The 253,483-nt window shown below is 36.5% G+C and overlaps 11 protein-coding genes and 1 long non-coding RNA gene across 22 annotated transcripts in view; 8 read left to right on the top strand and 4 right to left on the bottom strand.

Moving 5' to 3' along the window:
• The first annotated feature begins 39,096 nt into the window (after positions 1-39,096).
• scn4ab (sodium channel, voltage-gated, type IV, alpha, b) lies at positions 39,097-68,457 on the top strand. Its single transcript, XM_048197626.1, has 25 exons — positions 39,097-39,813; positions 41,247-41,571; positions 41,685-41,803; positions 42,440-42,529; positions 44,143-44,271; positions 47,028-47,119; positions 47,227-47,475; positions 47,646-47,709; positions 48,093-48,234; positions 50,034-50,231; positions 50,326-50,536; positions 50,614-50,852; positions 50,982-51,155; positions 52,845-53,201; positions 54,741-55,088; positions 58,177-58,294; positions 58,378-58,532; positions 58,615-58,788; positions 60,311-60,433; positions 62,384-62,665; positions 62,769-62,822; positions 62,950-63,087; positions 63,171-63,275; positions 63,413-63,683; positions 65,227-68,457. The coding sequence occupies exons 1-25, from the start codon at positions 39,716-39,718 to the stop codon at positions 66,462-66,464; spliced, it is 5,493 nt and encodes a 1,830-aa protein (XP_048053583.1). The 5' UTR covers positions 39,097-39,715; the 3' UTR covers positions 66,465-68,457.
• Positions 68,458-72,997: 4,540 nt separating this feature from the next.
• Positions 72,998-76,930, bottom strand: LOC125272641. The gene is made up of 3 exons (XR_007185900.1): positions 76,851-76,930; positions 76,225-76,362; positions 72,998-73,724 (listed from the first exon to the last, which is right to left on the bottom strand). It is a non-coding gene; the product is annotated as an uncharacterized LOC125272641 (long non-coding RNA).
• gh1 (growth hormone 1) lies at positions 75,780-78,381 on the top strand. Its single transcript, XM_048197635.1, has 5 exons — positions 75,780-75,998; positions 76,246-76,385; positions 76,842-76,958; positions 77,396-77,557; positions 77,694-78,381. The coding sequence occupies exons 1-5, from the start codon at positions 75,989-75,991 to the stop codon at positions 77,895-77,897; spliced, it is 633 nt and encodes a 210-aa protein (XP_048053592.1). The 5' UTR covers positions 75,780-75,988; the 3' UTR covers positions 77,898-78,381.
• Positions 78,382-78,809: 428 nt separating this feature from the next.
• rdm1 (RAD52 motif containing 1) lies at positions 78,810-83,277 on the top strand. 3 transcript variants are annotated; one of them, XM_048197663.1, is made up of 7 exons: positions 78,810-79,097; positions 80,158-80,337; positions 80,478-80,600; positions 80,721-80,883; positions 82,207-82,305; positions 82,391-82,470; positions 82,730-83,277. In XM_048197663.1, the coding sequence occupies exons 1-7, from the start codon at positions 78,993-78,995 to the stop codon at positions 82,820-82,822; spliced, it is 843 nt and encodes a 280-aa protein (XP_048053620.1). In that variant the 5' UTR covers positions 78,810-78,992; the 3' UTR covers positions 82,823-83,277. The 3 variants fall into 3 exon arrangements, with proteins under 3 accessions (XP_048053620.1, XP_048053613.1, XP_048053631.1); XM_048197656.1 differs by lacking the exon at positions 78,810-79,097 and adding an exon at positions 79,765-79,878; XM_048197674.1 differs by lacking the exons at positions 78,810-79,097; positions 80,478-80,600 and adding an exon at positions 79,765-79,878.
• A 2,769-nt stretch (positions 83,278-86,046) lies between these two features.
• Positions 86,047-88,768, top strand: ifnphi3 (interferon phi 3). Its single transcript, XM_048162399.1, has 6 exons — positions 86,047-86,611; positions 86,713-86,853; positions 86,938-87,024; positions 87,228-87,374; positions 88,230-88,325; positions 88,421-88,768. Exons 2-6 carry the CDS (start codon positions 86,725-86,727, stop codon positions 88,526-88,528), a joined length of 567 nt encoding a protein of 188 aa, XP_048018356.1. The 5' UTR covers positions 86,047-86,611; positions 86,713-86,724; the 3' UTR covers positions 88,529-88,768.
• Positions 88,769-97,777: 9,009 nt separating this feature from the next.
• ifnphi2 (interferon phi 2) lies at positions 97,778-99,355 on the bottom strand. Its single transcript, XM_048162413.1, has 5 exons — positions 98,713-99,355; positions 98,531-98,617; positions 98,275-98,421; positions 98,084-98,182; positions 97,778-97,976 (listed from the first exon to the last, which is right to left on the bottom strand). Exons 1-5 carry the CDS (start codon positions 98,839-98,841, stop codon positions 97,887-97,889), a joined length of 552 nt encoding a protein of 183 aa, XP_048018370.1. The 5' UTR covers positions 98,842-99,355; the 3' UTR covers positions 97,778-97,886.
• An 8,403-nt stretch (positions 99,356-107,758) lies between these two features.
• On the bottom strand, positions 107,759-110,653 carry ifnphi1 (interferon phi 1). Of its 2 annotated transcripts, XM_048197696.1 has the most exons (6): positions 110,574-110,653; positions 110,041-110,118; positions 109,411-109,482; positions 109,134-109,289; positions 108,759-108,851; positions 107,760-108,415 (listed from the first exon to the last, which is right to left on the bottom strand). In XM_048197696.1, the coding sequence occupies exons 2-6, from the start codon at positions 110,077-110,079 to the stop codon at positions 108,320-108,322; spliced, it is 456 nt and encodes a 151-aa protein (XP_048053653.1). In that variant the 5' UTR covers positions 110,080-110,118; positions 110,574-110,653; the 3' UTR covers positions 107,760-108,319. The 2 variants fall into 2 exon arrangements, with proteins under 2 accessions (XP_048053644.1, XP_048053653.1); XM_048197687.1 differs by lacking the exon at positions 110,574-110,653 and having other exon boundaries at positions 107,759-108,415; positions 110,041-110,565.
• A 3,355-nt stretch (positions 110,654-114,008) lies between these two features.
• Positions 114,009-126,562, bottom strand: LOC125268605. The gene is made up of 8 exons (XM_048190963.1): positions 126,453-126,562; positions 122,154-122,355; positions 118,420-118,468; positions 116,006-116,064; positions 115,251-115,319; positions 114,806-114,949; positions 114,640-114,714; positions 114,009-114,530 (listed from the first exon to the last, which is right to left on the bottom strand). The coding sequence occupies exons 1-8, from the start codon at positions 126,560-126,562 to the stop codon at positions 114,435-114,437; spliced, it is 804 nt and encodes a 267-aa protein (XP_048046920.1). The 3' UTR covers positions 114,009-114,434.
• On the top strand, positions 120,578-149,958 carry arhgap27l (Rho GTPase activating protein 27, like). Of its 4 annotated transcripts, XM_048197709.1 has the most exons (20): positions 120,579-120,935; positions 121,272-121,621; positions 127,796-128,708; positions 139,584-140,051; positions 140,535-140,747; positions 141,554-141,634; positions 141,764-141,880; positions 142,255-142,341; positions 142,690-142,752; positions 143,928-143,992; positions 145,058-145,145; positions 145,712-145,813; positions 146,212-146,310; positions 146,417-146,504; positions 146,596-146,718; positions 146,900-146,998; positions 147,355-147,432; positions 147,995-148,129; positions 148,384-148,489; positions 148,657-149,958. In XM_048197709.1, exons 3-20 carry the CDS (start codon positions 127,845-127,847, stop codon positions 148,829-148,831), a joined length of 3,051 nt encoding a protein of 1,016 aa, XP_048053666.1. In that variant the 5' UTR covers positions 120,579-120,935; positions 121,272-121,621; positions 127,796-127,844; the 3' UTR covers positions 148,832-149,958. The 4 variants fall into 4 exon arrangements, with proteins under 4 accessions (XP_048053683.1, XP_048053666.1, XP_048053675.1 ...); XM_048197726.1 differs by lacking the exon at positions 142,690-142,752 and having other exon boundaries at positions 120,578-120,935; XM_048197718.1 differs by lacking the exon at positions 121,272-121,621.
• Positions 149,959-151,639: 1,681 nt separating this feature from the next.
• On the top strand, positions 151,640-152,909 carry LOC125272692 (cytochrome c oxidase assembly factor 3 homolog, mitochondrial). Its single transcript, XM_048197747.1, has 2 exons — positions 151,640-151,883; positions 152,526-152,909. Exons 1-2 carry the CDS (start codon positions 151,658-151,660, stop codon positions 152,630-152,632), a joined length of 333 nt encoding a protein of 110 aa, XP_048053704.1. The 5' UTR covers positions 151,640-151,657; the 3' UTR covers positions 152,633-152,909.
• Positions 152,910-158,378: 5,469 nt separating this feature from the next.
• On the top strand, positions 158,379-231,331 carry wnk4b (WNK lysine deficient protein kinase 4b). Of its 3 annotated transcripts, none has more exons than XM_048197757.1 (20): positions 158,379-159,384; positions 188,790-188,962; positions 191,250-191,470; positions 192,152-192,309; positions 206,944-207,032; positions 210,529-210,748; positions 210,829-211,231; positions 213,359-213,561; positions 214,848-214,921; positions 215,512-215,647; positions 215,854-215,970; positions 217,072-217,245; positions 220,268-220,322; positions 220,635-220,751; positions 223,032-223,921; positions 224,576-224,681; positions 225,311-225,887; positions 226,305-226,519; positions 229,378-229,472; positions 229,627-231,331. In XM_048197757.1, exons 1-20 carry the CDS (start codon positions 158,746-158,748, stop codon positions 229,627-229,629), a joined length of 4,665 nt encoding a protein of 1,554 aa, XP_048053714.1. In that variant the 5' UTR covers positions 158,379-158,745; the 3' UTR covers positions 229,630-231,331. The 3 variants fall into 3 exon arrangements, with proteins under 3 accessions (XP_048053714.1, XP_048053724.1, XP_048053730.1); XM_048197767.1 differs by having other exon boundaries at positions 226,305-226,510; XM_048197773.1 differs by lacking the exon at positions 158,379-159,384 and adding an exon at positions 172,834-172,872.
• A 14,273-nt stretch (positions 231,332-245,604) lies between these two features.
• Positions 245,605-253,483, top strand: part of tanc2a (tetratricopeptide repeat, ankyrin repeat and coiled-coil containing 2a) — a 173,275-nt gene continuing 165,396 nt past the window's right edge. For all 3 annotated transcript variants that reach the window (XM_048197802.1, XM_048197794.1, XM_048197811.1), the window contains exon 1: positions 245,605-245,956. The gene's annotated coding sequence lies outside the window, so the exon portion shown is untranslated. The remainder of the gene's footprint in view (positions 245,957-253,483) is intronic.

Raw genomic sequence — 253,483 nt, forward strand, 5'->3', positions numbered from 1 at the left:
CAATTAAGGATAAACACCATGTCTTGTTTTGCAACTGTTAGCCATTCTTGCTTTTTTTAACCCCTGAAGTCTGTCATTCAGGCGCCTGGAGCAGACACCAGTAACAACAGTTTAAAAGAGGAGAAACATCCACTCTGAACCTCCTGCCCCAGATGGAAGGAATAAACTTTGAACAATAGGCTAAAAGAGAGTGTGTAAATATGTTGGGGGAAAGTTACTTTTAAAAGTAATACATTACTCCCTAAAAAAGGTAACTAATTGTGTTACTTATTACATTACATTACATTAATTTTGTGTTATTATTATTTATTTGCCCTATTAAAAAAAAGACAAAATGGGGTGGGGGGGAGACACAAAAGAATCACTATAAAAGTGGTGGAATATCACATGTGCACTATATTCCAAGTCTTTTGAAGGTATATGATAGCTTTGAGTGAAGAACAGACTGAAATTTAAGGCATTATCCACTGATACTCAAATCTCATTCACCTCTGGTCACAGAAGAAAAAAAAGTCATATGTGTTGGTGAGTAAATGATGACACAATATTTATTTCAGAAGAAGTAATCATTTAATAAAACATTTAATAAAACTTTAAGATATCAATATCTATTTTTGAAAATGTAAGTTTGCAGAAATCAGTGCATGCCCATAACTCCACAGAAAACTCAAGATAAACATCCAGACAGAAGAAAACTAAGTGCAATGTACAAAAGTAAACTAAAATTAAATCCAGTAACCACTTTCTGACCTGCAACTCATAAACTGTCTGTCTGAACCTCACCTCCCAGATCTATGATGAATTCCCCTTCCACACTCCGTCTGTCATTTCAGCTCTAGTGTAAATACCAAAAGCCTTTAGTGAATCACATAAGACAGCAGGAGTGGTGTATAGACTCCTATAACTCATCCGGTATCTGTTTGCATCTATGGATCTACACCATGGCTGTGACACAGGACCCCCTTCTGTTGCTGTGATTTCATCCCCTCATGGTCTCCTTCTGTGGGATGCCCATCTCCAGACAGAGAGATGCAGGGCTGTTGGGAGTGTCTGCTTTCATGCTGTTAAGCCTACATGAACTCTCACTGACAGGGTAGGAGGAGAGGAGTGTTTCCAGGATGTAAGAATAAGCATAGTTTTCAATGTCTGTTACTTCACTGTCTCAAGAAGTTTATAGCTGTAACTTCAGTTGCCTGATGCATTGATGAATCATATATAATTGCAGCAACTTTATAAACTATTGTTGTCTAATAGAACAATGCTGAATCCAGTGTGTGTACATTTTGTGATGAGTGATTCAACTTGCAGCAGCAACAGTTTCCTTGAATATTCAAGTTATAAGTAAAAGTAGGCTACTTCACCAACATAAGCAGAGTAGAAAAAACACTAAGAAAATGATCAATAATTCTATAAAATCTTCTATGACACATCTGGACTTCTAAATCAAATCTCATCATTGTCAGATGTATACAGAGTATGATTCTCTTACTGTATATCTAAGAGTACAGAGTCAAGTATTTCAGATTTGTAAAATAATATCACACAAGCAAAAGTTTACAATTTGCTTTTATGCAACAGTTCAATAAATAATAAGTTAATCGATTTTTGGAGTCATCTGGTGAACTTTTGAGAGTGCCAGGGTTTACAGATCAAACTTCCACATTTTTTGTATTCCCGCCCCACGGACAGTCGGATCGGCAGAGGGGCGTCATCAAAAATCAAAAGCACATTATGGATGATGACGTTTTTGGCAACAGGAAACACCATAGCCCTTTTCTCTAGTCATGTAACACAGATTTAATTTTTCCCCCCATATTTCTACTGCATAGACAGCCAAGTTCTATTGAAAGTCCATCTTGCCAGCAGTGAATCTTCCCTTTAATAATGAGCATAATTATATTTACAATGTAGACACAACATTGCCAACAAAAACACTTCCAAGTGAAGCCAAAGCAGAGTTGTCTCTGAGCAACACAAAATGAACGAATACCTGAATAAATCAGTGTGGTTGAACAGTGACTTGTTTCGTTTCTAAATAAATCAGTGTGGTTTCATTAATAAGTGAAGTAAGACAGCATTGTGGATGATGTCAGACATGAAATGCTGTGTATTGCATTTATCGTGGCTCCTACCGTGCTCTTCAGGTGGCATGAATTCTCTTCCATAGACAACAGAGTACAGAGAATAAGAAAGCAATCTAGGAGTATATTTTATTGCCAATTTTTTATTTATTTTTTATTTTATTGTCTCAATAAAGTTTAATTTTTGGCCCTTCATTGTAAAAAGTCCGGGCACCTCTGGCATACACTGTAAAAAAAATCCCGTTGTTTCTACGGAAAAATACCGGCAGCTGTGGTTACCAGAACAATACTGTAAAAATGACATCAAACCGTAAACATACTTACGGAGTTACATGTGAATTTTACATTTTAAATATGTATATTTAACATTGGATTTCAGTACACTGTAAAAAAAATCCCAGTAAAATTTACGGTAAAATAACATATTTCATTAACTGATATAATGTTAATTTACCAACCTAATGAAATACTAATATCTGTTTTGTATCTTTTAATACACTGACAGTCACCAAACACAGTGGTGATAAGAGTCACATGATGAATCAAAGTTCATCACAAGCAGCTTTTCCACAAGCTGAGGAGGACAACACTAACATATAGAAGGAGCACACAGTGTCATTCACACACACACTAAACACCATCATGGTAACATGCATGAAATTTTAAAAATGCAATAAACATTAATTTAACACCATTAGATGTAACATAAAACCCTAATGTACATAACTGATTAGAAAAAAATGAGAAAAACTAAGAAGAAACAGAGTTATTTCAACAAAAATATATCAAATGTGAAGTGTCACGCAGGGAATTGTGGGAATGTCAATTTACGGTTTTTCACTGTAAATTTTACAATGAATTGTTATTTTTCACTTTCAAAAACTGTGAATTTAACGGTATTTTACCGTAAAATTACATTAAATGTACCGTTAGATCTATTACAGTTATTCACCGTATATAGTACGGAAACTTTCTGTAAACCAATTAACAGTTTTTCACCGCAGCATTTTTACAGTCTTTTACTGTTAAAATCACGGTAATTTTTTACAGTGTAGAGAATAAGAAGCAGGATGAGGCTCAGGGCCGTGAGAACGTTGCCAGGGGGATGGACGAACTCGCTGCCGGCCGCCTGGGTTTTGGAGGGGTGGCTGCTGCCCATAAGGGAGCGGAGGAGTCACCACCGTTTGAAGCTTGAGCCTTCTGCCATCCGCCATGATGGGGAGGAGCAGGGAACGGGGACTCCTGCCTGCTGCCCGAACACAGAGGAGTCATCGCCATCCATCAGGCATCACGGAGGAGTTAACCCAGCTGGTGGAGGACCAGATGGCAGTGCCTTTTAGGAACCGGTCCGTGAGGGACTGCCTCTTTTACTTTTGTTTTGTGTTTGTTTATTAATTAAAGTATTGTTGAACGTTCACCGGTTCCCATCTCCTTCTTCCCTGATATACGAACTGTGTTACACAGATGTTAAAAGGGGTTCAGGGAGTGACAGTCTCAGAGACAGTGGATGTCTGAGAAGCAACAGCTGCATCAAATCCAGTGGTAATTGAGAGGTAGTGGCAGTCTGAGAGACAGTGACAGTCTCTAATGCAGTGACAATCTCTGATGTGGTGTCAGTCTCTGATGCAGTGACAGTCTCCAATGCAGTGACAATCTCTGATGTGGTGTCAGTCTCTGATGCAGTTACAGTCTCCAATGCAGTGACAATCTCTGATGCAGTGACAGTCTCCAATGCAGTGACAATCTCTGATGCGGTGACAGTCTCGGATGCTGTGTCATTCTCAGAGGCAATGGAAGTTAAAAGGCATTTTGAAAGGTGGTGTTGTCTCCAAGGCAGTGTGAGTCTGAGAGACAGTCTCAGTCTAAGAGAGAGTGTCAGTCTCTGAGACGGTGTCAGTCTGAGAAGCATCGTCAGTCTCAGAGGCAGTGTCAGACTCTGAGACAATCTCAGTCTGAAAGACAATGTCAGTCTGAGAGGCAGTGCGAGTCTCTGAGGCAGGGTGAGTCTCTGTGGCAGTGTGAGTTCCAGAGCCAGAGTCAGTTTCAGAGGCAATGCCAATTTAGAGGCAGTGCCAATTTCAGAGGCAGTGTTGATCTCAGATGTTGTGTCCGTCTCAGAGGCAGTTTCAGTGTCGATCTCAGATGCAGTAGCAGTCTGAGACATCATGTCAATCACAGAGGCAGTGACAGTCTCAAAGGCTGTGTCAATTTCAGAGGCAATGTTGGTCTCAGAGGCAGTAGCAGTCTGAGACGCCGTGTCAATCACAGAGGCAGTTTCAGAGGCAGCCTTAGAGGCAGTAGCAGTCTGGGACGCCATGTCAATCACAGAGGCAGTGGCAGTTTCAGAGGCAGTGTCAATTTCAGAGGCAATGTTGGTCTCAGGTGCAGCCCCTTTGGGGCTTGGCCCCTAATAAATGTTTCTGTTTTTTTCTTGCCAGTGTTTGAGGCTTGCACCACCTCTGAGACTCGCACTGCCTCTCTAACTGACACGGCATCTGAGACTGACACAGTGTCTCACACTGACACGGCGTCTCAGACCGACACAGCCTCTGAGACCAACACAGCTTCTGAGACTCGCACTGCCTCTCTGACTGAAACGGCGTCTCAGACTGACACAGCCTCTGAGATTGACACAGTGTCTCAAACTGCTAGTCAAACCAAACAAGAAACAAAACATCGAGGTAAGTGCATCATCTATCATCATGTTATTCTATCATCTGTTCATCTGAGCATATATTCAAGTAAATTATTATTAGGGGCCAAGCCCCAAAGGGGCTGTAGCCCCTATTGTAATTGTACGTTTTCCCTTTTATTAGGGGCCAAGCCCCAAAGGGGCTGTAGCCCCTATTGTAATTGTACGTTTTCCCTTTTATTAGGGGCCAAGCCCCAAAGGGGCTGTAGCCCCTATTGTAATTGTACGTTTTCCCTTTTATTATTATTATTCTTCCTCCCGAATGGGAGTCTATGGCAGCCCTATCAACGGAACATGAGAAAATGATGAAATTTGGCACACTTGTAGTGATGGTCATGTCTAGAAATCTGACCAATTTTGGAGTCTCTAGGACCAACTCTATAGCGCCACCACCAGTTCAAAAATTCAACATTCTAAAGTTTATAACTTTTGAACCATTTGCTCTAGAAAAATACAATTTAGTACATCTGATTCGTCTCTTCATGCTGATTCTATTCAAATTCTTACATTAAGTCTCCGCCCATTACAGTAGCGGCCATTTTGAAAAGTACAGTATTCCGTTTTTTCGCTACTCCTCCTTCAAAATTTGTCCAATTTTGTCCAAACTTTGATCAGGTGATCTTTGGTCTGAGCCGCACAGAAATGACTGAACAGATTTTTTTTATTCATCTTTGTTCAAAAGTTATGATGTCACAAAGTTAACGAGGTTGACCCAAAATTGCTATAGAGGCTGTATCTCGGCCAAACTTTGAGCAATCAAAACTAAAATTGGTACACTTGATCAAGACCATGATCTGAGGTTCCATGCCAAATTTGGGAACAGCGCCACCTACAGGTCATGAGATCTGAAAAATGGCTATTTTGGCCAATAACTTTTGAACACTTTATTAGAAAATCAAGATCTTGGTGTCTATGGATTCCCTGTGCCATGCCGAATCCGAGGATATCGAATTCGTCAACATCGGATGAACCACGTGTCCGCCATTTTGAATTTTGTCATAAATTGCAATAACTTTTAAACAATTTGACATATCTTCACACAAATTGGTATGTATGACCTTTAGAAGGTCCTGAAGGTACCTGAGAAGTTTCAACACAGCGCCACCTACTGTTCCACAGATGTAATGATTATTGCAAAACCACTTATAACTTTTGAAAACACTTTCCAAAATGTGTATGCTTTATGTCATTTTATTCCCTGGCTTATGCCGATTCCGACGATGTGTCATTTGTCATTTTCCTTAAATGTACCTGTCCGCCATATTGAAATAAATGGAAAACAGTTTTTTCGCTACTCCTCCTACAATTTTTGTCCAATTTTGTCCAAAATCAGCTCAGGTGATCTTTGGACCGAGCCGCACAGAAATGACTGAATGGATTTTTGATATTCGCTACCATTCCCAAGATATTCATCTCTGAATGTGACCTTGCTTGTGTTTGTTGTCTTATGCTAGTTAGCTTAGCATGCTAATTGCTTAGCATGCTAACCAGTTGTCATTCTCTTTAATGTGGCTCTTCAGTTATCAAGTTAACCATGAGCTTCATTAGCATTAAGTTAGCTTAGCATGCTAATATGGTTAGCATGCTAAGTAATGCTTTTTTTGTGAATTCTTTGTTAGACTAAAAGGTTTCTTCCACAGTCTGTTGAATGTGCATCCTCAAGTAGCTCAATGTGTAAAGCCAGTTATCTGAAGAGCCCTGTATCCGAAGTTAGTGGGTTCGAATCCCAGGTGGAGCGGTTTTATAAAATAGTGTGTTTTGATTCCTTTACTGCCTCTTGGATTAGAAATAAATGCTTTTTGTTTCATGCTGTGTTCATTTTCATCTAAGCTTATGTACATTCTGAGTTCATTCTTGCCCGTAATTCTGAACCAGCTGTTTCATGTTTGTTCATTTTCTGCTGTTTTTCCTCTTCCTGCTCTGTATTGCACTACAGCATGATGAGCTGCAGAATGATCTAAAGTGCAGCTTTATAAGAATTCTTTATTTTGAGTTCATTTTCACATGAACTAATAAACTTCGGCAGGTGTGGAAACATTCACTTGCACAGTGGTGCAATGAGATGAGAAATGGACCTTGGACCCGGAGGTCGTGGATTCGAATCTCGTGTGGGGTTCCTTTATACAATTGTGTGTTAATGAGTCATTTTGATACCTTTTTTATCCAAATAAGGATTGTGCTAATCTTTATTCCTCTTCAATGAGATACAAGTATTTTAGTTCATTCCGTGTTCGTTCTCTGAACTTCTATTGATTTTCATTTCATTTCCACCTGTCCTTCTGAACCAGATGTTTTGCATGTACATTCAATTTCTGCTGTTTTTGCTCTTCCTGCTCCGTATTGCGCTACTGCCCCTACTGGGGCTTGGCCCCGAATTGCTGCTTGCAGCTATATTTGTAAAAGGTATTGTAAAGTATTGTGGTTACTAGGATTAAAGGAGGTTCATATTTAGATGATTGCTCTGTTGGGAAAAATAGTAATTCAGTTTATCTATAAATGTCAAGCTTGCCTTTCATCATTAAATCATAAACCAGAAATTAGTGTTGGGTTCAAGTCCTCCTTAGTCGAGTCTGAGTCTTTAACCAATCGAGTTTGAGTCAAGCCTGAGTCAAAGACGGCCAAGTAAATACTACTGTATTTCATAAAATCGATATCTTAGACTTGTTTTAACCTTAAAAACTTGGAAAAGCAATGTCAATTTAAATGTAACAAAAGTTACTGCATCTTGTTATTTTAATTTTTGATTTCACATCATCTCATAGTATCCTGCTGAACAATCTTAAAGTCATCATGTGATGGAAGTTATGGCTGACTTGACCTCTGTATTGCGGCGGCAAAAGCAGCTTTTTTTGTTGTTGTAATTTTTGACCCATGTGAACTACTGCTTCCAAGAGGTTAGAAACAGTATTTCTCTTTTGGCCTCATTCTTAAAAGTTGACATTCTGTGTTTAAAAAATTACTTTCATTTTCACACAAAAAACGAATACTAGCCTAACATACTAGCATAAGTAAAAAGTTCTCAAGCTTACTTACTTAGTCTAATTACTAATTACAAGTAATAGGACACCAACAGCGCCAGACTCGGCTGCACTTTTTTCAAGTCCCAAAGGCTTGAGTCAGAGTAAAAATGCATCCGTGACCGTGACAAGTGCAAGTCTGTTAAAAGCTGGATTCAAGTCTGCACTCGAGTCAGAGTACCCCAACTCAAGCAGAAATTGACGTATTTCACGATACCTTTCAAAGCTGGGCTTGTCCTGAACAGAGCATCTTCCTCCTTATCAAGAATGACTTCAAGGCCTAGAGCAGCAAATTAAAAAATACAAAATATTTAAACTGTGCACTCATCAAAACACATTTAATGGAGATAATTTACTGCCTAAATAATAATTTATTTGAATATATGGTCAGATGGACAGATGATACAATAACAATGCACTTACCTCTATGTTTTGTTGAATGCCACTCCAGCTGACCCTTCATTTTCTTCTCGATCACAATGTCTTGTTTGGTGCTCTCCAACTGCTTTGTATTAGGTGGATGTTTGTTCACCTTGGGAAAGCAGTGTCGATACAACACCAAACAATTGCGAAGCAGCATGGTTTGATGTTTCCTGACAACCAATTAGCTGAATCTTCTAGACAACTAGTCTTATATACAATCTCGCAGACTGAATATAGACTATGGAATCGAGCAGAAAATGCAATCAAGCGGAGTGAAACTTGCAGACTGAATATTGTTGTCAAGCAGAATGAATCTAGCAATCAAGCAGAACGAATCTTGCAATCAAGCAGACGTCAGACTACTGTATTCGACTAATTCAGAACTGAGTTATGCTGACAGACACGCAGACTGAGAATCATAGAGATTCTGAACATTCTAATTTATTCCAGCTGTGATGTCACAGTGGGCATTCCATGAAGCTGCTGCAGCTGATGTTCTTCAGACTCAGAGTCAAAGAAAGACTTCTAGCCCCTCTAGCCCTGTGTTTCTCATATAATCACGCTCATCTCCTTTATCAACTGCCCTCTCTTATTGACAGTCTGATCTGCTAATAAAACAGTATTCAAACTAATACACCAGTCATATCTATAAATGAAACGATCATGAAACCATAAATAAGGCATTGCAAGAGATTGCTTGCATGTACATGATGGTATGCATTCATTTATTTCATAAGGGGAAAAAAATAAGAGAACTAACTTTTGGCCTATTTTTGTGGTATTGAAATCTATGGGTGACTAGAGGGTGATCAAGGTTTCACTGATATTTTGGCCAGCAAACACTTTTGCCTGAAAATGTTGCATTTTAATCAGTAAAGATCTTTGTCAATCTAACAATGATCTTTATTGATCAAAAGATTGCTGTTTTATTTAGCAAATAAAAGAAATGGCTAAACTGAGTGTATTTCCCTTGTTTTTTAGCATCAGAGATTCAGACATTTGAAATATGCAAGAATGAAACTCAGTTTGCTCAAAAAGTGTCAGCAGTGCTCGAAGTGGACCGGTGTTGTTGACATCAGTGCAGCCAATGAATTTATTATATGTTTGTGTTGCCCTTTCATTTTCAGTTGTCGCATTCCTTATGTGGATGAACAATGTTTATTAAACATCTTTTTATTTTGTATTTTTTTAAATTCAATTTGAAAAAAGAAATAAATCAATCAATCAATAAATAAAGTGAAGAAACATCAGCTTTAAAACTTGAGTAATGGGTCTTTGGCAATTGTCAGCCAATAATTTAATAATTAACTGAAATTAACATTTTACTGCTGGCAATAGACATAGTATTTCTTGTGAAATCTTTGTTTTTTATATATATATATATACACACACACACACACATACATTAAAATGTAATACATTAAATTGATCATAAATGACAGCTGTTACATGAAATCACTTCTGTCATGAGTTGTGTATGAAGCGCACGAAGATGAAGGTTCAAATTCAAAATATAGTTCAAGTAGAACAATGCGATTAACAACACACATCTGAACTAAATGAAATCAAATCTGTAGCTATGACAACAAACAAGGCAGGAAGAAATGGTGCAAACAAAAACAAATTTCAAACTGAGGAAATATGTGACAACAATGATGTTGCCCTGATGATTGAGGTAATTCATCACTTAGGGGCTGTTTACTCGACAGTTTTCAACTAAAAAACGGAAAACTTTTTTATCCGTTTTGGCCGCTCATTTACACGACAACGGCGTTTTGGTGGCCTGAAAACTCAAACCTTTGAAAACGGGTTTCAAAATATAAGTTTTTGAAAACGATACCGTTATCATCTCCGTGTAAACTTCAAAAACACCAATCTATGAAATCGGTGACGGCATGCACATGCATATTAGGCTACGTTTTTATCCTATCCACCCTATTTTTCAACGCGGAAATAATGTGTTTTTTGTGAATGTGCGAGACTTCCGAATCCGATTTATTAGCCACTATAGGAAAATAAGCAGAAGAATATATCATGTTGTAGTAAACTGTAAAAATAAGGTGGATAAGCTTTTGCGAGGCGAGTGCTCTGTGAATGCGTATGTGCGCAGGCGCGTAGTCTTTGTTTACAAAGCGACATTGCCATCTACGTGTCTGGCATGCGTAATACAGCGTTTTAGCAAAGTCCCTTTAAGACAAGTCATTTCACTCGGCGGCCATCTTTGAAACGCCTCTCGGGCATCCTGGGCATCATGCAATCTCTTTGAATGGGGAAACATCAAATTCCCCAAAACTGTTCGCCAACCTTACGATTAAATTTCATATTTGAAATCAACAATGAACTCTAACAACAACCAGCTCATAAATTTAGTTTCTAAAAGCTCGAATCATGACAAAAAAACTATTTTTCAGGCTGGATCAAGCTAATGCGCATGCGCAGACCTAAATACGCGTCTCTACGGAGGCGCGCGTCTGACTGTTTCTATAGAAACTGGTGATTCTAACGGCCGCTGAAGTGACGCGAAGACTTTACCAGTCGGCGATTGGCTCTTATTTAGAAGGCGGGACTTATTCCGCCATATTGCGCGTTACACTTTCTCCCATTCAAAACAATACGAGTGACACGTCTTGTGTTATTCTATAGTCTTTGGTTTTAGTCATTTGCGCTGATCCGTGTGAACAGGGATAGTTTTGACAACGTTGTCATCTGTACAAAGAAAAAACAGTACTGTTTTTGGTACATCGTTGTCGTTGTTTTGCAAAATCTGCAAAATGTTGATAAATTCTTGTTTTTTAATAAAATCTAAATAAAAAATGTAAAAGGTGACCCCGTTCAAAACTTACCTGGATGATATTTTGTTTTGTGATGAGTCCCTTATTCAGATTAACTGTCCATTGTTCATCAGAAAAATCTTTCAGGTCCTGCATATTGTTTGCTTTTCTACCATCTACTGCATATTTGAACCTTGGGTGACATTTATATTGAGGACCAAATCTTCTAATATAAAAAATAGCCTATATATGAATAAATAAATATTTATGCAAAGAAATGAAAAATAAATGAATCGTGCTTAGAAATAAATGCATACACTATCTACAAATTCTGTCTTCCTGTCTGTGCTCCACATGAGGGCAGCGTTAACTAATTGTAGAAGTTGCTAATGCAGATTTGCTGTTGATTATTCAATTGGAGAAATTATTTAAGAATTGAAGGTGAAAGCTGCAAATTTATCTTATTATTTAGTTTAACATTATGTAAAATAACTAAAATTTAAATCAAATTAATAAATAAACTATGTAGATATTTTATAGACATCTGTATCATGTCATATATGCACACATTTCTATTTTTATTTTGCTCTTGGTTAGTTTAACTGTTAAAGTTAGTTAATTAGAAGTAGACATTATGCAACATATTAAGCCTTTTTCAATTCAATAATGTGGGGGAAAAAAGATTTTGGCACCATAAAATAAACCCTAAACGGCTGTCAATATCAAACAAAAATATTTAATTTGCAGGATCTAGAGATTTTCAATAGCAACCTGTGTGTTACTTTAAGAAAGCAATCATACATCTGTGTTGTGTTTTATTTTTTCTGTTTTTGATATGATTTAATTTTATAATTATTTATAATCATTAGTCATTTATGTAGTTGTCATTATTATTATTTGATCTACATAATTTATAATTTATTCATGTTATATATATTCATTTATGTCATTTTTTATATATATGTTATATTACTTATTATTTCTTTTTTGTTTAAATCTTATGATTGTGTGGTTTTAAGGGATGTTTGTCTTCATGATTTAGAGATAAGAGAATGTCTCCACAAGTTTTTAATGTCACAGCACGATGTTGTGAAGCAGTAATTTTCCATTGTTTTTCCCTTGGTATAATAACACTTGTTTGAAATGTACAGGTCAGACAAAGTCTGAGCATTGAAACATACAACTAAGTTTATTCATTAAACTCTTTTTATTATCATCACTTCGTCTCCTGCTTCTGCTCTTCCCTTGCTTTCTCAGTCAAGCTCTCCGGCTGATAGAAGACTCATATCTTCTGGCAGGGATTCGCCATCCGTGGTCAGATCTAATATATTTGATATTTCTGACAAGGAGATCCATCCGATCTAACATTTTGACACAATCTAACTAATTTTAAGTGTTTTTAATCACTGTATATAAACTACATTGACAAAAATATCAGAGATGAAGTAACTTCTAACAATTGCATGCCTTATTGCATCTTTAATGTTTGTTTGTTTTTGCTGTGGGTCACATGAGGGGCTACAGAAATTTGAAAAAGTGTGCATTTGGATCAGGGTGATCCAATCCTATTTTGCTCTGAAAATCCAGTACAAAAGTAAGATGGATTACCTGATCCTGGATAGCAAAACATGGGATTTCCAAATCTAGATCATTCTGATCCAGATTACACTTTTTGAACAACTGGTCCCTGATGCTCAAATCAAGTGTTCTAGTGTATTACTGCAAATGACCAGTAGGTTGAGCCGTTGTGCTGCCAGTACGCTATATGAGATGAAATGACAGGTGTTGAGACAGGTGGATTGACAGCTTCTGTCTGGGATTGGAGTTCAAGCTCAAGTATACACATTTAAAGATCTATTTTAGTTTCCTTTAGATGCAGTGTCACTCATACAAATCAGAACATAGCTATTTTTGAATATATCTATAATTTGTTATTATATTATATTATATTATATTATATTATATTATATTATATTACAAGGATCTTACTGAATTTGGCATGGCAAAATTTACAGTATATGATAAACCTGACTTGTGTTTGACCTCTCAAGTAATATTGAATTAATGCTGGATAGCAATACATCATGTCACAGACTACTTAGTGTCTCTAGTCCATTACTGAGTTTTCATTGTGAATTACAACTCTGAATACACTATTGTTGCGTATGATGTAGTCTATTCTATACAAAGCCTTTTTGTATCGGCAAAATCCTGCACCAGATTTATCTTCTTCCAAAAATCCTCTGGAAATACACACAAGACCAAATGAAGAGAGAGAACAGAGGATCTCGTCATATGCATGAATCCAGTCTATTCATTTAATTTCCTGTTTTCATCTTCAGATTTTCAGAACAGATGACTTAATGCAGTACATAGAACATTGCGAAACAGTACTTTGTATTTCCAGTGGAGCCGAATCAGTTTCACCAAGAGTGAACAAAACTCCTCTATTCTCTAAAAGACAAATTCTAAGCCTGTAGGCCTATACTCTCAATTATAGCCCACATATTGTATCAACACATTCCCTTCACATCAGTATATGGTCAGCATTCATGAAACCTGTTTCTCAAAAGTGAATATTTTGATTAATCTCGGTAAGTCGAATCGTTTGAATCCTTTGACCAAAATGATTCATTCGCTGATTCTTTCGGTGTGTCATGAGGGAGTCATTGAATCACTCCCTCAACCGATCATGACTAAAATGCCATCTTTTATTAAAATTTGCGTGATTAATTTAAGAGACTGCAGAAAGAGAGTATCAGTTCGTTCATGAACGAGATGGCTGAATCATTAAGTTCGTTCATAATGAAAACGTTCAGTTCCTACAAGGGCGTTCAGACTTGATCAGTCAAAGTGCGTATTTGTAAAATTAAATGCTCCTTCAAAGTCTGCACTTTGTTTGTAACGATTTGTTGAAAACACCGACCAAACACTACCAGACACCAGAGAGTCAAGTATTGGCTGTTGTCACTTCTGGGAGGTCATAAATTAACGCTCTCAGAAAGCACTCTTGGTTACCTTTTGAAATGGGATAGGCCTAACCCAACACGGTCAAGGAGAAAATCTACATCATGTTAGGTCATGGTGTTGTTGCAATCATTTGACAGATGGTCTGTGAAGTAATAAACAAATTCAATAAGGTTGTTTAATTTTAAGCCATACATTAAACAGTTTATGTAGGCTAAATTCATGACTTTCTAAAACAGCTTAAGTAATCAAATGTTCAAACAAGCACTTTATTAAAATCACTGGATAATGGGGTTGTCTGAACATATTAAACAGTTGTTTATTAAATTCGTTCATTTTTCGAGCATCCACCTATAGTAGGCTATTACACAACACAAGACCTGCCTTAGCCTACTTAGCCTAATGAAACTTCTTCACTCCTGTCAGCGTGTTAAGGTATAGTAAACGTGACTATTATCCATCATCATGTTTAAAATCAACCGTTAGTTTGGTCATAACCCAATTTTTATCCCCCGAGAGTGTGACAGTTGGGAGAAGTTGGCAGAGTGTTACAAGTTTAAGGCGAAGTGATGATCCTACCTGAGGCGTTTCTCAGGTTTCATACAAGACACCCGTGCGTAAGCGACAGCTGCCCGGAGCCTGGACTTTCTCCCAGACCAGCAAAAGTTTCAGCGTGGATTTGAACGAACACTAACCTTCGGACCTAGGATACAAGAAAACCCGGTTTTTCTTGCTGAGAAAGGTAAAATAAAATTGGCAATTTTGATGGTCGTCTTGTACTGGCAACAGCTTTTAGTAAGTTGGTTGGTTGAAAGTGCTACTCTTGAATTTATTAGTCTTGAATAACTTGGCATTAGAGTTTGAACTTAATATTATCTGGTTGCGTTGTGCTTTTATGCTGCATAAACAGTTGAATAAGCATTTCCAGATAATCAATTGGTCCAAACCGTGAGCTATACCTGTCTTTTTTGCCGTTACAACACTTCCTTAGTATCATTTTTTTCTTGTCAGTTTAATATTTCTTTAATTTTTCTGCTTCTATTATTATATATTCTATTTATATTATTGGAATAGTCTAGCATTTACACAGTTCACCTCCTGAGTCTACTGGTTTAAATAAGTGCTCTGTAAGGCATTCAAATATGTTAATATTTTTACACCTTAAGTGTTTTAAGTAAACACCTCTAGTTGAATGACATTATATATATATATATATATATATATATATATATATATATATATATATATATATATATATATAAATTTGCTTAGAATAATTTCCACGGAACTACTGATTATTATTTACAGAGGCACTGATTGCACTGAAGATGTCACAGTCAACTGTCTGTCAGATAGTTTTCCTTTTAAAGTTAATGTTCATGTAGCCTACATGTATGTACTTACACTTAATTTTGCATTTAGCTTTGTTAGCATGGTCTGGAGAAAAGTGCACTGATATACTGAGATAAGATTTGAAATCAAATCTCTGGAGTTTCAGCTTCTTCTACAGTATTTTTTGCTGCTTCGCCACAGCTTTGCACAGTTTTTCATAATCTAAATCTTAGAATAGAATACGATAATAAAGTATACATTGTCAGAAAAGAGTATTTCTTCAGATGTACAACAGTGGGCCCCCTCATCACAGGGCCCGTAGCATCACTCCTTATTGACCCCACAAAATATGGCCCAGCTTGTGGGGTGTCATGTCTCTTATTTAGCATACGTGAGTGTGACTTGGATTGGCATGAATGATACTATGAAGTACCAAGCTCATCATTACAGACTATTTGATTTGTATCAGATCCTATAGAGGAGGACACACAGGACTGTTTGTTTTAGTGTCAGTGTAAAATATTCCTATATTTGGATTATGCATATGCATAAATCTGTGCTAGTCCTATTCTTGATAAAATAAGGAATAAGAGCTGATAGGGCTGTCATGCTCCACACTAATGTTTTTAAACAAATGCTGAACTTTCTATTCATGAAAGAATCCTGAAAAAAATCTATCACTGTTTCCACAAAAATATTAATCAGCACAGCTGTTTTCAACATTGATAAAAATAAGAAATGTTTCTTGAGCAACAAATCATCACTAGAATGATTTCTGAAGGATCATGTGACACTGAAGGCTGGAGTAATGATACTGAAAATTCAGCTTTGATCTCAGGAATACATTATATTTTAAAATATATTAACAATATTACTGTTTTACTGTATTTTTGATCAAATAAATGCAGCCTTGGAGAGAATAAGAGACTTTTTTCAAAAGCATTAAAAAATCTACTAACCCCAAACATTTGAATAGTATTTTATTTTATTTTATTTTATATTTCTGCATGTCATTTTACATGTAATTTTATTTTTACATATTTATTATTTTTGTCATTATTTTTATTTTTTTATTTTTACGTTACAATATACAAGTTGAATTTGAAATCAACTCAAAAATCTGAAGGTGCATTTGCCTCGGGATTTCCAAATATACAGAACCCAGCTGTAATTTTTAAAAAAACATCAAATACCTCCAATATAAAACGTTTTTTAGCCTAATGGAAATAGGTAGTTAAAATAAATGTATTATATAGAGTTTGTGGTTCTTCGCTTATAGAATGGCTTGATTTTGTTTTCAATAAACAAATTCTTAAAACCTTTAGAGCAGTAAGCTACTAGGGACCATATGTTACAGTGATTTAACCATGGTCCAGAGACGATGTTGGCACGACGCTAAGCTATTTACCGTTGCCAGACAACTTGATGCATGAATATAGAATCCATCTTTTATAGCCAAGCTTTATTTGTGGAGACACTTTGAGATGTTGAACTGCTGACCAGACCCGTATATACATATACTATCTCTCCCTGCCCATAGATAAGGTATTGAGACTCAGATTCACATTTCATTTCACTGCATGTCTGAGGCTGTTTCATTTCACTGCAGGATGTCCATGTAAAACTGCTGGCTGGAGTTCCCTTTGATCTGGCCATTAGAGCCGACATTCTGTCTCCCCCTGCATCTCTCAGCATAGATATTCACCTCCAGAGACATCCGGCTCTCTGGACTATGTTTACAGACATGCTGAACTCAGATGGTCTAATGTATGCGTGTATGTGTGTGTGCATTCAAGCACAAATGTCTGTATATATTTTGGAGTGCCAGTGTGATCATGTTAAATTACTGTGTGTTACAGTACAATACAGTAGTTAAAGATGTGGACCCTAAGGTCAAAAGAAAAAAGGATTAGTTGCGCTGTAGTACATACTTGCTATACATTAGGGAGTACTGGTATTTCTGTGCCAAATCAATTTTTTAAGTAACAATACCACCTTTTTGTATAGTATTGAAAGCATAATCTCAGTTCTTGTCATTTTGACATTATTCTCAAAATATTTCTGCTTTCAACTTTATTCTTAAAACATTATCCCCCGGTTTCACAGACAAGGCTTATGCTAGTCCCAGACTAAAATGCATGTTTGAGCTGTTTTAACTGAAAGCAACTTTTGCTGACATATTTTAAAATATGTCAGTGTCGTTGCTTTGTCTCAAGATGTTTTTTTTCTAGGGTACGTTTATAAAAGCTACTTAAATGCCCTAATCGAACTAAGGCCTAATCCTGGATTAATCTAAGCCCTGTCCGTGAAACCGGGCCTATGACTTTTTTCATTGTACAATATGTTTCTGTTGTACAATATAGTATGGGCTAGCAGTAATCGTACTACACTACCATTCAAAGGTTTGGGGAAACAAGGATGTATTATATTGATAAAAAGTGACAGTAAAGACATTTATAATGTAGCAACAGATCTCTATTTGACATAAATGCTGTTCTTTTGAACTTCATATTCATCAAACTAACAAAAAAACAGCGGTTTTCAACATTGGCAATAATAAGAAATCTTTCTTGAACACCAAATCAGCATATTAGAGTGATTTTTGATAGTGTACTGCTGTATGTCAAAGGTTTGGTTCATGTTGTTAATATTCATGTAATTAATATTCATGAGTCAAGCCCTCATCATAGTAAGATTGTGCAACTTAACTTGAAAATGCTCATTGGGAACAAAACAAAAAGGTCAGGAGTTACAGTACATGGGATGCAATTTTACTGTTTCCTATAGTATTGAAACTAGAATCAAGAATCATTGAGTTCCATTTGTATTAGCAGGTCATTGACTACTCAAATTCTGATATCGTAACCACCCTCAAGCATCTGCTAAATTGTCACCTGCTATCTTGCAAGTGAGATGGAGGGCTGTCTTTAGGCTGTCAATGGCTTCATCTGCTGCTCTTTGGAACTGAGAGGATCAGATGCATGCTCTTGAACCTCTAGGCCCTTCATTCCCAGATCAACTACTCTCCTGATACTCATTGCCAGGTCCCACCAAAGCTTGCGACACCTCTGCCAGGCTTATGCCATAAGTAAGAGAGCAAGACATCTCGGGGGGCCAGGTCACCCCCTGTCCCGCGGGCCTTCATTAGACACACAGATCAGGTTGGAGTCTCTGTCTCGTATTAATACCTGTCAGCAGCCCAAACTCCATTTAAGTCCCGACTCTGCTTCCTAGAAGAGACGCCTGCGCTACCGTCAGACTGCAGGCTCGCTGGACCTCTGCGTTGACTCTGAAAGAGCATGGCAGCTTGTCAGGCAGGGAATGGAAGGTTTCACAACAGATTCATTGTTTAGAGATGTTTCCCTGGTAAAAGCCGGGCCATCGGCTCTTTGTGACATTTAAAGATGTCCAGTATTTGAGTTTTCTCAGTTTGGGAACATTAAAGCATGTCCGGGACAGTGGGTCATGAGATGATGCCAATACATGGGCATCTTGAGACTGGGGCATAGGGGTGATGAAGTTTCTCACCTCTGGATTGAATTGGTTTTCCCGTTCAACTCAGACGCATGCCTAGCACAAGGCAGATCATCACTTCCTACGCTGCCCTTCAGCACTGGAAATGTATACCATGATTACTTAATAAAGATGCATTAATGGTATACATTTCCCTCTTGGAAGCCTCAGATCTTATGCCCACAAATTTCTGCCTGTGTTGACATGGAAGACACATTCATCTAGTTTGGTTGTCTTTGTAGGGTGATGTTTTTATAGTGTTATAAATGTAGAGTGGGGTCCCAAAGTCAGAGATCACTTGTGCTAGTGCAAATATTTTCTAATTTAACACCTTTTTTTAATGTTATTATTAATTAAGTTATCAGCCAAACAATTTGAGTGAAAAGTTAAAGGTAGGCTAGGCAATTTCAGAAATAGCAAGCTAGCTTTGAAAGCATAATATCCCACCCTTCCTTCAGAAATGTCACATATGCTATGTGACATTTACCTCTTGTCACATAGCATAACATTACAATAATAATGAATGTAAACAACTTACAGAGCTCTAGTTGTACCACCTGACTGCTGCAGATTCATTTTGATATTGATAGTGTTGACATAGAAATGCATAAATCTGTGTCTGAGGATGTCAACAGTCACGGGTTGCCATCTATTAATTTTGGTACTTACGACATGACTTGAACGGAGCATAAGCTTGTTGTTTTGGTTCAGGAGGAACTGTAAAAGGCGGCTGCTGTTTGTTTTTGGCGATCGGTGGCTGTCTGTCTACAACTCTGCACAGCCTTATGCAACACGCTGATGACGTGTGATGTCTGATCGTGCAGGGTGAGCGAAGGTATGGAAATACATGTTGATAGGCAGGTAGGACATCGAACTGAATGCAATGATTGAACGAACATTTTTTAGTCCTGAGACTTCCATAGAAGATATATGTATGTTTTTATATTTAGACCACTTCTATTATTGCTATCAGGATGTGAAGAGAGTTTCAACCAGCATTACAAAAATTGTTTATAAAAAAATCTGCCTACCCTACCTTTAATTTAAAAAAATGAACATGAATTTAAGTATGTAATTGATTTGTCCCTCTTGTAGTTTAATAACAACAACATTAGAGTTGCATAAACTCCACAAGTTTGTGTAAAATCTGATGATTTCAGTTGTACACTGCCATTTATAAGTTTGGGGTCAGTAAGACTTTTACAAGATACATTTTAATATTTTTACTCTTCAAGGATGCATTAAACAGGATAGTTCACCCAAAAATGAAAGTTGTTCTTAACCTGTATGAATTTCTTTGTTCTGTTTAACACAAAAGAAGATATTTAGAAGAATGTTTCTAACCAAACAGTTGATGGTCCCTGTTGACTTCCATACTATGGAAAAAAAATACTTTGGAAGTCAACAGGGACCATCAACTGTTTGGTTAGAAACATTCTTCTAAATATCTTCTTTTGTGTTCAGCAGAAGAAAGAAACTCATACAGGTTAAGAACAACCTGACGTTCAGTAAATGATGACAGAATATCCCTTTAAATTGATCAAAAGTGACAGTAAAATCATTTATAATGCTACAAAAGATCTCTATTTCAAATTAATACTGTTATTTTGAACTTTCTATTCATCAAAGAATCATGAAAAAAATGTATCAAGATTTCCACAAACAATTAAGTACCAAATGTTTTCAACATTCATACAGTAATAATAAGAAATGTTTTTTAAGCATCAAATCATCATACTAGAATAATTTCTGAAGGATCATGTGATACTAAAGACTGGAGTAATGATGCTGAAAATTCACCTTTAACATCACAGAAATAAATTTAATTTTAAAATATATTCATTAGTTTATTTTAAATTGTAATAATATTATATTTTACTGTATTTATGATTAAATAAATGCAGCCTTGGTGAGCATAAGAGAGCATACAGACCCCAAACTTTTGAACTGTAGTTTGTAAAAAAAAAAACCTGCAGGTCTGTTTGTAGTGTGTGTATCTGTGCGCCATCGTCTGTGACTGTGTGATGGCCGTATGTTTGAGATGTTTTATCCTTTCCGTCATTGGAAAATGGTTGCACTAGACCGCATCATAGGATGTAAAGTGATCCCTGCTTGTCACAGCAGTAGAGTTTAGCCTTAGAGTTTAGTGTGTTCTTGGCTGCTTGGGTAAGTTCTTGATTCTCATGCTTGCTTGGCTGCTAGAACTGAAATTGGAGAAATACAGTCCCGACGGGTCTATCAGAATGATAAGCCATTGAGACATTCAAGTGCCTAACCCTGATAACATTTCTGAAGAGACAAGGAGAAATGTTGTGAGAAGTTGTGTGTGTGTGTGTCCCCACATGTTTGTCCTCAAATGTCCCCACAAGGATGATCATATTAGTAATATCAGTAATTTTTTACCTTGTTGGGACATTTTTTTTGTCCCCATGAAGAAAACAGCTTCTAAATTATATAAAATAAAGTTTTCTGTGATTGGTAGGTTTAGGGGTAGGATTAGAATTTTATTTCATTTCCTTTAATTTAATTTCATTATTTTATTTCATTTCATTTTATTACTTCCTGTGTGATAAACACAACCAAACTGTATAAAACTCATTAGTTTTATGACTAGATAAAAAGTGTGTGCAAAAAAGATGTTCAGCTGTTCAGTGATTTATTATTCTTTTGACATAATGACTGTTCAAAGATGTTTAAAAATGATCAATTGTGATTAGCTGAAATTGCAACTAAATTTTGAAACTTAAAGGATATTTAGAGCTACTGTTACAAAACGAAGAGCAAATATGTGCATGTTTTGGTGTGTGATTGATGCTTTAGCATTGCCTTGCCACAGAGAAAGATGGGAAATGTAGTGTAGTGTGGTTGCATAGGTCCGTCACATCATAAAGTGGCTACACGAGTTTGCTTTCACATTATCAGAAAGAGCAGAATAGCTGTTGTTAGGTCACAGGAGAGGACAGCGGGGAAACTGCCATGTCCATAACGTTGCTGGAGTCCCTTCTTAGTATCAGTGCAGTGTTAGCAGAATTCACCTGACGCTGTTGATCTTGAAATGGTTTTGCTTTCCTCATTAAATGTTCAAGAATAGGATTTGAGGACAGCGGCTATAGATCAGTATACGTACGTGGAGTATTCCGCTCCAGCACGTTGCAATCACACAGGGTGAGGACGCTAGACAAGAGGCGATCGGCAAGCGTCAGGGTGTTGAAGTGTGCTGGAGTAGATGTGAGATATGAGTCCACGAGAGAGGGAAAAAAGAAACGAGAACACAATGTGTGCATGTGAAAGAGAACCAGAAGATAGAGAGAGACTTTAGTAAAAGCTGTCTGTGTCCAAGGCCCTTTAAAACCACATTATGGCGTCCCTTTATCAGAGCTACGAGTGGTTTTATGACAGGCCGCTGATGGATGAACGGTACTGTATTTGATATCAGAGAGAACGGTTGAGGTTACGCGACCCAGCGGCGGCGGGGTGATGGGCTAGTATAGTGCCCACTTGTAGCTGTGACAAAGTGTTGTCATGAACACTGTTGTAATGCTTGCTCAAAAAAGCTCCCATCGTCATGACTTGAACAAGTGGAGACATTATTCATTGTAAGTCCTTGAACGCTGACTGAACTGATTCGCAGGTCCAGTTGTGTGATCTTTAGTTTTGTTTTAGTCAGTCAGTTTTTTGGTTGCTTCTCTTTTGTTATCCATTAAAAACAGTTTTGTGGCTCTTGATCGTTGTTTTTTAGCTTTGATGCTATGCTAGTGTACTCCAAAGTCCCTTTAAGACAAGTCATTTCACTCGGCGGCCATCTTTGAAACGCCTCTCGGGCATCCTGCGCATCATGCAATCTCTTTGAATGGGGAAACATCAAATTCTCCAAAACTGTTCGCCAACCTTATGATTACATTTCATATTTGAAATCACCAATGAAATCTAACAACAACCGGCTCATAAATTTAGATTCTAAAAGCTCGAATCATGACAAAAAAAACAAATTTTCAGGCTGGATCAAGCTAATGCGCATGCGCAGACCTGAATGCGCGTCTCTTCTGAGGCGCGCGTCTGACTGTTTCTATAGAAACCGGTGATTCTAACGGCCGCTGAAGTGACGCGATGACTTTACCAGTCGGCGATTGGCTCTTATTTAGAAGGCGGGACTTATTCCGCCATATTGCGCGTTACACTTTCTCCCATTCAAAACAATACGAGTGACACGTCTTGTGTTATTCTATAGTCTTTGTGTACTCTTAAAAGTTGATGACGGTTCCCTTTTGTGCTCAAAATGTCTTTCTCTTGACCAAAAATATTGATGACTCATGTTGCACTGCACAGACTTTTGTCCAATCACATGCTTTCAATAGAGACTAGATGAGTAAAGTTCGTAGACAAACTTTAAGTTGGCTTGAAAAAGCTTAGCCAGAAAGTGTGGAGTTGTTTTAAAAGCTTTAAGTTTGAAGCTTGAAATAGTTTTAGTTTAGTAGTTTAAAAGCTAGATAGTCTGTGAGTGAGTGAGTGAGTGAGTGAGTGATAGATAGATAGATAGATAGATAGATAGATAGATAGATAGATAGATAGATAGATAGATAGATAGATTGATTGATTGATTGATTGATAGTTAGATAGTAAGTTAGATTGATTGATAGTTAGATAGTAAGTTAGATTGATTGATAGTAAGTTAGATAGATAGTTAATTAGTTAGTTTATGAGTTTGAATGCGTTTGAATGTCTCAGTAATAGTACATAGAATGGAAACTTCATTGAGTTTAATGGGCTTCAGTGTGTTTAGATTTGAATTTGATAGCTGGATGTTCAGATTTTCAATGTAAGTCAATGGGAGTTTTTCTGAGATTTGATCAGTATTTTTAGGAAAACCGTAAGTCGGATCAGTTTGAAAAGATATAGCAACCCGAGTCAGAACAGTCTGAAGGTCTGAGCCAAGTTTGGTGGTTGTAGCTTTAAAGCTCTAGGAGGAGATACTGTTCAAATTTTTGGTCAGAAGAATAATAATAATATAGCAGATCAGTAAGTTGGCTTTTTCAAGCCAACTTAAAAATGTCCCTCCTCCACCAACTGACTAGCAAGTAGCAGATCCTGGTTAAGATGAAATTAAAGCCTATTGCTAATTTAAAACAAACAAACAAACAAACAAAAAACACTACTGTTCAAAAGTGTGAGGTTGGTAAGATTTTGTTTTTGAAAGAAGTCTCACCAAGGCTGAATTTATTTATTAAAAAATACAGTAAAAAACTGTGAGATTAAAATCAGCACTTCCAATGCATACTCGAGGACCAATCAGGATCAGCGTTTTTTGTCATGTCAACGGACTGCTCCAGAACAGCAGAAAAGAGCAGAAAATGCTAATTGTTTTGTTAGAAACCTCATGATCGACTATTTTATTTATGATCTTGTCAATGACAGCAGTCCAAATTACAGGGAATTTCAGTCTTTTTTTGAGTTTTGCTTTAGCTATTGCTGAGGAGTTATTTTCATTGATAGACCCTACGCTAGCCAGCAGCGCTAATAAGAGGATAGGTTCAGTCTTTTGTAGTCTGTTTGCTTTATTCCAGTCATCTCGTTGTCATACGAGGGAGGTTATGTATATTTTAGGTTATGTTTGTACGTTGATCCATCCTGTGTATTTGTATCGAGCTGTACTGTAGCTATAAGGCTCTACGTTATGGCATACTGGATTAAAGTGTATACTACATTAAGTAAAAAAAAAAAAATTGGTAAAAACTGAGTTGTTGCATAGTTTAAACAATTTAAATATTTTAAATGTGAAATAGATGTAGTCAGTGAAATTTTTCAATGTTTATTATACTTTGTTAAACACCTGTTTTCTTTTTTAGTCTTAAAATGTCTTACATTTTACAATATTAAGCCTTAAAGGTCATATAGTCAACCATTTAATTGATGGGGTCTTAATTCAATTCAATTCAATTCACATTTATTTGTATAGTGCTTTTCACGATACATATCGTTTCAAAGCAGCTTTACAGAGAATGCATGTCAACATTACAATTTTACAAAACATTACAGAGAATCTGGTATCAGAGGTGACTGTCCAATGTATGTGGTTTCAGAAATGTACATATATAATCATGCAGCTAACAAAGTAATAATCTAGGCAATTTAATTTACAATCACTGTTAGCAGATTAATTGAAGGTAGAGGCAATGAGCTCCTGGAAATAATGAATTACATATTAACAATTATTAGGATATATAGAAATTTGGGAATGTGCATGTTGATCCAGATGTCATCTGAAGTCCTCGCATGTGCCGTCTCTTCATGGGTGTTGGTTGTCTGAGGTCTTCTTAAGAGGAGGGATCTAAACTGAAGCTGATGTCCTCTCTAGTCACCTCGGGACAGGTGTCCCGAGATAAAACAGAAAAGCAAATGGAGAATAATTAGCGTAGCTGCTGTTCATAACATTAAGCAAAGATAGTCATGTGCAAGTGATCTGATATGAGATGCATTATGTGAATGCTTGGCTAAAGAGATGCGTCTTTAATCTAGATTTAAACTGGGTGAGCGAGTCTGAGCCCCGAACATTATCAGGAAGGCTATTCCAGAGTTTAGGAGCCAAATGTGAAAACACTCTCCCTCCTTTAGTGGACTTAGATATCCTAGGTACAACCAGAAGCCCAGAGTTTTGTGATCTTAAAGAGCGTGAAGGATTGTAGGGCGATAGAAGATCAGTTAGGAGCTAAACCATTTAGAGCCTTAGGTCAGTAGCAATACTTTATAATTGATACAGAACTTAATAGGTAACCAGATAGAGATGATAAAATTGGTGTTATATGATCATATCTTCTTGACCTGGTAAGAAATCTAATTGTAGCTTGTTTATTGAGGATGCAGGATTAATTACAACAATAAATGTTATCATGTTATTTCAGCCATACTGATGTCTAGAGAGAAAGCCATTTTACCTGTCCCACTGTCTGTGGAATAAAGTCCTGCTCAGATGTATTATAGCTGCTTTCTGTCTAAACAAAAGGAAACTCAAACAGTTCATGCAATAATGTGTTAAATTAGCCATCATATTCCTACCTAAATTTAACATCTGCACTGGACAAAATATTTAGCACTGCCTTTTATGCTCAGCTTGAACAAGAAAAAAAAAATTCATTCTAAAATATGAAATAAATGTCATAAAAAGCATTAAATTTAACTTTCTCATGCATGTCAACACATTGTTACAACACTAATTTTATATTTTAAAACAAATTATAAGTAAATTGTTTGTGTGTCTTGAAAATTATTGCTTCAATTAATGTTTTGCAAGATAGAACCTTATAATTCCAAGAGATAAGTGATTTTTTTTAGAATTAGAAGGTTCTATCTGCATTTGACCTGTTCCAAAAATCCCTATTTACAGATTTGAGAGGATTTTGATATTGTACAGTAAGAATACATTTAGAAGAATACATCATTTTCATGTATCCCCAATATATTTTTTGCTATATGGAATGCAAAAAATCTCGAAACCACTCAGAATGCAGATAGAACCTTATAATTTCAAGGTGACGATTTCTTAAAAAATGTTGAAACAATGTCAAAAAAAAAAAAAAAAAGTTGTGCTGCTTAATATTTTTACTGGAAAATGCAATACATTTGTTCAGGAATCTTTGATGAATAGAAAGTTCAAAAGAACAACATTTATTTGAAATAGATTTTTTTTTTTTTTGCTGTCAAATTGATAAATTTGATGTGTCCTTGCTCCATAAAAGTAATAATTTCTTTCAAAAAAACTGTGCAGTCTTTCATGCAGTATTTTTTTTGGCTAACATTTGGCAGGTAAAGTGCGAGAGCTACCTGAGTATTTTCCGTGACAAAGCAAGGGTATTTTTATTTTATTTTATTTTATTTTATTTTATTTTATTTTATTTTATTTTATTTTATTTTATTTTATTTTATTTTATTTTATTTTATTTTATTTTATTTTATTTTGCTTAGAATTAATTGCAGCTCACTTTAGAGAAACGAGGACAGCTATTTTTATCAGTAATGGTGAACTTTATTGCACTTTTTTATAGCAGTTTTTTAGGATTTTAGCCTTGTATTGTAGCATTATTTGTTTTTAATGTGCTTTAGATAAGTGTCTACTAAATGCATAAATAAATGTAAATGCAGATTTTATTCCGTTTACTTTGTCATTCACTGCTGTGTTGTTAAAAATAGCCTTGTAGAGGAAACAGATATGATATCTATGCAATCAAACATTTCACTGTGCTAACAGAGCTTTGCAGTATTGCTGTTCCCTTTTGTTTATGTAATATCTCTTCTTTGTGAGAGACTGAGAATGTGTGAGAGGCTCAGAAATATGGTCTGCCGTCAGTCCTCCACATGATACGGTACATCGGCACCTCTTCACAAACATCCTGTTTTTAAATCTCCCCTCTTCCCCCAACCTCCCTTTGAAATGGGACATGCCTGTGGTTTCCTTCAGTGCTTCTCAAATGATCCTTGCAATGGAGCCAAAGGCCTAAAGCCATGCAACTTTGTTTCCGGAACAGAATAGCCTGATGCTACAGTGACACCTGTTTCTTTGAGACAGTCTAGTGTTGTAGACCTTCACCCCGCTGCCCTCATCTGCCCTCCCTCATGTGGAACGTCCTGAGTCACTACAGATCTGTCAATGTGTATGAATTACGGCATATTTTGTAGGTTACATTTGGTATCTCCTTAACTCATCTATATGTCATCTATAGGTTCCCCTGTGATGCATGCAGATGTAGACAAATGGGTGCTTTTTAACTTTTATGTTCTATGGGCTGATGTTTATTTCATAAAAAGTCAGTTTGATCGGCTTAGATTCTTTAACATTAGAATTCCAATGTCTGAGCATTCCAACCTACATTTTATCCATTTCATCCCTGTTTTATTTTGGGTTTTTACAGTATGTTGACTAAAATCAAAATGTTGTGTTGAGACCAGTATGATCTCCAACAGCTTTTGGAATTAAGGCCATGTTACACGGCACAACACTAGCTGTTACGGACCCAGTTTAGACCTGGTGCTCCTGTGGCATTGTCAGCACAGTGGCTAGTGTAAATCCTCATTGACCCTACACTAGCCCTACATGACTGATGCCTTGTTCTGCCGGGTGAAAACACTTGTTGAACATGTTGCCATCTGGATCTTCACTCCTGTCTGTTTATTGTTAGGTTGGATGTATCAGACTTTAATGGCCTGTTTGGATTGCATCTGTGTCAGGGAGACGCTAGTTCTCAGGTCTCACCTCGGGCCCCCTGGCTTCACAGTATATGGTGCATAGCAATTCTGCACAAGTAGAAATCGTGTCTCTGATCTGCTGACTGTGAGCTCTGGTGGCCCAGTTGGCTGTCACCAAGTCTGACAGTGGCACAATCCTTTAAAAACCATTGATGGGACTTTCTGTTTATGCCGTTCATTTAAAAGAGATAAAAGGAAACTGCTATAACATGATTGCCATCTGTAATGGCATTTTTTATAGGCTTTTTTTATATTGTTAATTATAATGTGTGTGGTCTGGTGTATGCATCTAAGAATCTGAATACTGAGGTTTTTGAATATGTTTGTATGTGTAGTACTTTTACTCATGATGCATTAAATTGATCCAAAAAAAAAGTGAGAGTAAAAATATTTATAATGTGACAAAAGATTTCTATTTATTAATAAAATCTGCTCCTTTGAGCTATCTATTATTTAGTAAATCGAACATATGTATACATTTTATATTAAAAAAATCTAATTATATTTTATTTTATATTGTGTTTAATATTTTATCATATATATATATATATATATATATATATATATATATATATATATATATATATATATATATATATATATATATATATATATAATATATATATATAAATAATCAGACTGCAAAAAATAAGTACACTTGACACTGTAAAAAAGAATTGTTGGTTTAACTTAAAAAAGTAAGTTACCTGGTTGCCTTAAAGGGTTAGTTCACCCAAAAATGAAATTTCTGTCATTAATTACTCACCCTCATGTCATTCTACACCCGTAAGACCTTCGTTCATCTTCAGAACATTGAGTTTTTTTGATAAAATCTGATGGCTCAGTGAGGCCTCCATTGATGGCAAGATAATTAACACTTTCAATGCCCAGAAAGCAGATAAAGACATATTTAAAACAGGTCATGTGACTACAGTGGTTCAACCTTAATTTTATGAAGAAACAAAATAACGACTTTATTCAACAATATCTAGTGATGGGCGATTTCAAAACACTGCTTCATGAAGCTTTGAAGCTTTACGAATCTTTTGTTTCGAATCAAACTGCTAAAGTCACATGATTTCAGTAAACAAGGCTTCGTTACGTCATAAGTCATTCGAAACGTTTTGAAATTTCAATGGTTCACGTGACTTGGCAGTTTGATACACGCTCTGAACCACTGATTTGAATAAAGACTTTTTTCTTTTTCTTTTTTTGCCACACAAAAAGTATTCTCTTCGCTTCATAACATTAAGGTTGAGCCACTGTAGTCACATGAACTGTTTTAAATGTGTCTTTAGTAGCTTTCTGGGCATCTTAAAAAGTGTTAATTATCTTGCTGTCAATAGAGGCCTCACTGAACCATCAGATTTCATCAAAAATATCTTAATTTGTGTTCTGAAGATGAACGAAGGTCTTATGGGTGTGGAACATGAGGGTGAGTAATTAATGACAGAATTTTCATTTTTGGGTGAACTAACCCTTTAATATTTTGAGTTCATTGAAATTAAAAATTTGAGTTAATACAATGAAGGCGATTGGTTTAATCAACAGAAACTCAAAATATTATGTTATCTGAACCACATTAATTATTGAAGTTGATTTGACAAAAAATGATAAATAATGAAAATTATTTTTTGTACAGTGTGTAATTAGATTATATTACATTTTAAAATACAGACTACAGTTACTTTTTCGATTACTTGATTACATATAATTCTTACAATGGCAGTAAATCTTTCTTATATTATTGGTTGATTTGTGTTTTAAATTTTCCTTTCTAAAATGCATATCACTTATATACATTCAGAAAGTCTTCTAGTTGTTGTTCTAGCTGTACTGCATAACAGGATTGACCACCTCACAGACTCTGTTATTGCCCCAGTGACTGTCGATCTCTCTTTTGAGAGAGAGACCGATGAAGAGAGGGAGAAAGCGCAAACCCAAGTGTGCGTGTCAGAAGGAGACCAGATTGGCGCAGTGAAGCCCAATAGTTGTGGGAAAATATCAGTCATCATCCATCTCTGGCAGCCTGAGATGAAAAATAACCTGACATGAGCGTGTTTGGAGGAGGGAACAGTTGAGGTTGCTTGCAGTCCAGTACATGTAACCCAATCTAACGGGTTTACAGTCCCCTCAAAGGCCCTGTCCCAAATGGAGCACTTGATGTGCATTTGCAGTCTTGCAAAGGCCGTTGCAGGTCTGAGAAGTCCACAACACTGTAGTGTGTCCCATTTGACATTTTAGGTTTCAGAACGGCGTTACGTGTCCTTGATGTGACCTTTTACTGAGCCCACGCTGATGCAGACACAGTGTGCAGTCGTAGCAGGAGCCAAAGCATTTGAGGAGGGGCCAAACTAAAACTCAGCTTGTGTAGTGAATCTGTTGTTTACAATGTGAGGTCTTGATATATCAGAGCAAGAACATGAACAGAATGTTAAAAGAGACATTATGAGCTGGAGTTTGTCCTGGACAAAAGTGTACAGAAAAGTGAAATGAGAAGGCAAAGTCCTCATTGTTTTTTTATTTATTTATTTTTTTAATTTCATGTTCCAGTTACAATTAATGTTACAATTAATCATATTACTCACACTATATAAAAAGTAACACATTTCAGATTACATCTGTTTTATTCGTGAACTAATGTTCAGCTGTTCTTTTTAATAGTCAACTTATTTTTAGATAATCAGTCATCAAAGCTCTGTAAATACTGCAGGTGTCATGAGTTTAACAGATACAGAGACCTACCTTTAATTTCACCAAACTGATTGCTCACTAAAAACCCTCAGGTCATCTCAGGTGATTTTGAAATGACATAAAGCGGTGATATCTAAGTGGGTGAGTTGTTTACTTTTGTATTTAGTCTTCCCATTAACTTCATGATTTGTTCATTCAGACTGATTCGCGGATGTGGAATGTGCATGAAAATAAGGCCGGATTTATTGTGTGAACAGCCAATCATATTGCGATGGAAGCATTGCCTCCTCTCATGTGAATTTTTCCCATTCATTCTCAATTCATTCTGCACACACACACACATACACGCATGTTTGTTTTTGTGAATTGTGGGGACTCTCTATAGGCGTAATGGTTTTTATACTGTACAAACCGAATTTTCTATCGCCCTACACTACCCCTAACCCTAACCATCACAGGAAACTGTGCACATTTTTACTTTCTCACAAAAACTCATTCTGTATGATTTATAAGCCTTTTGAAAAATGGGGACATGTCCTCATAAGTCACCCTCTCCTTGTAATACCTATGTCATACCCATGTCATTATACAAATTTGTGTCCTGATATGTCACAAACACACACACACACACACTGTACAGTTGCAAGAAAAAGTATGTGAACCACTTGCAGAATCTGTGAAAATGTGCAAAATTTTAACAAAATAAGAGAGATCAAACAAAATGCATGTTATTTTTTATTTAGTAAAGTCCTGAGTAAGATATTTTACATAAAAGATGTTTACATATAATCCACAAGACAAAAAATAGCTACATTTATTAAAATGACCCAGTTCAAAAGTTTGTGAACCATTGATTCTTAAAGGTGCCCTAGATTATGTTTTTAAAAGATGTAATATAAGTCTAAGGTGTCCCCTGAATGTGTCTGTGAAGTTTCAGCTCAAAATACCCCATAGATTTTTTTTTATTAATTTTTTTAACTGCCTATTTTGGGGCATCATTATAAACGCGCCGATTTATGCTGTGCGGCCCCTTTAAATCTCGTGCTCCACGCCCACAGAGCTCGCGCTTGCCTTAAACAGTGCCGTAACAAAGTTCACACAGCTAATATAACCCTCAAAATGGATCTTTACAAAGTGTTCGTCATGCATGCGGCATGCATGTGTCGGATTATGTGAGTATTGTATACTGTTATATTGTTTACATTGATTCTGAATGAGTTTGAGGCTGTGCTGCGTGGCTAACGGCTAATGCTACACTGTTGGAGAGATTTATAAAGAATGAAGTTGCGTTTATGCATTATACAGATTGCAAGTGTTTAAAAATGAAAATAGCGACGGCTCTTGTTTCCGTGAATACAGTAATAAACTATGGTAACTTTAACCACATTTAACAGTACATTAGCAACATGCTAACGAAACATTTAGAAAGACAATTTACAAATATCACTAAAAATATCATGTTATCATGATTCATGTCAGTTATTATTGCTCCATCTGCCATTTTTTGCTGTTGTTCTTGCTTGCTTACCTAGTCTGATGATTCAGACATTGATCCAGATGTTTTGCCCTTGTCTAATGCCTTTCATAATGATAATGTTGGGACCGTGGGCTGGCATATGCAAATATTGGGGGCGTACACCTCGACTGTTACATAACAGTCGGTGTTATGTTGAGATTTGCCTGTTCTTCAGAGGTCTTTTAAACAAATGAGATTTATATAAGAAGGAGGAAACAATGGAGTTTGAGACTCACTGTATGTAATTTCCATGTACTGAACTCTTGTTATTTAACTATTAAATTAAATTTTTCATTCGAGGGCACCTTTAATACTGTGTGTGGTTACCTGTATGATCTACGTCTGTTTATTCTGAGCAGTTAAACTGAGCTCTGTTCTTCAGAAAAAATCTCCAGGCTCCAAAAATTCTTCAGTTTTCCACGATCTTTTGCATGTTTGAACCTTTAACAACAGTGACTAAATGATTTTGAGATCCATCTTTTCACATGGAGGACAACTGAGGGACTCAAACTCAACTATTAAAAAAGGTTCAAACATTCACTGATGTTCCAGAAGGAAACACAATATTTATAGGTGCCCTCGAATGAAAAATTGTATTTATCTTGGCATAGTTAAATAACAAGAGTTCAGTACATGGAAATGACATACAGTGAGTCTCAAACTCCATTGTTTCCTCCTTCTTATATAAATCTCATTTGTTTAAAAGACCTCCGAAGAACAGGCGAATCTCAACATAACACCGACTGTTACGTAACAGTCGGGATCATTAATATGTACGCCCCAAATATTTGCATATGCCAGCCCATGTTCCCAACATTATAAAAGGCATTAGACAAGGGCAGCCAGTATTAACATCTGGATGTGCACAACCAAATCATCAGACTAGGTAAGCAAGCAAGGACAATAGTGAAAAATGGCAGATGGAGCAATAATAACTGACATGATCCATGATAACATGATATTTTTAGTGATATTTGTAAGCTGTCTTTCTAAATGTTCCGTTAGCATGTTGCTAATGTACTGTTAAATGTGGTTAAAGTTACCATCGTTTCTTACTGTATTCACGGAGACAAGAGAGCCGTCGTTATTTTCATTATTAAACACTTGCAGTCTGTATAATTCATAAACACAACTTCATTCTTTATAAATCTCTCCAACAGTGTAGCATTAGCCGTTAGCCACGCAGCACTATCAAACTCATTCAGAATCAATGTAAACAATATAACAGTATACAATACTCACATAATCTGACGCATACATGCCGCATGCATGACGAACACTTTGTAAAGATCCATTTGAGGGTTATATTAGCTGTGTGAACTTTGTTAAGGCACTGTTCAAGGCAAGCGTGAGCTCTGTGGGCAGAGAGCACGAGATTTAAAGGGCCCGCAGCATAAAATCGGCGCGTTTTATAATGACGCCCCAAAATAGGCAGTTAAAAAAAAAAATAAAAAAAAAATCTATGGGGTATTTTGAGCTGAAACTTCACAGACACATTCAGGGGACACCTTAGACTTATATTACATCTTTTAAAAACATAATCTAGGGCACCTTTAAGAGTCGGGGGGTGAAAACTTTTGAACAGGATGAAGAGGTCCAAATTTTTCTTATTTCACTTGAATATCATTGTTTTTCATTTAGTACTGCCCTTCGGAAGCAACAGAAGATACTTGCACGTTTCACGGAAGACAAATTATATGCAGTTTACCTTGATCTTCAAATTCCAAATGTTTTCACACCCCATCTATTAATACATCATGTTTTTCTCTGGAGCATCAGTGAATGTTTGAACCTTTTTTAATAGTTGTGTTTGAGTCCCTCAGTTGTCCTTAGTGTAAAACGACAGATCTTAAAATCATTCAGTCACTGCTGGAAAGGGTTCAAATATGCAACAAAAAAAAAATGCTGGAAAACTGAAGAATCTGCAGGACCTGGAGGATTTTTTCTGAATACATTTTTACAGTAGTTATTATTCTTTGTTAATATTAGTTAATAAAAATGCAGCTGTTCATTGTTATTTCATGTCAGCTTAGGTCCATTAAATAATATTAACAGAAACAACTTTTAACTTTTAATAATGCATTAGTAAATGTTGAAATTAACAGCAACTAAGATTAACAAATGCTCTTTGTTCTTTTGCCATTGGGCTTTTTTCAGAGTGCGCAACTGCACAGGCACATTCATTATTAATCTTATGCCTGATAAACGGCTTTGTTAATGTTTCTTATCTCGTCACATTGACAGTTATGAATTACAATGAATCACGTAGCCTAGGCTATATTTTCAACTAAATAATAGCTAAATCCCTAAATATTTCTGTTGGTCATTTACACTGTCAGAAAAAAGGTACGGGGCAGTAACAAGGTAAAAAAAGGTACTAATATGTACTTTTAAAGTACTAATATGTACCTTTAAAGTACAAATATAAGTAGGGGTAAGTAGGTACAAAGATGTACCTTTTCACTTTTGTACCTTAGGATACTGCCCCAGTGACAAGCACCATACCTTTTTTTCCTGACAGTGTAACATTTCTATTGTAAAACAGCAGACAAATATTACATGTTGAGTTTTCTCACACCGGAATTCATGATCAGCATTCAGCAGCTTCTGAGAACCTAAAGCCCGCCTACTTTGATTTGATTGGTCGTTTTAAACATTTTGACATTAATGAGTGGTGTTTGACTGCTGACTGTGTCGGTAATCTTGACGTCGTGCAATATATCCGTGCAGCACCAAAGTAGACTTAATAGGCATTTATTTCACAAGGTTTATTATATACACCTTGGAAAAATTCAGAGATGGATAGATGGATAGATAGATAGAAAGAAAATGGGACAGAGAAAGGCTGTAATTTTTTTTTTAATTGGGCCTGTGTAAAAAGCCAGAGTGACCCCACAGAATGGTCGAGCAGTGGGCGGGGAGGAATTTAGCAGGAGGTGGGACTTGTTTATCAGCACAATGTAAGCGAGCAAACACACGGCAGGAATGAGTAGAGTCACCAGTAACCCGACGCCATACGGGGTGATGGTCTACAGCAGCTGTTGAGGTACCGCATGAGTCTTTGACTTTGGTCCCTCCCAACTTCACAGAACGACACTCTAAATCATAACAAATTCATTAAATTCACTATAGCACAATCTGAAGATCCCAAACACCTGTTTGCCAGAGGGTGACAGCTACATGAATCACCGGCAGGCATTCCGAACATAATAGACCTCATTAGAGACTGTAGGTCGTATCACATTCCTGTCAGAACAGGTGAGTCTGTGTTATGTAACAGTGGAATGACCCTGAGCAGCGCTTAAAGGATTTTCATAAACACAGGTCTCAACACCCAGCACATGGATCAGTGGACAGATTCCAAAGTGTGTCAAAAGAGATCCATAAATGTTCTAAGTACATTTAATGACTAAATGATTTTGGCATCACCAAACATTGGACGTTATGTCTTAAGCCGGGCACACATTTAACGACTAGCTAAAACATTCGAAGACTGTGCTCAACATACAGCGATTGTTTCCTGCAACTGAAGCAGATTTATATACTTACACATGGAATTTGAACACCGACTGCAATCGCAGACTGAGCGCAACTGGGTCTGACTGGACGCGTTTGAGCGCGATCAGTCATAAGTATCAATTTACATTCATAATCGGCCTTACAATCGTTAAATGTGTGCGCGGCTTTAGTCACATATTATGCTATATAAAATGTAGGTTTTAATTCTATTTTTAGGAGAATTGTGACCCTGGACCACAAAACCAGTCATAAGGGTAAATTTTTTGAAATTGAGATTTATACATCATCTGAAAGCTGAATAAATAAGCTTTCCATTTTTTTGTTAGGATAGGACAATATTTGGCCGAGATACAACTATTTTAAAATCTGGAATCTGAGGTTGCCAAAAAATAAAAAAAAATTGAGAAAAACGCCTTTAAAGTTGTCCAAATGAAGTCCTTAGCAATGCAAATAACTTACAAAAGTACATTTTTTTATATATTTATGGTAGGACATTTACAAAATATAGTCATGGAACATGATCTTTACTAAATATCCTAATGATTTTGGCATAAAAGAAAAATCGATCATTATGACCCATACAATGTGTTGTTGGCTATTGCTACAAATATACCTGTGTGACTTATGACTGGTTTTGTGGTCCAGGTTCACAATTATGCATTTTGCAGTTATTGAATTTGCAATTATTGAATTTACAGGTTATTTAACATTTTTAAATAAAACATTTTTTAACAAAAAATGTTTTTTGGTTCTTTTTTGGGGTTTCAATATTATTTTTTAACATGTAATCTAATTTGATTTTGTAGATTAGGTCAGATTTTTGACTTGCAACATAATGACTAGGAATGCATAATATATGGGCGCCCATTTCTATATCAGCCAATAAATCTTCAATTTGAGTGAAATATGGTGATAAATAACAGCCAAGTGATCGTGTGGGGTACATTATTTGTAGTCGACCTACCTATTATACAAATAAAATATTTACTCAGATCTTGTATGATTTTTTTGAAAATTATGTGAAAAGGAGTAGAAAAGATTGTTTTCTGCAGTTGTTTAAAATGAAAATCAGTTTTCTATTGTATAGTAGTAATATGATGTTTAGTGTTATTTGAAATGCATAGAAATATGGATTTTTAAGGTGAGCGTTTTTGTTTTGTAATCAGTCTCACATTACTACCTAATATCAGATTTTGGCCTCGAAATATACATGTTTGGTATCGACCAAAATATTTAGATCACATCCCTATTTCTTTTTTAATATTTAAATATGAAATCAAATATATTTCTTGGATCAAGGCAGAAAATAAAGGTGTGCTCAGGAATATTCTCTCAATCTTTCAAAAATATGATGGCAAGGACACTGCAAAAGTGACTTTTTGGCTTTCACTCCTTTAGTACGGAGGAGGATTAGGGCCAAGCAATAATAAAAAAATAAAACCATCTCGAGATTAAAGTTGTTAAATTTCGAGAAAAAACTCGTTACATTTTGAGAAAAAAGTCGAAATAAAATGTTGAGAATAAAGTCATTCAATTACGAGAAAAAACTCGTTAAATTTTAAGAAAAAAGTCGAGATAAAATGTTGAGAAAAAAGTCATTACATTACGAGAAAAAAGTCGTTAAATTTTGAGAAAAATGTCGAGATAAAATTTTGAGAATAAAGTCATTAAATTACAAGAAAAAACTCGTTAAATTTTAAGAAAAAAGTCGAGATAAAATGTTGAGAAAAAAGTCATTACATTACGAGAAAAAAGTCGTTACATTTTGAGAAAAATGTCGAGATAAAATTTTGAGAATAAAGTCATTAAATTACAAGAAAAAACTCGTTAAATTTTGAGAAAAAAGTCGAGAAAAAATGTTGAGAAAAAAGTCATTAAATTACGAGAAAAGTCGTTAAATTACGAGAACAAATTTGTTAAATTACGAGAACAAATTCGTTAAATTACGAGAACAAATTCGTTAAATTATGAGAAAAATGTCGTTAAATTTAGAGAAAAAAGTCTAGATAAAATGTTGAGAAAAAGTAATTAAATTACGAGAAAAAAGTCATTAAATTACGAGAAAAAAGTCGTTAAATTACGAGAACAAATTCGTTAAATTACGAGAACAAATTCGTTAAATTATGAGAAAAATGTCGTTACATTTAGAGAAAAAAGTCGAGATAAAATGTTGAGAAAAAAGTAATTAAATTACGAGAAAAAAATCGTTAAATTACGAGAACAAATTCGTTAAATTATGAGAAAAATGTCGTTAAAATTCGAGAAAAAAGTCGAGATAAAATGTTGAGAAAAAAGTCATTAAATTACGAGAACAAATTCGTTAAATTATGAGAACAAATTCGTTAAATTACGAGAACAAATTCGTTAAGTTATGAGAAAAATGTCGTTAAATTTAGAGAAAAAAGTCGAGATAAAATGTTGAGAAAAAAGTAATTAAATTACGAGAAAAAAGTCGTTAAATTACGAGAACAAATTCGTTAAATTACGAGAACAAATTCGTTAAATTATGAGAAAAATGTCGTTAAATTTAGAGAAAAAAGTCGAGATAAAATGTTGAGAAAAAAGTAATTAAATTACGAAAAAAAGTCGTTAAATTACGAGAACAAATTCGTTAAATTATGAGAAAAATGTCGTTAAATTTCGAGAAAAAAGTCGAGATAAAATGTTGAAAAAAAAGTCATTAAATTACGAGAACAAATTCATTAAATTACGAGAACAAATTCGTTAAATTATGAGAAAAATTTCGTTAAATTTCGAGAAAAAAGTCGAGATAAAATGTTGAGAAAAAAGTCATTAAATTACGAGAACAAATTCGTTAAATTACGAGAACAAATTCGTTAAATTATGAGAAAAATTTCGTTACATTTCGAGAAAAAAGTCGAGATAAAATGTTGAGAAAAAAGTCATTAAATTACGAGAACAAATTCGTTAAATTACGAATTTGTTCTCATAATTTAACGACTTTTTTCTCCTAATTTAATGACTTTATTCTCATAATTTAATGAGTTTATTCTCTTAATTTAATGAGTCTATTCTCAACATTTTATCTCAACTTTTTTCTCGAAATTTAACAACATTTTTCTCATAATTTAACGAATTTGTTCTCGTAATTTAACAACTTTTTTCTCGTAATTTAATGACTTTATTCTCAACATTTTACCTTGAGTTTTTTCTCGAAACTTAACGAATTTTTTCTCATAATTTAACGAGTTTATTCTCAACATTTTATCTCGACTTTTTTCTTGAAATTTAACGAGTTTTTTCTCGTAATTTAATGAGTTTATTCTCAACATTTTATTTCGACTTTTTTCTAGAAATTGAAAGAGTTTTTTCTTTTACTTCTGGGAAGTTAATAGTGCTCTTCACTCCATGTACGTTCATGTGCAGTGAGTCACTGCCTCGCTGAGAGTTTAGCCGGTGAGTGGAGTCTGCAAAAAGACTTGAATGGGGCCACTTAAACAGCAGTGATGCAATTTAATTGATTTTTCACATAAAAGAACCCAATGATTTCTGTGAACAGGTGCAGAAATGTAAGCTGTCACATATCATAGCATGGAAAATATACTCAAATAATGATGATAAATGTTGTTTTGTAATGTGGTGAATTATTAAAATCAGAACTTTGTTCTTTTATAATGAGATACATATATGACTGATAATGTCTCAGCACTGCATAGTGTTTCTTCTAATTGTAGTGATCATATTTGACAGTGAGGGTTATCTGGGGCAAATCTCCTAAAGTGGAAACATGTTCAGTTGTAGACAGCCCATTGAAATTGCCTTCAATCGAATCTTTGTGTGCCGAATTGTTTTGTTACACTGAGGGGGCAGGGTCTCATCCTGGTCCAGCTGGACCCAAAAGTAAAAAAGCGACCCACAAACTACTCAGTCTGAGTAGCATTCTTCAATTTGTCGAGAGCTTTTAACTGTATGCTGAAACTGGGGACACAGCAGCCATGCCTAAGCGAAAGATAAACCTGTTGGAGGTTTGGCACAGGAACCGTGTTGCTCACCCAAACAGAGCTAAGAACCTAAAACTATGGCCTCATCAACTGTAAGTTTGAAAAAACTGTTAAAACAGGTTATTTGCTGTGTCAATATATGTAACTTAATTGTGACAGATACTCATTTTTGTGTAGCTCAATCATAGTTGTTTGTTGTGACAGTGTTGTGCAAATAAAAGGCACAGTTTAGAGCAATTCCACTTTAATAGTGATGTACAGTTTAATACAAGTGTGGAATATAATGCTTTGATTTATGTTTTGATCAAGGTTTTTATTGTTGTCTCAATTTACACTTTTCTGTGTTCTGAAAAAAGATACAAGTATGTAAGATTTTATTTCTCATAATTTTGACTTTATATCAAAATTACGAAAAATAAAGTCACCTCACTATAAAAAAGTAAAAAATTAAGATGTATAAGAGACTGTTTATGTTTGTGTGATTCTTTTATGAATATAAAGTTCAAAAGAACAGCGTTTTTTAAAAATAGATTTTTTTTAATCAATGTATGTCTTTAATGTCAATTTTATCAATTTTGATCAGTTTAATATATTTAGGTATAAAAGTATTAATTTCTTTAAAAAAAAAAAAATCTTACTGACGCCGATCTTACTGAAATTTTGAACAGTATATAAAATATCACTTTATTTAACTCATTATTTAAACAGTTTCAGAATATCCTGTTCTATTTTATAATACAAAAAGGCATACAAAAACTTTTGCAGAAAATGCAGACATGATTACAGAAGAGGATTAGGGCCAAGCAATAATAAAAAAATAAAACCATCTCAAGATTAAAGTTGTTAAATTTCGAGAAAAAACTCGTTAAATTTTGGGAAAAAAGTTGAAATAAAATGTTGAGAATAAACTCTTTAAATTACGAGAAAAAAATTGTTAAATTTCAAGAAAAAGGTCGAGATAAAATGTTGAGAATAAAGTCATTAAATTACGAGAAAAAAGTTGTTAGATTATGAGAACAAATTCGTTAAATTATGAGAAAAACGTCGTTAAATTTCGAGAAAAAAAGTCGAGATAAAATGTTGAGAATAAAGTCATTAAATTACGAGAAAAAAGTCGTTAAATTATGAGAACAAATTCGTAATTTAACGAATTTGTTCTCGTAATTTAATGACTTTTTTCATATGATTTAATGACTTTATTCTCAACATTTTATCTCGACCTTTTTCTCGAAATTTAACAACTTTAATCTCGAGATGGTTTTATTTTTTTATTATTGCTTGGCCCTAATCCTCTTCCGTACATGATGACAAATTCCATTTATAAAAAAAATTATAATACGCTATAAGTTGTAAGTTCATACTTTAATTTTTTTAATTGATGGAAATTTAATCAATTGTTAAACACCTGCTTAGCATGACTAAATATGAATAATGTACAAAGAATTACAGATGGTCTAATGTCTTTCAGAGAAGGTATTTACTGTACCACAAACTTTTTCTTTTTCTGTTTTCTCTGTCCCTGCAGTGCACAATTGAGAGACCCCGAAGTGGTGGCAGCCCTCATTCAGCAGAATGTCAAGATGGCACGCCTACTCCCTCCCACAGGCACCGATGTGTTCCAGCCCTTCACTTTGGAGTCGCTCGCCGAGATCGAGCGGCGAATGGCAGAAGAAGCCGCCGAGCAGGAACAGATGAAGGCCCAGAATATTGAGGTGGCTGAGGAGGATCTGCCCAAACCCACCAGTGATTTGGAAGCAGGAAAGACCCTACCGTTCATCTACGGAGACCCTCCACCAAAGCTCCTCAATGTTCCTCTTGAAGAGTTGGATCCATTCTACAAAGCAAAAAAAGTCAGTGGAAAAAGCAAAATACCAAAATGATGTTAACAAAAATTTACAGGTCTGGCTTATCAAAATAATAGGTATTCCACAAGAGGTGTTGTGTCCCTTTTTCTGTTTTGCAGACGTTCATCGTTATCACCAAAGGGAATACAATATACAGATTCAATGCTGAACCTGCCTGCTACATTCTAAGTCCCTTCAACCCTGTTCGACGAGTAGCCATAAGAATACTCATACATTCATATCCTTCATATTCAATATAACCCATGAAAATAGCAATTTATGTGTATATACTATATATAGTCATATATTTTATAAATGTAACCCTGGACCACAAAACCAGTCATAAGGGTCAATTCTTTATTTAGATTCAGATTTATACATCACCTGAAAGCTGAATAAATATGTTTTCCATTGATGTATGGATCGTTAGGATAGGACAATATTTAGCTGATATACTATACATATAACTATTTTAATATCTGGAATCTGAGAGTGCAAAAAAATCAAAATATTGAGAAAATCACATTTAAAGTTGTCCAAATGAAGTCCTTAGCAATGCATACCCACTCAAAAAAATATAACCTTTGATATAATTACGGTAGGAAATTTACAAAATATCTTCATGGAACATAATCTTTACTTAATATCCTAATGATTTTTGGTATCAAAGAAAAATCGATAATTTTGACCCATACAATGTGTTGTTGGCTATTGCTACAAATATTCCCGTGCGACTTAAGACTGGTTTTGTGGTCCAGGTTCACAAATGTTCTCCATTTGTTCTTTGATTTCCATATGTTTTAAGTTGACATCTCAGAGTTTTTAGTTTAGAGACACAAATCATTCCTTCTAAGTTCTCCTTTACTCACAACAAATTGTTTAGCATGTTCATCATGTTAACCATCTTGTCAAACTGTGTGTTCATGACGATGAGTGACCCTCCATCCTGGAGCAAAACAGTAGAGTAAGAGTTGCACCAAATCTCCACAATCTATCCCAACATTCCTCTAATACACAACCCCACCAATGACACATCTACTGTACCTTTTAATTCTACTTCCTTACATTTGAATTGCAGTTCTGCATCCTGTTTGGTACCTCAATTCAAATTTAATTTAAATTCAGGAACTGGAACATAAAGGTAGGGTAGGCAGTGTTTTTCATAAACACTTTTTGTTACACTGGTTGAAACTCTTTTCACATCCTGAGAACAATCAATAATAGACGTGGTCTAAATATTTAAAAATGAACATATATCTTCTGTGGAAGTCTCAGGACCAAAAATCTGTCCTAATGCAACGATACGATGTCCTACCTGCCTGTCAACATGTATTTCCATACCTCCGCTCACCCTGCTCGATCAGACATCACATATCATCAGCGCGTTGCGTAAGGCTGTGCAGAGTTGTAGAAAGACAGCCACCGATCGCCAAAAACAAACAAAAACCCCCAAAAAACTAGCTTATGCTCCATTCACGTCTTCACGCCATGTTGTAATTTCCATAATTAAAAGATGGAAACCCGTGACATTCTACTCAGAACTGTTTATTTCCTCGCATTTATGCGTTTCTAAGGCAACACTATCATAGGTGTAAAGTGTACCATAGAAAACCATACTTGAGTAAAAGTTACCTTGCAGCAAAAATGACTCCATTACAAGCCATTACTTTAGACCACTATGGAAATGCAGCTAGCAATAGGTCCTGGGGGGAAAAAGTTCCAGGGACAAATTGTTCTAGGTAATTTTGGTGGAAATGCGGTCATTATTAGCAAAGGTCAACAAGCCTGTGTTTCCTGAAACCATAGTTCCAGTGAACATTTGCAAACAGCATTGCAAAGTTGTGTGGTTGGATCGACAATACTCAACATGTGGTTAGAAGCATAGTTGCTTGTTTTTATGACATGTGGACTTAAACCCTTATCTTGATCAAAATTAGCAAGCTGACATTCAGAGAATCTATATCTTTCATTTCGAATATATACAAATGTTATTGTTTGTCAAAAGATTTAAAGCGCCGTTTTTGAAGAGTGTGCATGTGCGTTCATGTACTAGTATGTGAGAACGAGCCTATGATTGAATCTGGAAATAAAGCACAATAACTGAGAAAAATGAGAATTAGTCCTCAGGTGCCATGTCCGTACTTTACAGCAAAAAATCTCTAAATTTTATTTCAAACGGATTCATTAAAAGAAGTTATTACTCCACCACCTGTGTGACATCATTAACCAACAAACTGTGATTGAACAACAAATTTGTGACTATACAGATTCGGAAACAGTCATGACTAGCTAATTGATTTCTTCAAAGATGCATTATGCTATGGTAGTTAAGCAGCCAGTTGCGTCGTTGTATGGGAAATGCCATTTGGGACAGGGCCTCTGAAGGGTGGGATCTTATGCTTTCAAAGCTAGCTTGCTATTGCTAGTTTCTCCGAAACTGCCTACCCTACCCTTCTATAATGATCTTGACATAATATAAAATGCACACAAAATGAGCTGACCTACAATGTAAAGTGAATGTTATAGAGAGACGTTTATAGACCTTGATTATTTATTGTGCAATTTGGATCCTCGTAGGTACGTTTTCACTGGCATCTATACCTTTGAGGCATTGGTAAAGGTCCTTTCCAGAGGCTTCTGCATGGGTGATTTCACATTCCTTCGAGACCCGTGGAATTGGCTGGATTTCATGGTCATCAGCATGGCGTAAGTGTGACCCTGAATGAATATAACCTGAATGTAAAATCAATGGCTAAACACGCCAGCGCAAACATTTGTTATGGCTCTAAAATTGTGAAAAATGTGTGTTAAATCCAAAGTGTTATAATTTATAAATCCTTCAATTAGCATTGTGGATTGTTGTGGATGCAAATGGATTGTTCAGAAAAGGATTGGAGCTTTATTTTTAACAGTAGTTTCCGTAATCAGATGCCATTCCAAATAGTCAGCATAGTGTGCGACTAATCGGTTTTTGCTCCGTCAGGGTATGTGGCAACCACATTAGACACAGAAGCATTGTGAAAATACTCACTCAGATGTGAGAGGTCAAAGGTCAGTGTGTTTACAGCATCACCAAAAGTGTAATGAGGCTGGCCGCAGGTCCTGGTCCTCGGAAGACAGCCCTCCTCCAGCTTCTCCATACGCCTCCCCAAGGTCCACCCACATCTCCCTTTACAATCACAGCCTGGCTGAATGAAAATGTTTATCCACTTGTAAATCGAGATCACTTACCAGGCCTATTTTTAGCGGCTTCACACTTTGGACCTCCTCAGGACACTAAAAGGCTGCGTTTGATTGTAACACTGAAGGTGTACAAGAACTTTTGAGGTCCTGATATTGTTCTGATAGACAGTTATTATTATTCCCTCTCTAAATGTTTTCCTCTGCTGTCATCCATAGTATTCATTGGTACTAAGACCAAGTATTTTATATGTATACAAACATAGTATATGTTATTTCTGTTGTATTTCCCCCTGATGTCTAGGCAGTTGAATCCTCAATATATAAAGTGTATGAACACTACAGGTTGTTGATGAATATTTTAGCTTAGCTTATTTTCATTTCTGCATTACATTTATGCATTTGGCAGGTTTTATCCAAATCGACTTATATTGCATTCAAGATACACATTATTTAATAATTCTTGCTTTCTCTGGGAATTGAACCCATGACCTTGGCATTGTTAGCACCGTTCTCTACTGATTGAGGTACAGGAATCAGAAGTGTTTTGAAATGACACATTCATCAATGCTTATTTCTCTCAATACTTTCTCACAGTACTTTAGTAACCGTATGATGTGTTTCTCATGGCTCCTGTACTGCTTTTACACGAATTCAGTCGCCAGAAGTTCACAGACATCATAATTCAATGCTGTGATCCAACTGCCCAGCAGGCATCTCACTTGCTATTGGTCCATAGTATACACATAATGATGCCATTTGGCTTCTGTGATCGACTGTTGCACTCAAGCTAAATATAGTCTACACTGAACATATCTCTTACCCCAGCAATTTCGACACTCCTCAGAAGACTCTACAAAACTGACTCAAAATATGGTTTAAGAAAGGTCACGTCTATAAAAGAGATTTGAATGTACACTTTCTTGGGCCATAAATACTCCAAATTTTGCACATATTTTCAAGGATTTATCCATCAAAAAAGAGTTTTTGTTCTTGATTAATGATTTAATGGTTGGGATTATAGTTCATGGCACATTAAAAAGTGAATTTTTGCTGCTTGTTATATTTAATTAATTAAATGAGCTAAAATACAACACCATTAACACATTAACATTTTGTCACAACTTAATATCAATGCATCCAATTAATTTATATTTGGAAAAAAATATATATATATACTTGATCAATATGCATTCGGACTACATAAATCATGTTCATTGGCCAAGACCAGATGTACAGAAATATCCAGATTGACTCAAACATGTTATTATTTAAAACTTAAATTTAATTTAATTGCATAGTCTATTTAAAGGATTAGTCCACTTTTAAATACACTTTTCCTGATAAATTTACTCACCCCCATGTCATCCAAGATGTTCATGTCTTTCTTTCGTTAGTCGAAAAGAAATGAAGGTTTTTGAGGAAAACATTCCAGGATTTTTCTCCTTACAGTGGATTTCAATGGCTACCAACAGGTCAAAATTACAGTTTCAGTGCAGCTTCAAGGGCTTTTAACGATACCAGATGAGGAATAAGGGTCTTATCTAGCGAATCGATCGGTCATTTTCGAAAAAAATACAACCGTTTATGCTTTATAAACAAAATATCGCCTTGAACGTACTTTCCGCTTCTACTTACGGAAAAAAACGAAACTGGCGCCGCGTTCGTTCCGTAAGTAGAATAGAGAAGGCGTAGAACATTCAGCGTAAGCGTTATGAAGAATGCGGAAGCGGAAAGTGCGTTCAAGGCGATATTTTGTTTATAAAGCATAAACGGTTGTATTTTTTTCGAAAATGACCGATCGATTCGCTAGATTAGACCCTTATTACTCATCTGGTATCGTTTAAAACCCTTGAAGCTGCACTGAAACTGTAATTTTGACCTTCAACCTGTTGGTAGCCATTGAAATCCACTATAAGGAGAAAAGTCCTGGAATGTTTTCCTCAAAAACCTTCATTTCTTTTCGACTGAAGAGAGAAAGACATGAACATCTTGGATGACATGGGGGTGAGTAAATTTATCAGGAAAAGTGTATTTAAAAGTGGACTAATCCTTTAACTTACCGCTCTACAGAATATTTCCTTTTCCTTTGGCTATTTTGCTTCATTAGGGATCTTTGTTAAGCTAAAGTTAATTAAAGTTTATTAAAATGTTTAATGGTATTATGTAGTAATATTTAAAACTATTAATATTAATAGGTTCAAGGTTTTTTTAATGTATAGAGTGTCAGATGTGAGTTTTTAAAATAATAAGATTTGTGAGTCTTTTCACTTCATCCACAGGTACCTCACAGAGTTTGTGGACTTGGGGAATGTATCCGCTCTGAGGACTTTCCGTGTTCTCCGTGCCCTGAAAACAATTACTGTAATTCCAGGTAAATACAGCATGTAATTTAACATGGCAACTCATTTGAAATGAAAATGTTTTGTACAGTTTGGGAATGCATCATCATCCGAGATTTTATTTAACTTCAAATTCCAGGTCTAAAAACCATTGTTGGCGCCCTGATTCAGTCGGTGAAGAAACTGGCGGATGTCATGATCCTCACCGTCTTTTGTCTCAGCGTGTTTGCTCTCATTGGCCTGCAACTATTCATGGGTAATTTGCGGCAAAAGTGTGTCAGATGGCCTCTCCCGTCCAACCTGACCATGCTCTACAATCACACAGACATCAATGGCACTGAAGCTGCCAACAGCACTTTCAGCTGGGAGGAATATTTAGAAAATCCAGGTGACTTATTACTTCAGTAATGTGAAATGTACTCTGCAATTGCTGCATAGATGAATTATTATGAATGGACTTGGATAGACTTGGCTCAGAATGAATGAGAACTTGTCGCTTACTGCAGTTATAGTAATTTTAAACGTTTTTGTGATCACATCTCCATTAATTTTCCATAGGAAATTTCTACTTTGTGCCTGGCCATATGGATCCATTACTTTGTGGGAACAGCTCTGATGCAGGGTATATTTTTCAAATATGAGATTTGCCAACTTAATGATTTTAAGCAATCATGCTTAAAGGGATAGTTCACCCAAAAATGAAAATTATATCATCATTTACTCACCCTCAAGTTGTTCCAAATCTGTATAAATGTCTTTGTTCTGTTGAACACAAAGGAAGATATTTTGAAGAAAGTTTGTAACCAGGCCACTTTGGGGCACCATTGACTTCCATAATTTTCATTTTTGGGTGAATTATCCCTTTAAGTAATCATCTAAAGAATGAACTTTGAATTGGTGTTGTGCATTACCAACATGGAGAAATTTCAAAGAAATGTATTCAAAGCAGTTTTCAGCAAACTATGAATATATATTAAATTACCTGTTCACCGTTGATGTTTACAGGAAGTGCCCTGAGGGGTATACATGCATGAAAGCTGGCCGAAACCCAAATTATGGCTACACTAGTTATGACACCTTTGCATGGGCTTTCTTAGCCCTTTTCCGGCTAATGACTCAAGACTTCTGGGAGAACTTGTTCCAGTTGGTGGGTATATGCATCCTGTTAAAGTCACATTGAATTTCGCCTACTTGCATGTGCTAATAAAATGTCATACTGTTATAATATTTATTATTATTAACAAATTTACATGAATTAATGCATAACAAAAGCCTAAGATTGTGATTTTCTTACAATTTATTCCAGTAATAAACACAGCTTAACATGAAGCAGATGCTTGGTTGAGGTTCACTTTTTTGATATTAAAGGAACACTCCACTTTTTTTGAAAATAGGCCCATTTTCCAACTCTCCTAGAGTTAAACAGTTGAGTTTTACCATTTTCGAATCCATTCAGCCGATCTCCGGGTCTGGAGGTACCACTTTTAGCATAGCTTAGCATAGTTCATTGAATCTGATTAGACCGTTAGCATCTCGCTCAAAAATGACCAAAGAGTTTTGATATTTTTCCTATTTAAAACTTGACTCTTCTGTAGTTACATCGTGTACTAAGACCGACGGAAAATAAAAAGTTAGGCCGATATAATATCATTGTGCCTGCTGCACCCATGGTACGGCAGCAAAGTTCATTGATTATTACGCCGGAACAAGAATATAGTTCCTAGCCATATCAGCCTAGAAATTCACAACTTTTCATTTTCCGTCGGTCTTAGTACACGATGTAACAACAGAAGTGTCAAGTTTTAAATAGGAAAAATATCAAAACTCTTTGGTCATTTTTGAGTGAGATGCTAACGGTCTAATCAGATTCAATGAACTATGCTAAGCTATGCTAAAAGTGGTACCTCTAGACCCGGAGATCGGCTGAATGGATTCGAAAACGGTAAAACTCAATTGTTTAACTCTAGGAGAGTTGGAAAATGAGCCTATTTTCAAAAAAAGTGGAGTGTTCCTTTAAGCAGCAAATAAATGCATCCTTGTTGAAGAAAATGTTAAAAATTCTTACTGACCCCAAACTTTTAAAGGGTTAGTTCACCCAAAAATGAAAATTCTGTCATTAATTACTCACCCTCATGTCATTCCAAACCTGTAAGACTTTCGTTCATTTTCGAAACACAAATTAAGATATTTTTGATGAAACCTGAGAGATTTCTGTCCCTCCATAGACAGCTACGCAAATGACACTTTGACGCGTCAAAAAGTTCATCAAGAAATCGTAAAACTAATCCATATAAATTTAGTGGTTTAGTCCACAATTTCTGAAGAGACTCGATCACTTTAATTTAGGCTTTTATTCACTTTTTTATTTATTAGAAGCTCAACCGAACTTGCTCGATGTGCAAAAACAAACCTTTCGCGGAAGCTCAAACGTGCTGTGTAACACGAGAATGAACCTCATTGGTTCTCACACATGTCAAGCAAAAATGCTTGAGCTTCCGTTTACCACAACTGTTGATGAATGTTTATATGTGAATAAAAGCCTAAATTCAATCTGTTCATCATAAAGCAATCATGTCTCTTCAGAAAATTTGGACCAATCAGTATGGATTCGTTTTCCGATATCTTTATATTTAACTTTTTAAGCGTTAAATTGTCAGTTTCTATGGTTGATGGAGGGACAGAAAGCTCTCAGATTTCATCAAAAAGATCTTCATTTGTGTTCCAAAGATGAGCAAAAGTCTTACAGGTTTGGAATGACATGATTGTGAGTAAATGATGACAGAACTTTCATTTTTGGGTGAACAAACTTTTTAGTTGCATGGCAGTTTTTATAGAAGTAATCTTTAGTCCTCTATCCTTTTGAGGCTTGAGCAAGAACATAAATGAAGCATAAAAAGTCAAATGTGTGCAAAAAGGCATCACTGAAAAGTGTCTTAAATGTTTCAGACGCTCCGTGCAGCAGGGAAGACATACATGATCTTCTTTGTAGTCATCATCTTCTTGGGTTCGTTCTACCTCATCAATCTGATTCTGGCTGTGGTGGCCATGGCGTATGCTGAACAGAATGAAGCCACCATTGCAGAAGCTAAAGAAAAGGAGGAAGAGTATGCAAGAATCCTGGAACAGCTCAAGAAACAAGCTGAGGTTTGACTAAGCCTGAGCCGTGGATCATTTGATTTGTAAAATACTAATTGTTAGCTCTGATTTTTTATCTGACTGTTTTTTTCCTGTCAAGCAGCAGAAGAATGCGATGGTAAATGGCAGCAAGACGTCACTATCCACCAAAAAGAAAGGTGATGATGACCAAATGCAGAGCGACTATGATGGGATCGCATTGACACCCCTCTCAAAATCGAATGGATCCAAAGGCAGCATGAATTACTTGGAAGTCCCTGAATCGCAGATGAGAAAACTGAGTGCAGTGAGCGCTACAGACAATGCTTTAGATGGTAAGTTCACAGTTGTATTTTAAAAGGTGAGGTCAAGAACAAATCATATATATATATATCAATACTTTAATCAACAGAGCTGGACGATAGTCAAAGGCCATGTCCTCCCTGCTGGTACAAGTTTGCAGACATATTCCTGAAATGGGATTGCTGCGTGCCATGGGTGAAGTTTAAGAAATTAATGTACCTAATTGTAATGGACCCTTTTGTGGATCTGGGCATCACCATCTGCATTGTGCTCAACACAGTGTTCATGGCTATGGAGCACTATCCCATGACTGAAGATTTCGAACACATTTTGTCGGTTGGAAACCTGGTAAGTACATCTACCTATTAATGTTAACTTGAACCAACAAATGTATATTGAAACTATATTTTCTCAGAATATCTTTTGCCAACATGCAGTAGCTGATGGTTTCCTTGAATCATGTTCTTTCCCATGCAGGTTTTCACAGGCATCTTCACAGCAGAGATGGTCCTAAAACTTATTGCACTGGACCCATATTATTACTTCCAGGTTGGCTGGAACATTTTTGACAGCATAATCGTGACCATGAGCCTGGTGGAGTTGGGCTTAGCCAATGTTCAGGGCTTGTCTGTGCTGAGGTCCTTCCGTCTGGTAGGTGAACCTTGATTGTATAGCTAAATATTAAAGGGGATAGTTCACCCAAAAATATCACTTACTCACCCTCATGTTGAAGTAAAAACACATACAACTTTCTTCTGTGGAAGACACATGGAGAAGTCAGAGCAACTGGAAGTGGATGGGGACCAATGGCTGTCAAGCTCAAGTTTAAAAAAGGACAAAAAAGCATAAAAGTATCATAAAATGTGACTCATGAACTAAATTCCAAGTATTCTAAAGCCATATGATAGTTTATTTATGGAAATTACTTTTTTCCACTGAACATCTCACTTGACAGTAGTGGTCACCATTCACTTTCATTGTATGGAAAAGAGCAGCTTGGACACATCTATAAATATCTCCTTTTGTGTCCATTGGAAGAAAGTAATACAGGTTTAAAAACATACATAATGATAAAATTAATTAGAATTTTTTGGTAGTTTTGTAAAAATCAGTTATTGATATTGTAGTAGTAATCTGATATTGTAGTATTGCAGTAAAGTAAAAATTATTTCAGTTTTAAAGGTCCCGTTCTTCGTGATCCCATGTTTCAAACTTTAGTTAGTGTGTAATGTTGTTGTTAGAGTATAAATAAAATCTGTAAAATTTTAAAGCTCAAAGTTCAATGCCAAGCGAGATATTTTATTTAACAGAAGTCGCCTACATCGAACGGCCAGTTTGGACTACATCCCTCTACTTCCTTCTTTAATGACGTCACTAAAACAGTTTTTTGACTAACCTCCGCCCACAGGAATACACAAGAGTTGCGTTTGTAGAGTGTGTTTGTCGCCATGTCGTCGAAACGCTGTTATTTTCATCCCGCAGTCCAATCACCGGGTCTTATTCCGGCTCAAATTGATAGGGTAAAATTAAAGACATGTTTACAATAACACTGAGCCCGTGCATCTCCACGTTATGGTAAGAGGCGTGACCTTTCCGGGCAAGGTTCGCTAAGCTGCTGTCGAATCACAACACAGGAACCGCTGGCACAATCAGAACTCGTTACGTATTTCTGAAGGAGGGACTTCATAGAACAAGGAAGTCATCAGCCCGTTTTTATGACAGTGGAAACAGCGGTATACAGATAAGTAAATTATGTGAAAAATACTGTGTTTTTTTACACGTGAAACATGAACACATGTTATATTGCACACTATAAACACAATCAAAGCTTCAAAAAAACACGAAAAACAGGACCTTTAAATAATTGTTTTCTATTTTAATATATTTGAAAAATGTTATTCCTGTGATGGAAAAGCTGTATTTTCAGCATCATTACTCCAGTCTTCAGTGTCACATGATCCTTCAGAAATCATTCTGATATGACGATTTCCTGCTTAAGAAACATTTTTGATTAATAATGTAAAATTGTACTGCTTACTACTGTCACTTTTGATCAATTTAATGTATCCTTGCTGAATAAAAGTATTAATGTCTTTCACAAACAATACTTACTGACCCCAAACTTGAATGGTAGTATATATATATATATATATATATATATATATATATATATAAAATGAAAAATATGTACACTGAAATGTCTGAAAATACATTGCTGAAAAAAACATTGTTGCTTTTGCATTATAATTAAGAAATATAATAAATTTAAATACATTTTATGCACAAAAGCTGTTTACTGGACCAAACTCTCAATTTAAATCTTGACTTTGTCGTTTACAGATGCGTGTGTTCAAGCTGGCAAAGTCTTGGCCAACCCTAAACATGCTGATAAAGATCATCGGTAATTCTGTGGGTGCTCTTGGAAACCTGACCCTTGTCCTGGCCATTATTGTCTTCATCTTTGCTGTGGTGGGGATGCAGCTTTTCGGAAAGAGCTACAAGGATTGTGTGTGTAAGATTAGTGAAGATTGCGAGCTCCCTCGCTGGCACATGACAGATTTCTTTCACTCGTTCCTCATCATTTTTCGTGTTCTATGTGGGGAATGGATCGAAACAATGTGGGACTGTATGGAGGTGGCTGGCCAAGGAATGTGCATCATCGTCTTCATGATGGTCATGGTTATAGGAAACCTTGTGGTGAGTGGATTATCTCCATCTTTGATAGCTAGATAGATGGGTGGATGGATGGATGGATGGATGATAGGACAACCAGCAATGGTTTTTTGTTTAAAATACCAAGAAGTCCACATTGCTAAAACAACAACAAAAACCCCATCTATATCTGTTTGGTAAACATTCACATTTCTTGCAGTAGTTTCTAATCACAGGTATAAGGTGACAGAAATAAAAAGACGATTATCAGAACATAGTGCTTATATTTAAAATACCTTTAAAATGATCTGTGCAAATAATGCTTTCAATTGCAGTGTAAAGTAGCATAAACCTTTTTCAAGAAGTGAAATATCAGTTTAGCAGGGGTCAAATAAAATATAGTTTGATTACAGCACATTTTTTCCTATCGTGGGTTGTTTGAGTATTTACAGAATTATTTGCAGGACATACAGTTGTTTACAATACATTTCTTACATCAAAATGTTATTAAAACGTATAACTTATAGTTAATGTGATGGCTGAAACAGCTTCTGTTTTGGAAGTTGTGTGATATAAACCCACAAACTAGAAATCCTCAAAAAAATAAACAATTAAATTGTCAATTTCTCTTGAAAATCTCTATCTGCATTTTTTTTTGTAGTAACCATTTTAAAATTGAATTGTAATTGTAACCCTTATGTCGCCTTAAGACCTTCGTTCATCTTCAGAACACAAATTAAGATATTTTTGATGAAATCAGATGGCTCAGTGAGGCCTCCATTGACAGCAAGATAATTAACACTTTCAAATGAAAGGTACTAATGATATATTTAAAACAGTTCATGTGACTACAGTGGTTCAACTTCAAAATCAAATCAAAAAACAAAATGACGACTTCAACAATATCTAGTGATGGGCAAAGCTTTACAAATACTTTGTTTTGAATCAGTGGTTCGTAGTGCATATCAAACTGCCAAAGTCACGTAATTTCAGTAAACGAGGCTTCGTTATGTCATAAGTGTTCAATGGTTTCAATGGTTTTCAAATTTCAATGGTTCATGTGACTTTGGCAGTTTGATACGTGCTCCGAATCACTGATTCTAAACAAAAGATTCGGAAAGCTTCAAAGCTTCATGAAGCAGTGTTTTGAAATCGCCCATCACTAGATATTGTTAAATAAAGTAGTTATTTTGTTTTTTGGCACACAAAAAGTATTCTCGTTGCTTCATAACATTAAGGTTGAACCACTGTAGTCACATGAACTGTTTTAAATGTGTCTTTAGTAGCTTTTTTGGGCATCTGAAAGTGTTAATTATCTTGCTGTCAATGCAGGCCTCACTGAGCCATCGGATTTTATTAAAAATATCTTAATTTGTGTTCTGAAGATGAACGAAGGTCTTACAGGTGTGGAACGAAAATGAGGGAGAGTAATCAATGACCAAAAAAACTAAATGACGACTTTATTCAACAATATCTAGTGATAACCCTTTAATGCCACATATCCTCATCCCTGCTGTACGATTTTAGTATGTCATTATATTTCATCTTTGCTTTATTACAGTTTTTCTCATTCTCTTCCTAAAGGTATTGAATCTCTTCCTGGCTCTGCTGCTCAGCTCCTTCAGCGGGGACAACCTGGCAGCGTCTGATGATGATGGAGAGATGAACAATCTGCAGATTGCCATTTCTAGAATCACAAGAGGCATTGACTGGGTAAAGGCCTTCGTTATCAGTCATGTGAGACAGTGTCTGGGCCTGAAGCCAAAGGAAGAGGGTGCGAACGCAAACGAGGAGGGTGATTCTAAAATGGCCACCATGAATTCCAGTCTGTCCGTTATCAAAGTGCCAATAGCCAATGGTGAATCGGATTATGATGATGGCAACAGCTCTTCTGAGGATGAAGACAAAGAAGGCGTCGATAAAAATACTAAAGTGAGTTTCGTTCAGTGAAAAACTCTGGTGGTTGTGTTCCTAAAATCTAATGTGAAAGTTCACACAAATGCAAAACTGGTCGCCAGAGTATCACTGACATCCGTCCATCAACGCCTCTTGACACCTAGACATGTGTCCCAAATACTGTGACACCTGCAAAGTCCATCTGGAGCCCCATGGGTCATCTTGTTTAGAAAGTATGTCCAAGGAATGGCAGAGACCATGTGACACGGTGACGGGCGTGGGAAAGAGAACCGGCACAGCATGATTAGTTACCTTGCTGAACAATGTCCTGAAGAACAACCAGCATAAAGCACATCCATGCCTAACAAACATTCTAAAAGGAATCCCTATTTGCACTACATCCCAATGCTATGTAAAATGTATGTCTTACCAAGTCAAGTCATACATTTTATTTCATATTTGTTTCATTTAAGCACGCTGGCCCTAAGTCATTTGGCAACTGCTTGTTGGCATGCCACTGGATCACGTAACACAGTTCATATGTCATGCCCTCATGTGTCACACAGCCCTGCATTTCACATCCAGCTATGTATCAGAGAGAGGGAACACGAACACAAAGTTGTACTCAAGTCTCGTGTGAACAACTGAATAAGATCTGTAGTCAAATCAGAGCTGTAAGGTAACCGAAAATATGATCTAATGTTAGTTTTTTCTTCATAAAGCCTAATCTTGGAACTTTTAGTCACATTAAAGGTGCAATATGTAATATTTTTGCAGTAAAATATCCAAAAACCACTAGGCCAGTGTTATACATTTTGTTCACTTGAGTACTTACACTATCCCAAATGTTTGCAACTATTTGTAAATTGTGAGAAAATTGCAATTTTAACCAAGGCTCCGGGACGTGTGAGGAGTCGCCTGTGAATTGCGACATAACCGCGTTACCCTCGGTTTCCGGTTTTATTTTGTAGAAACCATGGAAACACCAAAGACGCTTTAATATATTACACATTTTAATAGACAAGGGAACAATTGTTTGGTTACATTTATAGACAGAAAACAAATTGTTGTTATATAGCTCAACACGTTTAGTCTTATTGTTTAAATAAATTTTCTTGATTTTTTGCGAGTACCATGCTTTACCATGCCTCAGAGAAAAACACTATTTTGTCAAATAGCTAAAATAGCATAATCAGATGCAGTTTTATTTTTAGTAACAGTAATACAGTATTTTCTCCATCATACAATGTTTTAAAATTAATTGCATGCCATTTATCAACACAAGCCATCCAGCATTTAATATGATATTCTAAAATCTAAAATCTTACTGCAGTGTGTCTCAAACAAGTGTCTCACAGTAGCCGCCGAGCGAACGCACAGAGTAACGTTATAACATTTTCAACACACTCAAATGTATCTAATATGATAAACAGAGCTGCGTTACCTCATACTCATGACTGGAAAAGCGGAAGCGGCGCCGGTGACTGTGACATAATAAAAGTCCCGCTGCTCGCGGTGTGTGTTGCGCAATCGCTCCAGCTCCCCGTTCAGCTCCCACAACACTCGGTCCTGCTCTGCTTCATACTACAGTAACGTTAATAATCACATCCATGAACATGATTTCTTCCCGAGTCCAATCCCTATTCTTTTGCACCGTCTGTTGAGGTGGAGACCACATGTTCCAAGATTCCGTGCTCAAACTTGGCGTCATCAAGCTACGCCTTTGTTTTGAATAGGCTTCTAGCGGACAGAATTATTACATACTGCACCTTTAATTGCTTTTAACACACCTGCCAGTGACGGGAAAATTTAGAAAAAAATGTCCCTTACGGGTTTGAAACTGTTTTCGCATTATTTTTATTGTAATTGTTAAAATTTCCAGGGATCAGCATTCTCCCATCCCATAAATTGTGATCGGGAAGACCAAACTGCATAAAAGTATCATAAAATGTCGTAGAGACTTGAAACTTTGAGGGCTGGTAGTACTCACACTGTCTACAATGTCCACCAAGGCTCGCCCCGATTGGCCTGACGGGGGCGCTACAGCAAAGAAAAGTATGAAATCGCTCATAACTCCTAAACCGTTGGGCGTAGACTCAAGTGTTTTTCATGTATTTGGGATTTTTTGAAAATCCTACATTTGCGAACTAGTCCTAGGTTTTTGGCCCCGATCAGAACCAAACCAGTGTAGCAAAATTCTTTGGAGTCTGATTGTCAGTAATTATCAAAAAAGTTGAAATTTCGATTCACGGTCCTGAAGGACCACCAAAACGTTCAAAGTTGGCAGAGCCACTTTTACTAAAATGGCTATAACTCGTGAACAGAATGAGATATTTTCACCAAACTCGGCACACCTATGTAAGAGCTCATTCTGTCATCATGTGTCAAACTGCACAAGATATTTTGCAAAAAATGACATGTTTGCTTTAGTTGACAGTTTGAATGTCTTTGATTTGCTCTTTGAGTCTCTTTTGTACAATTCAGCTTAAACCATGTATGACCATTTGGCGAGTTTCATTGAATTGGCTTAAGGGGCAATCACACTACATTTTTCATTCCATTGACTTCCATTCATACACATGCGAATGCAGGAGACAGAAAATGCAAACTCATGCGAATTCAGAAGATCAGAAAATCAGTATGTCAGTGTGACCTCTTAGCTGAATTAAAAGAATGCAAACTTTAAATCTGCAGGATTCATGTAGCTCAAACAGTATAGCATGGCTCTAGTAATGCCAAGGCCATGGGTTAGATTCCCAAGGAATGCCAACTGATAAATTGTATACCTACCAATTTAATGTAATTTGCTTTGGATAAAAGCAATCTCCTAAATGCATAAATGTAAATGTAAAAAAAAAAGACGTTGCAGAGTGTGCCGTCATATTACGACCACTGCAGATATCCGTATGTCCGTAGAAATTGTGCATGCTCAAAGTCTAATGGGATTGCAGCTTTACTCACCATATCCAATTTTTACTTGATTTGGAGACTTGGAAGCAAGTGTGGACCTTCCTCAAGCTGCCAGTTTCCAGATAAGCAGAGGATAATGATTTGTCTGTAAAAGTTGTAAAGTTTACATTCATCCTAGAGACTGAATTGACCTGCAGTGTTTTCATCTCTACAGAAGACAGATGGAGATGAATCGTCAACCTGCAGCACGGTGGACAAACCTCCTGAGGTAGAACTGGTAGAAGAGGTGGAAGAAGTGGACTCCACCATCCCTGAGGACTGCTACACAGAGAGTGAGACATGAACAATGACTATGTACAGTATAGTAGTGAGTTATATTCTTGTTATTAACATTTTTGTTTGTCTGCGTTCCCAGACTGCATCAGGCGATGTCCTTGCTTGGAGCTTGATGTTAACGTGGGTAAAGGGAGGGCATGGTGGAACTTCCGAAAAACCTGCTACGCCATTGTGGAGCACAGCTATTTTGAAACCTTCATCATCTTCATGATTCTCCTCAGCAGTGGAGCTTTGGTGAGTCAATCAACAAACGTTTTTTATTTGTTTAACCAGAGAATTTTTTTTTTTTTTACATGTATGCTTTTTTTTTAATTAGGCATTTGAGGACATATATATCGAACAACGGAGAATGATTAAAATCATCCTTGAATATGCAGATCAGGTCTTCACCTATGTGTTTGTCATTGAGATGCTTCTGAAATGGGTAGCCTATGGTTTCAAGGTCTATTTCACAAACGCATGGTGTTGGCTGGACTTTCTCATCGTTGATGTAAGTATTAGTCCATTCCACTTCAACAGTAAATTTCATGTTAAAAGTACAAATAAAATTCACACTATTGTTTTACCTTCCTAAGAAACTTAATCCATCTGTGATCCTTGAGTCAAAATTGACACACATTGAAAACCATTATAAATTAATGAATTCTTAATGTACAGTTACTTTACAGTTTATGTATGTAATATATCATATTTTATAACAACTTCAGCATTAATCTTCTATGTAAATTTAGGTCTTGAAGCTAAAATTTTGGTTCATGTGTATTTCACAATTAAATTTCAATCATTGTGACTGGAGTAGTCAATATGTCACAACAAATCCACTTCCCTCCCTTATATAAAACAGTTTGTTGCAGTATTACAGATGTTTGATGTAGTCAATATAAACCATGTGATGTTATTTTGCAGTACTCTTGTCTTTTTATTGTATCCCATTCAATACAGACTGTGAACTCACATTCACAACTCAGGTTAAATATGTCTTCTTTTTCTGTGGCGCTGAAGATTTAGCAGCCGCGGAGCACTATATGATGAAAACATGATATTTTTCATTATATAGCGCTTAATCTTTTTTAAAGATTATCAACAGTTAGTTCCTCAGAACGTAGTGACATCTGCAGGATGGACAGAGCTGTACAGAAGCATTTTAAAAGCCCCTGAAAATTGAAATAGAGTAAAAGATGAATGGTGGGATTTTAGAGGGATAGTTCACCCAAAAATGAAAATTTGATGTTTATCTGCTTACCCCCAGGACATCCAAGATGTAGGTGACTTTGTTTCTTCAGTAGAACACAAATGATGATTTTTAACTGCAACCGTTGCCGTCTGTCAGTCAAATATAAAGATATAAAATGATAAAGTATTTATATAATTTTTTACCTCTAATACACCATTATGTCCAACTGCGTTCAGCACTCGGTTAGTGAGGTCTGATCGTGCTCTGACAACAGCAGTGATGTCTAGCACTCATTGAAGTATAAGCGCAAGACATCACTGCCGTCATCGGAGCGTGATCAGACCTCACTAACCGAGTGCTGAACGCAGTTTGTGTTACCATTCACTCCCATTATTTGACTGACAGACGGCAACGGTTGCAGTTAAAAATCATCATTTGTGTTCTACTGAAGAAACAAAGTCACCTACATCTTGGATGTGATGGGGGTAATAAACATCATATTTTCATTTTTGGGTGAACTATCCCTTTAAGAATCACTACTGACACAGTTATCAACCCACATAAATATGACATTAAGGATATCTAAAAGTACATTTTCTCATTTTCTTAGAAAATGTCTTTCTTAACAATGTCATATTTATGTGATATTTAAATGCATATTATTTTCCAAAAATGAATCAGATAATTCTCAACATATTTTTGGTAAGTAATATGTATTTAAAGACAACAGAAGTGTTAATTCACTATTTTGAAAATTAGGGCTCCAAGATGTGTTACTGATATGAAAATAACCAGTAATATACGTTATACGTACACTTTTTAATGGTTACTTCTGCAGGTGTCCCTGATCAGCTTGACTGCAAATATCTTAGGCTACTCTGAACTGGGGGCCATTAAATCTCTCAGGACTTTGAGAGCACTTAGACCTCTTCGAGCTCTCTCCAGGTTTGAAGGAATGAAGGTAAGTGTGTGTGTAGTAAGTTTTCTGCTGTCCACCCTCAGCTTAACATCATTCATTAATTAGCAATCCGTAATACCTATAGACCCTTTTACAGACTGTGATGACTCGTTTTAACGGTCATCAATATCGTAAATCCTGCAAAGTTTTTTATTTTTTTTATTTTTTTTTAAAACGTAGGTACATTTATAACACTATACTTAGTATTATATTACCTCTGCATCAAATTACAAAAAACTAGTTAACGCCGATCTATGGGAGTGACAGTAAAATGACATCTTTCTCTCTACTAACTGCCGTTATCAATTTTTTTTAATCTATTTTTTTCCTCTTTTTGAAAGTTGTGAAAACACTATTGTGAAGTTTTTCTTTTGCTATTTGAGTAAATGGAAACACAAAAAAATATATTTAAAGGTGCCCAAGAATGCTTTTTCACAAGATGTAATATAAGTCTAAGGTGTCCCCTGAATGTGTCTGTGAAGTTTCAGCTCAAAATACCCCATAGATTTTTTTTTTAATTAATTTTTTTAACTGCCTATTTTGGGGCATCATTAACTATACACTGATTTTGGCAGCGCCGCCCCTTTAAATCACGTGCTCCCTGCCACACCAGCTGTCGACTATATTACAGTGCATTTACAAAGTTCACACAGCTAATATAACCCTCAAATGGATCTTTACAAGATGTTCGTCATGCATGCTTCGAATTATGTGAGTAAAGTATTTATTTTGATGTTTACGTTTGATTCTGAATGAATTTGAGGCTGTGCTCCGTGGCTAACGGCTAATGCTACACTGTTGGAGAGATTTATAAAGAATGAAGTTGTTTATGAATTATACAGACTGCACGTTTAAAAAAATAAAAATAGCGACGACTCTTGTCTCCATGAATACAGTAAGAAACAATGGTAACTTTAACCACATTTAACAGTACATTAGCAACATGCTAATGAAACATTTAGAAAGACAATTCACAAATATCACTAAAAATACCATGTTATCATGGATCATGTCAGTTATTATTGCTCCATCTGCCATTTTTCGCTGTTGTTCTTGCTGGCTTACCTTGTCTGTGCACAGATCCAGACGTTAATACTGCCTTTCCTTGTCTAATGCCTTGAACATGGGCTGGCATATATGCAAATATTGGGGGCGTACATATTAATGATCCCGACTGTTACGTAACAGTTGGTGTTATGTTGGGGCGCGCGTTTTTTCCGGAAGTCTTTTAAACAAATGAGATTTATATAAGAAGGAGGAAACAATGGGGTTTGAAACTCAATGTATGTCTTTTCCATGTACTGAACTCTTGTTATTTAACTATGCCCAGATAAATTCAATATTTAATTCTAGGGCACCTTTAATGTATTCTCTCATTCACCGCTATAGAATTTTACCCAACTATGACGACTTCCACTTCGGAGAAACCCGGAAATGTGACAAGGGTCTATTGTTAGTCCTCCTTATTCTCACATTTCTTCTGGTTTATTCTTCTATTGACTATTTATCTATTTCGTAGCTTTCATGTGACATTCATATTCCAGGCTCATCTGCTCGCCTGTATATAATATGCATCATCAATAAGTTGTATACTGAATTTGATCTTTTAATATCACTTAAACATATGAAACCACGTTTCACGTTAAGCGTTTTAGAATGACCCGCTGTTTTAGTGATTAAAATACTGCAGCAGGTGCTGTATATGGATCACAAGTGCCCAAAACTTGCATTTTGTTCACATATTTTTGTTTTTCTTCCTTTTGAGAAGTGATCTAAATATTTGTGGTTTGAGACAGCCTGTGTTGCAGTTCTTTGCTGTTTTTGCCCTCCAGGTGTCCACATCAGTCACATAACTAAAAACTATGAATAATTTTGAAAGTTGGCTATTGAATCCTAGTAAATGTTAACGGTTTAAGGTTGGGTTCCAAGCTCTCACGCTGTCAATATGCATAGGTTGTGGTGAACGCCCTGGTGGGGGCCATCCCCTCCATCTTCAACGTTCTCCTGGTGTGCCTAATCTTTTGGCTCATCTTCAGCATCATGGGAGTCAACCTTTTTGCTGGAAAGTTCTACTACTGCTTTAATGAAACATCCGAATCAGTTTTCCTTCCCTCTGAGGTCAACAATAAGACTGATTGCCTGGAGCTGGCTGAGGCTGATCCAAATGTGCGATGGATGAATATGAAGGTCACCTTTGATAATGTAGGCATGGGCTACCTCTCCTTACTGCAAGTGGTGAGCATTGATATTAGTCATCAAATTTCTGTCCTGTGTAAACAGATGTGAACAGACTGATCTGCAATGTCAAATATGCTTAAAAGTACACTTTGCTTTTCAGGCAACATTTAAGGGATGGATGGACATCATGTATAGTGCTGTGGATTCCCGTGAAGTAATGTTGATTTTAACCATTAATTAAGAGAATTATGACTAGTTGGTTTAGTTGGAGTTGGAGTCTTATGTGCAATATTGTTTTCCTGCAATACATGAGTGATTCCTTAACAGTGTTCTCCTTGCAGGTTGAAACGCAGCCGGACTATGAGTCAAACCTCTACATGTACATTTACTTTGTGATCTTCATCATTTTTGGCTCTTTCTTCACCCTCAATCTATTCATTGGTGTCATCATTGACAATTTCAACCAACAAAAAGCAAAGATAAGTGTCGGAAATGGGTCTTCTTCATCTTTAGTGACACTAGAACGCTTTATGCCCTGGAATAATTGTCTCTGTGCCTATACTTAGGAGGAACAGACATCTTCATGACAGAAGAGCAGAAAAAATACTATAATGCCATGAAGAAACTTGGCTCCAAAAAGCCACAGAAACCAATTCCAAGGCCTACGGTAATATAAACGTTTTCCTCAGATTGATCTTTGAAATGAACAGATATGTTATTATTTTTAAAGTACTAACTGCATCTTCTCTTCCTCGGAATGCTCTTCTCCCTTATATGCTGCCTGGATATATCTGATGTGTGAAGAACTGCTTCCAAGGCTTGGTATTCGACCTGGTCACCAAGCAATTCTTTGACATCTTCATTATGGTGTTGATCTGCCTGAACATGATCACCATGATGGTGGAGACGGATGACCAGACTGAAGAGATGGAAATTATTCTGTTCTTTATCAACTTTGTCTTCATCGTGCTCTTCACCGGGGAGTGCATTCTCAAGATCATCGCCCTGCGCTATCACTACTTCTCCATTGGGTGGAACATTTTTGATTTTGTGGTGGTCATTCTTTCAATCTTAGGTAAGACTGCTTTATTAATAGTAATGACTAAGAAATCATGAAGTAGAAAATTGTTAATGGGTCAATGACAGGATGCTAATTTTTTTGTCCTATATATAATAATTTAAATTCAAACGGAATTCACCTTCTATGATTTTCATGATGAGCATTTTTTTTTTTTTTAATTAAATAAAATATTTTTTAATATCATATTGAAGACAAAAGCCCCATTAAAGGAATTTCAGTTTTTGAAAATGAAACCTTAGTAGGTAATCTTTTTAAGCTTTTTAAAGTAGGTATTAACATTTGAAAAAAAACATGTGTCAAACAATAAAACATGTGAAAAACAATAAAACAGTAAAATATATAATTGAGTGTCGAGGTCTATAAGCCTCTTAATTTGACTTTTTATGACACGACAAGGTTAGTTCAGACTGTAAAATGCCATTTGGTTTAACTTCCCAAAAATGTGAATATATATATATATATATATATATATATATATATATATATATATATAGCTTCTTTTTAAAAAAAGATTTATTCAAATATCACACTTAAAATATTAAAGGGTTAGTTCACCCAAAAATGAAAATTCTCCCTCATTGTCGTTCCACACCCGTTAGACCTTCGTTCATCTTCGAAACACAAATTAAGATATTTTTGATAAAATCTGATGGCTCAGTGAGGCCTGCATTGTCAGCAAGATAATTTACACGTTCAGATGCCCAGAAAGTTACTAAAGACATATTTAAAACAGTTCATGTGACTACAGTGGTTCAACCTTAATGTTATGAAGCAACGAGAATACTTTTTGTGCACCAAAAAAACAAAATAACTACTTTATTCAACAATATCTAGTGATGGGTGATTTGAAAACACTGCTTCATGAAGCTTCAAAGCTTTACAAATCTTTTGTTTCAAATCAGTGGTTCGGAGTGTGTATCAAATGATCTCAAACTGCCAAAGTCACGTGAACCATTGAAATTTCTAAACATTTATGACGTAAGTGTTTTACTGAAATCATGTGACTTTGGCAGTTTGATACACGCTCCGAACCACTGATTCGAAACAAAGGGTTCGTAAAGCTTCAAAGCTTCATGAAGCAATGTTTTGAAATCGCCCATCACTTTTTTTTTTTGTGCACAAAAAGTATTCTCGTTGCTTCATAACATTAAGGTTGAACCCCTGTAGTCACATGAACTGTTTTAAATATGTCTTTAGTAGCTTTCTGGGCACCTGAAAGTGTAAATTATCTTGTTGGAAATGGAGGCCTCACTGAGCCATCGGATTTTATCAAAAATATCTTAATTTTTGTTCTGAAGATGAACAAAGGTCTTATGGGTGTAGAACGACATGAGGGTGAGTAATTAATGACAGAAATATTGGGAGAACTAACCCTTTAAGGGTGGAAGGTAAATATGTTATTACTTTTGACTTGATTTACATGAGGCTTGGAAATGCCCTTAATGTTTTTATTATTATTGTAGATTAGATTATATAATTATCTAATTGATAATAATGGACCATAATATTTCCTTGTTAATTCTTTGTCGTCTCACAGGTCTTTTGCTGGCAGACCTCATCGAGAAGTACTTTGTGTCACCTACGCTGTTTCGTGTCATCCGACTGGCCAGAATTGGCCGCGTCCTGCGTCTCATCCGGGGTGCGAAAGGAATCAGGACGCTACTGTTTGCACTGATGATGTCACTTCCTGCCCTCTTCAACATTGGCCTCCTCCTGTTCTTAATCATGTTTATTTTCTCCATATTCGGCATGTCCAACTTTGCGTATGTGAAAAAAGAAGCAGGCATCGATGACATGTTTAATTTCGAGACCTTCGGGAACAGTATCATATGTTTGTTCATGATCACGACGTCTGCCGGCTGGGATGGACTGTTGTCGCCTATTCTCAACAATCCGCCAGACTGTGACCCGGACTTGGTGAACCCGGGATCGCCTGTCCGGGGAAACTGCGGGAATGCCGCGGTGGGCATCGTCTTCTTCTGCAGCTACATTGTCATGTCCTTCCTCGTCGTAGTCAACATGTACATAGCCATTATCCTGGAAAACTTCAATGTAGCGACGGAAGAAAGCAGTGACCCCTTGTGCGAGGACGACTTCGAGATGTTCTATGAAACCTGGGAGAAATTTGACCCCGACGCTTCTCAGTTCATCGATTACAACAGACTGTCTGAATTCTGCGACACGCTGAAAGAACCCCTGAGAATCCCGATACCGAACACATTGAAGTTGATCACAATGGACCTTCCCATGGTCCCTGATGATAAGATCCACTGTCTGGACATCCTCCTGGCCCTCACTACCGAGGTGCTGGGTGATTCTGGCCAGATGGATGCCATGAAAGCAACTATGGAGGAGAAGTTCATGGCGAACAACCCCTCGAAGGTTTCGTACGAGCCCATCACCAGCACTCTCAGACGTAAGCAAGAAGAAGTGGCCGCTTCGACCATTCAAAAAGCCTACCGCGCGCACGTTCTCAAACGCTGCCTCAAACACGCCTCGTATATGTACAGAGAGAAGACAGACTCAAAGGGAAAAGAAGAAGAGGCTCCGGAGAATGAGGGAATGATTGCTAAGAAAATGAGGTATCTTTATGGAGATCAGGACATTGAGGAAAACAAACCTGTGGGTTTCTCTTTCTCTCAACGTGGGAAAACACAGCCCTTGGCTCAGCGTCCCCCGGTGAAGGTTCAGAGGGATGTGGTCTTGCACTCTGCCCCCTTTCCACTTCCTGACTCCTCAACCGCTGCGGAAAAGTTGAGGGAGTCCATGGTGTAGCAGGTTCAAGCCATGGTGAACACTCAACCTTTGGAAAGCCCAACAATACTGAGACCCTTCAGGAGAGGGTTTCTTCAGAGTTATACTTTGGCACACAACAGCCAGTATGAAAGAAATTCATTGAGTTAGTATGGCGAAGATTCTTTGCGTATGGCTAAGAGTTGTAATCAGTAAAAGGCTCCTCTCAGTTTGTCTAATGGCACTGGAAATGATTGGGCTCTTAGTGCAGACATCAATGATTTTGACGCCCAGAACCTGAAATGACCCCATGACTTGTCATGATAGCCAGAACAGACTAAAATAAATCCTGTTTTAAGAGTATATTACAGATCGTTTTTGTAGTATCTGACTTAATTGCATTTAAAAATTAACACATATTTGAGATTTAGACTCATTTTACTTGCTTTCAACTCTAGCATTCAAAATAAACATATTGTTCTGATTTTGCACTAACAGTTAAATAAAATTAACACTGGCAACCTGTTATTCAGAATATTAGTTTTAATAGTTCACTGTAAAGACATGTAATATTACATCTTTATACTAACAGCAGTACATTTGGTAGTATTTTAAACCTTTAATCAAATAAAAGCAGAATCTCTAGTTTGCCCAAAGACAAAAATGTCACTACAAGATTAAATTATCCAAGGATATAACTCAGACCATAAAACAAACAGAACTGTAAATGTGGATTCTGTAATGCTTAACTTGCCTAATGAGCCTTTCTCGTGTGGAGGGTGTACTTGCAAATTGTTAATTGCAAGTATAGGTCATTTTTACTTTATTTTGAGCCAGATTTGTGCCATTGTGTCCTGAATGTCTGGTTGTTCAGCCCAGCCATGTAGTGCATGATAATGGGCATGATGACACAATATACAGAGATTGTTCTGTAGATAATAAACTATGCAAAGGAGTATGCTTTGTACAGGTCATTGTATGTTGGAAAAACTACATGTATGAATGGATGTATCAGGGTCTGAAGGGGGAAAAAAAACTAGCCAACTTAGCATATTGCATCCTTATTTTTATTAGCATTCTGTGGAGACTGATGTTCTATGGACACAGTCTGCTATAATGCCTCCAGAGAGTCAGACTCAACAAGACTGACCAAATGTGCCTTGTCAGACTGTTGGCATCCCCATCGTGTTTCACTGTATCTATACTCATCCAGCATTTACAGTTAAATTGTGATGATCAACATTTAATTGCAAAGTTAACAATTTATCTTTCTTTCACAACCGATTTAACAGCTTTATTTTGACTGCCAGGTTAAAAGGTTTAAATGTTTTAGGAAGTATTTTCAGTTGCTTGTCGTTTCACATCTTTTTTTTAATTGAATTGGTTAAACATTTTGTAACATGCACTGGCTGTTGAAGCAACCAGTTTATTTAAGCCCCCAAGCTGAAAGTGTTAGAATAAGCACTTAATTAAGCATGAAGCTTTGGTTGCTTACAAACTCTTTATTTATGGCATTTCTATCACTTTTTTATATATATATATTTGTGAAATGCAAATCATGAGTGAGGGTGCAAGTAGAGAGATGAGGATTACAAGCGTGATTACAAACAACCTATTCATACTTCAGTTTGTTCATGCAGTAATGACATGATAATGATTAAAATAGGAATGCACATAACTGAATACTTTTCAGAAAACCTTTTCATTTATCATTGATTTTATTAATTAAACTAAGACAAATGAATAGTAATATAATACAAATCAGAATCCACTTAATGTTTTGCATTGATAAAATCCTTGTTGATTTATTATTTAATTTTATAATTGTCACAATTAAGAAATTTTAGTATTTTTAGATGGTCTTTAATGTTCTGCTTATAAGTACTAACACGCTGTTTACTGAATGTATTGACACCTCACAGTATCTGAATGCATGTTATGGATTATGTAACATTTTTCAAGTACTGAAATATTTGTAAATTTTATTGTATATTCTTTCTCTGTTTACATGACAGAAATAAACTCGTTTTTTGAATCTTTGAGTTTTTTTTATGTCCTAACAGTATGCAATGACAAAAAATACAAGTTTTCATTTGTCTTTAGAACATTTGTTTTAATCTCACTAGTGTTTTATTAAATGTAGTTAAGCGAGAGTAAAGGTAAGAATTATAGAATATAAAAAAACTGAATATTAAAAAAAGCTTTTTAATATACTTTTTTTTTTCTGTTGCTAAATTGTCCAGCTGATATGGCAAACATGCGCCACCCTGTGGTCAAGGTACTTATTATTTATAGTACTGAGCTGACTTTAAACAGCAATGGTTTGTTAATACATTATTTTATTTTTAGAGATTGAAAAATTCATTTGGATAGTCTTACTGCAGGATACACTTTATACTGCCACAGTTTTTTTATTTTTTATTTAAAGAAATAAAATAATTAAAGGATTAAAAGGGATCAAATATTAAATGTTTAGCCACTTATATCTTACCACAGACACACTCTTTCACTGTAAAAACTAAAAGTGTCATATTTACTCGTCTTCAGTGAATAGTAAGCCCCGCCTTCTTTTATCTGATTGGCCATCATTTTGACGTTGGCGAGCGCTGTTAGACCGCTGAGGCAGACCAGCCTAAAAATGTTACTTTTTAAACTGTCTGTCATCCTAACAACAAACAGAGCAGTGCATAATGGAGAGCAGCATTAAGAAATATCAAATTATAGGGGGGACAGTTTGGCCATTTCCAGTTATTGGGGGGGAATTGTCCCCCTCGATGCCTATGGGGGTTACGGCAATGGCTTCCAGTGCACTAAATACCCTGGTCAAAGTATATCTCATACACATTCAATCTCATACACTCATACTCAATACATGCCGCTCTCTCTGGACGTAGTATAACTGCTGCGGCATCCCCTGGATCACAGCCGCCCAAGTTCCGTGCATGCAAATCAGGTCATGGGTCAGCTGTGAAGCGTGACCTCAGGACAGACGGTCAGTGCGTTCTCAGTGCATCTCTTTCACTGATGAGTGGAAGCCGAGTGGTGTGAATATGCTCATTTATTCTCACTGCCGTCTGAGTGACGGAGTGACTTACTGGAAAGAATATTCTTGAAATAAACTCTCATCATCACCAAAACTAGATGTTTTAAACCAAATGTGACTTAAATGTATGTTCAAAGTTTTGTGTTTTGGTAATTTATCATCTGTAAAGAAATAACTAGAATCATAATACTCTTACAATAACATATTTAATATTTACTTGCTTTATTTTTCTTTCTATCTAATTTTATTCGTATTGAATAAATATTAATCATACACATATTTTGATTTGTCCACTTATGTTGTTTTCCTATAACTTTTTGTAAATAGTCAAATAGTCAAATTTTTTATTTATATTATATTAATTTTATTTATATGATATTATATTTATATATTTGTATTATTTTTTTTATTTAATATTTAAAATGCATTTATTTATTTTTTATTTATTTATTTAAATTATACATTTATTTATTTTTAAGGCTGTTTATCGATAGAAACATGCACTGTAAAAAATAAATCCGTAAAATAACAGAAAATTACCCGGACATCATACAGTAATTTATGGACCATTAACCCTAAAATACAACACAATGAAGTGCAAAAACACCTTTAAAAAAAATAAATAAATATGGAAAATGCTGTTAAATTAATACAGCACATTGTGCCCTATTTTTACAGTTTTTTTAGAGTATGGGACAAGACATAATTATGGAGAAAAGATTACCATGAAACATAGGCTAGAACCAATTTCTCTGGACCATGTGCAGAAACACAGAAGTCACAGATGGGTAACTTTTCACAACAAAAAATGTGGGAGTTGTTTCATTAACTGTAATAATGAATACATTACATAGTGCTTAGCACTGTCAGGATGGCACACGTGACCTGAACAACCTTTGTTTGCTACTTTTACAGGCTGAATGGGAATGTGAAAGGCCTGTCCTGGGATTCAGCCTTTATGTAAGCTAAGGAAGCACTGGAGAAGCTTGCCCCATCAACAAGTGGTGCCTCCAAAGCAAAGAAGCCGCAGCTGCCCGGAGAGATGCAACATGAGACGACTGGAGAACTGTGATGAGCAGCTTGTGGAACCGGAGAGTGGGTGGGATGGAGTCAGTGCATTCCAGGGGAGATGTGTAACATTGCCCCCCTTTGAAACAAGAGTTGACGAGAAGTGGGAACAAGGTGGAGTTTGTCTTAAAGGAAAAGAGTTTCCTGAGCACAGCTTATATAGTTCTGTAAATCGTTTAAGGACACAGAAAGACAGGTCTTGTCTTTGTGCAGAAAAGTTATTGCCGCAAGTGCATCAACGATGTCAAAAGTTCAAGAACAGTTTACAACGAAAGGGTCAAAGGTTATTGTGAACATGTAGCAGGTGGCGTCAGGGGCAGGTGCCGCTTCTTTGCTTAAAGGTTGTCAAGTTTATATATTATGATGCTAGCAATATTGTGGGTTCAATTTTACTGTTATGCATACCAGTGGCAAAGAATTTTATGCTTCCATTGAAGCACAAAATGGAAATATTCTCAAATCATTCTATTCACAAATAAAACACACACACACACACACATCTGGGATGATATCAATCAAGCTGGCAGTGTAAAGCGGAAGCGTGTTCTCTATATAGAACTTGTCATTTAAATGTGTCCGGTATGTAAAAGCTGTCTACTTGAATATAGTATCACAGCAGCATTGCGCCAACTCACCTTAACTTGAGATCTCTGTTTACTCCATTAGAATCAGTGATATGATACTAGCTAAGTTATAACCCCAAGATAATTGTAAGCATTCTCTTAAAGGTGCCCTAGAATGCTTTTTCACAATATGTAATATAAGTCTAAGGTGTCCACTGAATGTGTCTGTGAAGTTTCAGCTCAAAATACCCCATAGATTTTTTTTAAATTAATTTTTGTAACTGCCTATTTTGGGGCATCATTAAATATGCGCCGATTCAGGCTGCGGCCCCTTTAAATCCTCACTCTCCCCGCCCCCGAGCTTGCGACTCTATAATACATTGCATAAACAAAGTTCACACAGCTAATATAACCCTCAAAATGGATCTTCACAAAATGTTCATCATGCATGCTGCATGCATGCATCGGATCATGTAAGTAAGTACAGTATTTATTTGGATGTTTACATTTGATTCTGAATGAGTTTGATAGTGCTCCGTGGCTAAAGCTAACATTACACACTGTTGGAGAGATTTATAAAGAATGAAGTTGTGTTTATGAATTATACAGACTGCAAGTGTTTAAAAATGAAAATAGTGACGGCTCTTGTCTCCGTGAATACAGTAAGAAACTATGGTAACTTTAACCTCATTTAACAGTACATTAGCAACATGCTAACGAAACATTTAGAAAGACAATTTACAAATATCACTAAAAATATCATATCATGGATCATGTCAGTTATTATTGCTCCATTTGCCATTTTTTGCTATTGTTCTTGCTTGCTTACCTAGTCTGATGATTCACCTGTGCACATCCAGACGTCTTGCTCTTGTCTAATGCCTTGAACATGGGCTGGCATATGCAAATATTGGGGGCGTACATATTAATGATCCCGACTGTTACGTAACAGTCGGTATTATGTTGAGATTCGCCTGTTCTTCAGAGGTCTTTTAAACAAATAAATTTACATAAGAAGGAGGAAACAATGGTGTTTGAGACTCAATGTATGTCTTTTCCATGTACTGAACTCTTGTTATTCAACTATGCCAAGGTAAATTCAATTTTCAATTCTATGGCACCTTTAATTGTAAGATCTTTAATGCTTTGATCAACATTTCAAGGGGCTTAAAGTGCTACTCACCTTAGAAATAGAATAAGCTATTTCCTGTAAATGTGCAAGATTTCCAATTCATTAGCTACTAACGGACTGTTTTTTTTTTGTACAACCAAAGTAACTGGAAACAGCTTTAAAGGCCCACTGAAGTGCCTTGGAACACGCAGAATTATTAGGGTTGCCAGGTTTTCACAACAAAACCTGCCCAATTGCTACTCAAAACAAGCCATATTTCAGGAAAAAAATCTGAGTTTACGGCAGGTAAATTTCGCATTCCAGGGGCTAAATACGTATCATGTTATTTGGGGTTGATTCAACCCGCGGACATGAAAAACAACAGTGTTAAAGTATCCCAATTCTGCGGGAAATTGTGGACTTCACTGGCATTATTCATTTTGTGTTGACCTAAATTTAACTGAAACAGGAAGACAGGTCAGGACATATCGAAAAGCTCCTCCCCTTTTTTAAAATAGCTAATAGTGTTTAGTTTATATTACAGCTCGGCCAGAGCTTCTGAGCTCGGTAAAACCTCAGTTTCCTTCTAATCTCTAACTGTTTCTCCTCCTAATCTCCTCCATATTGCTTTAAAATACAGCATTCTGTATAAAATTCACATGGGTCTGATACGTTTTGTGGTCTGCGCCGACTCGTGCATATGATCTGCTCTGTGCTATCGTGTCTCTGAACCGGAGCAGACTGTGCTCGCGCTGCGGTTTGCATGACACTAAAATGAAATATATATCCCTTATATAGTGCACTATGTGCCATTTACCATGTAGAAAATAGTAAATGTGTGAACAAGTGGCCAATTTCAGCCACAGCTTCAGCGTCTATTTATAATGTAGGGGGCGGGACGCTTTAGATTCTAGAGACATTTGATTGGACAGAAGATCTGATGAGAAGCTGAAGTGCGTGGTGATCCATTTTAGCCGAAGTGAGAGACTGTAAGTTTTGAATGCTAATATAGTTTCTCCTAAACGCAAATTTTGTTCATAACCTTATTCATAACCTTAAGGCTAACATATTCAACTAAAAATTAATTACAGCCTCTTTAAAAAAAAGAGATCTTGAATTTAGTTTTTGTGGCTAGAAATGAAATGACAAACAAAATCTTGTAATAGGCCTATATTAGTAATTATATTGGCAATTTATTCTCACACAAATCTCTCTGTATTCATAATTATTAAGTTGATATTTAGAGGAAGGATGCTGTTCCTAAATGCACCTGACAGGGTTTTCTTCAGGGAGTATTGGTTTCCCACACTTGACTGACAGGTGCCAAGTTCAGGCGGTAGACAGTCATCAGAATGCCCAGTATGAACAGCTGAGGCATCATGGGGGATTTACCTCAGGCACCTGCTTCCATTCCGATTGTAACCACAGGGTGGAAGTAAGTTACAGTCATCAAATGCTTGTGGTGCCAGTCAGTTCTGTCTAGATGTTTCCCTGGCAAGCTGATCTGAGACCAGAATCTGCTAAAAGAGAGGCTTTTGGTAAACAAAATGCAAAAAACTCAGGGCATAACTACTCATTATCTTATATGAAAGAAATATGATCTTTGTGAATCTCACAAAGAGGTCATATTTTAATCCAAATTCAAAAGAAAAAAAAAGATATAGCCCCATATTTGGCATACAAAATTAAGCATATTTAAGACATTTAAGATTGTGACATTATTTTTATGAAAATTAAGAACATTTCCCACAAAATGTTCATTTGTTTACTGCAACAAAGTATTCTTCTCATTACTTTAATCTCACTCTCATTACTTTAATAAAATCATGTCTGTATACAAAAAATTATAATCAGCAAAAGTTATTGCAAAAAAAATGGAATGAATGGAATTTGCGACAATCGTTTCCTTATTATGATGTATATCCGAGTGAAACAACTTCTTGAACAAGAAAAAAAATGTAGGGTGGGATTTGATTTTGTCTGACAGGAATTGATTGGATGGTTGTGGTTTTCTGTTGCTGTGATGTCATGTGAGTGACAGGCTGTCCCGCCCCTTGAGCCAGTAAAGACATCATCAGATGTGACTGCAAGAGGAGTTATTTTGATTAAAGCTTATGAGGGCACATGAATTAAAAAAAAAAAAAAAGATGTGCAAGGATAAATCATTTATAATAAATACTGAAATATTCCATAAAAATAAGAATGCTCAATTTCATGGCAACTTTAAATGTGCCTATTTGCCATTAACATATAGGTCACAATGCAAAAAAATAAAATAATAATAATAATAATAATAATAATAATAATAATAATAGGCTTTTTTAATGTATAGTTTTTCCTCTTTTTTATTATTATTATTTCCTTTAATTTGGGAGTAAAATATGGCCCAGATGTTTTTTTTTTGACAGATTCGTGAGATTCACCATTCACTATTTTGTACTTTCAGTATGGCTCTAATCTTTTACATGTGACCCTAGACCACAAAACCAGCCATAAAGGTCCATTTTTTAATTTTTTATCATCTGAAAGCTGAATAAATAAGTTTTTCATTGATGTATGGTTTGTTTGGATAGGACAATATTTGGAGATACGACTATAAATCTGGAATCTGCCCAAAAAAAATCAAAATATTGAGAAAATCACATTTAAAGTTGTCCAAATGAAGTCCTTAGCAATGCATATCCACTCACAAAAATAATTTTGATATATTTACAGTTGGAAATTTACAAAATATCTTCATGGAACATGATCTTTACTTAATATCCTAATGATTTGTGGCATAAAAGAAAAATGGATAATTTTGACCCAAACAATATATTGTTGGCTATTGCTAGAAATATACCCGTGCGACTTATGACTGGTTTTGTGGTCCAGGGTCACATATAGCTAATGAATTATCTAACTTTAATTATCCAGGACACACTGCTACTCTTTGTTCCTTATACTGCTAACCTAAAATGACACCCAAAACAGCTATACAGTAAGGGTCAGGTAACTGATTGTATTCTGTTTTTCCCCGAAAAGGGATTAAACTCTTAATGTCACACTGACATTTCACAGCCCCACTACTGCTGAATATTACACAAAGAGCAACAACACGTCTGCATAGGAAAATCATCCCACATCCCCACAGTGACACGTATATGACCTGATTCACTCTCATAATTATTGACAACGTGTCCTTTTGGAAGGAGATGACACCATTTACAGCTTACGTGGTGATGCTACACACATCCTATAGCGCTGTGTGAATGACAACCACTATAGTGATTGAAACATTTAGCCTAAACCCTGGCTTACTCACAGTTCTTGTTTCAGTTGATTAATTCGATTAGCACTGTCCCTGTCAAATAAATAAATTAAATTAAAAATAAACACAACTATAAGCTGAGTTATTTGTAGAACATTTTGAAAATATATAAACCACAATATTTTCCATAATTTCACCAGAATTTTACATGGAAAGACAGTGTTTCTTTCATATTTCTTTCAAATGATACAAAGGATTTAATTCATAGTCAATAAATAAAAAGATGACCTTTCGGCTTTTTCTTAGTGCCAACAACATCATGGAAATTGATATAAATGACCGGAACCACAACACTAATGTTTTTTGTCTAAATACATGTAGCATGCATATTAAAGCAAGGAAACTATCATGTTTCTGATTAGGATGCATCAAAACATGTTCATGCCACATATAAATATCAGTATACCTGAGCCAGGAAAACAAACACTCACAAGCCTTCAACTAAGACTGTAAGAATCTACCCTGAGCGAAATGGCTAGAGGTATGGATGTGATGCTTTCTGTTGAATGTCATTTGTGGATTTAAGACTTATTTTTTAACTCCTTATTTCGTTTAGATGTTTCTTTGTGCTTTCCTCTTACTTGTAAAACTCATAGTTGTAAAAGAGTTTATTGGAGTATGGAAAACAAAAATCTCCAAAATCTGTTTTGATTAATCCAAAATCTTGGTTATTTTATCAGGAACGATGCTGCAGATGTTAAACAAACCTCTTTCTTTTCTTCTCCTAGCATTAGTGCTGTTGTCGGTGGTGCTGGTTAGTTTGTTGGTGAACCAGGGGACGGCCTCAGAGAACCAGCGGCTCTTCAACAACGCAGTCATCCGTGTTCAACACCTGCACCAGCTGGCTGCAAAAATGATTAACGACTTTGTAAGATTCCCATTAAAATCTATTCAAAAATTGCAGATTCTAACCTGTCATTTAGAACAAAATCGATCACACCTATTCAAGTGAAATATGAGTTTAGGACTCAAATTAAAATTCTGTCAACATTTATTTGCCCTCAATTTGTTCCAAACCTGTAAGAATTTCTTTCTTCTGCTGAACACAAAAGAAGATATTTTGAAGAACATGGGTAGCCAAACAGTTGATGGTCCCCATTGACTTCCATAGTATGGAAAAAAATACTATGGAAGTCACAGACATTCTTCAAAATATTGTCTTTTGTGATCAGCAAAAGAAAGAAACAACTTCATGGTGAGTAAATAATGACAGAATTTTCATTTTTGGGTGAACTATCCCTTTAATAAGTGTTCTTTGCATTTCTATCAGATGTATTTAAATGTTATTTGAGTGAGTAAATACTATTTTCCTTTTGTTATCAAGGAGGACAACCTGTTGCCTGAGGAACGCAGACAGCTGAGTAAAATCTTTCCTCTGTCTTTCTGCAACTCTGACTCCATTGAGGCGCCCACTGGAAAAGATGAAACACAGAAGAGCTCTGTAAGTACACAATGTCGTTAATAATGAAACCCCAATCTCTTATGCTTTAGTCAACGATATATAGAACTATGAAACAAATAGTAGTATTGTACATGCATGATGCAAGTGAAATATTGTTGTTGTCTTCACAATTGCTCAAACACCAGATTAAAAGTTCCATCATCACTACACTCTAAAAAAATTATTTTCACTATTTATCACATTTTTTCTTTTGTCAAATCAACTTAATTAATGTGGTTCAGATAACATAATATTGTGAGTTTCTGTTGATTAAACCAATCACCTTCTTGAAACTTATTTTTTAAGTTAAACCAATAATTCTTTTTTCACAGTGTAGTATTTTCTTGCAGTTTGGAAAACAGACCAAATATGGGCAGCATAAGCATCAAAAATGGCTAGTTTTCTGAAGCCTCCAGTATTATTTTTTCTCTCTTCAGATGTTGAAGCTCCTTCGCATCTCTTTCCGCCTCATTGAGTCCTGGGAGTTCCCCAGCCAGACCCTGAGCGGAGCCATCTCAAACAGCCTGACCGTCGGGAACCCCAACCAGATCACTGAGAAGCTGGCCGACTTGAAAGTGGGCATCAGCGTGCTCATCAAGGTGAGAGAGACCAGATTTATTCTAGGCTACTCTTTTTTTTTCATACAATGTGTCTAGTGGTCATACCAGAAGGTATCTTTACGTCTTCAGGGCTTATTTGGATAGCTATGACAATTTGCCATTTGTATCTGCACAGGGATGTCTGGATGGTCAACCAAACATGGATGAAAACGACTCCCTGCCGCTGCCTTTTGAGGATTTCTACTTGACCATGGGGGAGAGCAGCCTCAGAGAGAGCTTTCGTCTTCTGGCTTGCTTCAAGAAGGACATGCACAAGGTGGAAACTTATCTGAGGGTTGCAAATTGCAGGAGATCCCTGGATTCAAACTGCACCCTGTAGATGGCGCCAATGTATTGCTAGCCAAAGCCTGTGCCACACTTTGCTGCAAATCTAAAACCAGTTTAAGTCCTCAAAATCTCCTAATATAATTATTATCTGGTCTTATATATGCAGGAAATGTCAACCAGGCATGGCTAGGTCTGTTCTCCAGCTCCCTCCCATATCTAAACCCTACTTAACACTATTGTATTTATTCTTCTCATTGGGGAGTGCTCGTAAATTAAAGAAATTAAGATCTGATTTAACATTTCACAGTGGTGCTAAGCAATTTATGGAGATATATTTTCAAATGTGCGCAAATCGCTTTGACTCTCCAAAAATGGCTAAAGATGCCTTTTGTCGAAACTGTCATTTGGATAGATGGGTTCACTCCCAACCAGTATGAATGTAAACATTTGTCTGTCTGATAGATTATGTCCATATTATTAGCTCATGCTGTTCTCTTGAAGCTGTGTGTCTTTATCCATTAAAGTTCTAAACTGCATCCAATGTGTCTGCTGTATGACCTGGGTGATTTTTTTTTTTTTCTACCCGTCTCAACATTACACATACCTTACATTTTCAATGCTCGGATATTCAAAATGGACCGAAAAATTACCCAAAGCACTGCTACAGCATTTTGTTAAACCAGGATCTGAATAGGCTAAACTTTTACCTTTAGTTTAATAAATAAAATGCAAAAGTTTTGCAAAAATAATAAATAAAAACTTTTGACATTTAAAAGCAATATTGTTCTACGATGCAGTGCTGCAGGTCTCTACATATTAAGATGATGAGACAAAATTCCATTTTTAAATGTTTATAAATGATGTTGGTTATTATTTTGAACGCTTCTAGAACGTTTGGAACGTTCGTAGATACTGTAACATAGCGGGAAATTCTCATTTGTTACATCCTTCCAGAATCCTTCCACTGATCCAATCACAGCGCACTACGTAATATGACGTCTAAGAGAGCGCGAAATGCAATTCTGTTTACGGAAGTCGTAGAGGAGATCCGTGCCAACTGATTACTAGCGTTTTAAATACATTTAAATGATTTTTTGAGGCAACAACGCCGTTTTCGAATGGTAGCTTTATTTAAAGCTATATCCCAATGGATATTGAGGTCGATATAATTGAGTTTAAAGTCCCTCTCGAAAACAACAAAACTATTTTTATTTGGGACATTCAGCCAACATTTTCAGAGGCCCACATTTATGTAAGTTAAAACATTATATTATTACATTTCTTCTTCTTCTTCTTAATAATAATAATAATAATAATAGCCTGGTCTTTAAGTCAGGTTATGTTTAATTTTCCCCAGAGATGTAGGCTACATAAGCATTATATTTGCATAACAAGACCTGAATTGCAGTTGAATTACTGTTTATTAAGCATAACCTGACTTCTTAGGAGTCGTGTATTCAGCATTTGGAGCTCTTTAGAAATTAGAAAGTCTTGGAAATGGAATTATCCAGGTTGAAGAATAATATCAGTTGATTATATTCATAAAATCAAATTACTCTGTTTTCCTATTCTTTCTAGTCTATTTGTTGGCGTGATTAGAGCTGATGTGCCACTAGGTGGCAGGGTCTGCTTCAATTCAATTCAATTCAATTCAATTCAATTGTGCAGGGACTTTTTTTAGTATACACATGCAGTTACAAAAAAATGATACTCAGCAAGCCATGGGCAACAGTGAAATACCTGTAGAAAAAGACCCTTAGATGGTAGCGTAGGTTGAGGGAGAAACAAAACTCAGCTGGAAACACCTCAAACTGGCACACATTTACGTATTTATGATAATATTGACTAATTATGTTGAGCAAAAATGTATGTACGTCAAGCAGGCAAAAAGCTCAATGAGATTGTGTGGTTTACAGGGACTCTCCATAGACGTAATGATTTTTAACAAACTGTATCACCTTACACTAAACCTGCCCTTAAATCTATTTTTTATTTGGGGCATTCAACCAACATTTTCAGAGGCCCACATTTATGTACATTAAAACATATTATTATTATTACATTTCTTCTTCTCCTTAATAATAATAATAATATCTTTTGATTTTCTAGACCATTCACCTGCTCTTTAAGTCAGGTTATGTTTAATTTTTGCACAGAGATGTACATAAGCATTATATTTGGATAACAAGACCTGAATTGCTTTGGACTTTAGGGATTTTTAGTCCAAAATCCCCAGTAATAGCATAAATGTGTCCAACTTTATTCTTAATTACTGTTTATTAAACTTCTCACTGTATAACCTGACTTCTTAGGAGTCCCTGTGGAGCGTGTATTCAGCATTTGGAGCTCTTTACCTTTTGAAGGTGTGTCCGAATGCCACGGTGGCAGAACCTGGGTTCTACGCAATGGTGAAGTTCTATTCATCAGTACAGGCATCCAAAGCTCAGCGGGCCACTGATAAACAGTGTCTTTTCCAAAGCTCTCCTTTAAAGGTAGCCTAATGTTTTACAGCGACAGATAAAGCTGTGATGTGATTTTTTTTTTTTTTTTTTTTACAGAGGGTATGAGTGTGTGAATTAAAAGTTTATTTTGCATATATATTTATTATTCTCTCTTTCAACCAACCCCTCAGGTCCGATTGAGCACAAAGCAGAATTTGTCCTTCTATAGCACTAAACCTCTTAGCCTTTCCAAATGTCACAACCTGGCTAATCACTATCTGGGCTTCGGCGGCTGGTCTACTCGCATTATCACTGTAAGCAATGCATCAATATGGGTGATATACACTAAACAGACTCTTCATTTTCCCCCCAAGGCTAAGTGTGCATCTGTTCATGGCTACTTTGTAAACACGTATTTTTTTGTGTTTCAACAGTTGAAGGACATCTCAAAGTGCGTGGAAGACGGGTGTCAGGAAGAAGCAGATGACCAGGGTGTATTTTTGAAATATGGCTGTATAGCAGAGTTGACCTTCCCACAGCATGGAGTGAGCTGTCAGGGGGTCGGTGTAGCAGAGGAGATCATTGACAACGATCGAGGTGATTTGGCTTGAGTCAAGCAACATGCTTGATTTTTTTTCTTTTTTTTGAGCACACCTAAATATATCTTAACATAATAGTACATAATTATAATCAGTTTTGGGGAAAGTTACTTTTAAAATGAATGAATTGCATTACTTAGTTACTTTATATGGAAAGTAATGCATTACATTACCATTACAATTTCTCAGCTGGGCTGGGCTTGCTTGTTTGTTTTTTAATAAGAAACAAACTAAAGTTCTATATTGGCAAATATAAAGGCCCTTTCACACTAAAAGTGACATGATTAAGCCTCAGGCTTAAAGAAATGCCAATCAATAATGGAGCTCAAACAAACCTTTCAGCTGTGCTGCCAATTCTGAATTCCAGAAGAATAGGATGGAGAAGGAAGTTCAACACTCTTACTTCAGTAATAAAAAAGGAGCCACAAATGTCATTTTTGCTTATTTGTATGGTTGAATTGGATTGTCAAAGGTCAGCAGCAAAGATAAAGTGAGATTAAATACATAAAGTATATTGTGTTATTTAACATAATTAATTATTGCAGGTTTGTGTAATAATCTGAGTTTGAATTTTACTGTTTTTATTCATTTTAGGGAATACTGAATCTGTTTTTGTGCAAGTGGGATGAGTAAATGCATGCTCACATTTAGTCTAGAATTACAATAACCATCATGTTCACACAGCGCACACATCGCCTCTGCTTCTTACTCCCGATTTCTCTCAACATGGGGACAGGAGAGGTGTCAGTCAATAAATGGCAAAATTTGTTTTGATTATTTGAAAAAGTAAACTCCGATATTTTGTTGTAAATTCGAAAGAAATGCATTACTTTACTAGTTACTTGAAAAGAGTAAATCTGATTATGTACATAACTCTCATTTCTTGTAATGTATTACCATGACACTGTTTATAATAATAATAAATATAAAAAAATAATAAAAATAATATTTAAATTAAATTCTTTAAATTCATAATTAAAATAATATTTAAAATATTTATCCTCTTTGTTAGTGAATTTGTTTATTTATCTTTTTTTCCCATTTATTTTACCTTGTTCTTGCCATGTAATAGCCCTACATGATGATGATATAGCCAAATAAACACAATATTGTGTGTGTGTGTGTGTGTGTGTGTGTGTGTGTGTGTGTGTGTGTGTGTGTGTGTGTGTGTGTGTGTGTGTGTGTGTGTGTGTGTGTGTGTATAAAAAAAAAAATATATATATATATATATATATATATATATATATATATATATATATATATATATATATATATATGTTAAACATGTTATAAGTTCACAATATCTGCAAATATCTTTTAGACCCAGAAGAAAAGCTGAGAAAAAGAGGGATACTAATGAAACGAGCCAAAGACAAAGCTGTGGTGGTTGCCTTTGAAAAAGTGCTTCTCATGATCTTGGGTAAGTATCACACAAACTATACAGCCATTATACAACACATTGCAGTCTGTGGTAACATCCATTTCACGTAATTAATGTCTTACAGGAAATGGAAAATTAGCAATTGAAATCAAGTATGATCCAGATGAGATCCTTCCAGAGGAGAACTCAGAAGGAGTCATAAAAGTTAGTGTTCCTTCAAGTTGTTTGAACTTTGACTTATCAAATTTCCATTCCATTTACAGAGAACTAAATTTTAAACTTGTCATCATTTTGCCTTTTTATTAGAAAAGCTTGTATTATGTATTACATTTATTCTAATTTAAGTCTACTGAAATCAGTTCATACGTTTTGCTATGAGGAACAATTGCTATAAGGAACTGTAAGGTCAGTGGTTTAGTAAAAGCTAATCAGAAAGCTAACTAATAATTACTTTATTTGCCAGGTAAATGACATCTCCTGGAATGAGTTTGAAGGTGCTGACAGTCATACTGAGGATGATATCCCATGGGACCTCACTGTGGACCTCCCTCATTGACAACCACTCAGCTTTCTCGGCCCACACAGTGGCCAATATTTTCCAGAGAAGTGACCAAATGATACACGTTTTCTCTTTAAAGTGTGGTATTGACCATAATGTCAAACGTGTGCAGCATTACGGTCATACTCTTTGGTTAACCTCTTGATTTCAGTGCAGCTGACCCCAGATTCCTCTTCTCTATTTCCAAAGCAATTCTCAGTTTTTTTTGTGTGGCTGATACACCAAGGCCACAGTCAGGTCAGATGTCAAGCCAAAGAAAGTCATGCCATTTCAATTGAGGGAAGCCCAAATGCATCACCCTATAATTTTATAAACCTATACTGTGACCTTAAAATTTGTGTCACCTTATAATACATTAAGGTTGTAGTATGTTGTCTTTAAAAGGAGTTTTGTGTGTTGTGGTTATGATTTTTCTCCAGTGTTAAATAAAGTATATATACAGTGTATCTTAATCATATTATGTGCCTCCCCGTCATTGCTTTTGCTTTGCTGCTGTTGTTCAGTTGGCTGCCTATTCTTTGTAGAATAGATGTTAATCATGTGTTTTGGGTCTTAGAAATGGAAATATCCAGGTTGAAGAATAAAATCAGGTTACTCTGTTTTCCTATTCTTTCTAGTCTATTTGTTGGCGTGATTAGAGCTGATGTGCCACTAGGTGGCAGGGTCTGCTTCAATTCAATTGAATTGTGCAGGGACTTTTTTTAGTATACACATGCAGTTACAAAAAAATGATACTTAGCAAGCCATGGGCAACAGTTGAAGACCTGTAGAAAAAGACCCTTAGATGGTAGCGTAGGTTGAGGGAGAAACAAAACTCAGCTGGAAACACCTCAAACTGGCACACATTTACGTATTTATGATAATATTGACTAATTATGTTGAGCAAAAATGTATGTATGTCAAGCAGGCAAAAAGCTCAATGAGGGTGCTCAACCACACACCTAGAATGTGTGGTTTACAGGGACTCTCCATAGACGCAATGATTTTTAACAAACTGTATCACCTTACACTAAACCTGCCCTTAAATCTACTCATCACAGGAAACCTTTGGAATTTCAAATAAAGAAAAATGTTTTGGTATGTTTTTAAGTCATTTGGTTTACGAGGACACAGGAAGTGTAATACCCATGTCATTATACACATTTGTATCCTCATAAACCACAAGAACACAAACACACATTTCATTCTGCATTAGATCAATCTGCGTGAACTGAAAATGTGTATTACAAAGATCCCTTATTCCAATGGCAGTGACAGTTTTAAATAGGATTATTTTAAAAGATATAAAGATTTTGCTTTTGTTGTCATGATATTACACACTCTTTCACTTGTAAGTCATCAGCCTCATGATGGATGGAGATACGCTCCTGACTATCTGTCCATATGTGGAAGATTACCACTTTTGTCTATTTTTCTTAGCCAATCAGAATAATTTTAAGCTAAGTAATGACGTAGTTAGTAGACTCTGTTAGAGTATAACTGCTGTGGAAATGTGATTGTACGCAGAGCGGCCTATAAACTCCTTGTGAGACTTGAAGCTGGCTTCTGCTGATGAAACTGCAAACTAATCTTCAGTAAAAATTTCTTCAATTTATTTTTTAATCTCTGACTCTGGGTCTTCATTCATCATATCTGGTCTTTTGGGTCTTTAACTGTAAAATTCTCCTACAAGGCTTAAACATGCATGTATGTATTTGTCTTTTTCATGCCAGTGTCACAACATTTCATGCATCTGTAAAAAATGATGTGATCTATAAGTCATAGCAACAATAATTTAACCAATTTCAACTTCATTTTTTAAAGTTATACAAGATTTAACAACTTAAGTTCAAAAACTTAAGTTTAATTGCTGCCTGAAATTTGTAAGTTGACATAGGGGGACATTTTTGATGTACTAAATGAACATAATAAATAGAAAGGCCTGCAAATTACAATACTTCATATTTATTTACTTGAATTTCTAACCCTTTAAGAATGTTAGTTAATGTCACTTTAAGGAAAGTTACAAATCGAAAGCATAGAAATTAGAAGATAGAATGTGAATTTCCACATTTTGGCAAATTAAAAAGTCGAATGTTCTAGTGTTAACACAGTTCTACTGGATTTGTTAAGGTTTGTGTGTTTGACTTAGACAGGGCGTGACACTAATAACCTCTTGTTTGGTCTAAGTCATAAACTCGTGTTGATGAGTATGTTATCGGTTCTGAGAGAGTGATTGTATCTCTTTCTGATCTTAAGTCTCCCTGAGGCGCTTGGCTGAAACACCAGCTCAGTGCTTGATTCCTCTTGCCCTCAAACAACCTCATACAGTGCTATTTTTACCATAGGGAGGGGCAAAAGTGATTTTTCATGATTACAGCTTGATTCACTCTTTCACTTCCCTATCCTCATTTTCACTTTCCAAGGTATGCCAGTGGGGTTCTCTATACCCACGAGGTTGAAATATACCAGGCATTGTATTTCACTAGAAACAAACCAAGTGTAACGATAAATCTTTTTTTCTTTTCTTTTCTTCTTGCAAACCACAACCAAAAAGTGCCACATGCCATCTTGGGCAATCCCAGACTGTTGCGTAATTCTTTTGTTCATGTCTCAAAATTAAATTAAATAACTGCCATATGTTATAAATTGCACCTTATTATGTTATGTTATAAATTTGACTAAATAAAAGCTACAAGAAATTGTTATAATATTATCTGGGGGTTATTAAAATATTCATTATTAAAAATTTTCACAATAAATATTGATCTAAAAAGAAGCCTAAAATCAACATCATTCAACAGATTAATTGTTTAAAAAGCTAAAAATTAAAATCTGAGAGCATTTGTGACTATGGTATGGTTTAATACCGCAGACCGAGACCAATATCAAAACCAGAGGCAAGAATCCTGAGACCAGAAATACCAAAGAAAGGATCTGTGATTTCAGGCACATTTGGTATTGACCGTACAGTATGTCACAAATATACAGTACAGTGTTATGAACATAATCTTATGGTTATGGTTAACCTCCTAATTTCTTACTTAACTTTCCTCTTTTCACTCTTTCTATACCAGAGTCTTTTTGATGGTTTTGAGTGTTTGACACTTGACTCAAGGGAAAATTTGAATAAAAAAGTAATTCTCATCACATTGAGAGACGGTAAAATTTAAGCCTAATTATGAACACATGATCTGACAACACAATCTCACGACAATTATAGCCTACTTTACGATTCGGTGAATTGGTTTCGAATTATTATTTAGATTGGATACGTTTGAAAATGTTTTTGTCGAACAGCTCATCTGTGACTAAGCCATCATGTAGAATAAATTAAGTTGTCAACAAGTTCTCGTGAACAAAGACATGTGTCAACATGCCACAATGTGCATGTTTTAGCTCAAAAATATCACTACTCATCTACAATAATTACTAATACAAAGGAATGTATTTGATTATTTTATTGGGTTTCGTTTCACCTTGGGCTCTTAGATACCATATCAATCTTTTTAAGATGAGTTTATAACACGTCTTGTAGCTTCATTCATAAGGGGAAATCTCATTTGGGATACACTAGAATGAAAGATGCAATTCAGCATTAGAAAACTTCACAAACCGCTAAGACGGTTGAAGTTAAAGACGTCTCGAAAACGGAAAGTCATCAATTGCCCCCTATTTCGGGTGCAACGTTTGGAATTACGCCTTTACTTTTCGATTTAAAATGCAGTATATAACCTTCAGACCTACTGTGAGTAGGATATCACTTACCAACAAACACAACTTGTAAAGGATAAACAATTCAGCGAGGTAAGCAGTCAAATTGTGGCTTATAATTAATCTAATTATTTATTTCTTGAAATTGGTGAATCATGTTGCTTTAACCTCATACGCTCTCCGTTCCTCTATAGACATCTTTCAGAATGGACTTTCATCGTGTGGCTTGGCTGTGCACCTTTTTCTGCTTTGCGCAGGTCTGGTCATTGCCAACAAGAAACTGCATCCTTCGGAAGGACTTGATGAAGAAAACCTGTACATTTATAGAGACTGCGGTAAGAATTGTTGCAGAGAATTTTCAAGGTTCAACACAATGCAAATATATTCTTCAAGTTTAACTAAATTAAATTTTGTTTTAGGGTGGCCTTTTCCCTTCGCAATGCCTGGACGACCACGTTTCCATATCTTTCCCCCAAACTGTGTTTGAGTCCAGCAACACGCTTCAGGTAAAAAAACTTAGATTGCCCTTTTTTAATTTGCACTATTACACTCTAAAAAGAATCATAGGGGAACCACTTTTGGTGCTATAGCAACATATCTTTAAAGGTGCTCCATAGCACCTTTATTAAATGGTGATATTATAACACCATTTTTTTAGAGTGTAGGTTGTATCTGTGAGTTTACTCTTCATCTCTTACTGTTTCTGAAGGTTACTGGTGTTGAAAAGGCTGTTTACCAGACACTCCAGAATATTGACGCACTGTTTGAGGACCACACTGTTCCAGACCAGTGGGATGAAGAAAAAATGACTGACTTTCGAGGCATCGTATACCGGCAGATTGAGGAGAGCAAATGCGTAAGTTTTAATGTCTTAAACTTCAGAAATCTCAACTTTGTTCAAATTAGGCTATATGTGATTAATTTATAATTAAATTATAATTATATTAAATTATAAAAGCAATTTGTGGACCTGCATGTTGTCTTAAAGCTGCCGCAACGAAAAACAGTCATTTTCTTTAATTGTAGGCCTATATTCCTGAACTTTTAGTATCAAAAGCTTTATATTCAACATAAAATTAATAATGAAGTTCTCTGAACAGCTTCAAAGACATTTTAAGATGCATGAAGCACCAAGAAGTAGCACCGGCCATTACTCAAAAATATTTGACCGCATGGTGCCTCAACTGACGAATCAGAATCAAGTATTTTCAGAGAGCTGTGTAACATGAATGTTATAGAGATGGGGCAAGATGCCCCTTTAAGAACAATGTGCATTTACTTTTAAATTGTAAATGCAATTAACACTAGTGCTGAAGATGGCCCCCTTACTTGGGGCAATATTTTATCTACTTTTCACTTCAAAATAAACCTATTTTTACTCCACAAATCTAAAATCGTCAATGTGTCTACAAATCCTTCATTAACAAATAGACACAAAAACGTTGATGTTCAATGTCAAAGATCACTATTTTCTATAGAAACAAAATTAGATCAGTTAACCTCGATTTAGTTTCAACTGGCTAAATCTCATAAATGTTGATACTCTGAAATGACAAAATTAAAAATACCATATATCATAAAAAGGTTTGAGATTAGATTTTGTGTAATTTATGGTCAAGAAGAAAAAATATATGACTTTTATGTATATGTAAATGACTTTTAATTTATTTGCATTTAATATTTCATGCTTTCTGCATCTTCTCAAATGTAGATCATGAGCAAGTCTGAAGCGGAAGAGAATTTTCCCAGCAGAGAAGCCTCTCTTAAGGTTTACTTCGAAGCTTTATCCTCAACACTGAAAGAAAAGGTATGCTTGTGTCCCCAACCTACAGTATAACTTTAGTCATATCTTTTGTGTTCTATAATAAACATTCTAATGTTGAATGCTGTTTTTCTGTGCAGGATTTCAGTTTCTGCGCATGGGAAATCGTGAGAAGTGAGATTCTCCGCACCCTGAACTTCATATTGAAGCACAACTCTGACATCATGTATGAATCTCCACAGCTCTAGATGCTTGTTTGCATGCTTATTTATTTATTTATTTATTTATCTATTTATTTATTTATTTATTTATATATTTATTTATTGCCTTTGTGACTATAGAGGTAACCGAAATAACTGTCACTTTCACTTTTGATTTGTTACATCACCATTTCCATTCAGCACTGGACAGTTCACTTTTGAACACCTCTTTATTTATACATTTAAAATGTTGTATTTTTGTATGTTTTTTGTAATTTCTTAATAAAAGATGCATTTTGAATACATTGACCTCTCAGAATCTTGTGTTATCACAGTTTCATACTTGGTGAAATATCTGAATGAAAGAGATCAATGCAGATGAATAAAAAAGAGTGTTATGAAAAAAGGGAGGTAGGTGGATAAGTAAATGTGAAATAAGATACACCTGCGAAATATTAAGGTTGATATTTAAACAGCTCTCTCATTCTCCCTCTCTCTCGCTCTCTCTCTCTCTCTCTCTCTCTCTCTGTGTGACCTTACACTTCGATGATGTGACCTTATACATTTGTGCATCTATGTAGCTGTTTGTTCCAGCAGAAGTTATTTCTAGATTTACATTATGCTATACGAGATCCAAATAGACCTATTCTAGCGATCACACTTTAACCACATATCCTGTGTTTGCAACATTGTTGCAAAATAACATCCTGTTTTTGTCTTTTTCTATGTCTAGAGCAAATGCAAATTTGTTGTACCCTATGTTACAGCATGATATCATGCGCTGCATGCGCTGCATGGTCACAGATATAAATAGCCTCTTCTGTTTCATATATTTCAGCTCTTTTGCCCTTTACACTTATATTCTAGATTTCTGTAAGCACCAAGATGTCAGTTAAGATGAATCTAAGACTGCAGTCTTATAGATTTCTATGAGACTTATTTAACCAGTTTGACTGTTTAACTGTTATCATTGAGCAAACTTGGACAGAAAAGGAGCAGCTGAAGAATGAATGTTAACAGACATTGAATTTAAATCCTTTAAACATTGTTCTTTTTATACAGCAGTGGTAGTTCTGGTTAAACATGAATGTTTTGAGATCAGTAAACTCTTATATGGTTGTAACAGGTGAGGATATTTTGTTTAAATGGCTGTGAAATGGAAAATGAGGGAAACATAGCTACAGTATATGTCACTTTTAAAGAATAAAAATATCAAATTGTTTATATCAAATATAAAAATATCAAATTCTAAAAAAAAAAGTGACATCTTCCCTTAAAGTGGAACTCAGTAAGATTTGCGAAGCTCCCCCTACAGGTTCCTTCAGTGAATCACACTGTCATAAATACTCCAAGCGCAGCTCTGGACTACAACGACTACAACGCTCACCAGCGCAGTAGTTTTGCAAATACAGTACAAGAAATCTCGATGGAGGTGGGTAATTTTCGAAATTGTCTTATAAAGTCATAATATATACATTGTTTTTGAATTACCGTAAAGCATTTTGTCACTCTCACGTGAACGTGAACATGAGGCGAGATTGTGTCGGGTCGGCGAAGCTCAACTTGCAAGTGCTGTTTTCTGGCGTAGACGTGCCAGAGGGGGTTAGTGCTCACCTCAAACACACCACTACAAGTCAATTAACCATCGTAAGGACTTAGAAAACTATTTATGAAGGTAAAAAAAGTTACTTAGTTCTGCTTTAACTTGGCATTCATGAAAATGCCATTGTTCATTGTATACAGCAACTCATACGGCCTCATTTATAAAATGTTGCATAGAAACTGTCCTACATCTTATGATCATTTCTCAAAAAATGTGCGTAGGCTTACACTCACACTCTTCCAGATGTTAAATTTATGAATCGCAAATGATTTGTGTGCAGCTGAATGGTTTCAGATCTCTGCTTTAACTCCGCCTACTGTCATAAGATCAACGTCAACATCCAAATCCTTTACTTGAGAATGAGAGTTGCAAGAATTGCTTAGATTTCCAAGTACCTGCAGTACTCCACTCTGCCACAAGGAAAATTTCATACATCTGCTTAGACCTATGGCTTAGACCTTGACTTGGCGCTAAGCAAATTTTTTTTTATAAATAGGCTCATATGAGATGAGCAAAATCTGCACAAAACTGATCACCGGTGATCACTGCGAGATGCATGCTGGTTATGTGTCTAAGTGTGGTCCAACTTGCTCTAATATCATGCGGACATGTCAAAAAACTCTAGCAATGGCGAGCCGGATGTGTTGGATTCTGCAGTTGCTCTCCACCAACTGAGCGGGTCAATTATCTGATCACTGATTAGGGCAATTCAAAGGGCCCTGGAGTCTGAACACACACTGGCCCCTATTTTTCTGTATAATTGTGGTATTTAAGTGGTCTTTTCGCACAATAATCTATTAAGCACACTATAATGAATGCCCTCAGACTGTGGCAAGTACGTGTGTGTGTCCCCTTAAGACGTTCGCGGGTTATTCAGAAACACGACACTTCAAAGTTCTGACTTGTTGCACGTCAAGTAAGAGATGACAGACAAAATTGGGATACCAAAAGAGGAAAGTGTTGAAGCTATGAAGCTGTTATAATTAACATTTAGAAAACAGAAATTCCATCAATCACACCTATGTTTATCCACTGGAAGTTGTAGTAATATTTCCAAGAATGTATGTTTTTCCATGCAATCCAGCAATAGTAATGAAGCATTGAGCTTCAAAAAAAGATGAAAAATTACCAAGTTACATTAAAACTAGTCCTGTGATGTAGGCTATTTCCGAAGCCTTGCAACAGCTTTCTCTGAGGATTCGATTGAAATTTAATCTGAATTAATTGTCTTGGGTGAGTTTATGATATACTGTAAGCATTGTAATGATGTCTGATTCGTGTGAATCACTTGTTTGAGTCGGTTCAGTTCAAAGAATTTGAGGATCCTGTTGATAAAACCAATCTGAATGATTCATTTGAGAATAGAACTTATTTGGTTCTCGAGTTTAACTCACTGATCCAATGTCCTGATTCAATCCTGTCACTGTTTTAGCTCATTTCCATGCTTCTTTCTGGAGCTGCTGATGTGTGAAACTCAGCGAATAATAATAATAATAATAAAGTTAATTGTTTTTCTCTATATTTTATTAAATATTGTGCAAAGACATCCAGACAGAGATTCAATAGTGTCTGTGTTTGAGAGAGAAAGTGCAATGGTCTTAATTACTTGAACTAGTTAATTGTATATAGTTATAAATGCATAATTTCAGTTTATTCATTAAACTGCTCAAACGTATTGCTGTATTGTCTCTCTTATGGATTATGCTTTATTGTTATGCTTATTGATAATGATTTTTGTTATATGCAGGGATCACCACTGGTCCCCTCCAGATTTTCTTATAGGTTTTTATAATTTTTTTTTTTTTTTTTTTTTTTGAAAAAGTTCTGCATTAAACATAACTTGACAATACCCCTTGTCAAGCTATGGCCCTGGGTGGAGTCTTGGGGCCTAGAGTACAAACTAGCTAGGGGGCCCAGAAACCCCAGTGGCACCCCTGCTCTCGCCTACATTTCAGACAAGGAGCACCTCAAACAAGCATACTTGTTCACGACTGCATGGGTGCATTTATGTTGCCAAGGTTTTTTTATGTTTTGTTTTGTTTTGTTTTCCCTCTCTGTCTCTGGCTGCGTCTGAAAACTGGAAAATGCTGCCTTCGGAGGACACATTTCAAGGAAGGCATCAAGGCATATCCGAATCCAATGTTACCTTCACTTCCTGTTTGCTGAAATACCTTCATCTGATCGATTTTTGAAGGCAGCATAGATGAATCCTTCGCTGCCTTTGATATCCCACAATGTGTCCAAAAGTTGCGTTTGTCAGTTTGTGTGTAAATGTACATTTCTGAAAAACATTTTTCCACTTTTGATGTCATTTCTAGCAAGAAATTTCTACCGTAGTAATTAAATATTTGTTTAGTTCTCACCAAAGCTCGTGCTGTTTTGCTGTAGATCATTAAACTCTTATGCTGCCTCAGAAGTCTGTCCGAAATCAGTTTCGTGAGGTGCCTTCATGCGTCATTTCCTGATTGCCTGCCTAGGTTTTCAGATGCAGTCTCTCTCTCACTCTGCTTGCTTAGCACTCGCTAACTGGCCACAGCTGGTGCTCATCATTGACACAGTTTCACTTCTCCCACTTGTGTTTTGAGAGATCCTTAATTTTGTTGAATGTGAGAACTTGTGTACTCTTCTGTTGTGAGTTAGCCTATTAGTGTTACCCAGTACTCATTTTTTGACTGTTCAGATCATCAAATAAATTTAAATATGAATCAAATATAACACAAGTAAACACAACATGCAGTTTTTAAATGAAGGTTTTTATTAAGAAGGGAAAACAAAATCCAAACCCCCATGGCCCTGTGTGAAAAAGTGCTTGCCCCCCCCTCCCCCTGTTAAAACATAACTTAACTGTGGTTTATCACACCTGAGTTCAGTTTCTCTAGCCATACCCAGGCCTGATTACTGCCACACCTGTTCACAATCAAGAAATCACTTTAATAGGACCTGTCTGACAAAGTGAAGTAGACCAAAAGATCCTCAAAAGCTACACATTATGTTGAGAGCCAAAGAAATTCAGGAACAAATGAGAAAGAAAGTAATTGAGATCTAATTTATAAAGCCTTGGGACTCCAGCAAACCACAGTCAGAGCCATTATCCACAAATAGCGAAAACATGGAACAGTGGTGAACCTTCCCAGGAGTGGCTGGCCGACCAAAATGAAATTACCCAAAGAGCGCAGCGACGACTCATCCAAGAGGTCACAAAAGACCCCACAACAATATCCAAAGAACTGCAGGCCTCACTTGCCTCAGTTAAGGTCAGTGTTCATGACTCCACCATAAGAAAGAGACTGGGCAAAAATGGCCCGCATGGAAGAGTTCCAAGACGAAAACCGCTGCTAAGCAAAAAGAACATAAAGGCTCGTCTCAGTTTTGCCAGAAAACATCTTGATGATCCCCAAGACTTTTGAGAAAATGCTCTGTGGACTGACGAGACAAAAGTTGAACATTTTGGAAGGTGTGTGTCCCATTACGTCTGGTGTAAAAGTAACACAGCATTTCAGAAAAAGAACATCATACCAACAGTAAAATATGGTGGTGGTAGTGTGATGGTCTGGGGCTGTTTTGCTGCTTCAGGACCTGGAATAAATGGAACCAAGAATTCTGCTGTCTACCAAAAAATCCTGAAGATCAATGTCCGGCCGTCTGCTCGTGACCTCAAGCTGAAGCGAACTTGGGTTCTGCAGCAGGACAATGATCCAAAACACACCAGCAAGTCCACCTCTGAATGGCTGAAGAAAAACAAAATGAAGACTTTGGAGTGGCCTAGTCAAAGTCCTGACCTCAATCCTATTGTTGACCTTAAAAAGGCGGTTCATGCTCAGAAATCCTCCAATGTGGCTGAATTATACAATTCTGCAAAGACTAGTGGGCCAAAATTCCTCCACAGCACTGTAACAGACTCATTGCAAGTTATCGCAAATGCTTGATTGCATTTGTTGCTGCTAAGGGTGGCCCAACCAGTTATTAGGTTTAGGGGGCAAGCACTTTTTCACACAGGGTCATGAGGCTTTGGATTTTGTTTTCCCTTCATAATAAAAACCTTCATTTAAAAACTGCATGTTGTGTTTACTTGTGTTATCTTTGATTCATATTTAAATTTGTTTGATGATCTGAAACATTAAAGTGTGACAAACATGCAAAAAAATAAAAAATCAGGAAGGGGGCAAACACTTTTTCACACCACTGTACTTATTAATATAGCTACTTTATATTATTAAAAACTTTTAAACAGTTAAAAACTTACAGCACTTAACTGAAGCAAATTAGTATTTGCCATATACCTCAATAAAAATGGTGTGATACAAAAGAAAATTCCCTCCAATTCTAAAGCCATGGCAAAACATAGTGAAAATTCAGCCCACATGTCAAATCTAGCCATGTCAGCCATGTCATATCTTGGCCAAATGTGACAGCTATCTTCCACATTTGACCCAAAAGTTATTTAGCCGCTTGTTTGGGTTTTTGTCTTCCTGACAGGTCAGACCATTACAAATTAGTCGATTGTTTCACCAATCATTATTACATATTCAGGTCTTTAGCGACCCAGATCTATTTCTAACATGGATGAATCTCTAACTGCCACAATAGTATAAAATTCTTCTGATATTTTAATAACAATTACAAATGAACAAAATAAAGCATTTTTGTTGCCTTTTCAATCTTTGGGTTAGCAGATTTTTTTTTTTACTATTATCATTGTTAATTTCTCCAGTACATTTAGCATCTGGCTCATATTCACAATCTCAGCCATATTCTAAAAACTATCATTTTCAATATTTTCATTTTCAAAATTTCGCTGATAGCATCTTCACCAGATCCACTATCAAGCGACACTAATATTTGATTGCGTATTCAGAAATTGTTCTAAATCACCAAGCCATTAAAGTTTTGCTGATGATACTTGTGTATTCTTTTGTTTTATGCCTGTGGGTAATTATGAGTGAAACATAATTTCATTGTGTATCAGCCATCACCATCTTGAGGAATAAAGGTGAAACACATCAGAGATTGAATTATTGCTGCAGAAAAAAATATACTTACACTATTACATTCATTGGGTCACTGGTGACCCTATACACTTTTTTTATAATTGATAGATTGAAGAATACTGAAAAAGTTAATGTCTATCTGTAAAAACTGAATGAGGTGGAGGGTAGTGAATTCCTGATGGACAAAATTTATAGGCCCTAAATAAGTTATTTAATCATTCTCTGTATTCACTTATTCATTCAAGAATGACACTCCGCTACTGTGTGTTGCCTGGAAATGCGCACAGTTGAGCCAATAGGTGGAGCTTGACATCCAGATCCCCCGCTCTGCACATGATGGGCTTGAATGTCCAGCTTCACCCTAACACTAAAGTTCCAACCATTATAGGTACACAGAGGGGGTGCTGGACTATGGCTATGTCCAGTAGCGGTATTAACATGAAATGGCACAGTATCTTTCGCACAGAAGCCATTGACACAGTGGCACATGCTTAGGCACATGTCACATGTAGGTGACATGTCTGGTTTTTATTGGCATGTGCCAATGGATAGTGGAATTGTGACATATGTGCCAATGGATTGTGTCACGTGCCACTGACAATGTTGCGGAACATGTCACCGTATATGTTGTGGCACTTCCATATACTGACATATGATTTGAGCAGCTATACTGATGTAATTGTGACACAAAATCCTAAATAAATAGCCTCATTTAGTGGGGGTGTTTTTTTAACATATCAATTAAACGTATTTACAAATATTTATTTTTCAAACATGTAATCAGGTTGTGGCACTTCTTTATTTGAGTGGCATGTACGTGCCACTGAATGTTATGTTATACCAGTAGGCCTACTGTATATTGTTGATAACGCAAATCCCCCATTCTAGGAAACACACAAAATGTATCATGGGTCATTAGGAATACTGCATTAACAGTCGCATCCGTTACTGTAAACCTCTATTTTTGCATGATGGTGCACACCAGATTGAATGTATCTATAGACTTACTCTGCATTGTAAAGAGCCAGTATCAAAGTCCAGCACATTCTGAATGGTTTTTTATAAAGCATTTCAGAATGGTAGGTGTCACTTTGTAATGGTTTGTGGCATTTCCTCTAAAGCTAATTTACAATTATATGAAATGATTGGGAAGTGTCGATTTGTGATTGCACATACCCCTGCTGGTCACTTTAATTAGAACGTTTCACTTTTTTAGTTGTGGCCACCAAAAGGGTTAGTTCACATAAAAATGAAAATTCTGTCATTAATTACTCACCTTCATGTCGTTCCACACCTGTAAGACATTCGTTCATCTTCAGAACACAAATTAAGATATTTTTGATAAGATCTGATGGCTCAGAGAGGCCTCCATAGACAGCAAGATAATTTACACTTTCAAATGCCCAGAAAGTAACTAAAGATATATTTAAAACAGTTCATGTGACTACAGTGGTTCAACCTTAATATATTGAAGCGACGAGAATACTTTTTGTGCGCCAAAAAAACAAAATAACGACTTTATTCAACAATATCTAGTGATGGGCGATTTCAAAACACTGCTTCATGAAGCTTCAAAGCTTTACGAACCCTTTGTTTCGAATCAGTGGTTTGGACCGTGTCTCAAACTGCCAAAGTCACGTTAAGTGTTTCAAACTATGGTTTTGAAACGTTTTGAAATTTCAATGGTTCACGTGATTTTAGCAGTTTGATACACACTGATTCGAAACGCGTCAAAGTTTCATGAAGCGGTGTTTTGAAATCAGCCATCACTAGATATTGTTGAATAAAGTCATTAATTTGTTTTTTGGTGCTCAAAAAGTATTCTCGTCACTTCATAACATTGAGGTTGAACCACTGTAGTCACATGAACTGTTTTAAATATGTCTTTAGTACTATTTGGGGCATTTGAAAGAGCTAATTATCTTGCTGGCAATGCATGCCTCACTGAGCCATTTTATCAAATTTATTTTTTATCAAATTTTATCAAAAATATCTTAATTTGTGTTCTGAATATGAACAAAGGTCTTTCGTGTGTAGAACGGCATGAGGGTGAGTAATTAATGACAGAATTTTCATTTTTGGGTGAACTAACCCTTTAATTCCAAATGACGCAGCTGAACTACCAGTCCTATGCCAACTGGAAAAAAATGTGTATTTGTGTTTTGGAAAATGTTATATAAAAGCATTTTACACTCTACTGTCTGGATATCACAGCTTTAATTTTACAGCAATACAGCATGATACTTGAAACAAGGGCACTCTTGCTTTTGTGATATTGTTCAGTTGCAAGTCGCAGCTTGTAAATTATGTGAAGTTCACAACGTAATTTCGGGAGGAGTGAACCCATCTAATCTTTAAATTAGTGAAACTCAAACATAATCTCAAGAGCAGGGAACCCTAATCTTTCAATTACATCCAGAGCATATAAGCAGCTACTCACCCTGCTCTGGCATCAGTTGTTTCGATATCCCTCCACCTCCCCAACTCCACCACATAAATTAAGCATCTCATCTATCGTACTCCTCTTTCATGCAATAGTAGTCCCTGGGGGGTATATCCAAGCTCGAGTTGAAGCTGCTTCCTCGAGCCCCTCCACAGCGGACAGCAAGCCAAATACGCTTAACCTTATTAGCTTAAAGATTTTATGAGGAAACGAACTCGTGAAACTCAGAGATAAACTTGTCTTCAGTTGCATTGAGTGTTTTATTGAGTGTCTAGTACAGTGATTTAACAGTTTACAAATAAATCAAATAAATAAATAAATATATATATATATATATAAATAAATAATAAATACACAAATAAATACAGAGAACTACATTTTGAATGATTTAAGCTTGAGGATGTCATGGAGAACACACAGGAGCTCCTTTCGAACCACCTCCCACGCGCAGACACTGTTGTCCTGATTGAGGAAAAAAGACAAATTATATATTATTAGTAGGAAATGGGATGAAGTAACAGTGCATTGTAGTTTATGTTATATGCATACTGAAATCTGCAGAAGGCTACCTTGTCTCTGAGGAGAGTGGCCAGTTTATCAAAGAAGGTTTTCAGAGCATCGTCTCTTGCTGGAAAATCATCCACAGGTCTGTGCGTTCTCCCCATAAACTACACACAGAGGAGAAATATGACATAATTACAGGCATGATTCATAGATTCATCTATAATAGCCTATAACAAGAAATGTATTTCGAACTTACACATTTTTTCTCGCCAGTTAAACGGTGAACTATGTTTTGGAAATGCTCCACTTTCATCTGGTCCCAGGACTCTGGATAACTGTCGTTAGCAAACAGGAAATCAATGTGCTCCATGATTTTATAGACTGCCTTTGCTACACCGATGTTCTGAAAATTAAACATATAACAAGTTAGAAAATATTACACATGCCCTGGCAAGTATTCCTCAGAAACATATAGACAATTAAGGAGCTAATCTGGTGTGTTGTTAGTTCACCTGACTGGAGTCATTTGATTGCAGTGCAGATTTCGGGAAGGTTATTTTGATGTTTTCTTTCAAGCATTCACGAGGAAAAAGACCTCCCTATAAGGAAAGACATAAGGACATAGCCACATAGGTAAGGCAGGGAAAGGAAATAAAAAAGGGAACAGAAAAAAAGAGAAGAAAACTCAACTTACCATATTCTCAAGTAGACTGTGAGTTTCTTTCACAAGTGTCTGCCGCAGGATGCACTTTGTTGGCATTGAGCAAATTTGGGAGAAAAAAAGGAATGGACTCAATAAAGCAATATATTTCCAAAGTGCCATTCTGTAGCTATAATATGAGACCAAAAATCTGAAAGATGATTCTAAGTGTCCAAGTCAAAAGTCAGAAAGACGATGCTGAGTGTCCAAGTCAAAAAGTTAAAAAAGCTGTAAAGTAGTCACTCAGTCACAAACGGTGCTGAAACGTATTGAATAGATCTTTCTGAAGACATGGATGCAAACTGGTCTGTTTATATACTAAAACTGTGTGATGAATGGAAAGAAAAGCCTAATCATATCTGGAATTTTTTCTTGCAAACCACAGCGTCTTTTTCTCACTGCGCATCTCCCTATATGCTGTGGCTAAGAGGATGTGGTCTGTCTATCTATCTATCTATCTATCTATCTATCTATCTATCATATATCTATCTATCTATTTATCTATCATATATCTATCTATCTATTTATCTGTCTATCTATCTGTCATATATCTATCTATCTATCTATAGAAATCTATGAAACTCTTTGAAATGCTTTGTTTGAAAAGTGTGCTTATGCCATATTTCTTTAAAATAAGTGCCCCTTGTTTTGATTGTTATATAATGCATCTTTGTTATATACATCTAGGCTATCTAACATTTTTTTTCTCTCAGACAATTATAGACAGCACTAAAGTTTTCATTGTCAGGTAAAATACTCTTTATCTTTTTAAGAAAACAGAATATAGCCTATTTAGAATGAATTGGTTCTTTGGATTATTACCATCTGGGGTTTTCTTATAGGTCAACCAAAAACCCACCACAAACCGTAAAATGGGAGAAAACTGTAGTAATAAAAGCCGTTGAGTTTCACCTTGAAGAAAAAAAAAAAATGCTCTGTCAAAACGAAAAGGAAAAGTGAACCCAGCCGCCCTGTCTTAAGTTTAAATGTACGAGCGTTTTTTAATTACAGTATGTATTTTTATTACATTGATTATATGCAAATATAATTGCATCTTTAACAGGAGACCGAAGGGTTGTATCATACGTAGTAAAGTGTTTGCCCGCGAGAGGCATTTTCCTTTTCATCTCAACCCGAAAAAGCTGGGCATTCCCACTTCTTTCAATGAACGGGTGATTTCTTTCATAAAACTGATGAGAAAAAAATTTTCTCAGATGGGAAAGCAACCCACATCAGCGAATAATACCTACCAACGATCCACCGCATTTAATTCATTTCCTATGCAACCCCCAGACCACACGAGCATACTACACACAGGAGCTCGCGCTCTATGAATTCGATTCTGCCGATTCAGCGCGTGTGGCGGGTTGTGTTCCACGCAACTAATAATGAGTGTGCTCTTTATTAATAATACCCACACCGTCATCATTCATTAGCGGAATATTCCATCTTCACCATTGTTAACGTAATTACCTGAAATTAGCTATTATATTCAGTTAGCCTTTGCTGTTGAGTATCTGGAAAAAAACACACATAGAAAATCATAATGTGCTTGTGCCTCATTATGGAACTGAACCTGAGACCAAATGATTTAAAACAAAACCAAGGTTCCTTTATATGCATCATCAGGTAATTGTTAAAAGGACAAACAAAAGAAATAAAGATTGCGTTGTGCTATGGATATAGTAGTGTTGTATAGGCTATGAATAATTTAGTTATGATCTAAGAAAAATGTAGGCTACTTGTTGTAAAAAATAATAGGCATATAAAAATAATTGTCAATAATATTTAAATGGCTCTGAAATGCTTATAAAGGATTCAAGATAACCACTTAGACAAGTGTAGGCTATAACATTTCCTAAAATATTTGGTGTAGAAACAATTTTCCCTATAAATTGCAAGAATATTTCGCTAAAAAAAAGAAAATAAATAAACTACAAGTAACACGTAACTACAAGTAACTGAAATACTAATTGAAACGTGAAATTTTGAAGTAGAACGACTGAAATACTATTTTATCATAAAAATTAAGGCCTACTCGATTTATTTTTTATTTTTTTTGTCTTTGTCACATTTTGCATTTCATAACATCGGAACTAATTCATTCTCTTTTCTGCTCTTAAAACTGGGTAAAAAGTGTAGCCGACATCTTTTTTTTTTAATTAAGCAAAAAGACAGTTACAAAAGAAGAAAAAAGCAGTGACAGTTATATACATATACAAACACAGACGAGGACAGGAGAGAGAGTAGGCTATTATAGATATATGGTTGTAGTAGTTTCAGCAGGTACAGGTAGGCCTACAGAGATCAGTTAAGTCAATTTCATGAATTGTACTAGTGATTACTGTTTAGCTTTCCTTGTATTGTTGTAGGGAGGAAAAAAGAGGAAAAAAACTGGAAGTGGCTGCCCTCGGTGATAAATAGACATCAATACATTGTAATGCAACAACAACAATAATAATAAATAAATAAATAAATAAATAAATAATAATTGCAGTAGCCATTGGTGCTGGATTGGAAGTAATGGCAGTAGCATTGGTAGTGATGATAATAATAATAACGAATAGTAGTCAGTGAAATGATTACAGATAAATCCATAACCCGCTAGGTTCAAAAGCCACTCCATCCCCGGCGGCAAGCACAATCGATAGGCCCGTCCATTCAACCATCAAACCCGCCTCTGATTCGCCTTATCTCTCCTTCCCACCACCGGACATACCAGACTCTCGTGTCAGTGCCAGGCACCTCCAGTCAAGGTTCACCTAGTCTGGGTGTGACCCAGCAACTGACTATTCGTATATGTATTTCTGGTGTTCAATGTATCAGTTGAGCCATTTTAAATTATATTCTTTGGGCATAACTGCGGTGTGCCCTAGCCAGCTCCCTAGCCAGAGACACCGCGTTCAACCCAACAGAGGTTTCTGACCCAGAACACCGGCAGTGGTGGCAAAAGAAGGAGGCAGGCAACGCAACAACAACAACAACAACAAAACAACAATAGTTTACCGACACATTTTACAAATAAATCTTAAAGCACCAAGAAAACATAAGCATATGAAAGAAAATCATAAGATTAAGAGTAAAACATAGACATAAATGCGTATAGTAGCCTACTGTCGTGCAGCTGATTTGAGTCGACGCAGTGGGAAACGCGGGTGAAATGAGCCACGACAAGGAGATTTGTTCACACAGTTTACTGAACTTCTGCACAGATGTGAGTCACAGTTCACAGCGCACTGACCAACAGTATAGCGTTCATGAACACACACTTTGTATGAAATTATATGAAATTGCTCCGGCAATTTCATATAAATCGCGAGCGACCCCAAAAACTAACTAAAGTTCTGTCAGAATCACTATCGTCAAAGATGACTGGCATTTCCGAGCAGGTAGAGCAGCGATAACCCCCCTTAGGGTAAACAGAACAGAACCAAGTATTGCAATATCATTAATTTTCTTAATGACAATAATTAACATAATTGAGGAATGAGTTTGATCAAAAGAGAAAGGCAAGTCCTGACTGAACAAAGGAGGAGCTGGGGATGGAGGAGGGTAATTAGCTCCTGAGCAATGCGGCAAAGCTGCTGATAATACTGAATGGACCGTAATATGTATACTAATGTGGTGATAGGCGTCGTGTAGGTCAATAGGTCAATGTGAATCTGCTGATGCAAGCTTGACTAATGTGACCTGTCTATATGCTCTAAAGACTGCGTAACTGAACAACCTATAAGAGATTAGATCACAGTAAGGCTAACTAAAATACTTAAAGGGATCATGTTCTCTTTTCTACAATATGCAGTTGAATAAAATATATATATAATTCTAGATAACATTTATTCATTACTCACAACAGCTCGACTTGAAATGGACAGTTCATTCAAAAATGAAAATTCTGTAATCAGCTACTTATTTCATTCCAAACCTGTATGACTATTTCTTTTTTAACACAAAAGATGTTTCAGTTGTTTTTTTACTTTCACTGTATGGACAAACACACTGAGACAAAATATCTTCTTTTGTGTTTCACAGAAAAAAGTTTGATGGGCGCCCCGATAAGACTTTGGCGCCCCCCTTTGACAAAAGTACAAAGAAAAACAAACATGTTTTCACCAGTTAATATTACTTTATTAATGTTTTTACTAACGATGATTGATTATTTATGGCATGTTTTAAATTTATATAAATAAATTAATAAATATTTTAAATTGTTTTTTTTTTTTTTTTTTCAAAATGACAACAATCTGTTGCAAATTACCTCAAAAGAAATATGAATAATTAATCACAACTAGTTATAATTAATTATAAATATTTGGATCAGTTAATAAAATTAACTTAATGTAATAAAATTAATATTAACCTGTTTGGCCAATGAACACTCAGTGTTAATTGTTTATTAATTTTAAGGAATGTTCATTTCCGGGTTATGGGAAATAACAATCTTTTTGTACAGTATACTCAGAGCCTGTAGTCAGGATCGGCATAATTAGGGACTAAAGTATGAGCATGAAACACGGACAACTTTACGTTTGACATGAACGAGACTTTATTAACTAGACTAAACACTATACTCTAACATCCACACATATACATGCATACAGTTTATCAAGGGAAAGAGAGATCTGAAGCAGAATACAGGAAAGCAAGAAGTTATAGCATTGTTTGAAATTCAGCAGATCAACAGCCTTGAGGGAACCATCAGTTTAGGTCTCGCGCACACTTCTTTTAAAGGGGGTAAGGATACTTAATTTATCTAATAATGAGACTAAGTTTAATACTTACATGTCTCGCCCATTTGAATTAATCTATCCTGATGCAATTTGTGGAGGCTCCCGTTGATCTTTGCTGATGTTGTCTTGATGAGAGAGAACCTGTTGGATTCAGAGGATCTTTGGTGAATGGAAAGACAAGGCTGCAGCCTGGCACAAGCTTGGGGGTCCTTAAAAGACTTCAAGCTCACCATCGTCTTCACATCAGTGTTTTCTCAGTGAAGGAACTGGTGTAATCTTGTGATGAGTGACTTTTAAAGTGCAGATGCCACATACTCTTGAGGTGACTAAGCCAATAGGAGTTGGCTTATTTGTGCTCTAGCAAGAGATTAGCATAAGACATTGCATTGGATGTTTGAGAGAAGAACCTTCTAGATTCTTTTAATACTAATGTGGCAGAGTTAGCGAAAAGTAATGTAAATTAACAGGTCGAGAGTGAAGATTGGAGTCCATAGAAACCAAACATGCTACCATGTGATTTTAGTTTTAAAAGAAAAAAGAAAACTCTGAAACATTAATACACAAGAGTTAAGAAGAGAGAATTAATACATAGGCCGACTCCTGTAAATGGGAAATCATGAAATGGGAAAATTGGATACATGTTTATACACTTCTCAAATGGTTATATATGATAAAAAGTGTTTATTTGTCCTTCTCAACAAGAATTAATTCACAAGTTTCTGCAAATTCTTTCTGAGCATAAACCTTATCTTATGTTAGCTGCATTTGGGGTGCTAGTTGCAGTTTAGGGGGAAGGGTTCACAGAACTTTGTTGAGAGAGTGAGTTTCTGGATAATTCATTAAATATAATGAATAATTGTGTCTGATTGGTCCAGATGCTACACGTTTACTGTATGTAAAACTTTCATTCATGGAGATTACATGGACAATATGCCATGGTTTAGTGTTGGAAAATATAGTTTTAAAAGTAAAAAAAAATAAAAAAATAAAAAAATCACTTTAATCAGTAGATGGCTGCAGAACTCCACTATTTGCTATTGCTATTTGATATGCTATTTGACTAATTGAAAGACATCTTTTCATAAGTTTTTCCAGTAGGATTCATATCTACATATTATGAAATCACTATTATAATTAAAGCTGCAAGTAGCATTTATCAGGGTTCAAGCATTTAATGCCTTAAAGCACATATGTGTAAAAAGATGTTAAGTTTTATTTAGCAAGCATGTAACCAATTAAATCATTGAAAGTAAAGACCATTTTCAGCCAAAACAGGCAATTTACCATTGAAAATATATGTTTTTTAAAGCTTTTTAACAGTTCTTTTTGCCACCTATGGTCCGATCTCCATAAAAGTTGGCATGCTTCTTTAGCGTCATATGCTGCATGTGCTCACTTAAAGGGTTAGTTCACCCAAAAATGAAAATTTAGGTCATTTATTACTTACCCTCATGCCGTTCCACACCCGTAAGACCTTCGTTCATCTTCGGAACACAAATTAAGATATTTTAGTTGAAATCTGATGGCTCTGTGAGGCCTGCAAAGGGAGCAATGACAATTCCTCTCTCAAAATCCATAAAGATACTAAAAACATATTTAAATCAGTTCATGTGAGTACAGTGGTTCAATATTAATATTATAAAGCGACGAGAATATTTTTGGTGCACCAAAAAAAACAAAATAATGACTTATTTAGCGATGGTCGATTTCAAAACACTGCTTCATGAAAAATCGGAGCATAAATGAATCAGTGTGTCGAATCATGATTCAGATCGCGTGTCAAACTGCCAACGGCTGAAATCACGTGACTTTGGCGCTCCGAACAGCAGATTCGATACACTGATTCATTTATGATTCAAAGCTTCCTGAAGCAGTGTTTTGAAATCGGCCATCACTAAATAAGTCATTATTTTGGTTTTTTTTGGCGCACCAAAAATATTCTCGTCACTTTATAATATTAATATTGAGCCACTGTACTCACATGAACCGATTTAAATATGTTTTAGTACCTTTATGGATCTTGAGAGATGAAGTGTCATTGCTTCCTATGGAGGCCTCACTGAGTCATCGGATTTCAACTAAAATATCTTAATTTGTGTTCTGAAGATTAACGAAGGTCTTACGGGTGTGGAACGACATGAGGGTGGGTAATAAATGACAGAATTTTCATTTTTGGGTGAACTAACCCTTTAATTTTGTGAAGTTCTGAATTTTCTTTTAGGATTTATAGGCTTTTGAGTATATTTTGCCACGCCCATGACACTGTCAAAGGGTAAAGTTCAACTTTTTTTTTGATAATTATTAATCTAGATAGAGAATTGTCCTGTACTTTATTGATTACTGCATGCCCAATTTCAAGTCAATCAGACTAACGGTTGCATAGTTACAGCTCTTTTCATGTTTTTTCAAGTTATAGTGCCACCTAGTTTCCAATCGATGCAATTTTTTTATCGTGACCAAAGATTGAGCCCTTACACATGTATACCAAGTTTGAGCCAAGGATTCCAACGATATAAGACACTTGAGCCTAGGCCTAAATCCGAGAGCTGTCTGGCCCGTCCGTAAACAATTATTTACCACTGTCAAGGCCCAGAAAGGTACTAAAGACATCGTTAAAATAGTCGATGTGACTACAGTGGTTCAACCTTAATTTTATGAAGTTCAATGCCTGGTTGCATAAAGTACCTTAAGTTTTTCCCTTAAGTATGACACTTAAGCCGTGATTTCCCCTTAACTAAGGGAATGACTTAAGGGTGTTGCATATAATCTCTTAAACTCTTCTCTTAGTTAAGAGAAACCGTTAAGTGTTTCACAACAGCAACAGGTTTTGCTATTATAAAATTCTTTTCTTATTTATATAAACCTGCTCACGCCGTGTAACACTTAAGGTGAAGTTTTACGAACCTTATGATATTCTTGGGGAGATGACGGTTAAGGGGCTTTATGCAACACTTACGTTTTTTTAAGGGATTACTTAAGTGAAAAAAGTGAAAAATATATACTTAAGGGAAATTCTTAGGGTTTATGACGTTTCACCTAAAGAAACCTTTAAGTAACACTTAACGGTTATTTTCTGCAACACCCTTAAATTTAAGTGAAACATAAGGGCGGTCTTAAGGGAACTTAAGGTGCTTTATGCAACCGGGCACAGGAGTTATGAGCCATTTCGTACTTTTGACCGCTGTAGCATCCCCGTCAGGCCGATCGGGTTGAGCCTTGGTGACATTGTAGGAGGTATGAGTACTACCAGCCCTCAAAGTTTCAAGTCTCTACGCCTTACGGTTTGGTCTGCCCGACCACTTTTAGGGGAGAATGCTGATCCTTGGGAAATTTAACAATTACAATAGGGTTTCAGCACAACGCACTTGAACCCCTAACAATAAAAATAACTTTTTGTGCAAGTTTAGCATTATTTTTTGTACTGAAGTCAGTTTTGTACTGAAGTCATCCTTTCATCTCTCTCTCTGTGTCTGTGTGTGTGCTTGTTTTTGTGATGTGTGTGTGTGTGTGTGTGTGTGTGTGTGTGTGTGTGTGTGTGTGTGTGTGTGTGTGTGTGTGTGTGTGTGTGTGTGTGTGTCATGTTTTAACGTGTTGCCACTTCATTTCTGTCTATGTGTGTTCTGAGCTCTTTCTGATTTTGAGGATGAATTTTATCCAGCAGGGTCTCCAGAGACTCCAAACAGCCCGAGAGTGACTTTTTTTCTCACACTAACAGATATCATTCCTATTTATTTATTTATTTATTTATTTATTTTTGTAGTTCTAGAAACTGTTGACAGTGTTACAAAGTCTCAGGCCATTTAGATCAAGGGAACTTTTTTTGTTTTTCAGCAAACGTCATTTGCGGTCAAAAAGACCCCGAATAGCTTAGAAGGGTTATAAGGAAAGGTGATGTCACACAGTGGGAACATGGGTCTGTCCCAACTTTTTGGAGTGTGTTGTAGTCATCAAAATCAAAATTTGTTTATTTTTACAAAATACAATCAAGTTGGTCAGTGAAAACACTGAAAAACTTTTCATTGTACTTTCGTCAGTTAAATAGAGGTTTGAGAGAATTAACAAATCACAGATTCTTGATTTTATTGCATTTTATAAAATGTACCAACTTTTCTTTATTTGGGGTTGTAGAATTAAAAAAAATGGGTTTGCCATATGATGCCATAGGCATTTTCAATCTCTGAAGAGCCATACTAGAAAAGTAGTAAAAGTATAAAGAACTGTCAACCTAGTACTTAAGGTGTGTAACAGTTCAATGGATTTAGTAAACTATAGGGAAGAAACACCTTAGTTTCAATAATTTTTTTTTATTTAAAAGTACAAAAATATTTTGTAAGCAAACAGAATATAAATAACTATAAATAACAGTATCAAAAAACAATAAATATTCAGGGATACAAAAACGGTGCACAACGATATATAAATTAAATTAAGTATAATAAATACCTGAAACATTCACAAAATATACCTTATATTCATGCACATCACAACAAAACTGACTGACTTAATAAATACATGATTTGAAATGCATAGCATGTCTGTTTTTTTAAACATTTTTTTTTTTTCACATTCAGCAAAAAATCTGAGTATAGTTTAGGGGCACAAAGGCCTATTTGCATCAAAATAAACAAAAGGTTTCACAGGTTTTTGTAAGAAACATAATTAGCTTGATCAGATTACTTCAAGTTTTCATAGGAAACACATAAGGTAAACTCTAAATTAAAACACTAGCCATTAGGCAAAACATACAACTCTAGGCTACATTCATTGCAAATAAATGCAGTCATGTAAATAAATACATTTGTAATTAATTTTAGTTTTTATGGCATTGCTTGCAGTAACTGTACTTCACTCCATTCGTCTGTCATTATGTCTTAGCGTCTGTTGGCAATGCTTGCAATGATGTCCATCCTCTGAAGATGATGTTTTACAGCTCTCCGGATCTGCTCCCATGCTTGAGCACTATATTCCTGAAAACACAAGAGGAACAACTTTAGCTGTGTACAACTGACTTTGCAAAAATTTGGTTACACTTTTATAACTCAAATAAGTACTGTCGTAATATTAATTACCTACATGTACTTACTATATACGGTTAGAGTTTAGTTTACTACATCACCTTAAAATAAAGTATTTCCAATAATTCCTTTTGCTCTTTACAAAGTAACATTTACATCACAAATAAAATATGCCTCTTATGGCACTAAGAAAACAAAGCTGATAACAGAAGTAATTCGACTTGAAGTAAAGAGTATAAACACACATGCAAACAATGTAACCAGCTGTGATATAATATTATGCAATGAAACTTACTTTTTTCTTTAGAACCTTCTTTAAAATCTTGAAGTGTCTATTTATCTTTTTCTCATAGGACTTCTTATGTGATGGCTTGTGGTATCGATCCACCTGAAAAAAGTAAGCAAAATGTAAACAATTAGCAAAAATAACATTAATAACAAATTAGTTAACAGCAACTAACAATGAAAAATACTTCTACAGCTTCTATATACTTCTACAAGTATATCTTTTTTATGTTTTTAACATTATGTCTAAATCTCATTTAAACACATTTATTTATTGAATTAGCATTGAATTCATTCAAACATCAACATTTGTAGGATTAATGCAAAATTACGTTAAATTATTAAAATTAAATTGAAAATGTAAGATTATACACACAAGACTTACACATTCTTTAAGATCAGATGACTGCCTGTTCAGGACAGTTAGAAAATGCTCTACAGTCTGTAGGTTCCACTGCACTGAATTCATGTGCTCTCTGGCATCCATGAGGCGGATGATATGATCTAAGGTCAGGACAAGAAACTTCACCTGGTCCTCCATCTGTAAGGAGACATAATGCCTGAGTAGGTAACTAGGTCCTTCAGATTATAAACATTGTATGCAAGTTTTCTCTGGTAACATAAGTGTTATTTATGGGATTAAGAAGAAAAGTACTGCAAACCTCGGCATTGTCTATCATGTTGTACAGGCGTCCTGGAAATGATACCTTGGTATCCTCAGAATATTTTCCACCCTATAAGACAGAGTACAATTTGTCATTTTTGATACCACATTCTGCATATTTGATCTGTTACAAGCATCAACCTACATAACTGGAAACTGTAATTGCTCCCTTAAATTTTTTATAAAATCAAAGTGGTGCAATCCCACAGTGGTTAGTTAATTGCACTTTGGCAACCACATTGAATTACTAATGAAGATTAGAGCACGCAAAAACTTTTAAAAAAGAGTATAAACAACAAAAATGACTGTGACAAAAATAAAAGAACAGAAGCAAAGATGTAACATAATGATGAAACATGTTATAATGTAACTACAGTTTCCTTCAAACGAATCACTGACAGCATCTCTAAATAGAAAAACTTATTCCAAATAGTTGTGAAATGATTCTGTAAGGCTGAATTAACAATTGGATATTTCTAAGAAAAAACTAACACAAATCATTAAAAAGGTCTTTGAAAGGAAAGTTGCAGAAGCTAACTGTGCGCAGCAGTCAGCAGCATTGTCTCCATAGGCTATCTGTTCTAATAACAATTTACAAATAATGCATAAAGGTTTAAAGTGTACTTACCATTTCCTTCAGGAGGCTCAAAGACTCGTTGCTTATCATCCTGTATCGGCCGAGCCATTCGCAAGCAGAGCACTGACTCTGCAAAGTTAAAAGTATAACAAACATATACGTCCACATTTGAGTTTTCATCTTTGTATTCATGTAGTAGTTTTCTACACTGTCGCTCGAGAGAATGTTGTAGGGACATGGTGAAGTGTGCTGGATTTATTCAGGAGTATGGAAAGCAAAATCGATGCTCGGGCATCCCCACTTTCACTTTCAGCACAACACAAAACACAAACTACTTGATGAGCTACTAACTCTTTTGGTCTGCTTTAGTTAGGCTAACAGAAAATACTTTTTTTTAAAGTAATCAATTTTGTATTTAGAAAAGAAGTAAAAATAATAATGTAGTTATAGTTTAGTCTTTAACCGTCTTTAGACACCAACACAAAAAGCACACAAACTTACGTGCAATACAATAATCAACGCTATTCGTATAAGTTAAAGCAATCCCACGGTCCAAAATAATTACCTGATTCCAAAATAATTACCTGATTCCAAAGTATTTCAGGGTTTCCAAACCAGAAGAAATGCGGGCTAGCGTATAGAAAAGCACTTTCTGTTTGTAATGCGCTACGCAAACGTGATGACGTAACCAAAGACTCTCATTGGATTTCACTGCACTTTCTCATGGTGCAATGAAATGTAATTTCACACCTTTTGTCAGTACGCAAGGAAAATGGGTGTAGTAAAATGATTGTTGTTGAAACGTTTCATTTTTTTTTTTTTTTATCATTTTCTTATAGAAAAAAATACAGCCTATTATTTAAGAATGAATCCAGGTTAAGCGTGTTTTAGAACAGCTGATTTCGAGCTTGTGAACAAAAAGATGTTTTGGAATATGATGGTCAACCTGCTATAATGACCAGCTTGCACCTAAATTTCACAAATGAAATGCTATGACAATTACAAGAAAAATAATAAAGTAATAAACACCTGTTAAAGCAATCAATTACTCAGTCGAATGTGCCAATTTATTCAAAATCCATTAGGCCTACTTTAAAACAAAACTATAGGCAGGGGTGGGCAAAGATAGTACATCAAAATGTATTTTAAAATAAAATAGCCTACCAAATACCTTAATTTTATAGCCTATCAAAATAAACGACACAATACAGCAGCCACACGTATTAAAATAAACTGTATTTGTGTTTTTTAAAAATACTACTTTTTCAAGGGAGCATGAAATTTCTTTGCAAACCTTCCATCAATTGGCCTGTTTGATCTATCCCTTCACCATTACACTGACAGTTAAGTAAACAATGCTTCATGGCCAACAGCTTTTCTCTGCCTGAGTCATGCAATAAATCTGACATATGCAATATTCAATATTCAAATATCCCTGTGAGCTCCCAGATGAAGGTTAGTTTTAAAGTAAACAACAGTTTAATATTTAATAGTTTGCAAATTACTCATAATTGTATCTTAATTTAGTTAGGATATGGCCTACTTTGCATCTGACTCAAAGACAAAAAAAATCATTCATAAGAAGGCAACTGATGGCACCTCATAGCAACTGGTTTCTAACTAATTAATCATTTCATTGTTAATCATAAATATACGGGGCATATATAACAGTTTTCAAGAACATTATGTAAATTGTAAAAACTATTTAGCCAAAGCTATACTAAAACAAACACCAAAACTTAACATGAACTGCTATATATTATAGCAATTTATGCAAAAAAAAAAAAAAAAAAAACTGCAGCAGCCTACATGTTTCTTACCTTCACCACCTTCTTTCAAGATGGATAAATTTTCTGTTCTGATCTCAACAAGTCTGGGCAAAGGCACCAATCACAGTATTTTATTTTAAAACTGCAAAAATACAAAACACTAAAGTATTTTGATACAAAATATGAAGCTATTTTCATCAACCCTATCAAATAAATTACAAAATCCTATTTTAATAAGTATTTGAAATGCATGTATCATAAATACTGCCCATCCCTGCCTATAGGTAAGTATAAGGTATGAAAAAAGCTATTCCACTAAAACAGGGGTGTCCAATCCTGCCCCATGGAGGGCAACTGTTCATGCAAAGTTTAGCTTCAACGCCAATTAAACACACCTGAACTGGTTAATCAAGGTCTTACTATTCATTGTCTGCCAACAACCTTCAGGTAGATATGTTGAGGCAAGTTGGAGATAAACTCTGCAGGACATGGTCCTCCAGGACCGAGTTAGGACACCCCTGCACTAAAACATTGCACCCAAATCAAATCTAACTCTATAAGATTCTTCAGGATCCTTGTTTTGTTCTGATATTTTTTTAACACATATTATGAATCATCATAATGATTTTATCTAGTTGTTAGGGTACGAAGCAGATGACTCAGTATTAACTTTTTGTAAGATTAAATAAAAAACATCTTTAGGCAATAAATACACATGCGTTATTCCTATAATTTACTGGAGCACTTTGACGATGTTGCATCTATTTGCCTGTAGATGGCAAGAATAATAGTTTCTAAAAATCACTTTCAAAATGAGCCGCATTGAAACAGGTTTTATGTTTTGACCACAGTTTGTTGACGTGAGACAGGGAACAAAAGTTACAGCGAAGAAAGAAAGTTCTCAGCACACATTTTGTTTACCAGTATTAGGTGTAATAAGTGAAGGAAGGATAAAAAAAGTTAGGGGGAGAAAATCTTTGCGTGAGAGTGGGCTCCCTGGTTTCACTATTCACTCATCGATACCTGTTTTGGTGTCTTTCGACCACAGCTGTCGGCTTTACCATTTCTGTCGAATATTGCATGAAGTCAGATCCCAAACACAAACATTGAATAACAATAATGACGGCTTTTTCGTCGCCTTCTTTTCTTTGTAAATGTTGATGTTCAAAGTTTTTGTTGTTGTTGATTTTTCTGTATGCCATATGTACCGAAATTGACTTTCAAAAATACTCACCCTGAAAAATAGGCTATTTATGGGGTAAAAAACGTGACAACCTGCGTGAACAGACATTGGGTAAAATGGGGGAAGATGCCCTTGACAGCCCCCCTTAAGAACAATGTAGATTGACTTTTAAACTGTATATTTAGATATAAGTTAGCATGTGCTGGATGATGATGCATAATGTAGGAAATAGAAACATTTGCTAATTTTGCTATGTCAAATATTACGGAGTAAGATGGCCCCTACTGGGAATGAAGTCCCTCCAACCCGAATAAACCTTTGTAAAATGTATAAATTACTTTTTAAATTACTCTTATTAATATTTTTTTATTATTAAAAGTGCCATTAATATAAAATACTAAATCAGCTGTAATTTTGACAATTTAATTGATTAATTGAATAACCGATGACAGACAAAGCAGAATCCCAAAAGAGATGTATCTGAAAGTTACATTTATTCTATGTAGGCTACAGGCATATGAATAGTTACATATTTAATTGCCCATATTTTAATTGAAGATATGTCATAATATAGAAACACCGTGAATTCAAATTGAATGATTTCACTCAATGTTTTAATGAAAGCGAAGATATCTGAAATTCATGGATATATTATATAATAACCCCATTAATTACATATTAAATTTAAAAATAATAACAAAAGTAACAACATGCCACTTGGTGCCTTCTGTGTTTACTTCAAAATAAAAACTTTTACTCCATCCAAAAACATTGATGTGTCCGCAAATCCCTCATTAACATATAGACAAAAAAAGAAAAAAGATATCCAACATAATACAATGTCATAGATCTCTATTTTCCAGAGACACAAGATTAGATCAATTAAACTCAAAACTGTTTCGACTCTCTAAATATCACAGATGATGATATTCAGATGAAATGACAAAATTAAAAATATTCAGCAAAATACCAAGTTAAATTGTGTCATCTACGATCAGGTGAAAAATTAAGGTGGGGGCTCATTTTACCCAAGGGGGCATCTTACCCCATGTTACTGAATGATATGAAATAATATGAGAGACGACAAGTATACATTTCTGAGAATTTATTTGATAAATATTAGTGATGTGTCCACACATTTGTTACAAAGACATCCATTAAATACATTCAACGTATAAACGAAACATTCATGCCCCGGATAAATAATATAAGACAATATAAGTTTATTTGCTTGATGAAGACATTTTAGTGTAGTCTAGATTAGATATTCTGTTCTAATAAATATATTTCTAAATAGCATAAGTGCAGAGCCATTAAGCCAGTTTAGACAATGGCAAATATAAATCTGGAAATACATTCATTCATTCATTTTACCAAATGAAAGTAAAAAGTGCAAAAGAAAAACAATAAAATAGCATATTAATAAATTATGAACAACATTTAATTTAATTTAACATTTAACAACAATTTACTACTATTTAGCCTATATTAGGCTAATTGTGTCTCCTTTTATGTGTCATTCTCCTGAAGTGGTCCATGACGACCAAAATCTCATTGCGCGCAATCTCCCACGCGCAGCGGCTAAAATTCTGGAGGAAAGACAGTCACACGTTAATCAGTGCAGATTTGAACTACGAAGATACAAACATCTGCTAAACATTCTTCGCATTATAGCGCGTTATTTGCTGAATATCTCACCTGCTGTGTAAGAAAATTATCCAGCAGCTTGAAGTTCTTGACCAGCGTCTCAAGTTCAGAGCTCGTCACCGGGACCTAGATATTAACAAAATATTGTATTACACTCTAGAATTGTTGATAATGAAAAGTAAATGTTGATTCAGGCTAACCAATGCCCGTGACTTACGCTGTTTGATTTAGCTTGCCGGTCGAGGTGCTCCATTAGATTTTGGAAGGCAGCGTTATTCCAGTGACCATGGGTTATTTTCTTTTTGAAGAGCTCAAAGATAGAGTTATATGATATCTTCAGTGCCTGAGGTATGTCCTGTTTCTATCCACATGAAAAAGAAAAAAAAAGACAAAACATTGTCAAACCCCTAGGATTCTAAAACAATGAGTGCTAAACAGTGCACCAACAGTGCTAAATATTTCCGGCGTTCAGCTTGCACTGTAAAGTTATAGCATGACACACCTGAACCAGCAAATTAAGTTTTTTTGGGCTCGTTGAAAAATACAGACCCTACCCTAACTCTAACTGCATTTGAGTGAGGCTGCAAATAAAACTCCGCAGGAAGATATATCTCCAGGATTTAACATTTCTGTGTACTGTATCTTGATATTTTGTTGTCTACCTTTGTGGGAAGACTCGTGAACCGATCTGTCGTCGCATTTTCCACCTCTTTTAGGCATTCTTTTGGACCCTTTAAGAGAGAGAGAGAGAGAGAGAGAGAGAGAGAAACATGTTAATGTTCACGATGTGTTCTTTGCCCGAAGGTTATTAAATATTGCGATCACACTTTTGTTAACATTACACCATCAGGTATCATGAACTAAAAATGAACAATAATAAGTTTTCATAAAGCAGTAGGCCTAGGTCTACAGAAGGTAAGCTCCATTTTACAATAATAAACCACTAGTCCTTATCATTGATTAGTATTTATTAACATATTGATTAATATTTAACACAAGTTGTAGGCTAAAAATTAACATTAAACAAATAAATGAACAATGAACAACAGCATGTATTAACATTAACCCAGATTAATTTTGTTGTCGTGATATAGGCCTATTGTTAATCCAGCAACTTTCCGTTAATAAATTAAATATAAAACATAAAAGTAAATATTTATAAAGTAATGGACCATGCATGTAGTGGAGTGTGCGTAACATATTTAAAAAAAAAAAAAGAAAATAAAGAAAATAAAAAAAGATAGGCTAGATAGACAGACAGACAGACAGACAGACAGATAGATAGATAGATAGATAGATAGATAGATAGATAGATAGATAGATAGATAGATAGATAGATAGATAGATAGATAGATAGATAGATAGATAGATAGATAGATAGATAGATAGATAGACCAAAATAAATTTGACTACTCACCAGTGCACCTAGAAGTCTAATTGTTTTAGACACATTAATTCCGTCCTGACTAAAGGATTCTGCAAATAGGGTCGTAAAAACGATAAGGCACAGAAAACACAAAAAAGTTCTCATGATGGTTTTATATTGACAGCAGTACAGTGGAGAGCTACAGTTCAAATGATATGAATACTACGATATGGATACTGGTTCATGGTAAGACCCGGCTATATAGTGTTCTCCAAGAGAAAAAAAATACCCTGGTAATTTGCATTCCGTTTAGCAGGTGCAGCGCGGGAAGCCCAGCGGTAGGTTATTACAATTGGACTCAAAAGGAGAAAATGAAAGAATCACGCGTGATTCTTTTCGTCTTGATTATTATTATTTCACCTTGAAAACAAAGCGAGAGGGATCTCACTCATCTCAGTAAAACTGGGAATTTCATAATCACTATCACTATAGGTGCCGCCGCAATGTCATCATCAAACAAGTGATGTCAACAAATGATGTCAATATTAGGCTATATAGCCTATGTAATCCATATCCCCATCTTTTATTTCTTCCTTTAGAAAAATCTCGCGTTATCTCTGTTATTTGTCAAAAAGAGAGTTTTCACATTGTTGCACACTAGGCTACATTTTATTTATTAAATTAAGTTTGTTTTTTTTAATGAATAAAAAATAAGTTTACACTTTATTTTAAGGTGTCCGTGTTACAGTGTAATTATGCACAATTTATAGTTGTTACTACAGTAACAGCATGTAATATGCTTAACAAGGAATGCTGTAGGCTAAAATAAACTGTTACCAAAAATAATAATTAAATCAAAAATAATTTTTAAAACAAGAGCAATTGTATCCGTTCTTGTTTAGGGTGACGTTTGCCGATTGTGTGAGGTGATGACACTTTTCGGGATAGTGGTAATCCCTCATTGTTACAGGGTATTGCTTACATAGAGCATTTCACTTTCACTTTCCAATGTGACGAGCCCCGCTATGACGCAATTTTAAAATGACGCGTAGCCTATAGCCTACTTTGTTAAAAACATTCGTCGATTGCAATGGTTTGCAAAATTTCCTTTTTTTTAATCTTTTTTTTTTTTAATCTTTCAAAGTATCATCAAAGGATGTTAATCCAGGACCATATGTTATGCAAAACACGTTATGGACGACGAATTCTTGTAAAAAGAAACAACTGTTTTACACCAAAGCATAAAGAAATACTGGTCACATAAAAAATAAATAAAAAAAAAAAGGACAGCATAGGGCTAAGTGTCTATGTCAGTTCAAAGGAAAAAATAGTTAATTATCTATATGCTCTCTCTTTTTGTTTTGTTTGGAAATTCATTCCAAAATCCCAGTCAGTTTCTTATGTTCAATGACTAAAAATGACTAAATTAAAGCTAATAATTAATTTAAAAATAGAAATGTATAATAATTTAATGTAAAACGTTGAGAAGGCTATAAATAAATAAATAAATAAATAAATAAATAAATAAATAAATAAAAGTAGAGGACTATGCTGCTTTAAGGCTAGCACAAAGCTAGTCTTAAAGAAACCGTACATCTCAATGTATTAGAGACCTGATCCTGAGGTAGGCCTACAGCTCCGACAGGCGACAGCACTAAATCAGTGTTAATGTAGTAGCCTATCTAAAATGATTAGAATTGGTTATCCCTGCGTTATTGCAAGGCTCAGTCGGTAGAGGGCAGCGCAACATTGCCGTGGTGACGATTAATCAAGTCTGTTCGCAGCTTTACAGCTTAGATTTATATGCAAGGTTTTGGCTCTCGAGAAACAGTTTTTGGGAAATAAATGAAGTAGGCTTGTTACATAATACCCATCACCATTGATTTACATTTTGTGTTGTTAACTGTTTGTCTTCTTATCGTACATATAGGCCTAAATTGACAAATAATAAACATTAACCATAAAAGTTTATGTCGTGCACTGCTTGCCTGGTCTAGTTTGTGCTTATGGCTCGATTATATATGAGTATTTGAGAATTAGAAAAATGTGTCCAGTGAATTGCAAAATTGAATCTGACTGAGAGGCAAAACATAGTTCGGACTGGGAAAAAAAGTTAGATGTTTTGCTAGATTACAAAATGTTATCTAGCTACTTCAAATGAGGTAAAAAAAAAAAAAAAAAAAAACATTCACAGATACATACAGACTACTGGGACATGTTCATACTTGATCAAGAGATGCACACACCACCTGCCTTTGTGAAGCGACTGTAGCCTATATGTCTCAGTATGTCATAATATAATGTCTCAGTAATATAATGTCTCATAATATATGTCTCAGTATGTCACAGTCCCAAACTCACACACTACCTGTCCTTTACTCCAGAGTGTGTTTGGGGCAGACATGTGAATCCTCGACAGGAAATGAGATAGTTTGAGAAAAGGAAACTTTATGTGGCTGGCTTACTGAACAGGAAAGAGGGGGGTTCCTTCCAGAGGATGAGGAAGAGGGAGGACTGCAGGGAGAAAGAAAGACGGACAGACATGTGAATGTTTCTAGACCTTGACAGGGACAGTGTCAAAAATATCACCAATCACTGTTCAATTGATTTGAGCTTAGCTTTTGTAAATGGTGTTTATAAAATATGCATTTATATTAATTCAACTTTAACCCTCTACAGCACAGCGTTGCCTGGAAAGTTTTCTTAAGCCCTATGTTTAATAAATTTTTCTTTAAATGATTACAACCAATTAGAAAGGTTGAGAAAGTACCAAATAACAGTCCAGTAAGGTGTTGGAGTCAATATCAAGCACCATTAAGAGGTGGGACGTCCTGTTCTAACACATGGTCACAGGAGCACATGGTGTGAGAAGAAGGCAATATTATTTGCTTTAGTAATCTTATTTAAAACGACATGAACTGTACATAAAAAATATGTGTGTGTGCATGAAGGTGTAGAGAAGTCTTTTGTCAGGTTTTATGAAGTTTTTTTTATTTTGCATGTTCAGAAATTCAGTTTTTCTTTTGTTGCCTCAGGGCAACATTGTGCGATAAGGGGTACTTTTCGAGGAGGTTTTAGAGAGTACCTCTCATTGGCCACAATGTATTATAAGAAGGGAAGATGCAAGGTTCCTGGGTGTGCAGGAACACCCAAAGTGATGTGCAAAAATTGTAACATACACCACTATGTCACAGCAGAGAAGAACTGCTTTTTGATGTTTCGTACGGAGTGAAATCTTATCACATGAAGTACATTATATGGCATAGCACACTACATGATACAGACCTATGCATGTATCAAATTCAATATATCAATGTCTTTCAAGTGTTTTTCCCTTTTTACTTAATGATTTCTTGAATTTTTTTTTTTTTTTTTAATTTGATTTTGATGATAATTTTCTCTATGACTCTGTACCATTGTCGCACAACGTTGAAATATTTTGGGGTTGGGGGAGGGTAGGGGATTTTTTTTTTTATCGATAAAATGTTCCCAAATGAACCAAAAAATGATGTGGAATATTTTTTTTTCATGTGCCATCAACATGTGTGCAGTAGAGGGATAATAATACATTTTGACAGAGGAATTATTTTGTGTACTTCAAATGATTTGATCAGTTTAAAATAAATAAACTGAACTAAACTGACTGCTTTCCCACAAATGATATCGTCAGTTATAACACAAATGACATAATAACGCACCTTCTACAGTCAGAAATAGTTTGTCCTCTCTGAAACCTGGCATGTGAATCATTCATCATCACCATTCCAAAACACTGAGATCTTAAAGGTGACTAAAAACACTGACACTCACAAATACGTCATTATGGAATGTTTATGGTTGCACAACAATTAGTTTGCCAAAAATGTACTTCTTGGAGTTGTTAAATTCAGGGAACAGAAAATATCCAAATACCTGACAGACATGACTAAACCACACCTGTCTGGGTGACAGTGACAGCCTTCAGTTCAAAAACGTGACAGGGGAGCGGCCCACACTATTGTAGCCAAATCAGAAAAGTTAAAAACACTCTCTGCATGTGAACCATTTTGCTTATTTAGGCTAGAAAAAATTTGAAAAGTTATAAATGGCACTAGCAGCACATTTTATTATGTACAAGCTGTACAATTAAAATGATTAATTATAAAATTAATTTAGCAAAATGTTTCATAGGCACTACAATATTTTGAAAATAAATAAAAAATCCAAAGGAAACTATAACATGTATACATTTGTAACAGTTGTGAAAATTTAAAATAAACTAGCCGTTGATGTAGCATTTGACACTCATTTTCCAACAATGCTAAACGCACCATGTGACACATGTGACCATGTGTTCACTAAACAATGTTGAGTAACTAGAATATTGTTTTATGATCTAACTACAGCTGATTCATTTAAATATCCTAACAACTATTTCCACCCTTTTTGTTCCAGGAAAGCACTACACATTCCAAGAGCATGCCAAAATGGGGCATCACTGAAAGTACAGAGTCCAAAGGCAACAGTAAATCTTCACATGCCCCACCCAGAAAACATACTTTTTTTTCTCTTCAGGGGTGGGGCATGTTTACCTGCTCACACATCTGAGAATGAGTACCTTCCTCTTGGTTCCTGGTTCGCCCTCAGTGTTCACTGTGAGATTTCTTTGTATTTATATTTAGTGGTTGTTCAATTTTATGCAGCCTAAAAGTGATCAGAGGTTGTGTAAACTGGAAGGGAGGGAAGAATCCACCAGAGCCCAAATGGGTGTGAATCAACCACTGGGTGTTATTCATAGAAACTGCATGGAGAACTCTCGCAATAGCTGATGTTTGTCATTCAGTAGTTGACAAGAGGCGTACATGAAACTGCCACAAGTGAGTTAGTACAGGGTAGCATAAAAATACCTTTAAAAATATCTTTTAATACACACTGGGACCTGAAAGATTTCAAAAAAACAAATATGAACAGAAGAGATGAACGCAGAACTTTCTGTTTGCAGGTAAGGAAACTATTTAAAAGTTAAAACATCCTGTCAGTTGTAGTCTCAGTCATGTGATCCTGTCTACTGCGTTTGTTGATTGATTTCACCCACCAACTTTCCGGTGACCTGAATTGTTGATGAGGCACAACACAGCTTGAAACACATAGTAACATTGCACAACATCAGACTGTTGAGCTTATTTGATAAGCAACATCATCTTTCAGAGTTAACAGAGAATTGGTTTAGTGGGATAAAAATTGATTATGAGTTAGGAGGCTTTTTTTTAAATGACTCAGTTGAACCATACCCTCATCTCTCTCTCTTCCTGTTGCTAACTGTCTGAACCTTCTGAAGCTGTGATGTGTGTGCTGGAACAGGAAATGAATGCAGACAGAGGAGGCAGGCAAGCTGAAACTGGCACAAAGCACTAGCGTGTATACACACCCACCCACATACAAGCATACAGACACACACACTGGCCCTGAGCAACAACTGTCAGAGCTAAAACTTTGAGCTATAGGTGGAACGACAAAGCAGTGGCGGCAAAAGACCGAAGCCTGTCTAAGACATTAAGCGGATTGAGTTTCTGAGAAAGGAAAAAAGATTTAAAGACGAAGAAAAACAAGAGACGGATCTAATGTAATTTGAACAAGGCAAGGAAACAAAGGTGTGGAGAAGATGGTGGTCCGATCCTGCCTGAGCAGGTAATCTTCTATGAATTTGGTTACTTTAGAAGTACTTTGTATTCATTCTTAAAAGTCCTTTGCATTTTATTCTTAGCCTTAAAATCTGTTTGAGATACCTACCTTCCTTTCTGCTGTCTTGTTGCGTGACAAACAGCTGTCTGGCCACATAAACAGCAACTTGTTGCAGTTTACAAAGAGAAGACACAGTGAGCCATCTTACGCTGTGATGTGAGACCAGAAAATCAGAGCATACGCACTTGATTTTTTGGTGTTCAGAGTTTTGCTTTGTGATGGTGGCACATGTTGATCAATTGAAACTGTCAAGCTTATTGGTGAAATGGGGATAAAAAGTATTGTGATGTGAGTAACATTGTCATTCAGTGTCAGTCTTTGGATCTCATCATTCTCCAACCTTAGCAATTCAGCTTCATATGCTCAATGGAACCTGTGAAGAAAGATAAGAAGAATCATTTTATATGCATGCTTAATCCATTTACAGTGTGCTTGATCAAGCTGTCCCCTCTGAGGGGAAATGTTTTAAACGTTTTACTGTGTAGACTTCAGAGTGAGAGTGCTCTTTCTGCATTCCTGAGGTGACTGGGCTGGTGGGTGTGGGTGTGGAGGAAAACTGGAACACCACAGATCTGGTACAGCTATCCGAGTACACGGCACATTCCGAAGAGAATCTCGGTTCTGCCTCAGGTCTTTGCTTTGTGCGCACCTCAAAATAACCTGACTTTCTGAGGCCACTGCTTTGGTTGGGTTAAAATCTGAAAGCACAGCAGGTTTTGTTAAGAATCATACTTTACTTGCAAGCATTTTCACTGTAAACATCTGAGTTTGGCTTACTGGTTAACTTTTAAAAATGAAAATTCTGTCATTTACTCACCATATATAGTTTTCCTTCTTTCAAGGAACACAAAAGGCGATGTTAGACAGAATGATCAGGCTGTTCTTTTCCATACAAAAAAAAAAAAAATAGCTTAAAAATAGATTAAAAACTATCATTAAAGTAGTCCATATGAAAGGAGCACTAATTTCCAAGTATACAATAGCTCTGCATGATGAGCTGACCAAATATGCTGAGAAATCACATCTGCCATTGCTTTCACATCTCACTGCATATATCACGATTTATGCAGGCAATGAAGTTGGAGATTATTGACATCAAACCTGGTGCATTTTTGAATGCACACTTGCACAAATTAGATTTGATCATTTTCAACAAATAACATGTTAGGGGCCGTTCACACAGAACGCGTTTTTCTATTCCAATGCGCTACTTTCTCATTGTTTTTCTACGTAAACACGCGCTTGACGGACGTGCATGACCGTTACGCTCGCGTCTTTTGCAGCGCCTCACACATGAGCGCCGCGTTTTTAAGACGCCGTGTCAAGTTAAAAGAATTTCAACTTTTACACGCAGCGCAGCTCATCAATGTCAGTTCCAAAACAGTGGACCAATCAGAAGAACTTGGAGCCGGGGCAAGCGTTGCGAGTTGGCATGACAACTGTTTTATTTAATGGCAACATGGCGGAGGAGGCGCTCATTATTATCTTATTTTCTTTTTTTCCATGTCAAAACTTGTATCTGTAAATTCAGCAGTTTGCCTATTTCTATTATTTCCGTTATTGTCGTTATTGCATCACGTCTCAAAGGCGCGTCTCGAGACTCTCGCGTTCTATGCTGCGCTTTTTTTAAAACCACTACTGAGCGCTGCGTCTCACGTTTTTAGACGCAAAGACGCGTTCTGTGTGAACGGCCCCTTAGTCCGTTTATCAAACAAATCTATTGTGAATTATTTGGTTCCTCAATTCTTTTATTATTGCATGTACACAGTCTCTGGCACAATCTCAAAAATGTAACAAGGAAGAGAAGGGGAAGACAATAGCTTTTAATATTTGTACATTTTTTGTTCTTGTATTTTTATGCTCCACACCTGACAGGCTATGAAAGACTATTCAAAACATAATGAGGATGTTGAAGACCTTGGACTGACAAAATATGGCAGGGGATAAAATGAAGTGTTAGGACAGCCCTAAATCCAATTCTAAAAATGACTGGGTGCTGCAGGGTGAGTGAACACATCACATAGAGAACCATTTCCCCCCCCCGCCATGAACATCCTGTGAGAGATCCAGACAGCACAGCAAGGTCAAAGCAAGTCAGGCTAGAGAAAAACAAGGAGTTTCCGTGTTTAAACAGTGTCTAAATGGGAACGGCCTCCTCCAATTGTTCTGCACTAACAGCCATTTTCAACTGGAAGGACACCCCTCCCCCCCCAAATACATCTTGTGCAAATTCCAAGATGATTTCTATTTAAACTGCTCCAACATAATGAATCACACACATTGATGCTTCTGTCATTTTTGCTTTGCTGCTGTTCAACTCCAGGCTCAAAAGTTGTTGAGCAAGTTCGGCCTCTCTCCTTCAAAGGGGAACTGTTTGTGAAACATAAGTATCCAATCTGAGATCTAAGTTGGCATATCGGTATGAAGATATATTCTCAGAATGTATGGTAGTGCTTTTTATCATTTCCTCCTTGGATTGTGCAATGTGCTCCTTTGGTAGACCACAAGGCCTCATCTCAATCCATTGCCACCCCCTGGTTTATAAAGTGAGAAGGTGGTCGTGCATTTTGTTTACTCCCTTATTTAAGGAACTGCTCTGTTTGACTATAAACTCTCTTTGTAAGCTTTTTCAAGTGTACAAGGGTGGTGTTCTTCATCTTGTTTGTCTCTCAGGAGACATGTCTTAACTTGTTAAAAAAACAGCAGCTGATGTTGTTTTGGCAAGAGGCTGATAAAGTCTTCTGTAGACCACGTGGATTTTTCTCCTTTTCATATTGCTAAGAGCAAATAATTTCAGTTTGCCTTATTTTTTGACGACCAATTTCTGGATTCCTATGATGTGATGCAGGATCAGTTAAAATAGTTATTAAATTAATCTTTTTTTGTGACAAATGAGTGGTAAATAATTTTTTTTTAAATATAATTGCTCAAATTACATTTACATTCCAGTATAGTGGCTGTAAGTGTACTTCAATCTGTCTGCAAATTGAGCAAACCGATTGAAAGAGTGTTTTTACATATCCCACAAATGAACTGATTTTGAGAGTTTCTCAGACATTTTAAATTCATAACTGAAGAACAGGCTTCCTTTCAGTTGATGAGTTGGAACATGAATTCAATTGGCCATCCCTTAAAGGAAGCTGTAATTTGAATTACATGAAAAGAAATTTACTGAATTGCAGAAAGGCAACACATTCTGAGAAAATAAGTGTTCTTTCACCCTATTAACTTAAAAGCTTTTTAAACTTTAAAATCTCCCAAGTCTCATGAGTCATGACAGCTGGCTCTATCACTCAAGCTTATACAAAAAAACGAAACAAAACAAAACAAAAAACATCAGGTCTGACAAGAAATTCTAAAGAGACGCCCTTTTAAAGCTATCTCTGTGTAAAGTGATTAAACAAAAGCAAATATATAATTAATCAAATCAATCAATGCATATAATACATCATTTAATTATATATTTTGACCCGGTCATGTCTGAAATGCTGCTTATCTAATGAAATAGATAAGTCCCATAGCACATGAGTTGTTTAGACTCTGCTGTGGTTAGACATAAAAGAACTACATATAAGATCCTTGGAGATTTGTTTGATTGAAGAAGCAAGCTTGCTTTGATTTGACGCAGCTTTAAACAACTACTACACATTGGATGTTTAAAAAGAGCCTGGCACACTGGGGGTGAGGGACTTGACATCTTGAGGCCCCTGACCAACACAACCAAATATATACTTATATATGACCATAGCCATAACCAGAACACACGCACACACACACAAATCTGTAGAAAGCAAATTTATGTTGCTGACAATGCAACCCAGTCTTCCTCTCTCCTTCTCAGCAAGGGGGAAGGAAGTCTTTTAAAAAAGCCACCATGAAAACCAAAAATTTTAAAAGGATCAAGTGAAATAGTGGTCATTAGAAAAAACAAACAAAGGTGCTGCACTGTAATATTTACATTAGAATTGCAAAAATGCATCACCTCTCCAGTGCTTTAGCAATAGATCAAACAATGTTCCTTAGAATGACAATGACATCATTTCCTATGTCTATACCTTAATATCTCAGATGGATTTCTACATAATTTGCTAGCAGCTGAATCCAAATAGCACTTTACTGACACTATGCCGTTATCTGTCTTTCATATTACAGTAAACTTCCTTTTCAGTGGTCAAACCACACAGAAAAGATTATCAAGTGATAAACGATGCTTAGCAAACATTAAACAACCACTTTTGCGTCAAGGGTGAATCTCTTCAAAAGTACTTTGAGTACTTAGTAAACAAGATGAATTGTCAATCAATATAATCCTATACACATTTATAAATGTACACTGTTGTCCTGTTGGAATTTTTTTACTGGTGCCAGTAATTCTTCCTGCACATTAATGTGACTAAAACTAAAGAAATGTGCATTGACTTTAGAAAATCCCCTCCTTTGCTCCCCCCAGCACTGATTGATGGTCAGACTGTAGAGGTGGTACAATAATACAAGTTTCTGGGCATAATGATGGACAATAAACTCTCCTTTGAGTCCCAGGTGGATGCCGTCAAATCTTGATGTTGACCGTGTTTTTATGAAAATGTTTTATTGTTGCTTCATTGAATCAGTCCTTACTTTTTCATATGTTTGCTGGTTTAATGTGTTAAATTTAAAAAAACGGAACCGCTTGAATGCACTAGTGAAGGAGTGTGGGAAAATTTCTGGCATACAACTTAACCTCATGAACACTTTTAAAGCCAGGTCTGTTAAAAAAGCTAAAGATATCCTGGCTGACCCTTCACATCCTCTGCAGGAGATGTTTAAACCACTCCCCTCAGGCATGAGGTACTTAGTGCCCAAGTGTAGGACAAACAGATCAAAAATCTCCTTCGTCCCCACTGTCATTGGCTTCTTGAATAAATTATAGCTAAGTGTATTGCCTTTGATCAAGGATGCTGCACCTTTGACATTGTTATATTGTTTTTTTTTTTACTTTATTTTATTTTAATTTATCTTAATTTCTCCAAACTTAATTTAACTATTGTTTATTTTTATCCCTATGTTTTTATTGTATTGTCCTGTTGTCGATTGGGTGGATGCATGTATTTCTTTGTTTGTTGCCACTGACTGCAAAACAACTTGCCCCTCGGGGATCTAATAAAGTGTTGAAGTTGAAGTTGAAGTTAAAAAAAATATTTTCATGATTTATTATCACAAAAAAATTATCAAATCAACTGTGGTTCAGATAACAATGTTTTGAGTTTCTGTTGATTAAACCAATCGACTTCATTGTATTAACTCAAATTTGTCATTTCAATGAACTCAAAATTTTAAGGCAGCCATGTATCTTACTTTTTTAAGTTAAACCAACAATTCTTATTTACAGTGTAATAATAATAATAATAATAATATATAATATGTGACATGTATATAATCCGATTGATCTGAGCTGCGTTTTCCATAGCTGAGTTATGATGATCGTAGAGACCATTGGTAGCCTCTTTAAATTTTCTCTTCCAATTTTCTACGCCGTTATCCTGTTTATTGAAACCACAAGAGCATCGGAAACAGGGGTGCTCTAATCTTACTTGAGTGGCTGTGGAGGTCACGCTAAATTGATTACTTCAGGTCATTGATCAGAACAATGGCATTTAACCTCAGTTATTGGTCCATATCAGTGCACTACATCACAGTTGCCTGCCTTAAATTTTCTTAAGTTAAACATCAGCTGTTGACAAAAGGTGGAGGTTAATGACCTACATTGTCAGCTTAAAATGATCCAGAGCTCTGGGAATGTGGTACTGTGATGTAATGAAATACTGTGCTTGCTTTTACTGCAGAATTTGTAGTCACTGCAACATGGCATGAAACGCACAGTTAAAAAAAAAAAAAAAACTTTAGATATAACTTTGTGGAAGGAGTAGTATGATCTATCTCATTTTGATTGAATCAGGCTTGTTGGGCAAAGTCTGAACAGCTGGACTAGTAGAAAGGTCAGCCAAAGTGCTGTTGTTTTTGCACTTATAGAGCAGGTGCTCTTTGCTTATGACTCAGATGTGAGAACAGCTATTAAACAGTAATCTGTGTCTTATGCTCAAACTGCTTTTTATAATCCTCTCATTTGTTTTCTATCCACAGGAGGGCCTTTCCTGAGCCTTGATTCCAGCTTGATTCCCTTAAGGGCTGAATGGGTGAGACGGGTAAGATGACGTCCTTACACAGTCTGGGCCTGGTATTGGTGGAGTTTGAGTATGAATACGAGGGACGGGATGGCCACATGGTGTCCATTAAACCCAACGAGCGCTACATCCTCCTGTCCAAAACAAATGATCATTGGTGGCATGTGCGCAAAGATGAACAAGCCAAGCCATTTTATATCCCTGCTAAATACGTAAAAGAGCTTCCACCCAACATCCCTTCACCTCTGGACTTCAGAGAGCCTCCAGCCCCTGATGTGAGGCTTGCAGTGCTTGACCTCGCAGATAAACGCAAACCAGATGAGGTGACAATTAGACTTCGCTCCAAAGGGAATTACCACAAGACAGATAACCGCATGTCGACATTTGGTGTTCCTTTGGATTTACATGAGCCCCCTTCTTACAAACATGGGGGACCTTCAGATTCTCTCATCTCCCTGAACACTGTTTCTGCCTCAGAATCATCACAGCAGAAGAAGAGGATGAATCACGCAACTAATCTGCTGTTCGGCTCTCGCAATGCTCCAGCTGAAACAGTGCCTGAAAAGCTTAGAGTTCCTAGCTTCAGCCCAGCTGACCCTCTCCATAGACCTACCCCTGCCAAACCTGTGGAGCTCCCCGTCATCAAGAACCTAAATGAGACCAAGCCTCACAGGAAGTCTCCCGAGCTGGAATCCCCAATAGAGCCTGAAAGTGAAAGTTCCAGTTCAGAACCACTGCCATCACCAGACTCGGAGAATATTTATGAATCCATATCAGACCTGAATCTAGACCTGATGTCACTGACAGATAAAGCACCTGCTGGATTGCCAAACCCTCAGACCAACACTTCATGCTCACCTCCAACAATAAAGGTACAGATTTGCCTGTTTATAAGGGTTGTGCCCCATTCAGAATTGAACTGATAATGCCTTTTAGATTCCAATTCAAATTTAAATTCATGCAGAATTCAAATTAATTGAAATTCAAACACATATAACTGCAATAAGTGTAATTTTAAAGTTAATTCAAAGTTTGAGTTAAGTTTAAAAGACCATTTATGCCTTGCAGTTTACAGCCTTGGTTACTCTGCTGATAGAAAAAAGAATGTGCGTTTTCAAATCCTCTTTGTAAGCAGTGGTTTCCCTTTTAAAATTTCACTTCTGACAGTTCCTTAAATGACAGACCTATTTCTGTATGGACACAACCAATGATGATGCTAAAAGATGTGAACAATCTTTTAAGCAAATTGACGACATTGCCTTTTGCGCATATACTGTTATGTTATTTCAAATTTGTGCTTTCTATCTTCCTTAGAGAAAAGTTAGCTTGAATGGAGTACCTTCAGAGATTTGTGATCCGTTTCTATTGTAGAACAAAATAAGTGCTGTAATGACTTTCCAACTTTCCAAACGGTGCATTTTTGACAAATATATTCTCTCTGTTTGGTTGGATTGGTAAGAAACAAAGCATAAATCCTTAAGAGGGAAAACAGTAGGACAGAAAGTAATGTTTGGGCATGTTATCAAAATGGGCCACTGGGAGGCGATGTTGGCATGCTGCATAAATCCGAGTGTAGACTAAAAATTCAGTTTACCTATATGAACACCCTATACGATCTAACACTGAATATACAGTACAGCTTTACTTGCACCCAAAATCATTCAGAATTTGAGACAGTCATGATCTTGTGATCAAGTCACCATCAAAGTGACATTTTGTCCACTGAGTAGTTACTCAGCTGTTTTGGAGAGAGATGAAATAAAGGAGAGCCGCTTCACAATACAGCCTTCCTACATGACATCAGAACAGGATATTACAGCTTTTCCTACAGTGAGGGAAGGATATAGTGAGGTAGCCTAAAGCTTGTGTGTTTTAGCATTTGAAAGACATCTAGAGACAATGTCATCTTATAAAAAAAACTTATGCCATTAATATCCCGTGATAGCCACAACCCTGTAAACTGACAAACTGCATCAAAAGAAAACATTACAATCCATTTTCTGTTTGCATTCATTCTGTAATGAATTTACTCGTGTCTCTATACAGGTTGTCAGGGTTGCCCATCCCCTTTTTTCAAGTGTGTGAACAAATTTTAGAGGTTACCGTCTAACAGATTTCAGTTAATAAGAGCTACAGGGCGTCACAACAGGGTTAGATTTTCTTTAATGTCAGCTGTCTCTTAAAGAATACAGGATGGACATGTTTGCATCTCACTTCTAGCAAGTAATGTTTTCAGTCAAATTCATACCTGGAATATAATAAGATAATATTCCTTATTGTGTTATTTGTTTCAGAATATGGCTTTGGCAGTAAAGTAAAAAAATCATTTAGCTTTTTGCATGTTCACTTCAAGGGGAACATGTTAATCTCCTGAGACACTGTTAGCACAGATCACTGAGTCAGGCTTGGTGTTGTAGCTGCAAGGTTACTATTGTTAGCACAGATGCTTTCAGCTTCTCAGTTTCAAAAACAGTAAATGATCCTGAAGATCACTGAAATTTGCCAGAAAGTGAGGGAGAGTGATAATGACTGAGTATGAAAGAAAGAGAAGGGTTTTTGTTCTCGTTTTCAAATTGTTGTCTCATTCACTACTACTTTGGTCATTTAAATAATTATATGTCATAAAGCCACTGAAACATTGAAACTAGCAAGGAGGAGAGTGAGAGCGAAAGAGAGTGGCTTTTGGCTTACCTTTTAAAGAAGTAAGTTCCTAAGAAAATATATTTCATATAAGATGTTCATTTTCATTTCAGTTTCACCACAAAGCATTTTTACAAAATTCCAGGGAATGTTCATTTTCATGTTCTCAGTTTCTCTGAACTTTACCTCATTCCAAAGAATTTGAGTTATGGAGGACAGTCCCAACAAAGTTAATCTAAACTGTGATGTTTTTCCAATTTTTTTTTTTTTTTTTTTTGTCTTTTGATTAAATATCACAAGAAATAGATGAAAGCAGTGACTGTCGGTTCCACTATTGTTTGGGAATAGCTTGGAATTTGTTTGGAAATGAAGGGGAGAGGCACAGTGGGAGTGGAGCTCTCGGTGCACCTGTATCAGGTTTCAAAGCCATTGTTAGTCTGTCTACATCAGTGTACATGAAAAATGTTTCACACAAAACCAGTACTGTGTGTGAAGCTTAGATGTCCTCCTCAGGTGACTTTAAGTTTCTATATAGTTTGTCTATAGAAAAATCTTTTTAATTAGGCTAAATGTCTTTTTAAAGGATTAGTCCACTTTCAAATTAAAATTTCCTGATAATTTACTCACCCCCATGTCATCCAAGATGTCCATGTCTTTCTTTCTTCAGTCGAAAAGAAATTAAGGTTTTTGATGAAAACATTCCAGGATTTTTCACCATATAGTGGACTTCAATGGCCTCCAAATGGTTGAAGGTCAAAATTACAGTTTCAGTGCAACTTCAAAGCATTCTAATTGTTATATACTTGCACTAGCATATTGTATATAACAATTAGTTCAAACTTTGACCTGTGGAGGGCAGTAATACACTTATCAGTGTCTACACTGCTGCTGCTGGAATTCCAATAGAGAAGAAGAGAGCTAGTTCAAGATGAGCATTTATGGTTAAAATGTATAAAATTTTTAATTTTTTTTTTTTAGAAAATGAGCAATGGTTTCTCTAGATAAGACCCTTATTCCTCGTCTGGTATCGTTTAAAGCCCTTTGAAGCTGCACTGAAACTGTAATTTTGACCTTCAACCATTTGGAGGCCATTGAAGTCCACTATAAGGAGAATAATCCTGGAATGTTTTCATCAAAAACCTTAATTTCTTTTCGACTGAAGAAAGAAAGACATGGACATCTTGGATGACATGGGGGTGAGTAAATTATCAGGAAATTTTAATTTGAAAGTGGACTAATCCTTTAAAAAGACATTTAGCCTAATTAAAAAGATTTTTCTATAGACAAACTATATAGAAACTTAAAGTCACCTGAGGAGGACATGTAAGCTTCACACACAGTACTGGTTTTGTGTGAAACATTTTTCATTTTTCAGCAACTGATTTCACTATGGGCTCACTTTTACTGAGTCAATATTATAGCTATGTGTAGGCAATTGTACCTCTATTTGTCTACTGGCACCAACCATGAGAACAGACTGCTGGTCCATTCCTGCAAAAATGCCCCTCAGCCACCATCACGTTTACAAAACAAAGGAGGAGTTCTTCCTGAAGGCCTCCAAATCTCATTTTACTGCTTAAAACCCAAACAAGTTAAGAACAACTCCCACCCATACCAACACCACTGGCACTGTGTATACCCAGCTAACCGTGTCCTCTCCTCTGACCCTCAGCCGGACAGATGGCCGGAATACTGTGAAGAGGAATACACTTACAAAGGATACACCACTTTCGTTTTACACCGCAAGTACTATTCGTATATCTGCCCTTGTGTTTGGTAGAGAAAGAGTTAAAAAACGAAGGTGGGTCGACGCTCCCTTAAACCTGTTGTTGGTAACGTTAGCTTACCTGCTCGAGCGACTCTCTGCTAAGGAGTCGGAGAAACAGGTGAGATTTATCGCAGACGTCCAGCGGAAATCAAATACAGGTATTATTATACTTTATAACTTATTTATTCAGTAGCGATGAAGGTAGAGCTTAACCGACTCGCGCGGGTTTTGGACGGATTCGTTGATTACAATGCGCGTCCCCGAGACTCCACCACAGCTTTGCGCGCGAATGATCACAGCGCTCGCGCTACTCTGCACTCCCTCGCTTGTAGTTGTCACAAAAATAAAGTCATATTTGTTTAAATTGTATTTTTCACAGTACATACTGTTTCTAAGCAGCGTATCTATACCTTCCCCTTTGGTTACTTGTAGCTGTAAAGTATAATAATGCTTTTAAAACAACCTTTTAACCCGGTATAAAATGTTTTACCGATCCACCTGATTTCAGCTGGTCTCCTAGCATGGCTGTTTTTGTTCTGTGGTGTGCATTTCTGAAGTACTAAAAACTTATTTTCTCTAACTTCTGATTTGTTTTTTTAGATTTTTTTTCTTTCCCCTCTGTTCAGTCATTTCTTTTTCACCATCTCTCACACTTATACACACAAACTCAGCAGTCTGTTTTGCCTTCTCAATGGAGTGGAGCTATTATGAGCAGATATTTGCTCTCTGAACTGCTCAGTGATAAGCTGTAAATCAGGTTTCATTGATTGATAATATATGGTACAAATTGTTTATTTAAAGCCCTTCTTGCACATTTGTGGGACTTTTTTGTAAGGTTAAATATCAAGTTGATTAATGCTGCCTCGTTTGGATATGAATATTTTGCAGTTAACAACATGAGCAAACCAAAAACTCTCAGATGTATGCAAATATGATTTGTTTAGTTTTGTGTCCTCAACTTCAGATAATTATTATTTAGCCTACCTGCGTTTAGACTTTGATAGGGTGTCACCACTGATCATTTTAACTGACCGAACGAGTCGGTGTCCGCATGATTTTTGTTATGACTAATAGTTGTGTCATCTGGTTTGATATGAATTCCTTTTAATCAGATACATGTGACCCTGAACCACAAAACCAGTCATAAGGGTCATTTTTTTTTAAAACTGAGATATATACATCATCTGAAAGCTGAATAAATAAGCCTTTCATTGATGATGGAACAACTATTAGATACTAGTAGATACAAATCTGAGGGTGCGAAAAAAATCAGAAAATCGCCTTTAAAGTTGTCCAAATGAAGTCCTTAGCAATGCATATAACTTACAAAAATACATTTTTGATATATTTACGGTAGGAAATTTACATAATATCTTCATGGAACATGATCTTTACTAAATATCCTAATGATTTTTGGCATAAAAGAAAAATCGATAATTTTGACTTGTACAATGTATTGTTGGCTATTGCTACAAATATACCTGTGCGACTTATGACTGGTTTTGTGGTCCAGGGTCACATATATTTATTTAGGATTGCTTTTAGTAAGACCTAAGGGATAAGGAACTAAGAAATCTCAGGTTACAGAAAAGGACTTGGTTGGATTCCTAGTTTATGTTATTGTTTGTCTTGCATAAGGAAGAACTGTTTGAGAAGTGGATAATCAAGAATGGGGTCAAATTACACTGGAATGTCAGGTCATAAGACTATTTTGAGACTTTATGCAATGTAAATGATTAACCAAACATCCCACTTAGTGAACATTGATTTTCAGCAGTTTAAAGTATGTTGAGAGTAGTTCATGGGTTTACATGAAATATTTGTAATTACCTGTAACCTGAGGGATTTTGATTGTTATTTAAAAATCAAAGTGTTAGTTAGATTTTCTCTACAATATGAATGTAAACATAATGTTAATGTAATTAATTTGTTGGACTGCTGTCCTTCTTGAACTCTGCAACTGAGATGGCACAAAAAACAAACAAACAAACAAACAAACTCAAATGCAGTTTCCTCAAAACCAACACAAAAATCGTTTGCATAGATAAGTTATATCACCTCTCCTCGACAAGCCAAACATAACACAAGTTGCACGCCAATATTTAATATCTTGAGTTATAGGTTTAGAAACATTACTAAAATATGAGAAATAGTAATAGTTTGTGATTTGAGTTAAATCTGGCCTGTTATGTCTCTTTGTAAACCTGATTATTCTCATTGCAGTGCTGGATCTGTTTGGAAGAAAAGGTCTGATCCATTAAGACTTTTGTTTGAGATACAGATGAGTCCATATAGGGCCAACTTTAAAGTGAAATCAGGCTTTTGAGGTTTTATTTGAATGACAAAACTCAGCCTGTAATCTCTTACCGCTTGATTTGATTACACCAGAAGCCTGTCTCACCCAGTTCTTCGCACATAGCTTGTTCAACAGGAAAGAGGAAGTAGTCTAATGGGAAAGACTAAATCTGTGATTTCAGTTTGCAAGCATTACTTCCCCTAATGGAATTAAGGGGCTTTGCAAACACTAAAGCTTATTACTTGAAATTTAAAAACGTAAAATTGCAAAAATCAGCATTTATAGTTTTGGTTTTACTTTAAACGCTTGACTGCTGTCCGGGTAACCTTTTGACAGATCACAGGATGTTTACTGAGCCTATATGATTGTTTGTTTATTTTAATTAGCATTACTCCACCTCAAGAGGAAATGATAGTCCCTCCACCCACAGCAGTTAGTTTGTGTTCCCAGTTGAGTTTTCTGTGTTTGTACAGTATGTTCGCTTTAAAATGCGTATTGGACCCTCAGGAGATCCCCTTCAGCTTTCCTGTCAAATAATCTGTGCCCCTCCCCTAAAGCCTGATGATAATTCACAAATTTCTGTGAATCTCTACTCGCTGTATACCTGCTGATAATGTACTCTTAGCCAGAAGCTAAGCTTTATTTCAGAGGGAAAGCGTTTCCAGATCTTGTGGTGTTTCGAAACTCTCGCTCCCTCCATATGTGCTCTGAACACAATAATTAGGCCCTGAGCACTGATGGTGAGAGGACCCAACTGGAATTGCTCCGTTTATTGAATTTTTGTGTGCTTTCTGTTCCTGAGAGGATTTTTCTTTTGATAACCGTTTGGATGGAAGTGGAAGAGGTGATCCTTAAGGCTTGCCGTACGCTTATGCCCAGGCTGCAGACCTTTCTGAGGTTTCGTAAGGTAAGCGGTAAACACAAGGTAGCATTGTGAAGCTGAGACTGGGTTTTGTGGGAATGCTGTGACAGATACGTAGGTAGGATATCGTGAACGCACTGATTGCATCAGTGCTTGTGAGACTACCTTTGTTTGTTTACCCATTAAAGATTTTCTACTCAAAGTTTGTTACTGCTAGAAAAGAGAATGATTTACTTTTGTTCTGCTGCCTTCAACTGACACCATAAATAATTTGTAATTGTTACTGGGTCATTCCTAATTTCATTTCATAAAAGAGGTTTTGGATGACAATATAGCCTGCATAGGACCAAAATTTGAATTGTAGATAATGCAAATCCATTACTTGCACTTGTTAAGAGTTTTGCATTTTTTTTTTTTTTTTTTTTTTTTTTTTTTTACTGTTTATTTTAATACTATGACAGTATTATGAATAATATTATGATAAATAATGGCTTGTCATAGCTTTTTAAACAACATTTTTCTAATTCTTGTACAAGTATCTAACATGCAATTTTATGATTAATTAAGAGATTAATACATTAATTATTTCTACTTAGTCATACTGTATGAACATGAAAAAGCTAAAATGTGATTCAAAATTCTGGGTCTATTTACAGCACTTGAAATATAAACAATTATATTAGTATAATACACATACACACAAACATATATGGTCTGTTTACTGCATTATAAATATCTTTCAGGTGTCACACAGAGACAGAGTTGATTCATTTTACATGATTTGGACATAACTCTCTTTAGCTGGCACGTGTGATTGAGTTTTTTTGTGAGATGGCTGTACATTTTGGCAGTCGTCCACACTCCACCATTATGCGTGTATCAATCTCTTCTCAAATGTCTAGCGTGCAGCGGAAACCTCTGCCTGTTGTTCTGTTTTGATCTTGGCTTCCCTTCCCCAGAGAGTGTGCTGTGCTTTGGAAAACACATTATCTGGATGCATCCAAATTTTGGAAGGATGTGGTATCCAGAGAAACTTTCACTTGGACTAAACAAACACAGGTTTTCATTAAGAGAGCCTGTTGTTGATGTTTTTCAGACCTCACATTGTGGATTCCAGTGAGCTTTCACTGGTGTGTGGGTCAAAAGTCTGCAGCCATGCAATGATAGTTCTAAAACAAATTCAAATCATGTCATCTACTCACCCCTCATGATGTTTGAAACGCATATGATGCCATTTTCTCCTCGAGGAGTTGGCTATAGCAGAATGTCCAGGTAGCTTTTTTCCATACAAATGGTGATTATGACTCTCAAGTTTACGTACTGCAAGTTGTCCATACAACTCTATATTCTTATATAATGCTATTAATGTTTCAAGCAAGATGAAGAGAATAATAAATTGGGCAAACTTTCCATTTAAGTGCAGAGACCTGTTCTGTTTTATTGAAGCTCCTTATAAATGGGAGAAAAAGTGAAGGACTTAATATGAAAGCTGAGGAGAATTTGATTCCACATAAACGTCTTTGTGTCTTTCCTGAATCGAGGGAGCGGTTCCAGCAGGATTTTCTCCCCATAGCTTTGTTTTCATCAGGTTTCTATAGATCTTTGTACAGATGAATAATGGATGTTCTTGCATGGGTTATAGATAGATACACTCCTCACTTTGACATGATGTCATGCAAGTGCTGTGTTCCATGGGAACTCCATAAACATTTAATTAAAAATAAAGGTTCCAAAAGAGGGTATTTGAAGTGATGCCATGGAAGAACCATTTTTGGTTCCTCAAAGAACCTTTTACTTAACAGTTCTTTAATGAACCAGCGTGAAGAACCTTTTTAAAATCTAAAGAAGCTTTTTCCACTATAAAGAACGTTTTGTCCAGTGGAAAGGTTCCATGGATATTAAAAGTTCTTCATGGAACCATCAATGCCAATAAAGAACCTTTATTTTTTTAAGAGTGTGGGTTTCACTGCTTATGTACACAACAAAATTAGAGAAGTCTAATGATATGTTAAGATGTTCAATCTTTTCTACACTGTAAACCAGGGGTCTCAAACTCAAATTGGCGGGGGGCCATTTCTGTGATTGACACCTCATAGGAGGGCCATATTAACATTCAAGCGCAAGAAAGCGCAACATTTCAGAAAATTTACTTTCCTTTGCATTGTTTCTCATTTACTTTCATTAGGCCTACTAAAATGTTTTTATACCTATACTATAAATATTTTATTTACCATACTAAATGTAAACAGCAGTGTCTCTCTCATTGTTACAGAGTGTAATATAATTATATAATACTATTACTAATATAATACTACTAATATAGCCTACTAATATAATACTATTAATTGCAATAGTCTGGTGCAACTTCTCACATCCAACAAGATGCATGGAATAAAATAATGTGTAATTTAGGAACAAAACCAGCAAAACTTGTGGTGTGGAGGGGTCAGAAATAAACAAAAAACTGGAGCTATATATATCAACTTTATTTTGTCAAAAAATAAGAATCTCTCATTGTTACATTATTAGTTTTTAACATTTAGTGGAAGTATTTTCCCTTACTTTATGTTAGCTTAAATAACATTAAAATATTGCACTGAACAAGACTGTACTGAACAAATACAATCCCTGAATACATTTGTACACTTTGTTTCTTGCCAGACACCTGTCAGCGCTTGTGCTCACACAGCTGAGACACATTTGTCCAAGATGCCGTTTGAACATCGGTAACGTTTAATGGTTGCATCGGACGCGTTTCGGTGGTTTTAAATCGACGCTTGTGACTTAAAGTCGAGTGCTTTTATTGTGATTTAGGCAAGCGCGCTCATAATAGAAGCGATGCGGTTGAGAGCGCGGCTCATGGTTGCATAGCAACGACAGACGCCACTGGAGCAAAAGCGCATTGGAAAGGAGAATGCGGCGCGGCCGCTTATGTGACGCGATATGTGAATGCCCCCATAGAACGGCGACTTTTTCTTTGCATATCAGTCAGGTAGCAACTAGGGAATAATAATAATTTAGCGGGCCGGATTATGTTTTATTTTTGAGATTAGTTGCGGGCCGGGTAGAGGGGGAGAACGGGCCGTAAATGGCCCGCGGGCCGGCAGTTTGAGACCACTGCTGTAAACCCTAACACTCAAAATAATTAATTGGTTTGAGTAGGACAAACAAATTAGTTCAGTCAAATAAACTTTTATGAGTATTTAGAACTTTCTTTTTCTTTCAAGTTCACAAAACTGATATATTTTAAGTAAACTGAACTGTTTCATTGTTTTCAGTTTTATGAACTTATTTCTTTTAATTTAGATGAACTTAAGTTTAACTGAAACTGGGATGGGATTACTGTTTCCCAGCATGCTTTGCCTATGGTACTCAAAAGGGAGAGTAAATGCTGAGAGTGTTATATAATTATTATTATTATTATTTTTTTTTTGCATAAGATTAATGTTAAGTGGGAGATTTAGTAGTGATTAATGTTTTGTTATGCTAATTCAGAAGAGTTTCTGTTAATGTGGGTTTTTGGAGAGTTACCATCATGGTGACAAGCGGTGCATGCAGGTTTGAGAGCAAGTATGTTAAATGTTTAAAATGTTTTTCTGCACTCATTCAGCAAGTGTTATACCATGCTATTGTTAACATGCTAGCAAATTTAGCAAGTTAGCTTTTTCTGAATTAGCGTGTTATAGCTAAGTTTACACTAATAAAAGTGTTTATATTGAGGTTACATGATAATTGTAAGTTAATTAGTGTACTCAAACATTAAGTTAAGTACAATTAAAATGTATGAGTACAAAATAAAAATCTACCAGTTCTGCTTACTTAAACTTTGAATTTCTTAGCTTAAAAATTGAGGCAACTGATTGCCTCAAATTTATTGAGTTTTGACAACTTATTTGGGTTTACAGTGTACTAAAGTCAAACTGTGTCAGAATTCTTCCTTATTTTGGATCTAAGGACCTCCCAAAATAACACATGGAACCTTTTTCTGACTGAAATAACAATTCTTTGCTTTTGCAATCTCCTTGTAATTCAGTCAAAAAGTGACTTCAATTAATTTAAATATGATAACATTCCTTTATGTAATAAAGGTTGGTAGATGATGACTGAATTTCCTTTTTTTTCATCTTTAGATGAGATTTAGTCTTGTAAAAGCACCTTTCTTCTTTCATCTCTCCCATCAGACTGAGAATGACCCCACCACTGCAGTGTATGCTAATGTTTCTGACCTGAAGAAGACCGTCCCTCGCTCTTCTAACTCCTCTGCCTCCACCTGCTCCTCACCCGGCATCGCCCTCAGTCCCGCCCCAGATACTGTCTCCCCGCCCAACTCGGCCGGATGGCAGGTCCATACTGACCACGACAGCGGAAAGGATTACTACTACCACCCTGCTACAGGACAGAGCAGTTGGTCTGATCCCCGTAGCCCCCACCCAGGAGCTGGTATGGAGTCTGTGACCTCACCCATGCCTGAGCCCACCCCATCCTCAGCACAGGGCTCTGACTGGGTGCAGCTTTTGGATGAGACCACTGGGAGACATTATTATTATAATAGCACTTTGAAGCAAACCTCTTGGACTGCCCCAGAGCCATCATCATCTCTGTCCTCCACGGACGAGGCACACAGTCATGGCAAGGAGGCAGATTTCCCGGTAAGATTCTGCCTGCAAGGATGTATTCAATTTAAATTACATTTAAACTGACAGTTTTCTAGATTTCTATTTCAAATAGATGCTGTTCTTTTGAACTTTATATTCATCATCATCATCATCAAAAAAAAAAAAAAGTATCACAGTGGTTTACACAAAAATATTTAGCAGCACAACTGTGTTCAACACTGATAAGAATAAATATTTTTTGGGAATACTAAATGCTTCAAATCATCATATCGGAATGATTTCTGAAGGATCATGTGACACTGAAGAGTGGAGTAATAATGCTGAAAATTCAGCTTTGATCACAGGAATAAATTACATTTTAAAAATAAATAGAAAACAGTTATTTTACTGTTTGTACTTATTGATCAATTTAATGCAGCTTTGGTGATCTTCCACTCTAGACTCTTGACCTGTCTGTCTGTCTGTCTATCTATCTATTCATCCATCCATCCATCCATTCATTCTTTGCATCCTCAGCCACCTCTTCCAGATGAGGACTACCCAACGAATCAGTGTGACGATTCGCACATTTCACTTCAACTCCCTAAAGATTTTCAGTTGCCCCCAATCAAGCGTGCCGTCATCCCCAGGGCTGTTATGGACCCACGTAAAGATGCCCCTCTGGGCTGGACTCACTCTGTAGGGGCCGATGGCAAATCTGTCTACACAAGTGATCTCACACAAGAAAAGGTAATGAGGGTTTATCAGAAAACACATAAGACTGGGAGTACTAATGAATATACTACAGTGATCATAAACTGCTAAACAGGCTGTGAAAAAAGCAATCATATTTTTATAGTTTATTTTTATAGTTTTCATAGTTTAGGAGCCCTGATCCAGTCCTGTTTTTTCCCCCTTCAGTTCTGTGGTTGAAATACTTAATTATCATTATTTTTAAGGCTCATATATGTCAATGCATGTGAGTTCTCATTCATATTTATTTCATATGATATCAGAAGATATATTATTTGACATTTTTAATGCTTGTCACAGTAAATAAAGCATAGCAGAAATATGACTATTGTTTGTGTGTATTAGCGCCTTCTTTTGGCACCTTCATGATACTGCAACTGTGCACATGGCAACATACTGAGGACATGTTGCAAATAAATCCAACCAGCTCCTTTTTTTTCACATTTATTCCTAATTTAGTGGACAATCATAGGGGAAATAATTTAAAACATGTTTAAAATGGAGTTGTGCTTACTAGTTTCTTATTGGCAGCTAAATGCACAATCAAATTAGCTAAATTATTTAATAAATTAACATGCTAGAAGAGGTAAGAAATGTATTGAACTTTTTGAAAGATTTGTCAGAGATTTCTGTAGTTGACCTATATCAGCACATTAAATAAGCTCAAAATATTTTATTGGAGTCTAAATAATTTTGTGGCTAGTCCAAGTCTGAAAAGAAGTTTAAAATAAATAGCTTAATAAATAAACCCAGACATTTATTTCACAAAATGACTGCCTAAAATTTTTGTCTCCCAATTGCAGTGGATCCAGTCTAAGGATGAAAAAGGGAAGTTGTATTACCACTTAAAAGATGGGTCTAAATGTCAGTGGACCCTTCCAGAGGTCTGTGCATGTTTTGTTGTTGTTGTTGTTATTTGTCAAAATCGAAAGCATTTTATATTTTTTTTTACAAATGCATGTCTCACCCTGAACTGTATAAACTCATAAAACCTTTATTGACTCTTTGTGAAGGCTTCAGCCCCGCCCGGTCAGCCAATGAATGGAAACGGAATAGACCAAGATGCTCAACCTGTTTTGAACAACTGGAGATACACAATGGCCCAGTTCAACGTGTCTCAGGAAGACCTGGTGAGTGTCAGCTCAGGACACTCTTAACCCGGATCTTTTCACCCTCATAATTTAAGATATACACAATTCTTTGACTCTTTTTATCCTTTTGCTTTTTAAATAGTTAACATTTATCTGATTTATAAACCCTTAGAGAGGACATAAACCTAAATGTTTCTTCACAGTTTCAGCAAATTGTGTGAGGGATGCCCTTAAAGCAAAGCCTGTTCTCTCTCATGTGAGACATTTCATTCTCAGCTATTTTCTGCAGCTGACATCACAGTGACCACAATAGGAAGGAAGGAAACATCTGGTACCTGATCTGACACACAACTGCACCTCTTTCCACCACCTAATATTCATTTATTTTTCTTTCTCTTCATTTCCTCCAACAGAAATTTTCCCCCTCACACAGGCGGATCGCCTCTGACAACGCCAGTGATGCATCCAGCACAGGGAATTCACCGGAATCACAGCATTACGTATGTAACGTGACCTCTGTTATTTCCAACCCTCGCTAGAGCCTATAACTTCCCCAGAACTCATTCATGTGTAACAGTCTCATTCATATTTTATTATAATTTCGCTCGAATTCATGTTAAGTTTCTCTAACGGAATACATTTGCATGCATGATCTTAAACCGATTTTAACCAGTCATGTTAATAAAAGAAAAGATGTTTTTAAGTCTCAAGTATGTGATTTTCTGATGTTTTGGTTTAGTTATCAGTGTTTGAGATATATATATATATATATATATATATATATAAAAAGACAATAAAAAGAAGTCCAAGATTATGTGAGAACCCATGATTTTGTTTCCTTTCTCAAGGATAAAAAGTTAAGACGGCGGAGAAACCTGTCCAGTCAAAGCTCAGATTCACATTCTCATCATGTACGCATCCTGAGCTTGTTTAATAGGCCTGTTAAGTTGTCTGCATTGGGGTCCAAAACTAACATGTCATGCATTAGACAAAAATTAACTTCACTTCTTGTTCTCTGATGGTCTTTCTTGGCTTTAAAATGTTTGTCGCTCATCAGTAGCTGTAGATAATGTTGTTTTGTGTCATGCTATTCCATCATTACTTACTTATTTAACTTTCTACCAACAGACCTGCACTAACACACACTTTTTAACAACTGTTGCACTCACATCACACAACATTTTCCAGCTCTTTAAGCTCTGAAATTTAGTTCTTGTTTACTTGTCATTATGAAATGAACAAATGGTTTATTTTTAAAGGGTTAGTTTACCCAAAAATGAAAATAATGTCATTTATTACTCACCCTCATGTCGTTCTACACCCGTAAGACCTTCATTCATCTTCAGAACACAAATTAAGATATTTTTGATGAAATCCGATGGCTCAGTGAGCCCTGAATTCAAAGCAATGACATTTCCTCTCTCAAGATCCATAAAGGTACTAAAAACATATTTAAAACAGTTCATGTGAGTTCAGTGGTTCTACCTTAATATTATAAAGCAACGACAATATTGTGCACCAAAAAAACAAAATAACGACTTTTCAACAATATAGTGATGGGCCGATTTCAAACACTGCTTCTGAGCTTTACGAATTGAATCAGTGACTTGGATCTCCTATCAAACAGTTAAACTGCTGAAGTCACGTGACTTTGGCGCTCCGAGTCACTGATTCGATTCGTAAAGCTTAGAAGCAGTGTTTGAAATCGGCCCATCACTATATTGTTGAAAATGCTTTATAATATTAAGGTTGAACTACTGAACCTTTATGGATCTTGAGAGAGGAAATGTCATTGCTGGCTATGCAGGACACACTGAGCCATCGGATTTCATCAAAAATATCTTAATTTGTGTTCTGAAGATTAACGAAGGTCTTACGGGTGTAGAACGGCATGTGGGTGAGTAATAAACTTAATAATAGTAATTAGTAATAATAGTAATTAGTAATTAAATTAATAATTGACATTATTTTCATTTTTGGGTGAACTAACCCTTTAATGTTAGAAAAGAGCTTTTTGTTTGTCCATGGATTGAATTGTTATTTTTTTTAATCTGACAAACAACCCCTTGTCTTTTGCATTTAACAGTCATCACTGGAGAAGGCTGGGATTCTCAACAAGACCAAAGTGGCTGAGAATGGAAAGAGGCTGAGGTGTGGCCTTAAATTAACAGCTTTTATCTGTGGTTAAACAGTATAGTCATACTTCACCTAAGTATTGATGGGGGAAAAAATCTGTCATGTAAATCAGTCATCTATTTAGGGGCCGTTTACACGACACCATTTTCAACTAGAATTGGAAAAGTTTTTATGCGTTTTGGCCGTTCATTTACACAACAACTGTGTTTTGGGGGCCTGAAAATGCAAAGTTTTGAAAACGGGGTTCAAAGTGCAAGTTTTTGAAAGTGCTACCGTTATTGTCTCTGCGTAAACTCCAAAAATTTAATTTCAGTAGTAATATGAATATTTATTTCAGTAAATATTTGAATAATTTGACAACAAATTTGCATGTTTATGGTACTTTGATGTGCAGGTAAACAAAAAAACAAAACAAAAAAAAACGTTTTATCCTCTTTTTTTTTTTTCATTTTTATGATTTAATTTATTATTAACTTCTCATCAACTCATGAAACCCTGGTTTGGGAAACCCTGCGTTTCTTTATGCGCTTCTGGCTAATGAAAGTGTAACAATGTTCAAGGCTCAGGGAAGAAGGAGGTGGGAACCTGCGAACTTAACATAATTTTACAGCAAAATAAACATAAACAACAAAACAAAAGGAAGCGGCACCCCCTCATGGACGACTGCCACATATAACGCAACATGCTGAATGCTGAATTTGGAACTTCATGCTAGCATGCTACTCTTACTCCTCCTGCCATAGAAAGAGATGTTAAAAATAGTAAGAGAAGCATGCTAGTATGCGGTTCCGAATTCAGCAAGAGTCCCAGGCCTGGTCCTCTCTCGTCTTGCACTGTCGTCACTCCTCCTTTTATCCTTCCGGAGCTCCTCCCCGGGACTCGATACGGAGTGTCACGCAGGTGTCGCTCATTAACATCCACTCCCACGGCTCTTGGCCCCGCCCTGCTTCACGCCACAGAGAGTTTACATAAAGATTCCCTTTCATATATATTGCTCAGATGCTGAGAATAAGAGAATGTGATCTTTAAAGTGTTTTACCAAGTCTCTCTGCTCTGAAATCTCTGCTGCTGTCTTTGCAGGAAGAACTGGGCGCAGTCGTGGACTGTTCTTCATGATGGCATACTCACTTTCCACAAAGACCCTAAATTTACACCTGCTGGGATGTCTGTAAGTTCACCGAATCTGTTTACTTAATAATTTGGAATACGCAATAGATCGGTAACATATCACTTATCAGCTGATATTGTTTTTGTTTTTTTAATGATCATATTAGACTATATTGGATATATACTTGTTTATATTCATTTCCACATGCTCATTTCCTCTATTTTTACATACAGATTACCTTTGTCATAATCTTTAAATCTTTTAAAAGATAATTTAATAATAGAAAAATTTAATTAAATCTTTAAATCAGATCTCAAAATGAATATTCATTTTTCATACTCTAGTCTACATTATTATGTTGTGTTGCCTAAATTTACATGTACCATTTAAACATTTGCTTTTTTTTTTTAGCATTCAATTTTTTATTTATTTATTTATTTATTTATTTAGAATGGTGTAGAATTTAAAATTACCCATTTATTGGTTATTGGCACCCCTAGTTTGGCACAATACAGATATAGAGAAATCACATAGCATGCTATGTAGGAAGGGGCTATTTTCTTGATTAAGTCTACTAAAGAAAGCAACTTTCATATACACTGATTGCCATTGGTTGACTCCTGCAGACCAAGTCCAATCAGATTGTTCCAGAGTACACAGTGGAACTGAAAGGAGCAACTTTATCATGGGCGTCTAAAGAAAAGTCAAGCAAGAAGAATGTTTTAGAGGTAATCACTGTGACTCAGTACAGTCTCTCAAAATAAATAAACAAAGGACTTGCATCCTGTGAAATTTATTACATTGCTTTTCCACGAATTAAGACTGAATTTGCCTGAATTGTTTCTCTGAATTCAAATCCATTCCATTGTGATTAGTTTAGTCATATGCCAGTGTGACTGGTTACCTTTGTTTTGGCAATAAAACACAAATGAACTATGCACTATGAAGAACATGTGATGCAGTTTAAGGAATGGTAAAGCCAAGAAGTATGTTATCTGATGCACAAAAATGTTAATTTATTGCTTTAATATTGATTGCTGGCAATAATTGTTGACACTTGCCCTTTAGAGATTTTCTTGTAGTAGTATTTTTTAATAATAAAGCCTGTAATACTGTCCATGAACAGCTCAAGACACGTCACGGCTCTGAGTATCTGATACAGTATGACACAGACAGCATCATACATGACTGGCACAAGATTATTTTGGACACCATCAGACTGCTGGTGAGTGCTGCCCCTGCTGGCCACATACAGTATAACAGAAAATCTGAAGTTGTCCAGATCACATTTGCTTAAAACGATGTTTAAAATATGTCGTGATCTTTCACAGCAGGACCATGGCCATTACTCAGAGGATGAGGTGGAAGACATCCCAGAAAAATCTCTATTGCCTGCAGATAAAGACAAGAAGACTGAATGTGAGGAACTGAATCAGATGTGCATCAAGTACATCACTGTTATCAACGACTTAATTCAGCATCTTTGTGTTTTTACATAATTTTCTTATAGCAACAAGACTGAGTTCATCAAGTAACACAGACATAGAACAGGGCCGTGTTCGTACCAAGCTACGCAAGTTCCTCCAGAGGCGGCCCACCCTGCAGTCGGTCAAAGAGAAGGGCTACATCAAAGGTTCGTATCAACGTTTGTTGCCTTTCAACATGAATTTAATCAATGACACTGTTCAGTCCATAAATACAAGCAGATGTCAATGAGAAGCTGACAGTCATGCACTGGTTCTTATCCTATATTCACTTCCTGTTCTAAATCTAATATAGTAAATCATTTTAACATTCCTTCACTTTGTTTACAGAGAATGTGTTTGGCTGCCACATAGACACCCTCTGTCATAGAGAAAACACAACTGTGCCCAAGTTTATGGAAAAATGCATCAGATCTGTTGAGAAAAGGGGTAAGCATTCATTTTGATGTGTGATAATGAGTTTAAGTTAAGGCCTGAAAACACCAAGGACGATAACGGTAAATAAATTATTTAAAAAATCGTTCTAAATGTAAACAGCAGAGTCCACACCACAACTATAACAATTACAGCACAGAAAAACAATATTGTTGCAATCACTTTCACAACATTTTCGTTGTGATAAACGATTGACAGCTAATCAGAATCCATCCTGCTTTAAAGAGCCCGAGCATTTAAAGCGGCAGACGACAAAACTGCAGCGCAGTTATGATAAAATTATCATTCTTGGTGTGAATGGTCCTTAAGAAAAGTCATCTAAAGTGTCAGTGTCTGTTTGCCTGGTGCAGGTCTGAAAATAGATGGAATCTACAGAGTGAGCGGGAACCTGGCTGTCATCCAGAAGCTGCGATATAAAGCTGATCATGGTAAACAAGAGCTAGACACATCATGAAAGATGTTTCAACCGTTTCACTGAACACATCCACCATTCACGACTGAGCTGTTCACTATACCACAGTGCATTTATAGAATTCTCAGCAAATAAACCAAACGCCATAATTTCTACAGATATTTTTAATTTTATTTAATCAATGTTTTTAAAAAGTTCTCACCAGGAGGAATTTTTTTTAGAATTTCATCAAATGTTGAATTGAAAGAGCTTACATTGTTTTCTTACAAAGCAGTAAGAGTTTGTTTTTAAATGTTTGTCGTTGTACTGTTCTGTTCTAGCCATGTGCTGACATAAAAAATAACAAAAAAATATTGTAAAAATATAAATGAGTATAAATATAAATGGTTACTTCTGTAAAATCGTAAATGAATTTGAGATTTCCTTCAAACACACACACACACACACACACACACACATATATATATATATATATATATATATATATATATATATATATATATATATATATATATAGTATTTAATTTTTTTTTTTTTTTTTTGACATTACAAAACTATATATACCTTTCTTTCTGTAGAAGAGGATCTGGATCTGGAGGACGGGCAGTGGGAAGAGATCCATGTGATCGCAGGAGCTTTGAAGCTTTTCCTACGTGAACTTCCTGAGCCTCTTTTCCCCTTCAGCTTTTTTGATAGGTTCATCGCTGCTATTCGTGAGTGTGACTGTCCTGTTTTAGAGAACAATTGAATCATATACATATGTTTTTTTGTTAGATATTAAAAATAATTGACATGGAAACTAGTGATGTACAGTATATTTGCTTTGACAGTGATTTGATTTGGTATGATTCTGTATTAAATGCTGCGTTGCTTCATGAACTCAATGTATGATTCATGATTCTTTTTGACTTAATTGATTATTTTTTGTTAAAAAGGATAAAAATCAAGAATTGTATTTGTTTTCTAGAAATGAGTGACTACAGCCAGAAAGTGTCATATATACGAGATCTGGTGAGAAACTTGCCTTTGCCCAACCACGACACCATGGAGGTTCTCTTCAAACATCTCCGAAAGTATGGACCTCTTTTTTTTGTTTTGTTTTGCTCAGTTTGTAATGTAGTATATGTCAGTAGTATTATGACCATGTTTGTCACTTATGTTGGTTTTGTTCGTCTTGGGTATTAACAGCGATCAGATAATTCAAGAAAGTCTTAAATCCATTTACCCTTCTGTCCTCCAGGGTGATTGATCATGGTGAGCAGAACCGCATGTCTGTCCAAAGTATGGCCATTGTGTTCGGCCCAACGTTGCTGCGACCGCAGGAAGAGTTCAACATCACCATGCACATGGTCTTTCAGAACCAGATTGTGGAGCTCATACTCAACGAGTTCAATGAGCTCTTCCAAACCAAATGAAATTACCCGATGATACAACCATCAACACAATCTTCTGACATTCCCATCATCTCTCCAGAGAAAGGTTACTGACCGAGTGGATATCAACTGTCCCAATCAATATTTTTTTATTAGAACTAATAAACCGAATGCAATCTGTGTTTTTGGTACTGCTGAAATCAAGAGAACAAAAAGCTGAAGGGATCATCAGCCGATATGATCAAACCGATCTTATAAAGAAAGACAAATTCTGATTTGTCAAGGTTTTATGTTTGAGACGAGACAGTTGTGGGAGTCCACGGTAAGAAAGAAATAACGTACAACAATTGCTTTGAAGATATTAGACAAGCAGAGCACATACTTGTGCTTGTTACAGAATAATATACTGTATATTATTGCTACTCATCCAAAATGGTTCCTGTGGAACAACGACACTTTTCAGTTAGCCAAATTTTTCCTGTGAGATTTTTGTGCGGGTGTTGATTGAACAAGCAAAGGTCCTCTACAAAGATATGGACATTTGCTTGATTTGTAATTTTTCTCTGAACAAAGATCTTGATGATGAGAGACCAATGTGGAGGAAGCACAATGAATCTTATCGCTGAGGAGACTGAGATTTTGAGACGTACATCAACTGTATGACTAACCTTTTTCTTTAATCTTTAAGATCAAACATTGTGACAGTACAATGTACAGAAGTATGAAAATGAATATAATGAACAATAGAACAGTATGCAGTAAAGTAAAATGTGGATGTGCGTTGTGTGTTGAAAACAAAGTGTGTGGATGTAGACTAAAGCTGTACATATTTTACATATGTTGTTTATATAGAAATATGGTTAAAGAAATAATTGGCAATTTCATTTCTTTACAGAGATAAATATTCTGTAAATAAAACACCATATTTAATTTCATGCAAATATGTGCATAGTTGTTACACTGGTAATTACAGAAATCTAGGACATATATCAAGAAATAAGAAAGAAATGTTGTTTTTAGTATTACAAGACTGCATATATACAATAATTATTGTGCAAGCCAGATGAAAAAGATGTACATCAATTTAAGATAGTGAACAGATATTATCACTGGACTATATATCGATGCAATGTGAGAGACAATAAATAAATATGGTGCCTTCATTTTCACTTATCGGTTCCTGTCTTTTTTTATTGTTCACTGAAATATTTTCAATCTTTCAATAACCAGTTTGTGAATTTAAACAAGATTGTGTACATATCTAATTGTCAAAAATGTGTGATTTTTATATATTTTTACGTATACAATATACTACATCTTCCTGCAATACACTATCTTTTAATGCAGTGTTTCTCAACCAGGGGTCCATTGACATAATGCCAGGTGGTCCTTATAAAATATCTGAATATGATTTTTGTATATTTTGCCATTTGACATGTTCCCATAAAAGAAGATAATATATGTATAATATAACTGACTATACGAATATAGGACAAGTCAACTAATGTAATAGTAAATTACACTCGATTGCATTTGTTTGTCACAAAGTCGAACAAATAATGATACCAATTAATGATACCAATGAGCCAATTTTATTTTGGGGTCCTTGATGATGTTTCCAAAGATGACGGATGACGGGGGTCCATTACACAAAAAAGGTTGAGATTCACTGTTTTAATGGACTAAAATGTCTTAAATAGTCTAGTAGTAAAAGTAAATATTACAGGGGAATTCTTACACATAATACATAAAGATAAGTTCCAACTAAATTTTGTTAAATATTTTCTCATTAGGAAATAATTATGAATCTATTTATTTCGGGTTTGGCCCTCAATAATGGAATAGTAGTAGACTAAGGAGGTTTAATTTAGCTTTCTGTCATACTAATGCTAGTTTCACAGACAAGGCTTAAAGGGATAGGTTACCCAGAAATGAAAATTATGTCATTTATTACTCACCCTCATGTCGTTTCACACTCGTAAGACCTACGTTAATCTTCGGAACACAAATTAAGATATTTTTGTTAAAATCCGATGGCTCAGTGAGGCCTCTATTGCCAGCAATGACATTTCCTCTCTCAAGATCTCTCATAACACTTCGGAGTGTTATGATTCTTCTGTGTCGAATCATGATTCAAACTGCTGAAATCACGTGACTTTGGTGCTCTAAACAGCCGATTCGTTACGCTGATCCATTATGCTCCGAAGCTTCATGAAGCAGTGTTTTGAAATCGGCCTTCACTAAATAAGTCGTTATTTAGTTTTTTTGGCGCACTAAAAATATTCTCATCACTTTATAATATTAATATTGAACCACTGTACTCTCATGAACTGATTTAAATATGTTTTTAGTACATTTATGGATCTTGAGAGAGGAAATGTCATTGCTCCCTATGGAGGCCTCACGGAGCCATCGGATTTCAACTAAAATATCTTAATTTGTGTTCTGAAGATTAACAAAGGTCTTATGAGTGTGGAATGACATGAGGGTGAGTAATTAATTTTCATTTCAGAATTTTCATTTTTGGGTGAACTAACCCTTTAAGCTAGTCCCAGACTAAAATGCATGTTTGAGCTGTTTTAACTGAAAGCAGCTTGCAGTGGCATATATATTAAAATATGTGAGTGTCATTGTTTTGTCACAATTACACTCCAGTAATGTTTTGTTTTTAATCTAAGGCACGTTTTAAAAAAGCTATTTAAAAGTACTAATTTAACTATTTAACTACTCCTAGCTTAATCTAAACCCTGTCGGTGAACACCCTGTTGGGTGAACTATCCCTTTAAAAGTCCTAGCTCAAATATTCCTCGTAGTTATAGCGACACCTCCTGGTGTTCGCAGCGAGACACCTGCCCTGACGTATCGCATATGAGTTATTTGATTGGTGCAGCGTCCAGCGTCACAGAAGACGGAACAAACATGGAGGGAAAGACTCAGGACGCGTCCTCAACAGCGCCGAAACATCTCACACCTGCCCAGAAACAGCTCCTCAAAAGACAGCAGGAACTGGAATACTGGAAAAGGCACTCAAAACAAATCCGAAGCCGTAATTTGATCACGGGTCTGACCATCGGAGCCTTTGTGGTGGGCCTATGTATCCTTCACAGTTTCATAACATGACTGCTGAGCCTCAAATGATTTATTTCCATGAGTGGATAAACATCGTTTTGCACATTCAATTAAAAAACTATACAAAATCATACTTTAGTATTTATTTTAGAATACTGGCATACTAGTAGTATTCTTGCAAAATTTTACATGGTATTCTTCGTTACTACAGTAAATCCGTGTTTACTTAGTATTCGCCAACACTAATTAAAAAACAAAACAAATACAGAAAATATCAAATCCTAACCCTGAAGGCTATTCCATGTAAATTTATGGTTTACCTTATAACACTGGTATTTTGGTGGCCCTTTGCTTATCATTTTGACTTTTCATAGGAGTTCCTGTGGACAGTGATGGTTATGATACTATATATCATGTTAATTAATGATTACCATATTTTTTTTGTACCGTGATATTTGCATTGTACTCAAATTTATTTGACACACACACACAAAAAACATTGTATTATCATGGTACCATACAGGAAAAAAAATATAGCAGCACCATAATCCTTCTGTTAAACGTTAATAGCACATTTTCAGATACTCAATTATTAAATGTCTGTTTATTCATTATTAATCTTCTCCAGTTGTGTGACGTAATGGCCTTAACTCCATCTGTCCATCAGTCAGCTACACCATTCTCTCAGTCAGGCAGGAGAGAATCATGGACGAGATTGATGACGAGGCAAAGACCTTCATCATGAAAGGGCCTCGGACGGGGGCCAACTCTTAGTCTCAGTGATGCTGAAGGAGCTGGAGCTTTACGATGTGGGCAAGACGGTGAACGTTTGTCTTGATGTCTGAGACTGTGGATACTTTGCATCCAGTGTAAATGAACATATATTTTTCAGTGGCCACAGTATATGATACAAAGCAAAATGCAAAAGTTTTTTTCAATAAGAAATGATTTAAATACATATTTATTTATTTCAATCATTCATTGTCTTTGCCTTTTCTTCTGTTTAGTTAATGTGACTTAAAAATAAAATAAAAGTTAATCTAGAATTTGACAGGTTTGGTATATTGGCTATTGTTAAAACGTGACAACTAATTGTATTTCTGAGCTGTTCGTTTTATAACATATTCTATTGTATTCCTCTAGATGGCAGTATGGAAGTCACATTAGAAGGAGAAGATGGTAGTGTTTTTTCACAGTATATGCTCACATCTTGATAAGCTTACAGAACACACTGTACCTCTCCAGTCACGTGTCACTCAAGAACAGTACTGATGTATTGCTTATTAGTGATACTGAGGGCAGGATTCCTCAGAGAATTCTGGAGAATATCATAACAAATGTCATACTTAGATTGTCATAATACAAAAATTGTGCATACTGTATTTATAACAGTCCTAAAATCTGCAAAACCCATAGTAGCCCATAGAGCGGTGTTAAATTTATCTTTCTTAATGTTCTTCACTCTGATAATATTCTTACTGGGGATGCTGCTGAAATATTCCAGATTTCATACTGTACATTTAACACCAATTGTGGTGTAATTTTCATTGAATTAACTTAAAATTTCCCTCCTTTTCTTTAAAGAAAATCAAAAATTTGGATTACAGTGAGGCACTTAAAGTGGAAGAGAATGGGGTCAATCCAGAAACGTTAACATACTGTTTTAATAGTATATAGCCACAAGAAGATGTAACATGACTTTTTGTGCAAAGTTAAAGGGTTAGTTCACCCAAAAATTAAAATTCTGTCATTAAATTTTGTGAGACTTTGATTCATTTTCAGAACACAAATAAAGATTTTTTTTAATGAAATCTGAGAGCTGTCTGTCCCTCCATTGACAGCTATGCAATTGAAACTTTGATGCTTCAAAACATTAATAAAGATATCATAAAACTAATCCATATGAATCAAGCGGTTTACTCTAAATTTTCTGAAGAGTTTTCACAATCGCTTTATATGATGAACAGATTAAATTTAGGCTTTTATTCACATATAAACATTCATCAACGCTCACATCAGTTGTGTAATGGAAGCTTAAGCATGTTTGCTTGACATGTGCGAGAACCAATGAGGTTCATTCTCGTGTGTTTTGCAGCACGTTTGAGCTTCCACAAGAGCCAATGAGGTTTGTTCTCATGTGTCAATCAGGTTCGGTTGAGCTTGTGTTTATGTTCGCTAATCAATGTTTATATGTGAGTAAAAGCCTAAATTAAATGCTCATCATAAAAAGTGATTGAGTCTCTTCAGAAAATTTGGTCTAAACCGCTCAATTCATATGGATTAGTTTTACGATCTCTTTATGAACTTTTTGAAGCATCAACGTGGTAGTTGTGTAACTGTCAATGGAGGGATATATATATATATATATATATATATTCTGCTTTTAAATCCTTTGATTTACTTCCATTATAAGTGTCTCACTGTTGATTTATTAGTTTTTTTTGTTTTTAAAGAAAAGGTGGACTAGGCAACAGTTTCATTCAGAAATTTTATTTATAGATGTTTTCCAACAAGATGTTCTTAATATGAAATATGATTAGGCAAAAGTTTTACAGGGGGAGAGGTGGATAGCAGCCCAGCTGCTCACGGAGCAGCAATATGTTCATCCTGATAAGCGTGCACACACAAGTCCGTCTTGTGAGCTTGTGTGTCACGTGGGGCGTTTCAGACCCCAGGCACTAGCTATGCTGTATCTCGCTCAGGGGGTCTGAGATATCTCCTCCACACAAGCTCATCTATAGCTCCATTCTGAACCACATGCATATCTTCTTTATCGTTTTTAGACATGTTATTTTGTTAGAATGCTTATGAAATTCGGTCATTCAGTTCAGTGAAGCTTTCCAGCGAAGCTGTCGCAACAGACAGCCCTCAGTGTTCTGATACTGTTAACATCACAGTCAGATCTTGGTTAACTGTTTGAAAGCAAATAACACATGCTATTATAAATATCAATGAGAATGTCATTATATACTTGCATGTATATAATCAAGCCAAATACATTACATAAAACAACAACAAAAGTTTTGCAGCCCATCCTCAACCTAACCACAGGCTCTTCACCACAATACAAAACTAACATAACAGAACTCCCTGTAAATCCCAACAGAACGTATGTCTCCCTATGCTAATCTTGTACAAAACCACATAAAATAACACTTCATTTCAACATTTATTTATACAGTATGACACAGAGCATGCTGGGAATTAGAAATCTGCTGCAACTCAACTCAACTCAATCATATTAAGTTTAGCTTACTACAATGAAATTTTGATTTCACACAACTTTTTTTTATTAAGTACAATGAACTTTCATTATTATTTGAGTGAAACAAACTCATTTCATTTAATCAATTTCATTGTTCAGTTTTACAGTGTACCCAAAAGAGAAAATTCTGTCCATTTATTCACTGTCATGTTATTCACTTCATTTCCAAAACTGGATGACTTTGTTTTTTCTGTGAAACACAAAAGAACATAATTGTGAACCTGGACCACAAAACCAGTCATAAGTCACACAGGTATATTTGTAGCAATAGCCAACAATACATTGTATGGGTAAAAATGATTGATTTTTCTTTTATGCCAAAAATCATTAGGATATTAAGTAAAGATCATGTTCCATGAAGATATTTTGTAAATTTTCTACCATAAATAAATCAAAAAATAATTTTTGTGAGTGGATATGCATTGCTAAGGACTTCATTTGGACAACTTTAAAGGCCATTTTCTCAATTTCTTTTTTTTCTTTTTTTTTTGCACTCTCGAATTCCAGATTTTCAAATAGTTGTATCTTGGACAAATATTGTCCTGTCCTAACAAACCATACGTCAATGGATCTTTCAGATGATGTATACATCTCAATTAAAAAAAATGTACCCTTATGACTGGTTTTGTGGTCCATGGCAACATTTAAAAGAAAGTCTTTTTTGTTCTATAAACTCTTAAAGGTTCCAAATGGTGGTTTTCACAGTGATGCCATAAGAGAACCTTTTTGAACTGTGAACTGTTCTTAAAAGAATGAAGCATGAAGAACATTTTATTAATCTAAAGAACTTTTTCCACTATAAAAACCTTTTGTCCAATGGAAAGGTTAAAGGTGCTTCATGGAACCATAGATTCCAATAAATAACCTTTATTTTTAAGATATAATGAAGTCAATGGTGTCCAATGTTGTTTGGATACATTTTTTTGGTGATTGAATAATTGATGACTTTTTGAGTGAATTATCCCTATTCTGTTTCCCCTGAGTGTTCAGTGCTCCTGTGTTCAGTGTTGTCTAAATGAACATAAACACTGTTGTCAAGTCACCTGTCGCTGCAGATAAAATCTCCCTGGTGGCCCTCTGGTAGAACAAGACAAGTCAGAGTTAATCCCTAGAGTATTTAAGCCAATAAAAACACACATCCAGTAGGAAACAGATGACCTGTGCTCGAGTGGCTAGACCCTCACGCTTCCCAGTCCATGTCCTTTAATTGGGCATCAGCTAATTGCTAGGAAACTAAAGCATAATAACAAAGACACTGACAGAGATAGACAAATGACTGGTGTGGAAAAGTTTCAGCGATTGCTGCTGTATGTGAACAGGATCATATTAATAGTCACATGATCCCATTTGTCATGTACTATATTGTCAAACAAGTTCACCGTACGTCTTAGCTAGAGCAATACCGATGCGTATCGATGTGTGGCACACATCTGAGTTTACATCAACATGCCGTGAAGAGGTTTTTCATTACACCTGGTGTCTATGTTTATGCAACTCTGATACTGCTCATCAGCTGACCAGCTATTATTAGTTTCTGTTATGTATGGCCTACTTATTGGGGTCATAAACATGTTGAGGGGGGCACGTTCTCCCCAATATTTAGAAAAGGCTGATGGGTTCACGTATTGATTTTTATCATGATTCTTGCATGCACTTCAAATTCATGGAATACTGCAGGATTTAATCATTTTCAGTGATCAGAGAGAATTTGAGAATGACAGTCTGAAGCTTGACCAATCAATCAGAAATAAATTAATCTGTTCGGTTTGTTAAATGGGGAGGTTTGAATACGTGCCTTTTGGATTTTCATTAAGCAGCTGTTTCTTGAATTCAGAGCTGCATGATTTCAAAGATCTGGGTTTCCCTGCACTGAGTTCAACCTACTGAGTTTGTAATGATCTTGCATCAAACAAACCCAAAGTAACTTGTGCAATAGACATGTGGCAAGCAGTTTCAGCATTTATTCCTTAAAACTAACTAGAATCTTTTATAGAATTTTTATTTCTGCTTTTAAGTAATTCATTTGTGACTTGCTAGCATTTATCCTTACAAGTATGTATTCAAATAGTGACTATTCACTAGTACTTATATTGCAGTCACTTTCTCAATAGTTCCATTATGTTACTGGTAATAAATTGCAAAATTTGATCTGTGGTTCAGATATTAACAACTAGAGTGAACTGAAATGATCTGGGGTGAATATATCTGAACTTCAGATCCTCATGGAATTCAATGGCAATTTTTAAAAATGTGCAATTTGTTACCCAGTTAGCGTACTTGACTTAAAGGGATAGTTCACCCAAAAATGAAAATTTGATGTTTATCTGCTTACCCCCAGTGCATCCAAGATTTAGGTGACTTTGTTTCTTCAGTAGAACACAAATGATGATTTTTAACTGCAACCGTTGCCGTCTGTCAGTCAAATAATGCAAGTGAATAGGAACTCTATCAATAAGAGTCGAAAAAACAAAAATACTCATTGAAGTATAAGCGCGAGACATCACTGCCGTTGTCAGAGCGCGATCAGACCTCACTAACCGAATGCTGAACACAGTTGGACATAGTGGTGTTTTAGAGGTAAAAATTGATTTAAATACTGTTCAGTTTCTCACACAAACCGATTGTTTCGTGTCTTTGGATATCAATGTGTCGTCATGAGCCGCAAGGTTGACTGTTCAGTTTCTACTGTTCAGAGAAACTGAACAGTATTTAAATCAATTTTTACCTCTAAAACACCACTATGTCCAACTGCGTTCAGCATTCGGTTAGTGAGGTCTGATCGTGCTCTGACAACGGCAGTGATGTCTCGCGCTTATACTTCAATGAGTATTTTTGTTTTTTGACTCTTATTGATCGAGTTCCCATTCACTCCCATTATTTGACTGACAGACGGCAACGGTTGCAGTTAAAAATCATCATTTGTGTTCTACTGAAGAAACAAAGTCACCTACATCTTGGATGTGCTGGGGGTAAGCAGATAAACATCAAATTTTCATTTTTGGGTGAACTATCCCTTGAAGCTATCAAAGGAAAAGTGTTTATTGAATAAATACTAATTAAACAGATATAGTCATTTTGGCAATAAGAACTAGTATGAACCTAATGAAGGGGATAGTTACTTAAATATAATAAATTAACACAAATATAATTAAATATAATGAATTAACACAAAAATAAAATTTTAAAGAATAAATGTTTAAACGGCTTGCCATAATAGACGACTGTAATCTGTTTAAGACACGAGGGATTGCATTTATGGCAATGTAGCTTGACTGTTAGTGGTCCCTCACAGACTTAATTACTAAGGTGTTTTTCCGCGGGGAGGAGCAACCAGAGGAGCAGAGTAGCGTACTAGACACTTGCACTTGGAAAGCGAAGGCACAACGCGCGCTCCGTGGAGACGCTCGACAGTCACGCCATGATATTCGAATTATTCAAATGACCGAATAATTATACTACTATCATTTGCTTTCGTAATATTTCTACAGAACGTTCGCATTTAATTTATAGTCGCGCTGACTTTTTTCAGAGAACCTTTTGTTATGGTTTGGGGGATATAGTTGAGCTAAATGTAAACGCACAGAGAAATTCAGAATGCACTAGGTTATGCGCTGCAATTCTAATGTTAACTGCAGAGATATCCACAACAATGTCACAGGCTGAGGTTGATATGGCTGGTCTTGGCTTCCCGAAGTTGCCTGCAGGTTTTGACGCGGACTCGTTCTTCCCAGCTCGCCTGCCGCCGAGACGAAGGAGACACTCGGCAAACTCCAGGAGAAATGCCTACAGGTTTAACAAACTCCATACCATGGACGTAGAGCAACAGGAGAGCATCGCACCATTGACGAAAACTCTTTCATGGTCAGCCGACAACATTTTATCGGAAAGTACCAACGAGGAGAAAAAGACGGACTCTTCACCTCCAATGTCACCTGTCTCCAGCTCACCACCTGAGACGCAAGACTCGGACCCGCGACCGACTGATTCCTGGGCCACCGAGGAGCCCAGCGCACAGGAGGCTGATGCCAGCTCGGACTCCGATGATGAAAGCACCCAGAAGAAAGCTGTTTTGTCAAGAGCCCTGTTTGAGAGTAAACGCGAGCAGGAGGAAAAGGATGAGGTTGAGACTAAAGCTGTGGCGACTTCACCTGATGGAAGGTTTCTGAAATTCAACATTGAGATCGGAAGGGGGTCTTTTAAGACCGTCTACAAAGGCTTGGATACGGAGACCACCGTGGAGGTCGCTTGGTGTGAACTGCAGGTAAGGAATCTAAAAGTTTCATGGGGGGTCAAATTTTCTGTCAGTGAGTCGGTTGAGGTTCTCCTCGTGCAAACGAAATTGTCTTATGGCGCCCCTAGCGAAGTTGGGAATATTTTAAAGACGTTTTAAACAAAACACCAATGACTTTTTTTGATATATCTGTAATGTGTAAATCTATAATAATGACAGGATGTACTTAGGCTTTATCGAGTAGGCCTGCTTTGCATTTAGCACACTTGGTAACTAACTTGTACATTTTTTTTTTTGTTAATAAAACGTTGTTTTGATATATAATTCTAACTAAAATACTACTACTACTACTACTTTTAAGACTCCCAACCTTTTTCTTGAACGTCCTTTTAGAGGATGTCTTAATTGTTTTATTAGCAGTACAGCATATTTGTGTATTGGAGCCATCAGGTAAGAACCAGAGCAAGTCTGTATGGTCATAATCTTGTGATGATGAGGCGGTGGTGATGAGCAAGGGTGTAGGCCTCTTTAAAATAAGAATAAGCAGTGATAGCATTTAGATTGTCTTTGTGTTATACAATGACTGCAACCAGCTGATAGGCTCACCCTATGATGAATGGATGAAAGTATTTGTTATCTTTCTATAGTTGTCAGATTCCCTCTGCATCTGTTCTTCACTGGAAATGATAGGGACACTGATGTCAGATGTTACTTTGCAAGGCAGTTGATAGGTTTTATCAGCATGTGACATTACAGTCTAATCAAGGCAGTGGCTTTCTAAAAATTCAGATGTCACTTGATTGACACATTGAAAATGCATAATCTCATCCTAAGAGGCATCTACTCACATGGAAAGTCAGTAGGTTGAGGTCAGGAAAGACTAGCTCAAGGTTGCATTTTTCAGTGGTAAATATAGATGGGTTAACCTATTTTTATTTGCACCTCAGACAGCTAAGGTTGAACTTTCCTCTAGTTTAATACCTTTTTGTGTGGATTGTCAAACAATTTATAATACGGATAGTTCAGGCTCTAAATAAGCTTATTAGTTTATAAGCAGCACAGTGCTTGATACAGTATAAATCATGTGGATCAAATCTGCTGGATGATGTCTGTTATTTTTAACTTTACAAATGGATGTCGATTGAATTGAATGTGGTAGAGTGTCTGATATAGGCCTTAATTTTAGGTATATGTATGTGTTCTGTTAATTATGCTTTCGTCTTGAGTCCAAAACCTAGAATTTTTCATTGATAGCCTCTTTCTATATTAGTCTTTGGTGCATTAGGAACTTTCTTTTTGTGATGCTGAAATCTCCTCTATGTTGTTTTGTCTGATGTCCGCAAGCTTATTTGTAACCTGTAATGGACAATGGACAAGAGAGACCTTCTCTCAGGCTTTCTGATATGCAAGATGTCACATGCTGTGGTTACTAGGCAGATATTAGGTTATGATAGTAGTCAAGTAAATTTTTTTTTTTTTTCAGCAAAAACTTGCATACTAAAACATGCCAAGTGCACACTACAGATGGAAAGGTCACCGATCTGATTCTAAGCCTTTCAAATCTGTTTTTGGCTAAAATCACTCTAGATCTGGGTTCATATGTGGTTCACATTTGGTGGATTGGAGAGTCAGATGGGGTTGTAGATGTCAAGAAAACAAACAATGCAAAAAATAATATGCAATTAACTGTATTTAGGATAGCAAATTACTCTAAATCAACTTTTTAAAGGAAGGAGAAAATGCTTCCCATATTGTTTGTTGTTGACGTCAAAGATTGAATGACCTAACTCTGTTTTCAGGTATAACTTGGTAGAAGTTAACCAAATTAGCCAGATGCCAATGTGAACAGGTTGGGTGATTAGCCAGATGCCAATGTGAACAGGTTGGGTGACATACTCTCATCCTTGAAAAATATGAAAAAAGCTACGCCTCTGAAAGAAAACATGACCCAAAAGACATGATACAACATTATATATATACGATATATATATATACACACAAAAGTCTGTTTACCCCTTAATGTTAAGATTTTAAGGACATTTTTGTTCACTTTTGTACAATAAACAATTTGGTACTGTGTTAGGTCATCACATTATGTAAAATGCGGGTCCTGAATCAAAATCACTACTGTACAAAGAGCTCAGCATAGACTATTAGACTTCAGTTCATGTATTTCTTTAATTTAACTCATCACTGCGCAGGTTCACATTGCTATTGTTGTCATTCATTGCCAGTGGCACTTTTCTTGGACAAAGCAGCTGATGATCTGTCAACATTGGTGCGCTGCGAGTTACTGATAAGTGCTTCTTTATCTATTTTCTTTTTTTCCTTGATGTACTCTTGCAAATATGGCAGAATATTGGATATGAGTAAAAAGAAAAATCTGAACATTAAGGCCTGTATTGTGAATGTAGCTTTAGAGGAGGCACTGACTGTTCTGCTGACTGTTGTCAACAGCACTTGGAGTCTCTCCTTGTGCTCACAGGACATGTTGTCTGTCTTGTTAGAAAAAGGATGCTTTTGAACAGCCAGAGAAATGGTTTTGTAACTTTCCCAGACTGCCGGCCCCTGGCCACTCATTGCTTTCCCAATTTGATCTGAGTTCCTTTTTCCGCCTGCTTATCTCACCTCAGAATGTGTCATTTACCGCCCGTGGCATGCTCATTGAGCTAATCTTCTTGAAAGAGTAGGGCATTTATTTTATCCAGAATGCAGTGCTTTATTACCTTGATAAATGGTCATCTGGTGGAGGAGAGCTGCCATGGTGACAGTGGTTTGTGACCACTGAGGATGGCTTCATGCTCTGTGTAAATGAGACAAGATTTGCTTTGAGACTTAAGGCTGCTAATGGGATTGAAGTCTCTCACACAACAATGTCTCTTTCATGATAGCTGACGTGAAGGGAGATCAAAGTTAAGAATGACTTAACCCAGAGCTTGGGTGCACTGCTGCTCATTCAATGCATGTGTAGGAATCACCCTTATATGTGTGTTTAAAGGATTAGTCCACTTTTAAATAAAATTTTCCTGATAATTTACTCACCCTCATGTCATCCAAGATGTTTATGTCTTTCTTTCTTCAGTGGAAAAGAACTGAAGGTTCCAGGATTATTCTCCTTATAGTGGACTTCAATGGTCTCCAAATGGTTGAAGGTCAAAATTACAGTTTCAGTGCAGCTTTAAACGATACCAGATGAGGAATAAGGGTCTTATCTAGTGAAACGATTGGTCATTTTTGAAAAAAATACAACAGTATATGCTTTATAAACACAAATGATCGCCTTGCACGTGCTTCTGCTTTCCATATTCTTCAAAAAGCGTACGCTGTATGTCCTACGCCTTCCCTATTCTACTTACGGAAAAAAACGGAACTGGCGCTGCGTTCGTTCCGTAAAGCCGAGCACACGTTTAACGACTAGTTAAAACATTCTAAGACTGTGCTCAACACACAGCGATTGTTTCCTGCGACTGAAGCAGATTTAAATACTTACACACGGGATTTGAATGCTGACTGTAATCGCTGATTCACGGACGCGTTTGAGCGCGATCGGTCATAAGTTTCAATTTACATTCATAAATCGGCCTTACAATCGTTAAATGTGTCCTCGGCTTAAGTTGAATAGGGAAGGCGTAGGACATACAGCGTAAGCTTTTTGAACAATACGAAAGTGCAGTTTCGATGGTTTCTCTAGATAAGACTCTTATTCCTCGTCTGGTATCGTTTAAAGCCCTTTGAAGCTGCACTGAAACTGTAATTTTGACCTTCAACCGTCTGGAGGCCATTGAAGTCCACTATAAGGAGAATAATCCTGGAATGTTTTCATCTGACTGAAGAAAGAAAGACATGACCATCTTGGATGACATGGGAGTGAGTAAATTATCAGGAAATGTTTTTTTGAAAATGAACTAATCCTTTAAGACCCTGTGACTTATGTTGAATCATTTTTTTTTTTTTTTTGTGCAAATTTTGTTTTGGAATTATATTTTTTTTGTGATAAATTCCTTACAGATAGATTAGAATCGGATTGCAAAAGTTATTCCCACTTTATGTAAATATGCATTTTTAGTTTGTCTTTTAAACATATAGACATATTTTTACATGCCTATCTCCGCCTCATTTCTGCTGCTCACTGATTAGAGGCTGAGCATGCTGTGGCCGTGTCTCACACTTGTTGTCTAATTCACAGGTCCACATGGCCAAGCTGTAGGGTCTGATATTATGTTTCCTGTAGAGGGGGGCACAGGGGCGGAGATGTAGGGACTCACATGTCTGTCAGGTGGTTAGGTTGGATAGAGATAGAATGTAATTGACAAGCCAGACTGACATTGGCCCCAGAACTTGAGGGGGAGGGTGGAAACAAGTATGTCAAAGTGTGTAACAGATGGTCTATGTGGTGTGTTTATACTATAGCTAGCTTAGGGTCAGCCAGTTGTGTAGGTGGGTTAATTTAATTAATTCAAAAAACCTGTGCAGACCAAGCATGCACTCTAAAAATGCTGGGTTAAAAACAACCCAAGTTGGGTTGAAAATGGACAAACCCAGCGACTGGGTTAAATGTTTGCCCAATGTCCTGGGCAGTTTTATTTAACCCAACTATTGTTTAAAAATGACTATATGGCTGGCTTAAAATGAACCCAAAATATGTTGGAAATTAAAAATCAGACACATCATTACTAGAGGCAACGATAATAATCAAAAGGTGAACATTAATTAATAAGCAATTTAATAAATGTTAATTTCCAACGTAATTTGGGTTCATTAATTTTAAACAAGTAATTTATTAATACAGTAATTTTTAAACAATAGTTTAGTTTAATAAAACTACCCAGCAGGTTGGGCAAACATTTAACCCAACCACTGGGTTAAAACAACCCAATTGCTGGGTTTGTCTATTTCCAACCCAACTTGGGTTGTTTTTAACCCAGCGTTTTTTAGAGTGTGCCGCACAAGTCCTGAAAAGTGAAGCCAAAGCGCCTCGATCGCCCCCAGGTGGTTGGTCCCGGTATAGGTCATAAACCCCACCCTCCCCATGTAATGAAATGGGACGTGAGACAAACTAAACGATTAAATTACACTTCAAATAATTATTTTCCAAAGATGGCTTCTGTCATTTTATGTAGTTTTTGTCATGCTGATGTTAGTTCAAGTGTCAGCTTTTTTAAACAAGTTTAGTTTTAGTTAGTTATTTGATGCTATAAAAACAGGGATGTTACATCATGATTGACAGCTGTGATTGACAGCTGTAGTCACTGAGGCACCAAAGGGCTTTTTTTGAGATTTTCGAGAGGAGATTGGAGCTTTAACTGTAATTTCTACATTTCCATAACTGTTTATTTCACTCCAACATAATGAGTTGTTCGGCAGTAAACTATACTAACTGATTCTGCGGGAATGTGGGCAAGGACTTTGATAGCACGCGGCTCCACTTCATGCTCACTACGGCGCAGATTCGGGTCCCGAGTTCACTACTGTGCAGACTCTGGTCTCAAATCAGCACAAAATGTCAGTGCCAAATTGGGACATCGGCGACTTTACCTTTCTACAGTGGAAGCGTGTGGAGGTGCGTCGTCCAGCTTGAAATGTAAATGGATGAAATATAATTTGTAACTGCACAAAAAAGTCACCATATAGCCATCATAATAGGCTACTGTGTTAGTGAAGGAATTTTCCATATTGATTTTTCACAGATGTTTTACCCGTATTTTGAATTACGCATTGCATTGTTTTGTGCTTTAATTGAAACAGAAATCTCTGTTGATGGAAATCTCTGTTAAATATATTCTTGTAATTTTTTTCTGTTGTCTATTCATGTCTAAACTATTTTTGTCATGTTTATTTTTCAATAGCACAGCACCAGTAGATCTTATTTATGGATAAGTACATAATATTTATTTGCACTAGCGTTATAAAAAAGAGCTGCAGGCTTGTGGCTTTTGAAGGTGGATTAACTCTGAAAAAGTCGTTTCCTCCCAAACATTCATCATCTTTCTGAACTGCAGGCTGCATAAGTGTTTGCCAACTCCCCAAGGCTTTGTATAATGTAAAAACCAGCCTGAATATCTCTTGAGTTTCTCTTTAAATCCCAAATGAACTGCTTCACAACCAGTTCCTAGTGTTCAATGTAACTAATTCTCCTCTTTGTCAAGTCAATATTTTGACCTTAATAACTGTGTGATTAAAGATAGCAGTGCCTAAAAGTCATAATTTTGATGGCTTGAATACAACCCATTATAATTCAGCACAGCAGGTGGATTTCACCAGCTGATGCTGCTCATTTCAAACCCTTTATCTCACTTATTCCAATGAAGTCAGACATGAAAAGCATTCATAAAAGGATAAAGGGCAACAACAGCTGGTGAAAAGAAGATTTGTTGCCCAACACATCATTAGACCGTGCCTTGCTTCGCCACGCGTTCTGCTCTTGAATGACATGTCACTCCTACTTTTTCGTCATTCCAAAAACTTCTCACACAAAGCCTGTGGCCCTGGAGCTATGCTGTGGCATCAGTTGTGTAGCATATCAGTTTTTTTCCCAGCCAACTGTGAGACTTTATCCTGCTGCTTTTCTCTTTTAGATTTTCATGTGACGTCTGAAATTAACTTTTAGCTGATATTTTAGCTTTTCTCTCTTTCTGGAAATTGAACCAAACATGTTGAGGACTTATAACCTGCACTAAAACATTTGTCAATCAATGAGAATGTTCCACCCTTTTATTCTTGCATTGAATGCTGCATCTAAAATATTGACAAACTAACTTTTTAATCTGCATACTTTTTTCTTTTTTTTTAACAACAAACCAAGGGTTCTACTAGTTTTTTGGTTAACTCACTTTTGACTAAATAGCTTTGTGCTAATAAAATGTAAAATGGAGTTACTATACATTTCTAATAAAAACCCTTGAAATATTTTCTGAACACAATTTTCTTTCTTTAATTGATTTCCGATTGAGGAGGAGGTTGGGGCAGGACATATTAAAATGGTAGTTCTCTTTTTTTTTTTTTTTTTTTTTTTTAGCTAATAGCATTCAGTGTACATCACAGCCCAGCAAAACCGTGTTTTGCTACTTGCCACATTCCTTATGCCTCTGCGAACAAGACGAACCATCTGTATATTTGGTCCATTTTCCTTAATATATTATAATATTTAATGCCTGTCAACTTTTAGGACTTACACCTAGCATGTAGATGCTAAAAGACTTGGACTAAAAGCTACAAACCTTCTATTTTGATTTAATTTGTTGTCAGATAGTTTGATATGTTTCATATCAGGAAATGCCTCACTTTCCCTGAGAATCTTGCATGGTAAAAAAGCTGATTGTATGACATGTCATCACTTTCCATACATGCCTGACAGGCCACTTAGACAGAAACCATATGTTTTCCGCTGATTTAACTATGTTTTGGATCCTATATTGCAAACTGACCTTTCAACTAAAGGTGTGGCCCTTTCAGGCCAAGTGATAAGCTTCCCTTCAAAAAAAAAGTGGTAGGGAAATTTCTTCAACTATGGAAATATTGTCTTATTCCAACAATAGTAGATGATAATTAGCTGTGTGAGTCACACATCCAAAAATCTCTGTCTGTCTATATAGATGGTTAAGCAGTGCAACATTCTTCCTAATTGCAACTTCCTCTGGCTGTGGTATTGGTCACCCGCTGTTTTATGAGGCATAATAGCTTGTGTGACTGTAGCTCAGACCCAGGATGCTGTATTTCACATGAAAGTATCAACAGGTATTGAGGTGTTACGTTATCAGCAATGAGAGTGACGGCAGACGTGTTTGGTTCTGGGAAGCCAACATTAACATTTACTTTCATTGGCTCTTCACAAGGCTATCAAATGCTACATATTCATACTTGTGGGGACCTTGGAGATTATATCACATATGAGCTTAACTCAAAGCTTTTGTTTCCTGGGAAATCAAGTTTCTAAGAGCATTTTGGGAAACGTAAAAGCCTTTTGATGTTTACAGTCAAAATAATGCATTCAGCCCTGATGAAATGTTAATATACTACTCTATACTACTACGATTTTTATGTTTTGAGGAAGGTTGCATTTATTTGATTAAAAAAAAACAGTATTGTGGAATATTATTACATTTTTAAATAATTTATCTATTTGAATATATTTTAAAATGTAATTTATTTCTATGAAAGCAAAGCTGAATTTTCAGCATCATTACTCCAGTCTTCAGTGTCACATGATCCTTCAGAAATCAGTCTGATATACTGATTTGATGCTTAAAGGGTTAGTTCACCCAAAAATGATTTTTCTGTCATTAATTACTCAGCCTCATGTAGTCCCAACCAATAATACCTTAGTTTGTTGACATTGCACCTTTTGAGGTCCAGAAAGGTACTAAAGACATCGTTAATACCGTTGATGTGACTACAGTGGTTCAACCTTAATGTTATAAGTGACGAGAATACTTTATGTGCACAAAAACAAAACAAAAATAATGACTTTATTCATCAAATTCATCTGTCCACTGTCATACTGCTACGTTATTTTCGTTGCAGAGCTTCGGTGTTTATGTCCGAATGGCAGCTCAGTGTTGGTCGGCTCTGGTCGCGTGAGCAGCACGACGCATGCGTGTGATGCTGACACAGAAGCCGGCCAATACTGAGCCCTTGTTCAGACATAAACACCGAAGCTCTGCAACGAAAATAGCGTAGTAGTATGACAGACGAATTTGTTCAATAAAGTTGTCATTTTTGTTCTGTTTTTGCGAACAAACAGTATTATCATCGCTTCATAATATTAAGGTTGAACCATTGTAGTCACATTGCCGGTTTTAATGATGTCTTTAATACCTTTCTGGATCTCAAAAGGTACAATGTTGTTGCTGCCTATGTGTGGATCAGATACCCTAGATTTCATCAAAAATATCTTAATTTGTGTTCCGAAGACAAACAAAGGTCTTACGGGTGTGGAACGACATGAAGGTGAGTAATTAATGACAGAAATTTCATTTTTGGGTGAACTAATCCTTTAAGAAACATTTCTTCTTCTTATTATCAATGCTGAAAACAGTTGTGCTGCTTAATATTTTTGTGGAAACTGTGATACACTACCATTCAAAATTTTGTGGTAAGGTAAGTAGTTACATGAAAAAATGATTAGGCAAGGACACATTAAAATTGATCAAAAGTGACAATAAAGGCATTTATAATTTTACAAACAACATAAAACATTTTCAATTTTTACAGTAGCTAAAAATTTTGACCTTAGCTAATATGTTTACACATAATATCTCCAAATTGTATCTTTTGTATTTGCAAACAGGGCTTTAAAGTTGATGGTTACATGAAACCTTTCCACCTGTTTGTACTTTAAACAAACCACAGCTCTGCCCTGCCCTTGTAGCTTAATGTCAGCAAGGCTGGGCAAACCAGACACCAAGCACAGAGAAATGCTATTCTTGTGATGTGTTTTCTGTCTTTAGGTGTCCCATTTAATGATTAAACACTGCCTGAAAGACCATTTATGAAAGAGAGATGTAAGGTTATTGGCAGCACTTCCAGAGTTACGTATGTTTGAGACTGACACAGTAACAGTGTTTGCGATCTGGCAGTGTAGTACACATGATATATATATATATATTTTTAAATGCAGTCTAAGATTTCAGCATCTCATTTGCAATAATTGAATTGTTTGTGTGTATATGTATATGTGTGTGTGTGTGTGTGTATGGGGGGGGGGGGGGGGGGGGGGGGGGGGTTAGTGAGTAATCAGCGTGGTGAAATTAAAGATTCATCTTCGTGTCTGTGATGAGTGAAAAAGAAAAGCTGAATATTAGTTTATAAATAATATATATGTTTAATATACTTGGTTTTAATAAATAGAACATTACATAGTGTAAAAATACAAAATAGAATTGTATTTGGTCTCTCTTTTTATGTAATGTTAACTTAACCAGGAAAATCAGATAAATACCAAGTTTAGTTTTTTTTTTCTTCCTTCATATTTAAAACTTTACTATCAAACTATCTATTAATTGTCAAAACTGTCGGTAGAATTTGGAGATGATGAAAACTGAGAGATGTAAAACTTAAAGTTAATGAACTGTGGTTGGTCACTTTACATATCAATCAGATTGTATCTTCCTGTTAAATGTAGCTCTTTTTTTGACAAAAATAAGGTGCAGTATGGACAAGTCAAAAGTATGTAAAATTAGGTTAGGGCTTCACCACTGTAAATCACGAGAAGAGTCTTGGCTAAACCAGACGGAAGAAGTTTCATTGGCTTTTTGCATCTGGCCACTAGACTGTATGTTATTCTTTTCTTTATATAAATGTCTTTTCTTCCTCTATGAAAATGTCATAATTTACAGCATCCTCTGACATGGACATTTTCCAGATATCACGTGTCATTGAGGAGCCAGTGGGATTAGCAACAGGTGAATGCAGGATATTCATAGACTCGCTATTGATGCTATCTCATCACATGCAGATCTGTTGCTGTTGGAAGGTTGCCAGGGCTTGATCCCGTCTGTCTGTACTACTGCAATACCTGTGGTGTTATATTCTTTTCTCCCTAGTTCCTTGTGGATCTTTGTGTCCGGCTTAAATCATTTCTTCTTGAAGATGTTGTAATGTGTTGCTGCTTCCATACTCGCGTTGTATGGAAAATGAAGTCTCATCTGCTCACGTGTCATATGTTAGTCTGTATGAATGAGATAACACAATCAAAATAGGCTATGCATACCATTATCAGTGTTGCTAACCATTAATATAACACTCCCTTCCTCACCACTGACAAAAATACACTCATTTTTGTGCAACTTTTGTACACAGAGTTTGTAACACTGTGTATTTTTATGTAGTGACTTAAAAGCATGTGAACTGTGTATCTTTTGAGATTACATCAGATCTGGTGTTGTCATACTCTGATCGCTCGTTTACAGTAACTCGAGTATTTTAGTACAGAGTGTTGCAAATTCAGATGAGTTATATCTGGATCTCTAACATCTTTTAGCCTTCACAGTGTGTGTTATATTTTCAATTCAGCTGTCAATAAAATATTTTAATTGAAAAAAATGACATTAAATGGAAATTAATTAATCATTATTTGTGTCACGCTGGGTTGACAAAAAAGGATCCAATTGCAGCTGTAAGAAATACTCAGGCAACTTTAAACACTTGATACACAAACAGAACAACCTCCATATAATGATGAGAATGGACAACCAAGAATACAGAGGACTATACACTCCTGCGCAAAAAAAAGAAGAAGCCCAAAATGGCTAAACACTAAGCTTTTAATTGTCTTAACCACAAATTATTGTTCAGGAAATTAGCAAACTTAAAAAGCACTGCTTAAAAAGGTATTGCTATTTCAAAACATCAAAGACAGAATGAAGTTTTGGCAGAAAATGGGAAGTTGTGTGTGGAGTGATGAATCACAATGAAACACGAGTTGCATGGTGAGGCTCCAGAGCCGTGTCTTCGAACATCTGCTGAGAAATATAATAATAAATGCATGGTGAGCTGCAGTACTTCACATTGAAAAGTCACTTAATGCTTTGGAGTAGAGGAGAATATTGCAGAATGGCTTTTTGCCCACAAATGAAGAGTTGTTATGTAAAGAGGAATGATCAGATGATATTTTTCAAGACAATGCTCCTGGTCAGAGTCCAGATTACAACTCAATAGTGAATATTTGAACTCACATTAAACTCAGATGAACTTGGAGACATTTTTCAACTATTCATGAACAGTTTGAAGCCATCAACCTCGAGTGGAACAACACTGACTCTTCTTCCTGTAAAAAGACTGTCTGCAAATTGGGGAAGGCTATTCTGTGCTAAGTTACTTAATCTACAGTATTTCTTGCTAATTTCCTGATCAGTTATTTGTGATTAAAATGGTTAGGACCATTAAAAGATCACTAAATATTTTGCCATTTTTGGCTTGGCCCAAATTTTTTTGCCCAGAAGTGTACGCTGGAAAAGAAATGAAGGAAAAAAAGATAACGCAGCTACAAACAGGTGTGTAACTCAAATCAGTAACTCTATATGGGCGGGAACAAAAAGCCTCTTTCCACTGATTGGTCAACCAAACATCAAACATCGTGCCGTCATCAGTTATTCCTGTTTCGCGCAACAGAATAATAGTCATCCGCTGCTTAAGTGTCAATGCAGCAGTCATAACTTTTGTTTTAGGCAATACGCTCAGGTTATTTTATTAATATTGAGTGTTCATTGATTTCACTCAAAACGGTGTGTTTTATTTTCTCTGTTAGCTAAACTTCCAAACCAAAGCCACAGAACTGTTGTGCCACTGACTCGCAGCATAGGAGCACAGAGCGGTGCTTCATTCCTGAATGAATCCGAGTCTTTGAATGAATTGGTTGAGTGAGTGATTCAGTGACCCATATATAGACAGCCACTTTTTTATTCCTAAAAAAAAAATCAGCATTTTGAGCAAATCGGTTGAATCGCCTACTGGCGATAATTCATAATCCAAGTATTGTTTCATTTTGTCATTCATTTCATATTTCTGTATTCAAAATGTTATGTTTAAGACATTATTCTCATTACATTATGCAATTGCAGTTGCTGTGTAAATGCATTTACTGCCCTCTGAGCAGCATTAAACTGCATAAAAGCATCTAAAAGCAACTTCAGGTGCAGCTTCTTTGCCACCTTTGCAGTGCAAAGATGGTTTTGGTTGATATTGATTTAATTGGTAACAGCCTATAGTGTCACATAACCCTAATTTAATTGACTAAATTTAAGAATTTAACATTTAAGATTACATACATATTAAATAAGCTTAGAAAAAGGTAAAAAAATACCCCTGAAAATATTTTCATTTACAGGAAGTATAATTTCTGACAGTGATAGATCACAATAAATATAAAAAATACTAATCATCTCTGGCTTTATTGTTCAAAGTGTTAATAAATTAATGTGTTAAATTGACAGCATTATGTTGCAAACCATGATAGTTTACATATTTATTGTAATCTTCTTTATAGAGACTTTTTGTCTTCCTAGTAGTATTTTCATTAAATTATTGAATATTAATATTCACATTTTTTGTGATTTCTTTTTTTAATGGAACAATCAGATATGTGAAAAAAAAGTTGTAGTAATGTTTATTTTCTGACTCAAATCTGATATAATTTATAGGTTGTAAAATCCGTTACTAGCCACAATTGTATGGAAATTATGCTTTTGTTTCAGTCAGAGTGGATTAGATCAGATGTGAACAAGTTTTGGAAATATTAGATTACACGTTTTACGTCATTCAGTATGCAGTACAATTGTTTTTTATTTGCAGCATGCAATAATTCAGCTGTGCAAACTTGTCCTTAGATGCATGCATACAATTTACTCACGCCCCCACACAATCAAACACACGCATTTTCCCCGCAGTAGTGTTTGTGCCCTTGTACGCACACCCTGCAGTCCTCTGTACACTTCACACATTCATTCTGTCTTTTGTAGGACCACGGCTGCTCGCTGTTTTGTTTCTGTATAATGAAACAACAACTGCTGTCTTCAATGGAGGGTGAGAGTTCACATTTAAATCTATTACCCAGTTAGAACATGTGACCACACTGGATTCAAACGCAGATTAAATCTCAGCCGTACTCTGATATATTGTTTAGTCAGTGACCAAACAAGCATGGAGGATGACACAGTTTCAAACCTGGATGACTTACTTGTGTGGAAGATATTTTGAACAACGTTTCCACTCTTTCTGTTCATATAATTGAATATTTTTGGGAGGTGAACTATCCCTTTAAGGACAAAACACTAGCATACTACTATTTCTGTAGTATATACTGTGCATAATACATAGCACATTTATCTAAATGTGTATTACGCATTTAGAGCACGCTGTGTAGAATATTACACCCCACAATGCAATTGACTTGATTTTTCATTTTCAATATGATGAGTCAAGATTAATTTGTTCTTATTCACTCAGGTTAAGAGCAATGTACTAACGTACGTTCCTTTGGGAAATCTTTTCAGGAGGATAATCGCTTAATCACATAATTTCACAATATTGATGTTACCAGAGGTGATATGACAAACACATGAATCCCAAACAGGTTTTTATGCAATTAGTCTTGAATTAAGCAATTCATATTATTCTGTCAATCCCAGGTGAAATGTAAATTGTTAAATGTGCTTCCGATTGATTTTGAAATGACCTCATGCTGCATTCAAGTACTCTTGGACCATATTTATGAGCCATAATTATGATTGGATGTGCATTTAAGTGATTTTGAAGGAGAAAAATGAATGTGGTGGCCAATTTGATATTTCTACCTCTCTTTTTAAAGCACTATCGCACATTTTGGTCATACAATCAGATGTTTAGTATGTTTTGGCGAGTTGTATTGGTATTCCACACCAACATTCTCAATCACTTAATAACTTATGATCAATACCTTTTTGTTCCCGCCATAATTCTTTAGTTGACATGGAAAATCCAACTCAGAAAATTTGTCTTGTAATTACGATAGTTCCAACATGACTTGAACGCAATAATTTTTAAGAGGTCATTTTCGACCACTGAGTGCGTCAACACTCTCTAGTAAAAAGAGTTTTGATTTATATTTGTATTGCATTAGTGACAGTTCAAACTGAGATAAACCCGATGTTTATGATCCTTCATGTGAAGGGAAAATCATTATCTCTTATTGTTGGCATTGCATTTAAGTCTGTATTCAGTGTCATTTTGTTTCATAAACACTGGCAATTTCCAGTCACGGTGACCGTGTATCCTGGCCCGGGTTAAGCTGACGTGTAAGCTCATGCTTCATGGACACAGTGTTTAATTTCTAATAACTTCTGAAGCTTTATTAACTACAGAATAGGATGCATATGGATATACTTTCCTCCTTTGACAAGACCATATGCCATTTTTTTGATTATTTAAGTTAACAAGCTTTTATTACATTTAATTTAGTCAGAGAGAAAGTGGGAAATTACTGTTTATAACAAAAAATGACTGTTTTGGTGCAAGAAAAACATTGAGTAATATTATAACAGTATAAGTAGACTTCAGGGGAAGTACAAAAAGCTACACGTGTACAGTATATCTTCTTCTTAAAAAAGATAAGTGTCTACGGAAGAATATGTGGCCTTGTTCTTGCATTTGACTATCATGTACTTGAGCTCTTCATTATACAGAACTGTGCAGGAAAGTTATTTACAGAAGCGTTTAACTGTTATTTTGCATTTACAGAACATACAGGAGTATTTTAAGAGATGGAAGTAATCAGGTTAGTTGTCTGTTCCACACTGATTCCCACACATTGTTTTTGCCTGGATTGTCAGCTACACTGGCAGTATGGATTGGATTGCTGTGTATGATTTATTGCACACACCCTGTGCATATTAGAACTGTGAGTCATGGTTCCTTCTCTATGGATGGATAATATGATGGAAAATGATTTATAAACGAGCGAGAGTAATTTGTCATAGTGGATTTATATAATTACCTGATCTTGCCACTGTGGGCTGTGCATGTGGTGACGCTTGTTCAGGCTCTGTTAAGTGACACTTACGGATGAGAGAGAGTCACAGAGTCTATGAGAATTTATTATTTTTTAATCTTTGGAAGTGACTCAAGATTTGTGAATAAAACTGATTATGTAATAATGATTCGTATTATGTTATTTAGGCGGTTGCCAAGAAATGTTTTGTCCACATGTAAAATTATTTGAGCGCTAATTTAAAGGGGTCCTATTATGCCCTTTTATGAAGTCTTGATTTTGTTTTTGGTGTGTATAGAATAGGTTTTCATGCTTGATTGTTCAAAAAAAAACAAAATATATTAAAGGATTAGTTCACTTTCAAATGAAAATTAGCCCAAAGATTACTCACCCTCAAGCCATCCTGGGTGTATATGACTTTCTTCTTTCTGATAAACACTCTCTGAGACATTTTAATAAATATTCTGATGCATCCGAGTTTTATTATGGCAGTAAACGGGACCAATGAGTTTGAAGCTCAAGAAGGTGTCTCCATCCACATCCATCCATCATAAACATACTCCACACGGCTCCAGGGGGTTAATAAAGGCCTTCTGAAGCGAAGCGGTGTGTTTCTGTAAAAAAAAAAAAATCCATATTTAACAAGTTAGGGGCCGTTCACACAGAACGCGTCTTTGCGTCTAAAAACGTGAGACGCAGCGCTCAGGAGTGGTTTTAAAAAAAGCGCAGTGTAGAACGCGAGCGTCTCGAGACGCGCCTTTGAGACGTGATGCAATAACGACAATAACGGAAATAATAGGAATACCAGAATTGACAGATACAAGTTTTGACATGGAAAAAAAGAAAATAAGATAATAATGAGCGCCTACTCCGCCATGTTGCCGTCAAATAAAACAGTTGTCATGCCAACTTGCTACTGTAAACAGAAGCTCGCAACGCTTGCCCCGCCTCCGAGTTCTTCTGATTGGTCCACTGTTTTGGAACTGACATTGATGAGCGGCGCTGCGTGTAAAAGTTGAAATTCTTAAAAACGCGGCGCTCATGTGCGAGACACTGCAAAATACGCGAGACGTGAGCGTAACGGTCATGCATGTCCGTCAAGCGCGTGTTTACATAGAAAAACAATGGGAAAGTAGCGCATTGAAATAGAAAAACGCGTTCTGTGTGAACGTCCCCTTATAAAGTAAAATATGTAGCTTCCGCCAGACCGCCTTCTGTATTCAAGGTACGAAGAAAGTGTAAAACTCTTGCAGTTCAAAAAGCTTATGCTACATCCTATGCCTTCCCTGTTCAACTTATGGAAAAAGCTTAACTGACGCAACACCAGTTTACACTTTCTTCGCAACTTGAATACGGTAGGCTGTCTAGCGGAAGCTAGACATTTTACTTCTTAATTTGTTAAATATGGCTATTTTTTTACAGAAACGCACCGCTTTGCTTCAGAAGGCCTTTATTAACCCCCTGGAGCAGTTTGGAGTATGTTTATGATGGATGGATGTGGATGGAGACAACTTCTTGAGCTTCAAACTCATTGGTCCCATTTACTGCCATAATAAAACTCGGATGCGTCAGGATATTTATTAAAATATCTCAGAGAGTGTTTATCAGAAAGAAGAAAGTCATATACACCTAGGATAGCTTGATGGTGAGTAAAGCTTGGGGCAATTTTCATTTGAAAGTGAACTAATCCTTTAATATAGACACATATAAAACCCCCACATACCCGCTAATACCATCAAACCACATGTTTTTTCTCTAGGGTTTTCAAAACCATCACAGAGACATCACAAAATAATACAATATCTTTTTTCTTTTGGAGAGTACTGTATTTCAGATTTACTTGCAGTACATGGCACCTCAAGCAATGTCATTTTGTGTCTGTCAAACATAATTTCCATCTTATATTCATATTCAGTAGCTCCCAGCTTCTGTTCTCGGGCCAGAATAAAAAGACTTCGGGGTTAAAAACATACATTTATCAATACTGTTTGGGATTAAAGATGCAACACCAGCTCAGTTGGATACATTAACTTAAAACCAACCACCCCTCACTATTGTAGTAAACAGATGCTGAAATATGATGGCAGCAAAATTGTTCCCTGTTACTGCTGGAAAATAATAAACCCTTATGGTTCTGCCAGTATTTTAACAGCCTGCAGTTGCCAAAGAAAAAATATGATCAAGTGCTTATTATCTCCTTATTCTCAGGGCACAGGGTCACAAAGCTTGTTGATTTACACCACGCTTCTTTGTTGAAAATGAACCTTCACTCGATTGATAGATGCTTTCTTGTTGTTGTTGTTGCTGGCTCTGACTTTAGCTGTTATCCAGAGGGGTATGGTGGTAATCTAGTACAAGTGCTGCCAGAGGCTCCAGTGAAATCTTATAATAGGGAACATCTAGACGCTCTGGATCTCCAGTTCCCTTTATAGATCTGAGAGCTTTATGAGCGAGATGCTGCTTTAATGAGACATTCCACACAGCCACCAGACGGCCTCCCTTCCCTCAGGCAGGACGTACACACTCGACTAGTAAAGAGGAATGAATCACACCAACGCCTCAAGAACAACTTACTATCATTTAGAAGTGCAAACCTGTGAAAGAAAATAGAGCAGAATCAGATCATAGAGAAACTTGTTATCAGCTCCTGTCAAGGGAATAAAAAAAGCACATGAAATTAATTTTCTCTTTGTTTGTTAGTTATTTGATTAGTATATTAGTCCAACAAGCCAAATTCTTCTCATATTTTGAGTTGTCTTTTTATACACTATAAATAATGTTCGTAATAAAATTTTTACTCAATTTTTAGTTTGTGATCTAAAAAGTTCAGTTAATTTTTTAGTTAGATAGAATAGGATAGGCACTGAATATTTAATTCATGTATCCATTCATTTATTTTTACTCAGATATTAGAATTTCAACTCAATTTCTTCACCATTAAAGGGTTAGTTCACCCATTAATGAAAATTATGTCATTAATTACTCACCCTCATGTCGTTCTACACCTGTAAGACCTTCGTTCATCTTCTGAAGACAAATTAAGATATTTTTGATGAAATCCGATGGCTCAGTGAGGCCTCCATTGACGGCAAGATAATTAACACTTTCAGATGCCCAGAAAGCTACTAAAGACAATTAAAACGGTTCATGTGACCACAGTGGTTCAACCTTAATGTATGAAGTGACGAGAATACTTTTTGTGTGCCAAAAAAAAAAATAACGACTTTATTCAACAATATCTAGTGATGGGTGATTTCAAAACACTGCTTCATGACGCTTTGAAGCTTTACGAATATTTTGTTTCGAATCAGTGGTTCAGAGCATGAATGAAACTGCAAGAGTCACGTGAACCATTGAAATTTCAAAACACTTATGACGTAAAGAAGCCTCGTTTACTGAAATCACATGACTTTGGTGCTCTGAACAGCTGATTCAAAACAAAATATTCGTAAAGCTTTGAAGCTTCATGAACCGGTGTTTCGAAATCGCCAATCACTAGATGTTGTTGAATAAAGTTGTTATTTTGTTTTTTGGAGCACAAAAAATATTCTCGTCCCTTTATAATGTTAAGGTTGAACCACTGTAGTCACATGAACTGATTTAAATGTGTCTTTAGTAGCTTTCTGGGGATCTGAAAGTGTTAATTATTTTGTGGCAATGGAGGCCTCACTGAGCCATTGGATTTTATCAAAAATATCTTAATTTGTGTTCTGAAGATGGACGGGTATGCAACGACATGAGGGTGAGTAATTAATGAAATAATTTTAATTTTTGGGTGAACTAACTCTTTAACCCTTTAAGACCTGAAGGCTTTTTTAGAGTTTTTTTTTTCTGAGCGTCAAACACAAAAGTAAAGACTCATAACTCCAAAACTGTAGCAAGGAGAGTCAAAAGGTAGGTATCATTTGATAGAACACTTTTAGAAAATATAAATTACATTACATTTGGACATTTTCATGGTGAGAAACTGCTGAGAAAAGTTTTTTTTTCTAATTTTTCATTTTTTTTTTATTTGACATGGAATAACTCAGGAAGGCAATAAGATAGGAAAAAAAATATTTTTTTGGTGATGCTCTCCTTCATGTGAGCTGCATCTGGTGATAGTGGTGATAGCATAAAGTATAGTTGAATAAGTTGTTATTCATTTTTTGCAGCCAGATAGCGCCCACGGGCGGTAAACTCCGGTTTAGAGGTGCTTCTCAGCACTCGTTAGGAGTTTTTCAAAATGGTTAGATGCATTAAAAAGATGAGATTCTACGCTTTAAGATGATACCTATTTTGTGTTATTCCATGTTGGAAAACGAACATGGATGGGTCCGGGAACATTGAATACACAATGCATCCCGGAAAGATGCGAGACATGTTTTTAGCCAAGTTAAATCATTCCGTGAGTAATATCTTGTGATCAACGCAATATATTATGTTGATAATATTTAGGTTAATTTTAATCATGAGAATCTGCTTTAAATAATCTGTGCATTTTTCATGAAGTTATGAGCACGTGAAATTTACATATTTGTATTCAGTTAGCGGCTGTGCTGTTTTTGTTGTAAATGCATATTACTCAGACTCATTAGAGGGTGAAAACAACGCAACAGAAGCATGTTGGAGGCTTGATCTGAACGTGTAAAGTCTTTGTTTTTGTATGCAAAAAGAATTTTTGTGCTACCTATATGAGTTCAGTTTTTATTGGCTCTTAAAGAGAGACACGCAAATGGGAGCGCCGGCGCTCCATCCGGTCTTATTAAAGTGGTTAAAAAACATAGAATAGAATTACCTTTTTATTTTATTTTATTTTTACCCAAGTTTCAGAGTTTTAACTCAATTTTCTTCAATTAAAGTGATGTAAAAAGTGCAGTGAATTTCATATATCAATATCAATTACAATATCACTTTTACTTCAAGACTGCAATTGAAGTTAAATTTAATTTTAGTAGGTTTTATGCATATCTTCCCATGCATTGTGCAGTCCTGCTTTAGTAATACATTTTGTAAGTGTTCACGATTTTTTCTAACCAATGAATGATGTCAGATTCGTGCATCAGACTTTTTCCTTGTTTAATAATGTCAAACCGGTGATATGACTTCTCAGGGTCTGGTTCTGTTCAGACAAACAAAACAGCATTGTGGAAATGAGCAGATATTTCCACACCTCATTTCCACCTTGTCAATTTTAACTGTACAGTCTGTTTTGTATTACAGCAAGAGGCTGTTCGTGGAGTTTTGGTGATCCATAAATCTTGGACTTTCATAATTTGGAGAGAGATAGAGAGGAAGCTTCCAGTGAGGCATTGGGTCTGTTAGTTCCAGACCGATTCGTCTCTTACGCAATGGAGAAATCATCCATCGTTCCTCTGGCTTCTTGAGCATGCCAGACTTCCTCCTGCCTGACAGAAGGTTTAAAGGAGTAGTTCACCCAAACGATCATTTTGTCATCATTTACACGTCATTCTGTCATCATTGTCATGTCATTCTGATTCTTGATTAGGTGGTTTTGATGTGTGCAGTTCTCCTGTTTAGACATCTGGATTATAGTGAGATCTCAGGTGATCCATCTGGCAGGTTACCAGCCCTCGCTCGAATCTGCTGACTCCAACCATGTGGATCAGAGCCTGGAATTATATGGATTACCATGGGTATCTTTGGAAGTACTTGGCTTCCACTTGTACATTGAGATCAGCCCCATCATCTCAAATACCAGAGAGGAACCTGAGAAGTTTCCAGTAGCCTATTACGACCTTAGATGAACTTGTGATGTTGTCACCTACATTTGCAGCTACTGTGCTTCAGTTCACACACTGAAGGGATAGTCCTACTTTCTTGTGTGGACCACAAAAGGAGATATTTTGAAAAATGTGTCAGTGAGAAAGGTAAAAAGAAAAAAGTCTAAAAAAAAAAGAGTTGGAACGACATGAGAGTGAGTAAATGATGACAGAACTTCAGTTACGGCCTGTATGCGGAAAAACATTGTCTCCTAGACAGCAGTTTATCTTAATTCTGCTATCTAATGTACATCTCATGGCATTTACCATTATTCAGTTCATCATTATAGATGTTATCTTCATATCCTGGCCTTCAGTCATTGTAAAAGACACAGAGGCAAGTGAAGAGTCTGTAAACACCCTAACACAGGTTAGGTAAGAGTGACATGCAGGGCCAAATATTCATTGCTCTCTAGTGTAGGCTAAGAATACACTACCCAGAGCAGATGTGGAGTCTGATGACCCATGTAATATGAGTATTTGCACCGACATGGTAACTGTTGCTTGGTATACATGTACAAGGGCAGAGAATTGATCCATGCTAATAAGTGTATGGGCTGAAATGCTTTGGATTTCTGTTTAAGGAATTTAGTAGACTTTCTTATCCAGTACAACTTACAAAAGTGTATTAGCTTCACTTCTCATATGAGATTTAGAACATTATCTGCTAAGAAAAAGAGCTTGCTTTACCAGTAAAACAAACATTGGACTTGCACATTTGCTTGGATTTCAGAAATGGTCCCAGCTATTTCAAGTATTACTGCTACTTTCTTTCATTTTATTTTAGATATTAATTATATTCATATTTAATTAATATTTCATATTAAATTCACTGACTTTTTTTGGTAAATCTAAGCATAGTATGAGACCGTGAAACCTTACAATAGTAGTGAGTAAACGCTGCTGATCCAAACAGTGACTGAGACAAATTCAAATCCTTGCACATAATATTGTCTGAGATTCCTGGCATGATCCAAATTTTTTGAAACCTGTTGAAACATTCACAACAAATTTAAATCTCAAGTTTCTAATCAATGGTACATTACTGTTCAAAAGTTTTTTTTTCTTTTAGAATGATTTCTGAAGGATCATGTGACACTGAAGACTGCGGTAATAATGCTGAAAATTTTGCCATCACAAGAATAAATTACATTTTAAAATATATTCAAATAGAAAACAGTTATTTTAAATTGTAACAATATTTCACAATATTACTGTTTTACTGTATTTTTGAACAAATAAATGCAGCCTTAGTAAGCATAAGAGACTTCTTTCAAAACATAAAAAAAAATCTAAATTATTCCAAACTTTTGAACTGTAGTGTCAAGTCAAGTCAAGTCACCTTTGTTTATATAGCGCTTTTTACAATGTAGTTTGTGTCAAAGCAGCTTTACATTGATAACTGGTACATTATTTTGGCTGCACAGCAGCTCTTAAAGAATAGTGTCAATGCAGGCAGATCAAAACACTGTTGAATATCAAATGTCAAGTCAAATGTCAAGTGTCCCCAACTAAGCAAGCCAAAGGCGACAGCGGCAAGGAACTCAAACTCCAACAGGTGACATCAGGTGGCAAACAAGTGGCAAATAGGTGTTAAAATGGAGGAAAAACCCTGGGAGAAACCAGGCTTAGTCGGAGGGGCCAGTTCTCCCCTGGCGAACAGTGCTTTGTTACGATTCAGGTTGCTATCATAAGTCCGATAGGATCACAACATTTAAAGTATTTATTTCAGTTCCATCCAGTTGAGGATCGTATTCATCACGCCGGTATGGACGGTTGTTGAGGGGCTGCGCTACTGGTTGTCGTGTTGATGAGGCCTTCACAGTGGATGATCTAGTTGACTCAATTAATATCGTGATTAATCGTTGTGCAGCCCTACTCGGGATAAACAGAAAGACTAATATTAGCGTAGATGCCATTCCTCTTCTGATGTAACAAGTACATCTGGTGTTATAGGAAGTGTTCCCACTTCCGGGAATGTGTTATGTGTATGCCAGTGTATTCCCTAGATATTTCTTTGTGACAGTTTTTATCTTTTATTTTAATTTATCATGCTATTTCAAAGTCACATTTGTGGGAAGTGATGTTTTCTGTGTATCTGTTAAAAGAGTACTGAGCCTTTGAGACCATATAGAGCATATCTTAGAGCTGACACAGCTTGTTCCTGATAAAGAGCAGGTCTTTGTAACCCACCCATGCTCAAACACTATTACATCACATCCTCCATTTATTCCCAGTTTATGATTTTCTTTGTAAATGCACATTACATGTGTGTGCTTTTTCCCGTGTCTGGAATACATTACATGCCTGTTTTGACGTCACGAGCGCTCTCACAAACCCCAATCACAGCCCGCCACTTACCACCATCATAAACTACAATTACAGGTTTCACTTTGCCAAGCCAGTGTACAGTTTAACATAGTCTTTCTCTGTTTAAATGCATTTTTTGGGCATGCTGAAGCAAAGAAACCCCACTTTATTGTATGTTTCAAGACCTTTTCTTGCTTGCACGGCCTTTGTGTTGCATAAGGCCTCGTGGAGTGTGTTTAACAGGTGTGTTGACTTGTGGTGCTGAGTTTCCCACACTACAAATAAGATTATTTAACTATCAAGGACAATTCTTTCCCTTCATTAAAAATAACCCTAGTGGGACAGACTCTTAAGAACTCAACAAACAGCTTGGTTGGAAAGTCCCTGCTAAAGTAGAAAGAACTAATGAATCCATGTCATGAGCAATTGTTTTCTTCGTTGGGTAGATCAGACAGAACTGCATTTAATGATTTAAAGAACTGGCTGATAAGATTAAAACATTTTGCAAATCAGGCTATACTCACTCACTAAATTCACGAAAAGGAACTTGCTCATAAGAGTCATTTGTTTGTAAATTGAAATATACTGGTCATTTTGTATGTTAGGTTTTGCATGCAGCCTGTGAGAACAAATCATGTCCAAACTTCCAAAACTGTATGTCAAGTTTTCAGTAATGTATTTTAAACTGCACATGTGCATTGTAGCATAAACACTCTACTGAAAAGATGATAGCTTTTTTAAAATGAAAAGCAAGATTTGCATTAATACAACGGCCATATTGAATGTTATGATTTCTCCTTTTTTTATATATTTCTATGAGTGGTCTGTCTCCTCTATGGTAAAATTCAAGGCAGTCATTCTGAATGTGGTTCCATTAGCAGTTAGTTCAGTGCTTAATTGTGCTGGCAGCCACAGCTAAGTGATCCACTAACCACTAGAATAGGGCTTCTGCCTGAGACTGTTACTATGGGAGGGAATGAACATCATAGAGAGCGCAGATCCACTTTTACTGTGAAATTATTACTTCTTTTTGAATGGTTATAAATGCCCAACTAGATTCTCTACTTGACTGACCTGCTTAATAATTTAGCAGGAGATAAGAACAAGCACTTTAATTGTCTGGGCTGTCGCTATTACATCTTTTTTTTTTTTTTTTTTTTTTATAAATCTGGATGGTGTTTGATCACTGATAGTGGATCTAAAACAGTGGTTCTCAGCTGGTGGGTTGCAACTTAAATGGGCCTATGTACTTTTTTGTTATTTTTAATGACAAAAGCAAATTCATCGACCACTTGCCAAATAAGATACATATTTATTATTATTATTATTATTATTACTTGCAATTTTTAAAATCTTTTTATTTCATGTTAATAATTTTGCATATTTTTAACCTATGCAGATCACGATTTTACGGAGAAATGTAAAAATGTGCAATTTTGGTGCTGAGGCAAAACCAGTTAAAGCCCCCCCTCTAGTCAATAATTTTATCCCTTAAAACTCATCTTTGATCACCAAAATGACATATTTAGATGTTTTTTTTTCTTGTGAAAAAAAAAAAAAAAAAAAATTCTTCACAAATCTACACAATTTTTCATAACAACAGAAAAATATACCAGGATAACCTGGCTTCTTTTGAGACTCCCTTGTGCAGTCAGTTAATGATATTAACTAGTAGTTTGTGATGTCAGAAACACCAGCGATTTCAAACTGTGTTTTTGAAGCTGTCTTTAGATCACTGCAGTTTTAAAAAGAAAATACTCAGCAGTGGTGTTGACTTATGAATTTGCTCATGTTTTTTATTAAAGCATATTAAAAACACCACATAGACATATAAACAACATTAAAAACTTGATTTTCACCACAGGGGGACTTTAAGGACCACTTGTATTGTGAAGCAAAACCAGTTGAGAGCCACTTATCGTGAAGCAAAACCAGTTAGGACCACTTATCATGAAGCAAAACCAGTTAAGAACCAATTATTGTGAGGCAAAGCCAGTTGAGAACCACTTATTGTGAAGCAAAGCCAGTTGAGAACCACTTATCGTGAAGCAAAACCAGTTGAGAACCAATTATTGTGAGGCAAAACCAGTTGAGAACCACTTATCGTGAAGCAAAACCAGTTGAGAACCACTTATCGTGAAGCAAAACCAGTTGAGAACCAATTATTGTGAGGCAAAGCCAGTTGAGAACCACTTATCGTGAAGCAAAGCCAGTTGAGAACCACTTATCATGAAGCAAAACCAGTTAGGACCACTTATCATGAAGCAAAACCAGTTAAGAACCAATTATTGTGAGGCAAAGCCAGTTGAGAACCAATTATTGTGAGGCAAAGCCAGTTGAGAACCACTTATTGTGAAGCAAAGCCAGTTGAGAACCACTTATCGTGAAGCAAAACCAGTTGAGAACCAATTATTGTGAGGCAAAGCCAGTTGAGAACCACTTATTGTGAAGCAAAGCCAGTTGAGAACCACTTATTGTGAAGCAAAACCAGTTGAGAACCAATTATTGTGAGGCAAAGCCAGTTGAGAACCACTTATTGTGAAGCAAAGCCAGTTGAGAACCACTTATCGTGAAGCAAAGCCAGTTGAGAACCACTTATCGTGAAGCAAAGCCAGTTGAGAACCAATTATCGTGAAGCAAAACCAGTTGAGAACCACTTATCGTGAAGCAAAACCAGTTGAGAACCAATTATTGTGAGGCAAAACCAGTTGAGAACCACTTATCGTGAAGCAAAACCAGTTGAGAACCAATTATTGTGAGGCAAAGCCAGTTGAGAACCACTTATTGTGAAGCAAAGCCAGTTGAGAACCACTTATCGTGAAGCAAAACCAGTTAGGACCACTTATCATGAAGCAAAACCAGTTAAGAACCAATTATTGTGAGGCAAAACCAGCTGAGAACCAATTATTGTGAGGCAAAGCCAGTTGAGAACCACTTATCGTGAAGCAAAGCCAGTTGAGAACCACTTATCGTGAAGCAAAACCAGTTAGGACCACTTATCATGAAGCAAAACCAGTTAAGAACCAATTATTGTGAGGCAAAGCCAGTTGAGAACCACTTATCGTGAAGCAAAGCCAGTTGAGAACCACTTATCGTGAAGCAAAACCAGTTAGGACCACTTATCATGAAGCAAAACCAGTTGAGAACCAATTATTGTGAGGCAAAGCCAGTTGAGAACCACTTATTGTGAAGCAAAGCCAGTTGAGAACCACTTATCGTGAAGCAAAACCAGTTGAGAACCAATTATTGTGAGGCAAAGCCAGTTGAGAACCACTTATTGTGAAGCAAAGCCAGTTGAGAACCACTTATCGTGAAGCAAAGCCAGTTGAGAACCACTTATCGTGAAGCAAAGCCAGTTGAGAACCACTTATCGTGAAGCAAAACCAGTTGAGAACCAATTATCGTGAAGCAAAACCAGTTGAGAACCAATTATCGTGAAGCAAAACCAGTTGAGAACCACTTATCGTGAAGCAAAACCAGTTGAGAACCACTTATCGTGAAGCAAAACCAGTTAGGACCACTTATCATGAAGCATAACCAGTTGAGAACCAGTTATTGTGAAGCAAAACCAGCTGAGAACCACTTATCTGATGTGAAATTGTGGGTGGGCAGGGAAAGCAACTGAGGGAAGGAGAGAGTAAAGGTGATGATACACGTGGCAATTTTTTGAGCAGTGTTGCCGAGCAACGTTGCTTGGGCACTTTCCCACTGAGAATGAGCAACAAATTTATATCTGGATTCGTTAGATCGGTCGTGGGCAATTTTTTGAGATCCTCCAATCAGAATGTTAGCAGCCGATCACGTGACTGGTTTGGAGATTTCAGAAAAAATTCACACAAGATGGCGGCGTCTCAGTAGCAGTGGAGCAGAGAAAAGGAGCATGAACTTATATCTTTTTTTAAGTTGTCATGCATCAACCCAAAACAGGGAATTTACCTCATTTAATACTTAAAATACCAACAGGTGTCCAATTTAATGCGTGTAAGCTGTAATTAAGCAATAGATTTGCTCCTCTCTGATTAGATAGTTGCTGCCAACTGTCCGTTGCCCTAATTAGTTGCCCTGTGTCTCATCAGGTTGCCCGTTGACGGCAACATTGCTCAAAAAGTTGCCCCGTGTATCATCACCTAAAGTTTCACACAGCTGTTTTTCCAGGTCTGTAGCGTGGTACTTCCTGAAATAGCGTTGTCAGAGATGCAACAGCATTCCTCAGCAGCTCTGTCTAACATACAAGACATTGGATCTTCTTTCCTGCTTTCCCTGCAGTTCCATATTACTACATTACTCTTATTAATGCACTCTCAACACGCTCATGCACTCTTCACCCTTCACTCCCACCACCTTCATCCAAATCTGTCAAGATTGTCCTCATCTGCCTTGGTTACATAACCAGCTGTCTTTGCCCCACATTCAGGATGTTTCAGATCTATCAGAAAGATGTTTTCTATTAGACTAAGCACCAGAAATTAGCCTTTTCACTGAGCATTTCAAGGTTTTGCACCCCCGGTAGGGTTGTCTTCCTGAACCAAACACATTCACACATGAACTCATTCAGAACAATCAGTTCTCTGTTTTAAAGATGAAAAACACCCAATTTGAGTGTGTTTTTGCTGGTTACAGGCTGACAAACATGAGCATGAGGCAGTCAATGGTCCAGAAGACCTGTCAACTGTCTCAGGGGCCTGAGACTGAGAGGGTCCCCCATGTTATTGGCACCATCTGGCTGTGCCTTTGACAGGTCAAGCTGTTTGAAGAGCCAGATGTGGCATTTCAAATAAACTTAGGTGTGCTAGATGTGTTTTTACCAGCAACTTCTGTCAACTATCTCCGCTTTTTACAGAAAATTATGCAGTTCAGCCTTTAAAGCCCAAAGCCACAAATCAAAGTTATGAAAGAAGACAGCACTGTCAGGTTTTCCATGTGCGTAGCACAAAATCTTTTAGCTAAGAGTGTGTGCCAGCTTATGGATTTGGCACATTTTTTTACTGCATTTCTGATACTTTAAAAACACAGAATAGCTGCTAACTTGATTTACTGAGTTGTGTTTTGATTTGTCAGGGAATTCTGGTCCGTTTATTCTCAGTTTATCTGCAGTGCAGTTTGGAGACTGACTTCTCAAGTGACCCATGAAGTTTAGGGGGAAAGTATATGGATAATTTCACTTCCTTTTAGGAACCAGAAACAACATTTCTATCAAACTATCATACCTTAAACACTACATCTTACCCCTAACTCTACCCCTAACCGAAATGAGAAGGATATTATTGTTTTACAAGAACATTGTTCAAATCTCCAACCCTTAAAGGTGCTCTCACAAGGAATGTCACGGCATTGATTGACAAGCCAGAGGGCCAATTGTTTACGCGATGATCGCGTAAACGATTGGCTGATGTTTTTCAGGCCCTACCTCGTGCACAGATGATGTATATTAATATTATTACTTTCAGTGCACCTAATAAATAGTCTGTTATCAGTTAGTAAAGACAGTTTCAAGTAATATTACAAAAATGTATAAAACAAAACATCCTCTTTAGCACCTTTTAACCTAACCATAAAATTTGATTGGTCAATAGGAATGTTGTTCCATGATTAGGCAGATTGACCCAGGAACATGTCCTACTTGGAGAAATCACATTAGCAAGTTAAACTTCAAAGAAAAGGGACTAAATGGCAAAAAAGACTTTAAGTCGTAATTTGAGACCTGAAGGTTGGTTAACAAATGTTGTTTTGAATTCTCAGCCACTGAAGTCCCTTTCAACTTGAATGTGGTTCAACTTCAGTTGACAAAGAACCGTCCCACAAGTCACAAAGTATACAAAGCTCGCCATACTGTATGTCCGATCATGTATCAGCATGAATGTTCTAACCCATAAATTTACTTGAAATATGTGCCTCTTCAACAGACCCGAAGGCTGACGAAAGTGGAACGGCAGCGTTTCAGTGAAGAGGTGGACATGCTGAAGTGCCTGCAGCATCCAAACATTGTCCGTTTTTACGACTCCTGGAAGTCCACAATGAAAGGGCAGAAGTGCATTATCCTTGTGACGGAACTCATGACGTCAGGGACTCTGAAGACGTAAGTTCAGTCTGTGCATAGATGTGCAAAATTACTACAAAACTACTTGCAGATGGTCTGGCCATTAGAGATGCCAGTGCGAAGACAAGAAAAGATGTTTCTCTTGTAATTGAACTTCTGCTCATTCTTGTGCATTCTCACACGAGACACTGAAGCTGCTCTTCCAGCTGCTTTTCCAATTCTTTCCCCCAGAATAATAAACTGCACTTTGTCATTTTGCAGACACATTTATTAAGAGTTGACAACCATAGAATAATTGCAGTCATTTGGAAAAGTGTTTTGCTCAATAAATGGAAGATCTCTTTTTATTGAGCTCAATCTTACTCACAACTTCTGAACCTATGGATAACTACCCAAATCTTTCACAACTATGCCACCACCATAGTTTAAATTTTTATCCCTGTATTTTATGATATAAACATTATATCCATTCCTTTGGCACTGTTTGTTAAAAGGTTAGTTCACCCCAAAATGAAAATTCTGTCATTAATTACTCACCCTTATGTTGTTCCGAACGCGTAAGACTTTCGTTCATCTTCAGAACACAAATAAACATCTTTTTGATGAAATCTGAGAGACGTCTATCTCTCCGTTGATTGCCTTTGCAATGAACACTTTGACGCTTCAAAAAGTTCATGAAGAGATCGGGAAACAAACTAATCCATATGAATCGAGTGGTTTAGTCCAAATTTTCTGAAGAGGCTGGATCGCTCCTTATGATGAGTAGATTTAATTTAGGCTTTTACACGCATGTAAACATTGATCAGCGAACAAAAGCAGAAGTCAGGTCAAGTCACCTTTATTTATATAGCACTTTTTACAATGCAGATTGTGTCAAAGCAGCTTTAAGGTGTCAATGCAGGCAGATCAAAAACATTGTTTAATATCAAGTGTCCCCAACTAAGCAAGCCAAAGGCGACGGCGACAAGGAACCCAAACTCCAACAGGTGACATCAGGTGACCAAGAGGTGACAAAAATGGAGAAAAAAACCTTGGGAGAAACCAAGCTCAGTCAGGGGGCCAGTTCTCCTCTGGCCAACAACGAACAGTGCATGATTATGATTCAGGCAGCGTTACAGGTCATAAATCTGATTAGGATCACAACAGTCAAAGTATTTAATCCAGTTCTATCTAGTTGAAGATCGTATTCATCACACCGTTATGGGACGGTTTGTTGGGAATCTGTGCCACTGGCTGTCGTGTCGGTGAGGCCTTCACAGGGGATGATCTAGTTGACGCAATCTCTGCTGACACTTCAGGGCTGCGTTGTCGTCATGTCTAGGCACAGGTCCTCCATCTGATCTGGATACGGCTTGGAATCGACTGACTACGGTAAACCTTGGGATAAACAGAGAGGCAAATATTAGCATAGATGCCATTCTTCTTCTGATGTAACGAGTACATCAGGTGTTATAGGAAGTGTTCCCGGTTCCGGCTGACATAATTTATGCAGCCTAATAATCCTTTAACGGATGTGAAAACATAAATTGAGAATGTGTTATGTGTATGCCAGGTTAAAGAGGTGCGTTTTTAGTCTAGATTTAAACTGACAGAGTGTGTCTGCTTCCTAAACAATGCTAGGAAGACTGTTCCAAAGTTTAGGTGCTAAAAAGGAAAATGATCTACCGCCTGCAGTTGATTTTGATATTCTAGGTATTATCAACTGGCCTTAATTCTGAGATCGCAATAGACGTGAAGGACTGTAATGCGTTAAGAGCTCGCTCAGGTACTGGGAAGCTAAATCATTTAGTGCTTTGTAAGTGATTAGCAAGATTTTAAAATCTATACGATGTTGTACTCAACTGAAGACGAATAACGCACAAGAACAAACCTCTTCCGGAAACTCAAACGTGCTGTGTAACACACGAGAATGAACCTCATTGGTTGCGCAGCACATTTGAGCTTCCGGAAGAGGTTTGTTCTTGTGCGTTATTCATAAATGATAGGTGAATAACACGGACGTAGAAGCACCTAACCCTGGTTGTAAGCCTAAACTTGACATAAACTGTAAACTTGTCCCTCAAATCTGATTGGTTGATTGGAATGTTGTTCCAGGATCAACAATGATGTTGATCCAGGAACATGTTGTATTGCCTTAGAATTTAACTAAAAATGTAGCTACTATAACTAAAATGCCTACCTTTTGGAATAACCTTCATTTTGAGAAAGAGCCTAAAAATGCAGGCAGTTTACAATGTTTTGCAACAGAGCACAAATTTGTTTGCCTTTTGTTGTTTGTCTCTGTTTTTTGAGCTTAAGAGAATTCGTATTTGCTGTTTCCCTTTAGGTATCTGAAAAGGTTCAAAGAGATGAAGCTAAAGCTCCTCCAGCGTTGGAGTCATCAGATCCTCAAGGGCCTTCACTTCCTGCACACCCGAACACCTCCCATAATCCACCGAGACCTTAAATGTGACAACATCTTCATCACTGGCCCTACTGGATCTGTTAAGATTGGTGATTTGGGCCTAGCCACTCTCAAGAGTGCCTCATTTGCTAAGAGTGTCATTGGTAAGTTAAAAATCACTCAAAAAGTTAGTGCTTATTAAATTTAAACTTTACAATGTCAACAATTTCTCTTCATTCACTCCAGCAGAACTTTCTTTGACCTTCACAAGAGTTACTGTAAACAGTGCCCTGAGCTACCTCTACTATGGGCTTATCTTGTTTGTTTTCTCTGTCAACTGTATTTATGCCCCAACAAGTGTTTGACACAGATTTCTCACCTTGCCTATACACAGTGCTGCATATACCACATTAACTCATTAGCTCAGCATTGGCTCGACACGGTTTAAAATCTGATCTGCTCAGATTAGGAGAGTTCAATGACATGAATAAGTAAAGAATGTGTGACCTGGTACATCAGGCAAACCCAACCAATAGCTCAAGTTCCCAGAACTTTTCCCAGAGTTTTCAAGGGTTGCTTGTTCAGTATCTGAAGTGTTTGTGGAAGTCTTTGCCCTTAAAACTAGCTCAGATCTCAAATGTATTGTGCATGTTTATGAGTGCACGTTTAACATTAAGAGACTTGGTGGGCTAAACAAAGCTTTGGGATCACCACTGTGCCCTTGAGCAAAACATTGTATCCTAGGATACCACATTAGGACTGTCCTTGTATGCTTTGGATAAAAGTGCCTGCTAAATGGATGCCTTAATGCTTATATTTTGACATTGATCTTTACTCCCACATAGGAACCCCAGAGTTCATGGCTCCAGAGATGTACGAGGAGAAATATGATGAAGCTGTGGATGTTTATGCCTTCGGCATGTGCATCCTGGAGATGACCACATCAGAGTACCCTTACTCAGAGTGCCAAAACGCTGCACAGATCTACCGCAAAGTCACCAGTGTAAGTCAATCCTCGCATCTGTATCGCAAGGTTGAGATGGATGTCCCTGCCCCGGGATGCACTTAATATGTTATTTACCGTCAATACACACAACATTGCCTTGTCAGGTTACATGAAAAGTATCACCTCTTTCTGTGTCTGCTTCTCACACGTACTACACATGCCATTTTGTGAAACCATACACCAATTCTCTGTTCTCTCAGCTCTACACCACCTACTTCTTTGGCCATCTCCTCTCAAAGAGGCTCCAAAGCTTTTATGAGTCCACTAATGGTTGTTTGAGGCCTTTATGAGGTGCTCAGTGACATTTCTTTGCAACAAGGGGACAATTGACCCTTCGCAGGGAGTTTGATTGACAAGCGATCTAACCAATCAGAACGCCAAATCCGCCATTTTGTCCGACAAAGCAGTCAGTAGTTAGTAGATTAACCTCGGCGGAGTTAAACTTGAAAAATTGTGTATATTGACGTCTTTCTGCTTTTGAAACAACATTCCTTCTCATGTTCATCCATGTTTATTTGATGCTATACATGAACTAGTAGGAAGAGATGATCGGTTTACGAGCCTCTTGAGTTGAGGCGCTACAGCGATCTGTCACGACCATGGTCACGACACATTAAAGAGCCACAAAATGGTTTTTATGGTTTGAATTTCTTAAAAAACTACACAGTTTGAAAGCTGGGACTTTGTTTAAGATCGTAAGTAACCTGCTTTGTCTTGTCTGTCGACGAGTTGTCAGTGTCCTCTTTGCTCCGCAATGTATTTTTCACTGTGTGTGGTGTGACAGCGCCATGGCTTATCGGACAAAGCAACAGTAATTAAGGGGGGCAGGTCTTTGCGAAGGGTCAATTAGCGCATCTCTCTTGAGCTGTAATTCTACTTAGAGATGCTGATCTCGCCCAGATCTCTAATCAACCCCCTGGTTAACCCCAGAATCCAAGTTGATTTCTGATTACAGTGCTACAAATGTGTCATTTCATTGTATTTGTGTGCAATGCATGCTAACCTCAATCTTGGTTGAGCATCGAGTTGCATGGTTATAATTTCTTCCACAAGGGGTGATTTTTTTTTTTTTTTTTTTTTTTTTTTTCCCCTTGGATGACCCATTAAGAGTCCTAACTAATCAGCATGTTGATGTGAATAATATACAAAGCAAAAACTGTACAGTTAAACAGATTTAGAACAACACTAGCAGCATTGTTGAATACAGAAGCCCTAGAGGAGATCCATTATTTTGGTAGGAAAAGTGCCTGATTTCCTTTTTCTCATCCTGAAACCGCAGTATTTCAGTTCCATTTATGATGTATTTAATGGCCAACACATGTTGAAGAAACACTTTTCCAATTCACTACATTGTCCTGTCCTGCATCATGGTCCAGTGTTTGTGACATTGCAGCCATTCAGTCTTCAATCAGTGCGTCCTTTGGTTGTGTTTTGTTCCCTGTTTTCCCTCACCGATTAGTGTTATAGCGTTGTCAAGGTTAGGCCATATCAGATTCAGCTGATAAGGAAAGAGGAAGGAAAGCGTGGATTAGATGCTTGCAGTCATTTATGTGTCTGACATGACAAACAGACGTCACCTTTCATCTTGCTGTTCCTTATACAATAGAGCAGTAAATTTGTGGCATATGTGGCTCTGGCTTTGAAGTTGGCATGCAGAAATTACATGGTTGGTCAGAGAGGACATTTCCGTTTTCCAGAACACTAAGCGATAAGGATAGACAGAGCAAGACAGTAGCATTTTTCCAAAATGTAGTGTGCTGCCAATCTAGGTGACATTTTTAAACATTATGGGTTTGCTTCTGATGCAAACAGATCTAAGGTAGTGTCGTACATATCCACTGAGGTGAATGCAGTCCCAGAAAGCACTGCAGCAAGCTTTGTGGTATATTTGTTTGTTATATATTTACATGTATCCAAGTATACACTACTGTTTAGAAGTTTGTGGCCAATAAGATATTTTTGATGTTTTTTTTAAAGAGGTTTCTTATGCCAACCAAAGCTGCATTTATTTGATTATTAATATAGTAAAAACAGTAATATTGTGAAATATTATTACAATTTAAAACAGCTGTTCAAGAAACACTTCTGCTTATTTTTGTGTAAACCATGATCATTTTTTTCTCAAGATCCATTGATGATAAATAGATAATTTATTTGAAATATACTTTTTTTTTTTTATCTGTTAAAGTCTTTTTTTGTCAATTTTGGCCAATTTAATGTATCCTTGCTTTTATATATATATATATATATATATATATATATATATATATATATATATATATATATACAGTTAAACCAAATTATTCTGACATTTTTGATATTTTTTTATATATTTTACTAGTGGGTACAGGACACTATAGTTCATTTATGTAAGTGAGGATAACAACATAAAGTAAACTGTGACACATTTATACCCAAAAATTCCTCATACAGTGGACTACCAATAAAACTGATAAAAATTTGGAACCTTTTGAAACCTGACCATGTTTTGCTTAAGTGTTATCTGACATAATTAAGATACATTTTTTTCTGACACAGTTTAACACTGAGATCTTGTCATATTTTATTACCATATTTTAAACTAGAGTGAATAAACTGTATTAATGAATGAAATGTTCAAGGTGTCTGAATCAATTTTGGTTTGACTGTATATACACTGCCCTGCCAAAAAAGTCGCTGTTTGGATTTTAATAGGCAAATACTTAAGAGTCTATGAATGGATCATTATTACTGTTATTATTATGTTTCTAGCATGCTATATGTTTGACAACAGTTCTTTTAACCTTAAAGATGGAGTGTGTAGCTTTTCATTTCTTAAACAACCATGTATTAGGATGTATCATGGCCAAATTCCAGGATCATAATGTCAAGATTCCCCAGGGTTAAAATTGTGAAAGAATGGTTCAGAAAGCATGAAGAATCATTTTTACACATGAATTGGCACCTCTGAGTCCAGACCTTAATTTCATTGAAAGTCTTTGGGATGCACCTCTTGATGGAAATAACATCACAACATTTATTTCCATCAAAAGGTGCATCTATTTTTGGTCAAGATCTTGTATTGACAATGCAAGAGGTGAGCACTCTGTAAAGTCTCCTCCAGCACATCCCAAAAACTTACACTGAGGTTAAGGTCAGTGCCAATTCATGTGTGAAAATGATTCTTCAAGCTCCCTTCCAACAATTCCTTCACAATTTGAGCCTAATGAATCTTGGCATTGTCATCCTGGAATATGGCCATGATACATCCTAATACATGGTTGTTTAAGAAATGAAAAGCTACACACTCCATCTTTTAGGGTTAAAAGAACCGTTGTCAAACATATAACATGCTAGAAAAATAATAATCACTGTAATAATGATCCATCCATAGACTCTTTAAATATTTGCCTATTAAAATCCAAACAGCGACTTTTTTTTAGGCATATTACATTTTATGGTAAAAAAAAAATAAGGTTTCGCTTTATTTCAATAGGCCATTTTAGACATTCTACTAACTATAAATAACTTCGCAACTACATGTCATCTAACTCTCATTAATTTGCAACTACATGTCAACTAACTCTAATTAGAGTATTAATAGACTGTTTGAGTCCGGGTTAGCAGAATAAGTTGACATGTATTTAAAAGTACTAGTAGTAGAATATCTGTTGGGGGAGCATCAAAATAAAGTGTTAGCAGATATTAAGCAGAAACTCTACTAATCTGTCTACTAACTCTAATGACTAGTTGACATGTAGTTGCAGTGTTACTTATAGTTAGTAGAATGCCTAAAGTGGATTATCAAACCTAATTCTTAATTCCTACTGTAATTCAAGCAAGCCTTATTATCTTACATCATTTTTATAGTTGTTTAAAAATGTTTACTAGGACAAAGACAGAAATACTGATTAAGACAATGATTTTTTTTTTCTGTGTATGTATATCTTGTATATCTTGTATATCTCTATTTTGCATGTGTATCTCGTATGTCTGTATTTGCATGTCCATTTACATCACCAACTCGCACCAATCATAAATCACTGATTATGACTGTTAATTTTCACACAGTGGATCAGCTATGCATGATCTAAGAGTGTGGACACAAACAATACCATGGCCCCTGACAAGCGTGGGAGGGACACAGAGGAGTTCAGTGGGGCAAAGTGGAGCCCAAAGGGGGTCGAACAATGTGCCTGAGCATCAGCTGATCTGAGAAAGTGTCTCAAAGGCACATTCATATTTGATCCCGACGGGCCCTTGCACTTCCCTGGGTTAATGAAAATCATCCTCTGTGTCGCCGGGGGCTGAGAGCGTGGGGTTTGTGATACGGCTGTCATGATCTGTGGAGGAGGCATTTGACCCTGGCATGTTTATGAAGGCAAGAATGATGCTGTTGTTTGTAGATAGCTGTGAGTTCTGTTTAGACTGCGAATGAGTTTTATGATCTGCATAAGCCTTTAACAAGCATTTAAGAGATGGGAAAAGGAATGTTCAATTGTTCCTGGAGCAAAGGAAGTTAGAAAGACAAACAGCAGCTTTTCAAAGCTGTTTTTTGAAAACCACACATCCCAGGCATCCCAGAGAGATGAGGCATGCGTAACACAGAAAATCATTTACATGCAAACAGTGCACATTGCAAACAACAGGCTCCCCTCAGCCATGCAGTTCTATTTGTTTACGTTTGTTTTAGGCGATGAGCAAATACCACAAAACACATGAATTTTGTGGAGGATCGAGGTTGAGCTTCAATATTCCGAGTCTTAAGTGCACAACACGTTCTCCAACAAACACAATCCTCAATCTCACTGTGTTTGTTTTTCAGATAGGGCTGGGCGGATGGGCCCTTGAGCGCAACTTTATGAATTGCTGTCCCTGCACTTAAAATTCTTGTGTTGTTATGCCACAGGGTTCTCTTGGAGTTTTAGGGTTACCATAGCAATGCAGTCTCTTATTTAGTTCTTAACCTGTCATTTTTTTCTAAATTCTGAAAGTCATATTGTAAGGTAAAGGTGCTTGTCTCATTCCTGAAATATAACAGCCCTCAAGAGCCTCGTACCTTGCAAGTAATAGGGTCACCTTTTTATTTATTTAAAAAAACAAACAAAAAAAACTATAGATACGACAGACAGACAGACAGACAGATACAGAACGATAGATAGATAGATAGATAGATAGATAGATAGATAGATAGATAGACAGACAGACACAGATAGCTATAGATACAGTATGTTGGTAAGAAATATTGTTAAAGCTGCAGTCTATAAGTTTTGCCTCTGTCGCCATCTCTGTTTGAAACCTGCATTTGCAGTTATTTGCGGAATTATCATCTTTACGTGGGTTGTGCATCTGCACGGCTCCTCAGTGCGGATGAATCTAATGTTTGGTGTCAGTCACCACACCGGTGTGGATACTGTACTTCAGAATCACAGATTGTAGTCTTGTAAGTATGACCAAAATAAGAATTTTCACTGGAAAATGTCATCTGAACAAGTAACATTTCTGCCACTTTTGTTATGACCAACTTAGAAAAAAAGCATTACAATAAATCGCATTGCCAATGGTGATTAAAGGTGCCGTAGAACGTCTTTTTAAAAGATGTAATATAAGTCTAAGGTGTCCCCTGAATGTGTCTGTGAAGTTTCAGCTCAAAATACCCCATGGATTTTTTTTTATAAATTTTTTTAACCTCCTATTTTGGGGCATCATTAAATATGAGCCGATTTAGGCTGCGGCCCCTTTAAATGCTCACGCTCCCCTCCCCTGGAGCTCGCGCTTGTCTTTAACAACATAAACAAAGTTCACACAGCTAATATAACCCTCAAAATGGATCTTTACAAAGTGTTCGTCATGCAGCATGTCTAACCGCGTAAGTATAGTATTTATTTTGATGTTTACATTTGATTCTGAATGAGTTTGATAGTGCTCCGTGGCTAACGGCTAATGCTACACTGTTGGAGAGATTTATAAAGAATGAAGTTGTATTTATGCATTATACAGACTGCAAGTGTTTAATAATGAAAATAACAATAGTCTTGTCTCCGTGAATACAGTAATAAACGATGGTAACTTTAACCACATTTAACAGTACATTAGCAACATGCTAACGAAACATTTAGAAAGACAAATATCACATAATTTACAAATATCACTAAAAATATCATGATATCATGGATCATGTCAGTTATTAATGCTCCATCTGCCATTTTTCGCTGTTGTTCTTGCTTTCTTACCTGGACTGATCATTCAGCTGTGCACAGATCCAGACGTTAATACTGGCTGCCCTTGTCTAATGCCTTGAACATGGGCTGGCATATGCAAATATTGGGGGCGTACATATTAATGATCCCGGCTGTTGCGTAACAGTCGGTGTTATGTTGAGATTCGCCTGTTCTTCGGAGGTCTTTTAAACAAATGAGATTTATAAATGAAGGAGGAAACAATGATGTTTGAGACTCACTCTATGTCATTTCCATGTACTGAACTCTTGTTATTTAACTATGCCAAGATAAATTACATTTTTAATTCTAGGGCACCTTTAAATCTAACGATCGCTTAGCTTGGATTATATTACCGTGCAAATTATTATTATTGTTATACTTTGTTCTCAAATTGTTAATGTTAAAAACATCAGCATTGCGTGACTACATGTATTTAGTGTATATTAGCGTTACCTGTAGATTTCAATTTCTGTAGCCACTCCGCAGTCTGAAGTCTTTTTGCTTTTGACTATTGTCACTGATGTTTGTCATTTGGATCTTTCTGGATTACAAATCCGCCATCAAAATGATAAGTTTAATTATTGCAGCTGCTGTGAGAAAAGGCTTTAAATGATCCGCCATCTGCAGCATCCTCCACATGTGATTTAGCCTACTAGTGGGACTCCTTCTTTATGCAAACAGACGTGACGTAATGACACAAAGACAAATGGCGGCATGCTCGAATTTCCTGTGGAAACCCACCACAAGTACCGCTCGAATTAGAAAACATTATTACAAGCTTACCGTTGTGTATCAGGCTAAGGTAAGGAGATTGATTTGAACATTGGCCGGTTATGTACTTGCTCAAAAATTTGATATTGGATAATTTTTAGCCAAAAAAAGTTACGAACTGCAGCTTTAAATATATTTATATATTTTTACTTTTTATGTAAATTAATTTATATATATATATATATATATATATATATATATATATATATATATATATATATATATATATATATATATATATATATATATATATATATTTATATATTTATTTATTTATTTATTTATTTATTTATTTATTTTTTTTTCAATAGATATGGTCATTGAATTGTGATGTAAATGTAATGTTTATTGTCCTGCATCTAATTTTAATATATTAATATATTACATTTTGTATTTTTAATTTCAGTTCGGTCTGTTCATCTAAACTAAATTTCAGTTGTTTCAGTAGTGTAATGCTGTTGTTGTCATGGCTTCAGCTAATTAAGTGTAATGCAATTAGTCTCTCTTAGATGTGAATCTGGGTGCTGTATTGCCATGGGGACAGATCTGTTTTCGTGAGTTTGTGGAGGCGTTAGGACCAAACTTACTAATGTTCATGTTATTGGGAGGGCAAAAGATTATGTAACACCTCTATCAGAAGTGCTATAATTAGACCATGTACAGTACACATCGCTATGAAGACCGTCTCCTCATCTGCCTACACAAAAACATAGATAAAACTTTGATGAAACCTCATTAAATTTAACCTACATGGAATAACATGGAAAAAAAACAGTGCACGTTTGTCGTGAAAGTGTGTACATTTTTTCTTTCTCAACTGTATGACCTCTAGTGTATGCAGTGAATTGAGTGACATGCAGAACGAGAGGGAAACAGACAGAAAGAATTAAGGCTGGATCAGACGTTAATTATGTCTGTTAGTCTTTGTGGAGCCAGTGATGTCACTGAAGCATGTGGTCGTACCACATTAGCTCAAATGATAGAGCATGGCGCTAGCAACACCATAGTTACAGGTTCAATTCCTAGGTAATGTATGTACTGATAAAATGTGAAGCTTGAATCATGAGGTAACAAACTTGTATTTATTTTTCTTTCATTCATGGAACAGAAAAGAAGATATTTTGAAGAATGTTTTAACTGTTTTTCCAATAAAATGGAAGTCAATGGGGTCCAAATGTTGTTTAGAACCCCAGTGAGACTGAGACATTTCTCATAATATGAAGACTTCAGATGCAAAAGCCTCTAAGTACCATTTTTTTCAAGTTTGTATATTTAGGTTCAGTAATTTCACTTTTAATTGCCATTAAATTGAAATAGCTGAATATAAACATACAAGCTTGATAAAAATGCTCATTTTAGAAGAAATTTTAGAAGGCTTTTGCATCTGAAGTATTCATATCTTCTTTTGTGTTCCACAGAAGATAAAAGTCATGGCAGCTTAAACCGTTCTGGCAGCTGATGCCATAAAATAGCACTGATGTCATGTCTACTTACAATGTTACCTTGCTGTTTTTTATATATATTTAGCTTGCAATTCACTCCATGCTGTTTACCTGGTAAATTCACAGCTGAGATGAAAGCCTTCCCATCAGGCTCGAGGTCCGTGCCAGCAAGATGATTGTGGTCAATTAGCAGAGATGCTGGAGTAAACTGACCCAGCCTTTTCACTGCAATCAAAAGCTTTCAGGTGGATTTATTGGCTTTGCATGAGCATAATGAATCTTGCCTGTAAAATGAACAAAAATTTAGCCAAGCTAATCAACCTAATCACAGTTCTCATGAGAGAACATTTAGATGTAAACTACAGACCTTGGTTTCTGTGGACACATTTGTGACGTAGTGCTCATGTTTAAATGCAGTATGAGTACATTAACGATTTGAAGTTCAGCACAGATTGTTTGTGAAGCTTCCAGTTTGATACACAAACAAGTGGTGTTTTTAATGTTGACAGCTAGTAAGTTTGGCATATCTGTCTGCAATCCTTAGGGAAAAGGTCATTTCATATCTACAACTTTGATGTCTTCTTCCTAAGAGCAACTGGACCCGACAGGGAACAGAATCGTAATGCTCATAGTTTGCTCTTTGATAGCTCTTTATGTTTCATAAATGTATCATATGTTCATCCAAAATATTCCTTAGGAAAAAGACTGAAATGAGACAGTTGTTAACATAGTAAGAGAAATGAAATGAATGGGTAAAATTAATTCATAAAAACATTCAGTTGTTTAACATTAGTTAATGCAGTAACTAACATGAACTAACAATTTTAAGACTGTTACAGGATTTATTAATCTTGGTTACTGTAAAGTAAAACAATTAAAGTTATAAATTAACATGAATGAATTTTGAACAGACATGAATATAATAATTAACTGTTTGTAATTTTAACCCATTTGTAATTAACATGAATTAACCCGTAAGACCTTCGTTCATCTCCAGAACACAAATTAAGATATTTTTGATGAACCACACAGGCACCTTTTGAGGTCCAGAAAGATATTAAAGACATCATAAAAAAAAAAAAAAAAGCGAATAATTTGATGTAGTGAACACAGTTCAGAGCTTCCGTGTTTACGTCAGAACACTGACTCATTATTGGCCGGCTCCTGCGGCAGCATCACATGCATGCGTCGTGCTGCTCACGTGTACAGCGTCGGCCAATACTGAGCCCACGTTCTGACGTAAACACGGAAGCTCTGAACTGTGTTCACTACGTCAACTGCTTATGACAAAACTTCAAATTGTTAAATAAAGTTGTTATTTTTGTTTTTGTGCACAAAAATTATTCTTGTCACTTCATAACAGTAAGGTTGAACCATGTAGCCACATGGACTATTTTAACAATGCCTTCAATACCTTTCTGGGCCTCAAAAGGTGCAATGTCGTTGCTGCCTACGTGTGGTTCAGATACCCTCGGATTTCATCAAAAATATCTTAATTTGTGTTCCAAAGATGAACGAAGGTCTTACGGGTTTGGGAGATTAAATCTAATTTTCTTGATTTACAGTGAGTACCATGTTTTACCATGCGTAATATCGATCTAGTTTACTGCAGTGTGCATTTAAGTGTCTCATAGTAGCCGCCAAAGGAACGCAGAGTTGCACTATAACAACTTTCAACACACAAATGTATCTAATATAATAAAACAGCGCTGCTTTACCCCACATACGCTTGACCGGAAAAAGCAGAAGTGGCGACTGCGGCATAATAAAAGCTCCACTGCTCTCGAGACGTGTGTCGTGCTCGTCTCTCATTAGCAATCGCTCCAGCGGCCTCGTTCATCTCTCACAGCACTCGCCCTCCTCTGCTTCATACTACAGTAACGTTAATAATCTCATCCATGAACATGATTTCTGACCGAGTCCCGTCCCGACTCTTTTCCACCAGCTGAAGACAACACATCCCATGATTCTGTGAAATCAAGGTGTCATCAAGCTATGCCTTTGTTTTTGTACAAGTGACCTCTAACATAATAATGTTAAAGGTCCCGTTTTTCGTGTTTTTTTGAAGCTTTGATTGTGTTTATAGTGTGCAATATAACATGTGTTCATGTTTCGCGTGTAAAAAAACACAGTATTTTTCACATAATTTACTTATCTGTATACCGCTGTTTCCACTGTCATAAAAACGGCTGATGACTTCCTTGTTCTATGAAGTCCCTCCTTCAGAAATACGTAACGAGTTCTGATTGTGCCAGCGGTTCCTGTGTTGTGATTCGACAGCAGCTTAGCGAACCTTGCCCGGAAAGGTCACGCCTCTTACCATAACGTGGAGATGCATGTGCTCAGTGGATTATAATTTTCGGGAACCAAGTTAAACATAAATTGTAACCATTGATCTCGAAGTACAGCGTCCCTGGGAAGGCCAAACAAAGGTGATTGGACTGCGGGATGAAAATAACAGCGTTTCAACGACGTGGCGACAAACACACTCTACAAACGCAACTCTTGTGTATTCCTGTGGGCGGAGGTTAGTCAAAAAACTGTTTTAGTGACGTCATTAAAGAAGGAAGTAGAGGGATGTAGTCCAAACTGGCCGTTCGATGTAGGCGACTTCTGTTAAATAAAATATCTCGCTTGGCATTGAACTTTGAGCTTTAAAATTTTACAGATTTTATTTATACTCTAACAACAACATTACACACTAACTAAAGTTTGAAACATGGGATCACGAAGAACGGGACCTTTAACATTACAATAATTTTAACTGACGTCATCATATTGAACTTCACTGTAAAGTGTTACCAACTAACGTGATTTTGATCCTGTATGTATTTGGTGAAAATAGTATAATTTTTGTTTACTTTTGATTCAGACAATCTGTTGAGATCCCTAGAGAAGACATTGTGCAATTGCTGGTTATTTCAGGGTTTTCACTTCTTACAGAAAGTTTAGAAACAAATGAAATGATAAAGTTTATTGATGATAGACTTGTGTATATAGAGCTGAAATCTGCTTGGAAGCCACCAGCACGTAATGGCTACAGCTCATTTAGCTGGATGTAATGTTGTGCTTCTTGCGTAAATGTGAGGTAATAAACATAACCAACACAAGGCATTGATGAGGAAGAGGAAAAAGATAGAACGTTTCAGAGCAGAAATTACATTGATTTAAGATTTATTTAAGATGTTTCTTGTAGCAGGACTGAGAATGTTTGCTGGTTTTAGGTGGTTTAAGCCAGTTCAGCTGGTCTCCTAATCTGGTCAGGTTGGTCTCCCTGCCTGACCAGCTAGTAATTACCCCAAACACCTGTAAAACCAGCAAACCAGACTAGGATAAGAGAGCTTTTTTTCTCAGAAGGAAGAGAAAAAGAGTTGGAAGTGATTAATGGAGTGTGAAACAAACATAAATGGGCATTTGGTTCTTTGCCTCATGCTCTCAAGGGGTCTTCTCAAAAGACTGATGTCATCAAGAGGTGCCTGACCAGCGAAAAATCATTCTGTTATACTCAGATAATCCCTTTCAACACTCTGGACTGGATGACTCCTGAACCCCTGTTGAAAGCCTATGAGATCAGTTTTGCCCAGTGCCTCAGACAGAAGTGGTTTTCAGGGGTGAGAACTCCACCCCCTTTACGCTGAATTGCACCTCTGTTTTGCATTTTCTGTTTTCTTTTCCATCTCAGCATTTCAATGGGCCTATTATCTGAATGAGCAATACCAAAGCGTCCTGGTTACGTCAACAAGTTCTTCTGTGTGTTTTCTAGGCAGCTCAGAACATTGAGAAAATGTTCTATCCATCAGCACCATGGATCTAGTTCATAATGCAACGAGCATATGGCACCAGGCCGGGCTGGAAGAATACTGAAGTTATGTCACAACTTTCCTCTGTGAAGATTTCAGTCCAAGAACACCGTTTTAAGTGATGATGTGATGGATTTGAAACTGTTTATGGCTCACATGTACTCACACACTAGGTTATGTTCATTTTACATGTTTGAGTTTTCAGTTTCACAGTGGTGAGGACATTTACTTAAAATTAGCTGGTTTTGAAGTGGGTATAATGCTGTGAAAATGTCCTCAGCATCACAATTTTCACCTGTTTTACAGTGTGGTTTCAGCTGCCTCACATTTCCAGAACGAGAGCTTGACTTAATTTTGCTTTTCCACTTAGCAAAGGAGATGGACTTTGAAAAGAGCATTTCCTTGGATTCTAGAATTAGATTTATTTATCTAAATGAAAAAGTGAAGGTCTTTCTAGGAAATCAATAGTTTTATAGAATGACTGTGCAGTGTTTATTATGTCCAATTGGGGAAGCATGTCCTCAGAAGGCTTCTAAAATAGAGTTGTGGAAACAGGCAACCAAACCATATTCCACAAAGCATGTCTTGTGTGATCAATGTTTTTCCACAATATGGCGTCTGTTCCCTGTCATTAGCTGCCCAACAGATAACACAGATAACATGGTCTGTTTACTCCAGAAGGACTAATCGTACTTCTGGCATGGTGTGTTCTGTTGACTAAATATGCGAAAAACTGCTTACAGTTTTATACGGCCAATCTGTTAAAAAGCCTAGTTTCTGTTGCATATTGTAATATGAAGGCACATCAGATGTCATCAATTAGGTTTGCATTAGGTTTTGCTAACTTCCTTTCTATTAAAGTGCCCCTATTATGGATTTTTGAAAATTACCTTTCATGTAGTGTGTAACATAGCTCTAAGTGAATGAAAACATCCTGCAAAGTTTTAAATCTGAAAGTGCACCGTATATAAAGTTATTGTCTCTCAAATGTAAAAGTCGAATCTCAGTCAATTAAACGAGTCGTTTGTAAAACGAATCCCAAGCCCTTTCGCTGTGACGTCACAACGAAACATTAGCATATTCCCTGCCCACTTATTGCACGTGTCTGTAGTCTAGTCTGTATGTCTCCTGCTAACCGGCTAACTCACGTTTCTGTAGTTCTGCTATTCAGATGTGGGTCCAATATCGTCTAAAAATGTGTTGATCACTACAGTGACGCTGCTATCGCATCTTATAAGTAACGCAAACTAAGATGACACTTACCATAGACACACGTCTTACTCCAGTCGTTATTGCTAATCAGTTTCTGGTTGATCGACTACTTCAGACATTTCATCGACATTTCATCGCTCGAATTAATACGGTAAAATCGATGCTATCTTTTCTGTCCATACATTGTATACAATGTCTTGTGAATCTTCTTCTTGGTATTTCTTGCGAATTGATAGTTGTCATTCAGTTATGGCGTAGTAGACCAATCAGAGCCGTGTAGGCTCACGGAAAGGAGGGGTTTAGAAAGACTGATTCTTTGAACTGCTTCTAATGAATCGTTTACAAATAATTGAGAACTGAGGTGAAATTAAATGTATATTATGAGAAATCAAAAGTGTTTTTTGACCTTGCATGCATGTAAACCTGTTGTAGGAGACTCACAAAATAATATTAGGAACCATAATAGGGGCACTTTAAGTCCCTTTTAAAGGATTCTTCTGGATTCAATTCAAATAAAGCATAAACAGCATCTCAAAGGTTTCCATTGTAAATACCTATAAGTATTAGTAAATGTAATTTTTGTTAATTTTTCCTAACTGAGGGATGAATCAATGCTGTCAATTGAGCTTAAATTGTATTGAACCCAGAACATTTAATTCAGGTCTGTATCTGTTATTATATTCATTAATTGGTTTTAATTTTATTTTTCTTCCCCAGAAGTCCACTCATTATGTTAGTCAACGTCATAATTTAGTTTCATGACCTTTTTCCATGTATAACAAAGTGGTGGTTAACTCTGTATAGCCATTCCTAAGTCAAACAGAGACTGAAGCTTCAACAATAATGAAACGCTGAAGGTCAAACCGTCAAGCCTTGTCTGTAACATTAGTTACAGCTGTTTACACACACTCAACATGGTTTTTCTTCATGGTACGGACTTGGGTGGATTCAATTTTGGTAACTAGATACTAAATAACATCAATATGCGCATACAACATTACATTCACGCTTTTAAAAATTCCCCAATATAGTGTTGACTGCCCTCCTGATTTTTCTCCAGTCCATGCTATCCATCAAAATGATTGAAACCTGTGACATTTCCAGAATCTAAAATTAATTTTCCTCTCTTTTACTTCTTCTTTCCCCTCCAACTGCCCTTATCTCTCTCTCTCTCTCTCTCTCTCTCTCTCTCTCTCTCTTTCTCAGGGAATGAAGCCAGACAGTTTTTACAAAGTGAAAGTCCCTGAACTGAAAGAGATAATTGAGGGATGCATCCGGATGAACAAAGACGAAAGGTAACTGTAATGTCTACTAGGTTGTTCAACAAACAAGAAAATCTGTAACCAAAGAACTGCAAAGTTGTGTATGTGCGCCAGCAGCCATTGTAATGTTTTAACACCTGCCCGACGGGTTTTTACTGTGTGCACATTAAAACAACAATACCCTGATTCTTGTCCTTTTGACATTTAAACGATACCAGTCAGGCTCCTCAGAGAGCCCTGCATGCCACTATTTTGTAACCCAACTGCACGGATTGATGTTTCTGTTCCACCCTGTATTGGTCAGGTGACACATGTTGCAGAATCAACAGTGTCAAAAACACAGACACAGACTCTTTTCAGATTTTGCAGTGTTATTATTAGGGCATAAACATTCTCCCCTGGGTTGTCATGACCTTCAGGTGTCAGAGGACTTTGTGTCACTTAAAGAGTTAGACTTAACACATTCCTGTCCATCTTTTTGACTCCTAGCTAATTTCAGTCACATTATTAATATATTGATGATGGTTATTTTTACCATCATTTCTAAAGCGACTTTATAACCAATATACCTCATAAACAGTGTTCGGGAAAGTTACTTTTAAAAGTAATGCATTAAAAAAGTAACTAATTGCATTACATTTTATGGAAAGTAACGTGTAATGTTACTTTTGAGTTACTTTTTCTCACCTGGGCTGGGCTTGCTTGTTTTTTTTTTTTTATAACAATAAACTTCTGTTTTTGGCAAATATAAAGGCCCTTTCACACTAAGGGCCCTATCTTGCACCCAGCGCAATTGACTTTGTACACCGACGCATGTGTCATTCCTATTTTGCACCCGCGCAAAGCGCGCTTTTCCCTCCACAGAAGCACGTCGCTAAACTAGTGAATGAACTTGCGCTCCCTGGGCGGTTCAGCGCAAAAAAGGAGGTGTGTTCAGGCGCATTGCCCGCGCATTGCTATTTTAAGGAGCTGAAAATAGACTGCGCCATAGACCAACTCAAACCTGGTCTAGAGTCTAAAGTCAATGGCGCAATATTTTTTTGTTAGAGCGCGTTGGTAGAAACTGCGCCTCTGGGCGCGTCCACAGTGCGCGTTGACTTTGCTTATTACACACAGGGATGCGCATCACACAAACATGCCAAATATTAAAAACAAAAGGATTACAGTGTAAAAGAATATTATTGTGTAGGCTACATAAATATAAAAATGTAATGATGAATAGTCATTGCGTGTATTAGAATTAGGCTACCTATTTTCAATTCAGCCTATTACTACTTATAATGATGAACGAAATTGGCTAATTAATTGAACAATCGTGCCAATACACACACACACATATATATTAACTGACTCATCGCGTGTACGCCATGTAAATAGCAATCCGCCATGGCGCGAGCGCATCTCGCTCTTAAAGAAAATGGGAGATGACACTCTGATTGGTTTATTTCACGTTACGCCCAAACCACACCTATGAATAATGAAGCTACTTCAGACCAACCCATTTTAGATTTGCGCCGGGCGCAAGAGCCATTTATCCCGCAGGGAAAATAGCAACAGCGCCGAGACCCGCCCACAAAGTTACTTGCGCTTCGCGCTTTGACACTTGCGTTTCAGATCGTTAAAATAGGGCCCTAAAAGTGAATGAGCAAATTAATGAGTAAATGAATAAGCCTCATGCTGATGGAAATGAAATTCATGAATGTACAGTAGAGGCCGCAGCTCAATCAAACCTTTCAGCTGTGCTGCCATTCTGGATTGCAGAAGAATAGGATGGAGAAGAAAGTTCAACACTCTTACTTCAGCAATAAAAAAGAAAAAGAAAAAAGAAACGCAAATGTGATGTTTAGCTAAAGTCATTTTTTCTTATTAGTATGGTTGAATTGGATCAGTGAAGGTCAGCAAGAAAGACATTGATTAATAAATTGAGATTAAATACATAAAGTATATTTGTGATTTTTAACATATTTAATTATTGCAGGTTTGTGTAATTTTGCACTTCACTGTTTTTATTCATTTTGAGGAATACTGAATCTGTTTTTGTGCAAGTGAGATGCATGTCATGTCACATTTAGTCTAGAATTACAATAACCATCATGTTCACACAGCGCACACATCGCCTCTGCGCCTTACTTCTGATTTCTCTCAACATGAGGACAGAAGAGGTGTTAATAAATTGGAAAACAAAGTAACTTGCGTTGCTTGTTTGAAAAGGTAACTCAGATCATTTGTTTTAAATGTAAAAGTAATGCGATACTTACTAGTTACTTGAAAAAAGTAATCTGATTACATAATTTGCGTTACTTATAATGCGTTACCCCCAACGCTGCTCGTAAGTGACCAATTTGGAATGCTGTACTTAGACAGCTACACAATTGCATTGCTAAGCTAACATAATGGTACTCCAATAAGCATAAAAATACAGTAGTACAGAAATATTGGGTGAAATTGGGTGAACTGTTTTAGTGAAAGAAATGTATGCATATTAATTATCAATTTTTCTTGTCTCTGTAGGCAGCTCACTAGATTTTGAACAGAACAAATTGTGCGAAAAGATTTTTGGCTTTTGTGACTTTTATATTAAAAAACAATTGACATGAGTCAAATATTTCTATATATATCCATAGAGAAGTAACTGAAATTTGGATTTCCATCAGTAACCAACCTGTTCTGTACTTGAAATCACTCAAACACTTTTGTTCTGCCCTTAAAATGGTGTAATTAATTCATCATAACACATTTCTGTCTGGATAATGGTCCATTTAATGTCATCTAACCATTATGTAAAGCATTTGGTCAATAGCCACTAGTAATGACTCACTTCATTCAGCAGCAGGTCATTCTTATGATTAATAGTGCTGATTTAATTAATTCTGAATGTTCTTACTTTTAGTCAGATTAGGACCTCAGAGTGCTTGCCTCACAGCCTATCTCCCATAAGATATGAGATCTTTTTATGCTAGAATTTGACTTTTTTTTTTTTTTTTGGTTAGCTTTTTCATACAGACAGCAACAAGACAATCTAGTTATAAATTGGCTTAAAAGATTAAGAAAATAATAAGCATTTATTAAAATCAATTTTTCAAGGAAGCAGCATTTAGCTAGCTCAGTATAGTAATTAAATATTTACTATTTGTTTGTTACGTATAAAAAGCTATTTGGTATAAACTCAGTGGTAATTTTTACGGAGCCCCTAAAAGCACATGGTGAAGGAAAAAATTTGAGATTGAGGAAAAATTATTTGTCAATGCTTTTGCGTTCTCTCGCAAATGGCTCAAAAGGTTTCTCGGGGGAACGCAAAACCGAGAATGCAAAGCATTTCCCTCCCGTTTCATATTTTTTTCCCACTACCATGTCCATTTAGGGGCTCCATAAATTTTAAATGGCTTCTAGTTGAAAAAAGATGTTTTTTTTTAGCCGGATGGTGTAGTACCTACTAACTAGGCCATGCTAACCAATCAAACCTTGATGTCTTTTTGTAAAATCGAGAGGACGTATATGATCATATGTGTTTTCTTGTTATCTTGTTTAGGTACACAATCCAGGACCTGTTAGAGCACACCTTCTTCCAGGAGAATAATGGTGTCCATGTTGAGCTGGCTGAGGAAGACGACATGGTGAAGTCTGGCCTTAAACTCTGGCTTCGGATGGACGACACCAAGAAGCTCCATGGCAAATACAAGGACAACAATGCCATCGAGTTTCTATTCGAACTCTACAAGGATGTCCCGGAGGAGGTGGCTCAGGAGATGGTGAGATCTGAGACCTCGAATTAATTTCCATGCCATTACTGAACAGATCAGGAAACATAATGGCTAATCCATGTCCTCAGGTTGTTCTTGGCTTTGTCTGTGAGGCTGACTACAAGCTTGTGGCCAAAGCCATCCGTGACCGTGTCACCGCTATCAAACGCCAACGAGAGAAACTCCGCCGTCAGGCCGAAGAGGTGCAGAGGCGGCGTCAAGAGGAAGTGATTGAGGAAGAACTGGAACCTAGTCTTGAAGCCGAATCTTCAGTTTCTAACCCACCAGCTCCAAAACCTCCTGTAGAGACGCCCGTATCCACCTCTACACAAGCTCCACCCACTGTCACGGTGTCAGGTCCCATTTCTGTGCCTGCAAATGAATCTCTGGACTCTGGATTCAACGTCAGCTTTGCCACTGAACCCGAGGAGCCGGAAGCGGACCAGCGGCAACATTTCAATATACGCCATACCAGCTACTCATCAGCAACATGTGAGTTTGTCTGCATCATTTATCGAAATGCAAGTCTTAGATCTACAATTCGTCCAGGCAAATGTGACATACACAGGACTTCTGATTTAATCCACTTAAACCCTGACCCATCAAGCTCATGTTCATCTTAAAGGGTTAGTTCACCCAAAAATGAAAATTCTGTCATTTATTACTCACCCTCGTGCCGTGTTACACCCGTAAGACCTTTGTTGATCTTCGGTACACAAATTAAGATATTTTTGTTGAAATCCGATGGCTCCGTGAGGCCTGCGTAGCCAGCAATGACATTTCCTCTCTCAAGATCCATTAATGTACTAAAAACATATTTAAATCAGTTCATGTTAGTACAGTGGTTCAATATTAATATTATAAAGCGACGAGAATATTTTTGGTGTCTTGCGGGTCTGGAACGGCATGAGCGTGAGTAATAAATGACAGAATTTTCATTTTTGTGTGAACTAATCTTTAAGCGCAATGTCCATTTCGCAAAATCCAATCAACAACCAATGCATAGAACCGGTCCTGCCTTACTTTTATTCTTTGTCGATAATCCGTTACACTTGGATGTACGTCACAATTTGCTCCAGGCATTCACATTTGTTGTAACCATTTCAAATAAGTAAACAGACAGTCTTTCAGTCTGTGTTGTAAGGTTTCCAAAATCCTATCTGCTGTTGATCTCCATTTCTTGCTGAATGTATTTTTTCCACGACTTTGTCTCATAAACACAACTTACTATAAGAGCACATCTGAATGAAACCCAAAACTCTCACTGTGACATGTGAGCACAGAAGCAATGTAGAGTCTTGTGCTGGTTGCCACGATTTTGCCAAGACATGTTCCTGTTCAAAAACATAGTCCTAACCTAATCCTAACCATAACTTACCTTTAAAATCGGAGAGAAGTGATAGATGAATAAGAATGAAGAGTGCAGAAGCTCCTAACTATGGTTAAATCTGAATGGTTAATTGTAATGTTTTTCCATTAGATGTGAGGATGTTGATCCACATGTATCCCATGACCAGCCAAACATTCAATGTTCATGTTTCTAATGACCAAATGTCCTTTAAACCAACATGATTTAGTGGATTAGTGGATAAGTGGCTAGTGGGTTAGTGGATAAACAGTTGCTACATTGTGTGTAGGCATACATTTATTACTGGACCATTTGCACGTACAGAATGTTTACTAACTTGAGTAAATTAAAAAGGGTAGATTTGATTTTAAAAATCGAAACATCTTTGGATATAAGTCCAAGGTTTTAAATTGGACCAGTCTGATTTGAAACAACATTTTACCAATAAAGAAAAAAAAAAAAGAGTAATAATAAATAATTGTCTGTTTGTTTGTCACTCAATTCCATTTTGTTCTATTTTGGCTTCAAATAGTGAACATGATATGTATCATTTTATTAAAGATTTACATATCACAAACACACTACTGTTCAAAAGGAATTTTTTACTGTTTTAAAGGAATTTCAGTAAGTCTAAATTAAATTGATCAAAAGTGACAGTAAAGACATTTGTAAAGACATAATGTTACAAAAGACTTATATTTCAAATAAATGCTGTTCCTCTGAACTTTCTATTCATCAAAGAATCCTGAAAAAATGTAGTGCATGCATTTTACACAAAAATACTAAGCAGTACATTGGTTTTCAACTTTGATAAAGATAAAAAATGATTCTTGAGCAGCAAATCATCATATTAGAATGATTTCTGAACGATCATGTGACACTGACGACTGGATTAATGCTGCTTTGAAATCACAGGAATAAATTGCATTTAAAATATGTTAAAATAGAAAACATAAATTGTAGTAATATTTCACAAATCACAATATTACTGTTTTTAATCAAACAAATGCAGCCCTTGTGATCATAAGAGACTTTTTTAAATAAACATTTAAAAAACCTAACCAAACCCTAACTTTTAATAATGTACATTCAATAATTCAACAGACTTTAGAATACTTTTTAAAAAAATCTAAAATTCTTCTTCCTTGAAAGTTACTGTATAATCTGGTGCCTTGCCAGGTCACACATGACATCTCTATGTACTTATCAGTTAGCTGCACAGTAACAAACTACTTTTCTTTTGTTTGATTGAATTATGATTACCGTGGCAGCTGACTGTGAGACGGACGGCTACCTCAGCCCCTCTGGGCTTCAGGAACCTTCAGAATCTCGAGCTCCTGTAACAAACCAACCCTCCACAGCTCCTCAACCAACCAGCGGAGCACCTCGTGTGGAAACCCCACCCGTTGAAGCCCCACCCACTGAAGCCCCTCCCACTCCAGCTGCTGCAATACCAGCTCTCCGTTTCCCCTCGGTAGGTTACCAGTTTGATATATTATCCAACTTACACCAATAATTACAAATTTGGAGTCAGTACCGTTTTTGGTCAGTACAAAGACTGGATTAATGGCTGCTGAAAATTCAGTTTTGCTTTCACAAGTATAAATGACATTTTAAAATATATTAAAATAGATTAGCAATTGTAATACCATTTGACAGTTTTACTGTTTTTACTGTATTTTTGATCAAATATTTTCAGCCTTGGTAAGCTTTAAAACCTAATAAGCAGTAAAATCTTAAAGGGATAGTTCATCCAAAAATGAAAATTATCCCATGATTTACTCACCCTCTAGCCATCCTAGGTGTATATGACTATCTTCTTTCAGAAGAATACAATTGGAAATATCCTTAGTCCTCCAAGGTTTATAATCCATACGGCTCCAGAGGGTTAATAAAGGCCTTTTGAAGAGAAGGGATGTATTCTTGTAAGAAAAATATCCATATTTAAAACTTTATAAATTCAAATAACTACCTTCAGGTGGATGACCTGGACGACCTGATGCAATGACTAATGCGGAGACAGAGGAGAGAGCAAAGCAAAACACCGGTCACGAATTAGAAGTCTAAAACGAGAAATTTTAAAGAGAAATTTCAGAGGATTTCGATATAAGAGAAGAGGAGCTTGAGTTTGTTGCACAGTCCTATTTGTTTGAATGGTGAGAGGTGTCTAAGCTTATGATACTCCTACATCCTGCGTCATACATCACAGTATGCGCAGTATGCATAAGGTTGTCCGCCGGAAGCTAGTTATTTAAATATGGATATTTTTCTTACAAAAATGCATCTCTTCACTTCAGAAGGCCTTTATTAACCCTCTGGAGTCGTATGGATTACTTTGATTATGGATGGATGCATTATTTTTGACTTCAAAATGTGGCCTCCCATTCACAACCATTATAAACCTTGGAGGACTAAGGATATTTTTAAATATAGCTCCGATTGTGTAAATCTGAATGAAGATAGTCATATACAGCTAGGATGGCATGAGGATGAGTAAATCATGGATAATTTTCATTTTTGGGTGAACTAACCCTTTAACGAGCCTAAACTTTTGAATGGTTGTGTACATAACTAATCTTTTCAATTTAAAGGGAAAGTGTAAGATTTCAGAGCACTACAGAAATTATAATGAATAAGCAGCCCTAAAATGCCCTAAATGTGTTTAAAGATCAAATAAAATGCTCGTTTGAATTAGATTACATAAACTGAGTTAAGATTTGCATTGTTAATCATTTTTCTATGCCATTGGTCCTCCCACAGAGCATTGCTGTGTCCCAAAATACAGAGAGGACCCAGTCAGGAAGTGCCAGTGGTTTTTCCTCTCCTGTCGACAGGTAAGCTGAGATCTGATTTCCTTAGACACTAAACGGGATATATCTGCCACTTTAACGCTCAGTTCGATAAAAAGACTGTTTAAATAGAACCCCCTCAGTGTGTATGTAAATGTGGATGTGGCTTTTGTTTTGACGTCAAGAAAATGTGGATCTGATCCCAGCTGTGAGAGCTGTAATCTTACTCACCAACTGACCAACATCATGCCACATATACCCACGGTGGCTGTAATGCTCCAGTGGAGAGCAGTTCCTTTCTCATGTACAGGCACACACACATACACAAACACTAGACATAGCCCAGTGGTTAGTGCATTAATGGGAATGATTTAGCTCAGGGGAGCAATTTACCTTAAAAAGCATTTCTGTTGGAAGGCAAAGCAAAGGTGGCATATGGTAAAATGAGTACACAAGGACACAGCTGCATTATACTGAATTAGCTCAACATGATTTAGAAGATCTATCGTAAATTACTTGGCCTTTTGTGTGCTTATGGTAAACTGATAAAAGAAATGTTCTGTGAAGTCAAGTTCTGTGAAATTCAGGAACCCGGAATGTCACAAATGTGTTTCCTATCCTTCCTCTCGGAACAGTTACGCTTCTGATGTCACCTCTGGTTTGAGTGACGGAAACGAGGGTCTTTCGGAGAAGAGCGGGAAAGGTCAGAACAAACGCACAGGAACCAAGCTGCTCAGGAAGAGAGCTCGCTCACGGCTACGCATCACTGGGGTGACTCATCCGTCAATTATCTAGCTTTAATTAACTGTCCATACGTGGTTCCTAACCTTACAGTCTGCTAATACTGAGGCTGAGACTGTAAATGTGTCAAACTCAAAAAATGCATAACCACTTTTAAAATCAGTAGCTTTTTTGTAATATATACACACATATGAATGTTCTCACCTCATTCTCTGCCTGTGTCTTTCTACATGCAGCTGTCAGATAAAGTGGATCGGGTTGTAGAGTGTCAACTACAGACCCATAACAGCAAGATGGTGACATTTAAATTCGATCTGGATGGAGACAACCCAGAAGACATTGCTACAGTGATGGTGAGCTAGCAAACACAGTGAAAATAAAATAAAATACAATATAAACTAAAAATAAATAAAATATAAAATATATTTTAAATATAATTATACTATATAATAATTTTGTAATTTTTTAATAATATTAAAAAAAATTGATTGTAAATAATTTGTAAAAGTCTAATACATTTTAAATACTTTTATTGATCAAAAATATAAAACATGTTACAATTACCCCTGATCTCCACTATTACTTTACTGAATGTCTTTAAGCTGAAAGTTATGGACGTTAAAGAGGACACAAGGTCACAGATAAGGTGGCCCTCCTTGTTAGAACTGCATTATACCGTGAGAAGTGTTGATGTTTCAGCTTCTGTGTTTGCACAAACTCTGCAACCTCAAACGCACAGTGGAAAATCTATGCACCGTGTCTCTCATCTGTTCATCTAAAACGTTTTGTTTCATCTTCTATTACCAGTGGAAAACCAGTTCTTATGTGTCCATTGTGACTTGTCAGCTATATTTGACATATTTTTAGTGTACAGGAGAAAGAACTGGTTTTGAAATGTTTGTCATCACATTCTCAATTAGCTCTGAAAACCACTGGAAAACGAATTTCTGGTTTTTGTGTTGCTACTATATTGTTTTTCATGTGAAATGTGTTGTGTTGGACCGCTGTGACCCGTCTTTGTTTGTTTTTTTCAGCCGCACAATTAGTAGTGTGTTTTTAAGATGCCATATCAGGTTAAAAACAGTTCAACTTTTGTCAGTATTGATACGAGACAAAAAATATTTATGTAAAATGGAATCTGGGGTGAGTGTGTTTTCTGAACATCACTTTTGTTAGCTGCTTTCTTTGGCTTCTTTGTGTTCGCTGTGACTAAAGTTGTTTTGATCAGCCTGTCCATGGCCTTGAGACTGAATTTAAGAGTCTTAAATATAGACTGTAGTGTTTCTCTTTGCTGCATTATGAGTACATGTCTTTGTTCACTGCTTTCTATCACTGCTCTGTATTTAATTCCAGTACCTTTAAAGGAGACCTTTGAACTCATTAATAAAATCTGCTCGACAGAGCATGCAAGAAGACTCAAAATTAACTTATTCGTCTCTTTGCACCCCTTTTAGGTACATAATGAGTTTATCCTACCTGGGGAGAGAGAAGGTTTCATCCACCGCATGAGGGACATTATCCGTCGGGCAGAGGCACTGATGAGGAGAGAGCCTTTGGAACCGCTCGGCCCAAGAGACAACGCTCATCTGCCTTACCTGAGCGGAGTCGGCACACTGTCTGGTTCACAGGTGTGTATCCACTGTTTTTAATATTTCATAATTGTATAAGAATTTTATATATTTTTTTATATTTATTATATTATTTATTATTACACACATATACACACAATTTAGTGCTATCAATCGATTAAAAAAATAACGAATTAATCACATCTAACATTAAAGTTTTGAATACATTATTATTAGTGCTGTCAATCGATTAAAAAAAACTAATTAATCATAAATTTATGTCATTAATCGTGATTAAAACATCAGCGTTTTTAATATTTTTATAGTGTAATAATTTCACAGTTACTCTCCAAATTAATGTAGAAACAACTTGAAGACAGTACATATTAAATATTTGTTGTAATGGCATTTTTTTTTATGAATGAAGGCCAGTATCACTGATACTAATACAGTATCAATACATAAATTAACTAAATTAATAACTATTGATTCTTACGTCGGAATGAATCAATACTGAATTTACTTAAGATGGATACTGACACCATTTTCTTTAAGAGTTGCTGTGCAGCCAAAATTATATACCACTTATCACTGTAAAGCTGCTTTGACACAATCTGCATTGCAAAAAGCGCTATATAAATAAAGGTGACTTTACCTTAGTTATAAGATGTGATAGCAGCTTCACTGTTATACTGTTATACATCCTATTACAATACACAAAAAACAATTTGTTCTACAGTTATGTAAGCAAACCGAGCCCACAGCTATGTTGTAAACTCCCACGTTAGCCGAGCACAAACGTGAATAGCTGATAATGCATTACACTTTGTAAACAAAAGTCATGCTCCATACTTGATCATAACTCCAAGTAATAAGACAGACAAGCTGCATTAATCGACACATTTTTAGACGATATTGGACCCACATCTGAATAGCAGAACTACAGAAACGTGAGTTAGCCGGTTAGCAGGAGACATACAGACTAGGGTGTACGTTACACAACATAACATACAAAACTACGAATTTTGAACGATCGCTAGAAAATATAAACATCAATTATTAATCATACTTAAAGGTTGAGATTCAGAGTAGCAAGCTGGTCCAAATAAACTGAGCATCCATATTTTAAGACCAAGCATTTAGTGAATCCTGCGTTAAATTCCCCGAGGTTTGAGAAGCAGTCGTCAGTAAAATATTTCTGTTTCGTTAGCATGTTGCTAATGTACTGTTAAATGTGGTTAAAGTTACCATCGTTTCTTACTGTATTCACGGAGACAAGAGCCGTCGCTATTTTCATTTTTAAACACTTGCAGTCTGTATAATGCATAAACACAACTTTATTCTTTATAAATCTCTCCAACAGTGTGTAATGTTAGCTTTAGCCACGGAGCACAGCCTCAAACTCATTCAGAATCAAATGTAAACAATATAACAGTATACAATACTCACATAATCCGACGCATACATGCCGCATGCATGACGAACACTTTGTAAAGATCCATTTTGAGGGTTATATTAGCTGTGTAAACTTTGTTTATGCACTGTTTAAGGCAAGCGCGAGCTCCGTGGGCGGGGAGCGTCAGCATTTAAAGGGGCCACACAGCATAAATCGGCTCATATTTAATGATGCCCCAAAATAGGCAGTTAAAAAAATTAATTAAAAAAAATCTATAGGGTATTTTGAGCTGAAACTTCATAGACACATTCAGGGGACACCTTAGACTTAGATTACTTCTTGTAAAAAAACATTCGATGGCACCTTTAAGAAGTTAATTCATTTAAGACTGTTCCTATGAGAATACTCGACAAAATGGGCATTTTGTTCATTCAAGCGTGAAAGAGAACTCAATTCTGGCCTTGCGTCTTTCTGTGCGTCATGTGGGTATAACATAGACAGGACATTCACAGACAGCGTGTTCTTTTTTGTCGCGCATGAATGGTTTAAAAGCATTTGCATGAATAAGAGCATGATCATATAATGTAACACTAGCCAAAGGATGACAGAAAAAACAGATGCTGTGTTAATTGTGTTAAATATTTTTAACGCGTTAAACTGGACAAAATTAACTGCATTTTGACTGCACTAATTTAATTTCACATTTAATCTCCAGATTAATGTAGAAACAACATAAAGACAGTATATTGAAAATGTGAATAAAGTTATCAAACACTTCACAGTGTCTTCACAACATAAATTCACAACATAAATTATAAATTATATATAGATTAATCCTTATTAAAGCTTTTTATGTGCAAAAGAGAACTCTATTGCGGCCGGTGCGCTGTCTGAAGTGCTTTCTGTACGTGTGAGTCGTGCGTGTCTGTTATACAGACAGCGTGCCGGTACAGATTTAAGTTATTTTTTGCGTCTTATTGCACTTGAATGGTTTGATAGCACTTGAATGAATGATAGCGTGATCATATAATGTTATGCCAACTAAAGGATAATGGAAAAAATGGATGCTGCGTTAACTGTGCCAAATATTTTTTTAACGCATTAAACAAAAAAAAATTTACGCGTTAATTTTGACAGCACTAATGCAATTATTTGTATTATACATCTTACAGTTTTTTCATTCATTAACTGAGAAACTATATAGAATATTTGCTCTTATAAAAAGTCATTTGTCACACTACAGGACCATTTAAATTAAATGTATGAAGGTGAAAAGGTGTTTAAAATGGTGGGGAAAAAAAGTTAAATCATGATGTTAATATATTTTCAGTGGTTTTCATATAACAGCTTTTATTTTTATTCGTGTGCCTGGTGAGGGTTTACAATTCAGTTGTTTGCTGTGGGGTTTTAGATGATGTGGTGCAGAAATTCAATCTTCTGATGTCATCATGTTAGAGATAACAATTCACAAAGACGCGGTGTGTTCCTCACTCTGATTGGAATAAGAGAACTTAATCATCAATATTCAACAGTCATTAGTGAGAAAGGCCTCCGGAACAGTGTGATTGGAGACTTTATTCGTGCTTGAGTGACAATCTTCTTATCTTTTGTCACACGATTTCCTAACTTTGTCACTTCACTAGATGGTGACGTTAATGCCAACGTGTGCTCTGTTTTTCCCCACAGCCCAATCTCTACACACAGGGCCTTGCTCGCACGCACTCCTCTTCCTCGTTGCCAGGTAACAAACATGCAGGCCACATACACACACGTGCACACAAACACTGATCATATAAAGCATATGCAAAGTCTAATATTTACAAACAAATGCTCAGAGTGCTCTATATCAGTATACAGTCATGAATCTTATTATTAATGTATTTGGTTCTCATAAAAATGGTTTAATGAAGGGACTAAATAATGTCTTAATCTAAAAATGCAAAAAGCTTTCTCTAAGGGTTAGGGGATAGAACATTTAATTAAAACAATACTCAGTATAAAACAATACAAGTGTCCACCATGATATAAACCTGTTTGTGTGGTTGTCCTTCAGATTATGCTGGTCCAGTGACCCGGGGTTCCTCTCCTACCCTGAGCGCAGACTTTTATGTTGATCCTGATGCTGTTCCACCTGTCCGGCCCCTGCGTTCACAATCCTTCCACACTACAGGTACATTAATCTGTCAACACAATAAACCACTCTTCTTCTTTATGAATCATTCAATGCTTTCCTTTAATTTTTGAATGTGCTTAGTTTTTGTTCTTTTGTTTTTACAGTAAACAATGTTCCTCTGCAGCTCTGCCTAGAGAACATGTGTCGATAATACCCATAAATGATAAAATGTCTATCAGAGTGGCCCATTAATAATTAATACAAACATGATCATGCTGAAATGTAATTCACATGAGGACAAAGGTCAAATTTATATCCAAATAGTAATTGTAAATTACTATTTGGTTTTACAAATAGTAATTGTAAAAATGTAGCTATAAACTTATTAGATAATGTAGATTCAGTGAGATTTGCTGAACAGAAAGTGTTCTTTGCCTGTTATTGCATGCAACTTGAATCAAGTCCAATAAATGTCTTTTTTTTTCTTTTTCAAACACAAAAATTGCAAAATTTTGTGCTGATAAATAGCTTCATAATCCGTTTTCAATGCGTTTTCTGTTTTAGCACAACTTCAGGTCTGTCAGTCGGAGTATGAATCAGATTAACGTAAAATGTTTGTTTTTAACGTGAAGGAGGTTCAGATGATTTATAATTTTTCAGATCACCACCAGCACTTTCAATATCAGAACCAATCATCTTTGGTCTCTCCATGTAATGAGCACTATGTTCGGTCACACAGGTACAGTCCGGACCCCTTGAGAGGCATCATAATGAACATTCCCTCCGTCTTGCTCTTTCATCTTGTTTCTTTCGCTGATGTCATTGTTACTGCGAGCACTTTTCCTATTTTTTTTTTCTGCACACCATTAGCTGTGAGCTACTGGAACAAACTTGATATCTTGTGTATCCCACTCTGCGATTGGCTTTCCAAACACCCATCCCCATGGAGACCAAGCTTTGACGCCATTGTCATTGATGACGTATTCCAGGATTTGCTTTTGACACCTGCTACTTCAAAAAGTAGATTTCATTACCTGATAGAACAAGCTACACACATTAGACAGCCTGAGGACAATATAAAAGCTCTATGTCAAGATTACTAGCCTTTCTTTTCTTTAAAGACACATACTGTATGGTGACAAATCACTGTATCCGCACAGGAAGTAAAGGACTGGCACAGGGAGTTTGATAAATGCTCCAAAGTGGTTAGCTCCTACTCCAGGTCACATCCCAGTTTTGTGGCTTTATTTTTATGCCACAGTGATGTTTAAGGAGTTTTTTCTAAAGTCAAGCACAGCATTGACAGGTCAAATAATGTCAGAGAGTCCATTTTTAACATGAATTCTCAGTTTGAACATTTGTAAGGGATTAGGTATGTTCACATGGACACTGATAAAGTGACTAAAAAGTTGGGTTAGAATTGGTGATTTCAGGAGACATGCAAGTAACTACATTGTCAGTGATTTTATTTACCGTAGCATTTTCACACCTGGCTTGTTTGGAGTATTTGTTTCGTAAACCTGGCGCATTTTCATCCTTAGTTCTGTTCGTTTAGGCATATTTGAACACAACAGTTGTGCTCAGATCAGCACCAAAACAACTGGTCCGAAATCGCCTGAACGAGGTGTTATCGGCCAGATTGAAAATGAACACTGGATCCATTCAGTTGTGGTGAGAAAGCAATGTGTCCCATCGGACCAGTGAACCAAGTGGTATCATAATTTATAATGGCAAATGTGTTACGTAAAAAACAATAAGAGTGTGTAAAGATAGCTTCAGATAAAGCCACAATAAGTCCACTGAGAAAACTGGCCAATCCATCTTGATGGATGATGCTATGAGTGAAATCCCGGAATATAAGCAGTTTGATTAATGAGAGGACGGTTTTACTCTCATGTGACTTGCATAAACACATTTTGGTACACTTTGAAATGTTGCCCTGTGAAAGCAATCTGAATCAAGAAGAAAATGCAACATTTTAACATTTTAAGTCTCTGTTTTGGAAACATGTCTACAGGTCTGAAAATGCCCATAGGGCTGGTTCAAACAGAACATGTTTTTCCATTCCACTGCGCCACATTGTATTTCTACAATGCAAACACGCAATAGCACTAGCTCTGAACTAGTACCCGGTTCATGCTGGTGGAAAAGGGGTAAATGACTGCTGATGACATGACTGTGAAGAGAAGATTAAAGTTTAAGAAGAGAATTGAGAAGAGGCAGGAACCCCTCCTAGCAAAGACCACTACAATGACTTGGCAACCAAGATCGATTTGATTGCTACTATGTGTATAGAGCTTAACCCAGTTTTTTTCTTTCTATTTCTGTTTCCCTCAGGTTCCTCACAGACCTATCAGTCTTCTGTGCCCAACTACCCACAGTACTCCCACCCTGATGTTCTGCCACATCTGCCAAATCAGATGTCTGGCGTGCCCCCTCAGTTCACCAAACCACCTTACGTTCAGAACACCCACTTCCCCTACCCCTACCAAATGGATCACTCCTCCCTTAAAAGTTCCCTCAACCCAAGTCCACTGACCCGTGTCCCCAGCAACCCAAACTTCTCCTCTTCTTCTTCGTCCTCTTCTGTTGTTTCACCAGTTCAGCAGTGCTATGAGATGGCGCCTCAAGCAGAATCCAACACTCTGCCACTTCCAGTGGCCCCTCCACCTGGTCCGCAAGCTGCAGGCATGTGGCCATCGCCTTCCCAGCAGCCTTTTATTTCCCTGGCCAATGTTCTTTCTCTAGCTATGAACTTTGCACAGTCCATCATACCCGCTGGATCCATCCCTCAAGGTTTCCACCCGCAAATGACCCCTCAACCAGGGTACGGCCCCATGTATCCAGCTCAGCATGCAAGCATGAGCAACTCCGATATTCCATACCACCAGGGGGCAATGAGCGGACAGTATATGGATATGTTCCAATACCCTGCTCATACGCAGATTCCGGCACCAGTTCCTGAACCTCAAGAAGGGAACCAAACAGTATCTCCAACAGTAGTCCCTCTTGGGGAGGCAAGAACAGGCATGCCTCCTGAGATTAAACAGCCAATTCCCACAAACCCGAGCTCTTCTTCAGTGTCCAGAAGTAGCCCACTTCCAGAGAGCCAGTCTAACCTCATAGGGCAGCTCAGAGAGCGGGCAGACAGTTCAGCATCAAGCACCCGCACCCCATCCACCACAAGCTCACCAGCATCCTCCACATCCCCCAGCCCACAAAACACTGTGAGTATTCGAAATAACATTATCATTATCCAAAACCAAAAGCAAATACTGCTGAATCTTCTGTCTGCTCACGAATATTCAAACTTAGATCATCACGTTCAATTATGAGACTCATTACGAAGTGTCATTGATGTTTTTAATGAGCCAAGTTTGAATCAATATACAGTATAACAACTTAAACATCGGTCCGTTTCTCACGCAAAACTATCGTATGGCTTCAGAACAATTGGAATATAGCCATATCATGAAATATATATTTAGGTTAGAGAAAGACATTTTCCATTTGTGTTCCACTCAAGAAAACCAGTCTTTCAAGTTTGGAACAACATGAAGGTGAGAAAGAAACAATGACAAAAGTTTCTTTTTTTTGGGTGAACTATCATTTAAAAGTCTCCTAAAGCCAAACCTGTTCTTCTACTGATGTGTACCGTTTAAACAAAGACGCAATAAGTTCTTTTTAAGTGTTTCTCTCAATATAAATATGATGGTGTACTATTAAGTGGAACATTGCTCTCAGGTATCTTTGTTACTTAGACAAACCTGTTCTGAGCATGTAAATTATTTGACAAGGGTGTTGTGTGTTATTATACTGTATGTCTTAAAGCACGTAGAAGGACGTCTGTGGTTGACATGTTTTTCAATTTGCTTTAAAAGGTGTCACCGCCTGTCCCAAGGTCCTCCCCCACTCTATCCATGTCTCTGGCAGTGTCTGAAACAAATACCATTGCAGCAAAATCCAGACTCTCACCTATATCTGAAGGTGAGTTGCACTCTTTCCATCTGTCAAACACACACACACACCCATAAATAAGTACACACCCTACTGAATGCTCCATGCACAAAAAGAAGACAGAAGTTTTCTTGTTTTTACTGTATTTTTGATCAAACGAATCCATCCTTGGTGAGCATAGTAGACATATATAAAAAAAAAATATCAAGACTCAAAATTTTGAGCGGTAGTCCACTCAGAAGGTTAGGTTTTTTGCTGTCTTTCTGAAAATAAACATGCACTGTTCCACCTCTAGCAAATGATCTGACAGGAATTATCATCTGGTTGCGAAAGAATGATGATTGTGAAAGCCATAAAAAATTTTTTGGTTTTGTTGCAATATTCTGCTCAGGTTTACTTCCATCTAGTGTCCCTTCAGCTCAATTCCTATAATGTCAAATAGTGTTGCTAGTGGCTAAAATGAAAACACACAGCTGACATCTATTGACTGGAAGAGCTCACTGCATACTAAGCACATTGTTCAGTTAGTTTTATAACCCTTATTACCACTCACATTGTGTTTAGAAAATGTAAAAATCTAGTTTTTGATTGTTTTGCTTTTCTAGCATGTTCACTGTCCACATTGTAATAGAAAAAAATCCTTGTCTCCTTGTCCACAGAGAAAAAGTCCATTGTCACAGTGGGACGGTTCCAAGTCAGTCCAAGCAAGGAGATCCCCATTCCAACTCCCAGCCCGACCCCCAGTCTGACGCCAACTCCCACCCCTACAGCTACGCCAACATCCACGCCAACTCAAACATGTCCTATAAAAGTTCCCCAGATCTTGCCCCCCACACACAACAGCCAATCAGACAGCACCACAGATTTACAGGCAGAATCAGAAAGCAGTCCCAGCTCTCTGGAGAAATCACCACCACATACCAAACGGCCCAGTGAGACTTTGCCCAGCTCAGACAGTGCCCCCTTGTGGACCGGAGAAACTAACACCCTGGACAGAAAAGTTGTAGAACCAGACGAGAGGCGTGGAGGTGAAGAAGAGGAGGAGGTGGAGGAGGAGACAGAAAGGAGGCGGAGGAGGATAAGTGTGAGTTTGCTGGACAGTTCAGCCGGGAGTCCTCAGTTCAGTCTAAATCAGCCGTGGATGAGCTACACGCGCAGCACATCATACGCCAGCAGCGACGAGACAGAGAGTGAAGACGAGGAAATGTATGAGGAGCTACAGGAACTCAGAGAGAGGTGAGCCTAATAGTATGTTTTGTGGTTGCTTGTGACAATTGAACAAACCCTCAGCCTCAGATATGCCTCAGCATGATGTAAAACCTGTTAAGCAGCAAACTCTTATAATTTAGACACAAACCATCTGTGACCTTTTATAGGTTTAATCCCAAATCATTTTTTGAACATGTCCAAACATGTTTAGTGCTGTGAAAAGTTTTCAATTATGTCGTCTTCAGTTGTGGAAAAAGTCTTTTCTTTGTTTTATGGACAAATTAATCAAAAGTAGAGCAATTCTGTGTTTCATATTAAGAACATAATACTTGTGTCCAAATTCATTTTTGATAAATTGTCATCTGAAAAAGTTTGAAAAGCACTGACTTGAGAATGTTGTCTTCCTATCCTGTTCCTCATCATTTTTCTTTCCTTCTCTCTCAGACATGTGGCAGAGGTGCAGGCTCTCCAGGCCTCTCAAAAGCAAGAGATTGAGGAGCTCTACAAACGGATGGGGAAAGTGCCCCCTCCGGGAATCGTGTCCCCAGCGGCCATGTTGTCCAGTCGCCAGCGCCGTCTGTCTAAGAGCGGAGGGTACCCCACTTCTCGCCGAAATAGCCTGCAAAGATTGGAGATACTGCCACCTACAGGTACCATAGGTGAAGTTACAAAGTTTTTTATTGCTTTAAACCACATTTCAACTCGGAAATGCATTCACAACCTATTTTATACTTTAATAATGTGAAACCGAATATAAGAAGAAAATATCTTGGGTAGGACTTAAAGGGTTAGTTCACTCAAAAATGAAAATTATCCCATGATTTACTCGCCCTCAAGTCATCCTCGGTGTAAATGACTATCTTCTTTCAGACGAACACAATCGGAAATATATTTAATATATCCTTAGGCCTCCAAGGTTTATAATGTTTGTGAATGGGGGGCTGCATTTTGAAGTCAAAAATAATGCATCCATCCATAAAAAAGGTAATCCATACTGAGTCCAGTGGGTTAATAAAGGCCTTCTGAAGTGAAGCGATGCGTTTTATAAGAAAAATGTACGTTTAAAACTATAAATTCAAATAACTAGCTTCCAGCGGACGACCGTATGCAGAATGCGCAAGTCGATTTGCAGCGGAAGTGTATCCTTTGACCTGACGCACAACATAATGACAAACGCGGAGGCGCAAAGGATAGAGCAAAACAAATCACCGGTCCCGGATTATAAGTCTAAAACAATCATTTTTAAAGAGAAATGTCAGAGGATTTCAATATAAGAGAAAAGGAACTTTAGTTTGTTGCATAGCCCTATTTGTTTGAACCGTGAGAGGCGTCTAAGCTTACGATACTCCTACATCCTGCGTCATACATCACGTCGGAGTTTTACTCATTTGGTGCAAATCGACTTGCGCATTCTGCGTACCACCGGAAGCTAATTATTTGAATTAAATATGGATATTTTTCTTACAAAAACGCATCGCTTTGCTTCAAAAGGACTTTATTAACCCACTGGAGTCATATGGATTACTTTTTTTTTTTTTTTTTGAATGGATGCATTATATTTTACTTTAAAACAGGATGGCTTGAGGGTGAGTAAATCATAGGATATTTTTTGGGTGGACTATCCCTTTAATTGTATCCATTTTGAATTGATTGGATCATGAAAAGTGGGCGCTACATGCCAAAAATGAAGTCAAGTTGTTGATGAGGTTAAAAAATACAGTAAGAGGGCTTGATGATGTCTCCTGCAATAATAGATGTTTCAGAAATTACATTTTGAATAAATATTACTTTGGCGTTTGGGATGTACAAAATTTCCGCACCATATTAATTATCAGCCCACATCTGCGATATTATCAATATATGTACAATGTAAGTTTTTTTTTGGCTGATACTGGACATATACTGGACATATTTCAAGATTAACAGAGGTGGGTAGAGTATCCAAAAACTGTACTCAAGTAAAAGTACAAGTACTTATAGAAATATTTACTCAAAGTAAAAGTGAAAGTAATAATCCTAATAGTTACTTGAGTAAGAGTAAAAAAGTATCCAATAAAAATCTTACTCAAGTAGTTCGTTACTAGTTACTTTTATTATATATATATATATATATATATATATATATATATATATATATATATATATATATATATATACATACACACACACACACACACACACAATAGCATGTTATTATTTAATGTTTATTATTTAAATAGATATTTAATTTATTATCATAATTAGATATCTTTGCAACAAACAAACATAGAAGAGACAAGCATTATTTCTAGCATCTGTAACCCGAATGTATCGTTAGTATATTAATAACGTATACAGCTAACGTTACATTTTAAAGAAGAGAGAAAACTCTTTACATGTGCTCGCGCACATATCTGAACTTGACACAAACAATGATCATATACACATTGACGGATCTTCTTCGGTCTGTTCTCCAAAATGTAATCAAATGTATATTTCAGCAGGTGCGCGTAACTGCTTAACTGTGTCAACGCAAAGCGTTCATTTTCAAGACGAACAGGTCGCTGGCGCCGCCATTGCGCAATAGTATATGTATAAATTAAGATATATGTCCATAAAAACAGTAAAGAAATGCTACATACTCTTGTTATAGTGACGTAATAATCTGTTTGGTTGTAAAATGTCGGCTATTGGCTGTACCATGAATTGAAATCAAATCAAATCAAAGACGGCATACGCAGCTCAACTAATAAAGGTATTCATAGCTGGCAAACAATTGGATGCATTTGCAGATTTGCTTTTAATTGACTGGAGGTCCTCTGCCACTTCATCCGCTCCGAGTGAGAAACCGCTTCAAACGATTCAGCGCGTGCAGGAACTGAACAAATCATTCAAACTGATTCGCGAATCAATTTAGACAGTTTTACCAACTTGTTTGATCAAGTCTTTGAACAGAATCGACTCAAAAGAGTGATTCATTTGTGAATGGGGCATCGTTCATGAAAAAAGAGACAGCGCGCATGGAATAAACTACGCATTTCTTAACATTTACAGTATTGCGTTAAAATAAAGTAACGAGAGGAACGTTGCCCATTGTAGCGAAGTAAAAGTACAGATTTTTCATTACAAATGTACTCAAGTTAAAGTAAAAGTACCCACATTTTAATCTACTCTAAAAAGTACAAATTTTCCAAAAAAACTACTCAAGTACATGTAACGAAGTAAATGTACTTCGTTACTACCCACCTCTGAAGATTAAGTTCATCATCTAACACTGACCTTAACCCGATAAGTGCATCTCTTAAAGAGCACATGTAAGAATTCGTTGCTGTGTGCATTTAATGATATTTGAAAAAGTACAACAACTTTATTAATGTTACTTTGTAATGTGCATGTTTGTTTCAGACCCACACAAATGCATTTTTCTTTACAAAGTATTATATAATTATAATAACCGCCATTTATTGGTTATAGATGACAGCATAAATGGCAGTAACTCATACATGTGTACAATGTAATTTCCACAAACACACTTCAGGTATCATACGGAAGAACTCAGTGAGCGGCAGCAGCAGCGGGTCACAGGAGAGGACCAGTAAAGGAGTGACCTTTGCCACTGATTACGCCAGAATTGTAAGTGTAACCACAGACCTTCTATTTACTTTAATTGATTATTACCTTTCTGCACCTTCTGCACCTCTTTTTTTGGTTTGTTCTTTAACCCCACTAATGGAATTCTCATTTTAGATGCTAGATGCACTGACCTTCCTTTTTATCTTTCCAACAGTGATTTGATTTGCTGAGGAGCTCTTTGGCCCCCGTCCTATTCTTGTTATGGATTGAAGTGACAACACTGCGTCCTCATGAAACTGCATGTGTGAGCACATGTTTGTAGAACGAAGAGTGTTTTCTTCACAGGCTGTGATGTGAATATTTTAACCAGTATACCTCTGCTCAGTATTCTAAGGATGACTTGCTTACCTAGTGAGCTTTCTGAAGAGACACGGGATTTGAAAGCAGACTATATACATGAAACGTGTTTAGAGATGCGATGTAGCTGATCTCAGCACTGATTTATGGAGAAATGCCCACTCGTTTTCAGCTATAGCACCCCCGGTGGTTGAATGTATTAATTGCAAATGTGTTTTTACTTATTAGGCAGTCCATGTGGTTGCTCTTTTCGCTATAATTTTGTCCATATTGCATTAATTATAGCTCAACTTGTCAGTTAATTTTTATTTTCAAACTCCCAGGAAGTCATAAATACCTGAACGAATCGGTACTGTAAACAGTTTAACTTTTTTTCTTTTGGAAAATTACGATGCAATTGAATGCATGCAAGAACTTTTAGGCCTCACTGTAGGTTTGCTTTTACATAAAACAGTATCATGTATATATTTGACAATGTAAAAACGTTCATTATAGATTTCAGTTCAAATGTGACTTTGTTGCTTAAATATTTTGCACACACCAATTGCACAAATAGTTTTTATAAAAAAACCCATAACTCGCAGTATTGATTATGATTTTATTTCTCTTTTTTGATAGAGAACCTTCCTATTTCTCTCTGATTGTTGTAGTTATTCTGAGTATCCACATCATAAAACAATGCAGAATGCAAGTTCTGGAATCATTGTAATATTTAAATGAGGGTAATAAGCATATTTTAATGTGCTTATCAGTCAAATCTCATTTAGATGTTGCATAAAAGTGACTGAATAAATGGATTTCTGTAGATATCAATCTAAACAAAGTATCTAAATCCAACTTTTAGAGAACAAATAGTGGACAATCACTCAAATAAACCTAAATGCAATTCATTAAATACCCATACTGCCATTTTTTGTTTTGTTTTCTATATTATAAATTATACATTTAGTTTTAATTTTAGATGGTACTGATTAAAAATTTAATTCCTCCCAATATTAAAACCTATCATACAGTGAATTTGCTTTGAAACTCTTCTTAACCGTCTTAATGCTTTTCCTTTTGTTATTCGTATCTTAATAGTTAATAGAGTGTGAAATGAAGATGTTAACTCGTGTTTTCTTAATTGAAAGACGAAATACAAGCAAACACTGACACATCGCACTTTTCTGCAAGGCGTTTGCCAGTAGATGATCTGTATATAAGGACAGGGATGAATTACGGCGTGTCTAAGATTATATTCCACTGCCTATGCAGCGATTTTACATATATATTAATGTGTGAAGACAAAAAGAAACATTGACAACTGAGAAACTGTGAAGTTTGAACAATTGTTGCCTTAAAGTATCTGCGTTTGATGGGACAGCAGGTGTGTTCTACTGCATAGCAAGAAAAGATTTATATAATATAGATATATTTAGATAAAGAGAAAAGCTGTATTATATTATGTGGGGGAAAAATGTTATACTGCCATTCTGCCTCTTTTTTCCTTTTTTTTTTACTCTGATTTCTGGATGAAACATGATTGTTGTAAATATACAAATAAATAATGATTCACAAAAAAACAAATGTTTCTTGAGATTAAAACTGTATGAATATGTCACATATGCTGGGGTCCAAAGGTCTGAGACCACAAGTAAAAATGCTGATTTTTGCATACTTTTTCAACATCCAATTCCAGTTTATTGTTGTAATATTTTTTTCAAATTATTACAACATTTTTCAACATTTAAATTATATTTCAGCATAACTATATATGATTAATAGATTAGTAATCTAGAAATAGTGCATAAGGTTTTTTTTTTTTTTTTTTTTTTTTTTTTTTTTTTAAATCCATTGTAGATCATACTGTAGCCTTTTAATAAAAAACAACTTTATTTCTAGGTTTGAAGGGGTAGTTCATTCAGTTTATTCTCCCTCGGGCCATATAATTATTCCTGGGATTCAGTAATATTTCAACTGTGATTTTTTTTTTTTTTTTTTTTTTTTAACTACATATGATTATTTTTCTAAATACCCCACATCATTAGGCACATATCAAACCTCCAACAAAGTATATTTTCCCACCTCAGGCATGAAAGACCTTTTATTATTTTCAGTTTTTTAATTCTCAACCCCGTAACAGACAAAATGGAATTGATTTAAAAAGGATTTTACACAAAACTTGTTATAAAACAAACATCTCTGCTCATGTGTCCCTCATAACAGTTTAATAACTACAAATGTAACATTTATTTTTTTAATTTTCACATTTTTTTATGGGACTGAAGTTACTTTACTTTTGTAAAAATGTTTTCATTTTAGATGTTATTGTGTTTTATTGTGTTCGTCCTTAATATGTCAGGTGGTAATCAGCAAGAAATGCCTTAATTTTTAATTGTCTTCCCTATTTTTTTTTCTATTAATGTGACAGGGTTGAGAATACTGGGATTAAAGACTGTAACAGGTTTGAAGGTAGATATTGCCTTCAATTTTATGTTTTTAATTCTCTCTCTCATATTTCTGGTCATGCACAACACTGTCTTTCTGCTGCTGATGTGGGTGCCATTTCTGACATAGGATGCTTGTCAATGTTTAAGTGGACAAATTACATCAAATATTCTATTTATAACAAAATTATGAGTTGTCATGATTTGGGTAAGGATCAAGTTTACAACCCTGAAAAAATGAGAAATATGCAGTATGTAACAGGGTTGAGTGTTTTTTGTTTTTTTTTTGCTCAAAATGGCCACTGCTCCTTGTGTAGTGTAGGAGAGTAGACCATATATGGCAGCAATGAAAAAGGTAGGCCTACATTGTATATACTTATGGATTAAAATAAAAGTTTGAAAAATAATAATTTTCCATATGTGATGGGGCTGAGTTGTTAAACTTTATAGTGCCCTCCCTGACTATAACACACCTCAAAAATGTGAATAATACTACTTATCATCTTCTGCACCACTGTTAAAGATGTCATTTCTGGTAAATTATGTCACATATGGGTGGAGTCTAAATCATTATGGCAAGGAAAGGCAAGGCAATTTTATTTTTATAGCACATTTCATAAACAATGGTAATTCAAAGTGCTTTACATAAAGAAGAAGAATAAAAATAGAACATAAGGAATAGAAATAACAGTAAAAACAGAATTTTGCTATCTGGATGGAAGAGCTAGGAAGTCTCAGGGAGTGGTGGTGTTGTTGTTGTTGTTGTTGTCCGTCAGAGCGGATGGTCACAGAATGGTTGGTGTGACAGAGTTGAGTTCAGACCGAGGGACATAACTTAATAGTCTGGTTTTTATAAAATAACTTGCATTTTTTTTTTTTTTTTAAGGAAAAATATCTTTCACAAGAAAGTAACACAAATAAATACGTTATTGCCAAAAATTACAGACACTGCTCATTTTGTTAAATATTTTTTTAAATGCAAACTCAGTGAAGTGCCACAGGGACATGACAAAATGCTCATTAAAAAAACAAAAAAAAAAAAAAAACAATAATTATCTATATTCATTATAATGGACATACCAAAGTATTGTGAAAAGCTTTTAAAATTTAATTTTTGTGAACCGCCATTTTAAAAAGTCTGGGGGAAGAATTACCCAGGTGTCTTTTTTTCTTCAGTAGAAATGTAAAAAAAAAAAATTTTTTTTTTTTTTTTTTTTTTTTTGCTGAAACCATGGTTCTTGGTGATTCATATAATGCAAGTCAGCGGCTAGAGTAAAAACAATAAAATAAAATAAAATAAAAAACATAGAACATAAAAACATATAAAATACAGGCAAAAGAAGTGTAATGCCAGTGGCTCCTGATGTCATAATGCAACAGGAAGCTCGCGCTCCAGACACTTAATTGTGAACGCGCTCAGGACAGTTTGCTAAGGCTGTGTTGTAATGTTGTAAATAATGTTCATTTTTTTTGGCACAGACCGATCGTTTTGTTTCATAAGACCTCATGTATTGTCAGGGGCCACGGGTATTAACTTTGTTTTGCCTGTGTATATATATTTTTTTGACTATCAAAGTGACCGTGGCCGTTGGATGATACCGTATGAATCTTCTTTACTGTCACCTAACGTTACATCTCGGATGGCCTGAGGGTGAGTAAATTAACAACAAATTTTTGGCTGTAATATCCCTTTAAGTGGCAACAGATATATTTGCATCCATTTCTTTTTCTTTTTTTAAACAAATCCGAGCACGAATGTTCAGTTTGGCGGTGAGCAGCTGTTATTTATAACTGCGTGCATTCCCCAGATAGTCTCAACGTCCAAAAACATCATCTGCACTGACCCTTCTCCTGCTGGAGAATGAAGAGAGTGATATTTTTAGTACCTATTGTTTCTAAACTAGGTTGATACAGGTCATCATCACATTGTGTAGCGTATTTATACTGCAAGACAGCCAAAGAGCAATAAACCAAAAACCAGCTCCATCCAAAGACTACATCGGGGGGACTCGTTGCTTGTAGATTGTTCCTTCTTTGTTTAATGATCCAGTTTGACAGTATGGTCGGATGCTGGCTGTAAAATTATGTAACGGCTTGAATATGTCCTTGTTTGGAAATGAGCCTTCTTGCTGCTCTGTTTATGGTTTCAAACAGTCGTATTGGCCAAAGCACAGCCATAAAGAAGAATTAATACTATTTCTATTTATTCAGCGGAAGGGAATGAAGTCATGTGTTAGTGTATTGTTGCATCAATATAGAAATATGGGTTGGAAAAAAAAAAAAAAAAACATCTGTGAAGAACAAAACTGTAATTGAACTTGGGTTTGCTTTCACCTCACGGCCACTAGAGGTCAGTGAAGACTCTCTTTCGGTCTTAAATCGGATCATATGGCAAAAATAAGCTACTCTGTCAGTCACTGCATTCCAATAAATTAATAGTATGTGAGATTAGTAACAAAAAACAACAACAAAAACATTTGGATGACAAAGTTGCCAATATTACCCACAAACCCCTTGCACTAAGAAATGAGTTTGTGGCAGTTTTCAATGCTCTTTAGTCAGGGTAAATGTCATATTTAATTCTTTTCATGCATGAAAATGAGGCTGTGAGAGATAGAAGTACAGTACATTTCGTTTTTCACTTACAGGTAGATAAATTTATTATGGAGACGTCCACCCTGACTACATAGAAACTATGAACCAGTGTTGTTATCGATAACTAAAACTTAATTAAAGCTGCAGTCCGTAACTTTTTTTGGTTAAAAATGATCCAAAATCAATTTTTGAGCAAGTACATAACCAGCCAGTACATAACCATCTCATTATCTTAGCTCGATTAACAATGGTAAGCTTGTAATAATGTTTTATAATAGAGGCCCCAGGGATGACGCGTTTTTGTAGGCCAACCCGGAAGTTAGCGGCGCACGAGTTCCCTCGGTTGAAAGCCTATGCATTTTTCCTATAGACTTTTGGAAAATCGCAGAAAATAAGCTCTGTGTTTAACAAAAGGTTATGACACTTACACGTTTTGTCTATCAAGATAATCTTTACAAGTTAACACAACATTTATAGATTTTGAAGCCTAAATAAAGTGGTCAGATATAAAAGGCTAACAGTAGGCTATAAACGGACTACAGCACACCATAGTCGCGGATCAACGTCGTCACCACCAAGCTTCCTCACACTTTGTTTAGAAAACAACTTTATTTAAAAACATGCTTGCTGATTATGATCTGCGCTGTTATTAATACTTATCCACTTTTTCATGAGAAATGCTGTCCAAATGTCCCGTTTTTAATGATGACGTCTAAAGTCCCCGCCAAAGGAAGTAGTCCCTTTTAGCAATTTGTTAGCAACCGCTGATTTTAAGACACAGTAAAAGTTTAAAAAATCACAAGTGGGTTATATAACTGGTGTGTTTTATGTCATAGATCAAAACGTGAAAGTATTTAGAGGCTTTGTTATCCACAGACCTTATTTCAGGCGATTTAGCAAAAACCCATTCAAAAAACCCATAGACTTTACGGCGTTGGAACCAGAAGCCCTAAAATGCTAACTCGCTTCCGGGTTTTGCCTACAAAAATGCATCATCCCTGAGGCACTCTATAAGAGTGATACTGGTGGATTTCCATGGGAAATTCAAGCATGCAGCAGTTCGTCTGTGCGTCATTACGTCACGTCCGTAAACAGAAAGGAAGGAGTCCAGGCTAATTGTTTTTATCACGTGAGGACGCAGCTGGTAGCAGATCATTTATAGCCTTTTCTCACAGCAGCTGAAATAATTAAACTTATCATTTTGATGGCAGATTGTAATCCAGAAGGATCCAAATGACAGTCATCAGTGACAACTGGAGATTCACCCGTAGTCAAAAAGCAAAAGACTTTGGACTGTGGAGTGGCTACAGAAATTGCAATCTACAGGTAACGCTAATATACACATAGTCATAGCAATGCTGATGTTGTTAACATTAACAATTTGAGAACAATATAACAGTAATAATAATTTGCATGGTTTGGCATGATCCGAGCTAAGCGATCAATAGATTTAATCATCATTGGCGGCGCGATTTATTGTAGGCCTAATGCTTTTTTCCTCAGTTGGTCAGACCAAAAGTGGCAGACATGTTACTTACTTGTTCTGATGATATTTTCCAGTGAAAATTCTTACATTGGTCATACTTTCAAGACGTAGAATCTGTGATTCTGAAGTTCAGTATCCAGACCGGTGCTGTGACTGACAGCAAGCATTAGATTCATCCGCGCTGAGGAGCTGTGCCGAGACACAACGCACGTACAGATAACTGTTCCGCATATGACTGCAATCGCAGGTTTCAAACAGAGATGGCGACAAAGAGGAAAAATTGCCGACTGCAGCTTTAAAAAAAAAAAAAGCTGAAATAATATAAAACATAAATATTAGATAAAAAACAAACTAAGCGAAAATTAGAATGATGCTAAACTAACTGAAATATGTTGAAGTACTAAAATTACTAACTGAAATAAAACTAAAATTGAAATAAAATTATTTATTACTAAATTTAAACTAAATTAAAATATAAATAAAACTATAATAGTATATTTTAATACTAAAATAACGCTGCTTTGAACATATAAAAGCAATAAGCCCCGTGAAGCCGTGGTTTACAGTGAATATATAACAGCTAAGGGGCGTTGTTTAAAACCTCCTTAGCTGTTATAAATTCACTGTAAACCACGGCTTCACGGGGCTTATTGCTTTTATAAAACGGTTACCACACAATACAAATATTAAAGCCAAAAAATATGTATCAATGCAACTTTCATGAAGTAAAATCATTAAAAGCCTTCCTTCCGCTGGAAAAAATAGTCCCTGACCGTGAACAGCAACAGAAGTTACATTTATTACACCATTAGATGGCGGCATGGAGTCACTCAGTCGCAAAGACTTTTATATTGAAACTTGTTGTGAACACGGAACAACAAATGCTTTGACTAGTGCTGCGTCCCAATTTGCCTACTTATACTACGCCCTAAAAGTATGTACTCTTTTTGTGAACAAAAAGTACTTACTTTTGAGTGTGTAGCAAAAGAGTAGACAAGCTTTGGGACAAACTATCACGTCATACAATCGCGTCTTTTCTCTCTGTCGCATCCTGTCACCGTAAACTGGCCTGTCAATCATCTAACATCCTCCACATTTCATTTAGCTAATTTCCTACCGTATATCGGAGAGAAATGCAGCACGTTGATATGCAGTCGCGGGTCTTTCATGTGGAGAACTGTCCTCATATTAATGCATAATGATGCATTTAAAAGTTAATGGCCAATTGGATCTTTATAAAAGTCCACATTGGTATTTGCAGATGAAAAATAACACACATAACATTAAATAAATATTTTCTATCAGGTTAAACTGATTATTAGTCATTCAAACCTCTCAGCGTCGATCGCGCATATCCGCCATGTTTTGTAGTTTTTTTAACACTTTTTACTTGTGTTTGTAGTTCTGAACTGAATCCTCGTCCAACGCGCAATGGGTTGTGGGCAATATTAGCCTTCATAGTGTGCACGGATCCACAAAATCTACCGGAAACAGTAGACCATCCGGGGACTTTTGGCACACTCTTTTCAACATACTATGCTTTGGGACACACTTATTTTAATCTCACATACTATTTAGGATGGATAGTATGGACATTGGGACACAGGGCTGCACTGTCAGTGTCAGGAGGACACGGAAAAACCTATTAAATGTTAAAAGGACAAGATCGCAGCAGACATTTAACAAGATTATTTATTATGAACATAGGACTGACCTGAAGGAAAATGCTGTATCTGAATGCAGGTAATACACTCTGTCAATTGATCTCTCTCTCTCACAGTACTCTTCTACATAATGCAGTCATCTTCAGTGAACAAAATCATTTGAGAACAAACATAGGTTTACGTTGCTAAGACACTCAGTGGCGCAGCAATACATGTAACGCGGTCAGTATGTTTTCGGGAATTTTACAACGGCTTCAAACGTGGCTCAACCAATCAGAACCAAGGGCCGGAACTATCCGTTTTATAAACTGAATTTTAAGGTAACAAATTAGCATAAAATGCTAATGCATGCATACAAAACAATATTTGTGAATGGTGTTTGTTGTTGTAAGCCACAATGTTCTGATGTTGTAGAATGTCTTACACTCAACTTACTACTCACTCAAAAGTAAAGTATATACTTTGACTTGCTTTGTCTGACATGTTAATAATTATACAGTTGAAAATGATAACCCTGATGCAGTTTCAAACAGTTTGCCTACATTCAGAATGGGCAGTGTGGTGTGAGGTGGTAACACAAGGTGATAGTGTGCGTTTTTATAGTAACACATTGAACAGCTATGTAGCATTATCTTAAAGCATATTGATTGTGCATTAAAAAGGGTTTTCTTCCATCGGCTCTATTCCTCATTTGTTGCTAATTCAAAATTAATTAAGTCAGTCAGGGGCAAAACTGCACCATTTGTCACATTGAGACTGCCAGCTACTGTGCTGTCTCTAAATACTGAGGGTTAATCCAGACTCGATCTGTTTCACAGCATTCTCCTCTACAACAGGATACATCTCAAATCTGACAATCTGCCACCCTTAACAGACACATGTGGCCCCATTCTCTACTTCATTGACTCCATGTGATCACCATGGTAACCCAGCAGTGGCATTTTATAGCGCTGCCACGGGGGGAATTCCTTCTTTTTGGCACAGAATCTCTTCAGGGGGGCTCGCCTCTGATTTGGTCCTTAGCAACCAGTAGCTAAGCCGCCTTGTTGCTATGTGAGGAGCTCCATGCAAGAACCTTTCCTAATCGCCTCCGCAGACACTCTCAGATATGCAAAGCCTTGATATGGAATTCACAGTGAGTGTTGTGTTAAAGGCCAGTATGACCCACTGATGGTTGGTGGCAGCAGGTGATGATGGGTCACGACACCAACCTCTGTGTGTGTGTGTGTGTATATATATATATATATATATATATATATATATATATATATATATATATATATATATATATATACACACTCTGTGTTCGGGCCAATTACCGAGCTTGGAGCCCTCTCCCCAGACAGCATGCCAAATATGTTTACCAATTAATTTATTAAAATAATTGACTTATTTGTAAGTGTGAACTTGTGAAATATATGAATATGTATAAATATATTATATAATTTACATCTAGTTTATATGCATATACCAGCACATATATGTACATGTAATATATTTATAGGCTATAAATGTATATTTATATATTTATGCATATGATGTATGTTTTATATATATATATATTTATAATTTATTTCATTCATTATGTATACATGTAACAGTTCTATATATACTACTTATGATTTATGGATGCAGTTATGGTCATAACTTTACATACTGTACCCCCTGCAAAATCTGTAAAATGTTAATAATTACAAAAAAATCAGAAAGCTATCATAAAAATTTATTTGGATATTGCGGGATATGCAATGTCACACTGGCAAATCCATTTTCATAAGCCTGCATTGATGAATAGTTATATAGGCCATAGGCCCCGCCCGCTGGTATTCGCTTAACGACTGACATTTGCCTACTCTAGATGTGAGCACTGTGTCGTGTCAAAAGCAAATAGAACAAATAATCACTGACGATGTCTGCACTGGATATAGTATACAGATGCATGTTCAGTTTCTGACATACTGCACGGACTTGAGTCTGTTGACAACAGGACAAATGGAAGAGTGAAAAAACACTCACTTTGACATGTCCAGTTTAAACAGCTCGTTTGCATCTCTGTACAGACTTCAGAAGGATCCCAGTATCGTAAACAAGTGGATGTTTTATTTTAATGCCACCCGGATCGCATTGAAAGACTATAGCCATGTTTCCACCACAGGAACTTTCCCCAGGGACTGACTTTGGGGTGGTACTCGGTGTGTTTCAACTGCAGGAACCAGGGTCTAAATGAAGTTCCGGGTAAAAATTTCCACCTCAAAAAGTCCCTGCTCGCAAGGTAGTACTTTTTAAAAGTTCAGGAACTTTTGGGGGTGGGACTTGGGTGCTGAACATGCTAATTGGTTGAGTTCATGCAGCATTTTGATTGGTTGACTCCACACAGCATTTTATTTCAACCACCATTTTTCATTTTTCACAAGTCTGTTGCGGTGCGTGCAGTAAGAGTTGTTTGCTACTCAAATCACAATGGAGTTTAACAAATACGACCGATGGACTGACAACGAGGTTCAGGCGGAGGATGAAATCCAGCAGGAACTGGAAAGTTGCGCCCAATCCTACGTCACCAGAATAAATCTTCACGACTTTAGACTGCGATGGAAACGCAGACCGCAACATGCCTAAGGGAAAAAAGTTCCTGGCAAAAAGGTTCCTGGGACAAATTTCGGTGGAAAAGTGGCTTATATGTTTGTTCGGAGCATTTCGTTTTGTAAACGAGGCACTGTGTAATGGAGAGTTAGCAAAGAAACTTTTGTTGAAAGATGAAGCCGCTAACTGTATTCGATTTGACAGCAGCTGCATCACAAACCGTAAGTAAGTGATTTCATAATGCTTTGTCTGTAAATGATGGTTTTGTATGGATAATACATTCAAAACACTTACTCGCATTCAATAGCGAGTGGGCATTGATACTCTATGCAGTGACATTATCCAATCATAACAGTGGTTGTTTACTGACACGCCTTAAAGGAGCCACCCACTTAAAAACAGATCATTTTAGACAGAGGGTCAGAATGAAGGAACAAAACAATCATTTTTCTGCATATATATTTGTTTTTTGTGCAGAAAAACTTTATTAACATCATAAGCGAACCTCAAGGAACATTTTAAAATAATTTTAAAAATCCATGCCATGACCCCTTCAACATTTTGCAGACTCTGCAAGAGGTATGTAAATTTATGACCACAATTGTATTTTCTATTCATCTGTTTTCAAACAAAATTGTCAGTCAGTCCTCAATAACAGTATGATTTAAAAAGAAAAAGATACAGTGCTCATCTCTCTCTTAACATACACCAAGGAAACAAAGAATTGTTAGCTGCTAGGATGCAATAACGCTCAGTAATAGCCATCTCCCACATTGTATTGATCTCTTGGTTTCACCGACGGGAGTCACGCAGGCTGCTGTAAGCAGACGTGGCAGATCCAGAAAAAGCGATTAAGGAGGAGTCAATGGCACAGTGCAATCGCAGCACATTGCTGCAAGGCCATCGGGAGCAACGCTGCCTGGAGCGGCCGGTAAGCCTCCTATCTCTGGCACCCACAAAGAATGGCGAGTGACATTTCTCAGCTTCCCCTTCCTCCTCTTCTTCTCCCTCCTGTCTTTCGTGTCCCAGGCCCCCCTCATCACTTCACCTTCACTAATTACCAGGAGAGCCAGAGGACTCCTGGAGACCAAGGCGGATGTAAGGATAAACTAGAAGACGAATGCTGTTTGTTGTCTTTCATTATGGATAGTTAGTAAATGTTTTGGCGTGGTAGGAATGTCCCAAATCACATTTACTTAAATCTAAACTCAAAGTAGCTTAATAGCATTTGTAATCCAAAAACTCTTGCCGTGAATAGTCCCATGAGACTGAGCTAACTTCTGTTTTGGCACCAAAGAGTGGTTTCAGTTCCCCTTTTCTACCTTTTACATATCACCATACTTCCCCAGTTCATTTATCACATTTTGTATTACAAGTTATGTTTAAATATGCAAAATGAAGCATTATCTAATTAAAAATGCACACATTGCATTTCCAGAACAGAAATCATTGGATAAAGCCAAATTCACAATTTTTAATTTTGTTGACATAATAGAGTAAAAGGATTTTAAAGAGGGAATTTGCGATATTTGTCACTAAATATTAGTAGCATCTAGCGGTAAGGTTGCGAACTGCAACCAAAGGCGCTCACCCCTCCCTTTCGGAGAAGCTACGGTGGCCGTCTGGCCGACACAAGACAAAGATGTCGTCGTCTGAGACAGCAGAGAGTAGCCAGTGAAGCAATGAGGTTTCTTCTTACTTCTAACAAAGAATGTCTCTGCTTCTAATAAACCAGACAACTTCTACCACTACTACTACTACTTCGTGTGTATTCAATGTAGTGACGATGCAAGCTGCCTCTAAAAACACAAATGATTTAGAAGAGCAACAACATGTGACTAACGCGCTCTGTAGAGTGTTTGTCCGTTTAGGGCTGCTGTAGAAAAATGTCGGCGAATGTGTATAAAATAAATGTGTATTTTGGATGTTTTCTTTCTACAATTTTGAAAGAAGCAGCAAAATAGCACAAAATCAAAATCTTGACCAATGCATGAATAAAACAGTGACTATTTTGTCTTGACTTATAACAATTTGTCCTGAAAGTAAACAATCAACTCAGGGTCAGATTAATAGATAGACACCCAGCGAGATTATACTCAAGGGTGGAGGTGGTAGCATGCAACATGCAGCCTTGCGTAAAGGAAATTCAATTTAGATTATTGCACCGGTCTGCTTTTGCCACCCATGGGACTAAGGGGCTAGAAAATCACAGACTTTGGGAGTTTAATAAGGAGTCTTGGTCGACTGTAGCGTATAATCTCCATGTTGATGAAAAGCATGAATGTGGCGACACGCCCTGTGTTTGTTTGTACGTTTAATTGTACGAAGCAGCTCGCCACAGGCCCGGGCAGCTCTTTTGTGGAGCCTGAACATGGGAGATCTCATTTTGATGTAGCCTTGAGGATTTATTGATAAGCAATTGCTTGAGGAGGCTTATGAAAAGCTGTCTCATTCATCAAAAACATGCTTCCAGCAGAGCGGGCCATTTGATTGGAGCTTGGTGATCTCACAAAGCCTGATTTCTATAAATGGGAAATGGTTCCTTGGTTACCTAATATCTACCTCAGCAGACATTGATGGAAGAGTTGTCTTCGAGACGTTGGCAGATTGTTTTGGCTGAGCGGATGGGGCCTCATGGGAGTTTTGAGTTTCATTTGCAAAATCTGCACAGTCTAATCATTGCGATAATATAGTGTGAAGCAAAGGCTGGTTTCACATTCTCTGAATCTGCCATAAAAGCAATTTAGAAGCATTTTAGAATATGTCCGTGTAGAGGAGCTGATTGCACAATTTGTCATCTAATGTCTGGAGATGCATTTATGGCAACGAGAGGATTTTTCCAGCAGTTTAGTTACACATTTGCCACCTATCAGATTCCCTGTTTTCTCTATGTACTCTCTTGACCTCATAATCTATGGGCAAAAACTGAACACAAACAAGTGAAGAACAGTTTTAAGTCTTGGACTTTTTGTCATTTTTTTGGCACATTTGACATTATATGTACATCTTGCTTACAATTATAGTTAGTTTTTACAGCTATAACAACCACAAACACTCGAGGAGAGATGGTAACGTTTCCTTATTATACTCTATAAAACATTTGAAACTGTGGCACATAAACTATTATGTAAACAAGCCTCTAAGAAGACATCTGTCTTAATCAAGGAGTATAATGTTATGTCCAGATGGCCTGGCTTTTAAGCTACTATTTTAAATTCAATGGTAATTTATTGGTGCTGCGAAGACACTATTATTGTTGCTCATACTTACGGGTAAGGATCTGAACAAACCCGTAATCCTAAGTATTAAACTTTGGAGAATAATTTGCACCATTTGTGCTATGGACATGAGTGATACCTCAAATCATACGGCTTGTTGAGGAAAGGGCTTGTGGTTTTTGCATTTGACAAAAATCCCATATATACTTACATTGAAGGTGGGACCAGATAGTTTTTATGTATTTATTTAGAATGGTTTGAATTTATATATATAAAAAAGGTCAAAACATACAAAAACGAGTGGGGCTTACAATCTGAGAAAAAAAAAAAAGTCAAAAATAAACAGTATGGATTAAGGATTTGGGGATGGGTTATTTTGACTTTGGCCAATAAAAAACACCCCAGCAACACCCCCATCGATAGCTGTCTAAAATCAATCTGCATTGAATCTGCAGTTAGCCCAAGCCCATGCCACGTCCGAGGTGGTCAAAATGAGGAAATCTGATCGGAAACATTTTGTTTTCCGCATTAAATTTGCTTCCAATTAGTAGTCATTCCACCGTGTGTAACGTCTCAGAGATTCTGCCAGCAAACCCATCCAGTTGACATATCAATCAGAGCAGTTAGACTTTTACTCAATTAAGTGTTGGCACTAAGCAACTAGAAATTGAATCTATTTCGCATTAGGCGCTTTCTTTGTTAATGCTTTGTCCAGTGCATCCGACAGGCCTCGTCTCACCGTGCCAGAGCCGTCTAAGATGCACATTCTTCAAAGCGGGATGGATTGCATACAGTAGGTCTAATGGTAAATTTCCCACTGAATTTTCCGTCTTTAATCTGAATTACTCACTTGACTTATACCAGTGAGAATCACAGTTCTTAGTTGTTAAACCATGTGTTATGTTCTTTGTGTTAAGTTTGTGGGGTTTGTAGATCATTAAATAATCTTCTGAGAAAATTCGTACAAATGTGCACTTTTGTGAGTCAGAGAGTGAAGTTTGAAGGAAAGCAGTGTTCCAGAACTGCAAAAGCCTGGCTTGTTTATGTGAGATACAGAGTTTCTTAAATATCTGTAGCAAGATGCATATTCAAAAAATCCATATATGGCCTCAGAGGCAGCATTTTATAAGAAACATTTACTGAATTCTTTCTGTTGTGTTTTTCCCCCTTTGATCAAGGCAATTACCAGAAAACAGATCCCAAATAAAGCACATTTTATGCATTGGCCTGTTCTCAGTCGGTCATTCTGAACATTTTTTACACCTTAAAAGATTTTACACAGAAATGTTTTTGATTCATCCACAGCACATGGAGTCCAAAGAGTCCATTAAACCGAGCAATCTACAAATTCCTCAGAAATGCCAAGGACGTCCATTTACAACTCTTAGCCCTCAGATAATCAGAGAGTGTTGGCCTATAATCCATTAATACCCTTTTCATCCTTAAGTGTCAAATATAAAGTGGAAAACATGAGTAATGATGCAGAGGTTGGCATTAGCTTCAGAAGGGCTTTGATGCCCATAGGCAAGTTTGAGCAACAGAAGATCATATAAGATCAATGACTCAACTTGTCCTACAAAAAAAAAATAAACAACACATTTGGCACATTTGATGTAGACCCCCATCTTAAATATCTTTAGTGATAAATGTAAGTAACAGAACTGCTGAGTAAGTCTTTTAAATATAAATTTTAGAGACTCAATTAAGAAAATGAACCCAATTTTAAAAAATATTGAAACATGGTGTAAAAGTCAGCATTAATCTATTATTAATTATTATTCTGCATCAGGCTCAAGTGCAGCGTGTGTGGAGAATGGGAGGCAGACGTACTCCCCGCCTCCTCATGAATAATGCAAAATAGCTCCGCCCACCAAGCGCAGAAGCTGTTGCAGAGCGGCTGTATGCGCACGGCGTCTTCAAATGATACCAGAACCGCGTCGCTACGGTTGATACACAGAGAGGTCCTTCCGTCTGTGCACGCGACGGGGCTGCGCTCCTGATTTATGCTGATCTTCTGATCACAGATCTTTACATTTGCCTCGTGCTGGCTGGTAAGCACGAAAACTAGGAGTTACCGTTCAATAGGAAAGGAAAACAGAAGGACGAAGCGTTTACACTTGGCGAAGGTGTTCTTCATCTCCAGCGGTTCCTGATACACGGACACCAGCTTAGAAGAGCAGCAGATCCAAATTCATACGACTGCATATGAACATAACGGGTAGGTCCAATCTCCAAACGACTATATGGTGTAATATACAGCGTGTTGACATGAAATGGGCGACGGTTACGCGTCGTTTCCTAGCGGCGTTCATCGTGTTTGATGAATCAAAATCAATGAACTATTCTGTTTATTTACAACGTTATGAATAGGCTAATATCTGAGTGCTGGTTGGACCGTCAAGACCTTCAGCTCTAATGTTCCTCCTTTGAAAGCATTTCATGTATCTCCCACAGCTCTTATTTGGCAACAGTGTTGCGCGTGCAGTGTATGGCACAGACGCATGGCAGGTTTGGGGCGTTCATCAATTGGTTGTATTAATTATTCATTAATATATATTTTATTAAATGTATTATAAATGAATCAATTTTTATAAATGTTAGATTTTGGGATATATATATATATATATATATATATATATATATATATATATATATATATATATATATATATATATAAAAAATCTGGCTTTTTATAAATTTATATTACTCCAAGGCATTTATAAAAAGTAGTAGTTCAGATGGGTCCGCTATTATCATAACTGCATGTAAACATCTCAGTGGGGTTTCCAGTCCTCCTGGAAATTTGTTCAGATATACTGATACATAGTATCATCCTTCAATTGTTATTAATCGGAGAATGTGTTTGTATCTCATGAGACTTGGAGATTTGAGGTGGGAAACCCTCCTTACGTGTAACCCATCATTATTGTGTGCATGCAGAATTCATGCAGCGAACAGAACAGGACAATTCCTTCTGCATCAGCACTGACTGGGGCGCAATGTGGGAATTCAGACCACAACTGTGTATTGACGTCCTTGGCCTTGTCATCTTTAGATCACCGATTGGCTTTCATGCAGCTGATCACCTGCTTTACTACCAGCCTAATGTTAAGTAGTCTTTGGCAGGTGTGGCGCCACACTTTTGAACTTGAGTGCCAAAGAATTTACCTTAACTTATCATTGGCCCATAAGCACACCTTGATGATGGCTCTTCTAGCCGTAACGGGTTGATTGTGGTTTTTAACATAATATCCTTATTCCAACAAAGGCTTTTAATTGTATACTTCATGCGATTGTCGTTTATATGTTCATAGACGGTTATCCCTTCTTCAGAGGGAATTTGCATTGATGCATAATCCAAAATGATCCCACATTTTGGAAAAAATAAAATAGGTGTGGCACTCATTCTTAGAAGTGATTAGCGTGCTTAATATTTATTTCTCCATGATTGGCTGTCCGTAATAGCAGCTGTGGTGGAGTGATTAAGGATTTCAGTGTGCCGTCTGGGTTTTGGGGGCTTGAGACTTTTCAACAGAAAATCATCTCAGCTGTGTCTCCGGCAACCACATGAGAAATGTCTTCCCTGGTCTAGGGGGCATCAGCTGAGAAAATCACCCGATCGTAATTAAACGCTGCAAATTGATTCACCGGCTGGCCGGTGTAGTGTGTGTGTGTGAGCAGGATGAATAGGCCCAGGAGTCCTTAACTAAACACCAGTGAAGTAGGAGAACTTTTGCTCTTGTTTTGGAGAGAAGAGGTATATTTTCTTATACGCCGCATTTCAGCCACAAGACAAGTGAAATTCAATTCAAAATCGAAGGAAGCACAAAGGGCCTGGAGAAACCGATAGATTTGACACAGTTTAAATTGGTTTTCCCAAAGTTAATTTCAGAGCGTGTTGTTTTGACCCTGAACAATGAATAGGGTTGTCACTTTTCAGATCGAATCTTGAAGATTTGTCTTTCATAACTTCCTTTACACAACTAAAGAAGAATTCTTGAAGCCCTTGAAACCTAGCAGCCATTCAAACATGCTAGAATTTGTTCTGCGTTCTGCGTGTTGTTTACATTGAATGGAATGGAGGGACATAATGTCATTCTCATATTTTAAAATAAGCATCTTGTGTCATCCAGCGGTTATTCGAGTATCAGACAGAAGGCTTGTCGCTAAGGCAACGATTCGCCACAAAGGCGAGCATGCCAGGTGTTGCTCTTTAACATTTGTGCCTTTGAAGCTTCCGCACCCCTATGGGGACATTTTATGGGGTCTGTTTTTGTCCTTTTTGCTGCACATGGCCAGGCACACATTGTCTCTGCTTGCCATATGATTGTAACCAGGATGCTTGTTGGGTGGGGATTTGAAAGTACCCCCTATGAGCTTTATTATATATTTGTAGGGTCCTATGAAATCCATATTTTTTAAATTAATTATAATGGTTAAATACAATTTTTTGTAATCAAAAGGATGTTTAATAATTAGTTGAATTCATAAAACTTTTAACAATTTAATATTTTATTACAATTTTAACAGTAATTGTGCCCTTTCACCCCCAGAAATTATATACGCTGTACAATATTCATATATTTCTGTCATAATTTCTTCACGTTAAACCAAACCTTTATTTTGGCTGGTTATAGTGAAGATCATTGAGTGTATTTGTGTTTTGGCCGATACACATGCAGACTTTGTTTAAATAGCAGTCTTTTTGTGGTTTAATATTCACAGACCTATAGTACATATCACAATTTAAGTGTACAGCTTTTTGATTTATTCTACCAAATTGATATTCTGCGTTATATAGTAAATTACATTGACTGGATTCTGTGATTCTGTCCATGTTTTCTGCCTCACGGAAATCATAGTGACCCTATATTTGTGTGTGTGTGTGTGGATTGGAAACTAATGAAACAATTTCATTAATTGTCTATTACGTCTGTGGAATTTATCAATTAAAAAAGGCGGAGTCTGCAAATGCAAGGCGGAGACTATGAAACACAAGCAGAGTCCTGTGGTGAATTGCTGGGTTTTGGTCCCCCAACTTTTGCTCTCTAGACCGGGGTCACTTTAATTATGTGAGAAGCAACAGATGTAGGGGAGCTTAGAGTGGTGTGCAGCTGTGGAAACCCACGGTGATTTAAACGCATTGAAATGTCTTGCCTCATCTACCGCCACACTTCATAGTTGATTGTGTGTTAATTCTTGCTTTCACATATCATTTTTTTTTTCTTATATGTCTTATTCCACTCACATAACCAGGCATTAGACTATTTTTAATCTTCCCTCCTTGGGTTTTGGGGATTTAATCATCAAAATGACTTTTTGATGCCTGAAAGCTTCAGTCATCACCCTTATCAGGATTCTCAGTGATGTCTATCTTAGCCAGACAGAAAAATGCTGAAAATAGAACGGCTTGATACAAGACGCTTCTCTTCCAGAAGACTGTTTCATATGGTCTGTTGTTCAGAAAAGCAAGGTATTTATGTTGGTTCCTTGTGATTTGGATGGTACTTTTGCTCTGGGTTGAGTTTTATAGCCTTTCATCAACATCACACTGGGTTTTTGGGATCAGATTCTGCAGTCCAGGTGGGTTCCGTTCAATTCCCACCCTGATCCTAAAGGATCTGCTTCACCAGCCCCCACAGGCTGATCAGAGAAAACTCCAAACTCCAGGGGCGCCTGAGGTCTGTCTCCAGACTCGAATTTTCTCATTTCTCCCATACATTCCTGTGGGTATGATTTAATTAACCTATTTGTCAGTGGCAATCTGCTCTCTCTGATATCTGTGATGGAGCTGCAAAGTGAGGAAGTTTGGGTCATCAAATGCATCAAATGTCAGGGCCGGCCTGGAAATTCTGTGTTTGTTTTGGCTCACTGCCATGCCATTGTCTACTGTCAGTTTAACCCAGTGTTCAGGCCAGCATTGGTTAGTTTGGTCCATGGAGACCAGGCACTAGGGAGTTTTCATTAAGCGAACATCTACAGTAGACTATTTTATTCTTAGATCATACCCAGGATGCTTCCTGAGCCAGTGTTTGTATTAGTCAGGGATACATAAAAACTCTTATGATGATGTTTGATAAAGCTGTCTTGGTCAGCTCATTAACACCCCCAAGGCTTTGCTTTTTGGTTTAGCTGGTGTTTTGTTGTCTTGGTGTTAGCTAATTAACCCTTTTAAAATGCATATGTTGTTTTTTAGGGCATGTGAAGCTTGACAATTGGTTTATAGCCATATGCAAGATCTGACTATAGAATTTGTTACAGGAAAACAGGAAGCTGACTAAAGTGACCTAAATGCTTTCATTATTACCTTTATGATTCATGGAAAATGATTTTAGATTAACATTATCTGCATGAGGATTTTCTGTTGTGAGGTTTCCATTATCTCATTTGTTGTAGGCTAATCGTCATGAACAACATGTTTTTTGGCAAAGATATTTACATTAAAGGTGCCCTAGATTCAAAAATTGAATTTATCTTGGCATAGTTAAATAACAAGTGTTCAGTACATGGAAATGACATACAGTGAGTCTCAAACTCCATTGTTTCCTCCTTCTTATATAAATCTCATTTGTTTAAAAGACCTCTGAAGAACAGGCGAATCTCAACATAACACTGACTGTTACGTAACAGTCAGGGTGTACGCCCCCAATATTTGCATATGCCAGCCCATGATCCCAACATTATGAAAGGCATAAGACAAGGGCAGCCAGTAACATCTGGATGTGCACAGCTGAATCAACAGACTAGGTAAGCAAGCAAGGACAACAGCGAAAAATGGCAGATGGAGCAATAATAACTGACATGATCCATGATATCATGATATTTTTAGTGATATTTGTAAACTGTCTTTCTAAATGTTTCGTTAGCATGTTGCTAATGTACTGTTAAATGTGGTTAAAGTTACCATCGTTTATTACTGTATTCACGGAGACAAGAGAGTTGTCGCTATTTTCATTTTTAAACACTTGCAGTCTGTATAATGCATAAACACAACTTCATTCTTTATAAATCTCTCCAACAGTGTAGCATTAGCCGTTAGCCACGGAGCACAGCCTCAAACTCATTCAGAATCAAATTTAAACATCAAAATAAACACTGTACTTGCGCGATTAGACATGCTGCATGACGAACACTTTGTAAAGATCCATTTTGAGGGTTATATTAGCTGTGTGAACTTTTTTTATGTTGTTTAAGGCAAGCGTGAGCTCTTGGGCGTGGAGCACGAGATTTAAAGGGCCACACACCCTGAATTGGCTCATTTCTAATTATGCCCCAAAATAGGCAGTTAAAAAAATTATTTAAAAAAATCTATGGGGTATTTTGAGCTGAAACTTCAGACACATTCAGGGGACACCTTAGACTTATATTACATCTTTTTAAAAAAAGTTCTAGGGCACCTTTAATGTTGAGTTTCTAACCCTCGTGTCATTCCAAACCTGTATGATTTTCTTTCTCCTGTGGAACACAAAAGAGAATTTTTTTGCAACATTTTTTTCCATAAAATAAAAGTCGTTTCAGTGTTGTTTGAACCTCAACATTCTCAAATACCTTCTTTTGTGTTCCTCTGAAGAAAGTCATACAGGTGTGGATTGAAGTAAATGAAAGACATCCTTTTAAATTTTGCTCCGTTTTTCACACAAAGCTACTTCTTGGAATATAGCACACAAGTCATTTGGGCTATTTCATATACTTTATTTTGGTGCTTGCCACTGTCGTCATTCACTTTCAATTTTTCCAAAAGAGCGATGTTTTTCCAAAAAAGAAATCACCTTTTGTGTGGAAAAAAGAAAGTCCTACTAGTTTGGAACAACACAATGCTAAGTAAATAATGAATAACAAGTGAATTATTTCTTTAAACAAAAGTAAATTGTTGATTGAAAGGCGACCAGACAACTTGTTCACAAGGAAATGATTGTGAATATGAGCACCTTTTACTGAAGCCACATCATTTGCTTAGTATATTTGCCTAACGAGTCAGGTTTCTACACCTTCAACAACCTGCATATCCCTGTTTGCTTATGTACAGCATTCAGCAGTTCCCACACTTCCTTTCTGTTGAATGAAAAGTCATTTTTCCCTAGCCTACTGTTTCCTTATTGATGGCACTTCACCATAAACACACTTTAAAGGGACAGTTCACACAAAACTGGAAATTCGTTCATCATTTACTCACACTCAAGTTGTTCCAAACTTGTATGAATTTCTCTCTTGTTTCTTCTGCTGAACACAAAAGAAGATATTTTGAAGAATGTTGGTAACCAAACAGTTGAGAGACCCCATTGACTTCCATAGTATTTTTATTTTTATTTGTATTTTTTTCCCGTACTATGGAAGTCAATGGGGCCCTGGGCCTGTTTGGTTACCAACATTCTTTAAAATATCTTTTGTGTTCAGCAGAAGAAAGAAATTCATACAGGTGGGTTCATAAACTTGAGGGTGAGTAAATGATAAATTCATTCTTTTTAATACATTTTCATCTTTGGGTGAACTATCCTTTCAAGTCCTCTTATTGCAAATATTGTTAGTCCGGAAAACATCTTACCATAGCCACAATCTGTTACCTAGAAGTATTTGTTTAGTTAGTTAGCTTGAGCTGTTTGCTTTGAGAAGCACCTCTTGAGTGGATATCCTGCTGATGCAAACACAAGCATGTGACTTGAAATACCCTTACTAATCTTAAACCTGTTAAACAAGCCTTTTATAACTTTTTATTGTCATAGATCATGTATGACATGTTTGTAATGTCCACATGCATTCTCTGTAAAGCTGCTTTGAAACTTTATGTATTGTGAAATGCGCTATACAAATAAATGTGAATTGAATTGAATTGAAATAGATAATAGATTAAGATAAACATTCTTGGTAAAAGAAGAGAGAAATGTCCGGATTCAAACCTATGTTTCCCACGTGATCACCACAACTCAAATGTTTCTGGGAGCAGTTGCTTTGACCATAGACATTATATACATCTTAGCTAGCGTATATGTCATTTAGCATCTGTGGCTGGAAGCAAGCTTCCTCCTATAATGTTGGAGACATAGCATTTCCTTTGTAAAGACCAGGCCTTATGTACTGTCACCTCCAATGGAGAGGACGACTGGAGCCCTCTGATTTGATATGATGGCTCTTTGACTTCATTTCTTTTCATTGTATTGCACACACCATCTCCTCCTCACTGTGGTTTTAGGTTGAATACCCCCTGCAAGCTTCTAGTACGTTATGCCGGTGGCGTGTGTTGCAGCGGCTGCAGGTTAACTGCAGGATCCATCTCTGATCTGACAAGCTTTCGCTGGATGAAACCAACCACCCAAAGAAGCTTTGTTCAGTGTGAAGTCTGTTATTTCTTACACTCCAGATCCAGCTGCTGGAATGAGAGTAGAGCTTGTCTCCTTATGCTATAGAGACTGGTGAATCATTTTGAAATCATTTATTAAAATGAATAGGTGGTCAGAACCTATATCTATACCTATATTGTAGGAACTGTAATGGCATTTAAAGTACTTTAATCTATCTGTCTGTCGTCTATCTGTCTGGGGTGTAATGGTACACAAACTTGACGGTTCGGTACGTTCTTCGGTATTGAAGTTACAGTTTGGTATGGATTCGGTTCAGCTGGGGGGAGAAAACTAAACATAAAATTGCTTCTTTTTTTTAATTCTTTTTTTAAAATTAAACAGTGGTGTATTTAACAAGTTGATTGATGATAAAAAAAAAAAAAACCTGCCTCAGCTAATGCTGTAAACTA

Source organism: Megalobrama amblycephala, linkage group LG1, assembly GCF_018812025.1.
Source record: "Megalobrama amblycephala isolate DHTTF-2021 linkage group LG1, ASM1881202v1, whole genome shotgun sequence".
Classification (NCBI taxonomy): domain Eukaryota; kingdom Metazoa; phylum Chordata; class Actinopteri; order Cypriniformes; family Xenocyprididae; genus Megalobrama; species Megalobrama amblycephala.

Coding starts and splice junctions, on each gene's coding strand:
- scn4ab (XM_048197626.1), top strand. CDS start 39,716: ATGCCTAAGCGAAAGATAAACCTGTTGGAGGTTTGGCACAGGAACCGT. Junction 44,272..47,027: donor TTCATGGTCATCAGCATGGC/GTAAGTGTGACC, acceptor CTTCATCCACAG/GTACCTCACAGAGTTTGTGG. Junction 58,533..58,614: donor TCCTCAGCAGTGGAGCTTTG/GTGAGTCAATCA, acceptor TTTTTTAATTAG/GCATTTGAGGACATATATAT.
- gh1 (XM_048197635.1), top strand. Junction 76,386..76,841: donor CAAAAATGATTAACGACTTT/GTAAGATTCCCA, acceptor TTTGTTATCAAG/GAGGACAACCTGTTGCCTGA. Junction 77,558..77,693: donor GCATCAGCGTGCTCATCAAG/GTGAGAGAGACC, acceptor GTATCTGCACAG/GGATGTCTGGATGGTCAACC.
- rdm1 (XM_048197663.1), top strand. CDS start 78,993: ATGGATATTGAGGTCGATATAATTGAGTTTAAAGTCCCTCTCGAAAAC. Junction 80,601..80,720: donor GGTCTACTCGCATTATCACT/GTAAGCAATGCA, acceptor GTGTTTCAACAG/TTGAAGGACATCTCAAAGTG. Junction 82,306..82,390: donor AGTGCTTCTCATGATCTTGG/GTAAGTATCACA, acceptor AATGTCTTACAG/GAAATGGAAAATTAGCAATT.
- ifnphi3 (XM_048162399.1), top strand. CDS start 86,725: ATGGACTTTCATCGTGTGGCTTGGCTGTGCACCTTTTTCTGCTTTGCG. Junction 87,025..87,227: donor AGTCCAGCAACACGCTTCAG/GTAAAAAAACTT, acceptor CTGTTTCTGAAG/GTTACTGGTGTTGAAAAGGC. Junction 87,375..88,229: donor AGATTGAGGAGAGCAAATGC/GTAAGTTTTAAT, acceptor TCTCAAATGTAG/ATCATGAGCAAGTCTGAAGC.
- ifnphi2 (XM_048162413.1), bottom strand. CDS start 98,841: ATGGCACTTTGGAAATATATTGCTTTATTGAGTCCATTCCTTTTTTTC. Junction 98,183..98,274: donor TAACTGGCGAGAAAAAATGT/GTAAGTTCGAAA, acceptor CTCTGTGTGTAG/TTTATGGGGAGAACGCACAG. Junction 97,977..98,083: donor CCACTCTCCTCAGAGACAAG/GTAGCCTTCTGC, acceptor TTCCTCAATCAG/GACAACAGTGTCTGCGCGTG.
- ifnphi1 (XM_048197687.1), bottom strand. CDS start 110,181: ATGAATACAAAGATGAAAACTCAAATGTGGACGTATATGTTTGTTATA. Junction 108,852..109,133: donor CATCTGATCTTAAAGAATGT/GTAAGTCTTGTG, acceptor TACTTTTTTCAG/GTGGATCGATACCACAAGCC. Junction 108,416..108,758: donor AGAAGGTTCTAAAGAAAAAA/GTAAGTTTCATT, acceptor TTGTGTTTTCAG/GAATATAGTGCTCAAGCATG.
- LOC125268605 (XM_048190963.1), bottom strand. CDS start 126,562: ATGACAGTGGGGACGAAGGAGATTTTTGATCTGTTTGTCCTACACTTG. Junction 116,065..118,419: donor ACCCCCCTCTTTCCTGTTCA/GTAAGCCAGCCA, acceptor CCCTATTTGCAG/AATCCTTTAGTCAGGACGGA. Junction 114,531..114,639: donor ATAATTTTCTTACACAGCAG/GTGAGATATTCA, acceptor TCTTTCCTCCAG/AATTTTAGCCGCTGCGCGTG.
- arhgap27l (XM_048197709.1), top strand. CDS start 127,845: ATGGGTGAGACGGGTAAGATGACGTCCTTACACAGTCTGGGCCTGGTA. Junction 146,719..146,899: donor AGAGAAGGGCTACATCAAAG/GTTCGTATCAAC, acceptor CTTTGTTTACAG/AGAATGTGTTTGGCTGCCAC. Junction 148,130..148,383: donor TAGGTTCATCGCTGCTATTC/GTGAGTGTGACT, acceptor TTTGTTTTCTAG/AAATGAGTGACTACAGCCAG.
- LOC125272692 (XM_048197747.1), top strand. CDS start 151,658: ATGAGTTATTTGATTGGTGCAGCGTCCAGCGTCACAGAAGACGGAACA. Junction 151,884..152,525: donor AGCCTTTGTGGTGGGCCTAT/GTATCCTTCACA, acceptor TCTGTCCATCAG/TCAGCTACACCATTCTCTCA.
- wnk4b (XM_048197757.1), top strand. CDS start 158,746: ATGTTAACTGCAGAGATATCCACAACAATGTCACAGGCTGAGGTTGAT. Junction 220,323..220,634: donor CTCCTCTTCCTCGTTGCCAG/GTAACAAACATG, acceptor GTTGTCCTTCAG/ATTATGCTGGTCCAGTGACC. Junction 226,520..229,377: donor GCCACCTACAGGTACCATAG/GTGAAGTTACAA, acceptor AACACACTTCAG/GTATCATACGGAAGAACTCA.